The sequence below is a fragment of the Pangasianodon hypophthalmus genome, chromosome 18, assembly GCF_027358585.1.
Source record: "Pangasianodon hypophthalmus isolate fPanHyp1 chromosome 18, fPanHyp1.pri, whole genome shotgun sequence".
NCBI classification, from domain to species: domain Eukaryota; kingdom Metazoa; phylum Chordata; class Actinopteri; order Siluriformes; family Pangasiidae; genus Pangasianodon; species Pangasianodon hypophthalmus.
In genome coordinates, this window is record NC_069727.1 from 8,639,370 (window position 1) to 8,883,162 (window position 243,793).

General features: G+C 37.8%; 6 protein-coding genes across 17 annotated transcripts in view; 4 read left to right on the top strand and 2 right to left on the bottom strand.

Moving 5' to 3' along the window:
• Positions 1-14,766, top strand: part of rab3ip (RAB3A interacting protein (rabin3)) — a 28,143-nt gene extending 13,377 nt beyond the window's left edge. Inside the window, exons 5-13 of one of the 4 annotated variants that reach the window (XM_026923637.3) lie at positions 4,210-4,305; positions 4,998-5,075; positions 5,607-5,810; positions 7,081-7,209; positions 8,319-8,431; positions 10,004-10,027; positions 10,300-10,399; positions 13,673-13,742; positions 14,134-14,766. In XM_026923637.3, the coding sequence (XP_026779438.1) occupies positions 4,210-4,305; positions 4,998-5,075; positions 5,607-5,810; positions 7,081-7,209; positions 8,319-8,431; positions 10,004-10,027; positions 10,300-10,399; positions 13,673-13,742; positions 14,134-14,216 (897 nt within the window). In that variant the 3' untranslated portion in view covers positions 14,217-14,766. The remainder of the gene's footprint in view (positions 1-4,209; positions 4,306-4,997; positions 5,076-5,606; positions 5,811-7,080; positions 7,210-8,318; positions 8,432-10,003; positions 10,028-10,299; positions 10,400-13,672; positions 13,743-14,133) is intronic. The other 3 variants (XM_026923639.3, XM_026923638.3, XM_034313361.2) reach the window with 3 other exon arrangements.
• Positions 14,767-18,457: 3,691 nt separating this feature from the next.
• Positions 18,458-46,671, top strand: LOC113532031 (myelin regulatory factor-like protein). Its single transcript, XM_026923083.3, has 26 exons — positions 18,458-18,716; positions 22,860-22,949; positions 24,440-24,527; positions 24,969-25,030; positions 25,257-25,632; positions 28,451-28,554; positions 28,675-28,819; positions 29,754-29,949; positions 30,069-30,145; positions 30,250-30,360; positions 30,595-30,685; positions 31,820-32,020; positions 32,163-32,271; positions 33,425-33,534; positions 34,291-34,451; positions 34,702-34,774; positions 34,888-34,976; positions 35,416-35,478; positions 35,664-35,713; positions 38,340-38,522; positions 38,608-38,646; positions 38,742-38,826; positions 38,906-38,980; positions 40,086-40,194; positions 41,908-41,982; positions 42,073-46,671. Exons 2-26 carry the CDS (start codon positions 22,904-22,906, stop codon positions 42,157-42,159), a joined length of 2,805 nt encoding a protein of 934 aa, XP_026778884.3. The 5' UTR covers positions 18,458-18,716; positions 22,860-22,903; the 3' UTR covers positions 42,160-46,671.
• Positions 46,672-60,441: 13,770 nt separating this feature from the next.
• LOC113532064 (CCR4-NOT transcription complex subunit 2) lies at positions 60,442-81,426 on the top strand. 5 transcript variants are annotated; one of them, XM_034313255.2, is made up of 15 exons: positions 60,442-60,569; positions 67,705-67,827; positions 69,374-69,446; positions 70,045-70,192; positions 70,442-70,624; positions 72,122-72,201; positions 72,299-72,424; positions 72,540-72,664; positions 74,865-74,985; positions 75,122-75,278; positions 76,298-76,359; positions 76,714-76,763; positions 77,197-77,297; positions 80,068-80,212; positions 80,404-81,426. In XM_034313255.2, the coding sequence occupies exons 2-15, from the start codon at positions 67,717-67,719 to the stop codon at positions 80,488-80,490; spliced, it is 1,569 nt and encodes a 522-aa protein (XP_034169146.1). In that variant the 5' UTR covers positions 60,442-60,569; positions 67,705-67,716; the 3' UTR covers positions 80,491-81,426. The 5 variants fall into 5 exon arrangements, 4 of the variants coding, with proteins under 4 accessions (XP_034169146.1, XP_026778978.1, XP_026778979.1 ...); XM_026923177.3 differs by lacking the exon at positions 60,442-60,569 and adding an exon at positions 60,580-60,689; XM_026923178.3 differs by lacking the exon at positions 60,442-60,569 and adding an exon at positions 63,475-63,599.
• Positions 81,427-88,348: 6,922 nt separating this feature from the next.
• LOC113531812 (calcium-activated potassium channel subunit beta-4) lies at positions 88,349-133,595 on the top strand. Its single transcript, XM_026922727.3, has 3 exons — positions 88,349-89,089; positions 116,693-116,820; positions 126,479-133,595. Exons 1-3 carry the CDS (start codon positions 88,754-88,756, stop codon positions 126,645-126,647), a joined length of 633 nt encoding a protein of 210 aa, XP_026778528.1. The 5' UTR covers positions 88,349-88,753; the 3' UTR covers positions 126,648-133,595.
• Positions 133,596-136,390: 2,795 nt separating this feature from the next.
• Positions 136,391-181,556, bottom strand: ptprb (protein tyrosine phosphatase receptor type b). 2 transcript variants are annotated; one of them, XM_026922785.3, is made up of 31 exons: positions 181,038-181,556; positions 180,451-180,733; positions 175,955-176,218; positions 174,025-174,288; positions 172,652-172,921; positions 171,607-171,879; positions 170,778-171,044; positions 169,034-169,291; positions 168,093-168,356; positions 166,807-167,070; positions 165,638-165,901; positions 164,316-164,585; positions 163,870-164,133; positions 162,100-162,357; positions 159,934-160,209; positions 156,894-157,172; positions 151,982-152,131; positions 150,448-150,709; positions 149,614-149,720; positions 149,424-149,529; positions 148,490-148,570; positions 147,120-147,137; positions 146,930-147,011; positions 146,717-146,807; positions 146,554-146,630; positions 145,479-145,613; positions 145,106-145,228; positions 143,934-144,097; positions 140,876-141,011; positions 140,632-140,752; positions 136,391-139,455 (listed from the first exon to the last, which is right to left on the bottom strand). In XM_026922785.3, exons 1-31 carry the CDS (start codon positions 181,089-181,091, stop codon positions 139,433-139,435), a joined length of 5,748 nt encoding a protein of 1,915 aa, XP_026778586.3. In that variant the 5' UTR covers positions 181,092-181,556; the 3' UTR covers positions 136,391-139,432. The 2 variants fall into 2 exon arrangements, 1 of the variants encoding a protein (XP_026778586.3); XR_008304697.1 differs by lacking the exons at positions 136,391-139,455; positions 140,632-140,752 and adding an exon at positions 142,945-143,121.
• Positions 181,557-184,049: 2,493 nt separating this feature from the next.
• Positions 184,050-239,435, bottom strand: ptprr (protein tyrosine phosphatase receptor type R). Of its 4 annotated transcripts, none has more exons than XM_026923231.3 (14): positions 239,175-239,435; positions 235,162-235,451; positions 212,354-212,467; positions 210,713-210,862; positions 207,499-207,606; positions 203,333-203,703; positions 198,715-198,904; positions 198,404-198,488; positions 195,490-195,569; positions 193,496-193,633; positions 193,298-193,408; positions 192,161-192,318; positions 189,127-189,240; positions 184,050-186,863 (listed from the first exon to the last, which is right to left on the bottom strand). In XM_026923231.3, the coding sequence occupies exons 1-14, from the start codon at positions 239,233-239,235 to the stop codon at positions 186,770-186,772; spliced, it is 2,064 nt and encodes a 687-aa protein (XP_026779032.3). In that variant the 5' UTR covers positions 239,236-239,435; the 3' UTR covers positions 184,050-186,769. The 4 variants fall into 4 exon arrangements, with proteins under 4 accessions (XP_026779032.3, XP_026779031.3, XP_026779034.3 ...); XM_026923230.3 differs by having other exon boundaries at positions 207,499-207,609; positions 239,175-239,434; XM_026923233.3 differs by lacking the exons at positions 210,713-210,862; positions 212,354-212,467; positions 235,162-235,451; positions 239,175-239,435 and adding an exon at positions 207,747-207,918.
• Between the last annotated feature and the right edge of the window lie 4,358 nt (positions 239,436-243,793).

Here is a 243,793-nt window from a genome sequence, read left to right on the forward strand (position 1 = left end):
GCATCTGTACAAACATCCGTATGCAAATGTAAAAATCTTGAGACCACACAGATGTTTAGGAAGAAGGCACAAATTAACTGCCAAGGATGAATGAACTTTGGTCCGAAAGGTTCAACTGAACCCCAAGACAACAGTAAAGGAACTGGTGAAGGAGTTGAAGGCATCAGGTACCAAAGTATGTACATCCACCATTAAGAGAATCCTACATCACCATTGCCTGAAAGCACAAAATAAAGCACAGGACTTGCTCTGTAACAATGTGAAGCTTATCGTTCTACGGTTCTGCCAACACCTGACAGACCGGATTATAGCCTAGTTCTGCTAACACAATATACCAATCTGATTTTGTTCACTGGAAACGTGTGATTATGAAGACAGTGAGGAGTGTCACAGGAAGCGACTAAGACTTTTAGTGATGCTCTGGATGAGGCATATGCATGTGCTTGGGAAGAAATGAAAGGAGAGAAAGATTTGTATTGAAGAATGGTGGTATAATAAAAGATAAACAGTTTCAAGAATGTGGTTGAGGGGGTAACTGAGGAGGACTTGGAAATGACCACTGAGCTAAATCCGACTGTTTCCTGTCCCTCAACTGGTAAATACATAATATCTCTCTTAGCCACTCACTACACAACACTACAGTGTTTGTTCTATCTCTTTGTACAGTTGTCATCAGAATTACTGGTTCTTATATTTATCTTCACAAGCACTAGCAATTACAGACTGCTATGAATAGCAACATTATTACATAGAGAGCTGAAGGTGTGCATCAGACTGGGACCCATGGGACATAACTAAAAAGTCTCAGCCGGTTTTCGCTCTCATGTGGGTGGGAGCGGGCAGGATTGCTCAAAACTCCTTCAAGAGCGAGTGATAGTGAAATTAAATAAACAGTCTCACAGGACTGGACAGCATCAGTGACGTGCTACATTGTCTGTTTAGTCTCACCTCAGATGCTCCGCTAACAGGCAGTGGAGTGTCTAATGTACACTATATGACCAAAAGTATGTGGACACCCCTCCTAGTTATTGAGTTTGGTGTTTCAGCCACACCCATTTGTTAACAGGTGCATAAAATCAAGCACATAGCCATGCAAGTTCCATAGACGAACAACGGCACTAGAATGGGCCGTAATGAAGAGCTCAGTGACTTTAAACGTGGCACTGTCATAAGATGCCACCTTTGCCACAAGTCAGTTCATGAATTTTGTGCCCTGCCAGATCTGCCCCAGTAAAATGCAAGTGCTATTATTGTGAAATGGAAGCATCTAGGAGCAACAACAGCTAAACCATGAAGCAGCAGCCCATGCAAGCTCACAGATTGGGGTCGCTGAGTGTGTAGCGTGTAAAATTCGCCTATCGTCTGTTGCTATGTAGAGTTCCAAACTGCCTCTGGAACTCCATATTAATGCCCATGGTTTTGGATTGGGATATCCAAGCAGCTCCTATAGGTGTGATGTTCAGGTGTCCACATATGTTTGGCCATATAGGGTATCTTGTACACTCTTCTGGCCACAACCTTCAGAATCATGAAGGCTGCAATCAGATTGGCTCTCTGTACTTCCGTGCACCAGTTTTCAGAAGGAAAATGAGCATCACGAAACAATGAGCTTTTTTGGAGCAAGATATAGTAATTTGATTGGAGAAAGTCCCATCTTTAAAAGCTTTAACATGTTTGCCAACAGGCTATGGGAGAATCTACCATAGATGGATGGATGTGAAGATGGTGAAGTAAAAAGACTGGTGTCCAAACTGACGACCGTCATGGTATATTGGTCAGTTTGAGACGTTGATTCTGTAGTAAGATGATCCAACTACGGTGTAGCAGGAGTGCTTTAGGAAGTAATTTCTGCTCACTGCTATCAGATGTGTGTAACTTGTATCTGATTGGTCTACAAAGGTTTTACTCCTGTTTAGCACTTTATTCCTATTTGATATATAACTGCTATGCATTTGTATTGCTTTTCTTTCATGTATTCTTTTTGCTTTGTGTGGCTGGTGTAACAAAGCTGTCTGTCTGATGCTGATGCAGTGTTTTAGACGGCTGATTAAAAGCCCACATCACTTGCACACTAAAAGTGCTTACGTGTGTGTATTTAAGTTTTTGCCATCTCTGAACACAGGAAGAGGGGGCTCATGGTCATCTCCAAAATTAGTGGTAAATATGAGTTTAAAATAAGGTTATGAAAAAATGTCTTTGTGGTTAATTAACTTAATCTCACACAAATATCAGTTATTGGCACCACGGCATTTAATACTATGTTCAACCTCCCTTCTTCTATAGGTCTTCTGTAATGCTTGATGTGATTGAAGAATATAGAGCAAGGAATATGAGACTGACTACTCAATACACACACTCCAGATCCTCCAGGGTCCTAGGTCCTCTTTTGCAGACTCCCCTCTACTGCTCACTACACATGTTTTCAATGGGGTTTAGATCAGGGGATTGGGATGTCCATGCCAAAAACTTTCTGTTGTCACTGAAACATTTTTGTGTGGATTTGGATCATCATCCTGTTGGAAGCGTCAACCACACCCCGTTGTATCTTCTTGGCTAGATTTTCATTTTAAATAGTACTAAAGTAGTACTTCATGGACTCCATTATGCCATGTATCCTGACAAGGTTCCCAGGGCCTTTGGATGAAAAACCAGCTCCCAACTGCCAGTATTTTTATTTCTATTTTTGTCACATCTGACCATAGAACCCAGTTCCAGTCAAAGTTCCAGTAGTGTCTAATAAACTCTAGACACTTACCTTTATGGTTGGAGAAAGAAAAGTCTTTCTTCTGATACAGCTTCCAAATAATTTATTGAAACAGAACTGGTGTCTAACTGTAGGTTTGGAGACCCCAAATATGTAGCACCTTCTACAAATTTCTACCTGCAATCCTTATAATTTTTAATTTATAAAATGCATTGGCCTCTTTTTGTTGTCTCATTTTAATTACTTTCTAGGCTTTTGTGTCACCTCATATTGATGCCCCAGTGAAACAGTCATGGAAGGCTGTGAAAGCAAACACACTAAGGTGAACTTAAAGTAAAACATAAATTGCAACATGCTTGGGTTACATTTTGTTCATCAGAGTTTTTTTTTATGACAATATTTTCAGTGTGAGATTAAACTATTTAACCACAAAAACATTTTTCAGTACTTTTTTATGCCTCTGCCACTGAGTGGGGGAGGCATCAGGTTTTCAAGTTTGTCCATCCGAGGTCCTCATTAGTGCGATATCTCAGGAACGAGTGGCTGAACATTTGTAGAATTTACATGGAATTATCATTGTAACTAGCAGATGAAATGATTAGATTAGAGACAAGTCACAGTAAGGTCAAATATCTGAAATAGTTGTGCTTCAATAGCCTTTTTCATGTTTGTCATACAGAGATGTTACTTACACATTAATGTTCAGGAACTCAAGGCCCATTTTTGGCTAGCTACGATTTTTGTCGTTGGCCCACCAGTGCATCTGTCCGTGTGTCAGTCCATCCATGTGTCTCACTCTCAGATTCTATTTTGCGCGATATCTCAAGAGCGAGTTGTTAGATTCTGAGATTGGGTCAAGGTAACAGCAAGGGCAAATATCTGAAATAGTTTTTCTTCAATAGCTTCCTTCCTGTCTGAAGGATATTTTAAGGGTAGCTCTGGCTTACAAATGAGTAACAAAAAGGACTAGACTTGTTGTTAGCGGAGGCGTCCCAATCGACTCCATTGGCACTGAATTTGGCTTGTTTTAACCCATCGTTACCAAGGGAGCCAATAATTCTGGAGCTGACTGCCTGTGTGAATGTTGTCTGGCTGTATGAGTGGTCGCTGTATGTTGTGGGTAAGCACTGAACTGGTGTCACTGGAGTGTCTGTATTACTAAAATGAACTCACAGCACTATATCAGTAACATTCTCATCTCATTAATGAACCTGATCTTACTTCATTTCATGTATTTTGTATACATTCATTTGCTCTACATTGAGAAAGTGAAACTGGAGAAAGTGAAGTTGTTTATCAAGTGGACAGTGTTACTGAGAAACTAAATACACTTTGCTCTATGAGTGTGTTCAGATGACACTCATTTGTGATACAGCCATGACTTTTTTTTTCCTGGCCACTGAAAAGAAAAGTAAAATCCACATTTCCCTACCCGCTTTTTGTTCATTCATTTATTATTTTTCCCATTTTCTTTTTGTCTTCATTTCATTGTTTGTTGCCTTAAGGAGCTTAAGTTAAAAGACGAGGAGTGTGAGAGACTTTCTAAAGTCAGGGACCAGCTGGGGCAGGAGCTGGAGGAACTCACTGCTAGCCTGTTTGAGGTTTGTTGTCATTTGTTTGGTTTCTTCTCCTTCCTGGTCAAATAAAAAAAAAAAAAAAAGACCACAGGGGTGTGTTTTTACTTTGTTAGTGGGTATTTTTGCCAAGATACAGAGCTTCTCAGCAGCTGCATAGCACATCTACAGCTTATTACAGGCTTTGTAGGGATGGATGACTTTGTATAATTCATGTCCAGCATGCAAGAAAATAAATGAACAAAACAAAAAGAAGTTACACTGCAATATCTATGTAATTATAGCTGTGTTGGACATTATAATGAAGAAACAGCTACCAGATATGGCGAAAGAAATTATAGTTGAATGAAATATCTTGATAAAAATAGTTTTGACTGAAAAAAAGATTCACTTGAGAATCATGATGTGCTGATGAGCTGCTTGAGTAGCTGTTTGTCTTTCTATATTCATGTTTTCCTTTGTCATTGTTTTTGGCTTCATGTACCCTCCTACTACACCTCTATTTCTGTTTCACATCACTTGCTTCCTACCTCTCCTGTGTCTCCACTGTCTTTCGTAGAGACGTTGGCTAACTCGCTTCTCTTTTGAGTGTGCGTATGTGTGTGAGGCAAGCTTGACTGGCTTGGGTTGGCTCTCGGTATGGGGAATCATGGAAAATGATGGCAATGTGGGACACTTGGGAAGCTGATCCAACTCTGACGTGAATGCTGTCTCAACAGGAAGCTCATAAGATGGTGCGAGAAGCGAACGTGAAGCAGGCCACAGCAGAGAAGCAGTTGAAGGAAGCCCTCGGGAAGGTGAGAAACAGCGGTTACGCTGGGGGTGGTGTTTGGTCTGTGGGTTGGAGTTTTGGAAGAAAATGTTAGCTTGAGCGCATAGAAACTTTTTTCATGGCGTCAGAGAAGTTGTTGTGTCAAATACTTCAGGGTTATGAGAGTTGCTTCTGTGAATAGATTGCTCAGTGCAAGCCTTCTTTTCACAAAACTGCATCTGGAAAAATAAACTGTCTAATGAACAGATTTAATTAAGATTTAATTAATTAAATAAGATTTGCAGCTAATACAATTTAATACTCCTTAAATATTGTAGGCTATTATAGACTAGTTTAAATCTAGTTGACCTTTGTGATGCTCATGTTATTAAAAACATGATTAAACGTGATAAACCATTGGATTCATGACAAAATATACTACTAAACTACTACTACTAAATTTCTACTAAACTAATTGAACATCAGTACAGATGATAATAATAAGATAAATTATGAACAAGTGCCATCTTTTATCCCTCCTCCCTCCTTTCCTCTGCTTTTCTCCACCTCTTTACAGATTGATGTTCTCCAGGCCGAGGTGGCTGCACTGAAAACTCTTGTTCTGTCCACGTCTCCTACGTCACCATGTAAGGAGCTGCCATCGGGCTCCAAGGTGCCATTTAAGAAAGGCCACGTGCGCAACAAGAGCACCAGTAGCGCTATGCTGGGCAGCCAGCAGGAGCTCAGCGTTCCCCAGCCCATCATACGTGACTGCAAGGAGGCAAGAAACCTGTTCAATTTTTTATACTCTCTGCACACTCATCATACATTATATGGCCAGAAGTTTGTGGACACCTGCCCATCGCAGCGATATGTGCTTGTTGAACATCATGTTCCAGATTTAATCCCCCTTTGCTGTTATAATATCCTCCACTCTTCTGGGAAGGCGTTTCACTAGATTTTGGAGCGTGGCTGTGGGGATTTGTGATCATTCAGCTACAAGAGCATTAGTGAGGTCAGGCACTGATGTCCGTTGAGGAGGTCTGGGGTGCAGTCAGTGTTCCAGTTCATCTCAAAGGTGTTCAGTGGGATTGAGGTCAGGACTCTGTGCAGGACACTCGAGTTCTTCCACTCCAAACTTGGCAAACCATGTCTTCATGGAGCTCGCTTTGTGCACAGGCGCATTGTCATGCTGGAACACGTTTGGGCCTCTTAGTTCCAGTGAAGGGAAATTGTAATGCTACAGTATACAAAGACATTCTGTACAATTGTGTGCTTCTAACTTTGTGGACAGTTTGAGGAGGAACCACATACGGGTGTGATGGTCAGGTGACCACAAACCTTTGGTCGTATAGTGTATATTTCTCATATCAAATGACACAAGAGTCATTTGGCCAAAATGTTCAGAGGCGCAGAGACAAATCACTAGCTCACGAGCTCTGGAAATGCAGATATTTGGAGTTACCCAGCAGACAGATTCAGGTTCAGGAGACTGCTGAGGCATTAGTCACCAGCGAATTTTCTTCTCTCATCCAGCAAATACCGAAAGAAAAAAAAAATCCCGACATAATCAGGCTGCACACACTGACATGCCTATTTTCTCAAATAATAACCATTATATCTATGGATTTGCTCTTTGGCTTATTTCATCACAAGACTTTTCTGATGTTTCTCCCGCAATGCTTTTTCAATTAACTAAAGCTACAAGCTGGTGAGCGCAGATTAGAGTATGCATGTTAAGTTGAAGTTAGACCTCAGTGAATTTGTTTAGGTTTTTTTTTTTTTTTTTAAGTCTCAATAAAGTGAAGAGTATATTTGAGGAGAAAAAATATGTTTTGTATTTTCTTTGTTATAGGCCTTGTGTGCTGCCTTGTGTTTCAGTCATTAATTGTTAACTGTTTGTTAATGTTATCAATAATAGATTAAAAAATTGCCTTAAACCCTAAACTGTATACCACACTACTTGTAATTTTGCACAGTACACATCTGGTTGATGGTAGAGCGATTTTTTTTTTAGTTATTTTTTAAACTGTTACTGCTTGCTCGTGTAGGTGGATTCCATTCTGTTCAGTGAGTTTAAGGCATGGAAGGAGGAACCCACTTTGGAAAGGAGTTGCTCTTTCTTGGACCGAATCTACAGAGAGGACATTTACCCGTGTCTCACGTTCTGCAAGAGTGAGGTGTGTGCACCCACCTTAAATAATAAAGCTCCTTTGTCATCCTGTTGGTCTTAGAGACATGATTTTCATTCTTATGGACTGTGTCGCTAATGTGTTAAGGCCAAATACAGAATATTAGATTAATTACTAATAAATTACTGCTTTTCTGTTTTACCATCGTTTCGTGTATACAGAGCAGCTCTTAATACGAACGCTAATTGTAGTGTTCTCATGGTATGTTAATATGTACCGTGATAAATGTAAAGGAAATATTTGGGCCTGCTACAGTGTAAATTGCACACCTTGGGCACATTTAGGAAAACATTAACTAGACACCTGAACTTCCGTGAGTAAATGTGACATGATGTTTTGTTGGAACCTGGTGGGTGTAGTATGATTGCCTGTGCCATCAGATTTGCATGAGTTATACCCTAGGCTGGAAGGGAGAATTCGTTTTACATATGAGCTTATTTCTTCCTGACAACTTAACAATAAGTGTGTATAACTACATATATATATATATATATATATATATATATATATATATATATATATATATATATATATATATATATGAGGAGCTTCATTTAATGTTGATATCAAACATCAGAATTGAGGAAAAAATGTGATTTGGCTGATTTGAATATTTCACAAACTGCTGATCTCCTGGGATATTCAAACACATCATTGTCTAATCTCTAGAGTGTACAAACCTTGTGAGTGAGAGAGGTTCAGGCTGGCAGGAAGGCCATAGTAACTCAATTAAACACTCTTTACAAGCATGGGAACAGAAAAGTATCTCAGAACACTTCAAACATTGAGGTGGGTGGGTTACAAGAGGAGAAGACCACATCAGGTTCCACTAGTGTCAGCCAAGTACAGTAATCTGAGGCTACAGTGGGCACAGACTCAACTGGGTAGTTGAATCTGGAAAAATATGGCCTGGTCTTTTTCCAGTCTGGTCAGTTTCAGTGAGCCTGTGCCCACTGCAGCCTCAGATTTCTATAATTTTGTATAGGAAGATAAAAATGAAGATGGCATATAGAAAAGCAATTTATATAAAATGATATGCACCAAGAAACTGACATATGAGAATAATGAAATTTATTGAAACATTTTTGTTTTTATAGCTGGGCTCAGCGATCCTGGAGGCTGTGGAGAGAAACACACTGAGTGTGGAGCCAGTGGGATTCCAGCCGCTGCCAGTAGTCAAAGCCTCAGCCGTGGAGTGTGGAGGGCCCAAGTGAGTAATGCCAATCACATGCTTCCTACCCAACAACAGCAGGCATGCTGTGAAGAGGACTGATGATTGGCCTTTTTAATAAACAAATAAATGACTAAATAAATGAATGAATAAATACATATGTTAATTAACTAATTAAAAGTAAGTAAAATAAGTAAATTAAGTACCTAAAGTATATAAGAAAAGAAAGTAAGCAAAGTAAGTAGGTAAGTTAGAAAGTTGAGTAAGTGAAGTAAAGAAGTTAAGGTAGTAAGAAAGTTAAGGAGGAAAGTTAAATAAGCACAGCAGGTAGGTAAAGTACAGTACTGTGCAAAAGTCATAGGCACATGCAAAGAAATGCTGTAGAGCAAAGATACCTTCAAAAATAATGAAACTAAATGTTTCTACATTTAAAAAATACTATAAAGAGCAGTAAACAGTAATAAATGAAACAAAGTCAATATTTGGTGTGACGATCCTTCCCTTTTAAAAAAAAAAAATAGTAGTCTCAGGTACAGTGTGTGCAGTTTTATAAGGAAATTAGCTGTAAGTGTTACTGAGCATCTTGCAGAAGCAGCCACAGTTCCTCTGGGGAGTTTTTTGACTGTCACATTAGCTTGTTATTTCTGCAGCGAAACCCAGCAGCCTTCATTATGTTTTTTTGTCTGAAAAGTGTCTCTTATGGAATCTGCTGCTTTCTTTACTGACATACAAACATTTTTCTGTAACATTTAATTTTGTGCTGGAAAACTAATGTTTGGAAATCTAAAATATTTTTGTACTGAATCAATAATGTAGTATATAAAAGTCATCAAATAAAAATCTATAACAAAGTTTGTACTAAAAAAAAAATAGGGTGCCCAAGACTTTTGCACAGTACTGTATGTAAAGTAAGTTAGAAAGTTAAGTGAATAAATAAAGTATGTAAAGTAAGTGAAGTAAGGAAGGAAATTAGAAAATGTAAAGTATGTAATTTAGAGAGGTCAGTAAGTAAATTAAGTAAGTTAAGTAAGTAAATAAAGTAAACAAAGAAAGTTAAGTAAGAAAGAAGTTATATATATATATATATATATATATATATATATATATATATAAAAGAGAGCTGACATTATTCTTGGTATATTGTATTTACAGTGCTTGGTATGTACCTGTGGTTTTATAAAAGAAAGAAATGTGTTAGTATTGAGAATCTCAGCTTTTCTGACCCACTCGGGAAAAGGAATCATTTGTGTGTAGTCAAGACAGAGGGCTTTAATTAACACACCCACATACTCGGATAAATTAGAGTCATGAAATAAAATGCTCTCACATAGAACAACAATTCTTTTTTTTTCCTTTTTTCTATCTTTTCTTTTTTTTTTTTTTTTAACTAAGTTTATATTTAGAACACATCCACAATGATTGATGATTCTACAAAGAAGCACAAGGACAGTGTGATTTATAAAAGATGGATAAAGATTCACTCCACCACATTTGTCCCACCTTCCCCATAAGTTTCTGTTTGATCAAATGTCAGCTTTGCTGCTTCTGTTTGTCAGTTTTCCATCTCTTCTGTTTCTTTATTCCTTTCTTTCTTTTTTTGCCGCCCCCTAGTGGCAGGAAGTCTGAAATAGTCACGTAAGTGTACATTCTCTCTCTCTATCTCTCTCTCGCTCTCGCCCTCACGCTCGCTCTCTCACTTCATTCTCCATGCAGCCTCTCTTGCTTGTTAGCTTAGTAACCCACATTCCTTTTCTCTTTATAAGAGGCAGGTCTGTTTAGCTGGTGTTACTAGTGTAGGCCAATGCATAAACAGTATACACTAATTTGCTTAATTATTTATATATTGTCTGTCAACGGTTAGCAGATTCTTGGATGTTTATTTGAAGAAAATGTTTTCCAATCTGCAGAAAGTGTGCCCTCAGTGGCCAGACTAAAACCTGCAAGCACAGAATCAAATTCGGGGACTCCAGCAACTACTATTACGTGTCTCCATTCTGTCGGTATCGGGTGAGTGTTTACCTGCTGCTTTTCATAACAGGCAGCTCTCAGTGCTCTGAGTGCAGTTAGCTAATGCTGAGTAGTAACAATATCTGCCTTACCCATCACCTGAAATGGAAAGTTAAACTTCTTTTAATTTTTGATTTGGATATGACTGAAAGATGAATATGTCCATATGGTGGATATAAACGTCTACACACCCCTGTTAAAATGGCAGGTTTCTGTGATGTAAAAAAAAAAAGAAACCAAGATGAGTCATGTCAGAATCTTTTCTGCCTATATTGTGAAATTGCAACCTATAAATTACAGTGAAAAAGAATAAAAATCATTTTAGGGAAAAAAAAAGTGTTGCATAAGTGTGCACACCCCTAAATTAATAGTTAGTTGAAGCACCTTTTGGTCGCTGGGTCATTGTCATGCTGAAAGGTGAAATCTTAAGAGTTTTAGCAGAAGGATTAAAGCTTTGTGCCAAAATTGACTAGTATTTGGAGCTATTCATTATTCCAATGATGGACCAATGATCTGCTGTGGCGACCCCTAACGGGAGCAGCTGAAAGAACTACAACAACATTATTCCATCCTGATTAAAACTCCAGTTCCAGCTGAACAAAAGCAGCACCAAAGCATGATGGTGTCGCCTTCATGCTTCACTATGGGGATGGTATTCTTTTGGTGATGTGCTGTCTTTTTTTTTTTTTTTGGTGCCAAAATATCTTTTGGTATTTATGGCAAAAAAGTTCAACTTTGGTCTCATCAAAGTATAACACATTATTCCACATGGTTTTGGGAGATTGTATGATTTATTTATTTATTTCAAACTTTAGCCAGCTTTGGATGTTTTTTTTTTCTTTCTGGCTTCTGTCATGCCACCCTACCCCATAGCCCAGACTTATCTTATGAAGAATTCGGGAGATTACTGTCACATGTTGGGAGCAACCAGTACTTGTGAGAAATTGCTGCAATTCTATTAATATTGCTGTAGGACTCTTAGCAGACTCCCTGACCCAATTCCTCCTGGTCTTCTCATCAATTTTGGAGGGACGTCCTGTTCTTAGTATTATTGTCATTCCGTGGTCCAGCCAATGCCTTGGAAATTTTTTGTGACCCTCTCCTGATTGATATTTTTCAGCAATGAGGTCCTATACCTGCTTTGTAAGCTCTTTGCAGCCCATGGCTTTTCCAGTTGGGTGTTACCAAGAAGATGTCAGGAAAATCCTATAGGAACAGCTGTACTTTATTTGGGGTTAATCAGTCACTTTAATGGCAATGATAATTGCGCTTTAATGTATGATAATTAGTATTTAACATGAGATTGAATGTGATTGGTTGAGCACATGAACATGAACCAAATTCCCGATTATAAAAGGGCGTGCACATTTAAGCAAGCTGGGTACTTTGGGTTTTTTTTTTCCCCTAAAATATTTCTGGTTGTTTGTCACTATACTCTTGACAATATCTGTGGCCTCACGAGAATAGAATTACAATTGCAAATCAGCTTTACACTTTAGCAGTAAAAATTGGATTGTAAACCAGCTATTTTTTATTTATTTGCTGCTTGACTTTTAAGACCCCCAGCTTTCAGTAGAAACTTTGGTTAGACTGTCCCTATACCAATTATAAGTCTGGTCTGTCATCAAAAGGTCTTTGTGTGTCATCGATCTGTGTGTGCTGAAAAGAAAACTGATAGAAAACACCATGTCTGTTTGAAATAAGGGTATTTTTATGGACTGTTACAAAGACAAAAATATGCAAAGAAGATAATTTGTGTTCTAAATCTTCCTCACATGTTATTGGTACCTTTGTCCATGTATTCTGGCAGTGTCCCTCAGTCAATCATCTCTGGAAAATTGCTGCAAACCTGTTGTCCTCTCTTTCAGAAAGAGATGTTCTTAATTCCCCATTGTTCTTGCTTGAAGATTAGAAATGGTTAAAAAGACTGTTCAGATTTCGTATTGAGCCTATCCCTTCTCTGAAGTCTGAGTTTCTTTGTAGACATTCTTTTGCAGGAAAGAGGCACTGCTAGGCTACATCATGCAAGAGCTACCACTGTAGAATTTTTGTCTAAGGTTATTGATTATTTGTGTGTGTCTCAGAGTTTTTGTTTGGTTGTTTTTGTTTGTAAAATATGCATAGACCTCTGAAGGTTAACCTTTAAGTTAGTGGAGGCTGCAGCTAAAGATGCAACAGGTGACGCTAATGTTAAAAAATTCTTTGAGCGCTTGCTATCTGGACAAGCTGGTTAAAGCAATCTGATATGTGCCCCTGTAGAGGATTTTGACACAATAGCTACTCTGGAACCCAGTTACACAATATCAAGCCAGCAGCATTTTAGTGAAACGCGCATCCATGTATCGACTGTATGAAGCAAATTACATTTGTGGAGAAAATGAATACGGAACAGAGAATTAATGTAGTAAAGAAAATGTATGTAGTGTTAATTCTCAGACAAAATGAAGACAGTGAAGAAATGTTTGAAATTGTTGTTCCTTACAGATTGAAAACTAGAATAACACCAGTACATGTTAAATTTAACTAAACTCTGTGTTATAGGATTGTACCTGAAGCTAATCAGATCAGTAGTGAATTGAAGTGTATTGAATGGTTACTTGTTTAACTTTTTTGCCTTTTGTATCATATCATACACGTCTATCATATTCACACCCTTAATTAATAAGTAAAAAGTAGAACATGGCTATGGCTACAACCTTGAATATAGAGGAAGCTTTAAAGAAGAATCAGGCTGGTTTTTCACCATTTGTATTTGATTTATTGAGAAGTAAACAAATATATTCAGGTTGCTTGATGTTTAAAATCTATCCCTGTCAAGAAACTTACCACGTTATGATGGGTACTGGCATACTAAAACCTCCTAAACAATACATCATGAACAATGCCGGATGAAGACTATTTCATGATAATTTTGCAAGAAGTATTTTTTTTTTTTTTTGTGTGTGTGTGTGTGTGTGTGTGTGTGTGTGTGTGTGTGTGTGTGTGTGTGTGTGTGTGAACTAATGTCTTCAGGTTAATTTCATGTCATGTGTTTTGCACTATTGTGAACAGTAGTCTGTTTACTACAGCTTATCTCACTTAACCTTTGCACATAAGCGAAATCATTTATGTCCAGAATGTCCCCAAGGCATGTCAATTGCACACATAAAGAATTGCAGCAGACTGATGAAGAGGGTGAAACTGTTGGAAATGAAAGTACACAAAATGGTGTACTGTTATGTTCATGTAGGCTTTAGTTGTTGCAATCAAGTTACCTCTCCTTTCTTATCCTAGATCACCTCTGTCTGTAACTTCTTTACCTACATTCGCTACATCCACCAAGGATTGGTCAAGCAGCAGGATGGTGAGCTAAACTGACAACACACCCACGCACACACACACTTCTGCAGTGTAAGCTATGGAGCAGCACTTGGTCTTATGTGGTTTTGTGGTTTTTGAGAGAGAGAGAGAGGGCAAGAAAGAAAATGAAAGGCTGATATGCCATATGGGATACTAAATACAGTATATGAAACAAATAAGGTACATACAGCACATTCAGAACAGTTATAGCTCCTACATCAACAATCAACAAATTGATTGCTTCAGTGATTGTTTATTTTCAAATATCGAGTATATGCAGAGTAAAGTTTTGTATTCATTTTTGAGTAGTAATGTAAAATGGACTATATTGTAGTGTTCCACACAAATCAATAAACATTTGATCAATGTCTGTGGCATGTTTTTCTTTTATTCAGCTGAACAAATGTTCTGGGAGGTCATGCAGCTACGGAAGGAGATGTCATATGCCAAGCTGGGCTACTACAGAGACGAACTGTGACCGGTCAGCATTGGGAGAGGAACCCTAGTCTCAAAGAAACATACGCAGTGCAGGCGAGGGGGGTTCTGCAGTTAACAAAGAGGCGTCACAGGGACCAGTTCTTTCCTCACACCTGAACACTCCAGCACTGTGTGTGCGCGTGTGTGTGTGTGTATGTGTGTGATTAGCCGTCTATGTTTTCAGGTCCTTTCCTATTTAAAGTACAACATATGCTGCTGAAGTTATGATTACCTGATTTCAGTTTGTGTATTGATTGCTACGTTAGGAGAATAAAAGAAATCTATGCTGGGTTTGGATTTCCATTCTGTATGTTCTAGAAAAGAAAGCCTTTTACCCCAACCAATCAACTCCTCTCGAGCTTTCAGTTCATTCAAAATTTAGCTAGCGGCGTGTTGCTGTGCTGTTATGTGTGTGGAATGTGCTGTACATCTGTTTTTCTTGGAACTGTCTTATCAGTTGTTTGTGTCTTTTCTTCCAAATCTCATCACTCTTTCCCCATTTTGATTTTTAGTGCCTTTCTGGAACACTGAATAAAATTGTATACCTCCAACAGTTGTTTATCTCTTTGTCTATGAAAAGCCAAATATATTTCACCTTTCTGTTCAGGCCAAAATAACCATTTACCACAGATTGGATTGGATGATGCTTTTATCCAAAGTGACTTACAGCTGAGACCAAAGGGCCTTGCTCAAGGACCCAACAGAGGCAGCTTGGTGATGTTTGGTGGGATTTGAACTCACGGTCTTAAGATCTGACCCAATGCCTTACCCAATAACCACGTCTTAAAATGGAAAAATACCAACAAAAAACAGTGACTAAGTTGAGGGCCGTTTCCTACAGAACTAGGGGAGCATTCTCATGTGCTTCATTCCTTGCTGTGACTGTGACCCCATTTGTAGTCTATTTGTAGTGGCTACACGTGGTGACCCAGGTGACCTGGCACTCTAGCACTTATTCACGGAACCATGGTTACACACGTAACGATCTGCTTTACTTCCCTTTGTCCCAGACCAGCCGGACGGGATCTTTCAGAACTAGTGGTGACTGCGTGGTATATCTAAGTAACCATGAAGGTTTGTAACATGTCCTGATAGTACACACCTCCAGAAAGTAACAGACTTCATTCATAAATGCTACAGTACTACAGTGGATCATTGGACCACATATTTGATTTGGCACAGTTTTTACGTCCGATGCCCTTCCTGATGCAGCCCTCCTCAATTTTATCCAGGCTTGGGACTGGCACTGGGAGTGCACTGTCGTGTGCAACCCCACTGGCTAGGGTTGGTTTCCTGGCCGGGAATCAAATCTGGGCTGTGGCGGTGGCTCTCAAGGCCAGGCTCCTCCAGGGACCCAGTGATATTGTTTTCCAGTGAGGATAAGAATTGCTCAAGGTGTTGAAATTGTTCAATGTTGATGATAAGAATCCCTCCGGTTGCTTATACTTTTCTATCTTCAGAATGCCGAGGTTAAGAATCACCCAAACCTACCACTGAGCACATGGGATGCAATGAAGCAACATTTAGACTGTAAAATCTGGCAAAGGTGAATGGTGCAGCACCATGTCGCTGCTTCACAACTGTCCAACAGTGATGCTCCTTGCAAGGCCTCTTAACAAGTATGCCTGTGTCATCACTTTATTTACCCAGTGGACTATTCTGCCTTTATTGTGCTCTGCAAAGCACACACTGGGCCTCATTTATCAATATTTTAGTAAAGCTGTGTGTAAATGTTTGCATAACCAAACCGAACTAAATATGTCCGCCTGATTTACAAAGTTTCAGAAACCCTGATTTTCTTCGTACGTGCGTATGTTGATGAATGCCAATCACCCATAAATTACCAAGTGCGTGCAAGGCATAGCTGATTTGCATTTAGTGATGCCCACAAATCTCCATAAAAGTTAAAGTGCACAGGCAGATGTGAGCATAAAAAAACGATTGATCAGGGAAAAGCCTGAAAAACATTACAGTTTTTTGACTCAAACCATCAGGGTAAAGCCTGAAAAACAGCAGTGTAAATTATTTTGATACTACTATGCCAATAAAAATATTTAATAAAACAATATTTAATAATATGTATAATATTAATAATAATATGTGAGCACTAAATCTGGCCCATTATTTGCATAGACTAGTCAATTACTGAATTCACTAGTCGCCACTGTTGTCTAGTTGGAGAGATACTGCTATCCCATTTATGTCCATTCTAGAAAGAATTCTGACCAATGCCACCCGCAATATTTCCTAATGAGCTTAGTATTTCCAAACATATAAACAAATAAGTAATTTACACCACAGATCTCAGTCCTGATGCACACCTGCTTAACTGTTCCATGTTTAAATGTCTAATGGCTTTAAAATAGTGGAAGGTGTGCGTAATAGTATGTCACTGGTTTATTCATTTTTGTCGTTAATAGTGTAGCCTAAAGAAGCATTGAAGCTGGAGGTATAATTTGTAGCCTGAATTGAAATGGAGTTCTTTGCTGTTGCTTATCAGCATTTAATTGCACTAACAAAATCGCCTAAAAATAGAGATGTCCTAATCGGTTCTTGCTTTTAACTATGGAAAAGACACATACTCAACAACCTTTTCAATTACTTGTCAGCTAGTGGAAATTTGTAGTCATTCGTTGTTTTAGTAGGTATGACATTTCGGCGTATCCTATTGCCATGGGTCTCTCATATTTGTCCTGTGTTTGGTGGGAGCAACAATTAATCGGTAAGCAACCACATATTTTCAGATATGCCTCTGCACTTTCAGTGAATCATGACCTAGAATCATGGTCACGCCTTGACTAATCTTTATAGTTTTCTGTTTCATTCCAGTGGGCTAAGCAGCCAAGCATTCTGCCGAGTTCTGTTCCTGCTGCAACAACACAGCAAAGGAGTTAACCTTTTCTTCCTGGAGGGCTTTGCAGCTGTTTTCTTTTTTTAATTCAATCCCTGATGTGACCATGCAGTGTCATGGGAAAAATAATGAATAGTCAGCAGTATTTCCATAGCCTGCAAGCTTCACACATCACTATTCAAATTATGCTGCAGTTAGGGCAAGGCTTTATGAGTGCTTGTTGAAGATAGTCACAGACAATTTGGATTTTGATCATTGTCCAACTCCATGAAGGCCAACAATTCACAGCAAGTTATGAAATTATGAATTCATAAAATGATTAAATTAGTTACTCTGCCCATGCTGCTACATGCTGACACAAACAATAGGCTATGTGACTGTTCTAACGACATGGTGAGATAGCAATGTCAAATACTAGAATTATGGTCACTCAAAATATACTTCACTATTACTGCCAGCTGAGCAGAACTGTGGGAGCTATGGACAAACACTCCTGTGATTTGGAGTTGAGTATTTGAGCACTATATTTAGCAGCTTGAACCTACTTCTCGAACTCCTCGGCAACACAAGAATGGGAAAGAAAACAAGTGTGATGTAGTGGGGACCTTTTAAAGGCTATTGGTCACAAGGTGATGACTTTGCTAATGGTACTCAGCAAGGAAATGGGAATACTCCCCTAGGTTTCCAAAGGAAACTAGCCTGGTGGACCAAAACATAAGGAAGTAGAACTGAATTTTCCAACATGTAAATTGATGTGATTCTTATTTCTGTATTTAACTTTACAAATATGATTTTAAAGCCTGGAGATTTTGATCTGATGTTAACCATTGGAAACAAAAGTGTTCAGTGGCTGGTCTTTGTAAATGTGAAACAAAAACTTGGCCTTTTGCTTTCAACACACGAATGTGTACACATTCATATGTACACCTTCTATCAGGGGGATAGAATGTGAAAGAATTCTGTTTGAATATAATATTTAATATATAGAATAGATAATTTAACATATATATTTTTACAAATATATTGATATCTAAAGAGATGGTGTGGGTCAGTGAGAGCTATTGCTGAGAAAGTAAATAGAACATGACTTTAATTTATCCAGAAAACTCATAAAATCTTGGTGTTTGGTTGAATAGATGGTCATTTCTACCACCATAACGGTTGTCTACAGGAGCCGTGCTGCTTCATTAGACAGATCAGAGACAGACTGTATCTCTGAGATGTCATGGCTCTGTTTGCTTTATGAGACCCGTCTTAGATAAGCAACTCTTACCACCAGGTTTTCTACAGCATAGCTCTTTCCCATCTAATCCAAGCCATAAAAGCTCCACATTTATTACCCTGAGCAAGGACACTGACCCCTCCTACACATACACACAGGTGTACGCCTGCGCAGGACAGGCGGATGGAGTTTGCCTCAGAGATCACTGAACAAAGTACATGTTAGATTCAACAACAGCCGCCATTTCCATTGAACTATGTAAATTCACAATAGAAAATATTTAGCAATTGAACATTACATGGAACACTGTCTGCCTGTGGTGTAAGTGGAGTATGTACCGGTGTCTGCAATGATGTTGGATTACACTTGAATGAGAAGCTGACTGGTAAAACTTCAACAGAATCTGGAAACTTTCTTGTGAAGAAACGGTGAGATCTGTCTTTAACACAATCAAATCTACAAATCTACGGCCAGATGTTTTGGTCCTTTCGATTAATCAAATTTTTACACAGTGGTTTTTTGTTGTATTTTTTGGTGTTGATTTATTTTTCATATTACACAGACTATCAGATTAGTATCAGTGTAGCCATACGTTTAGTGCTTTCCTTTACTTGGTTTTCTTAGCTTTACATAAATAAGTGTGGGGTATACCTCTAAGAACTAGCAAATTGTTGCTGATTAGCACTAAAGTGATTTGCTTTTAAAGGGGGGGTGACGTCATCTTGTGACTTTTATGTTTCCTGGAAACAGCTTGTAAATTATTATTAAATTATTGACTCCTAGTCTACTACTAAACAAATGGATCAATAAATTGCCATGCATGCTGGTTTGAAGATAATTATTATAATACTAATGAATTATCAAGGAAGTACAGACTAGTGAGTGTGGGACAGATCATCGCCAAGCTTCCTTCCAATCTAGAAAGAACTAGGGATTAAATGTAAAAAAAATAGAAATATAACAGTCCATGAAAGGTTATTATACGTGAAATCAAGCTTCCCACTTGAAAACTTTCGGAGACATATGGGAAAGACAGGAAATGCCACAATGATGAATCAAAATGTGAATCATTAATGAGAGTTAAAAATGAAAGGTCTTAGTGAATGCGAGAACCACAGTGGAATAACACTGGAAATGGGCTGAACAGGAAGCGTCTTTAAACAGCTGGCTTCAGAAGGTACTGGCTATATGGCAACCAAACAGCTACATCAGAAATGTGATTTAACAGTATAGAATAGATCCCTTAGCTTTACACTCCTGGGCAAAAAAGGGCCAAGCCCAAAATGGCAAAATATTAAGCTTTTAATGGTTCTAACAACAAATCATTGAAATAAAAATGAGCAAGAATGAAACAAAAGCACTCTTGAGACCTCCTGTGCCACCGTTTTTTTCATTTACGTTTGCTGCAGTGAACCGTTTGGGGAAAAGCTGGAAACAGGGAAATAAATAACATAAAAAATAAAAAGCTGTCTGCAAGTTTGCCCACAAAGCTTAAACATTTAAAGAAATTACAGGGAAAAGCTATCCCATAGTAAGTTACTTTATCTATTTGTTGACTTCTTGCTAATTTCTTGACCAATGATTTGTTGTTAAATCCATTAAAAATATAATATTTTGCCATTTTGGGCTTGGCCCATTTTTTTGCCCAGGAGTGTAGATGTTGAAAAGGCTTTTAACATAAAGAATTCATATCCAAGTGTGCAGAGCAGGGTTATTCTTGCAAAGCTTTTCAGTGATGTTCACTGCTGTTCTTTCTCTATACCTCACTATTACTACCAGCTGAGCAGAATTGTGGGAGCTATGGACAAAATTACTAACGCATAAAGAAAACAGGAAGTAGTGCTCTCCTTGCAAGATTATCCTTCAGAGACGGATTAAAGAAGGTTCAATGTTCTGTATAACTGATGAGCATTATCAACATCAGTGAAGAGAAATTTAACATGTTTATAAAGTCTGTAAATATAATATAACCATAATTAAATTGAGAATATGGGTGGAACCATGGTGCAGTGGCTAGGGTTGCCACCTCACAGCTCCAGAGTCCCAGGTTTAAGCTCAGGTTACTGTTTGTGTGGTGTTTTTGTTCTCCTGATGTCTGTGTGGGTTTCCTTCCACCTCCCAAAAACATGCCAGTTGTTGGATTGGTGAAGATGTGCGAGTTTGTGTGCATGGTGTCCCATCAAGGGTGTATCCCCACCTCACCCCCAGTGTTCCCGGGATAGGCTCCAGATCCACCATAACCGCGACCAGGATAAAACAGTTACTGAAAGTGAGTGAGAGAGTGAATAAATAAAGAATAATCAAGAGAAAAATCACATTAGTCCTGCTCTATGATTTCAAGCTCTATGGAGAACACAGAAACAGTAAAGCTACAATGCTGACTGTCTCACTAACATCAGGAATAAAGATCTATGGAGAACTGCTAACCAAGACTCCGCAGATATTTTTTTTAAAAAGAAATGAGAAAAAAACTGGTCACATACTGAGCAAACAAATATCACAACTGGAATCCACATGAGAAATGGAAAAGACTTGAAATACACTGTAGACCAGGGAAGCTTAATTCAATCTACAAAAGACTGGTTTGTAGCTACATTCCAACCCAGCAGAAGCACATGTTATACAAGAGACAATTAATTAAATAGGTACAATCAAATTCATTAATTCCTACTATATTGGAATAAAACATGCAGCTGTTCTGATCCTGTGTGGAGAAGAAACACGATGTAGACAGTAACCCAACAATGAAGGCACATGAGAGGTCCTTAACAGTTTATACTCCAGAGGGGATCCAAACAATGTAACATTAAATAATATTGCTATGTATGATGAGGAAATAACAAAACAACTAGTCACACTTGGATCAGAAAGGAAATATTAATTAAAATATCAACCAAATAAAGCAAATACTAGGGTAAAAAAGATAACTGCATTAACTGCAAGAATCCAAACAACAGTCTTAGGGACCGTTTAGCTATAAAGATAGAAAGCATAGAAAATATTTTAGATAAAGAATGAAGATTTGTGAAGAACTAACCAAAATATCCAATCAATTTTATCAAGCTTCAAATTTGTTTAATTGGTCATGACTTTCTATACAGATCATCTTCAGTAACTGCTTTATGCTGGTCAGGGTCGCGGTGGATCCAGAGCCTACCCCGGTAAGATTGGGAGCAAGTTGCAAGGACACAAGTCCATCGCAGGGCACAATGCACACACATTCACACACTCATCCACACCTATGGGTATTCTAGTGTAGTGTAAATTAAGGTCAAGGTTCTTTATTTGTCGCATACATATTACATACATGTAATGGGGTAAAATGTTTTTTTTAAAGAAATAAGACCAGTCGTCAAATTAAGACAAACTACATTGGCCCAGCTGGTGTGTAAGTCAGTTCTGTTTGCCACAGCATGTTCTTTTAATGTTATGCAACACATAAGAGCCAGGACTAAGTGACTGATAAGTGACCGATCTGGTATGTCTCAAGCTGCAATGTGCCGTACAATCCCTAATGTTCAGCGTGCCAATCTTCGCTTCTTCCTGGATACATCAGGTTTCCTCATGACACATGTCTTCCTGTTTTTCCAACTTGGTAATGGGGAAGGAGCACTGATGTCCATGAAAGAGTTCTGTCCAACAGAATAGACACATTAAACAATTAAACATAGCAGTTTGCATGTCCTTGGTGTCCATGATCCCCTAGGAAGATATCTTTTTCCCCCCATTTTCATGTGAAACCATTTTCTTTTCACCTCACTTAATTGAAACCTAGAATTCACCTTTTCTGTAAATTGTCTCCACATTATAGTCTTTTCAGGTGCTGATTTGCTGCTAAGTAATATATTTTTTACTGGCATAGACATAAGTTAAAATAATTTCTCCCTCTACCTCTTTCTTTTGTTTAGTTTTGTCCTCGTTTTGTGCTTTCAGCTCTCTGTAAGATTTACCTTTTATGGAGTTTTGCGGTTGTCACTAAATGCAAATCAGCTGTCATGCACATGCTCTGTACTTTACGTGTGATTGGCATTTATCAGCATACTCCTGTGAGAATAAAGACAATTTGTGTTACTGTAACTTTTGCAAATCTGGTTGAAAAAAAAGTACACAACTTTACTAAAAAACTGATACATTCTTAAACAATATGAAGAAGAGAAAGAAATGAGGATGGATTGGCCACACATCAATATTAAATGTTGTTACTGTTCAGTGATTTACTCCATTCAGATTTACTGATTTACTGTTTAGTGTTTAGATATTTTGCTTCTGTATTCTTCTATTATTGCTGCTTACGCAGACTGATCATATACATTCAGGTTGTTTATATATACAAAGATACATTTAGGTTGTTTATTTATATATATATATGTATATATATAAATAAACAACCTAAATGTATGTGATCAGTCTGCATATTTATATATATATATATATATATATATATATATATATATATATATATATATATATATATATATATATATATATGCAGACTGATATATATATAATATATAATATTGATTATATATATATTTATATATATATTATATAATATTGTCTGTTCTAAACAGTGGGAGTAAAGCAGACGGAGCACAGCAGGTCTGGGAACGGTCCGATGGATGTACTCGGTGAAAATGAGGCCCTGCAGCAGTTTTTTGATGGTGAGACCTACATAATGTCACGGCAATCATTTTCTGTTAAACATTACAACTAACATGTCTCGGTACAAGAAACTGAGTGAAGTTTTTGAGTTAATTACAACAATTATATCTTTCTTTCTATATCTTTATGAATGCTGCTAAAATATGTGCAGAAATGTGTGCATTATTTTTCTTGTCTAATGCTCAACAGTTCCTGGTTTTGCTTTGCCAGCTGTTTATTCAATCTGTTATATGTTGTAAGAATTCAACTGAGCGAATTCGATTTTAGGATTGCATATGAATCAAGTTATAAATGGTGCAATGACCTCATCCCTAACCCTAACCTCGAACTTTATAGTTAAAGTTTGATGTCAATACATTAGTCATCTTGAGTCACTAACATTTTTAATGAACACCCTCACAAAAGACACAATCTTAGTTAATATTTTCTTTTTGTCATATCCTTTTTATCTTAAGATAAATGGTGCACTTTTTAACTTTTGTCCTGCTCCAAAGCTGAAGCAGGTTTGATTAAAAAAAAAAAAAAAAAACAACTCCCACACAAGCTGTTATATGGCACAGATTTTATAGGAGCAGCTGATCAAGGTACATCTAGTCAAAGAATGTAGATCAGATCCTGGGAGTGACTTTGCTTCCTATATTTTATTCCTGTTCTGTTCTGTTAATTGTAGATGTACTCAGGCATTGCTATAATTAATAGACCTCATTTTGGTGAGAAAGCAGTGTACAGACTTCCAGACTTTGTTCCCGGACCCATGCATGCATGTAGACCTCAGTGATTGGTGACTGACTGAGGTGTGAATGAGTGTGTGTGTGTATGGTACCCACTGATATACTGGCATCACATCCAGGATGTATTCCCACTTTTGTGCTCAGTGTTCTCAGGGTCGGCTCTAGCTCCACTGTCACCCTGACCAGGATAAAGCAGCTACTAAAGATATAGGAATGATTGAATGAATGATGTCTTGTGGAGGAACATACTGTAGCATCCGATGCTGTTTTCTTGGTGTAATTGCAACATACGGTCACATGTTCAAGGCCACGTATCCATCAGTCACAGAGCTATTAAGTCAAGGCCATAGGATTGCAGCAATAATATACAGTACCTGTGGGAAAGCTGTGGGAGTCAAAAGAGTGTTGAGGGTTTTCCTTGTGTTTTTTGGTGGGTGCTGTCTATAACTTTTTTTTTTTTTTTTTTTTGGAAAGAGATTTGGAAATTGTGTAAGCTTCCTTGGTTTTGGATTTTATCTTACTGTAATATATGTTTTTTTATATGCTATATATATATATATATTTATATATATGTACACACACACAGGCATGATGTTAAACAGAACCTGAACAAAAGTATTTTTCGCAAGGCTATATACTGTCTAAGTGTTTCATGGGAGCCTCTGTACATTGTATGAGGTTCTTCCTGAAGGATGAGCAGGAAGATGAGAGTTATGTTGAATGTGAAGGTCTGTACACATGTGTTTTCTGATTTGCAGGGCAGGATGTCAGTGGCGTATTGGACAGTGCAGCAGTTGACACCAGCATTCTAGAGCAATATCTGAGCAATGATATTGACCCCACTTTGTGAGTACTAAGTATCTTTTCTTTTTTTATGTACACTGTTTCCTTATACAAAATGACTGAAATTTAATAAAAGTCATAGTACTTCATTAATACTACTTAAACAACAGGAAAGCACTATAAATAAATTTGTCAACACACTCAGATTATGTTAATGATTGGTTGAATATTCAGTATTAAGACTATGGCTTTTCTGCTCACTGAGTATGTTTAATGTCAAGGTCATGTTCCTGTTATGTAACTCAGATTATGGATGCAACCAGCCTGGTCTTTGTGGATAAGATTGAATTTTCCTGTTTTTTAAGTGATAGGATAATATGGAGTTGGAGTCAATACAAGGAACAAAACAAGAAACACCACCCAGTCTTTAGATAAGTGGCTTGATGTAGTGTATAAGTATTGTTGATATTTTCGTTTGTATCTTTTAAACATTTATTTTTACAGTATGTTACCTGAATCACCTCCAGATTCAGGTTCAGAACCTTGTTCTCCTCCACAAATTCCAGGTAACAACCAGAAGCAATATTATACATACATACATACATGATTGGTCAAAAACCTTTGGTCTTTGCACTTTGCATGAAACTGCAATATCATAGAAATTGGTGCACATTCATTAAAAAAAACATGCTAATATATTTCTAAGGAAAATCTAGGATTCCTTTGGACTTCATTTTCTTGCACAACACTGAGACGTGCTTTGTCATGCTGCAACTCCCTTTTTTCCTCCAGATGTCCACTTTGGTTCTGACTTATCCACTGAGCAGCTGGGTCCTGGCCTGCATGCCCCAGCAGGACAGACTCCTGCTCCTTTCTGTCATCTTAAAGCTCCTCCATCGTCTCAGTATGATTTGGGAAACTCCATGACACATATAAAGACCAAATCACCTGCTACAGCTCAGACTGTGTGTGATTCATCCTTACACTATCAATACAGCAGCCCAGCTGAGAGCTGCATTCAGACCACCGTGCCACCAGTACAGCATGCTCCTATAGATACAATCAGAGGCTACACAGAAGCGGCCACTTCCAGCACATCTCCATGCCTCTTACCTCACGGCGTATGTGTGGACCCTTACATGGGATCCAAACAAGGCCTGAACACAGGGTGAGGAATGTTTCCATGTAGCTTGTGTTTCTTTAACACAATATTTAGAATGTTTGTGAATTTCTCAAAAGTGGAATTGTTATCTGATTCTAACAACTGCTAGTATGAAAATACCCAAGCAGTGTGCAAAAAAAATCACTCCCTATGTCAAAAGAACTATAGTTTCTGAAAATAGAAAATATTTCAATTTTGATTTTTTTGAATTATGTTTCTGGCCAGGTTTTCTCATGCAGAAGTTTAAAGTTCGTACCAATTTACTTAAAACAGATGGTGGCTCATCCATAGGGGCAGGTGGGGCAGAGCCAAATGTTAATCTTCATAAAGTCATCATTCACAACTCCATACCTTACCATACATTACCTCTTTTGAGTGACCAACGATTTAAAACAATGTTTGCAATTTGACAGATACAGTATAAGTAGATAGTCCATTGATTTTCTCTCCTTTCTAGATGTTGCACAATCATGTTGTGTATGTATGTATGTGACCTTTAATTAACCAAGATGCAAAACTCATTGAGATAAAATCTCTTTTACAAGAGTGACCTGACTTGACCTGGCAGCAAAAAACACAACAAGAATTAAAGACACAACAACAGCTAACACATTAAGAACACCCCACTCCTCCACCCAGAATTAGTGAAAATAAATAAATACTGTAAATCAAACAGAAGTAGAAATTTACATAATAATAAACAATCAAATATCGCAAAAACAACTTCCAATATGGCTATACTCAAAGTTATTTACAAGTGCCATAAATTCAACCAGTGAAGGAAGTACAGTAAGTTGTTCCACCTCAATTCCCAGGTACATATAGTTTGTAACAAGTTCAGTTTTAGTGCCTTGAAAGGCCACAATATCAGTAAGATTTGATGACCGAACTTTTGTATTTGTAAAAAGCATTACTTTGGTTTTATCTGGATTTAAACCCAAGTTAAGTTTATGTAAACGTAACTGGACTAGATCAAAAGCAGACTTTAAATTTTGTAATGCCTTTGAGGCAGGAGATGCAGAACGGTAAATATTTGTATCATCAGCATAAAGATCATACTGAACATTAGGTATGTTATCATAAATATCATTATATAGAGAGAATAAAATTGGACCTAAAACTGATCCTTGAGGAACTCCCTTGACAACTGGTAACACAGAAGAATTTAAGCCCTCTATCTGTACACACTGGGTGCTGTTGAAAAGATAATTAGCAAACCAACCAACAGCTTGATTGGATAACCAAATAATATGAAGCCTTTTTAAAAAAATGCAATGGTCAACTATATCAAAAGCCTTAGAAAGATCAAGGAAAAATGCTGAACAAGCTTTTTTACTGTCTATGGGTTCTATAATATCACTGGTCGCTTTAATTGCAGAAGTGATAGTACTATATTGTTTTCTAAAACCAGACTGAAAATTAGACAAGGTACAATTTCTTTCCAAAACTTGCTTCAATTGTCCATTTATAAGTTTTTCTAAAGGCTCAGATACATCCCATAGTTTTGAAATAGGCCTATAGTTATTCATAATTGAAGAATTCCCACCTTTAAAGAGAGGGAGAACATAGGCAGATTTCTAGACTTTGGGAATAGCATTTTTAGTAAAAGTAAGGTTAAAAATAAAGCCAAAGGTTCAGCAATAAATTCAGCAGCAAGTTTTAGATAGTAAGGCTGAAGGTTATTCAGGCCTGCAGACTTTTTATGGTCAAGTTGACTCAAGGCTGTTTTGACTTCAGACACAGTAAATGGGACAAACTCAAATGAAGGAGTAATAAAATCAGATACCACGTCTTCAGGTTTTTCAACAAACAGAGGACTGGGAGTCAAAGAGAGTACTTGCAGAAATAAAACGCTCATTTAAACTATCTAAAATAACAGACTTCTCAGTCAAGATATGATTTTCTTTAGTAATAAATTTCGGAATTTCTGTTCCATTTTCAACAGAGGACAATGACGTAAGGACTTACCAAAACTTAGCTGGATTATTTAAGTTTCTCAATATTTCAGAAAGAAAAAAAATCTTATTTAGCTTTTTAAATTTCAGACGTGCAACGGTTTCACAGCTTCCTAAATAAAATGTTCACTGCCCCATTTAGCTCCAAAGAGTTATTACTGCACCAAAAATGGCACTAACAGACACCCATTGGGGCAGGAATTGTGCTGCCCCTTGCTTGAGTAGGAGCATCATACAGGATGGTTAATGACAGGGGTGCAAAGATTGTGCCAAATTGGCCGTTAAAAATACTTCACAGCAACCAAGATCTTGTTTTATAGGAAATAATTGGAATTTAATCTAATAAATTTCTGCAAACATAGGCAAAGTGTTAGTGCAAACAGTGCGTCTGTGAGTATAGAACCATTTCTACTGTAAAACATGTTACAAAGATTGAGAGAGGGAAAGAGGGATTATGGTGTGGACAATGTCTGTAAATCAGAAACATCATGGTGTGTGCATCATGGTGACCTTGTTTCCCGGGCAAAGGCTGAGAAAAAGAAGAAAAATGTGTCTTCCTTTTCCAATAAAATTTTTTAAATCTTTTGTGTGGTTTTTGAGATGTAGTTGGGATGAAAATTTGCTAAAACCTGGTAACATCTGGCAAGAGCTTATGATGTATGCTCTTCTGTGTGCACCTCAACAGGAAACACACCTGCTGTATCATACACAGTTGAACAATGAGCTGGTAAACTGTATGCCGTGTTATTAATGTCGTCCTGCCCCACCAAAATCTATGGTCAGGATCTGCTGCTGATTGAAACTGCACATATGAATTTTATAAAGGATCACTTACTTGACATCTTCATTATCTCCATTTCTTTTGACAGGCAAATGTTACCCGAAAAGAATAAGAGAAAGCGCTCAAACTCTTTCGATGTAAACACAGATGCCAGCCAGTGGAGAGACCCAGTTTGGACCAAGCCTTCATTTTGTGGGTGTTAAATGTATTAAATTAAACACCATCATCACTATCAGCTGATTCGTAATAAGAACAAAGGTTGAAGCTCAAGTTGAAGTCTAAATATTTCTCTGTGTCATGTTCTGTTCATAGGTCCGGAGAGGGCCACGTGTGAAATGCCAGGCTATGACGGTGACGTCCATGCAGCAAGTCCAGCAGTGACATACCAGCTACTGAAATGGGACCACTATCAGCCAAACCAGTGGAGCAGCCTCTACAACAGCAGCTACCAAACTCTGTAAGCCTTTTCAGGCACCTTCACAACATCTCGTACAAAGTTCATAATAATTTCATTCTGTTAAAAAAAAAGTAAAACAAAAAACACAGGATCAATGGTAGTGTTGAGAGAAAATGTATGTTTTTAATCCAAATGGATGGTGTTTCTTAATCCCTGGGCTCTGGAACACAAAAGTATTCCAGATAGTTTTAATGCCAGTAAAAAAAAGCACATAAAGTTGAGGTCAAAGGTTTACAAACACCTACGCTAAAGACATTCAAGGTCAATTTTTCACAACTCTGCACAGTTCACGCTACCATACACTTCCTGTGTTAAGGGCAAAAATTCCTCATTTTTTTTCTGTCATTCCTCCTGACAGAACTGGTGTAACTCGGTCAGGTTTGTGGGCCTCCTTACTCAGACATGTTTTTTCAGTTCAGTCCACAAATTTTCTATGGGATTCAGGTCAGGGCTTTGTGATGGCCACTCCAACTTTCACTTTGTTGTCTTTAAGCCATTTTGTTACAGCTATGTTTAGGATCATTGTCCTGCTGGATGACCCAGGTGTGACCAAGTTTTAACTTTCTAGCTGATGTCTTGAAGTGTTGCTTCAGTATTTCCAGATAATCACCCCCCCATAAAACGATGCTGCCACCCCCATGCTTCACAGTCAGGATGGTGTTCTTTAACTTAAAACCCTCACACCTTTTCTTCCATACATAGCGCTGATCATTATGGATAAAGAGTTACATTTTTGTTTCATCTGACCAGAGGACATTTTTCCAAAAGGCTGGTGATCACCTGCAAACATCAGTCTGGCCTTTTTATGCTGGTTTTAGAGTAGGGACTTCTTTCTTGCTTGACAGAATTTTAGGCCATGGTGATGTAGGACTCTCTTAATGGTGCTTAATTGCCTGAATATGACGTTTTTTTGTATTGGTCATTCACTTCACAGCCCGCCACCTGGTTATCATGTGGACACAGATAAAGGTTTCAGCTACTCGACAGCTGATGAAGCTTTTGTGTGCCAGAAGAAAAACCACTTCCAAGTTACAGTACACGTTGGGATGGCTGGAGACCCCAAATATGTGAAGACACCAGCAGGTCCTATGCCTGTAGATGGCTTCCAAGTGAAAGTCTTTGGAATCAAGGTTAATGTCTAATATTCGTTTCTCTGTGAAAATAAATTTCTGGGGTTACTCCAAAGAAAGTAAACATTTTGAAAAACATGCCAGTTTAATATGGTTCATTAAATTCACTTTCTCTTCAGCTCGAGGCTCAGAACCACCACATCACCATCGAGCAGTCACAGTCAGACCGCAGCAAAAAGCCTTTCCTGCCAGTCCAGTAAATGTTCATTTTAGATTTCTCTATTGACATGATTTAAGACATCCAAGTATCACAGGCTCATGTTTTTATATGGCCATTTTATGAGTTTATACCTTTTTCAGAGTAAACTTGCCTGGAAATAAAATCACCAAGATTACACTTGGAAGATTACACTTTGGTGAGACCACTGCTAATAACATGAGGAAGAAGGGCAAACCTAATCCTGACCAGAGGTGACACACACACACACACACTTTACGTCAACATTGAAAGCAAATGTTCTGTTAACTTTTAGTACACTTTTTGGTCTGACACTTGAATCTCCACTGATCTTGTTATAAACCAGTGAATGGTCTATATGAAATTTACAAGGAATTTAGCTCTAGGAAATGAACTGAGTCTAGACTGGAATTTGTGTTTGAGAGTTTCTGTCATCTGTGGTGATTGTGATATTTTTAATTGATCAGGTACTTCCTAATGGTTGTGGGACTTTATGCTACAGTCAAAGAGAAGAGTTACCTGCTGGTTGCAAATGTATCTGAGAGAATCATTGTCAGGGTAAGTTTTGCGTAAGTGCACAAATGAACTGTTAGGGCAAAGCCACACTTGGACCTAAAACTGTAAACACATCTAAAACAGAAGGTAATATAATTTTATTGGTTATTATGCAATGCTGTATTACTTCCTGTATTAAATGACACAAGATTCTGCAGGGAAGGTGCAAGTATTTGATTATTCATTTTGGGAGGCTGAAGCATATTGTTTTTTCATGGTTTTCATCCATTTTCCTTCCCAGTTAGATCACCTGCCAATTCCTAGTTCTCCCCATCATACAACTGCTATCAGTCATGGAGAGTGAAGGCTAACATGTGCTTCCTCTGAGACATGTGAACCTAGCCAACAGCCAAACTGCTGCTCATGCTGTGTCACACTTGTAAAACACTCGTAGGAAAGTGCTATCCACCCTCTTCTGCATACAAGTTTGGCTAGTGTTGCTGTGATTGACAGGGGAGAGAGTTTAACATCCCTCCCTCCCAGACAGCATGGCCAAATTTGCTCAGACGGCTCCTGGGCCATGGATGACCGTGGCATTGTTGGATTGTTGAACTTCAGATGATAGGGTCATATGGGTTTTTGCAGATATAAATGTTGCAGTTTTCACCCAATACATTGGGATTTTGGTTCAATTTAACATTTTATTTAAAATTTGTAATAAGTTTTAGCTTATTTCAGCTATTTAAAAGTATAATCAATATTCATTGAAATTGACACAAAATAGCAGAATGTGTTGATAATAGAAGGAAGTCATAGGACAGACCATGAAATCGTTCTTCTTATACTTAAGATCAGTGAAATTTTTTAAACACATGTATTTTTCCTTGTTAATCTCAGGTCAAAATAATTTGAATGAGAGTCACTGTAATATAAATATGATTTTATAATTGCAATTGTATTTAAGACTTTTTAAAAATATACAAACTTTAGACCATGCAGACTCATTCATATACCAAATATACTGTGCATATTTCGTTGTTGTTTTTTTTTTGGACTAGTTAGAGCCAGATGGCAAAGTAGTAAAACTAACATCATGCTTCAATATTATCCCACAATAACAGTATTATCAGGCTGTAAATGCATAAATGTTGGGATTAATGTTCATGTCTCACTGACCAACTCATTTATTTTGATAAGGCCTCGAACCCAGGGCAGTTTGAGAACGACAGCGAGGTGCTTTGGCAAAAAGGACAGACTCCAGACTCAGTGGTATGCCAGGGACTTGTGGGGATCAACACAGATGCCCCAGATGAGGCCCTGGTGGTTTGTGGAAATGCCAAGATAATGGGCACAGTCATGCACCCCTCTGACAGCAGAGCGAAGGAGAATGTCAAAGAGGTTAATATTCTGTTCCTTGATACACTCAGTGCTCCTTAAGTGGACCAGTCATTTACCTGGCAGTCTTTTACAAACATAAACACAGTTGGAGGTGGGACCGTCTCCAACATTGATCTTGTGGATGATTGTGATGCTTTCCCAGGTGGATTCCACAGAACAGCTGAGAAGAATAGCCCAGATGAGGATTGTGGAATATGACTACAAACCTGAGTTTGCATCAAAGATGGGCATCGATCACGTGCATGAAACAGGTGTGTTTAGCCTTAAACATTATAGCATACAGGCCACTGGGCATAGTAGGATGTTTACAGGCATGTTATTTGATTACATGAAATTACATTTGATTGTGACCAGGTTGTATCATGCACCTTCTGATGTAAACAGACATCACTATTCAAATAAAGTGTGTTCATTTCTCAAAACCAAGAGATACCAAACCACTGATATTTGAATGTAAATTTTCATGAATATGCATAAAAGCTAATACATTATTATTATTATTATTATTATTATTATTATTATTATTATTATTATACATTTGAAGCCTCAGTTCAGGTGGTTTGAATTACTTTTGTGCTTTTATAAGCAGGGAATAAACATGATCTAACTTTCGAGATGAAGTATGTTATGTAAAATACTAGTACTCAAAGCAATCCAGGCACAAAACATAATCCAATCGTCGAGGTCAAAACGCCAGAACATGATGATGTCATGCATGATAATGGCAATAGCAGGGTTCACAGCTCAGAACTTACACAAGACGCGGTATTGGCAAGGCTTCGCGTTGAATGAATGTCCATGGACAGTTTATATAGCGGAGAACCAGGAAGTGAACTGGGTGAGAGTGGCAGAGGTTGCACTAGAACTCCAGAGAGTGCAAGCTCTTTTGAGGAGGAGGTGAACTGACCCTACACACCGAGTACTTCTTACACACAAACATTTAGTTAAATGATTTCCTTAGTGATGCTTAGTGATTCAGTTACATTTCACTACTTGTTTTAATTATTAATAACAAGACATAGCCACCAATAGGGTACAGCATTGACACGATATTATAATTTAACAGATTACATATTAATGCCTTAGCATGACTTTCTGAATTATTTTGACTATGTAAATAGAAAACATATTAGGACTTTCATTTATTCATAATTTATTAACTGATATGAAGTGTATTAATGATATATTAATTGTATGCTTATGTTTAAGTTGGCTGTTAGTTCAAAGGGTAGATAAAAACAACTCAGAATAAATCATACATACATTTTGAAGGGAGTTGAAGAGAATTAATCTGATTTCTTCCCAAAGGGTTAATGTGTTGGCTTTGTGAACATAATAATCTGGAACAATGGATCATTAAATGTTGATTGTAAAGCATGAGCTTTTTTTTTTTGTCTTTGTCAGGCATTATAGCACAGGAGGTGAGGGAGCTGCTTCCCACAGCGGTGAGAGAAGTAGGAGATGTCACATGCTCAGATGGACAGAAAATCCACAACTTCCTCATGGTGGACAAAGTAAGTAAACGTGCCCCATAATTTTACAGAGCTGCCAACAGGCAAAGAGAAAAAACTGAATCTATGTAGAGAAACCTGAGCATATGAAGATGTGCATCAAACAAAGAGTAAGCAAAAGTATTTCCTCTATTTTCTTTTACTGACCAAGGAGATAGCCACTTGGTATTTACTGGTGCACAAAGACAGAGGCTCATGAATTCTCATGTCAAAGTTCACAAAGTTTGTCAAAGTCGGCTCCAAGTGAACCACCTCTCAGAGTGAATATGCCTCTTTCACGTCCCATGTCCTTTCCCCTTCAGTGAATTGCCTTTTTATGTGGGGCTAATATTATTTGTGTATCTGCTGCTTTATGTAAAAAAAGCAACAAAGCATAATCTCCCATATCATTGTAGCAAGGGGTCAAAAAAATTATATGACTTAAACCATAGATGTTGATGTGGTATTCACTTAATCCAACACAAAATAATTTTTACTTGCCTGAGGATCATGATAGCAGGAGTGTGTTGATTTTCAAAAAAGGAGTGACGTGTGATGCAATGAAATCTTTAAAAAAAAAAAAAAAAACAGGTCAAAATGACATGCATAGAATCTCATAACTAAATATTTTTAACAATTATTGTGAGGCTTTAAAAATAATTTTAAATACATTATTAGAGAAATTGAGGCAAGCAATTAGTATTTTTAGTATAAGTTAGCTAAACTTAAAGACAGCCATTCTGACACAAGCCAATGAACTTCTGTGTGGATTCCTAACAGGAACAGATCTTTATGGAGAACGTGGGGGCTGTCAAAGAGCTCTGCAAGCTTACTGATAACCTGGAGACACGCATTGAGGAGCTCGAGGTGTGGAACGCTCGCCTGGCCAAGCTGAAGAACCTGGGGAGCGTGCGCTCCAAAAGCACACCTGCAAATAAACGGTAAATGTAAATAAAATGGTAAATAAAAGGTAAAAGCACATAAACACATCTAATGCCATTTTTTTAAATCATACTTGATGATCACTTTCTGTTCTCACATGCCTGATCGTTGTGTTTGCATTCTCATATAACATAATCCATAAGCCTTTGGATTAATTGCCAGTTAATTTCATTTGATTTGTCTGTTTTTGTCTGTTGTCTGTTTTGCTTGCATACATATAGTTATTCCCTGTTTACATTTCTCTTACAGAGGAGTCACTAAAAGCAACAAAAGCCAAACATCAGTTCCCCCTGAAAAGCCCTCGCCACTAAAAACTAGCACAGTAAGTTCAAACAAAAACAAACAAACAAACAAACAAAAACCTACTACTCTTGCTCTACCTGATAACTTATGTTCGGTTTTACCAACTCTAAAAATATGATGCTTCTGTGTCAGGAGTATGTACGTGAGAAATACCGGAACTGCCTCCAGCACAGAATATTCCAAGTGATTATCATTCTGCTTGTGTTAATTATGGCTTTTTGGTGAGTCCTTTTTCTTTGGTACATATTTATCACTACTGAAAGAACCCATAAAAATATTAAGCATATAATAGTATATAATAAATCGTAGTATTAGTAGTATATAACATAGTAGTAGTATTACCTAGTATTATATACACACTACAGTGTAGAAGTTTTGAGGTGTAGAAAAGTTTAAACATAAAAAAAACTGCTAAACTATATACAAGCAATATTCAAAGAAAAGTAAAATGTCATCTAAATTCTCATGTAGAAGATAGTATTAATAAGTAAATATAGACAGATTTATATAAACTTAAATACAAACCAACTTCAATTAAGCGTACTCAAACTTTACTAGTAGTCAGTATTAATTTGAGTTTGCCAGATAGGGATTTTAGTTGTGCATTGACATTGACATTTGTGCTGTACTTATTATTTTTTCTCATCCACATGGTTCCAGTGCCATCTGTATCACCACACTCTACATGCTCACATTAAAAGAAGACATTGATTTTGGTTACAGGTAGAGTGCAGTCATCATAAAAACCCTCCTCCTCTTCATTCATAACTGTACATTAGCCATTAGGCAATTTTTGTACAGCCTTTAACAATTTTGTATGTTTGTATGTATAGCATACAAATGGTACATACTACAGTGCAAACATGAATGTTCATCTGCTTGACCTTTCTGTTTCTGAAACCTTGTAGTAACACCAGTGTGGATCCAGTCTATACTACCACAGAAACAGTGACTACAGGTAAGAAAAAGTTATGTCTTGTCATCTTGATTACAGTTCTGCAGTTAGATATTGAACCAATTGAACCAATCACAGATTTGGGGATGGAGTGGGTGTCTATGTTCCACCCAAGTTCCACCCCTAATGTAGCACTACACAATGCTATATTTACAATAGAGTAGCTGCTGACATATAGACTTAATAAACTGATTTGTAATTCAAATCAACATTCACTGTACAGATAGAACACACAAAACAGCATATAAAGTGTATCAAAGTAACAGTCAAATTGCGTCATTACCTCTAAACCTTGCATTCTTCAAAAGAAGAATACAACTGAGGCCAAAAGTTTACATATACCTAGGCTAAATATCTTCAATCAGTTTTTCACAACTCCACATATTTCAGCACTATGCGTGTAGAAGAGTGAGGCTTTTAATGTGAAGAACACCATTCCAACTGTGAAGCATGGGGCTGGCAGCATTACACTGTGGGGGTATTCTGCTGGAAAAGGGACTGGCGCACTTCAGAAAGTAGATGGCATCATAAGGAAGGAGTATTATCTAGAAATACTGAAGCGGCACCTCAAGACATCAGCCAGAAAGTTAAATCTAGCTAGAAAATGATCCTAAGCATGTGGAGTAGCCTAGGTGTATGTAAACTATTCCTCTCAACTGTATTTGTCTTAATGGTTTCAAACACACGTCTTTCAATAATAAGTTTTCCATGCTTCCAATGACATTTTAATACAATATTTCAATATTTCATTATATTTCATAAATATATTTCATTATAGTTTTGACATTTCCCTGTAGAAAAGAACTGAAAACATGTTTACTCAAAATGTCATTTATAATGAAAGCCAAAGCAGCAATAAAAGTCTTAGGATGAGGCATACATGAGGAAAAATGTCTTATTAAAACTGCTGAGATTGACAGTAAAAAAAAACTATTCAGTTACATCCAAGCTATCTAGCAAATTTTACAGACGCAAGACTTGCACTTACATTTGCTATAGGGATGTAACTGAATGCAAATACATTGCTCGGATTGAGTAGATAAGTAAGGAATAACACAGGACAGACCCTGCGGTTATACAAAAATAATGCACAGTGAGGGGGGATGTAACATTATCCTCCCCTCGCCCAATTATTGCAGTGTTTAATTTATTAATTAAACAACATGTCACACATTATAAGGGTTAATAGTTAGATTTAATGTTGTGGAACATCTGAGAAACAAGTTAGTTTATGTTCTCACCTATGTTATAGCTATAGATAAACAGACATTCTTTCTCTTATGATGAGACTCAGAACTGCAAAGACAATCTTCCAACTCCACACATTTCATTACCAAACATTTCTTCAGCATTCTGGCTTTTTGTCTGGCTTCATGCACCACCCCAACTACTTCTCAAAAACCACACAAAAGACCTGAACTAGCCTAAAAAGTTTGGACTTTGTGTTTAACATTCATTGCATGTTTTTTGTTATTATTAACTGAACATCCGCCATTGTTCATTTAAGAACAAAGAAAAGTACCCCATTCAGACTAGCAGCAACTCTGTGTCACAGTTTTGTAATAGATTCTGATAGATTTTCTGAGATTTCTTGAGTGTAACCAACACAAAAACTGCAGTTGTTTTGAGAAAATATTATTATGATTGGTCATACTCATTTCACCACTCGACTGATCTCTATTCTCGCTAACATCAGTGGGGAAATAATGGTTGCTTCATTCAGTCAATGTTGTTATTAATGTCTTATTATTGGTTCATTTAAACATTTTAAAACTGTTTGCTATCGTCTGTACAGAGTGTGTTTCATGTGACGGAGTCAGAAACAGATGTAAATGCAGTTTAGAGTTTTATTTAAAAGACTGGCAAACAGATCCAAAACATGAGGCAAATGACGTAAACAGAAACAGGCAAGAAGTCAAGTGATCAGCAAACAGTATTTGGGCAAATCCAAAAATCCAGAAACCAGAGAGCAAGGCACGGTCAAAAACACAAGAATATCAAAACATAGAGTACAAGGCTTGGTAAGTTCAGGTAGTGGCACACTGAGCGTTACTCCGCTCAACAAAGGGTCTTTGTTGGAGGTTCATATTTATAGGGTGTGTGTGTGTGTGTGTGTGTGTTTAAGATCAGGTGTGCATGATTAAAACTCAGGTTACTGTGAATGTGATTGTGGAGTGTTGTGATGGGGATTGTAGTCCAAGGCAGCCATGTTTGTAGTCAGAGCGATCAAGGGGTGGAGAATATGCAGGCAGTGATCCACGCAATGGGATGACCATAGAGAGATTTCCTTTTTTGGAACCAGGAGATTTGTGGATCGTGGAGGTGCATTGAGTCCTAGAATGATGGGATGCTTGAAATGAGATGTATTCCTGGTGGAAGGCTCTCACTTTGAGAAGGAGGGGTTTGTTGTAAAGAGTTACGGTTCTGTTTCCTATGGGTCCACCATCAATAGTGTGAATTTTCAGGAGATGTTGAAGTGGTTGCATGGGGATGTTCGGTTTTTCTACAGTGGCTTGGTTCATTACATTTCCAGCAAACACAGTTCTGACTGGAAAACTAGAGAGATTTGCTCTTATGATTCGAGCTAAGTTTTTACTATTTTATATATTTATGTTTATTCCATTCACAGTCTCACCTACTTCTTCCCCCGGCCCTTGGCCGCCAGATGTTGATTTCTCTAGTGTGTTTTACTCTGATGAAGTTTATTGCTGTCTACATTCTACATCCAAGGACCACATTTCTGCCACAACGAGCTCAACTGTTGAACCAGGTTTTCATAAAACACCTTCTTATCCCGAACAGAGTCCGACAGGTGAGACATACTACAAAGGCTGTAACACTGAAACACACCAATGTTCTTTTTTTGAAGTGCAATATTGATTTTTTTGTCTTTTCAGCTAATATACTATGGGAATGGTTACGACACTACAGTGACTGTAAGCAAAGTCAAAATTCTGACTACAATATAATTTTAACTGTATCACAATTTCATTTTTATTTTGCATTACTTTTTTAAAAATTTACTTTACAGGGAAAAACACAACCATTAGTTCGATCCTTATCACTCAAAACCAGCAGGTTATAGACCACAATTACATAGACCAGGAGATATCTCGGTGGGTGTTGTTGATTTATTGTCATTTTAAGAGTCATTTTCGCTCATATGGTGAATCATAACCTGTCTGTGTTCTACAGGATAGGGAACTACACCTATCGGATACCCGTTAGTAAACACATTCCAATCAACATGCCAGTCACCCTGCAGATGAAGTGCGTAACCTTCTCATTCCAAGCATTTACTATACTGTACAGTTTAATTACAGATTTTATATCTCTATAGCAACAGTAACATCATCCATTTCTACACAGCTTTATATCAGTTGGTGATTTGCCTGAAGATGTTTTGTTGTCTTTGGAAAAAAAAAATGCATACACAGAAACTCATAGACAGAAGTGAAAGTGGCAGCTGTAGTTTTTCTAAATATTCTCATCGGAAACGTCATTGTAAACATGCCACTCTCAAAAGAACATTTTTGAACATTTCCTGTTGTGAAAGACAAAAAAAGTAGACAATTTTGAACATGAACAATTTTCATGTGAAGTAATCTGGACATTTAGAATTTATGCATTAAATGACAAACTCATTAGCATGCCAGTAAAGCTGTTTAAATCTAGTTTGGCATTCATTTTTTTTCCAAACCGCATTTGTAGATTATTTTAAATGTAATGTCCCATTGCATATATTTGGGAATGACAGTAGAGGATGTTTTGAAGTTACTGGATAAGAGTGATTCCTGTAATGTGAGGACCTGGTAATGAAATTGAGAGGGATTTCAGTGATTCTGAGGGCAGGCCAGGAGAACAGGAAGTAAATTAAAATATTTTGTTTAGGAGATGGCTAAATGTCATGTCAAAAGGTTTTTCACAATTTAATACTACATAATTATTATTGGAATTCATTATTATAAAATGAAAGACAATTTAATGATACATAGTAGTAAAAGACCCGGTCATAGTGAATATTTTGTTGCATTAGGATCGTGTAAGGAGTGAGGCTATGGCTCAGTGCACATTAGTACTAAGGTGCTATAACACTATATAATTTTCTGTGTGTGTGTGAATATTAAACACTTAGCAGAAGGAGTTACTAAAAGTTGGTGCTATATTTGGTGTTTTAAATCACTAGAGACACACTAGAGCACAACTATTTATTTATGTGGCTGTTTAAAATCATAATTAATTAATTATTAATTAGAATAATATCAACATGCAGTGTGATGAGGTTTTGAGATTCAGCACTTTGTGCTGAGTGTGTGGTTCACAAATGTGCATTTACTTCCACTGACTGTGTGTGTGTATGTGTGTGTTTGAACAGCACTACTGAGCTGTTAGTGGCTCACCTGTGTGCATTCGATCTGAGGGAGGAGTGCGCTGCTGTAATAGACTATAATGAATCTGAATTACACAGAGTCCCCAACACACAGGTAGTGTTTACTCAACATCCACCAAGGTCACATCTACTTGCATTACATTCCTCACAATTTGTGTGTGTGCATGTCTGTGCGTGTGTGTGAGGGTGTGTGTGTGTGTGTGTGTGTGAATTAAAAAAAAATCACCTTTTTTCAAAGTACTTACAGTATGGTAATAAAATTATAAAAATTTATAATTTATAAATTAATAAAAAAATTAACATTTATGCAATAAAAACTAATTGCAAGTTTCTCAAATTAGATACCATTTCTAAACAACAAAAACAGTGTTTTTATGTCCTTAAAGGAGTGATGATGAGAATGAATAATAAAAGATAATTAATAATTTAGAGATTGGGTTATCAGCTGTTAGTTGTTACAAAATTATCAGAAAATTAAATAAATAAATAAATAAATAATGCAGCGTGTGAGGAGAATGTATAAGTTACCATTTATTTATATATGAATGTGAATGGATATGGTGTTGCAATGGTTTTTACATGATGAAAATTGTGTGTAAAAAGGACTTACTATATGTCAGTCATAGCTGTAACCTAGTCTGGTGACATCCAGACTTCTGTAATCTCAGAATGATTTGTTTTTATTCAATCTAGCCTCTCACATCAGCCTATTATATGAAAAAACTTCCAATACTATCCAATCAGCAGTGATTGTTGGTTCTTAAATGACCTCAGAGCAATTAATGAGGACATTTTAGGTTTGCCCATAAAATGCCTCTAATATTTAGTTCTCACAAGATGTTATGTGTCAGATATTGGTAGAGACGGATGAAAGTGCAGACTTTTTTTTTTAATTACATAAATTACAAAAAACTAACCATGTCAAAAAAGAGTCATAAAACAAGCAAAACAAGAACTGGGAAAACATGACATGAAGCACAAAACAGACAACAGAAGCTTAGCAAAGAAACAAAGAAGTCTCAGAACATAAATAGAGACACTAAAACAGGTGAGCATGACCAAGGGTCATGTGACCTGTAGTAGTCTGTGAGGGCTAAAGGGAAATTAAGTCCAATGCAGCTAAAACCGGCGCTGACGTGACATTGCATCACACTAACATTTGCATCTCACATAGCTATGATATAAATATTTGAGTTTATGCAAGAATATATGGCAGTTTGTAAAAATGCAAACTAGTCATACCATTGCTACTCATACATAATTAGCTTGCTAGTTGCAAGAACATGATATACCATATGTTAGCTGTGGGTTTTTTAATGTACACTTTTTCAGTAAGTAGTGAGCAGAAGCAAGAGGGAAATGGAGGACGAGTGCATGCACAGAGAAAGAGATAACTGTAAACCAAAATATTTAGCTAGATAAAATAAAACAGTCGAACTTGAGTCAGAGCAGTTTAGAAAAGAGCGATTGATGTGGTACACATTTGGCATTGAGGTAAACGTGTTGACACATTTCTGCAGTGTGGGTCTTGCTAAAAAATGTCAGTTTAAATTCAGGAATTCTTAAACAGCTAAAAACATGGATGGTCATACTTTTTCAGTTTCTCAGACAGCTCCTAATTTCTCTCTGAGCTCCCGACATACCTGAACCAGATGTTCAGTGTTTGGTGTTAAGAGCACAAATATGTGGACTGACTGTGGGGGCCAATGGCCTGTTTAGGAAAAACACTCCATTAAGTGAACTGGTAAAAGAAAGTCAACTGTGTACTTCTGAGTGACATTAATGCACAGTTTGGTGTGTCTTACAGGGGTATGTACATGAGTGGCCCCTGTTAGTCGCTCGACATTTCCGATCATCTTACCACTTCCGTTTCTCAGTAGCGGTAAGTGTAGAAACACTTCTTACAAATGAGGTTTGTGAATATACAGTGTCAGTAAACTGTTATAAATTTCCCAATCTGATTTCTCCTCAGGGTCAGGCTCACTGTTCGACAGACCCCAACTATGTAGGAATTCTGTTTACTGACTACCACTTCCATTTCTACCGCCGCTGTCAGTGAGGCTGGATTAACACTATTCACACCCTTAATAAACGCTAATCACAGATCCTCCTGATTCCAAAGCAGGAAGAAATGATCCTGACTACGAAGGCAAAAAAGAGCTTCTCACTCCATACAGTACATGAGTGTGTGTGTGTGTGTGTGTGTGTGTGTGTATGTTGAAAGACAGATGTGTGTTGATTCTTTGTAACATATATATATAATCTGACAATAGATAGTAGAAATAAGAGTTTACATTACAATAAGGGCTAATACGCTATCAAATAAATGGGCGGAGAAAAGAAATGCAACACTTGTGATCTGGCTGAAATTCAAACCTTGATTATGAAAGGAAAAAGAATGAAAAAAAAAACACAGTACAATAACAAGAAAACAATAACAGATGTGAATATGAACAATAGTTCTGTAGTCCTTCAGTAGCTTGTAGATTACCTATAGTATGAAGATTTAATATGTGTCTGAACATGCATGTGTGGGAAGTTCTTTCGTTTCTGTAGAAGGGCTTGATGACGTTTCTAGGCAGACAGAGGGTCAAAGGTCATGATGACAAATTCATTTGTCCTAGCAGTCTGCAAATCCTTATTGCTGAGAGCCTGGCAATGTTGGCACATGACATACCTGTCTGCTAAATGCCACTGGTCCTTTCCTTTGTCTCTCATGCCATTCAATCAATAATGGACAGCACAGGAAACTGTGGACTTTAGCCCAGATGTTCTGGGATATGAATTACCCCATATGCTCTGTAAATTCCTTAAAAGTTTAAGTTCCATGTCCAGGTCATATCTTCTAATTTTATGTTAACATTTGTATTTGTAAAAAAAGTGGTTGCCCTATCATCAGGAGATCGTGAGTTTGAATCCTGATGATGCCACAGCCATCCATTAATGAGGGCCAAGAAAGCAAAATTGGCTGTGCTCTGTCTATCACCAGCGACATTGGCCAGTCTCAGGTATCATTTATGTGGAAGAGGGCGGATAGTGCTTTATTCTGAGTGTGTCACGCTATACTGTCACGCAGCATGAGCAGCAGTTTTGGTTTGTGGCTTTACACATTACCGTAGAGGTTGTATGATAATGGTGAGCTGGCTGGTGGGTGGGAAGTGACCAAATTGGGGAGAAAATTGGGGAAAAATCCTAAATAAAACAAAACAAAACAAAAACCAAAAAATATCTTACACTGATGGAAAAAGATGCACAAAACCCTAACATGTACACCAGAAACCTTTTAATATTTTGTGTGTGTGTGTGTGTCTGTGTGTTTATTAATATGATAAATGATGTTTGTGTTAATTAATAAAAAAAAAAAATAGGGACTTCTGGGTTAAACATGGCAGGAATAGCTGTAAGCGGGTGTGACTCCCGACTTCTTTTAATTATTTGATCGTTCATTATTGATGTACGCTCACTTCAATTGATTATCTGGCATCCTGTATATCGTGGAAACATAGTTAAACAGCATAATGGCGACTAGAAACCAACTTTTCTCTGGAGATGGCGAGGCCTCCGGTAAGACAGATGATATGGCGCTTCTCCTTGAGGTTTCACCCACTTTACCTGAAGACCTCGAAAGGCTCTGATCAGTGTTTCTCTCCGACATGATAAAAGTAGTTCATTCTCTTTTTAAAACAGAACTAGTAGGCCTTAATCACGCCTTATCACACGTGAATGTGACATTGGAACAGCATAAATCATATTATGAAGCTCATGACGGACGCCTTCACGAGGTTGAAGACGGCCTAAACAACCAGTGACAGGCTGGTGAGTGTTGAGGATTCCATGGCCATGCTACAGAAAGAAAACATGTCTCTGAGGGAGAAGCTGGACAATCTCCAGAACCGCTCATGGAGGTCTAATATGAGAGTGGTGGGCACACCTGAAAAGCTGGAGGGATCAGACCCAGTTAAATTTATGACTGACTTGTGTGAGGAAGTATTGGCGAAGGACTTCTTCACAAGACCCCTTGTTCTTTCACATGCCCAGTGAGTTGGACTTAAACCAACTAACAACGCAAAGGCCAAACAGACCAGACCAAGAGTATTTTTGGTTCCAAGATAAGCATCACAGTTTGAGAGTTGTGCTTCCACGAACACAGGGTGTTTTTTTCATGAGGATTTCAGTGTGGAGCTGGGCAAAAGGCGAGCGGCCTTCAAAGACATGAAATCTCTGCTCTGCGGGAAGGGCGTTAGATTCGCACTCTTCTACCCAGCAAGACTTCGTATTACTCATGAAGGGAAAATGCACTGCTTCTATACACCACCAGAAGCCAATGATTTTTACCTCTCTCATTGGGGTGAAGATTAAGGTGCAATAATGTTCTCTTTTACCTTCTTGGGTAAGATATAAATTTGTCAGTTATTTAATTCATATGTACAAAATTCAAGGCTGAGTTTGACCTATTTTGTGTATATTCTCACTCTTTGTTCTGTGTTTATCATCAGCCAGATAATGTACTCAAATGGTGATCCAGTTTGTTTTCAAACCTCTTATAGAAGGGAGCTACACCTAGACTGTTTGACTTTAGTTATATGTATACTTTGGAAGTTTTTTGTTATGCGATACAAATCTTTTTTCTGTTCAATCAATCAGCGTGTATCCTCTTTATTTGGGAAAATAAGATTCAGAGGGTTAATAAACATATTCTTTAGAGGAGCTGTGAAGTAGGTGGGTTAGGCCTTCCGAGCTTTATTCACTGTTACTGGGCATTCAACATTTGAAAGATACTGTTTTGGCTTCACTGCCCAGAAACAAATTAGTGATCAAATTGAATCACAAGCATGTTACTCTTCATCTCTCCCTGCTCTAGTATACTCTTCCTTACCCTTGAAAACCTCCTGATTTACATCCAATCCTGTAGTGCTTTCTACTCTTAGGATTTTCAATCAGTTTTATTTTCACTATAAGTTTACAGCAGCATCAATCCTGGGCCCTATTTACAAAAATCATTTATTCCCCGTCTACATTGGATGCAACATTTAGACAGTAGGTAGAAAGCAGTCTGATGATTTATATACTGACATTTTATTTAATAGCTTTGAGAATCTTTGCAGAATGTATAACCTCCCATAAAACCACTTCTTTATGCATCTTCAGATTCGTCACTTTGTCAAGGACAATTTTCTCTTTTTTTTCCTGACCTTCTACCTACCTCAGTTTTGGACAACGTTGCTCTTAATTTTAGTAATAAAGGACTGATCTCTGTATTGCATTCTCGGCTCATGTCTTTTAAAGATCATAACCTGGATAAAAATTAAATCCAGACTGGAAGAGGAACTGGGTATAAAGTTATCTGAGGTCTATTGGAAGGAGGCGCTTAAAAGGGTCCATTCATCATCGTCCTCTGCTAGACTAGTGCTTATACGATTTAAAGTTCTGCACAGGATTCATCTAAGTAAGGCTAGAATCGCCAGAAATATACCCTGGGTTAGACACTGCTTGTGACAGATGCTCTTTTTCTCCAGCCAGTCTGGCATGTCTATGTTTTGGTCCTGCTCTGGTCTAGATAATTACTGGGCACTGATTTTTTAAAACCATCAGTGAGGCTTTTGGGGTAACATTGAGGCCTTGCCCTTTAATAGCTATGTTCGGAACTTCGGACAATACAATAAATTTAACTTTAACTACAAATCAGTGACATTATTGCTTTCTTTTGTTGTTCTGAGCAAGTGTGATGACATGGCTGTGTTAATGTACTTTTGTAACAGGGCAATGTTATGTTGTATTTGTGTACATGCCTAGGGAGGGGGATGTTTGGGGATATGGGTTAGGGTTAGGGTTGGGGGGGTTTGTTCCATTGTTCCATCAAAATCAAAAAGGAAGGAAATTGTAATGCACCATGCTTTACAATGTTTTGCTTCATTCCTTCAGTAAAAAATTAGAAACTAGACCCAGCCTATAAATCTTCAAATTGTGATAATTTATAAAATGCCAAACAAGTATCTCTGACCTGAACAGAACATTAGGGTTAAAATTTGATCTGATAAATCTTTGTTTACTAGTGATCATGTGTGTGTGTGTGTGTGTGTGTGTGTGTGTGTGTGTGTGTGCGTGTGCGTGCGTGTGATCAGCAAGTTACACCAGCTCACGGCACAAGCTTTATTGCTAAAATTTCACTAACACAAATTAGTGTGTTAGTGAAATACATAGGCTTCAATATTTTATTGTTGCATTTCTTTTTTTTATTATCCATATTTGATATGGTGACTCCTGTTTGCACTGCCTGATGTATTCATAGATTTTTGTATCAACCAAACTAAGACTAGAGATCAGAGATTAGAGAAGAAGAAAATCAGCAATGATATATTTGCCACAGAATTTTGTATTTAAACAAACCATTGTCAAGACAAGAAAAAATAATTTGAATCAGATCTTTTGTGATATTGTACTATATTAAATTATTCAGTTCATTTCAGTAATCATTTCATATTCCTAACACTGTCCTGGTTCTTCTACAAGCAGACGTATTATTTAAGTTGTTTCTGATCCATTAAGCAATAAAACAGAACAATGCAAAATATCCAGCAGAAGCAAATATCTTTATTATTTTCTGACACTTATCAGCATAGGCTGGATAAATCTCACTGCAGACTGTAAAACACACAAACTTTCAGTTTCATACACAGTGACTGAGGATTCATCACTATAAATGCTATAAACACATCCATGCACACACAAGGATATAAAAGTCTACATACTTGGTTATGATACCGAGATAAATCATGTCAGATTTTCCCACCTTTAATGTGATATAGCAAACAACAATATTTAAGTGAAAAACAACTAAAAATGTTTTAGGGGAAAAAAAAAAACCCAAAACTTGAATTTGTGCGTTGGGTCGTTATTGTTATGGAAGGTGACATTTCTTTTCATTTTCATCTTCAGTTCTATAACAGAGGCCTGCAGGGTTTGTGCCAAAATACAGGCACAAAATCAGCAGGGGAAATCAACACTTTTTAGCAAAATGCCTTCCAAAATTTTTCATACTTCATTTATATATTTTTTTTCAGATAGCCTTTAAGAATGCCTTTGACAAAAGAACATATTGAAATCATTCTCATGGCTGGCTTGGGGAGCTGATGCAAGGTTGTGATGGACATGTAATTACACGCATAACACTAGATGTGTTAACATGAGTTCATCAGGCGTGGGAGAGAAAAATGTCAATCATGTGGAGGATGTTTTGTAAATAAAGTTACATTTTGCTAAAAAGTGTTAATTTCCCCTATGCATGGAGAACTTTGGGACACCCTATAGATTGGTAATTGGAGTGATCCATGATTCCTTCTATCTTTCCCAGAACCCTGGTCCCAGCTGAAAAGAAGCAGCCCCATAGCATGATGCTGCCACCACCATGTTTCACCGTGGGTATGGTATTTTCTGGGTGATAAGCTGACTTGTTTTTGCACCAAACATATGTTTTAGAATTATGCCCAAAAAGTTCTGCCTTGGTCTCGTCAGACCATAACACATTTTCCACATGGTTTAGGGTGATATAAGCTGGCTTGGATGTTTTTTTGTGAAAAGGGCTTCCGTGTAGCCACCCTACCCCATAGCCCAGACATATGAAGATTGGTGTCACATGCAGGGAGTGAGCAGTACTTGTCCTGCAGATCCTTTAATATTGCTGTAGGTCTCTTGGCAGCCTCCTTGATAAGTTTTCTTCTTGTCCTTTCATCAATTTTGGAGGCATGTCCTGTTCTTGGTAAGGTCACTGTGGTGCCCCATTTTCTCCACTTGTTGATGATGGCCTTCATGGTGTTCCATGGTACATCTAATGTTTGGAAATTCTCTTGTACCCCTCTCCTGATCGATACCTTTCAGCAATGAAATCCTGTACATGGTTTCTAAGGTCTTTTTGTGGACCATTGCATCAGCAGTCAGATGAAACCGAGAAGATGTCATGAAAATCTTAGAGAAACAGCTGATCTTTATTTGGGGTTAATCAGAATCACTTCATTGATGACAGGCGTATGATCATTACTTTTGAACTTGAGTTTGAATGTGATTGTTTCTGAATTCTGAACACAGTCACGTGCCCCATTATAAAAGCATTTACACACTTATGCAACCAATATATTTGAAGTTTTTCATTTTTCTTTTTTTTTTCCTTCAAATAATTCTATTTGTTTTTCACTTGAATCTTGTTGGTTGCTATATCACATTGAAGGTGGAAAAAGATATGACATGATTTATCTTGGTTTCATTTTTTTTTTTTTACATCACAAAAACCTTCAATTTTAACAGGTTATGTATGTTTATATCCACTGTACATCTGTTAACTATGGCTATAGAAGCTACCTGGTAGGCTAGTTAGCTACAAGTTAGCCACTGTCAGCTAGCTAGCAGCTGTGCTAGCACCACAATCCTTGAGAGTGTGAAATGTCTGCATTTGCACACAGGTTAGTTCATTTGTGGCTAAAGTTCTGTAGCTCACTTATTGTAAATAAACACACAACAACACTATTTTAGGACTCTGAATTCACAATTTATTTGCAATTGCAAATTGCTAGGAATTCCCCAAAAGCCAGTTCACATAAAAAGTTAGGAGTGCGCTGCAAAAAATGACATCTTAGCAAGTGGAAATATCCTGAATATACAGGGTTTCCCAAAAGTCTCCATACATATAGGACTATGTACACCAGCACCACGTTGGTTGTGTCTTCGTCAGTGGATGTTCATGGACGTCCACTTCTCGCTTGGTCTGCAACACTTCCAGTCTTTTTGAAGTTTGGCAACAGTGTCGTGTGTGATGTGCTTGCCATGTTTCCTGTTAGAGTCCATCACAACCTTTCCAGTCCAGCCATGAGAATGATTTCAATACATTATTCTTTTGTCAAAGGCATTCTTAAAGGCTATTTGAAAAAAAAAAAAGTATGAAAAATTTTGGAAGACATTTTGCTAAAAAATGGTTAATTTCCTCTCTGTATGGGGACTTTTGGGACACCCTGTAGTTAAATGTATCTCGTTTCCTATTATAAGATTACCGCAAACCAAATATAAATATATATATATATTTTTGTCCAGACTTCTTATATTTGGTTTGGTTTAATGGTATAATTGGAAATACTAAATAGATCTAACTATATTCAAGATAATTCCACTTGTTAAGATGCCATTTTTCGAAGTGTGATAGCTGGTGAAAATCTTCTCAGCAAGTAATATTGAAATACATTGTATATAAATACAATAAGTACAAATTGTAAATTTAAAAAGCAACATTTCAAGATATTTCCAGGTAGAGCTTCTTAATTAAGAGGTATGTGTATCTCCTATCTCCTATTTTTGTATTCTCAACGGTCAGAGGAGGTACAGTCTTTCATTAACTAAATCTAATGGGAATGGATGGGTAATAAAATGGGCTAAAGTTCTACAGAACCTCTACAGAACCTGCATGGTGTTGAAGTGGCATTCTGTATCTAAGTCGCAGGAGAGATCAAACAGGAAGAACAGTTAGCTGTCTGATGGCTTCTGAAAAGCACCGCTTGCAGGAACGTGAGCCGCTAATCAGCAAGCTCTTATGACTTATTCACGCTCAAAGACTGGAGAACTCACGGATGCTAATTAGATGTAAGGAGTGACGGGAGGAATGCATGGTCACACAGCAGGAAACTTGAAGTCACGGAAGGAGAAACCATAGAAGTGCTGCATTATTGAAGAATGACGCCAAAACAGGATGACTGAAAAGAGCGATTGCTCCCCAGAGAGGAGGAAAACTCCTCCAATAACCTGGATGAAGAGTCTCTCTACATACAACACTCACACCTGAAGGGTCAGGGTCAATGGACACAGATGATAACGTAAGTGCATTTTAATTATCAAGAATTTTAATAGTGAAGAGAAGATTTGTGAGACTGATAACCATTCTGTATATAAAACATCATCTTAGCAAGTGAAAATATCTTGAGATTTCAATAAACCAATAATTATTAAACCTATGTCTAGACAATTTTACTAGACAAGGTTTAAATGTTCTTATTCTATTCATTCTAGAATAAAGGCTTAAAATTATCTGCTAATAGAACCAATTGATTATTTCAAGCTTGAAATTAGCAAAAAAATGTCTAGAAACAGGTTTAATAATCTTATATTTGGTTTATTGTATCTTATAATAGGAAATATTAAATCAATTTGACTAAATTCAAGGTATTAGTGTGTTGTAGAAGTGCAGTTATAAATGACCTAATGAGGGTCAACCTATTTTAACTAGTACCACAGTTTACAGATGAAAAAGTTTCTGTTCAATCTTTCAGTTCTCTCATTTAGGAATAAATACAAAAAAAGAAAAGTGGCAAAAATGATTAGAGCAAGAAAAAAAAGACAATATGACAAAAACTTTATTAGCTACACTAATTGTTCAATTTATCAGGTAGAATTACCATATGGCTTGTAGGTGTAGAAGTACTGACTGTTGGAATGCACAGTGTGCAAGCACCCCTCTCCTCTGTCTATTAGTGGAAAGGGACCACCACAGGACCACCGCTGATTAGATGTTTTATCCAAATCCAAACTATCCGGCCATCTAGCAGTCAAAGTGCATCTATCCCATATAGATGCACTTTGACTGCTGGATGGCCAGATAGTTTGGATTTGGATAAAAGTTGTTGCTAATAAAATGGCCAGTGGGTGTACAGGTTAGGTAAGGGATCCTTCTCTGATAAAGTGTGTTTAGCTATACAGTATACAGTACATGTATATTTCTGTATTTGTATACATATACAGATTTACATAAACATATATTACATAGATTTCTGTATATGTATACTGTATATGTATACAGTATATGTATATGTCATTTTATTATTTATATTAATCCTTTTAACATTTGGAAATCAGAATAATTACATTTTTGATAATACAGTAATCCATTAAATAATTCAGTAGCGTACCTTCTAAATCAATTGTGTGTGTGTGTGTGTGTGTGTGTGTGAGAGAGAGAGAGAGAGAGAGAGTTAAGTAAGTTGCAGTCAGCTGCACTCGAGTACCTATCTCATTTCCTCATGGCAACACTCAGTATTTAGACAGCCGGCTTGATTACAGCTTATAATGCTGACAGGAAAAAAGGCACACACACACACACACACACACACATGCAGGAGCTGAATTCTGGGCATCAAACAATGGACCCCATATATGTAACCCATGGAACTGACCCTGTAAACAAATAATATTGGGGTTAAAATGATTTGACCAAACACCCTTGTTCATTTTGTTCGTGCACTGCAGCAACGTTTGAAGCGCTACCTGGAGACAAGTCACTGTCAAATAGTCCAGCAGATGGAGGATACAGGACAGCCGGATGTGAGGTAAGATCCTCCATGCTTCTATTTGTCATTGATTTACTTTTTCCAGTCATGTAATGTGCAGTGATTATATGCTTTACTGTGCCATTCATCTCTTTTGCAAAACCTTCCTGCTTTAACCTCTAACTGATATTTAGCTTAAGTAAAAACACCAGAAGAAGAGAAATGTGATTATTATTCTCCACATGTAGATCTGTTAACAACAATCCATGAAATTGTATAAATATTTGACTAAAAGAAATGCCTTTTTTGTCCTTTTTTGGTCCACGGCAATATAACTGCATGTGCAGATCTTCAGTCATTAATCTAACTAAGAGCACTAACTCAAGATTTCTGTATTTACAGTATGGAAAGGAAGAGCAGCTCAGGAAGATACACAGTAATTGCAATACTTAGATGTGGATGTTCTTTATTTTCACACAGCCCATGTTTATTCCCACTGACTGCCTCTGCTGCTGCTCAGAAGGCGGTCACAGAAGATGCCTTCCTGGATGCACTACAAAAGCAGCAGATGAAACTAGAGGACAGCAATTGTTTACTGGCAGAGGTAACGCAAAATAGCTCTCAGTTCAGTTAGCCAACTTGTACATTAGAGTGTTACTCTATCCCCTGTGGTTGACAAAGCTCCTACATCACATGCCTGTATTGTGTTATTTATTTGTTTGTGTAGACCAACAGTACAGAGCTAACATGACCTAATATCTCTATACCTGTCCCATTAGACCAGGAACTACAGCACCCCCTAAAATAAATAGCAAAAAATATAAACACATATAAGAAAATCTCTATTTTGGCATACTCAGAAAGTTATTTTTGACTTCTATGTGTGTGCTGTGTTTGTGAGCAGCTGGCTCGTATTGAGCAGGACCTGAGGGAAAGGCTGCATATACAGGAGGAGAGACGGCGGGAACTGGAGCGTGTAAGGCAGGAAGAAAACCGCCTACGCTGGAGAAATCTGTGCTTCCTCATCCTCAACCAGCGCACTACAAAGTAGAACCGCTATCATATTATCTATCTTATATAAACAGGGAATCCCTGATCGCACCTTTATAGCAACTTTCACACACGTGCAAATTCTGCACCAGTAGTACAGCAATAGCAAAATCAGCTGTCACAGAACCTGGATAAAACACCATAGTGTTGGAGAGCAGCTGTAATGTCATTACCCTTCTCCTGAACAATGTTCTATGTGCCCTTGAACAACACTAAATCGCTTTAGGTGTGTCTGCAAAATGTGCCTACAAGTCTTCTTCAGCCATTTGTGCTTACAAACACAAACTGCTCAGAGCTGCAAATCTGAAGTGGGAAGTTGGAACTCAGAATTATGTCATTTTCAAACGCCTAAAAAGTGGGGAACAGACCACGGACACCTCCTTGTTTGTGTTTTGTTAGCAACAAGCTAGCCAGCTAACTGTGATAAGTGATGTATATTTTCCTCCTCAAAACATTTCCAAAAATAACAAAAGAGTTATACCGTATATACAATACCTGTATATACAGTATAACTCATTTACAGGTAAGAAGTGCTACTGCGTTTACTGTTCATGCTGTGAGCAGCCATGTTGATTTGACGTCACTTGCTGAACTTGGGGTTGAGGAGACTGTCATGAGGTTTTAATAGGAATTCTGAGTTGAGGGGGAATTTTCTTTGTTTTTTTCCTGGTCGGAGGCTAGAAATCACAAGTTACAACCTTTAGTCGAATATACGTTTGTGATTTCTGATATCACATTAATTTAACTAGATTTTTTTGGGCACTCTATTCAGATTATTCCGATTAAAAAAAAAATTTTTGTGGACTTGTAATTAATAAATAGTGTCATATTTATGCATTTTTATGTATATATTGTATATAGTTTTGAGTGTATTTACAGCCCCAAAATAAATTTCAGTGTGACATATTGTGGTTACGTGAAACTATTAGAAAGTGGTGCTGGACTTAATACTGCTACTCACTTGAGTTGATATTGTGCAAGAAAAAGGATTCAACTCTGAGGTCATAATCACATGTAACCTAGACACGCCACTGTTTTAGCAAAAAAAAAAAAAAAAGTATTGTCTGAAAAGTCCGTACTTACATCTGAGCTCTGAATGCATATGTGCACAATGTCAGTGCATGCATATAACTCAACTCTGAATGTCGCCTAAGTGCTTAATGATTAGTTGTCGCAGTTGTGTAGGTAGTAGGGAAAAATTCTTCAGGGCAGTGAGTTATCACGTGAATTTAAGAAGCAATGACTCAGATGATTACACATGTAAAAGTATTTCTTTTGATTGTTATTTTTTATATATTGCATGTTAACAGTTGATTCAGGTGCAATAACATTGGCTTGTGAATGTATTTCATACATTTGATTATTAAAATTAATTTAAAAATTTTAAACATCTATGTCAATTTAAAAAAAAAGACATTAATGTTTGCCTCTGTGTATTTTTTTGTAGGCCGTGGGTGACAAGCTACTATAAGAACATACCTATGCACATCTACTGCTTGCCTATAGAAACAGTAAACCAACAGCTAAGAAAGAAGAAAAAGAAGAAAGAATGCAATTAGGTTGCTGGGAATTTGCACCTGTGACAGTTCTTCTCGATGAATGCCATGCACCTTAAAACAACCTAATAAACATTGTATAGCCTATACTGTATACACAGATGGGTGACAATATAAAGATAAAAACAAGAACAGCTTCAGTGCACCTTGGCATCGATCCTACAAGTCTCTGGAACTGTACTGGAGATGCGAACACCATTCTTCCAAAAGATGATGATGATGATGGTAGACAATGCTGTCCAACACATCACTTCAGTATCTCTCATTGTTGTTGACTTGGGTTGAGATTTAGCATCACCATCAAAAGGACACAAGAGAACAAAAGAAACTCCATACAAACAATAACTCAAGCTCTGGATTGATCTGGTGATGGTCCTGCCGCACAACCATGCCACTCTAACAGGACTTCATTGGAAATGTGGTTCCTTACTTCACAAACGACCCGTTATATGCGTTAAAACTTGTACATGTAACAACAATTTTGGTGCTGTGTTTAATAAAAGAACCTGTTTCTTCTAATAATTGCCCAAACCTTTAATAAGGTCACTAAACAAAAAATTTAGCAACATGTGTAATTTCATTTCAGATACTTGGTTTTGCCTCTGCTCACCTTAATATCTTAACGGATATGAATTCTACCAGTGTCTTGAGTCCACTGAGTGTGTGTGCAATTCAGCTGGAGTTCATGGTGGTTCACTTGATTGTGGAGATAATCCCACAGGTTTGTCCTATTGTTTATAGAACGCTGGAACTGTCTGTTTTGAAAAACCTGACAACCAGCTGATAATCTAGTTTTAAGCTTCTTCCAGATGTGCAACCTATTGACCCTGTATAGTACAAGAAAGCACTGCTATTGATGGGGTGCAATTAATTTTCTTGTCTGGAGAGCTTATTGTTTAAATGACTATTCCTTCTTAGACTATTTTTTCTTTCTTTCATATCATTGCTGATTCAACAACATGATCATAAAACTGTATGATTTGTATTGAACCAGTCAAGTGCCACACTAACATTGTGTTTCATTATAGATCACAGTAACACAGATGGTTCAAAACATGAAGTTTCCAATTTCTCAACTTGTCTCTCACAATCAATTCACATCCACACATTGCACAAATCTTTAAACTGTTCCTGCAACTGGAAAATAACTTCTTCTATGGGCTGTATTCTTCCAATCAGTGAGTCCGTTTGTGATTCTCAGCACCAGTGTGACTGCCACAATGGACAAATTCACCATGCGAAAGAAATGCTACACGATGTAAACATAAATCCTGTTTGGACTCACTAGGGTCTGATTTCCCTGATTAGAGATGCATGATTAACTGTCTTACTAATTAATTATCAGGATTAGAAGATGTATTATTGCACCAAAATCACCAACCTGTGCTGATCTCTGGCTCTTCAGGGATGATGAGTCCTGCTTTAAAGTAGGTATGTAAATCATATGCTTATGTGTATTCCCAGTATTGTATTGCATACATGTGTGTAATGAAATTGCTTGTATTCACTAATTTCCTAAATCAGTTCCTGAACTCAAATCAAATTCAATTCAAATGTGACCAGTGACCAATATACTCAGACTTGAACATATGAACATTAGATGGAAGAATCACTTATGTTATGGACTAAGACTGTATGATGAATAGCAGTAATTCCCCTTTTTATAACTATTAAAGGGAGCTCATGTTTTGGGGCAAATTACTTAAAGTAAGAAAAATTAGTATTGGGTCTTGTATTGCTTACGTTACATAACAAACATTTCATGGATATCCCCATTTCTCGAAATTCTTAAATGTAAGTATTTTCCTAAACATTTTTTGCTGCCATTTTCAGTTCAGGTTTGTGGTGTTGAGTTTCTGAATTCAAGTCCTACTACACTTTTCCCTCTAATAAGCTCAGTGAGCCTGGAGCATTTTAGTGGACATGCAGAAAAACAGCCATTGTACTGCAGCCATCTCACATGACCCATAACATTCAAGCCTTAACAGTGATAGTGCTGTATGTTTGTAGTGAGGTAGTATTCCCTGAATTGCCAGTGTCCTTTCTTCATACTTTAAGTTTCAAATACTTTTGTCATTACATTTTGTAACTGCACATCACTGCACCCTATTTATTGTTTACTTCAATGACATTTGGTTTATGGGCTTATTTCACAGTTCTTGTAAGTATTCAACACTCAGCAGCAGATAGTTCCTCTAACTGACCAAAGTGATGCTGATTATATTACACCAGTCTCACTAGAGTACTTTCTGTGTTTTGCTATGCCTAAATATATGGTTCTTTTCTTACATTATTTAAATTGTTTACTTTATAATTCCTGTCTATTTATATGCACATTAATTCAAGCATATACACACTCACTGGCCACTTTCATGCACATTCATGAAATTATCAAAGAGCTTCCATTAATTTTCATACCAAACACCAGAATGGAAAAAAAGAAACTGATCTTGGTTATTTTAACTGGGTATTGTTGCTGGTGCCAGACAGGCTGGTCTGAGTATTTCAGAAACTGCTGATCTCCTTAAATTTTCACGCACAACAGTTTCAAGAGTCTATACAGAATGGTGAAAACAAAAAACATCCAGTGAGCGCTGGTTCTGTGCGTGGAAGCACCTTGCTGATGAGAGAGGTCAGAGGAACATGGCCAGACTGGTTCAAGCTAACAGGAAGGACACAGTAATTCATATAATCACTCTTTACAACCATGGTGAGCAGAAAAGCATCTCAGAACACGCAACATTGAGACAGATGAGCTACAACAGCCGAAAACCACATCAGGGTCCACTCCTGTCAGCCAAGAACAGGAATCTGAGGCTACAGTGGGCACAGACTCACCAAAACCGCACAGGTGAAGATTAAAAAAATGTCACCTAGTCTTTATTGTTTGGCTGATTGGATAATTGCATTCATTAGCAGATATTCCTAATAAAATGGCCAGTGAATGTATATACAGTATCCTTTGCAGAATCTGGGGGAACAGAGCATGGGTGCTATTATACCAAAAATGATAATGACCATAAATAAAATATAATATAATTATTCTTTAATGAAATTGTAAAACAAATAAGACATAATTGTCCAAATATTGTACTTACAGAATGGTACTCTTCAGCATCCTGTGGATGAAAATGAAATGTACAGTTAGGAATATGAACAACATGAGCAGCTTTTAATGTTTTCCCCCACAGGGGCAACTGAAGAACACTTAAAGTTAAACTCCACTATTAATAACTCTGCTCAAACAGATCAGCTTCCAAAGATTCAACATTCAAGCTGATATTGGTGTCAGTCTCATAGATTGCTACCTAGCAAAGTTGAGTGCTATACAGTCACTTCTGTAACAACAGCATTGTATAGCTGTATCGCATTCTGGAACTTGGAGTCCAATGTTTGCTGTCTCCACTACGGCTACATTGGATTCTTCAGCTCATCATAGGGGCAAGTGGAACACAACCCGAACATACAGTATATATCAGCCATTCAATAAATGTTAATCTTCATAAAATCTTCATTCATAACTCCATACATTTTAAATTCAATTTAAATACTAATTACCTCTTTTTGAGTGACTAATGATTTAAAAACATTTTGCTGTTTGACAGATATACAGTAAGTCAATGTTTCATTGATCTGCTCACTTCCCCATTTAGCATCATAGAGTTATTACACCTAGTGGTCAAAATAGGAACTGCAACAAGCACTGATAGAGGCCCATTGGGACAGGACTCATACTGTCTCATGCTCACTCTATTAACCTTTTCAGTGCAGCAGACAGGACAGTTAATGACAGGGTTTCTGTATCACCATTATTATGCCAAATTGGGCTAGTTTAAAAAAAATACCAAGATCTTGTTTTATAGTAAACAATTGGCTATAAATCTAATAGGGGTACGTTCAGACAGTGTGTCTATGCTGTACAGGACCATGTAAGATATGCTGCAAAAGACTGAGAGAGGAAAGAAATGAGGGATTAAGGAGTGGATAATGTCTGTATATCAAAAATGGGTGACCTTGTTTCCTATGCAAAGGTTGAGGGAAAAAACGTGTCTTGGATTTCCAATGCCTGATTTCTGGGCTAGTTTCAGGTCTTTTGGGAGGTTTTTGAGATGTAGATGGGCTGGAAATTTTGCTGAACCCTGGCAACCATAGCTAATGATATAAGATCTTTAGAAAACACACATGTTGAAAAAAGGTTCGTAAATTGCCCAGAATGAGCTGCTAGTCTGTTTACCAGATGACTGTATGTTGTCAAATCTCAACTGCCTATTTCAGGGTTACTCACTAGATAGCAACCTAACAACCATCATACCGGTGCCTAAGCATTCTGCTGCAGCTTGCTCAAAGTACTTCCGCCCTGTTGCACTCACCTCCACTGTAATGAAATGCTTTGAGAAACTGGTTTTGAGTCAGTTCATAGTGGGCCTACCACCTACACTGGACTCCCACCAATTTGCATACTGCCTGAACATTTCAACAGAAGATCCCATTTTCACTGCTCTTCATTCAGTCCTCACCCATCTGGACAACAACGACATGTAAAAGGATGCTGTTCATTAACTTTAGCTCTGCATTTAAGGCTGTCTCCCCCACTAAACTGATCACCAAGCTCAAGGACCTGGGCATCAGCACCTCCAAATGCAGTTGGATTCTGGACTTCCTAAACAAAAGACCTCAGTCTGTTAGGTTGGGCAATCATATGTCCTCTACCCTCACCCTGAACACTGGCATCCCACAGCATTGTGTACTGAGTTTGCTGCTCTACTCCCTGTTTACCCATGACTGTGTGCCTCTGCATAACTCCAACATCATCATTAAGTATGCAGATGATATGACGGTAGTAGGTCACATCAGCAACAATGATGAGTCGGCCTACAGGGAGGAGATCCAAAGCCTAGCAGCATGGTGTTCCACCAACAACCTCACCCTCAAAATTGAGAAGACGACAGAGCTGATTGTGGACTTCCAGAAATCTAAAAGTAGCAGACACTCTCCCATCTACATCAATGGGACTGAAGTAGAGTGTATCTCCAGCTTCATGTTCCTGGGTTCCTATGGTGTCAGGACAGATCTCTGAGGATCTGTCCTGACACCATAATACCTCATTTCTGTTTAGGAAGGCACAAGAGCGCCTTTACTTTCTGAGGAGAGTGAAGAAAGGTCTTATGTCTTCCCAGATCTTAACAAGTTTCTATTGCTACACCACTGAGGGCATCCTGACCAACTCTGTCACAGTGTGGTATGGCAGCTCCATGGTGTCTAAAAGAAAAGCCCTGCAAAGGGTGGTGAAAACCGCCCAACACATCATTGGTGCCGAACTACCAGCGATTGAACATCTTCACCACAGTATGTGACATCATCACGGACTCCTCCCATTCACAAACTGTTCAACCTCCTTCCTTCCAGGAGGATATACAGGAACATCTGCACCAGAACCAGCAGGCTCAGGGCCAGCTCTTCCCCATAATCTTTACCCTGCTGAACTCTACACTACACCGTTAGGCCACTAATGTTTTACTGTAATCTGTAATCATCCTGCAGTTCTATTCTATACTGTGTATTCAGTATTATCTCTATAATTGTACTAATCTAATTGTACAGGGTGTCCCAAAAGTCTCCATACATAGGAGAAATTAACACTTTTTTAGCAAAATGTCTTCCAAAATTTTTCATACAGTTTATATTTAATATTCTTTTCAGATAGCCTTTAAGAATGCCGTTTACCAAAGAAGAATGTATTGAAATCATTCTCATGGCTGGACTGTGATGGACTCTAACAGGAAACATGGCAAGCACACCACACACGACACTGTTGCCAAACTTATTAACAAATTCAAAAAGACTGGAAGTGTTGTGGACCAACCAAGAAGTGGATGTCCATGAACATCCATTGACGAAGGCACAACTGAAGTGGTGCTGGCATACATTGAGACCCTTGAGCAAAACCCCCACCGAACCCCCACCTGCTCCCCGGGCGCCGCAGCAAAAAAGGCTGCCCACTGCTCCAGGTGTGTGTTCACTGTGTGTGTGTGTGTGTGTGTGTTCACTACTGTGTGTATGCACTTGGATGGGTTAAATGCAGAGCACAAATTCCGAGTACGGGACACCATACCACAAGTCACTTCACTTCACTTCACTTCATATTCAACCTGTTGTTAATTTGCACAATGCTACTATTTGTACTTTTTGCATTTCTTTGCTGAGTACCCGTACTGTGCAATGACAATAAATTGGTATCTATCTATTTATAGCATAAATCAAGCGTGATAGCCTCTAGAGTTCATTTTATTTGAGGTTTATGTTGTTATTATGTTTCACTACCCCAACTATACATATATGCTAGTGCACCCTTGGCCAACTTTACAGGACCCCAGTGCACCACCACCATCATCATCATCATAGAGCATTTATAACATATTTTAGAAGACCTCAGTGTGTGTCAGTCAGTGTGAACCTTATTTGAAAATGCAACCTTTTTCCTTAGATCCTAACAACACGAAAAAAATCTCCATGTTTTGATTTATTACTGCTATTCAAGCAACCAGAGTTGCTTTGAAGGGTCGGAGGTAAGGCCACTCACACAGCAATGCACACACTGCAATGCATATACACAACCACACACACACTCAGCCACACACACACACACAGCCATCTTGGATTTAAGTGTGGAAAGAGAAATTAATGCGGTGAGTGTATATTTGCACCAGTAACAGTGTGCATGGAGCTGCAGTGTTGTTTCGGTGCTGTTTATGTGCATTTTTGTTGATGTTAGCACTTAAAGGCGCTCGGAGGTTTAATGGATTTAAACTCGCTTTGGTTCTGTGTGCGCGTGCATACTGTATGTGTGTGTATGTGTGTGTGTGTGTGCCTGTATGTATATATGTGTGTATGTATGTGTGTGTGCGGGGAGGCAGTGTGGAAAATGAGATGGAATTAGAAGCTGGGAGATACAGAGAGAGAGATAGAGAGATAGATAGATAGGTGACCATCTTGCTTTCCCAATATTTTCCAAACTGGTGCAGTTGCTTTTGGCAGAACAGCAGACCGCCCCAGTGTCCATGTCCCGCCCGGGCTGTGAGCACAGCTGAGGCCGGAGTGGAGCGCAGTGCAGCCGGACTCCTCACTGCACTGCTCCTGCCTAGCTTCCATGCTAGCTATTCTCGGAGCTCCTCACTTGCCACGTCTAATCATGTTTTTTATGAGCATTTGTCCATTTTAACCACCAAACTATCACTCATAACACTGCTTAATTTTGGTTCTCTGGGATTATAATAATTATAGCGTTCGCACTGGTAGCTAGCTAGTTTAGTGGCTAACCTGGCTAGTTTGGTATGCTAGTTTGTTTACACTCGCTGGAAACTTGCAGGGACATGTACTCTAACACTTAGTTAAATTACCGAATAATAAATATGAAATAAAATATAATATAAAGTTGTATGTAAGCTATATAAAACACAATAAAAAGTTATAACTTAATTCTTCAGCTGAACATAACTGCCGTATATGAAATGCTACTTAGCTAGTTTTAGTTTTAATTTGACAGCTTGTGTGAAGCTGTGAGGATATTTCTGTATATGAGTTGATAATGTTACTGCTGTGGAGAGCAAAAGGGGAAAACTCGGTTACTGAAATCCTCAAAGGAATTAATGTCTTCTAAAAACTTCCACTGAAAGTTTTACGATGTGAAAACAGACCCTTAAACACACAAGGGTTAATCTTCTCTCCTGTGAGCACTAATATCTCACAGTTTTTGCAGACAGGGACCCTTTCAGCTTTAAACAAATTCCACAAACCCCCTTATTACAGGTTTATTTTTTTATGAACTGTTCAAATGCTTGTTATTCAAATGTGTACAGTTTTATTCTGGCAATTTATTGGAGCCGAATAGCATTTTATTCCTGGGTTTTACAGCAAAATAACAAATCCAAGTTGATATTATATGCAGGAAGATTTGTTTTTAAGTTTTTGAGGTTTGGATTAAATCCATTCGGTTCAGGTGACCAGTCAAACAGGATAACTATAAGAACTCAATAATAAATATAACTTTGGGACCCTACTGATGTAGAATGTCACAAGTTTGCTTAATGTTGAGTCAACTCTGACTGAAACCTGTACTTGTTTATGTTCTTGTGATTTACCAAGAAGTAGGGCTGCACGATATATCGAATTTATTGAAATATTGCAAATATAAATATTGTGATATGCCTATCGCAAGGTTTTGTGATAACTGAATGCTTTTAATACTTCAAAAAGTTACGAAAAGTCAAAGATTTACGGCAATGCAGATAGCAGAGAATGCTTTCTTTTCCTCAAAAGAACATGAAATGTATGTTGGTTATGTCAGTATCAGTTTTTTAATTTAAATTGATTTTACAGACTTACAGCATTATTTTACTGCATATTGCATTATTTAACAAGCTGTCGCATTTTTCTTCAATATCATACACCCCTTCCAAGAACAAGTGAAAGACAAGATACACTGGGTATTTTTATTTACTTTACAAATAGTGCATCAGTTTAAGGTAAAAGAATTAAAAACAATGGGCCTCATTTATAAAGCTGGATATAAATGGATTTATTCATAAATTACACGCATTTACACAAGAAATCTCATAGTCACGAAAATCCCGAAAAATTCAGAAAAACACGTTCGTATCCTACTCGTGCTCTTGACTATGTGTAAATTTATACTTTATTAAGAAGATTAACTAAGGTAAACCTCGACTTGATGGACTTCAAATCATATAATCTGCATGTATGCCTGCACCTTTATATATGAAATATACTGTCGAGTTTAAATTGTTAATATTTATTATGTTTACTGCATTTAGCAGATGCCTTTATCCAGAGAGACTTACAGAATCCTTACTTACTCATGCTAGTTCACTAGGTCAGGGACTAAGAATACCATCGAGAAAATTTATTGAAAACCAGTAATTTTATATTATTGGCATTAAATAAAGAATATAAAATAAGGAAAGCGAGCCAACACAAGCCCATAAGACAAAAGAAACTTAGTGGTGAGCACGTTTGCCTAGCACCTCTGGGGTTGGGGGTTCAAATCCCGCCACTGCCCTGAGTTTGCATGTTCTCCCTGTGCTTCGGGGATTTTCCTCTGGGTATTCCGGTTTCCTCCCCCAGTCCAAATATGTGTTGTAGGCTGATTGGAATCTCTAGAGTGTCCATAGGGTATGAATGTGTGTGTATACTTTTAATGGTTTGTGTTATTTGGTAATAAACTGAGCTATAGATCCTGATTAAATTCATGAAAATAGTCCCCTCACAGTTACCACACAAGCACAATTCCATGTGAATAATTACGTGTTGCTATAAAGCAGGGGTGTCTGATCTTATTCACAAAGGGCCAGTGTGGTTTTCATTCCAATCAAGCAGGAGCCACACCCGATTCCACTTGTTTAATCAGTTGATCTTGGCTTTCAGTAGACTCAGGTGTGGCTTCTACTTGGTTGGAATGAAAACCTGCACCCACACCAGCCCTCTCCGGATAAGACTGGACATCCCTGCTGTAGAGTCATGATTGTGCTTCAGGCTATGAGCGTGGTGTACAACAGGTGCATTGGCTTTTACAGGACACTGTGAGTAATGGGTGTGTTTTTGTTTTCTTTGTTTTTTTTTTTTGTTTTTTTTTGGCTCATGTGACAGTAACTGCCTTGTGGTTGTTTTGGTTCAAAGGGCCATTGTATGATCTTGTATAATTGTATGCATGAGTTTATAGATCTTGCAATCTATGCATGTACACAGATTCTATCTTATCAAAACTTTACATCCCAGATTATCCTTAACCAAAGATTCTAAACATTAACTAAAGGTACTTTAAAGCTACTAGACAGCCTTTATGGCTATTTCAGCACTGAGTTATAACATGAGCAGCCATGTTCCAACAGTTCGTCCTGCACAGCTCGTTAACCCACTTCATGTTGCTGATGCGCTGGTGTTGAATGTTATTCGGAAATTTTTTAATAATATTAAAAATATTGTTAGCTAAATTATATGACCATACTCCCTTCCTAGTTTGAATAAAACAGGGACTTAAATTCGCTGATCTGAAAAACATGTCTGAGACACTAACTTTTGTTATTATTTGTTTTTAAGACTGGAACCCTTATCTGGTAAACAGAAATTTTGAGATTACCTTTGTTGAGAAGGATGCTGTGAATAATGCTTCAAATTTAGGATATTATCTGCTCATTTGTGAAATTGCTAATTAGTATAGTTTGGATGGCAGGTCCGTCTTAGAGGCAGAGCCAAATTAATAACAACCTGTGGAAGTCATTTTTCAAAAATTGACTCAGAGGCAGCATAGCATTTCTCTATCTAAAGAGGAGCTACAGAAAATTTCACAGAAAAAAAAAAACATATCAGACTGTATTACAGCTCAGTATGATAATTTCGTATCTTAATGTTCTGTTCTGTGCTGGCCATAGACATGAGTCGAGGACCATGGCATCAAATCTCTGCTTTTCCAGGGAATGAGGCCTCACAGAGCAAATGGAATGGAGTGGTTCAGGTTTAGTTTGTCTGGATGGCAGAAGAACATGAGAATCTTGACAAAAAAGAAAAGGAAATTCTGTACTCTCTTTGCTGATGCTTTCAGGGCTGATGCATGGACAAAAAATGATGTTGCATTAGTACTATTAATGATCCAAAAAATAATTAGATATGGGTTACAGTGAAAGTGACAACAGCAAAAGGTGAATAATGTTGGCGTGTGAACAGAGGACTAGAAAGCATATAAATAGAGATGCCGATACCAGCAACTGAATTTCGGATCCCGTAACAAAGGGCAAAGATAGGAACTGGATTAGGAAAAGAAATATAGGCTTACTTTTAAAAAACGGAAATATTTACATATAAAGAGACTGCTTTTTCTTTTGTTAAGATTGATTTTTATTATACTTGTACTTTATTATATTTACAGTATAAGTGATTTAACTGTAAAGTGTTTCAGTTAAAAAAAAATGACAGCTTAGTAGTTTTTAAAGAAAACAGTATCAGATGTATATTGGTATCAGCTGATACTCAAGGGTTTTGGTATCAGTATCAGAAAAGAAAAAGTGGTATTCTGCCTCTCCAGCTCTACACATAAATAATAATATTTGAGAAATAACTCTCCAGATGTGTCCCAATATATGAAAATAACATGCGGCGGAAGTAAACATTGTTCGCACTGTGGTGCTCTTTCTCTTGGTCTTGTCTCTATTTTCTTGTATTGGGACACTGTATTATCTGGTTGTATTAATAATTGTTTATTGTTGTTATCAGTTAACAGGCCCTGTTGCTGTTTCAGTAAAGACATCTCTCAAATTCCTATGATATTTGATCCACATTTGAGCATATTTGAACATTTCTTTGATAAAGAATGTTAAAAAGGCAATAAAATAAGTTATCAGTTTAGATAACTGACAAGAGTAAATTAGGAATACACAAAAAGGGATTCACCTGATTATTAAATACAACTGAATCTGAAGGGTAAGCTTTATACCTTCCAGACAGTGAACACTGTGCCTCAGCTTCAGCACAGATCCTATATGACTGAGCCAGAATAAAGTAAACTAGGTCACTGTGCCACAAACAAACGTAGACGGAAAACTGCCACAGATTTTTGACCAGCCAACATATCTAGTTAACAAGCTAGAATTTTGCTCCTTAGAAAGTTCCTCCTTTTGTGTAATAATGAATGAATCTGTTGCATCATACGCTTGAGCTGCAAAACATCCATTGGTCAAAAATAGCTTTCCACAGAGAGATCTTTGTAGCCATTGTGCTAATATTGCAACACAGAGTGTAAAACAGTGTGTAAGAAGTGGTGCAGCTTCAGCTTCTCGGCTTCATGTGTTCTTCAGGTCATCCAGTGCAGCTCGAAGCTACACGAGAGTTTTCATTGAAACGAGTTGGCTTGCATGAGCTTGCTTTGAATGGTCCACGATTGAAACTCTATTCTTGGCCTCAATTATTCATGTCTCATTTGATAAATCAGCAAGTGCTTCATTTACAGAGGTGACAGACATCCTTCCTATTCTGAAGACTCACCAAGACCAATCACAGCAATGTATTCATTTCATAAATCCACATGCAATAGATTAATAGAAATAATGAAGAACATTTATGCAGATTAGGCTTGGCGATATTGATTTTTTTCCCTGATTGTGATTTTCCATTATAAGATATCGCAGTAAGCGATTTAATCATCCAGAACTGTTAGCCTAAAAAAGACAGGAAAACAAACATTTCCACCATTTCATGTTTATGGAGACTAGGGAAGGAATAACAATATAATCAACTGTGCAGCTGGGAACTGTGGCAATCGTGAAAACGCAGCTGGTTGGTGAATTTTTAAATGATTAATATACACTAAACAGATAACAAAGGTAATATTAAGAGGTAATAATAAAAAGGTACTATCATATTTCGACGTTTAGAAATCAGTTGTTTAATGTCCACATGGCTGACATCTTTGATGCTGGTCACAATGTTGAGCAGGAGATCGCAAAAACAAAAACTGTGTATTTAATTGCTTTTTACTTTTCATCACCCTTAACATCATTTGTACAGTGTTAGATCTGACACTTTGTTCTAGGTCTGTTTAATCTTTTTGTTTCAAAAACTGTCCTTTTTCCCTGTTTTAGCCAAAAACCGAAAGAGCAGTTTGGACTATTTTTGGCCAAAATGTTTCGGGGACATCCCTAATAAATATAGTCAACAAATCTCATGTGAGCTACAGTAACTTGAACATACAATGATAGATTGTATTTCACATTAATGAACTCAAAACATTGATTACAGAAAGCGAGAGAATATGAGATTGGTAGGGTGGGGGCGGGGCTTCCAGGAAATACCTGTTAATATCGCAATGTTCAAAACACCTGCTCAGATTGTAACAGATTAAAATGTGGATTAGGTCATCTCTTGTTTTATTGGAGAGAAAAAGACAGCTTTTTGAGACTTTTTGAGTGATAACTCATACTAGCGTACTCTGATTGTTTGCAGCGGTCCTGCACAAAACGTGTTAACACTTAGCAGGTCTGGTAATATTATATAATTTGTGATAAGCGTCACTGGATAGCCTGGCAATCCATGTAGGGATGATGATATTGTTATATTGCACAAATCTAATGCAGGTAATATTTTACACTCAATACATTATATGTGTGTTCATAGATATAATTAAAAAGGTTTAGCAGTTTTGAAATCATTATGTTCTCTCCAAAGCACTTCATTATTAGGAAAAAGGGTATAATCAGGGTATAATCTTTTCCAAATAATAAATCAACTAATACTCTTGCAGTGGTTTTAAGCACTGTTTGGAAAGCACAAAACTGCAATAAACGACCAGGCAGTATTTTAAATAAGAGTTAAATATTCTGTATATTAATTCAGTCCACATTGTCCCCTACAGTATAGTGATGTTTAATGTGTGTAATTGTATTTTTATCAAGAAGCTTGACATTCCAGTGAGTTAACAAGAGCAAAGTGTACGGTTTGATATTAAGATCCTAAAGTGGGCCTCTCAGACTGCAGTATGTTATTTTGAGATAAAGTTCCTTTGTAAGGTTGGGCACTTTTACCCGTCTTCATGTCGGATTAGTCATAGAGTACGGTTTCTCTTAGTAGCTTATTAAAAGTGAATGATTTGTTGGTATTAGATGGACTAAAATAATTTCCTTTCTCTCCTCTTTGCAGGTGACAAAGAGCATGTTTAGTGCCTCAAGAAAGAAATTTATGGAGGGGCTTGATAATGACTATCCAGATGACAGCATGTACTACAGCCAACCATCGATTTTCACACATCGATCTGAGAAAGACGTAAGACGTAAAAAAACTAACACCAAAAATGGCTAACACCAATAATGTTTCAAATAACATTTATCTGAGGGGATTTAAGATTGTTAAAGTGCAAAATTAGCTGGAGATTTACAAAAATGTTCATGTTCATGCTCATTTCTCTCGATTCGACTTACCTTGGAAGTGGGAATTCAGAACAAGGAATTACGTAATTTTTGACCTCCGTGCACTCGAGCTACAAAGTTCATGTTCCATGTTCATCTTTTGTGAGCAACAAGCTAGCCAGCTAACTGTAATGAGTGATGTATATCTTCCTCGTCAGAACAGTGAGCTGTATAGTCAGTGTTATAGATTTAACAAGTGAATATGTCTGTATGTTGATTGATCTAAAGCGAATACTTGTATATACAGTATAAGTCATTTACAGGTAAGAAGTGCTGCTGTGTTTACTGTTCATGCTGTGAGCAGCCATGTTGATGTGACGTCACTTGCTGAACTCGGGGTTGAGTAGACCTTCCTGAGTTCCCGAGTAGGAATTATGAGTCTGTCATCATGGCAAATTTGGTCTTGAATTACACTTGTAGTGACATTAATAAAGTCTTCAATTAAATGTAGTGATACCTGCATATACTCTGTTGTTGGTGCTTTTGTGGCATTTATGGCATTTACGCTGTTACAGAACTAAATTTAGTAAAAGCAAGAAAAACTGGGACTGTATAACGTTATTAACTTTGCGTGTACCAAAATACAAATTAATCACAGGAGGCTACAGTTTACTTGCCATTTTGGTTTATGTAGCCGGGACAAGTGACATTAGCCTTGTGACTACCCAAACTCAGGACTATCCACTTTACACTGGAAGAGAAGAAATTAAATAAATGTAAACATTGGAATTATATAAAAAAATATTTATATCTTATGGATGTATACTGTGTGCAGAAGACATGCATTAACCAAATTAGAAAGCAGTCATGGATTTCGGTTCCCTGGGGCTTGAACCTTTCCTCAACTTTAAACCACAGGTTCTACACCACAGGTTGAGGTTTTATTAAAATTGCATCGAAAGTCAAAGTCACTATCTCACATTGATTTGTACATTCTCGTTAAAGATGCTTCTGGTGAAATTTTCATCTTCATCTGATGAGCTTTGAGATTTTACGCCAAAAGTTATATTCATGAAAAATGTATCATTTGCCTGTGAAACACAGTGAAACGTCCCGGTGCAGTTATAAGAAATATAGACACTCTTGGAACGCTGCTCAATCAAATTAGTGAACCGGAACTAACTGCCATATAATAACTAAATAACAACTCTAATGACTTTGATAATGGTTAATAAAGCTACCTAAACTATAACTCATGGACCTCCTATCTAAATGTTTTTGTTTTTTTTAAAAAAAAAAAAGGCATTTTATCTGTTCCTCGTAACAAAGCTGTTCCCATGATCATGAAAGACTATGAATGAACGGCAGTTCCACAATTATTAGAGTTAGATGTTTTTGAGAATTCCCATGCGGCTCATGGAAAAATAAAAAAAATGTAACACATATCCCCTCTTCTTTTTCAGATGCTGGCATCTTCATCTCCTTCATCATCGGGTCAGCTGTCACAGCTGGGTGCAAGTTTATATGGCTCGCAAAGTACGACCTTATACACCGAGTTGTACCAGATTCAACTCCTTACTAATCTATACTAGAAAAAAGGGAACTTGTGAAGAATTCATTTTATGTCTTGCATTCAGTGGTTTAAAATACCAATTGTATTATATTTACATTTTATTATTAGAACGTTTTCTTTTATTTACCTTGTGGCATGACCTTACTCATTGTGCCTGATAATTTTGTGCTGATCCTTATGTTAGATGAGATGTAGAAAAGCTCTTTGTTTTTAAGTTAGAATGCATTCAGTTGGTTTTATTAGTGCATGAAATAATTTTTTGGCTTTGTTAAACATTTTTTGTTTTTCAAATTTAATAAAAAAAAACATCATAAATTGAAGGAAACGTGTTGGAGCTTCACATTTAAAATCAAGACCAACAAAGTTACATGATGCCAGCACTTGTGCTTTTATTTATTTTGACCCACATTTATTGCGCCAGAATGTTTGTGCTGTTAGTCGAATAGTCACACCTGCAGGTCGCTGTAGATAGCATTCCTTTTGATGTAGACTTTAGAGGTTTTGTTCTTCGTCTCTTTGGATGTGTGTGACTCATAACCCGCACTCTTTGATGCTCTGCAGATGCGCTAGGCTTCCCGATGAGGGGGATGAACAACAACAACCCGCAACTCAATCGCAACTTAGCACAAAGCACGCAGTTAAATAGTCATGGCACACCCACCAGTGGTGTCCCGTCAATGTCCCTCCATACTACAACCTCACCGAGTAGGTGAGACAGTGATGGGTGTACAGCTATGGTTAGAGTTGGTACATTCAATGCATCACACACATACACACACATGCACACATACACACATTCATCCCAACAAAACAAACTCTTAAAAATGAAATCGCATAAATTCTTTCTAAACCGCCTGTTACCACGCAAGCTTTTAAAGACAGTCAGTTTTCACGTAACAGGAAAACACCAGCTACATGTGTAGTTATGTCATTTTAAACAGTTTCTGCTCCTTCACAGGGGGATTTTGCCAATGAACACGAGGAACATGATGAATCATTCGCAGGTGGGGCAAAGCATATCGATGAGTGGACGGAGTAACAGCATGAGCAGCTCTGGCCTGGGAAGCCCAAACCGCATCTCACCCAGCATCATCTGCATGCCCAAACAGCAGCAGGCCAGGCAGCCGCTCACCATCAGCAGGTGCGCCATCACACACACCTGATAGCTACCTGGGTATAATGCTCTTGTACAACATCTTACACCAGTGTTGTACAAGCTAGCTTGTTAGATGTGTACATACAGTTGAGGCCAAAAGCTTACATACACCAATATTAAAGACATTAAAGGCGCATAAATAAATTAGGGCATCTACTTTATTTACATAAGAGCTCATTTCACAATAAAAGCTAAGAGACAGATTTGTTCCACCTTTTATTTATTTATTTTCTATATCAGATTTTTAGTGGGTCAAAAGTTTACATACACCTTGTTAGTATTTGGTGTTCTTGCCTTTTAATTGCTTGAACTTGAATCAAACTCTTGTTGTAGCCTTCCACAAGCTTCTGACAATACTTTGCTCAGAAATTTTGTTCGTTCCTCCTGACAGAACTGGTGTAAGTCGGTCAGGTTTGTGGGCCTCCTTGCTCAGACACACTTTTTCAGTTCAGTCCACAAATTTTATATGGGATTCAGGTCAGGGCTTTGTGCTGGCCACTCCAGTACTTTCACTTTGTTGTCTTTAAGCCATTTTGTTACAACTTTGGAGGTATGCTTAGGATCAGGCTTGCTGGAAGACCCAGTTATGACCAAGTTTTATTTCCTTGTTTGTATCTTGAGGTGTTGCTTCAGTATTACTAGATCATCCTACTTTCTCATGATGCCATCTACTTTCTGAAGTGCACCATTCCCATTAGATTAAAAGCCTCACCTCACTCATTATTCACTCAGACCATTTTGGATTTAGTCTACAACCATATCCAAGTGCAGAGTCAAAGTGAACAATAACAATAAATTTTTTTATTTATTTATTTTTTGTTGAGGTTTTGTGGTGCTCGGTTTTTCTTGATTTGGTGACTTAGTAATCCCAAGAATTGGAGGCAAAACTATGTGTTCTTTTAAATACATATTCTGTTGTGAATCATTGTGTTTAATATCAGATAGGCACATGTGAACATTTATATGAAAAGTACAGAAAAGATCCACACCAGAAACAGAGGAGGACCGAAAAAATTATATTACGAGATAGTATAACGATACTTTCAGTTTACTATTTGGTAACAACTATTAATCATGTTTTTAGACAATATGCTAATGTTAATAAATGTAATAAGCATAAAGTGTTGCTCTAGACTTGTTGCAGTCTCCCCATGACATTGACACTTTTCCTAGTGTACCTAATAACCAAGGAGGCAAGTTTTCGCAAAAAAAAAAAATATTTCAGATAGGTCCTTCTGCAGGGATTTGTGAACAGGTATTTCAGCTTGTCCTTTATAGAAGAAAGTTACTAGTTTGGGTGACACTCATTGATGATGGTGACATGCATATGGCCTCTTCTTTCTTAAAGGAGAGTTCCACTGACTTTTCAGAATTTCTGCGTAATTGGCTTATTAAGAAGCCAAAAATGATCAGTTGTAGAGAAATGTTCCCATAAATTCCAGGTGTATGCCTTGATATAACATTATTTTTCTCTCTGTGCAGTATGTCAGGGTTTGGAATGGGACGGAATCCTGCGTTTGGTTTAAGCAATTCGTTCTCAAGTAGCATCTTTAATGGAATGGGTAAAGAACCATTACATTACACCAAACACACACAAAAAAGTTTGATTGTTTCTCGGTGCATGCTGTTTTGGAAGCTAATGGAAAGATCCATTTGTAGACGGGAGTGAAAACGTGACTGGGCTGGACCTGTCCGATTTTCCTGCCTTAGCCGATAGGAGTCGAAGAGAAGGAAGTGGCAATCCGACCCCACTGCTCAACCCACTGGCTGGGAGGGCTCCATATGGTAAGGGAGAGAAAGAGAAAGGCTCCAATTATGGAATCTTCAGAATACCCTCAGTGAAGGTTCCTCTTATAGCCCTCATCAGCCTTTGATTTTACTAACCATGACTTCTTTCTAGTTGGAATGGTCACAAAGCCGACACACGAGCCTTCCCAAGACTTCTCCATCCACAATGAGGACTTTCCTGCACTTCCTGGACCCAACTATAAGGATCCCACATGTAGTATCGAGGATAGCAAATCGGTATGCAATAGTAACTGCTGGATTATCACACACAAACCACACACATGCTCAGGGATCTGCTCTTGCCATTCCTCCTCTGTTGAGTTTTAATAGCTGGAATAGCTAAATAGGAACTCTAGATAATCAAATTAGCAAGTTGATACGACAGAGTTGCGACTGCTATGGACTATGTCAAAGGACATAGACTGTACAGATGGCCAGGGAGTTTGCTGTAGTAACATTGGTCTTTCCTGCAAAGGGTGAGTTTCAAATTAATTTCAAATCTACTCCTTACTACAATTTCCTTCCCTTGTGCTGCAAGTGGCCACTAGGCGAAGTCAGTAAGGGCGTGTTTAAAAACAGCGTAGAAACACAGAGGAGGATTTCTGTTTGCTGTCTGACTGTCCTTTATGTATTTCATCTAAACCATAGCTGTTCAATCTTGGGGTCTAGTGAGTTGCAGATTTGGTCAAATGAGATTTTTTTTAACAACCATTATTTTTTTTATGTAGTTCTGCACATAAAAACCTGATATATGGAATATTTAATAATAATTAAAACTATCAGGTTATTATTATTAACATTTCATTAAGCTTCATTCAGTTTCGAGCTCCTCTTAAGTATTTAACATGCTGTCATGTTAATCCAGTTGGCTTTTCATCAGGCAGTGGGAGTGTATGGAGCAGTTATTTGAAATAGAAATAAATGCATTTTGCACAGTACAGTCAGTTTCTGGTTAGAAACACTACAACATTCATGTGATATTTTGCATTTCAGTCAGTAGCCTTCTGCAGCAGCACACTCTCTGGAGTTACTTAGTAAATGTTTTAACTGTCACACTACATAGAAGTAAAATATCTTATTGGATTAACAGACTCTATGTGATCATGTATAGTGGTGACATGTTTATATTTACAGATATTTGAAAGTTATATTTACTAAACTAGCACAAGAAAGCACCGAAGCGAATGCTCCATGCTACAGCATGCGTAGGCCGAGTTGCTTTTTGTGTAAATTTGGCTTTGCGCTCAAGAAAATATTTTTGCGAGAATTACAATACATAAACCCAACCATTTGTTAGCAGTTATTTCTAGGTTGCAGGATTCAGTGCATTTTGCGTGCACCAAATTAAAGTACTAATTAATCTAGTTTGGATGTAACAGCCGTGATGAGACGATCACTTTTGACTCATTAGTCGTGTCAGTGCTCTCATTAATGAGTGTCTGCAGTTTTGCTCCTTTACACACAGTGATTCATAAAAGGATCATTAAATATGTAAATATTAAGAAGCCATGTGCTATCTTTACCCCGTTGATGCATAACAGCTAAATGCGATATGCGAGTAGCAGCGCTATAATTTAAATTAGTTCCCACTATGAATTATTGGTGGTTGAGGTTTCAAGAGACTTTTGAGCCCGTAAAAAGGGGTCCCTGACCACCACATGGGCTAGTCTCTTTATAACAGAATGCATAAGATTTATGACGTACAGATGAGTGACAGATTAATGGAAAACTGGTGGCTCTGTTTTGCTCCATGAGGCATTCTGCTGGCATGTTCAGGCTCCACTTGTCCCCTTAGAGAGAATCATGACTGCAAATCAATACAAAGTTATTCTGACTGATCACCTTTAGTCTATGATGAAATATTTCTATCCTGATGGGAACGGTCTCTTCTAGGATGACAGTGTCATGAGGGCTCACTGAATAGTTTAAATATGAATATGGCCTTCAAAGTCACCAGATTTCAGCCCAATTAAACACCTATGGGAGATTTTGGATTGAAATGTTAGATAGCGCTCTCCACCACCACTACCACCATCATCATCAAAACATCAGTTGAGAGAATATCTTTGGAAGAGTGGTGTTCATCCCTCCAGTACAGTTCCAGAGACACTTACAATCTGTCTCAAGGCGCATTGAAGCTCAACACCTTACTAAGACGGTTTATGTTAATTTTTCCTTTGATTTGTCACCTAACTGTATTATCAAATCATTCAGTTTACTGAACCTCATCATTTTAATTGGGCTTGCTGCATCTCTGAACATCAGATTTAAACTTTAATACTTTTTTTCTGGAGTACAGCTCATCACGAACAGTGTCCTTTCCACTCAGTGTGTTAGAGACTGGAGTGTTTTGGAATCAAACCTGATGGCTTCAGTTTGCTTTTGTGAGGTTTGCTGTTCTGTGGTCATTAGCTTAGCTTCCTTCTCTCCATCACAGAACTTAAACTCGTCTGGTAAAAACGTGTCTAACACAGATGGTCCCAAGTTCCCTGGAGACAAGAGCTTGACGACACAGAACAACAATCATCAGAAGAAAGGAATTCAGGTGCTACCTGATGGTGAGAGTCTCACTTATCTAAATGAATACAACAAATTGTGTAAACAGCTGTGTGTTTATTTTGGGACGTCTTTTATTTTGGGGTGTCTCTCCCCTCCTCTACCTACCCCCCGCCCCACCCCCGTTTTTTTCTCCAGGCCGAGTGACGAACATTCCATCTGGGATGGTGACAGATCAGTTTGGGATGATTGGCTTGTTAACGTTTATTCGGGCAGCGGAGACAGACCCGGGCATGGTGCACTTAGCGCTGGGCAGTGACCTGACGACGCTTGGGCTCAACCTAAACTCACCAGAGTAAGTTCTAATTATAAGTTCTAACTATCATTATGCTAGTCTTCACCAATCGAATCACGACCAGTGGGTGCCAGTTGCCCAAATCAATACTTTATAGTCTCAGAGACAAAATATAGTAAGGATGCTGCTGTAGAGCCAGAACTGACCAGCTCTTTGGAATGATAATGATGGAGAAGAGGTGATGACATCGTCTCCCATCACTGTTCAGTTGAGTTGAGATCTGGTGACTTTGAAGGTCATAGCATATGATTTACATCATTTTCATCCTCATCAAACCATTGAGTGTGTCCTGTGGATGGTAACTTGTCATCCTAGAAGAGACCACTCATATCAGGCTAGAAATGTTTTACCACAGGATAAAAAAAAAAAAATCGAATTATTCCATATTATTAGTAAAATAACATAAAACAACATGAAAATAACACAGTGCATTTTTGATATACTGATTTTCTGACCGTTTTAGGAGAGCAAATCAAACAGAGTTTGACTGCTCTTTTGACATATTTTTGCTTTCTATTGTTGTGAAACAGTCATTGAAAGATTTTTTTTGGTATTTCCTATCTCACCCGTGCACCAGAGTTTGATCCAAGTGGACCCAAACCATCCCATAGAGCCACCAGATTTTTAATTTTTAACTTTTAATTTGTCATCCATCCATAATAATGAAGGTAGAATACTGTATATATCGATATGACTTGGAGCCACTGGTTATTTGTGAGTTGTGTTGATTTTTTAATATATCTTGCCCAAAACTGTGACTCTGCAGGATTTTTATTTTGTTTTTCATTTACGTTTCATTGACTGTTTAGGTAGTAAAGGTCTTGTATTTGCAGCAGTCTTTCTAACTGTGGTTTGTTTTTCTCCAGTTGATCTTGCACATGAAAGTACAGTTCATAGTAAAAAAAAGATTAGCAATAAATTCATTATTTAATACAGAGCTGAAGCTTTTTGGCTCTGGATTATCTTATATGCTGCTCTTGACAGAAACATTATTTATAGGATATGTTGTGATTTTGCAGAAACCTTTACCCCAAGTTTGCCTCTCCTTGGGCCTCCACACCTTGTCGGCCTCAAGATATCGGTGAGTGTCAGACCTTATGCACTGAAATGAAATTCTTGGATAAAATTTGAGACACTCCGGATTTTTTTATTATTAATAATTAGCTTTTTGTACATTTGCATAAATTGTTTTAATTTATTTGCTTTTTGTGATTTTTACAAATTGAAAACAATTAATGAAAACCCAAACATATAGATGAAAAGTTCTCTGTAGAAAACTAAAAAAAAATATTTTTTTAGTGCATCCCTAATATTGCCTGTACTGTACGGCCACGTTCTGTTTTTTAATTCACATTATTAAAATTGACCTCAAGGCAGAGACACAGAGAATGTCTGTGTAGCTCAATAACACAGTCAATTCCTCCCTCTCTTTCAGACTTTCACGTTCCATCAGAATATTTAACCAACATTCACATCAGAGATAAGGTAGGTTGGGCACACTTTTTCACATTAATGGTTCAGCGCCCCATTTTTTTTTTTTTCCTAATTATTGATCTGATGCCCGAGCAAACGTGTACCACATAATAGTTTCTCCATTGGAACTGAGCTTGTATTTTTATGAGGTAAACTGTATGAATTGATCTGCTAACTAGCTAATGCTGTTGTTTTTATCCCTCCCCCCCACCATGTACCCTGTTTGTGTGCACTAGCAACACCAAACAAGCATTATTCAAACCGGGCGATAGCTGTAGAGCCATTACTGGGCCCCATAGACGGAAGTTGAGTTCTGCCTTTCTATTAGCGTGATTGTGTTGGGGAACAGGCTTGTTGTGGATGTGTGTGACTGAAGCAGAGGCAATTTTGTGGTGTTTTGGAAAAAGTGAAGGTAATAGAATTTTTACCCTCTCCCCCTCCACAGCTTGCTGCAATAAAACTCTCACGATACGGAGAGGACCTGCTCTTCTACCTTTACTACATGAACGGTGGAGACCTTCTGCAGCTCTTAGCAGCAGTAGAACTGTATGTATGCTAAATCCTTCTTTTTTTAATGAGTATGTATCTGCAAGAAGTGGTACATTTTCAGGTCCAATGTTATATAAAATTTAATAAATTGTGAAGCAATGTAATTTTACTACCTTATGTTCTGGTCCACAAGGGCGGTTTCCTTCAGAACTAGTGGAGTATTCCCATATGCTTGCTTCCATGTCGATTACCTATAGCAAAGTTATCACTATCCAAACCCACGCTAGCCCTCTTTCCCCATTCTCATTTTGTTGAGGAGTTGAAGAAGTGTATGGATCTGAGCAACTTTGACAAGGGCCAAATTGTGATTCGAGCATCTCCAAAATGGCAGGTCTTGTGAGGTGTTCCCGGTATGCAGTGGTTAGTACCTACCAAAAGTGGAACAAGGAAAGACAACCGGTGAACTGGACCATGGATACCCAAGGCTCAGTGATGCACATAGGGACCAAAGGTTAACCCTTTGGTCTGATCCCACAGAAGAGCTACTGTAGCACAAATTGCTGAAAAAGTTAACGGTCAGCGTGCCTGTTTGTCGATTGGTACCGAAGAGATGGCACCAGGATGCACTATGGGAAGAAGGCAAGCCGGCGGAGGCAGTGTGATGCTCTGGGCAATGTTCTGCTGGGAAATCTTGGGTCCTGGCATTCATGTGGATGTTACTTTGACACGTACCACCTACCTAAACATTGTTGCAGACCAAGTACACCCCTTCATGGCAGCAGTGTTCGGTAATGGATATGCACCCTGCCACATAATAATGCGCCCTGCCACACTGCAAAAATTGTTCAGGAATGGTTTAGGAACATGACAAAGAGTTCAAGCTGTTGGCTTGGCCTCCAAATTCCCCAGATCTCAGTGTGATCGAGTATCTGTGGGACGTGCTGGACAAACAAGTCCGTTCTGTGGAGGCCCCACCTCGCAATGCTCAGGACATTCATAGAACCATGGTTACAACCATGTACATTCTGTGGCAAAAAATGGGCCAAGTGTTAAACTGAATGGAACAACAATGGCATGACCATGTGTTAAAGGCTATCTGCAAGTTTCCCATAAACAAATCTAAAGGAAAGCTCTTCTGTATTAATTAATGTTGTATGCTGATTCCAGGTTTACTTGTTTGTTAGCTATTTTTCCATGCATTTTTTTTTTGCTTTGTCCATTTGTTTGCCCCAAAGTGGATCAAGGAAAAAAGTGCATGACATATAATATTTTTGATTTTGCAATCAATAAAAAGTTAACAAACAAGTCAAGACTGAAGCAACAGTGATCTACTAGGCTGGCCATCACTTTACTATTAATCTTAGAAACAACTTTCAATCCTAAGCTTTTAGATCTAAATATTTTTAGATTATAAACATTATATAGTCTTCGGAATTAGTGGCACCTTTAAAAAAATAGGCGATACTTTACCTCTGACAAAAAAACAAATCATTCTCATGAGGACCTCTTTTTCATAATCATATTTTCTTCAAAGAACATTTGACAAAATTGATAACTTCAAAGAATATTTAAGTAAATGCAAAAAAATGTATTAAAGCATCTGTATTAAAGCACCAGATAATTTTAAAGTGTGTAGTGTATTCTCATAATGCAGTCTATGTTAAAACAGAAATGTACCAGATGTAGTCGGTCACAGCAGCTTGTCAATGAACACCAAGTTCTTTATCAGCATGTTCAGTGATATATAATTGTTCTGCCATCGCATATTAACTGTGATTTCTGCTCAAGAGCTTTTATAGTAATGTTAGTTTTAGTTAATACATGGGATTAGGTTGTAATTGTGCTTTGAGACAACTTAATAATTAGTAGAGTTTGTGCTATAACTTAACATAAAAAACATAAAATTAAAAATGAAAAACTAAAATCTCAAATTAGAAAAATGCAAAAATGGGATTAATGTAGGCTTGGAAGGCGTAGAGCTATCACTGTGTTTAGTCAAGAAGAAATTTTTTTTCACTTTACTTTAAATCAAATTAGCAAGAAAGATTTGAGTTAGCATTTCCAGCATGTCTGATTAACTGGAGCTCACTCATTTGAGTCAGCTACAGAAATGAGGACTGGCTGAAGTAAGCAGGCCATCTCATTTTGCAGAGGAGAGGCTTTAAGTGTGCACATAAGTGTGCTAGAGCTCAGTTCAGCCTTTTGTGATGACCATATCATTTACCGCTGGCCCAGGTATGTAAAGTGAAACCTGAAAGGCTCCTTTTGATCTGCAAGCTGCTTCATTGTGTTAGGTGAATGCAGGAGGGGCTTTGAAGGGAGCGAAGCTAAGACTGTTAAGACTAGAGACTGAATGGAAGGAGAATGGGGTCAGTGTGAATCAGTATTCTACATGTATACTTGAATTCATGGCAGGCCTGTACTGTCTAGTAGTCATATGTCAAATTAACTGAACTTGTGGTATAATCTTTAATGGAACCAATCGAGTGGTAAGCTTCTGCACTGCCATCATCATACAGATATCATTCATTGTCAGGTTGGCAGGGTTAGTTTGGTTTTCTGTATCTTAACTGCTGAGGCAAAATTCCTCGCTGTATAGAGGCCTGCTAGCTTCCAATATATTATGTGTTCAATGCAGAAAAATGAGTCAGTAGTTACCTGCACTAAGTATACTGTTAGAACTATAGGAAAAAGCCTGTTGCTTTATTCCACACCTTGCAGGTGGGGGCATTTTGTGTCTCATTTCACACATTTATTTGAGAACTGAAATGTGAAGCACATTCCACATTTTAAGATTTTTTAAAATCTGAATTCAACATGTCCACAGTTTCAATCGGGACTGGAGGTACCATAAAGAGGAAAGGGTGTGGATCACGCGAGCACCAGGAATGGAACCTGCGATGAAGACCAACACTTATGAAAGGGGGACGTACTACTTCTTCGACTGTCTTAACTGGAGAAAAGTAGCCAAGGTAATAATGCAGATTTATTTATGTATTTGTTTGATTGTTTGTTTATTTATTTATTTTCACATGCTCCAATATGCATCACTTTTGCATCTGCATATACCAGACATTTCCTTATGCAATAAATATGCAATGAAAATTTTTATTTTTTTTAAAACTAATTTGATTTAAAACCATAAATTTTTTTAAAACCATAGGAATTTCACCTAGAGTATGACAAACTTGAAGAGCGGCCGCATGTACCGTCCACGTTCAACTACAACCCGGCCCAGCAGGCCTTCTGAGAGACTTTCAGCTCATGGAGGGGGGTGTGGCTTGACTTGGCACAACACTCACTGAAAATACAGGTGCTAGCTGTGGCTCTGGCATCCTTTTTTTATTTAAAATTTTATTCTACTGCAATCTGGAAAAACAGACTCAGGAGCTCTGCTGTTCAGAGTTGGGTTCCTACCTCCACAATAGCGTGCTGCACAAAATATTTTTCTTTGGCCCTTTTGTTGTTTTTAATTCCTGTCCTTCAAGTGCACACTGAAAAAGAATGACAGATAGACCTGCAAAAAAACAATCAAACAGAACTAAAAACATTATGGTATAAAGCCTAGAAGAGATTGCAATGTTTATGGTAGCTCTATTTGGTTAAAAAAAAGGGTCAGCTTATGTGCATATTTTATTATTAAGACCGTTTCAGAGGCTACTGTCTTAAAAGAATTTTAATTTCTATTGTTTGTATTCAGCAATTCGATATAACTACTGCCTTTCACTTCCCTGCCCCATTATTAGTTTCTGATTGCTCAAGAATAGCCTTTACTGAACGAATGAACAATGAAAACACTGTCTGGTCTTTGTTACAATTTTGTAATAAGAGTGTATTTTTTTCTTTTTGGAAATCATGTGAAGAAGCATATGTATGTGCATATCAGAAGTAAAAAAAAAAAAAAAATCGCTGCCCTGTTGTACCTCATTTTTAAGAGGTCAGCATGGATGCAATATGTGGGGGGAAAAAACTGGACTTTGCTGGAGCTGCTAGTCTAGTGGACCATACGCTGGCATCCTGTACACCACTAATAATGAGACTAAACTAAAGGGCCAGATTTTGAGTGAACCAAGGACATCCACAGCCTTATGACTGAGGGGAGGAGAAATAGTTACAGGAAGACTGTGGCACTTCACCAGCTGTTTTCAACAAAAGAAACCCAATAAAAAAAATAATTATGGTTACAGGCATGGCTCATGTGTGATTCTTGATTCTACAGGGTTGCTGGTAATATTTTAGCTGTGGTATGAAAGTCATATTGTATTTTATTTCAATTATCATTCATTTAATAAATTTTAGTCATTAATCCTTAACTATTCATTGATTAATTTTTAGTCTTTTAGTCTTGTTGTGGTGGATTTCAGAGGCCAGGAGCACTGGGTGCTCGAAGGAAATACACCCCAAATGAGATGCCAGTCCATCGCAGGGAACCATGCACATCGCACAGCCAATCCACTTTTCAGCAGGTTTTTAGGAGGTAGGAGGAAACCCATGCAGGAAACTCCATGCAGACAGTAACCCAAGCTCAAGATTGATTCAGTTTCAGATTGATTGTTTCAGTTGCTTTTTGCACTTTTGTTAAAAGTTTTAAGGACTTGTTATGTGCTCCTGTAATTTCAAGTTGTACTCAACATCTGCCATCTGTCTGCTCTCAATGAATCACTTGAGTCTGTGGTCTCAGGTGTTCTGTGATGTGTATGATATTCTGCAGTATGTCCTTGTGTGTGATTGCTTTTGTGAAATGCATAATTTAGTCTAGCCCAGCAATGGACTGACTTTCCATCCAGGCTGAATTCCTGCCTCGTGCCCAGAGTTCCTGGAATTAGCTCTGAATCCACCGCCATCCTTAGCATGGTAAAGCAGTTACTGAAGATGAACTAATGAATGAATGATGAATGGATTAATTCATTAATTAATCATTTAATAAATACATGCAATTTCATAGCAAGTCAAACTGTGTGATGCATTGTCTTATCTTTGTCCACTAGATGGAGTCTTAACACTAGGAAATATAATACAACGAGCTTTTTGATGACTTCAGGTACTATAGACTTGAAGACATTTTCATTCACGAATTACAACTCCTGAATGCGCACAGATATATTTTTTGATAGAGACCACAAAATACATCTGTAAGTCGCTCTGGATAAGGGTGCCTGCTAAATGCCATAAATGTGAATGTAAAATGTACATTACTTTGGGCAGAAACCCAAGGTTCAACCACAAGGTCAATGTAGGGTTATCTGGCCACCAACACACCAAGACATGTAGTTCTTCCACACTTGTGAAGTGATCATTAGCAGTCTTTGGAGAGACCCATTTCAGTTCAGCAACCTGCAAGGGCTCATAAGGGGGTTTAAGGGACTATACTACAAGCATGAGATCCCATGCTGGGCTCTTGGAGGAGCATAGTGGATGAACTGGTAAGAAGAATTTGAAGGCTAGATAGGACTCGTGCCCCTCTCGGTGAAACAACATGTCTCTGGTATTTGGGGCTTAGTAGCAGGCTGAAGAGCTGAAATGGTTGGGGGTCGATAGCCGAACTGAAGTCTGAACCCTTGCCACTGCAACTGGTCTGATGTACTTGCAGCCCAATGAGAGATGTTTTGAACTGTAAAGCATCCCATCAGCAGCCCCCATGGCACCTAGGGTAGGGTTGGGTAGGAATCCCTGGAACATAGGGTAGGTTTTGAAGTCTGGGCTGTACCAATTACACTTGAGTACAGTCTTTACACAAAGACTGTGTCTTGGCCTAGGTGTTCCACTGCCAGGAGTGATGATCAGCTCTTTGACAGAAGGATTGATAGCTGCAGATCATTTCAATGTACGCAGCAAAATGGACCTTGCAGCAAGTCTTTGCCAGAACGTCAGTGCATCTGCATTCGGTGCTTGGGCAGTGTCCAGTGACACACACTTTACCTGCTTGCCAATCCAGCTAATTACAAGTATGAGCCATATATATGCAAATGTGATTTTTTTTCAAATGATTTTTATGTACAGTATATTGTAGAAACTGGGTCAAGCACACAGACTCTAAAAAATGATTTTGTATAAAATATAAATGTGGTCTACAAACTGCAGTAGAAAAAAACCACCACCTTGAGCATCAAGTAGTGATTTACAGATGATTGCTTTCATAGAAGGCCAAGGCAAACCATAAAAAGATAATATGGTCATAAAGTAAGTCTAGAAGCAATCCTGATAGACTAAACCTCCTGCTCAGGAGCTGTTATCAGAAGAGTAATCTGTCCTATGTGACTGGTTTTAAGGCATAATTCATAGCAGTCTGATCTTTGTTTAACTGCAGATCAGTAACATGATGAGAGATTGAGGCTTTTATGTTAATGTGAATATCACAGGTACCAAAGCTTGTGCTTTTCCTATTTTCTTGATTTTTCATTTTGAACATTGTTGCTTCAAAAGATTAAGCTGGGTTGAAGTAGTGGTGCTGTGGTGAGTTTTATTCACATAATAAAACTGATTGGATGTTTCTTTAATTCAAAAGAATATTTTTGTCACCAGAATTTTAATATAGTGTCAAATGGGCTTGATTTCCACTAGGTTTTTTTCATTATAAGTAATCTATTCAGCAATAGTTGGGTCAGGAATATCCATTTACATTTAATCTTTTTTTTTTTTTTTTGCAAATGTGCTTATAAAAAATGGCACAAGGTACTCAGTCATAAAACTGACTACTTCAGGCTTAAGGCCTTGCTCTATTGCCCACATTTAACTGTCCTGGGATTCGAACTCACAACCATCAACCTACTTGCACATTAAATCACTGTCAGTCCTTTTCTGTGGCATGTTGTGAAAGGAGTCCCAAAGAATGCTTGGACTTCCTGAGGCCTGTGATGAAAGTCCCAAAATCAACTAGATAGCAATTTCAGCTTGCCGGACGCTTAGCACTGTCCATGCCTGAAGATAAACACTGTCCATGCCTGAAGATAAACACTGTCCATGACTGAAGATAAACACTGTCCACGACTGGAGATAAACACTGTCCACGCCTGAAGATAAACACTGTCCACGCCTGAAGATAAACACTGTCCACGACTGAGGTTAAACACTGTCCACGACTGAGGTTAAACACTGTCCACGACTGAGGTTAAACACTGTCCACGACTGAAGTTAAACACTGTCCACGCCTGAAGATAAACACTGTCCACGACTGAAGTTAAACACTGTCCACGCCTGAAGTTAAACACTGTCCACGCCTGAAGATAAACACTGTCCACGCCTGAAGTTAAACACTGTCCACGACTGAGGTTAAACACTGTCCACGACTGAAGTTAAACACTGTCCACGCCTGAAGTTAAACACTGTCCACGCCTGAAGATAAACACTGTCCACGACTGAAGTTAAACACTGTCCACGACTGAAGTTAAACACTGTCCACGCCTGAAGATAAACACTGTCCACGCCTGAAGATAAACACTGTCCATGCCTGAAGTTAAACACTGTCCACGCCTGAAGTTAAACACTGTCCACGCCTGAAGATAAACACTGTCCACGACTGAGGTTAAACACTGTCCACGACTGAAGATAAACACTGTCCATGACTGAAGATAAACACTGTCCATGACTGAAGATAAACACTGTCCATGACTGAGGTTAAACATTGTCCATGCCTGAAGATAAACACTGTCCATGCCTGAAGTTAAACACTGTCCACGCCTGAAGATAAACACTGTCCACGACTGAGGTTAAACACTGTCCACGACTGAAGATAAACACTGTCCACGACTGAAGATAAACATTGTCCATGCCTGAAGATAAACACTGTCCATGACTGAAGTTAAACACTGTCCATGCCTGAAGTTAAACACTGTCCACGCCTGAAGATAAACACTGTCCACGACTGAGGTTAAACACTGTCCACGACTGAGGTTAAACACTGTCCATGACTGAAGATAAACACTGTCCATGCCTGAAGATAAACATTGTCCATGCCTGAAGATAAACACTGTCCATGACTGAAGATAAACACTGTCCATGACTGAGGTTAAACACTGTCCATGACTGAAGATAAACACTGTCCATGACTGAAGATAAACACTGTCCATGACTGAAGATAAACACTGTCCATGACTGAAGTTAAGTTGCTTCCAGGTTGTTGGCATGACGCGAAGCATAAGAAAGGAAATCGTAATAGTAATTAATCAGTCTACTGAACAAACTCAATGCAGGCTTTCATGTTCTCGTTATTTGTTTTAAGGCCTCATTAATAAGAAATCAAACAATGACTTGTTGTCATAATGACCATAACATGCCTGAATAATTAATATTATAGTAAATTTGCAGTTTCTGATTACCCAATCTTAAGAAGCAATGCTTCATTACTTGCCACATGGCTTTAAAGGCAAATGGAAATTAAAATCTCTTGGGGGAAAAAAACAGAGTAAAGCATAATTAATCATTTAGATGAGTTAGCTGAATTCTGCACAGCTAATCTGATATCATTCTGTGAAGTGCTGTCCATTTAGAGGCACAGTTTGATGAGTAGGGGAAAAAAGACCTCGTAAAGACAAAAGGAGAATAAGAAGAAGAATAAGCATTAACTACTAACATCAATCTAAAATTACTGATTAAGTAAAAATGTGTTAACATAAAGTTGTAATTCTCAGCCTTAAATAATTGCTCCCTGGTGACAAGTCTGGTGATTTAATGCAGGACACAGGATGATTTTTAACAGTAAAACTTCTTGCACTGAATCCAAGCCATCAATAAAATTAAAGTTTCCTTAGGTTGCTTTAGCCAACCAAATCCATTTGTTTAATGTACTGAGTTGATGAATGTGATTTTTATATGCACTGTCATGGTATTGCACTGTGTGTGCTGTCACAAACACATCTAACCCTATCGTTCCAATTTGGATGACATTAACAAACAAGTGTAGCTGATTCAGCAACCAATGCTCTTAAAGTGAAAAAAAAAAATTCTGATTTACTCCTCTCTCTCAACATGGCCCTTCAATCATGCCGTGTTTCTTTCTTTCTTTTTACTTTTCAAGGTTATTCTCATTTTAACAAAAGGGCTAGAGCTTTCTAGTGGGATGCCAAGCTACCAGCTTCCATGATGATGAGAGGTTGTTCAGAATCATTACCTCAAGCCTCCCTATGCGATCTGGAGTTCTGGTATAAGAGAGGAAGATGTCTTAATCAGCAGAAATGACGTTTTCAGATTTGGATGGATAAGTAGCCATTTTATTAGGGATAAGTTGGAAAGGAAGGCAATTAAATGTTGTGTGTTGCTGGACAAGATGTGAAATCACAGACAAATCCATGAACATGCAGGTTTTTTTTTATAGAAGAAGCTCAGATGAGTTGTAGGAAGGGAGACTTACGTCTTATGAGGAGCAGCAACAAGGGTAAATCAACATCAGAAGATATTCCCTAAAGATGACCACCTTGACCACTTACGGATCACCTTATATCTTGTTTAACTTAAAGGCTTTTTATCAGTCTCAGTCTTGTGATGTTCTACACATTTTTGCATTTCCCCTGCTTCTCTTTAACTCGCAGCCAAACTAAAAACAAAAGGCGTAATAATTACCTAGAAGTGGATTGAATGTGCATGTATGAAACATATTAAACGGTTCTGAGCATAGATGTCCTCATAACAAACACATGATTTCTTTTAAACAATTCTGTACACTTAAAGCCCTATTGTGGTTTGTGACAGAACACAGAGCATTAGATTTACAGAGTTATGATTTATTGTAGGCTGCAGGTTTCATATGGAGGCGTGAAGGTAATGGCTTATTTATCTATTTATAAATTTATAAATTATAGGTAATAAATTTTCTTGCAGTGGGTAGCATTGCCACCTCACAGCTCCAGGGTCCTAGGTTCGATCTTGAGCCCAAGTTCTATGATTTCCTCCCACCTTCCCTAATCAGCCAGTAGGTGGATTGGCTATGATAAATTGCTCCAACTGTGAATGAGTGTGGATGCATGTGTGTGTGTGTGTGTGTGTGTGTGTGTGTGTGTGTGTGTGTGTGTGTGGGATGCCCTGCGATTGACTGGTGTCCCATCCAGAGTATATCATGATCATGATCAGAATTCCTGCCTCACACCCAGTTCCCAGAATAGGCTTTGGATCCACCACAACCCTGACCAGGATAAAGCTGTAACTGAAAGTGAGTGAGGTTTCTCACTGTTAGCTTAAAGTTAGTAATAGCAACACATCATAAAAGCTGGACTACATGAGCACTTCAAGTGTTTCTCTGATGCACTGATGTTACAGCTCTCCAGCATTTTCTCTGAGGAGATAGGGGTCTATGAGCCAGAGTGCTACAAGTGATCCTCTGAGGTGAAAGAGCGCTACAGGTACTTCTTTGAGGAGATGGAGCTCTATGGGGCTTCCCTAAGGAGACAGTGCTCTACAGGTACTTCTCTGAGGTGACAGAGCTTTATGCACAATTCTCTAAGGAAATGGAGCTCTACAGGTGCTTCACTAAGGAGATAGAGCTCCATGAGTGCTCTAGAGGTACTTAGCTGATGATCTGGAGCTCTACAAGTGTTTCTCTGAGGAGATGGAGCTGTAAAGGTTCTTCACTGAGGAGATGGATGCCTATAGATGTTTCCCCGATGACTCTGAGCTCTGTGAAGACTCTCTTGGAGCTCTACAGGAACTTCTCTATGGAGACACAGCTCTACAGGAGCTTCTTTATGGAGACAGAGCTCAACAGGAGCTTCTTTATGGAGACAGAGCTCAACAGGAGCTTCTCTATGGAAACAGAGCTCTACAGGAGCTTCTCTATGGAGACAGAGCTCTACAGGAGCTTCTCTATGGAGACACAGCTCTACAGGAGCTTCTCTATGGAGACACAGCTCTACAGGAGCTTCTCTATGGAAAGAGAACTCTACAGGAACTTCTCTATGGAGACAGAGCTCTACAAGAACTTCTCTATGGAGACAGAGCTCTACAGGAACTTCTTTCAAGGATGCAGAGCTCTACAGGAGCTTCTTTGCAGAGATGAGGTTCTACATGTTCTTCTCTGAAGAGTCAGAGCTCTACAGGTGCTTCTCTAAGCAGACATCATGGCTCTATACGTGCTTCTTTCAAGGATGTGGCGCTCCTTAGATATTCAGACATATGTCAAAGCCAGAGCATTCTGAGGCAAACTGTCACCATTTTTTTTCCAGAGGCGAACATCTCTATCTAAAGAGACGACTCCATGAGCCACAGGAGAGGGTAAAATGAAGCATGAAACATTTTGAACAAATCCCAGATCCATCACCCAAATCTGCCAGAATCCAAATCCGGATGTCATGAATTGAGAATTGCACGCGTAAAAGGGAGGAGCAAACGGTCGACTTTATACCAAGTTCCACGCGCACACACACACACACACACAGAGCGAGAGAGAGACGCAGCAGGATGTGTGGTGGAAGCGATCGCTCAGTTCAGAGTTAGAGGCAGCGCAGAGGGAAGTTGCTGAAGCACGGTGCAGCCTTGTGCCGTACGGCACCGCTGTTTATGGACCTTTTCACCATCCGAGCCGAGCGATGGCTAAGATCCGGGTCTCGTATGAGTACTCGGAGGCGGAGGACCGCAGCATTCGGCTCGGCCTCTTCCTGATCGCGTGCGGCGTGCTGTCGCTCTTCATCCTGTGCTTGTGCTGGCTGAGTCCGGCGCTGCAGAGTCTGCGCAGCCGCCCGGCCAACTGCACGGTGCTGAGCGTGCGCCGCCTGGACGAGCGCTTCGAGTGCGTGTTCACGTGCGGCGCGGACTGTCGCGGCACGTCGCTCTACCCCTGCCTGCAGATCTTCGTCAACAACTCGGCATCCGGCGCCACCGCGCTGCTCCACTACGACGAACAGCAGCTGCTGCTCAACCCCAAGGTAATGCTGAGATATCTAAAAGTTCGGAGCTTGTTGTCAGTCTGAAGGTTCAGCTGGGAAATTGTGATGATCCCAGCATGGGTTTAATTCAACCATCCACCTGAGCCACAGGTTCCCAAGCCCCTGTCCTGTCCTGTCCTGCCCTGTCCTGCACATTGTAATGTTCTCCCTGCTCCCAACACACCTGAGTCAAATAACCAGTTCACTTAACATCCCTTCCTGAGTAGTGAAGTGGTGTGTTAGAGCAGAGAAAACACTAAACTGTGCAGAAAATGGGGTGTTTCAGGACCAGGGTTGGGAACCTGTGCTCCGATCTGCCTGAAACCATTAAAAACATTACACAACACTATACAGATTTCCAAACCTGGTCCTATGCATTTTGGTGTTTTTTCTGCTCCAAACACACCTGATTCAACTCACTAATCAGCTAACTAACATCCCTTCCTGAGTCAAAGTGGGTGTGTTAGAGCAGAGAAAACACCAAAATGTGCAGAACATGGGGTTCTCCACAACCAGGGTTGGGAAGCTGATCTATGTGAAACCATGGATCTAGAAAGCATTTCACAGTAGTCTACAGATTTCCAGCCCTGCACATTTGAGTGTTTTCCCTTCTACTAATCTAACTAACCAAACTAACTAATCAGCTAACTAACATCTGTTTCTGAGTAGAATTGGGGAAAGCACTAAAACTAGGTTGGGGATCTGTGCTCTAGTACAGGGTGTCCGAAAACTACATATAATATTGTATTAATTATTTACAACATATGCTCACTCTTTCATGTTCACTCTTTCACTCTGTGCATTTCCTCAGCCACTATATCATGTTTTTGCAGATTTTGCTCAATATATTCCCATTGGTTCCTTAGCTGACTTTTCAGACACCTAAATTCATTCAGTCATCTTCATTAACCACTTTATCCTGGTCAGAGGTGTGGTGGATCTTATTGGCTCCAGTCCATCACAGGACACACACACACACACACACATGCACACACTCATTCACACCCAAGAGCAACTTTAAACATAGCAAAATCTACCTACCAGCATGTATGTGGGATTTAGGAAGCACCTAAGTGAAAACCACAAGAACAGGAGAACATGTGAAACTCCACGCATGAGCTCAAGAACGAACTGGGGACCTCTGAGACAGCAACATTACTCACTGCACCAACAATACCTTAAATGGAAGCTTTAAATAAGCACTGATTCCAGATTCCAAATTCCAGATTTACTCCCCCTTTGCTGTTATAATAAGCTTCACTCTTCTGGGAAGGCTTTCCACTAGAATTTGGAGTGTGGTTGTGGGGATTTGTCATCATTCAGCCACAAGAGTGTTAGTGAGGTCAGGCACTGATGTTGGGTGCGGAGGTCTGGGGTGCAGTCGGCATTACTGGAACAGATTTGGGCCTCTTAGTTCCAGTGAAGGGAAATTGTAATGCTACAGCATACAAAGACCTATACAATTGTGTGATTTAATCTTTGTGGCAACAGTTTGGGGAAGAACCACATACGGGTTTGAAGGTCAGGTGTCCACATACTTTTGGCCTTACAGTGTAATTCAGCGTGACTTATTTCCATACTTAGAATTTTAACTGTCTTGTGCCATAGCATGATGTACTTTTCATCAGTGTAAAACTGGCTTATAACTTAATCTAATCATGAACAGTTACAGTGCAGTTTATTACATTATCCATAAGTAATACAGTGATGTGACAATGTGCCTTATGTAACTGCGGCCTGTCCTCTAAGCGTGATAGCATTAACTCGAAAGCAAGTTAGAATGGAAATCACATAGTCCTGTTAGAGTTCTGGCTGTGTCCTTGGGACACTTAAGTGAATGCAGACTATTATGTCATCACGTTTCACAATTTTTTACTATTAAAACAATTTATATAAAATCTAAAGCATGGAGCCAGCATTTATATCCAGCCGAAGACATTAATCACATTATTGATTAAATTTGGAGCCAAGTGGAATTTTTGGCTAGTAATTGAACACTGTTAATTCAGTACTTGTCTTGATCACATTTAATTGGTGTTCTAGGGTATCACATCAGGCTGTAATGTCATGAGGAAACACTGAATAATAAGTAAACTTTGTGAAGTTAAAAATTCAAAATGTAATGGTTTTTAGTATTTAGGCAAAAACCCTAAAGTGCAGCTTATTTAATTATACACAAGTAGTACAAGTGCACTAGATAATGCAAATTATGTAACTAAGTTTATTAAAACAAGTGTGTGTGCACCGATTAGCCATAACATTAAAACCACCTACCTAATATTGTGTTGGTCCCCCTTGTGCTGCCAAAACAGCTCTGAGCTGTCGAGGCATGGACTCCACAAGACCTCTGAAGATGTACTGTGGTATCTGGCACCAATACTTTAGCAGCAGGTCCTTTAAGTTCTGTAAGCTGCGAGGTGGGGTCTCCATGGATTGGACTTGTTTGTGCAGCACATCCCAAAGATGCTCGATCGGATTGAGATCTGGAGAATTTGGAGGCCAAGTCAACACCTTGAACTCTTTATCATGTTCCTCAAACCATTTCTGAACAGTTTTTGCAGTGTAGCAGGGCGTATTATCCTGCTGAAAGAGACCACTGCCATTAGGGAGTACCGTTGCCATGAAGGGGTGTACTTGGTCTTCAACAATGTTTAGGTAGGTGGTAGGTGTCAAAGTAACATCCAAGATTTCCCAGAGCATCACACTGCCTCTGCTGGCTTGCCTTCTTCCCATAGTGCATTCTGGTGCCATCTCTTCCCCAGGTAAGTGACGCGCACATACCCGGCCATCCACATGATGTAAAAGAAAACGTGATTCATCAGACCAGGTCACCTTCTTCCATTGCTCCATGGTCCAGTTCTGATGCTCACTTGCCCACTCTTGGCGCTTTCGGCGGTGGACAGGGGTCAGTATGGGCACTCTGACCGGTCTGCAGCTACGCAGCCCCATACGCAGCAAGCTGTGATGCACTGTGTGTTCTGACACCTTTCTATCATAGCCAGCATTAACTTTTTCAGCAATTTGTGCTACAGTAGCTCTTCTGTGGGATCGGACCAGACAGGCTAGCCTTTGCTGCCCACGTGCATCAGTGAGACTTGGGCGCCCATGACCCTGTCACCGGTTCACCAGTTCTCCTTCCTTGGACCACTTTTGGTAGGTACTAACCACTGTATATTGGGAACACCCCACAAGACCTGCAGTTTTGGAGATGCTCTGTGCCAGTTGTCTAGCCATCACAATTTGGCCCTTGTCAAAGTCGCTCATATCCTTACCCTTGCCTATTTTTCCTGCTTCACACACATCAACTATGAGAACTGACTGTTCACTTGCTGATTAATATATCCTAGCCCTTGACAGATGCCATTGTAATGAAATAATCAGCGTTATTCGTGTCACCTGTCAGTGGTTTTATATTATGGCTGATTGGTGTATATCACCTATAGAAACTGTTATTACTTTACTTGGAATGATCGCAATTATTATCCTTAATCATTAAAGCTTATTAGCATTGAGTACTCAAGCATCAGATGAATCATATTTCATTCACAGAAATCTGTTTCATCTCAGAAGGTTAAATCAGAGTCAAAGTTTGATTCACATTTTAAAAATTCATTTAGGTCACTGTCTTTGAGCATGGATTAAAGGATCAGATGGGATTTTTAAAGCCAGTCCTCACATGTATGAGTGGATAATCCTGGGAATACATGCTGATGAGCTGAAGTTAATATATCTTAGTGAATCTCATCTCACTAACTGGCTCTAGTGAAAGGGAGATTTTATCAAATAAAAGTGAACTTCATGTGAGAATGTGATGCAAGTTCAGGTTTTGCTGAAGTGAGATTAGTTTTTTTAGTAAAGTGAAACTTTTTTTTTTTTTTTAAGTGTGTTACAGGATCATGTTAAGGAAATATACTATGTGCACAATTTTATTCCTACTGGAACTTTCACACTGCCTCTCCTCTCTCCTCTAGTCATGCCACATGTACATATTAGTGCCATGGTAACGCTGTAACACTTTTGCTTCAGCTTCACTAAGCCTCACCTGGTTCCCATGGCAACATTGCAGGGAACTCCTTAGTATTTGTAAGGATGCTGCACTAGAGAGTGTCAAAACATGTTTTTTAAAATTATTATTTTGTTATGTTATATGATGTTAGTATGCTTTGGTAGTATGGTGGTGTACAGTTTTTCAGTAAATTGCTATATTAATGCAAGACTTTCTCATGTAAGCTAGGTTAAACTTAACCCTTTTCTCATAATGATCTCACTATCACAATAAGCTTAAATCTTCTAAACTATCTAAAGCTTTATTTCTAAATTGTGTATAGTTTATTCACTTCTGAATAATGAATGTTTGTCATACTTTCTCTCTTAGTTCTCTTTCACTTCTTTCTATATCAAATTTGACCAATAGCTGGACTTCCATCTGGTTCCATTGGATTAATGCCACATTCACGTTTATCTGTTTATCAAAGAATTATAAGTTTACAATAGAAAATGTGTAGTTAATTAATGATGTGTAATTATCATCATCATCATCCACATCAGTCCGAGTTTCATTAGCTGAGGTAAAAGTCACTTGTGTCGTTTAAACATGAGCCCCATCATCGTCTCTTCATTCGACTGATCACGTTCCTCTTTTACACTGGTGTTGAAGTAATCATGATTAATTCAGTCAGTTATATTCTGATGGCTAAATTTCCTGTATTTTTATTAGGCCTTGACTGTCATCTGTGCAGAGTATGTGATTTTCTCTGATTTGATGACAATGTGACAGAGCATGTTAATCACGGCTTTCAAAATGTTCTGTATCTGATTACAAAGTGGATTGATCAGGCTTATGTCCATTTCGCTATGATGTGTAACTATCCAACACTTTCATCAAAGCGTGACATTCACTGAGTGAGGAAAGCACGAGGGTTTAGACATCTTTAGACAGACTGACTGTGTTTGCTCAAGTGCCTCCTTATCTAATGTGATCTGCTTAGACAGCCTTGGCAAGATTATAAACTAAATAAAATTTCCCAAGTAATTTTTGTTAAATATATTGAAGGTTGTGTTATAGGGAGAAAACCAAATATTTATCATTATTTTTGGCTGTTTTCCAGAATTCAGCTGTAAGACACTCGGCAAGTTTTCGGAAAACCGCACATATTAAAGTAGGATTAAGTCAGTCTATTTTACTCGATACAGCCTATAATATTCATTTCAAGGAAGACCTTTTGGTTTACATTAATCGTAAATTTTTCAGACCCACTTTTCCGAAGTCACCACACCATAATCTTAGGCATGTAAAAAGGTCTGCATCTTTAACTGTTTGGGTGGCATTCTGAGACCGGTTACAATTACGGTGCATAGGTCCTTATAGCACTTTGTGTCTCAGGATATTATTTCTGCATGAGCAGGTTTTTCTCTCCTCTGATCCCTCATCTCTCTGCACTTATAGCCTCCCTGACCCCCAGCGTCACAGTGCGGCTTGTAACCACATTAATTTCCAAATCCCTGAAAATTACTTATGCTGTAAAGAAACATCACCTGCCAACTTTGTACTTGATGTGGCCACCAAATGAACTTGCAATGTGTCTGACATTAGTGTTCGATTTAGGCTAAAAGCTTCAGCTCATCACGCGCAGTGTGCCTGGGACCAAATATTAAATGCTGTCTGTGTGAGGCAAGGCACAAAAAGGTTTAAAAGCTGCTGTGAATTGATGGAAATGGTCAACCACAGAGAGTTTTCTAAAGAGGAAATGCAACTTCAGAAATGAAAAGACAAAGATGTTAGTAAATGAAGTTCTTATTAAATAAAGCCTCTCTTACACTTATCAAGTAAATGGTGTGGAGCGCATTAATATGGCCATTAGAGTCCCAGTTGATTTTACGCCGATGAAAACACGGAATTAGCTACTTCATAATAAGTGAGGACAGCACAGTGGCACAGCGGGTAGTGTCGCTGCCTCACAGTTCACGGCTCCGTCCTGAGCTCGGGTTACTGTCTGTGCTTGTTCTCCTCTGACTGTGTGTTTCCCAAAAGCACTCCGGTGACAGTTAAATTGCGTGAAAGATTGTGTGAAAGTGTGTGTATTGTGCCCTGCGATGGACAATGGACTGGCATCCCAACCAGGGTGTATTCCCTTCTCACTCCCAGTATTCCCAGGATAGGCTCTGGATCCACTGCGATTCTCATCAGGATCAGAAGATGAATGAAGATGATGAAATAATAAGTGTGTAGTTAAACAGTAGGGCTACATATGTGTTTACGAAGGATCATTATTGTAAGGCCTTTTGCATACATGAGCTCACAGACGCCCACGATTGCTTAGAGTAACACCATTCCTCCCACCCAATCATGTTTTTGTGGACTCCCAGGCATGGAGGGCACAAAAAAGCACTTTTCTGTTGTGGGAACCATTTTTGGTTAATATAAACACATTTTGGACAAAGTGAATTAGAATGATTATTCATAAGCCATAATAGGATTTTTACAATAGTTTACATCTTTGCCCTTGAGATGAGTGGGCGGGTAATTCATGATCTCAATCATCATTATCTACTTCACCTCCCAGTAGTGCTGGTGCATCTGATCCACTTGTAGTTAGAGTTAATCCTCTTCCTGCTTAGAAGCATATAAGGCATCCACAAGAAACCTCCATTTGCCCTCGGTCTGTAGCTTTCCTGGTCAGGGTTCCCCAGGTCTCTCATCTTCACGTTTCTCTCAGGAGGCCATGCTGTCTCTTGCCGTCTGGAGTCAGATGGCAGCCTGCTTACATGTCCCAGCCATCTCCACCTTCTCTTCTTAATGATCTGTGTCAAAGATGTTGTCCTACTCTTCTTGTGCTTATCTTGTTTGGCTAAAATATCTCCAAGATTCTTCTGAGACGCTTGTTTTGCAGTGTCTCCAACTTTGCTGCTGTCTCCTTCCAAAATTCAGTGGCATAAAGGCAAGAAACTCAAAATGTTACTCTTGAAGATGCAGACTTTAAAGTTGGAGGCTGATGTTCTTGACAAATGGTTTAAAACATACCAAAGGCTTGGCTGATGTTAATGATGATCCAGGTCTGTAAGTTCTTCTACATCTTCAGTGTCCTTACCATCGATGGTGATTGACCTGTCTACTTTGCCATTCGTCCTCATTGTCTTGCTTTTAATGTCAAGTTCAATCTTCTGGGATGTGACTGCAAGTTTTTGTGATTTACTCTGCATGTCCTGATGTCTGCTAGCGAGTAGTGCCAGGTCGTCGGCATACTCCAGAGATTCTAAGATCGATGTAAAAAGTCCATCTAATCCCCCTTTTCTGCCCACTAACACACTAACTTGCCACAACCATTTAAATGTCACTGCTGTGCTGATGATCCACCACCCAAATAATATCTGCTCAGCGGTGGTTGCTTTCCACTGATACATGAATTCGAGGGGAGCTAACAGAGTGTGTATAGCAACAGATGAGCTACAGGGAGTAATTACAGACTTACACAGTACGTGTATACCATTCTCACACTGCAGGTCAAACTATTGTGTATCACAGTGTATACAGTTTTGTGGTACATGCATGTGGTAAGATGCATGTTTCACATTATACTGGGTTTATATTGTACTGTTAATTTATTCTCACTGAGTGAAAGTTGGATTGCATGCAAACTGTAGCTTTATATTGTCTGTTCCTCTGGTTCAGGATTCGCTTTTGTAGTGTTTTGTGTCTAGTGGAGTGATTAAAAAAACAAGAACACACAAAACAGCTTCTAATTTTAAAGAAAGGGCTATTTCTGCAAGGAACACAGCTTTTGCTTTTTATATACTCCTGTCATGAGTCAGGGAGGGAAAAAAATAACTGAACTCAAGGACTCAAGACATTTCTTCCGTCTGAGGTTGTTATGTGAAGTATTGGTTGCTGCAGGTGATTTGTGGCACACGTAAGGAGAGTGAGGATGATGATAGTGATGGTGGTGATGATCGTGGTGAGAGACAGTGTCAGAGCGGTGTGTGAATATTATCAGCCCTTTTTCTTTGGTGAAAGATTGATTATGAGGTTGATAGAAATATACGTTCGTCTTCTCCGCATGTGCGTGCGAGTCTGTGTATGAACCCATCACAGGAGCATTGACCTTTCGGAATGTGAGGTAATGAGTGCTCAGGTCTCTGTAAGCAGCAGTGGCTAATGACTTGATTAAACCACCTGTGGGATGTGACTGACATGACATTATCACGGTGCAGTGCAGTAATGATGGCCCAGCTCTATTAATATGTGGGCAGGTAGATCAGTGCTTACAGTTCTGTGCTTGTGACTGGAAGGCTCTGATTTCAAAAACTGCCCGGTCCTTTAAAAAGATCCTAACCCTTATCTCACTTTAAGTGTTATTTGTTATATCCCATGTCTCAGTGTTGTTATATGGTAACTATTGTCTTGCCTACATGGCCAGGGAAATTTCTTGAAAAAGAAATTTCATCTCACTGTGACTACACTGGTTAAATAACAGTTAAATTAAATAAATACATTTGCTCAGTTGTAGGTCGCGTCATATGAAAGTGTCTGCCAAATAAATACATGTAGATTAGGTTTGTGCGATATAACAATATTATTGTCGCTACATGATATTGCACTGCCACGATATCCAGTGACATGTACTCCCATTATATTAGATTATATTAGATTACCAGACCTGCTAATTCTTATGCATTTTGTGTAGGAGCCTGGTGAAAAAACCAGCTTGTATGAGTTATGACTCAAAAATACTCCAAAAGAGCCGTATTTTTTTCCGGCAAATAAAACAGGAGATGAGCCAATCGACATATTAATCTGGAATTATCCGATAATGATGAACTCTCCGATATTAACTGACACTTCCTGGACACTTCCTTCCCTTCTCTTCCTTCATCTCACATGCTCTCGTCTTGCATGGGCTCCCTCACTTTCTGTCACAGTAAATGGAGAATATTTTGAGCTCATTAATGTGAAATAAAATCTATCATTGTTTATTTGAGTTAGCTAACATTGGACAAGTATATATTTAACAACAGTTTACTCTACAGTTTATTAGCAATGTCACTGAAGTATTTTGCCCGAAAATGATGAAAAATGGCTCTTTTGGTTGTTTGGCCCAAAAGAGAAAGAAGAAAAGAGGAAGATTTTGGCCATAAAAGATTAAATGGGACAACAACAACAACAAAGCGTCAGATCCAACACTTTACATATAATGTTAATGCTGGTGATAATTTGAAGGTGATTAAATACACTGGTTTTTTTTTTTCAACATTGTGAGCAGCATTAACAGTGAAAATGTCAGCAATGTGGACATTAAACAACTGATTTCTAAAAGGATTACATCGAAATGTGATATGTTTTTTAACTGTTTAATACACATTCCTGCAAAATGACTTAAAAAAAACCACCAGAGCTTCCAGAGTTTTCACGATTGCCACAGTTTCCAACTGCACATCTAATGATCTAATGGGAGATTACATCTCCCCTACTTTCAGTGAACCTGAAATGGTGAAAATACTCATTTTCCTGTCTTGTTTAGGCAGTCTTGAATAATTAAATCATTTATTATGATATTTTAAAATGGAAAATCACGATAAGTGAAACCTCAATATCGCACAAGCTTAATGCAGCTCTAACATTCCAGTCTGTATAGGATTCTCAGTGTCTATAACAGAGACTCAAATATTTATTCTCTGATCATTACTTTATGAACTGGTGAGCAGTATTCTTTATCTTTGTGCAAGGCTTTTGTGCAGTTTTACTTTTTGTCTCTTTGGTTTTGGGGTAGTGAAATGTCTATATGACTAGTGACCTGAGCTATATATTGACAGATGATCTTTTCGGCTTCTGTCACACCTTTCTGAATGTCTCCATTTTTACGGTTGCACCATCTTCATTCACAAGGCATCACACCCACCCCAGCACACACACACAACACACACACACACACACCTCTCTGTGTGTGCTTTTTTGTGGCACTCCTCTTGTCTCTATGGTTACGAGGTCACGCAGAACTGGCATGCTTTAATTGAGTGTTGAAGTAGCATGCTGCTCAGGCCAGTCATGTTCTATTTTTACATAGGATGAGTCGTGCTTTGGGAGGATCCCTCACTAACCCTGCCAGCAAACACAACCACACAATGCACACACTCCTTAGAAAGGCTAAGCTAGCTCAGTGGGAGAGGGGCTTCTCCGTTTCTAGGCTTTTAATGTTACACAAGCTATACAGCTCTCTGTGTTTCTCCGAGTATAATCAGGTCCTGGGTCAGGTACAGTAGAGGTCCAATACAGTTTATCCACAATGCTTGTGAGATTATGTGCAATATGCAATTGTCCTATTGTGCCCCCTAACTATCGCAGATTTTTGATGGTATCGCCTCTGGATTTGTAGGGGGGGCCATGGCCAGACATATGTAACATTACGTCATTACAGCAAACAAAATACCAGAAGCTGGTTACAAGTCGGCTGTAACTGCTAGTCACTAGCAATAGCATTTATTCAGGAATGCTTGCAAAACTGCAAATAATCCTCACAAGTTATTAGCTGTGACTAAACTATTATACAACTGAAATAATTATATAAACTAAGCATGCATGCGCTTTTTGTTGAATTCTTGTTTAGTGAATTCATCCTGATAAACAACACTTTGTTTCATTTTTGTAATTTAAACTCCCAGTCATGTTTTGCGAGTAAAGACATTCACGGCTTTACCTTAGCAGTACGGTCAGGTGTAGCTAAGATGAAAGCAGAGGCAGATATTTTGTTGCTCTGCTCCGAAGCATATAAAACAGACTAAAATAAAGAAATTTTTTGAGATACAAGTCAATTTATTTTTGTCGGTCTTAAAGCTGCAGACACCTCGTTTTCCGACAGACATTTAAATCATCTAAATATTTTTCAATAGTTGGAATCTATCACTGTTTCCTGGTATTATCATCAATCAAGCCTAGTATCCACTACAAGTAACTGAACTAATTTAATAACTTATTTTTAAAGAAGTTTATTCACATTTATACTACTATGCAGAAGTCTTAGGCACATGCAAAGAAATGCTCTAGAGCAAAGATGCCTTCTGAAGAACATGCGCAGAAACACACAGAGAGTAACCTAGCTCAGGATGGAACCTATGCTGTTCCGATGTATATTAGTAACATAAATCAAACAAATAAATAAATAATATACTGTTATTTGATAAACATATCATGACAAAATGTGATTAGTTTTTCATAACTGATGGAATAAAAGTGGTTGATGGTGGAGCCAGTAGCCTGGCCTTGCGCAGTGCACAGGAGTTTCTGACTGGGATCAAGTACCAACATGAATGGGGTAATCACTGAGCTATCATTTGGAATGAAAATCAAAAAAAATGAAACTGTACTGAGCATAAAAGTGTGTGTGTGCGTGCACACAACCAGCATAAAAAAGCCAGACTGACGTATGCAGGTGATCAGCAGCCTGGACTGTTCTCTGGTCAGATGAAACAAAATGTAATTTTTTGGCCGTAATGATCAGTGCTGTGTATGGAAGAAAAAGTGTGAGGCTGATAAGCCAAAGAAATCCCCTCCCAGCTGTGAAGCATGGAGGGGTAGCATCGTGTTGTGGGGGTGTTTTGCAGGAAAAGGGACTGGTGCACCTCAGATAATAGATCATGCATCATGAGGAAGGAGGATTATCTAGAAATACTGAAGCAACACCTCAAGACGTCAGCCAGAAAGTTAAAACTGGGTCTTCCAGCACGGCATTGATCCTAAGCATACCTCCAAAGCTGTAAGAAAATGGCTTAAAGACAACAAAGTAGAATGTTCTGGAGCAGACATCACAAAGCCCTGACCTGAATCCCATAGAAAATTTGTGGACTGAACTGAAGAAGGCCCACAAACCTGACTGAGTTACACCAGTTCTGTCAGGAGGAACGAGCAAAAATTCCAGCAAAGTATTGTGAGAAGCTTTTGCAATTAAAATGGAATGGCACTAAATACAAAGTGTATGTGAACTTCTGACCCACAGAAAATCTGAATTTTTGGCCTCAACTGTATAATCTGGGCTGGAGTTTATATCGCAAGTTTGCCTGCCAGAAATCCATGACAACTGTACATCACAAACATGTGACATGATCAGGTATTTGTGATGTGCAGTTGTCATGGATTTCCAGAATGTAAATAAACTACTGTTTTTTTTATTATGTATATAATACTACATAGTAAGGTATTTACTCTAAAACAGCTTACGTTGTAGGTGATTTCCCTTGAAACCCTTCACTTTTCTCTTGATGGATGTCAAGTGTAATTGTATTCTCTATATCCATAATCACTAGCAGAGCTGAAAAATGCAGAAATGTATGTGTTGTTGGATCTGTCACCAGTTTGATTTTAAAGACAGCAGAACTTTCACCTGCAGCCCTGCACTGATGCATAGTTTTTTTTATTGTTTTTATTAATTTTACAATTTTTTTTATCACCAACAGACAAAGATGAGACATGACAAAAACACATTATACACAATACCCAAAGGGAACAAGCAAATTAAAAATAAATTACCCGCATACACACAACCACAAAAGAAAAAAAGGGGGGACAATGACTGTACAGCTCAGTATGCATCGTCAGGCTGTGAACAATTAAATACAAAAACTGGTTCCGTCTTTAAGATTGTCCAGATAGGCAAGAAATGGACCCCAAGTATGTATGAATTTTCCCAGGGATTTGGATCTTGTGAACCTTAATTTTTCCATCTGAAATAATAATAGACACCATTTCTGACAGCCACCTTTGAAAAGATGGAGGAGAGTGAGATTTCCAATCTGTTGAAATAAGCCTTTTGGCTGTGCTCATACCAAGCATCAAAAAGTTTTGTAAGGCTTTAGGTAGACGTAGTGTGGATCCTGAACAGGCAAAAATTGCTAATTCAGAATGTGGACTAATGTCTTTGCCATATGCCTTGGGCAGAGTTTTTATTGGCATAGGTCTTGCATTCTTTTTAATAGATAATAAGTAATACAGGACTCGTGACATATTCATTAATAAATGATCAGCAACATCACAAATCTGTATATGACTTGCTTGTAATGTATAAGGAAATCATCCAGGTATTATGCAGTACAGGTTTGTATAAACGTGTATAAGTTTAATCAGAGCGTAGATGAAATGGTAAAGTATCATTAATCAACATCAGCTCATTAATGTAACTATAATTAATATACACATCAATAATAAAAAGATGTTTTTCTAACCAGAATGATGAATGCTCAGGATTGTTTGTGCCTTTCATTAAATGTAAACCTATTAAGTATAGATAGCTGTTTCATTTATTAAAAGATGTTCATCATCTCTTAATAAATACGCATTTATGGTTTATGAGTCACAGCAATCTCGACTTGGAATTTCACATTTGATATACTTTATAATTTATTGGATTATGTTTTTAATATGTTGTTAGTGATGGTTTTTAGCTGTATGGGTGGAGATAGAATTCATTACGTTTTCCCGTGGCATTCGCGATCAGATGAGCGATGCACTGGCAGTCTGCCACAGGATCAGGTAGATTAGTCGGCTAACACTAGCTAAAAATCATGTTTTTCCAGATGATATTAATCGTAAGCATGTCACAGTGGTGCATTGGGTAACTTTTCTGCCTTACAGTCTGTGTGGAGTTTCTGTGCACGCTCTCCCTATGGGTTTTCTCTTTTCTCCACTTTCCTCCCACCTCCCACCTCCCAAAAACACGCAGGAAGGAACAGTGGCTATAATTAATTGGTCCTAAGTGGGAACAAGTGCATGTATGTGTGTACTATGAATATGCACTGCAATGGACCAGCGTGTTTCTATGATATACTTCGGATCAACAGCTAAGTGGTTATACATTCTATTAAAGTAAGTTCTTGGGTATAGTCAAGTCAAATAGATCTTTATTGCCTTACACAATGTGCAGTACACAATGAGATGAAATCACGTTTCTCCTGGACCCAGGGTGCAAAGATAGACATATGACATGCACACAGCTGACAGGACATTTATTAAGTGCAGTAGGAATAAGAAGCATGCAGGAACGGGGTAATGGGAAACAGTGGGGTGAGTACACAGGGAGCAGTAGAGCATAAATACTCCAATCACAAAAACATTTAACAAGGTCCATAGCTACAACTTCAAAATGAATTGAGGTATAAAGTGGCAGTGCAGTAATGGTTGTAAACCTGATAATAGATGGGACTTCATAATAGCATGACAGTCTATGATACTCACAGCCATAAAAATGATCATTGATAAATAATAATTATGATTTTTAACAATTATTTTCAGTATATGCTGATTGTCACTAAAAACAAGCACTTGTTGACATTTTGGTATATGGTATTTGGTACTATCATGAATTCTTCCTCTCAGTGTGCTACTGTGTTTTGTTTTGTTTTGATCAGCGTCCATGAGCTTTTTTGTTTTGATTCATGTCTTGTCTCCACTCCAGTCTTGTCATTGGTTTCCTCCTATCTCCCTAATGTGTCATGATCATTCTCACCTTTTTTCAGTTCCTCCCTCGATTACTTGATTAGGACAGTAATTGTGATACAGATTTGTTATCGGGTTTTACTTGTCTTGCACCAGCATGGGACCACACACACACACACTGAGGTGACTCTGAGTGACAATACGAAGAGAGGAAAGCACCTAAACTGACTTTCGATCAGAGCCATGGGGAGTACGTTGTTTCTCCTTCCTGTTTTACCTTTCTTCTCTTTGCTGGCTTTGCTGGCAATGTCTCTGTCTCACTGTCTCTTTGTAGTCTCACTGCTTTTTATTGAGTGGTACACAGAGAGCATAGCATCTCTCTACACATTATCTTCTGGCCTCCTCCATAAAAAGATTGGGAGGGAAACAGAGAGAACGAGAGCATGGAGTCTCCTAGTAGTAACTTTTATTTTTTCTGAAATGCGAAATATTTGGCGAGTCATATTCCACCTACAGTAATTGCTTGATGATGAAACTAATCATATTGAGACTTGAGCATTTTGAAATAAATGACCTGTTCAAAAGACTCTCTTTAGATGTCATTAAATAAATAAATACATACATACATACATACATACATACCAATATCTGTACCAGGGCTGTAAAAATTGCATTTATATTTAAATATTTTAATGTATGTAAATATTGTTGAGACTATATATTGCCTTGGGCAGGGAGAGTAAGGCATTCATACAACATAAGCCATGGAAACAAATACAATCATTTTATGATGCTTTAACGTTTCAGATTCATTCATTCATTCATTCGTGCATCTTCAGTAAGCACATTGTTGTCAGGGTTGCGATGAATCCGGAGCCTATTCTGGGACACTGGACACAAGGTGGGAACACACCCTGGATAGATCACCAGTTCATCACACACACACACACACACACACACATTCACACATTTCTTCACACCTAGCGTCAATTTGTTGTAGCCAGCCCACATACCAGCACGTTTCTAGGAGATGGAGGGAAACTTGTGAATCTGAGGAAATCCACCTAAAGAACATGACAGAGTTCCACACAAACAATAACATGAGTTTATAATCAAAATTGGGGCTCTGGAGCTGTGACATGGCAATGTGAGCTGTTTCAGATTTACTTTAACACACAGTGATGTTTTTCTGTCACTGATATTTAGCTAGATTTTACATTTCTTATGCTACCTACTTATCTTGCAGGATTTTAAAAAATTATTAATGAACTGACAGACTGCCACAGGATCAGGCAGATTAGCCTGCTAACACTAGCTAAAAAAATATTACATAATTAAGAAAGTTTTATTTATAACAAAAGTAATAACAAAACTTATTTAACACAAATGCTGTTCATAGTTAAAATATGGTTAAACATAAAACATAGGTATGAAAATACAAGAAAGACAATAAACTTATAAAAGGAGCATTAAAAAGAGAAATCTATATGACACAAGGAACATGGATTAAAATGCTAATTTGGGAAATGTTTATTTTTGTCTTGATTTAAAAACCATCTTCAGCTGAGATTGTGGAACAGCCAATAGTCACTGGGCTGAAGACCTCAGAGACCTGGAAGCAGGTAGTAATGACACAGTAGATCAGAGATGTAGGTGGGAGCTAAAACATTAAGAGCTTTAAAAACAAACAGTAAAACTTTAAACTGGATCCTGTAATGGACAGGATGCCAGAGCAGGAGTGATGTGGTCTCTTTTCCTGGTTGTGAGTAATCTCGCAGCTGCATTTTGGCACTGATCAACAGAAGCCTTGCTAATGCCAAAAGACGATTTACAATAATCTAAATGAAATGTAAGCATGTATAACTTTTTCCAAATTTTGCAAAGAGAGGAATGACATGATTTTAGAAATTGTTTTAAGTGAAAAAAAAACAACCTTTTTTTAACCACAGAGGTGATTTGCTGATCAAGTCTGAGGTCACAATTGAATAAAACATGGTCATGGTCTTACATATTGTGCCAGTGTTCAATTATTTGACACAAGACTTGTAGATTTTGGATGGGCCAAAGAGAATGAGTTCTGATTTGTTCTCATTTAGCTGAGGCAAATTGTTGGCAATCCAGATCTTAATAACTTGAATGCATGTGTTGAGATGTTGCAGTGAGCCGAGAGCATTGGGTTTTAAAGGGAGATAGAGTAGCAGTGTGTCATTGGCATAACAATGAAAAGAGATTTCTGAATAATGCTTCCCCAATGGGAGCATGTAAAAATGAAAAAAGACAGACCTCATTATAGATCCTTGTGGGACAGTGCAGTCAGTGGCGATCAATGAGGATATCTTAATGTACCGTGTAAATGCAATGCTAAAGTCTAACAAAAGTAGGAAAGCACAGTTACCAGAATTGATAGCAAGTAGTAAGTCAAGACTCTGTGCTATGGAAGGCTTTAAACCAGACCAGAAAGTTTCATAAATATCATAAGGCAAATGATTTGGGTTTTTTCCAGGTATGCCGCTTTTCTCCCACCTCCCAAACACATGCTGTTAGGTGGATTGGCTATGCTGATGAGTGTGAACATTTAGAGCTCCATACTCTAAGCGAGTCCTTTAAGATTTAGACTGGGAATCTCTGACTCATACCTCTCTATGAGAAACCTCCAGTGAATCAGAGCACAGAGAAATGTGCCGACTTGATGAACAGTTCAGGTGCTGTGCAGAGACGTGCTGAACACCGGGTAATTTTAGAAAGCCAAAAGAGGTTTTCTTGATATTTTTTCTTTTTTTGGAAGGTTGAGAGAAACCTCTGGCAGGAAATATTTCAGCATGGAAGTGTGTGGACATAAGAGTGTTATTAAGGCAAAAAAAAGTGTTGAGATGAAAATTATATTAAAAAAATTAATCCTAGAAAAGCAAAAGCAAAAAAATTATTGCAATACATGTACCATAAAGGCACTAGGCCCACTTGTTAAAGTGTGTGTTTGGCCAATGAGAATCATTCAGTAGGATTTCCAGTAGTTACAGGAAAGGAACTAAAATTAGCCATGGTGGAGCTGAATACATGGCCATGGTTCACATATTTCTTTATGTCTGCCCCCAGTTTGTCTGCCTTATTGAAGTGATTGATAGCCACATTTACCATTTACCAGATGGGATGCTTCACAGCTCCTTATCTGAGACAAATCACACCAACTGGTTAATCGCCTCATTTCACACATTGCCATAATGCACCAATTACAACTATATAAAGATTCATGCCAGATCATAGTCAAGAAAAGGACAACACATCACTGTGAGCCTGATATGTTGCTTGATGTGATATGATTACATTTGGTCATTTGACAGATGAGCGTACCCAGAGCAACTTGTGCAAACAGTTGAAGGCACAGCAATACAAAGCACATACAGAATCTGCAAGTATGCATAACCTGAAAGATCAGTGACTAATGCTGGTTTGTACAAGTGATAGAGTGGTGTAGATCGTAACAAGTTATAAACTATAATACAAATGAGGCCAGTAAACCTAGACATAATACAAAAAAATTATAATTTTAAGCAAAGTGCACAAACAATAATTCAAAATACACTATATGGCCAAAGGTTTGTACACACCTGACCATCACTCCCCAGTCTGACCTTGAACATCCCATTCCAAAACCACGGGCATTAATATAGAGTTGGTCCTCCCTCTGGGCCACTCGTGTTCTTGCACACCGCCCCTGCAAACCATGTCTTTATGGAGCTTGCTTTGTCACGGGATATTGTCATGCTGGAACAAGAGTGGAGGCTGTTATAGCAGCAAAGTGGGTACCAGCTTTTTGAATGGATGTTCAACAAGCACATATGGGTGTAATGGTCAGGTGTCCACATACTTTTGGCCAAATAGTGTATGTGTATAGAATAGAGTATAGAATGGAAGTGTCCAGAAAGGCAGTACTGTATCTTCTGAGAGATGTTGGGGTTGGATGGACAAAGCAGCAACAAACTTGTGTATCATTAGCATACATTATGTGGCCAAATGTGTGTGGAGAGATAGTGCAGTGGTGAGATAGGAAAAACCATGAGATCTGAACAAACAAAAGTGGACCAAGAACTGAGTCTGGGTTAAACTCCAGTATTAAGGCTGTCAGGTGATGGAACAGGACATTTCCACAGTACAAGGAAGCCAGGTCAGGGCTGCCAAAGTCTGCAAAAGAAGAGAATCTGGTGATTCATTATATTAAAAGCTGCTGACAAGTTGAGAAGGATGAATGCAGAGGGCATGGAGTTTTCTCTGCTGTTCTGCACAGCTTCACTAACTGCAAGGAGGGCAGTTTCACCTGAATGCATGGCCTTGTATTAATGCTGGTTGGCAGTCATAAGGTCATTTAGTTTGAGATCTGAAGAAAACTGTGAGAACAGCAAATTTTTTAGACAGGAATGGAAGGAAAGAAACAGGTCTGTAGTTGGTGATTTACATATGGAGCAAGGATGTTCCTGGCAGATCCTCTCAAGTTCAGTTGTATTGGATGGGGAAGGTATGTGAATAGCCATCTTCATGTCTCTCCACAGATGCTTTAAGGAGTTAAAGGTCAGGTTTTGGTTGGGCCACTCAAGGACATTGAGAGACTTATCCTGAATCTGCTCCAGTGTTGATTTTGCTGTATGTGTTGTGTCGTTGTCGTGGTGAAAGGTGAACATTGAGACCTTTAAACACCTCATTGTCACTGCTGGGTTAACAAATAGTCCACTAACTCTAAAAGCCCAGCAGTCCATCAGAAAATTACCATGATGAACAGTGATAGACAATATTCACACACTGTCCAAGGAAAAAGATCAACTAACTGCGGACATCCAATGTACACTATGTACACATGGAAGCGTTTGTACAGAGCCAATGACGTATCCCATATATGTTTATATGAAGGAACCAGCTCTGGAAGAGACTCATCGAACTGCTGGCCTCTGACATGACGGTTGATGGAGAGAAACTAGCCTCTGTTTTTAGTTGACTATAGCCGCTCTTGCTGCAGTGCTTAGAATGCAGCTTGCACTTGCATTGTGTTATAAATTTGGACACATTTCTGAATGTGAAATCTACATTACTTTGTGTAGCTCAAAGCATTCTGCCTTGTATTGTGTTTTGGCTTTTTTTTGAATAGCTGAAGAGCCACAGAAACTGATTTTTAAAGTCTGTTCATATGGTGATGCTTTCTATGAGGAGACATTTGTTTAGAAGGTGTCTCAGTGTACATTGTAAAATTCAGAGGGAAGGCTGTACCTTTATGTTTTCAGACAAAGTAAAGTCTTCAGGACAGAGGGCTTTGCAGTTTCTCATTTCTTGTCTTGTTATCTATTTTGTTAAAAGTGAAGTGGGTACTTCAGCACCGTATTATTTTGTATGCATCATACTTTAGTGAAAGCTTTTCCACATCTTATATTGTTACAACCTGGAACTGAAATAGACTTCTTGTTCCTCTTTCGGCTGCTCCTGTTAGGGGTCGTCACCGTGGATCATTGGTCCGCATATTTGATTTGGCACAGTTCTTTTTACGCCGGATGCCCTTCCTGACGCACCCTCCCCAGTTTTATCCGGGCTTGGGACTGGCACTGAGAGCGCACTGTTGCACGCAACCGCAGAGGCTGGGGTCTGTACCCTGGCCGGGAACCCGGGCCGCAGCGGTGAGAGCTTTACGGCCTAACCACTAGTCCTCCAGGGACCCTGGACCTGAAATGGACTTAATAGCACAAAATAGCCTACAGTGTAATATTGAAATGGGGGGATCAATATAGATAGCAAAATTATTTACAAATAAAAAAATTGCAAAAGTTGTGATTGTATAAGTATTCACGCCATTGCTGTGAAATCCCTAAATTAGTTCTGGTGTAACCATCAGAGTTTAGTTATATCTAAAAAAAATCCCAAACTTTGAACATCCCAAAGAGCGCAATTAAATCCATTATTTAAAAATGGAATGAATTTGGCACAACGATGACTATGTTTATAGGAGGCCTTTCACCAAAAGTCAGTGACTGAGTGAAGAAGCAACCAAGAGGCTAACTCTCCCCTGACATTCTACAAAGCCGGGCTTTATGGAAAAGTGGCGAGGCCATATGAGTTTGCCAAAATGTGTTGGAATCTCAGTGAACATGTGGGTTTTCTGGTCTAATGAGACCAAAATTTAACTTTTTTGTCTTAGCACAAAGTGATATGTTAGTTCCAGTGAAGGGAAATTGTAAAGCTGCAGCATACAAAGACAATGTATACAATTGTGTGCTTCCAACATTTGTGGCAACAGTTTGGGGAAGAACCATATATGGGTATGATGGTCAGGCGTCCACAAACTTTTGGCCATGTAATGTACTTTTAATACCATTTAGAGTAAACAACTCAGCAGAATGGAAAAAAATAACTAAGCATTGTGTAAAAATAATCCCACTGATGAGTTGCTGTAATAACCCAGCAAATTTCATTAGGTTAAAATAACCTATTATGTGTTCTGTCCAATTTTTACCTAGCACTAGTTTGTGGAACAGCCTGAGTTGGATTGTTTTTCTATGTTTTTCCAATCATGAATATTTTTGTGTTCACTGCACTGAAACTAACTGTAAAAAAGCTTATAAAATTATTATTTATCTTGGGAGAGTTCTCAGTAAGATGCATGTTTTGCATATTTCTTGCCAATTGTAGAATTTGATCCATTTCATATGCAATCTCTGTTGATAGAATATTAACTGATACATAGTAAATGCTAAAAATATGAAACAGCAAAACAGCAAATGACAGTGCAGAAGATACAAAGATGTGTCTTGTGCCTCTTTGTTCTCAAATGGACACTGTGTGATTTATATGAATACTGGCGAGACAGAAAGACTTATGCAAATTAAAGGCTGTATAACTGAAGCCACTTTTTATTGCAAGCTTGTACATTATAAATGAATGAATCAGGTTACGGTTTTGTGCAGCTACACCATTGATGATGGAATTTTCTTCTTCTTCTGATTGAGCTTGCAGGGGCAAGTCTGTTTATTAAACTCTCTCTCTCTCTATCTCTCTCTCTCTGTCTGTCTGTCTTTAAAAGTAAAAGATGGTGCCTCAGTGATGACTACATCAGCAGACATAATTTTCTTTGGGCTTGCTTTGGGCTTTAATTTTAGCACTCCCATTCTTGAGGCTTAAAATGATTTGAAGCTGCCTTCATTTGCAAGCCAATGCCAATATTTCCCATTTTTCCCCCCCTTAGAAGTTATCACAATGGATCCTCAGTCACATTAGCAGTTGGAATCTTTAAGATGGTGAATTGTGGCTTATCTGAACAACATTTCCAGCTAGTGCTTTTGTACTGTTTCTATTCGTTGACCGTAATACACCAATCAGCCATAATATTAAAACCACTCACAGGTGAAGTGAATAACATTGATTATCTCATTACAATGGCACCTGTCAAGGGGTGGGGTATAATAGGCAGCAAGTGAACAGTCAGTTCTCGAAGTTGATGTGTTGGAAGCAGGTAAAATGGGTAAGCATAAGGATCTGAGCGACTTTGACAAGGGCCGAATTGTGAGGGCTAGACAACTGGGTCAGAACATCTCCAGAACAGCAGGTCTTGTGGGGTGTTCCCGGTATACAGTGGTCAGTACCTACCAAAAGTGGTCCAAGGAAGGATAACCGGTGAACTGGCGACAGGGTCATGGATACCCAGTGCTCATTGATGCACGTGGGGAGTGAAGGCTAGCCTATCTGGTCTGATGCCACAGAAGAGCTACTGTAGCACAAATTGCTGAAAAAGCTAATGCTGGCTATGATAGAAAGGTGTTAGAACACACAGTGCATCACAGCTTGCTGCGTTTGGGGCCGCATAGCTGCAGACCAGAGTGCCCATGCTGACCCCTGTCCACTGCCGAAAGCGCCTGGGCACGTGAGCATCAGAACTGGACAATGGAGCAATGCAAGAAGGTGACCTGGCCTGATGAATCACATTTTCTTATACACATTACATGTGTATGCGTCGCTTACCTGAAGAGATGGCACCAGGATGCACTATGGGAAGAAGGCAAGCTGGTGGAGGCAGTGTGATGCTCTGGGCAATGTTCTGCTGGGAAATCTTGGGTCCTGGCATTCATGTGATGTTATTTTGACACTTACCACCTACCTAAACATTGCTGGCGGCCAAGTACACCCCTTCATGGCAGCAGTATTCCCTAATGGCTGTTGCTTCTTTAGCCAGGATAATACGCCCTGCCACACTGCAAAAATTGTTCAGACATGGTTTGAGGAACATGACAAAGAGTTCTAGGTGTTGACTTGGCCTCCAAATACCCCAGTTCTCAATGCGATCGAGCATCTTTGGGATGTGCTGCACAAACAAGTCCAATCCATGGAGGCCCCACCTCGCAACTTAGAGAACTTAAAGGACCTGCTGCTAAAGTCTTGGTGCCAGATACCACAGTACATATTCAGAGGTCTTGTGGAGTCCATGCCTCGACGGGTCAGAGCTGTTTTGGTGACACGAGGGGGGACCAACAATATTAGGCAGGTGGTTTTAATGTTAAGGCTGATTGGTGTATTTTGCCATGGAGTCCCATCTGATCATTATCATATCCATGACAAATTTATTTTGCATGTTGAATACATTAATATTAGTTACTCTTTTGGTTTCTGTTTCAATTAGAGATTTTTTTGCCATGTTCTGTCTTCAGGGCGCGCCCTCCTGAAGCCTTTTTGATTGTGAAAATAATAAAACATGCTTCCATTTAGTTGTGATCTTTGAAACACACAAACAATAAAGGGGCAATTTTTTATTCTCAGCTGATATAAGCACTGGAGCAGTGCAGAAAGAAATTGTGTGGAACAAGGACATTCATATTTTACATGCAATTTAGTGCCATCACTGAAACATGAAAGCTAGTGTGCATGGAATGAAACAAATAAGTCTCTGCTCAGTTTCCATAGAAGCCAAGCTTTTGTATTAGCAGGGTTGGTAATAAACAATGCTAAAACAGCCATGGTAAGAGAGAGCATTTTAGAAATGCTTCTCCCAGAGACTTAACCATTTATGATCTGAAAAAACAAAATACAAATGTTTTGCTATATGTTTCATTGTTCTTTAAAGGACATACTTTAATTAAAGGAAGCAAAAAAAAAAAACATGTAAGAGCAGTCCCAATACTTTTACTATCATTCATCTTCAGTGCTTTATTCCTTTATTCCACTTAAATTCTTTAAATACATTTTAATAATCACTGAAAAAGTAACTAATACCTTGGCTCATTGTCAATGCTTAGTGTGTATTTTATTAAAATCTTAGTGTGTGTGTGTGTGAGTGTGTGTGTGTGTATATATATATATATATATATGTGTATATATATATATATATATATATATATATATATATATATATATATATATATATATATATATATATATATATATATATGTATGTGTGTATGTGTGTGTGTGTGTGTGTGTGTGTGTTTGTAATGGGGTATGTGTAATTCTGAGGCCATTTTGGCCAGGATTCTCTCGCAAAAAAAATGCTAATAATGCTAATCTGAAGAGACTTCCTGGTTAAATAAAGGTTAAATAAAATTTTTAAAAAATGTATTCTTGATGTGAGCCAGGAATTCACCCTGATAATACACCGTACACACAAATTCACACATTTAGCATAGCTAATCTGCTTACCTGCTTACCTGCTTACCTACATCTCCTCACAGACAGTAACCCTAGCCCTGGAGAGAACCAGGGAGCCTACCTCCGCTACCTGCTGCACCTTCATTGTCGTTGTACAGTCACATACATTTATATAGTTTTAAGTAATAGAAGTAAAATTCTACATATTTTTACTCATTTTAATTGGCAGATAATTTTGCTAATTTTAAGCATTATTGTCTAGAATGAAGCAAACTTACCTGCCAGCAGAATAAGAAGATTTAAAGCTTGAAAGTTCTTTTTCAAGTTAACATAAAAATTTTCATTACATATGATATTATCAGCAACAACCTGAGTGAAAAGTAGAATCTTTGCAATATTTACATGAATTTATGCGGTACGTCCCCTTTTTGCTTTAATGACTCCACAAGTTTGTGCGAAAACTTGTGATCCTTTTCAGATCAAATCCACCGGATTGTCGTCTGAACCCATGCTTCAATAGAAGAGATAAGGCATGAGGAATATCTGACCTTTTGTACAAAGCAGTTAACATGGTCAATATCACACATTTGCTTATATTTAAATAGGGACCTAGAAATAGTGCAGATTCTTGAAGAGACAAAGCAAATAAATATTTCAGTATTCTGATTGATCACTTTTATCCTATGATGATGGGAGTGGTTTCATGCCCCCATACTCAGTGCACGAGGCTCTGTGAATGGTTCGATCTGCATTAAAATGATGTAAAATGATTGGTTAGGGGTGGTGTCCTTGTGCTGAAAATTTTCAATGTGGTGACAGATTTGGCTTGACTGCTTCCATGACAAATGTATATCACGCTGTTGTGCCAGAAGCAGTTGTAGCAGGTGTAGGTTGAGCCAAGAGAAATGATGGTGCTAAATGCTAGAACAAATATCCATGTATCTGTTATTTTGTAGTCACACAATTAATGTTTTTTTTTGTAATAGCAAACACTAAAGACCTACATACACTTTCCTCAATGGTAAACTATACCCTATGTAGGAAAATATATGGCGAAAATAGATGATAGCAAAATATAAGATACAAACAAGAGGTGTGGATGTTGTTTCTATGTGTACCCAGTAACAGTATTTTTTCATGAATTTTGCCTGCCCTAAATATAAACAAATATCGATTTACCTGTCTTTGTTACTGTAGTATATCGACCAGTGCTGATAGCTTTTTGCACATCTGCTGGATTCATCCTGACGTTTTACTAACATCATAAAATAACACCATTATGTTGGGCTTTTTTAAACTGCCTACCAAACGATACACCAATTATCAGATACCAGTCCTCTAACACAAAGGTAACACAAATTATGGATGCAGAGTAAAGTCCTGTTTGAGTGATATGAGGCTTATGCTGCACACACTCATGTGTACATATTGTTTTCTACTGGTTTCACTCAAAAGGACCTTTAGCCTCATGGTACACTGCCATCTATATTCATCTTGATGTGTATTGCTTTAGTGGCCTCTCACGACAGCTCCCAGATGGTGATCCATTTTGAGTGATGTAGCTCATCTTCACAATTTAAAAAGAAATAGCCATCATCAGAGTGTCAACAGTGCAGCGTTATTGATGGCTACTGCTAATCTACTGAAAAGCCTACGGGGAAGAAGAGAGACGCAAGTGACTAAATAAAATCTAGTCTTTTACAACAAAACAGCAAACTACAAACCTGCAACTAGAGTGTTTTTCTAGCCTTGGGAATTTCCTGTTGTATCTTATCTTTAACTACACTCACCAGTTACTTTATTAGGAACACCTGCACATTTATGCATCTATCTAATCAGCCAATGATGTGGCAGCAGCCCAATGCATAAATCATGCAGATACATCAAACATCAGAATGGGGAAAAGGTGTGACCTCTGTGACTTTAACCATGGCAAGGTTGAGGGTGCCAGATGGGTTTGATTATTTCAGAAACTGCTGATCTCCTGGGATTTTCACATCCAACAGTCTCTAGAGTTTACATAGAACGGTGTGAAAAACAAAAAAACACTGAGTGAGCGACAGTTCTGTGGGTGAAAACGCCTTGTCGATAAGAGAGGTCAGAGGAAAATGACCAGGTTGCCAGACTATCTGTTCCTATACTTTTGCTCACCAAAAAATTGGGTGGTCTGCCACCAAAGGTAAATAAATAAAATCTATTGTTTGTACAGAACTATGGTAGAAATGTATGTATTTATTTATTTATTTATTTTGGAGCTCAGTAAGGCAGGGATTGTGTCAGGCTACTGGAGCAAACCAGTGATGGAAAAATTGAGTGCATCTCTGATTCGTCATGAACTACATCTTTATTCCACGAGCAGTGTTGCCAGGTTCCACGTGTAATGTCCGCCTGTTGCAGATATATACTGCAAATCAGAAATGTGCATCACTGTTTACTTGTTTCTGCCAAGAGATTGAGGAAAGGAAGTCTGCCTTTCTATATCCGAACATTATAGCACTTATTTTTTCATGCTGGTGTATAAGTGCAAACTCTCTGTATATAGATAAAGGTGTTGAGAGTTTAAAAATCTGTGCTGCTGTGAAGCGTAGATGGTTTGGATAAAGCCAGGTGGCCGATCGATTGAAAAATGTGAGCACATACTCACATTATACACAATGAGGAGATGTGTGAACACTGTTCTATCCACTATCCTGGATAGACAGTGGATATAGTACAATTATATTATGGCAATATTATGGGAACATGTACGAAATAATTGAATAGATAATTAATAAAAACAGTCTAGTCTTACAGTCTTGTTTTGCATGCTTGGATGTCTGTTATGACGTTTTGAGAGCTAAGCAGGTCTTGGTGAACCCAGTCCACACCCTGCACCAGTTACGTTAGGCATTCACTCACACACTGCCCCTATCCTCACATTTCCATGGTAACCTGGTTGCCCTGGTGAAGCACATTCAATCAGATATCTGTATTTTTTTCAGCCCAAGGGCCCTGATCTTTAAAAAACAGAGCGGTATCATAGACCAATATTCCAATATGGTAACTGTACTTCTTTTTTCATTATTTTCAAACAGATTTATCTTGGCCTAAGTATACTAAGGGAAGAAATGATTGAAATAATGATATGAATGCATATGCATCTTTTTAAATAGGCCTAGCATACACTCTACAAACCACAGAATATGACAAATTAGGGTTCTGACATATAGACAAGTATACTCTTGACTTAAATTGCTTAAATCAATTGAATCCTTTTATTTATTTATTTTTATCAACCTGGAGTAATGCCTTTAGTGAATCTTTGGCCTCATTGCAAGAAGTATATGGGCCTGTGGTTTTGAGAGCAAGGCTTTTCATTTCTTCACTGCGAGTTAAAAAAAAATCTTTATTCATCATTAGTCTGTGGATAGTGAGTGCTTGGCATTGTTTTCCTCTCACAAGAAAAACTGTAATATGTCTGTGCATCCATCTACCTTTTCCTCACTAAACAGGCCAACATGTATTTTTAAAACCTTTTTAAAAAGTGTTTTTAAAGGATGATAAAGTTGCATTCTCTATCATCTTGGTTTCTCTCTCTCTAGTGTTCTTATGTTCCCAAATGCGAGCGAGATAACCAGAAGATGCGAGAAGACATCCTAAGGTTACAACACTACTGGAGTGAAGAGGGTAGTAACCAGTCCTTCACCTGCTTCTTCAATCCTCAGAGGAGGTAACACATTCTCTTCACACACTTCTCATTCACTGACTCTACAGAAAGTGCAAAGTTATACCAAGACAGCACTGTATAATAAATTGTATTTAAAAAAAAAGTAGGTAACTATTCTCATGCTTGCTGAGTCTAAGAACTAAACTCTAGAGCTCAGATTAGCTCTGATGGAAATTTAGTTAATGACTAAAACTCAAAGGATTTACTGTATATCAGCTGTCTTACATTACGTTTGAACCACCACTATCAGTAATATTGCAAATATCTGCAATATGAAATAACTGGTCTTAACAATTAGAGTTGTTGTATTCATCAAGGTCTCAATTTTGTGAACAAAATGTGAGTGCGTGGCTTTCATCTTTTTTCTATTTAATGCAGCATTAAATAAATCTCACCCACTTCTAACTTTTGATCAGGTTATACAGCATTGGCTCTTGAACACTTGTTTCTTATCTTGATCATTCATTACTGCCATAAAATGAATATTCATTATGTCATACACCGATCAGCCCTAACATTAAAACCAGCGACAGCTGAAGTGAATAACATTAATTTTCTCATTGCAGCATATATTAGAACAGTCAGTTCTCGAAGTTGATGTGTTGGAAGCAGGAAATATGGGCAAGCGTAGGGATCTGAGTGACTTTGACAAGGGCCAAACTGTGATGGCTAGACGACTGGGTCAGAGCATCTCCAGAACGGCAGGTCTTGTGGGGTGTTCCCAGGATGCAATGGTTAGTACCTACCAAAAGAGGTCCAGGGAAGGACAACCAGTGAACCGGCAACAGGGTCATGGGCACCCAAGGCTCACTGATGCACGTGGGTGGCAAAGGCTAGCCCGTCTGGTCTGATCCCACAGAAGAGCTACTGTAGCACAAATTGCTGAAAAAATTAATACTGGCTACGATAGAAAGGTGTTAGAACACACAGTGCATCACAGCTTGCTGCGTATGGGGCTGGAACACAGACCGGTCAGAGTGCCCATGCTGACCCCTGTCCACTGCCAAAAGTGCCTACAGTGGGTATGTGAGCATCAGAACTGGACCATGGAGCAATGGAAGAAGGTGGCCTGGTCTGCGAAATCACGTTTTCTTTTGCATCATGTGGACGTCCGGGTGCGTGTGCGTCGCTTACCAGGGGAAGAGATGGCATGAGGATGCACTATGGTAAGAAGGCTAGTTGGTGGAGGCAGTGTGATGCCCTGGGCAATGTTCTGCTGGGAACCCTTGGGTCCTGGCATTCATGGGGATTTTACTTTGTCATGTACCACCTGTTTAAACATTGTTGCAGACCAAGTACACCCCTTCATGGTAATGGTATTCCCTAACTTCAATGGTCTCTTTCAGCAGGATAATGTGCCCTGCCACACTGCAAAAATTGTTCAGGAACAGTCTGAAGAACATGAAAAGGAGTTGACGTGGCCTCCAAGTTCCCCACATCTCAATCCAATCGAGCATCTTAAAGGATCTGCTGCTAACGTCTTGGTGCCAGATACCTTGGTACCAGATACATTCAGAGGTCTTGTGGAGTCCATGTGCTGTGTGCCATGTGTTTTGGCAGCATAAGGCGGACTTACACAATATTAGGCTGGTGTTTTAAATGTTATGGCTGATCGGTGTATATAGACACTGCATGTCTATGGTAAAATCTGCATTTAGATCTGTAGGAAAGATATCAGTAAACGGGGTTGGAAATTGTGATTGAAAAACAGAAGAGTAATTGTTCTTCAGGTGACTGAGAATCTCTATGCGGAATGCCATCAGACAGTGCCGATACAAGTGTAAATTGCTTGTTAATGTTGTTGTGTTGCTTTTATGGTTGGGTACAAGTCTTTTTTTTTTTTTCTTTTGTTTGTTTTTTTAAGGGTCAAAAATTTGGTATTTTCTTCCAAAAATGCATGTGCATTACCACCAACAGACATGTTATGTGCAGTGTTATGACACCTGTACCATTGCTTACAACCCACTTTTGTGGATATTCAGTATTTACAGTGTGTAACTCCACTTCAGCTAAATACATAATTATTTTATCTGTAACAAATAAGAACGAAATTCATTTGTGGCTACTAAAGGCCAATTCACACTGAAAGCTTTTATGAAGCATCTTTTAGTTGCACATTAGCTTGTGTTTAAACTAGTGTTTAATTCCACACCAGCTGTGAGACACACCTTAAAACCTACACCAATCCAAGTGAAGTTTAAACTTCATCCAAATATAATTATAAAATCCAAGTCCAAAATAGTATTAATTAAAATAATGTGGCACTTTGGCTGGTATGAAAAGGGGAGATGTGTCAGGTATTGAGAGGTCTTTTCCTTCATTTTCATTCACTTAAATGAAAGGCTTAACAGCTTCGTTTCATTCATCTCATTAAAAAAAAAAAAGATATTTTTCTCTTGTTCATTTCAGCTTTATGGGACCTCTCCCTCTCTCTCTGGTCATGGGCAGCCTATTGCGAAAAGACATGGAAAATACTGCAAATAGGCTGCCATTAAGAGTGCAGTGGTGTGAACAATCCCTTGTTACCTGCTTGTCCTCTCAAACTCCTCCCAGCCTCCACTGCCGACACTTGACCACGACCACGCTGGCACCTTTGTGCCACAAATAACAAATTTCTTTACGTAATAGTCAAAAATATCAGTGTTGTTAGAATGCCAATAGCTTTCTCAGTCAAATTTGATTTTTGTCACACTTTTATGTTCTCTCAAGCATGGCATTTTTTGATTCCTATTTGAAAATCACTGAAAAATCCAACAATTTGACTTACTCCTACATGTATGAAAGAAATGTCTCACTATGCTGTTTAGAGCAAACCAGGGGTAAAAGCACATTTTATTTGGGCTCCTGCTCTTGGCATGGTAATTAGAACACTCACCACAGAGAACAAAGCTCCCAAAATCCCCAGTCTGTAACCATGCCATACCCCTGCTCTCCTCCAGCTATAATTCGGTTGCTCCCTACAACAGAGCAATCATTATAGCTCAAAAGGTGATTATTCCCTCGCGCTTTTCAGATGATGCTATGTCTATAGCCACCTCTGGGAGATTCTCCCATGCTGACAGTTACCCCTGAACTGTAATTCATTCAGAACCATATCTGGATTGGCCTTCAGCTTGCATCTGGTGGTGCCTCGAATGGACTGGATGCTAACATGCAAGCCATAGAAGTGATTACACTCTTTTGCATGGCATATGCACAAAGTACTTAACATGAGGCTGCTCTCTGCCAATCTGGTTTCTGCATGCAAGTATGGTTGGCATAGTCTGCATTGCTGGACACATTTAAATCAACCCTGCAAAATCTGCAAAATGTGCTGGGGTTGCTCTTTGGGGTTGAAACTAGAAACCAGCGTGGTCAAATGGAAAGTGCATTCTGCACCAAAACAGCGAGAATCATTGTCTTAGGCCCCTAGCAGGCACTTGAGCACCCCCTAAATGGTACCCCACACAGTTGAAGGGTCCTGAGGGATGGGAGCTACAAACAGGATGCTTCAAAGCCAAAAACATTGCTCATTGGGCAATGACATGGGACCAGTGAATCTTGATGAAGGTGTCTCGGGATAAAAGCTTAATTTCCGCTGTCAGTTCCCCAAACTGGGGTTCAGGGCCTCATCAATATTAGGCCCCATCAAGTTTGCCACTCTGACCCAAGCTTCCTCTTAGACATAGGTGTAATAAAACAAAGGGTTCTAATCAACATGCTACCTCTTTTAGAAGGATGGTGGTTTTTGTCAGATTATAGACTTGAGAGGGCCGAACTGATTCATAAAATCTCTCCCTTTTTGCATTTTAAGGCTACATATATTTTAAGGTTTTCTTTCCAAGGACAGGCATTCCAATTCAAGTCTACCTCTTTCATGGTTATGCAAGGAACTTGCATTACATGGTTTTAACCCTTTTTCCTGGACTTTGCCTATATTACAATATTTGTGCTGTTTTCTTCAGGCTATTTTTTACCTATAAACTTATGTGATTATTATCATTATTATTTTTTTTTTTTTTTTACCTGCAATTGTCTCTGCTAGTCTTGCTTAAACTTGACATAAGACCACCACATGGCAGTTCCAAATTACTCACTGAGGTAGGGCTAGTAGGGCTCAAAAGGCAACTTCCTGACACAGGATGATGTGCACATAGCTGCCAAATACACACTAGAATTCCATACTCTTACTGTTAGCAGGGGTTGGACTGAGGCAACAGTTTAAGTTGCATTTAGAAAGGGACTTCTGTCAGGCATAATCAGTCTATCAATTTTAACGTCCTCATAGGGCTGGCCATTTGTCTGGACAACCTGATTCTGGAACATCATCATACAGTAAAACCTTACTAAATCATCCAGGGAGTCACCCACCCTCACCTACTGCTGATTCAGAAAAAAGCAAGTGAAAGGTGTACACCTCTCCCAGAAAGAGAAACAGCAGAGATACAGGCATGGTTTTTGCCTATACTGTGAAAACCCTGCCTACAGCCTCTCAGACTGCCTGCTCCAGAACTCCTAAAGCATGTAGCACTGGAAAATGTTTTTGGTACTCTGGACCCACTGACAATTTCCTCAACTTATGCTTTTTTGAAGAACCAACCATTCCTACTACTCCAAAATCCCCAACTCTATTAAATCAAATCCTCAGTGAAAGACTAGTGAGATCACGCACACTACCCTGTTACTTTAATAAGAACACAAAGGACGATGTCATTTTTCACCCATACAATACAGAGAGTATGGTGGACTTCTCACAACCAGAATCCACCATGCCCTTAACCTGCTTCACCAGTGATATCCACTGGAAGATTGATGAGCTGTGTCAAGCCTCTCAAAACTGCCCTGACAATAAGACCTATGTACCACCACTCATTACTACATCAGACTCATGCATCAGGTCACAATGGACAAACCAAGAACTACCAACTTGTGGAACACCTTACCTACTGATGTCCACCATTTTGTTTCTGTTGAACAAGCTAAAACACTTAAGAGAATCTTTGCAGGAAAGCTCCACCATCTGCCTGTGCCCAAGCCTCCATGGTCCTATATTGCAATTTAGGATTTTGAAAAAGGATTTGTAACTGATTTACCACTGTCCTATGGAAAAAGTAGTTTTGACGTTGATAGACAGCTTTTCCAGTGCAGTCAGAGTCATCCCTCTACCCTCCTGCTAAGCACCTGATCTAATTTTTTCCATGTTTTGGCAACCCAGAGGACATTTTTTCTGACATGGGTCCACAATTAATCCTCCAAGTTTGAGAGACCTTGATGGAGAAGTTAAGAGTCAATGTCAGCCTCACCTTTGGTTACCATTCAAAGTCAAATGGGCAGTGTGGAAAAAGTAAATCAAGAACTAGAAAAATTCTTAAGGATTGACTGCCGTGACCAACAGCTACCTTCCCAGGGATCATTCACTCTTCCACCCCATTCATTAACTCATCAGCATCCAGTTATGCCCTGGACCAATCAATATTCCTGCTGTAGACAATTAGATGGTAAGGAATGAGCAAGTTTGCAAACACCCTGATCTCCACAATTTCCAAAATCTCATTCCATTACACTCACATGCCGACTACAGCCGCTGAAGCTTACTGGCATTCCAATTATTCACACCAGTGCTAGTGGCAGAATATCATACAACTGTAGATTTGCCAACCTAGTCTGAAGCGTTTTCTCAGCCCTGACCATATCTGTCTGGGTGTTTGACAGTGAATTGTCTGTCTATTCACAAACAGATCAACTTCCACTTCTACACACATGACCTCACAGATGCCCATGATTGGCTGGTATCAACTTCCACTCTTCTGTAGGTGTTCCACATTAGAATTTAAAATTTGCTAATCTCTGGGTGCAGGACTACTGTGAGACATCCACTGCATCAGTCCAGGAGGTAGGCAGCTCTTAAGACTGAAGGTATGTATCTGTAGTTGTTTCCAGAAGGTGCCTGCCCTACCTCAACAACAATCTAACCGCAAAGCTTTCATTTCGAGGATGTAAACATTCTGATGTTGAATCTCATGCCTTTGAACAGTCTACGAAGGATTCCAGTGACTCTCTTCATGATTTAATTTAGTGTTGACTTTAGCATTGTGGTTGCTCTAATCTCACACTAGTTCACTCAAAATGAAGAAATCCCCCGTATTCCACAGCAACTGAAATATGCAAAAGCATTTGTCAGGTGTCTACAAGATTGTTACAAATCTTTCTCATTCACTGCTGGCATTACATCTGTTATGCATAGAGGAAGGAATGGCAGTTGAATTAAGGAGACATTTAGGCTTCGTAAATCCAGAATGGAATAGATCTGACATCCTTTTTTGGATCAGGTGGTCTGGCCCATTTACCCTTTATCTCCTAGTTGTGTAGTAGGGAGTGCACTTCAGTCAGTGTAGCCAGTTAGCATGGGTATCATGCCTTCATGGGGGTGGACCCCTGTGTTTGGTGGTGGTCTTACCTTTTAGAGGCTATCCACATGGGGTCACAGTCATGAGGTGATCAGTTTGCTTTTGCTGCTTGGCAAGGAAATGAGTAAACAGGAATACTCCCTCTCTCTCTCCCTCCCCTGCGGGTCTGGAAACAAAAGTTGAACTACTGTATATATTTAATCCCTTGCATGATTATGGATTTTGGACTGTTGGTATTCAAAATAAAAATGTGCACACTATCTAAATCTCTGTGTTTATTACGCTACCAATAAAATATCGACATAAAATCTAGTGACAGAGACAGAAAATATATTGGCTGTAGGTTCTGTCAGTCAGATGATTGTCTACCACTAATAATCAATATAAAATGTAAGTTAAATGTAATCATTTGTCATTATTAAAATGTCACTGTGCTGCATTGTGCATACTCGGTTCTTAAAGGGAAGAAGAGGAGATGATTGGATTGGATCACAGCAACTTACATCTTGATGTATTCATTCAAATCAAACCACTTTTTTACATTTGCACCACTCTGCACCTGTGGTCACAAAATGGTTATTCATTTAACTGGTTGCCTATCTCTTGTCTAATAGTTCCCCATATTTTAAAGAATTGAACTATAAAAAAATCAGTGTATTTTAGTAGAAGGACAGATACAGATTTGTTCTCTATTGAGGCATCAGGTGTGTTTTATTACTGTGTCTGGCACCTTTATGGCTTCTCTCTACCCACTGGGCTTCCCTGTGCAGAATGGGCTGCACACCAGCATCATAAATGCTACTTATCAACACCACAGACCTCCTGGGCAAAGCAGCATGTGGAACCAGGGATTGCAGTTTGTTGAGAACAAATGATCATGTTCCATATTCCCTGGTGGACAAACCAATCTCTCAGTTGCTTGAGCAATATCTTAAGACTTTTGCTGAAATAGCTTTTGCTTTTTGCAGTCACGCCTCTCATATTATCTGGTCATTCTGGTTGTAATTTGACTCTTTGACCTGTGGGAATAGTTTCTCACTACTTTATATTGTTGGCAGTATCCTCAGGGGAAAAGATTAATCTACCGTAATGACTAATAATAAAACATCTCAAAGTGGTTGAGCTTTTCATTTGTTTTATTTCATCAGTGTTTGTGTGATAGGAAGCCAAGAAAAAAAAAACTGTGCTAACTTTATTTCCACACTGGATAGCCAGTGTATTCAAGGGATGTCCTAGATAAATGAATCTTCTCTCATTTTTCAGTGCTGCTACAAAACTTTCTTCAGCATAGTAGCTGTGTCCTACTTTCTTTTTAATATTCTTTGGCATGTCTGCCTGCATTTAATAGAAGTACAGTTATAGCCTCATAACAAATAGAAAAAGAAAGAAATCTCAGTATTCAGATTTGACTTTCAGATATAACTTTAATATTTCAGTGGCTGCATGCATTATTCAGTCACATCTCATTTCCTACCAATAGCCAGCTCTGTGCATTTTCATGCTCATGTGCAAAATTGTGAAGGGCAGCTTTTTAATTTAATTTAATTTAATTATTTTATTTTATTTTATTTTTGCTTATTAAAAAGTACTGTTAATTTTGATGCATTGTAAAAATCATAGTTTTGTATTAATATGGTATTAGCAAACATTTTGGTTATTATCTGTTCTTGATGTTAAATTAGAAAACTGCTCAGAAAGCTGCATAAGCTTCAGATTCACAAACTCTTTTAACTTGTTAACTAGCTAGTGCTAGCTAGAATTTTTTTTTTTGATAACTAGCATGTTTGTTCGTTTTTAGCAGTGATACTAAACTAAAAAAACAGAAAATATTTGAAAGATTCCTAAACTCTATAAGATACATAAATAAAATCTTTTAATTGCTAGTTAGCTTGTTAGCTAGATAGGTAGTTACCTGGACAGTTACTGTTAGCTAACAATTTTCAGCCATCTAGCTTTGTAGTTTACATATTTTTTGTTGGACGAATGCAAAGGTTTATGTATGTCAGCTAGTAAATACCGCTGAACTTCATTCTGCCTCTGAGACAGAGCTGCGTTCCTGTTGTTTGGCAATTTATTTATATTTTTGTCTTGTTTCTGCTTTATTAATAACCTTTCTGTGGTTTTTATTTGAAAGTGGTCACAATGGATCACAACCACATGACATTCATGCGTTCATGCTTTTGGTGGTGCTATGCAACATTATGATACTTGCTCTCCTCTCGACTATACTATAATCATACAAGTGTCATTTTAGGTTATGTAATATTAACTCATTTCACTGTCCTTAATTTTTAATCTCTTTCTGCATTATGGCTTTCAGTGACTGATGACAGCAGAAGCACAGCAACCACAGAGGACACACGTATACAAAGCTTAAATGAATAACTTAATAACTTTCTTTACACACTCTTTAATTGATGCAAAATGATGCAGACATGTAACATTCACCGTATCCATGTTGATGCAAGTAACTTTTTTATTTCTTATTCCCCATCTTGCTTTGCAATCAGATCTTTCACTTTGTCAGTGGTGATTTTTTTCAGTCTGATGTCAATCACACAGACAAGAATCCTTCTTACGTTTCTGACTGGCTTCAGCAATTAAGAAAGTAAATATGCCTAAAACGCTCCATGGCACTGTTATGGTGTATACGCATAAAACACCTTTTTTCAAACGGGGCTGTTACGTTTGAAACCACAACCTACGTGTTGCGGCTGAATGAGCCTTCATCAGATTGTATTGTTTACACTCAAGCAGCGAACTCTTTCTTTTATGTGTAGTATATAGATTTATTCCTGCTCTGTACCAGAGTAATCAGCCCTATTCAAAGAGGCAGATCAGAACAGATTAGCATCTTTGAAAGCTAGTGAGATACTGAAATTTGCCGTAAATGTTCTTGTAGCTGCTTCCTGTTATCTTTTATGTACAGTGCTGTGAAATCTCAGGCACCCCTATTTTTTTTTTTTTAAGAAAAGCACACATTTTTGGTTTTGAATATTAAGAGAAGATTGTATGTTGTTAAAGAAAGTAAAATATTAAGAAATAGGCCACTTTACATGGAAAAAACATCATCAAAGCTGTCTGAGAGTAACTGCAGAGGAAAAACCTACCACTGAACCTAGGAGTAAGAGTGTTTTACTAGAAAAGACTGGTTAATTCAAATATTGATTAGATTTAGTATACACCCTTTCCTAAAATTTTGTGATTTTTTCCATTATTTTTAAAAGCATTTGGCCCATTAACTAAGGAGCTGCCCTCTCTGTCTTCCCCTGCAGGCCAGATGATGTGCTTTGGCAACGTTCCCATGATGCCAGTGTGCTTTTGCACTGCGTGCTGTGGCCGATGCTGAGTCTGCTGGTTGGGACGCTCATTGTACTCCTTACAGTTTGTGCTCGCAGCTTGGCCGTGCGAGCCGAGGCCATTCAAAAGCGGAAGTTCTCCTAAGAACCACTGTGGACTAACACATATTCATTTGGTTTCTGAGGTGCGTCTGCACACGGCAACCGCTTGCAAAGCTGTGGAGCATCTATAGCTGAAACCGATATGTTCTATGTGGGGCTAAAAGCCTGGGAAGTGTGGGCCGTTCTGGTGTCACTGCTCTGGTAAGTCCAGATTACTTAGGCCTAGCTGAGGACAATCTATCATTTTCATAGGAGTAGAAGTACCCATGCAATGCTTGTTGGTTTTTGTTTGTCATAGGTGTGTGGGGCTGATCCAACAAAATAAAACTGCTGTTCTTAAGTGGTATTTGTGTTATGTCTATTAAAGCCATATAGACAAATAGTAGGCTACACAAAGCAACTTTGCTGTTTTTCCTCAGTTGCTCTGGTGTAACGATAATCTGTTTTCATTCCACGTCAGTGCTTGTCTCTTCGTACCATTTCCATCTGTGTGATCTGTTCCTATTTTAGTTCCTACAGGACAGGCTAAGCTATCAGTAGCATGATCTGATGTTTTAAGTAGCATTTGCTAATGTAGCAAGAAATAAAACATTGTCTATTGAGTAGCTATGTATTTGGGCACCTTTTTCTACCTCTTCCATGTCTCATGCATTGGCAAATATGCCATTAACATTCCTTTATTTAAACTTTTCCATGTCTCATTGCTTATTGTTAATAACTCACGCAAGTAAAATGCACACTGCTTTACCTTATGACACACTTAGCATGTGATGCTATATTGTTGATTGTTTATTGAATTCTGCCTTGTGCCCACTAAATGTGAGGTATTGTAACTCAAAGTTCATATTAATGTCACTCAAACATCAGTGTCTTGAACATCACTGATTGATTTCTATCAGTATCTGTTATACACTTCAGTCGTTTTAGGGCCGTACACAGTCTGTGACTTGCACCGTTAACTTTACTCCAAATACGCTAATATTCACGCAGGGAAAGTTCTTCATATGCAGATTTGATCCAGTTTGATCATGGTAATGTACAGCAGGTAATAAAAAATAATGGTGAAGCAGACAAACTAAGAAACACTTGATTTTTCACCTTTTCACCATATACATACATTTTGTAGCATTGTCCAAATTCTCTGTAGACAAATAGCATTCCCTGGCTAGTTTACAAGATTATTATCCATAGTGCATTGTAAAATCCAGTGTCCAACCAATATACACTACCTCAACACTAAATACCACAGATATAATGAATTTCCTTCAGCTTAAAATGCTTATTTAATAAAAATAAAATTAATATGTGGCCATGGCTTATTAAGGGAACAGGAGCCTAATGCATGGCCACAAATGAGATCAAAATAATTATGTCGTGGGAACAAGATAATTATGTCATGGAACAAGATAATTATGTCATAGGAACAAGATAATTACGTTGTGGGGACAAGTTAATTACGTATTGGGAACAAGATATTTACATAGTGAGAACAAGATAATTACATCATGGGAACAAGATAATTGCATTGTTGGAACAAGATAATTAAGTTTTGGGAACAAGATGATTAATTCATTGGAACAAGATATTTACATAGTGGGAACAAGATAATTGTGTAGTGGGGAAAAAGATAATTAATTCATGGGAACAAGTAATTATGTATTGGGAATGAGAAAAATAATGGTTTGGGAACAAGATAATTAAGTTTAAGGTCACATTTTTATAAGGCTATATGATTGTGACCTCAAAACTGGTGTGTGCAGATTTTACAGTAGCCACCTGTGGGAAAACATTGCCACTTGTCTGTTTTATTGAAGACGCAGACACTAGAAAAATTTACATGCACACTTTAAACTATATTATTAATATACTCGACGTAACTTTTTTCCATACACTATATAATTAATTTGTTCATGTTGCATTAATTTATTCAACGAAAACAGTCTATTTTTATGTAAATAGTGTATAATATACAATAATAATGAACGGCTCTATGATTTACAATATCTAAATGATGGTACAGATGATGGATTGATGGTTCTTTAATATGAAATCAGTTTAATGTGATCTGGTGGTTACCATAAAACCCTGTATATATGCGCATTCCACTTTTGAGGCACAACACAATGGTCATGTATTATTAAGATGTAGAAAAACACATTTGTTTACCAAAAATATAAAAATATTGTGGCTTCTACCAAAGTTAGTAGTGTATTTAATACAGAAAATCACTTTCTGTAACATTTTTGCATTAGCAGGTCACTACGATGCTTTTCAGTAGTGTTTTCTAAATTCAGTGTCTCCCTTAATCCTGCTAGATATAGTGCTCCATAAAACAGTGTATGTACTGAATAGTGAGTGAGTGGCTGAGGAAGTGATTTCAGACCACTGAGATCTGCAGTATTTGCACGTTCACAGATCTAGTACCACCGTCCAGAAAGCAGTAAGCTTTGGGGTGGTAAAAAAAACCAAACTCTGTAGCAGCATCTTATCAAGTGAAAATATTTTGAAAACTATATAAATATATCTAGGATTTCATATTATAAAGATTACAATAAATCTTTAAATATAAGATTATAAACCTATTACTAGATTTTTTTTTACTAATTTAAAGTTTTAAATGATATTATTCTATTAGTAGATAATTTTGCTTTGTTCTAGAAATAAATGCTTAAAAAATCTCAAAAAAAAAAAAAAAACAACTCAAGACTATTTTAAGCTTGAAATTAGTCCAAATGTCTAGAAATACATTTAATAATCTTATTTTTGGTTTACTGTAATCTTATAATAGGAAATACTAAATAAATTTGACTATATTTCAGATATTTTCACTCCATTTTCTGCAGTGTGGATGATTCATATGAATAGTTATATTGTGAATTGTGAATATATTCGCAATTTCATTTTTATGTATTTAATATTGCCCTCAAATACCGTTCCATAGTCTTTGTGTGTATTTACATTGCCCAGGGTGAAATATATTATGCTTACAACAAATAGTCAGACAGCAGTGTGAGATATTTATGCAGTGGATAGTCAAAAGAAATTTTGACTTAAGTGCAAGGTCAAAATTGTGCATAATGAAGACGCCCCAGTTCTGAGATCTGAATACTGACACAATTTCAGTACCAAATTCTCACTCACTATCTTTAATCAGTGGTTAAAAAGATTTATTAAAACTATCATGTGGTATGTCCATAGACCATACAACCAGGATGCACCAGCATATGCAGGTAAATTACAAATAACTGTCCTAGCTAGAAGAATTATATATTTAGCAAATATTGTTATTCGTGTTGCTTGTTGGCTGGATTGGTGTTTGAGTGATATTAATATAAAATTGAACAATATTGAGTAACTTAAAATTACCTCAATTTTTAGCCAGAGTCTTCTGAAAAGTAAAAGAAAAAAAACCTTGATATGTATGAGCAATATTTTATTTTATTAAAGCCCCTCAAGGTGTCCATATTTTTTTTTATAAAGTTTTTTTTTATACAATAGTTTGAACACAAAAATGGATCTTACCAAACTTTGAACAGTTTAGACTCTTTATTTATACAGTAACACAGCTCTGTTGAATTCTTAATTCTGATTGGTAGGAAGGCATTGATTAATTTGCTAGAACAGCAGCTTTGACAGTAGTGCCAGCTGTATGGCAAATCACAGCTTTATATTAATGCACTTGTTCGAAAAATTTCTATAGTGACAATGTACTATACCTCTAAGAAGACATAGACACTCACATACTTTAGGTCTAACCATTTCTTTTGTTATTTATCAAAGAAATGTATAATCTTTGCTATGGTGAAGTTTTCTGTAAGGAGATGTTTATTTACTGTTTGTAGAAGGAGTCTCCAGTGTCAGTGCTTTGAGCTTAAAGCTATTCCTTTACATTGTCTGCTGTGGGAGAGTCTTTGAGTGTTGTGGTTTGTCAGTAACATGACAAGCTGCATTTTTGTCTTAGTAACTTCAAGCGTGGCTGATGATGGACAAAACAGTTTATAGCTGCTATAACTTAAGTAACAGGAACCAATTTGTTTTGCGGGCAAATTTGTTCCACAACTTTAACTATACTGTAACTATAAATGGATAAGAGATAGTGTGTGTCATTCTACCATCGCTGTGGTATAAGAAGAATAAAGCACTTCAGGATGTGCTGTTCATGGGAAATTCTTGGTACCGTATCATTGATTATTTTCTTTTAACAGCATACTCTTATGTTTTTATTTCCTTGCTTAATACTTAGCCAGGAAGAGATTTAGAATACAGTAGCCTGAAAACTATGACGATTATGATAAATCTGTAATATGGATTTGTTCATACTTGAGTAAATAAAATCCAATTTATACTCAGTAATTAAAATTAGTATTTTTATTTATAACTCAGTGTAGACTTATCAGCCTCAGGTTACTGCTGCTGTAACCCACACATGCCATTAGCTGTCTAACAGTTATTGTACATATGCCTTTACTTGTGTCAACCATTGTACTGTACAATACCTTGCATAAGTATTCACCCCCCTTTTTAACATTTTGTAATGTTATAACCTGGAACTGTAATGGACTTAATTGGGCTTATGTCATGACTCTACTCAAAATAACCACTAATATTAAAGAATTTTTAAAAAAATGTAATTAATAGTTAGCAAAATGATCTACAAATAGAAACGATAAAAATTATGAGTGCATAAGTATTCACTCCCATTGCTGTGACCTGAAGTCACATAATTAGTGAAATGGTATTGACCTGTGTGCAATTAAAGTGTGACATGGTCTCAATAATAAATAGAGAACATACCTAAACAAACAGCATAATTTTTTATAACAGCAGTTATGACAGTATGCAGATGTCAGATACAAGGCAAATCACAGGTTTCTATTAATGCTGTAGTTGTAATCTGTTATCATTTCTATAGTGCAGACAAATGTGTAATTTAAGTCTAAGAATAAACAGATTTTTTAAAAGTGTTGTTATTTAACAAAGAAAAATATCAATTCTTTGCCATGGAGAACTTCTCTGTAAGATGTTTATTTAATATTTATGGAAGCAGTCTCCATTGTTAGCACTTTGAGGTAAAGCTGGAGAGAGCCACAGCTCAGACAGGAGAGGACAACAATGCCTTAGACACTTCACAATTCTGGACTTTATGGAAGAGTGCTGAGGAAAAAAAGCTAATATTGAAAAAAAAAGCCATATGAAATGTGCTTTCTGGTCTGATGAAAACAAAATTGAACTTGTCAGCCTTGGTACGAAGCACTACATTTGGAAAACCAAGACTGCTCGTCACTCTGAGAACACCATCCCTATATTTGAAGCATGGTGGTGGTAGCATCATGTTGTGTGGATGCTTTTCATCAGCAGAGACTAGGAAACTGGTCAAGGTTGAGGGCAAGGTGGATAGAAACAATTACAGGGTAATCCTAGAAGAAAACCTGTTCTACTTTGCAAGAGACCTGAGACAATACCCCTAAGCATACTGACAAAGCTACACTGGAGTGGCTCAAAACCGAGACCCAGACCTCAATCTGATTAACAATCTATGGCAAGACTTATGGTGAAAATTGCTTTTCATCAATGGTCTCCATCCAATCTGTCAGAGCCTGAGCAATTTTTTCGAGAAGAATGAGCAAAAATATCAGGATCCAGATGTCCAAAGCAGATAGAGACATATCCCAGAAGACCCGCAGCTGTAATTGCAGGAGGAATACTTATGCAACCAACATATCTGCATTTTTATTTAATTAATATTTTATTTGAGTCACAATTAAAAAAATGCACCTTCAAATGTTTGATATATTGTGTAAATTAAACGTTAGAAATTCCAGTGAAGTCCATTACTATTCCAGGTTGCAACACTAAAAAAGTGATAAAGTTTGCAAGGCACTGTATATAATATCATTTCAGTGAATCTGTACTTTCTCTTTCCTGTTAAGTTCTGATTCCTGAGAAAAAGGTGGTAATACAATTATGAAATTGTATTACAAATGGTATATTTAAGACACTGCAAAACCATTTTGACCTTTATCTTGCCACGCGCCAGCAATTTGTGAATATTTAGTATGAAGAAGCAGTCAGTATTTTTAACTACTGCTTATAGTTTTACTGCGGATTGCAAATGAATTAAATTAATCAAAATGGATCCAACGCCAGCTTTTGAATTGAAATTGGAAACATGTTTAGAAAAAATGGAACAGATCAGTGTTAATTGGGCATAGTACATCGAAGGGTGTGGCAAACGATAGCAAACGTTTAAAAGAATAAATGATTTTTGATCAGAATTCCTAAAATTTGTGGTTTTGGGCCACGAAAAATGATCCACCATTTTCCCGACCACATTGCAGCGTTTTAGTCAAGCTTATTTCAGATTGTTTCATGTTTGTGCAAAGTCTGATGATGTGTTTTTTTTCTTGTTGAGTTTTCTACAACTGTGTAATTGTTATAATACCCAAGTTGAATGTTTGTCTATTGCTACCTTCAGGATTTGTACCTGTTTAAATACATTTACCTAGTAGGTAACTGGTCAACTGCTAAAATGCAGCACCTTAACAAAAAGCACTGATGAATGTACGTTTTCAAATACTTTCGGATACATACAATTCAGTGCCATGATTTTAGAGGCAAGGATGACTTGCATATCACCAGGTCAGTTTCTAAATTTTACAAAATGGAAAAGTCGGATATGCTCTGTCCCTCTTGCTCCCCAAATACTGTAACTTTCATATCTGTTGTTCATATCATGGCTTAAACCAATGAATGTACTCATATTGTTTAGATATGGAAAGTTCCTAAGAGTGCACTAATCACAGTAATGATTACTGATATTAATGATATTGGTATTGATATTATTGACATGTCAGACCAATAGGCCATATTGAGAATAAACATATCAAAGAGTACGGTTTAGAGAGAATCCACACGATGGATATTATATCTCAGTGAGTAGTGCCTGATTTAGATATTTTACCATCACTGAAAAATAAAATCTGGAATTATATTGTTTGCAGTTGTGTCATTTCTGTCAAAAAGATTTGAGTGAATCTTAATATGTGTGTGAATGTGTGTACGGGCCTGTCAACACTTCTAATCCCAGCTCTTATTCATTTATCAGTGCAGATGATGCTAATTACACATGTTTTGGATGGGGGTTTCCATGGTAGCCATGTTTATGAGAGAGTGAGAGGCTTAAATATTCTTAGAATTCTTTTCTCACATTGGGCATGAAGTATTTAAGAGAGCCGGTGCAGAGCTGCTCTAAAAGCCATGTGTAAATAACTTACATTACTCTAAAAGTATTCCAAGCAGCTCAATCTGTAAGTGGATTTTTAATGGGAAGAATGTGGTAGGCTTTGATTTTGGTTGAGTATAAAGCTGAAATTTAGAGAAAGATCAGGAAATGAAATTCCCTTGGCGATGAAGTGGGAAGTCGGAATTACGTTGTTTTCAACTTCCATGCATTCGAGCTGCAGAGTGGAAAAAAAAACATTGATTCCTCCGTGTGTGTCGTTTGTTAGCAACAAGCTGGCCAGTGAACTGTGATGAGTGATGTATATTCAGTGAACCATGCTGAGTAATCTGTATGATCAGTGTTACAGCTCTAACAAGCGAATGTGTCTGTATGGTGATTGATCCAAAGCACATACTTATATATGCAGTATATAATAACTCAGTTAAAGCTAAGAGGTGGTATTTTGTTTATTGTTGACAGTGTGAGCAGCCATTTTAAATTGACTTGAGTCACTTTCTGAACTCAGGGTTGAAGAGACCATCCCGAGTTCACGTGTAGGAGTTGAGGGGGCTTTTTTTCCTAGTCTGAGGACGGAATTTATGATTTACAACCTATGTCAAATGGAGCATAAGTTGTATTCATTAATTTTTCATTTCAAATTGAAAATGGGAAAATAAGGCACTTCTTGGCACACACTGAAATAGGAAATGATCCCCCCCCCAAAAAAAAAAAAAAAAATGTAACATGCTTATTTGATTCTACTTTTTCACCTTACTAGAAATTCTAGAAATCAAATATTAATCAAGCGTAGTACAGTTTAACAGAGTCGACTTGGAAGTAGGCTAGTGTACAGGCTATTCTATGGTTAAGATGTGTATACTCTGGAATGCTGTTCTTTTTTCATTCAAAAGATATAAAATTTAATCAACATATGCAGAAATAAAATTTGGGTGATTAAAATATTCTTAAATTGCAGATTTTTTCAGCTCCTTTACAGTCACTTTCTTGCTGTTTTTTAAAAGCATGTATTGCTCTGTATTAGCACTACATAAAGCACTAATGACAAACTTAAGTCTACCCTTCATCTTGCGTCTAACTTTGCAGTAATTGTTGATGCACATCCAGGTCACTCAAGATGATTCATTAATTTAGCACCAAAAAGAATACAAAATGATGGAAAACAGGAAAAAGCTGCAAAGCTTTTTTGTAATGTTTTGTTTTAAATTTGTTGGTCAGTAGCCTAATCCATTTTAGTTTTACACAAGTAGTATAGCTTGTTATTTTATTATTGTAATCATTAAATATTGTAAATGAATTGTAGGCATAATATTATGTTTGATCATTTTGTTTGATTTTTTGTATGTTTATTTATAGGTCTAGATATCTAGCTGTCACTACCTTCTTCAGTGAAATTGAGCTAGCTATTTAGTAGCTCTGCTATCAAACCCTACTACTTTTGTTGACCTGATTTTGAAAAGGTTTTGATGCTCTTACTTATAAGGAGAAATTGAGAATTAAACAGGAGAATAACAGATGGAACAGAAATAATAGCCCCTATTTTAAAAAACACCAGCCACCACTGATCTCCACAGTGAAAGATGGTGGTGGTAGCATCAGCGTTTGACTGAGAATCTGGTCAGGGTTGAGGGCGAAGTGAATGGAAGCAAATAACTGTATAGAAATATCTTTCACAATCATTTTGAAACTGTATAAATGAGACCATTTATATGAACGTGAGCGTGAACCCTAAGTGGAGCCTTAATTGATGTGTTCATGAAAATAAAATTTGCAAAAATGCTTTATTTGCAAATGGTTTAGCCAGTTGATTTATTCGTCAAGATGCTTTACATTGTTTCTTTAGGATGCATTCAGAATGAAAAAAAGCAACTTTTCTGGGCAAGTTTTACATTTTCTAAAAGCCATCCAGAGTTTTGGTCAAATGAAACCTGTAATGTAAGAAATTAATTTGTATTGTCAGCACATCAGATTCAAAAACACAATTTAGCTTAGAGATTAAACAGCAACGTGTATTGTGTATCTCCCTTAATTATATCAAAAGATGAGATGTGAAAAAAAATGCTCATGAAATTATTTAGTAAACCAGATGATAAATACTTTGTTGTGACCAATGGGGATTAAACAAAACCAAATCAGGCTGAGCGCCGAGGGATTTGTGAGGTTCAAACAGAGTCACGGTAGATACTTTAAATAAAGACTTAAAAATAACACTGAAGAGCGTTTCATTAAAATGTGCCTTTGAAATGGATGACTTCCATGAGGAAGCGCAAGAAAGCAGTGATTACAAGAAGATTCCTAACACCAGTGACAGGTGGCCTGCAAATGTACTGGAAATGAGGTCAGACTGAAAATGCATGTTTATTTCTGTATTTCTTTTCTCCTTGTTCTCATCTGATGAAAGTTTACAAGTGAAATACAACCCGTGATCTTATACTCGGCCTAACACCCAAAAATGAAGTTCTTCTTCTAATGATATAAAGGAGCTCACATCTTCAGGTTTCAGAATGAAAGAACGTGCATGAAAGAAATGAAAGAAAATGCACAGCTAAGGGTTAGTTTTTTATTATTATTAAAAGTGTGTACTAGAGATTGTACATTCATACTCTCTTACACACAGAGGCATCTGGTTTATTCATTATAAAAGCCACATTAAAAAACAGGGCACAATAAATATTCATATCGTCTGTGCAGTGTTTATAAGCAACTCCAATTTCTAGGCCAAATAAAATCTCCAATATTTTTTTTTCCCGATATTTTTCTCTTTCATTGCATACAAAGCTACTGTATGTAGCCATTTCTTTTTCACATATATGAAAGTTACAGTCATGTTATACAGACCTAAGTGTGTGATTTGGAAAAAAGGGGAAGTATAAAAGATATATACACAAAATCTGTTTTTAAATAGCAATTTCTAGGTTTAAAACAATGTAAGTTATAGAAATACTGGATGTACTGACATCACACTACATTAAAAAAAAAAAACCTCTGGAAAACGTCTATATTGTGTCTACAGTACATAGAAAGAGTATCACAATCTGAATAATAAAAATAATATATCCTCAGTATTATTGCTTACAGCAGAGAACATAGTTCAGCATACACAGCTTATAAATGGTTTGTGAAAGAGGCTACATTAAAAGGATTTCTGAAAACAACAATACGTTTCCACCTCCATGACAGAAACTGATCATAGACTGACCACATTTCCAAACGCAGCAGGATTTACACTGCGTGCATCTTCAACACTCTTCAACACCTTTAGCTTTATCCCTGTAACTACGGGAACAAGAAAAACACTTTCACATTATAATCCATTCTGAATTACAAAGAACCTGTTTCGTAGATGGTCCACAACATTAAAGGTATCTAAAAATGGATATAAAGTATGTGGTTTTTTTTATGAATAAAAATTTTTAATGGTTGTTAGCAAATTGCAGTAAAGAAATAAAACACTTTGGGGGGTGTGCTGTTATTGAAGAAAAAAAAAAACAACAACTTGGAGGTGTAATGCATGTTTTTTTTTTTTTTTTTTTTTTTTTTTAAAATACCACTCACATGACAGGCTTGCTTTAAATTTGACAAAATACGTCTCCGCTCTGTAAGGTAGTGGCAACCCAACAGAATTTAAAATGGAGGTTATGTTAATAGTACAGTAATGTAGCCAGTGAACAGTAAATACACTGCAGAAATGTCTTGAATATCTTGAATATACTGTAGTATTTACTATTATAACATTAAAATAAACCAAGTATAAGATTATTAAACCCATTTCTAGCCATTGTTACTCATTTCGAGCTTGAAATAGTCTTGTCCTAGTAGCAGATAACTGCTAATTTTGAGCTTGAAATCAATAACAAATATGTTTAATAATTTTATATTTGGTTTGTTCAAGTCTTATAATAGGAAAAACTAGATAACTTTGACTATATTCAAGATTTTTGTACTTGCTAAGTCATCTTTTTTTTTTTTTTTTTTGCAGTGCATTGATTTTTAGCACATTATTTCATGTCACAGTTTTGAGGTCCATAGGAATAAAAAGTGCTTATTTATTTAGACTTATTCAGATCTAATCAATCACTTAATCTAAGTGCTTTCATCTTGAGATCAGACTTTACATACAGATCTGAATCAAGGTCAGAAATCCTGGTTAGATTAGGCTGACGTTGTCAGATGTGTTTGATGTAGATTGGGGCAGAAACTGTTGTCTGTTTGGACTCATTGCGTTTTTCCCGTGTTGGTGCCTTTGATGAGTCAGAAAGATAAAAGCTCCCAAAGCAACATAAACTAAAGCCAGCTCTGGTACAGGTCACGAGCGAGCACGATTTCCTTACTGAACGTAACGAAATACTGTTTATACTAAAATATAATGAATATGCATGAAACTGCTCAGAGTGTGTTCTTATACGTGCTTTGTCTGATAAAAGGGATGCAAATGATGGTAGAAGTTTAACCTTCGGTAAACGTGCCATGACAAATGCAAAGTTGGCACGAGAAATGGAAAGAAACAAATGAAAGAAGTCATTTTATAGCTTTTATAGCATTCTTTCTAGCTATAATTTCAGTGATTGCAAGAATATATAGGAAGATGCACAGAGAATGCTGACAGACAAGCTGGATGGAGGTATGTGGTCTGAAACACCCATGACTTCGGGGTTGTTCCCTGTAAATCCACAGCAGATTTGATGGCTTTCTGGATTCAGCTGTCATAATCTCGCTCGCATTTACCTTTAACCTTTTCTAAGGCAGTGTGACAGAAAGCAGTGCTTTTCTCAACAGTGCTGGTCATATGCGGTTGTTTAGGGACAGGGCTAAGGCTATATATGTGTAGCCTTATTTACAAAGATTACTATTGCTTTCTAAGCAATTCCTATTCAAATAAAATCATATTAGGGATGCAAAAACAATTCAATTTTCACCCTGCTTTCTCTCAATCTGGTAATTTACCAATTCCCAATCACCAATCAGATAAACGGTAAAGGTCAGTTCAGTCTGCTTCACATTAAAGCATGAAGGTAAATTCAGTTTCCAATAAACAATTAACTGAAGGAGATAATAACATGAGAAAGAATTATAGGAAGACTAGGTGCCTATATTGACTAAAGTATAAAATTGATAAAAGACATAAATATCCATAAACAAATGTTAACACTTTAAATACGGCTTGAGGAGGTTGTATAAAAAATAAATGCTATATCCCTGTGCACTGCAAAAAAATGACATTTTAGCAAGTGAAAATGTCTTTAATATACTCAAATGTATCTAGAATTTCTTATTATAAGACTACGGTAAACCAAATTTAAGATAATTAAACCTATTTCTAGATGTATTTTACCAATTTCAAGCTTCAGGCTATTTGCAGATCATTTTTATCTAAAATTTAAGCATTTATTTCTAGAAAGAAGCAAATAGAATAAGAAAAGTCAACGCTTAAAATGAGAGAAAGCATCTAAAAGCATGCACCCATATTAAAGATATTTGCACTTGCTGAGATATTATTTTTTTGCAGTGAAGTGCACTAGTTATTAAAGTTAGATTTAATGTCCAGAGGCAATTCCTTCTCCTGTGATTTGTCAAGTGGTCTGCAGTCCTCACTTTCCAGTGTACACAAAATCTGAGGATATGAATGTAAAGGATTGATAAGATATACATGGATACTCTGAGATACAACAGATTAATCAATAAATGCAAAAAGAGATAAAAGTGCAGGACAGACATTTTTGAAATAAATCACTACATCACATCATTCATTTCTGATACTTATTTTGATTATGTAATGACAACACTAACCAAAGATGAAAGATAGTAGAGCAAAATAATTTAGTAAAAAGTGAAATTTCTATTCACGCACTTCCCTTAATCAGGTTTCTTTAAGTGCTGAAGTTCTCTGTGCAAAAATATTCAAATAAATAGCTGGAAAACCTACATTGAGTATTCATTTCAATGTAGACCCTATTATTCTGTCACAAAATTGCACCTCTGATTTCTATTCAAATAATGATGACCAGAGTTAATTGGCTCCAATACTTGAAGTGTAATTAATAATAATAATAATAATAATAATATACAAGCAGCGATTGGCAGGCCCAAGCACCAAGGGTGCAGCAATGCCAGTTTTATGAGCAAGTGCATGTAGATGTTTTTATATCATGTCACTGAAAATGCATGTCACGTTTGAGCCACATCACATGGCATACAATGAAATTGCACGACGCTTCTAGAAGGTGTAAGAATCTGTTGGACATTACACCAACAGTTTGCTTGATGAAAACATTATGCTACACTTCCTGTTTGAGCAGCATCACGAAGGAAATTATTGCCTTGTCATCGCAACATCATTTAAGATATCAAATGTTCCTTCCCAATTTTGCATCATGGATATTTTGAAATCATGCTGACTAAATTTGGTATGAATCAGATCAACCCAATATGTTAATCAATTGCCTCGTCATGGCAACACCATGTAAGATCTCAGAAATTCCTTTGCAGTATCATCCAGGACATTTTGACATCATGCTGACCAAATTTGGTTTGAATCTAATGAATCCTGTAGCAGGAGTATTCAAAAATGCACAAAATCCAAAATGGCCAACTTCCTTTTGGGTGGAGTTAATGGATGTGATCACGAAATTTGTCTGAAGTAAATTGTTTAATAAATTTAAACTGAAAGTTTGATCAATTTTTTTTTTTCCATTTCCATTCTGCTGCCATGGTCTACCTGTTCAAACCACACTGGGTTTAGCCAAATTTGAGATCTGAAAGACACAAAAATCAGCACAAAGGAACTCACCTCTGTAGTAGTCAGGGTTAAAGTTCTCATATATGGGGTAAAGTGGGTTCTCCTGCTCACAGCGAAGCTTCCTGGCTCTCAGAACGTCACGCACACACTGATGGAGGTACACATACTGGCTCTGCAGAGACAGGACATTGTTATGAGCACTGATTTTACATTGCAATGCTGCCGTGCTGAATTGGGAGGCTTGTGCTGCCAGGTCAATGGTTTAACAGATGGCTAAAACTCTCAGCAGACCCACCTCGGTTTGCACCATGTGTGAGCGGTGCAGCCGCAGGTCGAACACACAGCCGTAAATATCGACGGTGCCACGGCTATCCAGCTGCTGTAAAGAACGATCGAGCACGATGAAAGTGCCTGTACGGCCCACACCAGCACTGAGGAGGAACAGGAACAGTGAGTTTTCATTGTCTATAAGCACAAAGCATATTATTCAGTAAATTCATTCAAACTAACAGGAACTGTATAGTCAGTGTTATAGATTTAACAAATGTCTGTATGTCGATTGATCTAAAGTGAATACTTGTATATACAGTAAAACTCATTTAAAGGGAAGAAGTGCTACTTTGTTTACTGTTCATGCTATGAGCAGCCATGTTGATTTGATGGAGGGTGATGGTTCTTCTGAGACACATGAAGACAAACATATCCTTTCAAACTGCTGATCATGCTGCATCACAGAGCGGCATAACACACTCGGAGAAAGGGCTATCCGCCCTCTTCCACATACATGAGCTTACAGATGCCCAAAAGTGTCATTATATTTAAATAATAATGACATGGAAATGTTTTTACTCATGTTGCTCTATTTTACCCTGAGGTCTGCCTGCAAAGATCATGTGCGGTAAAGAGCCACAGACTCAGCAGTAGTGGGGGGGGGGGGGCGAACAGACTGTCTGCCTAAAACCTTTTAGCTAAGTGTCAAGTCTTTGTATAGCTATTGTATGTGTCATGGTAAAATGGACATAAATCTAATCAGTTCACTACCGCACCGAGACATCATCAAAACAGTGACACACACCCTGTAACGACAGTGAACAAAGTTTTAAAGCTCACAGATGGCCACGATTGGCTAGTGACACCATGACTGACAGGGGAGAGACAGAGTACTCCATCCCTCCCACCCAGCCATGGATGTTTGTGGCATCGTCAGGATTTGTACTCACGATTTCCTAACCATGGAGCGAGTACTTAACCCATTTTTATTCCACACTCTAGTTCATAGACTTCATTCCTAATCCTGATCCTTATTTCACTCCCATTTTAATCAAATTCTAATACTGCTCAATGGCTTAGAAGCTGATTCGTATACTGATCCGTCAGAATCCTGCTGCCATCAATGATCCATCATCTTCTGCAGAGACGGCGCCAGGCCTTGTGTAACGGAGAGAACTAATGCAATTACAGCAGAAGGCTTCAGTGTGATTGAAGAGCTTGCCGTAACCCCTGACGGTCAACGTGCAAAAATTTGATAGCTTATCTTTTCCCATTTCTGACAGTTTAATGTTGGGAATAAGCGTAAGCTACAATATGCATATTACTACAGTAGCTCTCTCACAGAATCTGTATTCATGTCTATGTGCAGTAATTTAGACCAGCGTCTGTCTTTCTTTCACTTTCCAGATACTGAACATAATTTGCGGTCATCTGGCACTTGGTGACTGATGGCTTATCAACATATACACCAATAATACCAATGGTTCTAAAATGCAAAAGTGATGTGTTTCATAGTGGGTTAATCTGTCATTCATGGCTGTGTGTCAATTTTCATTAACATGGCACAGAAGGAGGAGCTGCATGCAATGTGGGCAGAGAGGAAAACTAATAAAAGGGGAAGAATGTAATGAAGTAAATCACAGCAAGATCAAAAACCAATAACATTAGCTACCACCGCAGAGGAAGACAGAGAAGCACACTCCCTGCTGTATCATGACCTCTGGATATGAAAGTGTGGATGTGTTTCCATATGAATTACACTCTCTCACTCTTTCTGCTACTCACATTCTTCTGCCTCTCACACATATGTACACACATAGCGCATACACTACTTGCACTACTTAAGTTTCTTAATATAACAGCTAATTAGACATTCATATAATTATTATAGTTTACCCTTTTTGGAAGTGCACTTGTATGTTCATTGACTGTAATTCTGAGCGACTATTCTGCACTAACGAGCAAAATCATGGGGAGTTTTCCTGCCGTTAAAATGCACTAAAATCTCTACTTTAATAAAACATGAAGAAAAAAGTGTCATATTTAAATAAAAACGACACAAACATTTTTATTCGTGTTACTTTACTTTCTAACCTTGCCTTGGCATCTGCCTGCAAAGGTCATGTGGGGTCAGGATCAAGAGCCACAAAGTCATCAGGAAACACAGTCTGAAACCTTCTAGCCAAGTGTGATTTCCTCACACACACTTTGATCAAGTTTTTGTATAGCTACTGTCGCATCGTCATCATCATTACAACCATGATACACACTCTGTAATGACAATGGAGAAATATTTAAAATGTTTAAACAACCGATAAAAAAGGACATTAATAAGAAGAAATTCAATAAGAAGAGTGGACAGAGATCTGTAAGATGAAGAGACGATGATGAGGCTCATGCTTAAATGTGAGAGACTGATGAGGATGATGCTGATAATTAAAGTGAGAACTCATTTCTCATCGTAAATGTCTTTAAAATTGAGCACTAATGTTGTTTTTCCATAATTAGATTAGCTTTGCAGCAGTCTCAGTGCTTTGCAAAGTCTTCAGGACAGAGGAGTTTATGCTTTCCGGTTTCTCTGTAAAAATGATAATCTGTGGTTTTTTAAGGGGGGGAGAGACTGTTTATCACAGCTATAAAGAACTAACTTGCCTCTCGGACGTTCTACAACATTAAATCTTAACTGCAACCATTAAAATGTGTGATGCATCATTCATTAATAAATTAAGCAATGTAACTATTGGCAAATTGCTGTGGTGTAATAATAATAATAATAATAATAATACACTCCAGACCATGTGTTTATACATGATCCACGCCAGGGTGGTGTGATGCGGCACAACCCAAAGTGGATTATTTTTCATATAAAAGTATGTGTGTGTGTTATTCCTTACATTACTTGTGACTGAGACATGCATAGAAAAGAAAAATATTTCAGTTCAGGAAAACATGTAGCTTTTAGAAATATATATAGTAGAAAATATTTAAAAAATTGACCATATGAAGGGTTTTCCCAGTCCGTCACACAGAGATTTAGTAGTAATAAGGTGTGTATGAAATGAATTAGTGTGGTTTATCCGTACCTGCAGTGGACCACTGTAGGGCCAGAGCCTGACACCCTGTCGATGTAATCTCTCACAGTTCTCACGAACTGAACGAGCGATTGGGTCGTCTCAGGCACGCCATGATCCGGCCACACCGTGTAATGGAAGTGACGCACAATCCTCGAGTAACTCAGCTGGCCTTCCTAAAAATAACACAAAGAAACATGCACTGATGCGGACAGGCCAGAACTTCTTTATCAAATGACAAATTAAGGTCATCTCTACACATACACTTAGTAGGATTAATGAATACCTCAAAAAAAAAAAAGGATCTAATCTAATTTCTTAGCAGTGCTAGAGAAATAACTGGTGACCTGTCCAGCTAATGTTATTAGAACATTCAGTAATGCATTCTACAGATTGTACAAAGGTTATAAAGACAATCTTCCTATATGTAATGTAATCATGACTTACTTGTTCTTAGAGTATTGCTTACACAAAATCTAACATTGTGCAAACGTTTATGTTAAGGCTTCTAAAACGTTGCAGCAACGTTGTCGGGAAATGTTTTTAGAACACACAGATAATCTGACAGATTGAACATACTAGGTACCATGATAATAGTTCCTAGAACCTTCAGAAAACCTCCCAGCTGACCTAAAGTTAATTAGAATGGGGAAAGTGTGATCTCAGTGACTTTGACTGTGGCATGATTGTTGGTGTCAGATGGGCTGGTTTGAGTATTTCAGAAACTGATTGTCTGTAGGGTGAGCAGAAGTTCTGTGGGTGGAAACATTTGGTTGATGAGAAAGGTCAGAGGAGAATGGCCAAACTGTTTTGAGCTGACAGGTAACTCAAATAACCACTCTTTACACCTGGGGTAAGCAGAAAAGCATCTCAGACTGCTTAGCCTTGCGCTGCTGCCACACGATTGGCTGACTGGATAATTGCAAGACTGAGCAGGTGAACTGGTGTTCCTTTTAATGTGGCCAAGGGTTAGTGTCATAACTGCGCATTTTGAATTATAAATATTGTCATGTAATTATTGTATTTACTGACTAATAGACTTTAAGATGGATAACTGAATATTCAAACATCAGTGGCTTATTTTGTTTTACATTTTGTGTCTAACTGTAAATCATAAATATTATGATGAAAATAAAATATGTGTAAAATGTATATACATAGAAAATCCAGTGTCTTGCACTCACACAGAATATCTTGAACTCGCGGATTGTCCACTCTGACAGGACGGACTCAGAGAGCATGTGGACCACGAGGTCACCATAGTACAGTGGCTCCCTGTCCACTGGCCAATACTGATCACACTTCACCTGCATGACACACACATACACAAACGTGCACACACACACAGTCACATGTCAAAAACATGCATCTCTCCTGTATTTGACTCCATAATCACCAGCTCTATTTTCCCTGACTGCTCATGCTAATGATCAGTCACTAATATCCCATGGCTGTCTCCCCCACTCTGCTTTCCTTGCGAGTTTTTTTTTTTTTTTTTTGGTGTGTGTGTTTTGATGTATTTCTATGGCACCAGTGATGCCTCTCTCTGCTACTCACCCTGCCCTTCTCAACGCACTGCGTCACCATGACAACGTTGTGCACATTTTGCTCCCACACCATGCGCCAGAAATCATCCTTGGTGCCTGGGAGTGGCCCCTGCGTGGCAATGTACTCCCGCCTGAAATTATTTCCCTGGTACACAAACCAAAAGATCAGTTTCATATTATTACTGATGTTCAAAAAAATAATAATAAAAACCTGTTATCTAAGAATAGAAGTGAAGGTCAAATTGGGTGATCGTGAATAGCACATTACTGCACATGAACTGCTCATTAAGTACAATGCTTGTTCTGCTGATCACATGTGGGTCAGATGTCTGTAATATGGACAGTTCAATACTAAATAGAATGTAATAATATATTTCCATAATGTGGGATATCCATGACAATCAGCCTACAGATTAAAACCTTAGTAATCTTGCTATGATGTTCTTCTAACTTCACACTCAGTACTGTTTGACTTTATAGGATACAGTTGTGGAAGAGTAATGGTTTACAATCGCACTATCCGAAGGGTTTCCTTTCAAATCTTGTTCCTCTCGAAGTTTCTTCCTCATATTGTCTCAGGAAGGTTTTTCTTGCCATCACCTCTGGCTTGCTCATTAGGGATCTAAATCTATATCCAGATTTCTGTAAAGCTGCTTTGTGACTGTCCAATGTCCACTGTTAAAAGTGCTATGTAAATCAAATTTAACTGAATTTAAGTTTTGTTTTGGTTACTGGTGCAAAGTATGCAAGGAATCATAAGCAATTCATGGCTCATTCATACCAACAATGTGCCCTGATATTACACATAATTACCACTTTAAGACATTAACACTTTCCAACATTCATTTATTGGAATCGCTCTTTTTTGTTGTAAACATTCCCTTGGGCATATAGTGCACTAGAACACCATTATGTTATACCCTATGTAGTGAGCACAAATAGTGAACAGAAAGCTTTGATGCATAAAAACAGTAAGTGATAATATTTTATCATACTTTATTTTTATCATTTATCAAATTTATCATACTACTTTAATCAAACCGATCAACAGCATGGTGGTGTTTTGTAAAGGTGTGCTGACTCACTGGCATGAAGCTGGCATTGATGTAGTCCGAGCATGGATCGTCCTCTAAGCATGAGAGCTTCACGCGGGTTGAGTCATCTACAAAGAAAAATGTGACTTGGTTCACACCCTAATTATGCTAAGACACTGTATGGTTCTGTTTCTGGTGTCTTAAGGTGACTTACATGGCAGTATATTGTTGTAACGATTCTTGCAGCGGTTCTCGGGTAAACGTGCAGCCTCCAGAGCTTGGTTCCGTCCCACATCCTTGAGATCCTGTTGGAAAGAAAAAGAGGCAATGTAGCATCTGTACAAAGCTATGAGTAGACCTTTTATAATAATATAAACAGACCATAAATCTTTAGTGCTAAAACCAATTCAAATGAAGTCTGTCTTACCTCGAACTCCTCTGAGAGGAGGTAATTGGAGTCGGCTTGAAGTTTACCTAGATGAGCTTCGAAGTGGGCTGCTTTGATGGGGCTAATAAAACACACAGGCACAGTCATCTATCCTTATCTTAGAAAAGAAAAAAAAATCATCTACATTTGCAGATGTTCTTTCATATTAACGAGGGAGCAAAATGCTTACCTGGATAAGCGGCGGTTGCTGCATTAAAAGAGGAGAAGAAAGCATTATTAAATTGTGTTTATGGCTGCTCTCTCATCCCAGCCTCTTTCACTCTGCCGCTTTACAGCCCAAATTAATCTCGCAAGCTGTCTGTGTTCATCAGACATCAACTCGAACCCCAGTGTAAGCACTTTCAATAATTTATTTATATCAGGCCCAGCAGTAAGAGCTCACACTCACAGGGATAACCTGTGTGTAAACATAGCCTGATTTTGACTTGGACAGCTGACACGTGTATATTTCTCTCTCTCTCTCTTTCAACATGTCTCAGTCTCTCTGTCTCTCACATGCACCATCTTCCCTGAGCCTAATGTGTACAAGGAATCAGATCAATCCACGGCTGTTCACAGTAATAACCTGAAGTGGCTGAACGTCATGCTTTTATCTATATAGCACTGATCCATCATGGCCTGTAGATGATTTCAGCCATTATTTTTTACTTAAATGTGTGCACAAACTTGTGTCAAACTTTTAAAATGTCAGAAAGCAGACACCTTACATGTCGATTGGTCAATTGAATGGAAAAGCATGGTGAAACAATCTGTAATATTCTGCTGCAAGTCGAGACCACTCTCTTCCTTTGCCATGCGATTTATTTTTGTGCATCTTTCACCTAACGCTAATGTTACCTACCTAAACATAAAATACATGAACACATTCACATTTACAGTGTTTTTTTTTCCCCAGAGTGACTTGACGGAAGTGTTTTGCTGTCTGAAACAAACAACATATCCTTGCGCTAATACAAATATGCTAACCATTGGGGCCTTGTATCTATTGATGCTTTCCAAACAATAAAGTGGGATGTGGAAATACAGCATTCAAGCGGGGTGACCTTCACTGTGAACACAGTCAGAAACCACAGTCTTTGCAGTAGTCACTAACTAATTAACTCCGAAGTCACAGCATTTTCTGCTCTTTTGCCCCTACTTTCATGCTGAGGGGAATTGTTTTCTTAAAGAACACAGCATATAGAATCCCAGCTCAGTTGTATACGCTGAATCATCCAATCCCTGATTAAAATAAATGCTGGCCATAAAGGTGAAGAGTTTTTTGGCTTGTCTCAGAGGACAATATTTCAGGACAGTTAACTTCAGAGGCTGCCAGTAATAAAGATGATAAATTTACTCCATAAGATTTCTGAATTACTGAGACATGACTCAGCACATATCCCCTTCATTTATAACAATTGCTGTATTTATGATAAGAAAATGAAATAATAATGACTGTGTAGAGCTATGTATTAACATTCTATAAGTCATTAGTTTCATAAAACTTAAAAAATAAATAAATAAAATAAAATTAAATAAAATTAAATTAAATTCTCATACCTTCTGACCCCCATGTACATCCCTGAGGTGGGCACCTCCTTCCACATACTCATCCTCACCAGAGGGCTTTCCTGCACCGCTCTACACACACACACACACACACACACAAATGAACAGTTTGTATCCTCTCACTGATGACATTTATTGCAAAAGTAACAAAAGGTTAAGATACTGTATCAATATCCAGTATATACACTGTACATATATGTATAAATTAGGGGTATAACTAAATACAAATACATTCAGATTGAGCAGATAATATTTTCTAAATGAATATAAATACAGAGACGAAAAACAGACAGTATTCGTTTTTGAATGCTTGCAGCTTGTCAGATGGATGAAACAAACAAAAAAAAATATAGGTTTTTACTTTAAGCCTTAAAGAACACCTTGTGGAAGTTTGTGGGGAGGGTTGCCAGGTTTCTGCAAAATTCCAAATTCAACTTTAAAAAGTAAACATGCTTTCAGTGAAGCATTAGACACATTAATGTTCCACACTCATAAATGAATAAACTAGAGCACACCAATGGGGAACTTTTGAGCTTGCTATTAAACATAACAGCTGCCTGAAATGCTGTAATGGAAAACACCACAGAGTTCTGTAGATAATCTGTAAAATTATGGTACATTATTTTTACTCAAATGAAGGGGATGCAAACTTTTGTACTCAACTGTATGTCAGCACAGCTGAAAACATGTTCATTGTGTACTTGGGGAATAATTATCATGTTAGAGCAACCTATTAGGCAGATTAAATTAGTGAGCAGGAGCTGGATCTCTCGTTCATTTAATTATCTGTGTGTTCCAGATGCCCAGCTTTCCTGTTCCCCTTTAACATTAGTCCCCTCATTAACCACTGCTAATAGCTTGCCTTTAAGCAGGAAATGGATGTGTGCGTGTGTGCGTGGACATGTGTTTGGGTGCACACACTCACACTTTGCGGACCCTCTGCCTGTAGATCAGTAAGGCGGTTACAGCGATCATCATCCCGATGAGAAACAAGCCGGCGCTGATGCCCTCGACGACGCCTCCCAGCGGCTCTGATGGGAAGAATGAGCACATTCATTTTAGTTCTGCAGCACTGACATGAGTACAGGAAGCAGTGAAGTGTATTTGTGTCTCACCTGCTTGTGTCCAAAGTGGGAGTGAGAGGTAGGTGTCGCTGAACAGAGGATGAGACATTTCCCTGTTCTCATCATCAAAGAGCTGGGTGAAGGCTCGGACACTCAGCCTGGAACAAACCATAAAGCTCTGCTTAATACTTTCAACCTTTTCCCATATGGCGTCCACGATCATATGCTATGGCTGTTTTGAGAAATATTTACCATTTTTATAACCTTAAAACCACTCAACGCCATTATCCTGATTTTTAGCATTCCATTACGTACTGCTCTTACGTGCTGTCTAAGTGGTGATGGTGACTGATGCAGCACATCTCAAGCATTTCTGACAAAACTTCCTAGAGCTAATCAAGTAACAGTCTGAATACTGCAGAATGGAACAGTTTCTAAATAACAGCATCTTTTCAGTTTTACAAAATAGGTTAAAAATGGTACTTTCAGTTATTCCGAGCATCAAGTTTTGACAGATGTCAAAACCTTCTCCTTGTTGTTCAGTATTTTGGACCTAAAATGGTGCAAGTATTTTTCAGCAGTAATGTTTTTTCTCATTTTTACTCCTTTGATTCCTGTGATTTTTAAGAAAATTAAAAATTAATTTGAATTTGCATGCAATTATTGAGTAATAAAACCATCTAAAGAATCTGGGTATGTTTTATAAAGTATGACTGAACGAGTTAATGAGACGTTATTTTAATCTATGGTCAATGCCTGCAGTATAATTACATTCTGTGTAATGCATTACTAACTTTCACTGTTACATAAGATGCAATAATGGTGCTGACGTTAAAGGCACTTACTCTGAATAATTCTTCATGCGTTATTTGAGATTTGCATTACCTATAGGCTGTTCTGGATTTTAAGGGTCCATCACAGAAATAGTTCCCCTGCTGTTTGTGCTCCATGTCTTGCTCACAAGCTCCTCCCAGACGGTCCATCCCGGCCCCGAGGTTGATCTCAAACACCCGGTTGGCCGAATCCATCTCATCTCCACACAGGCTCTGAAAGTAGCTGGTCTGGTAAGCCAATACTGAGCTGTTGCGCTTATAGTCCAGGTAAGAGGGCAGAGGATGCCTGTGTTCTGGCAACACGGGCTCCACACCTGTGAATTGCCATGTGCTTGAGTTTGGGTTGAGTTTATAGACAATATGAGGTTTGTACATTTTTATATCCTAAATTCTGTCTTCTACTGGTAGTAACATATGACAGTATATATGAGTGGACAGCATGGTGCCATTTACTCCAAATGTGCAGTCTTGAAGCCTTTTTTGGTTGAATTGGAAGTTGGCATCTTAACAGAGTCTGTGGAGTAGGTCAAAATTAAAGCCAGAGTCTGCACTGCAGATACAGCTGGTCAGACAGTGGATCCACTTCTCACCTGCCCATACTGGTCATGGACACACCCCTCATTCTGTCAGTGCAGTTTGTTTAAAAAGGAGAGACTGGCTAACCTTACCAGTCTATTCTGAGTGTTCACTAAGGTCTTATAGTCAGTTGTAAATTAAGAAATTGAGCTAGTGTTAGCTGCCTTGGTTTATGTCATCACTTCGTTCACTCATGTTGGTTTGATAGTTATAATATCAGTATAACGAGCTACAGTTTACATCAAAATGAACAGCATTCGAAAAACTCTAAGTACGTCCTTGCTGAGCGTCTGTTACAACAGTTTCCAGCAGAACAGGACATGGCTTTGTTACAGAACTGTAAAGAGCTTCAGGTGTGTGTTGGAGAGTACAAGTGCATTCATGAGACTTGACTGTCATGTCATCAACCACGCCCTTTTATTTATCACCAAATATCCCCGATAAAATGCATTTATCATAAGGAAGAATACGGGGGAGATATAAGGGTCTGCTGAACTTGTGAAAACGACAGAACACTTTTCCCGAAAATAATTTATGGAGATTTAACTTTAACTAAAAATCTGCCCCGGGTGCCGTTCAACATGGGAATGGTCAGGGTTAAAAACTGTACTGCAGCCAGCCACTAGAGGGCCTCGGAGACATTTTGGCTTCAATTTTAAACCCCTGTTACGGGATCCACTCATATATACAGTCACTGGTAGTAACCCACTGACCCATGACATGGTTTTTTTGTACTGTACCACAATTACTGTAAAATGTATGTTTAAAAAAAACACAAAAGCTCTCATCAGTAAGTTGATAATGGAAATACACACACACACACTACTGTATGATGGCTGGGGTGACAGCTACTACAATAACCTTGTTGCACAATTATGTAAACTAACACTTGTATTTCACTCAAACATCATTTCAGGAACATTAATGTGATTTAAAACAAAAATGATTGTTCATGTTCGTTAGAGTCACACAATAAGTACACTAAGTATTGGTTTTCGGAGTAGGCATACCATCAGCCTCGGCTACAATGACGGCAAAGTAGCGAATGGCCCCGTTGGTGTCGCTGAACCAGCTACAGTTGAACTTGAAGAAAATGGTGGACTGGGTGATGTGGGCTGCTCTCTCACTGATGCGTACTGTGGGGTGAGGCACCGGTGGCCCTGCAAACATACAAACCTTCATGGAGTGACCTGTGTCAGTAAGCAACCTTCATGTGACTTGTTGAAATGAGCAGGCTTAGATAGAGGACCGATCATAGGTCAGAATAAAACTCTATAAAGATTAGAAGACATCTGGGCCATTTCCAGTGTAATGCTGAAGAGCTTTCTCATTTAATGGCCCTCATCAATTCTCTCCTCGGCTTTAGGATTATACCTCAAGAACAGTAACTTACTACTACTACACAAAACTTTCAGCAAAATTGTCACTTAAGCTGTATGTGCACTGCAAAAAATGGTATCTTAGCAAGTGCAATATGTCTATTATAGTCAAATGTGGCTAGTATTTCCTATTATAAGATTGCAATAAACCAAATATAAGATTATTAATGTGTTTCTAGACTCGTTTAAAATTAATTTCAAGTTTGAAATAGTGTGAAGCCCCTGAAGGGACGTTCCGAAAAACAAACAAACAAAAAAAACCCATACAAAAAAAAAAAAAAGAAAAAAATTTCTGAATTTTTTCTCATCAATTACTGTTGTGTGCACACCACTTACTCTCTCATTTTCTAAAAAAAAGATCTTAAACAACTAATGCGCGTACGAAAGCGAAAATTAAAGCAAAACATTAAACTGTGTCATTTTATTTTGGAAAAAAATCATCTTGAAATATGATTATTTTTTCAGATATTTTTAGTATGTACATTTTATTTACTCAGACCCATTCAGAGTCTCTGTAAAATAGCCTTGTTCTATTGGCAGATGCATTTGTTTTGCATTCATAATGTTATTATTCAGATAGGTGATAGGCTGCCACCTCAGTAGAATGTCTTCACTTTAAACACTTGTACAGAAATGTTAAAATGTGGAGCTCAACATATATTCGCTATATAAGTAGTGCCTGACAAAATAGCTGTGCATAAGTAATGAACTTTCCACATTCTGTTATTTGTCGCACAATCTGTGTTGCATTCTTTATTCTTTATTTCATTTCCAATCCATCTAATTTTATGATTGCGTTACTGACAGTTAAATATTAAATGTATGCATCTGGTTACTAAAATCTTGTGTAAAGAGGACAGAAAACATTAAACATGACTCCACAGCCATAAATCTGCTCCACTTGTGCGGATCAGTCGCAGCCATCTGGAGGATTTGTGGTCTAATGCGGCTCTGTCTCAACTGGTCTAATTCTGTTAGCTCTGCCCTCACTCTTCTCCCCTGCCATTCCTCTCCAGGCAGATGAGCTTAAACACCCCGGCTCCCAGCAGTCATCTTCCCCTCTTTCTGTCATTCTCCTCTCCCTCACTTCTCGGCACTTCACTCGCTCGCTCCTTCTCCCAGGTGGCCTGAGCTATTTGAGTGAATCTTTATTCAAGTCTGCTTGTGGAGCTGCTCCCAGGAGAAGTCTGCTCCAGCGGCTCAGGTGAGCTGCCGTATACTGTCCTTCTGCACTGGTCCTTAACGTCAGCTTTAGCCCTTTCTTTACTCATTAAAGTATCATAAGTGGTCTGTTAATCCAGTTATGTAAACCAGATCGGAGTGTGTGTGTGTGTGTGTGTACTGTCCGCATGTCTACTGGACATTCACTGCAAAAAAGACATCTCAGCAAGTGAAACCATTGTTAAGATTGAGCTAGTATTTCCTATTATAAGATTAGAATAAACTTATTACAAGATTATTAAACCTATTTTTAGATATTTTTTTAATTCATTTCAAGCTGGAAAAAGTTAGAATAAGAATTCAGTAAAAATCAGTAAATCAGTAAAAAAGTCTAGAAATAGGTTTAAAAATATTTATTGTGTTACATTTGGTTTATTAAAATGTACAAACCTCATATTTGGTTTATTGTAATTGTAATTTTTTTCCTTTTTTTTTTTTCCACAGTGTTGAGTATGCACTTGCCTGTTGGATGAGAAGTGAAAAGTCTTTAGTACTACTAGATATTTCAAAATAGGACTAATATTTAAAAAATGGATAGAAAAAATAATCTAATAAAATTTTTTAATAATCTTATATTTGGTTTATTGTAATCCTAAATAAATCATTTATATACATTTGACTATATTCAACATATTTTCACTTGCTAAGATGTAATTTTTTTGAAGTGAGTGAACCCAAAGAAAGAAAGAAAGAAATGCAAGTTCATATTTTTTATTTTACTCTGGAGACTTCACGCTGGTTTCCCTTCTCTTCCTTCCTCTATTTTACTCCATTTTATTATTATATTTATTAACAGTACATGTAATCTGTGTAAGTACAGTATATACAGTAATTAGCTGTGATTATCTGTAAGTAATTCAGTGCTCAGTTGCACACAACAGCTTCCAGTTAGAAGACTCATTGTGTTGAAATGTTTAATAAAGAGAAATATTACCTAAAAAAAGCTCCTCTAAAGTGATAGCTGTTTACTCTTGACTGTGTGCCGCGATATTGTTGTGAAGTCAGGTGTGTTTGTGTCAAAGAACTCAGGCAAGGTGGATGTTCCGAGTTCCTGACTTGGAATTCCGAGTTGAATGCCTGCTCCATTGCAGTTTTCCATGTTGGAAGTTCCGAGTACAGTGGATTGCAGGGTTAGTATTATGAATTAAGAATGAGAATTTTTTTTTTTTAAATTAAAAAATATATATATTTTTATATATATATATATATATATATATATATATATATAAATATATATATATATATATATAAAATTTTCACAGCTCACTGGTGTATGGTAATGTCTCTCTACAGTCTTTACTTATGCAACCTTTTTAATTATTATTATTATTGTTATTATTATTCACTGTACAATACCAGTGCCATGTCCCACATGTGAGTGAGGAAACTGATGATTTTGGCTTTGATTACTTTTTAGCTATTTTAGGAAAAGAACAATAATATGTTTTTGGTTTTAATCAACCAAATTCGAAAGAAGTCCAGAATTTGTGTCAGTTACATTTTTCCCAATCTCTTCCTTTATTATGTGGCTTAAAAGCTGTAAACTGTTAACTCTATAAACACACAGTCCAGCATCTCCCAGCTTCTTACTTCATATCATCATATAAATCATGTTGACAGATTTAGAATGCTAAACTTCAGAGGAGCTTTTTTAGGTAACATTTCACTTTAACAAACATTTTTCAACACCATGAGTCTTCTAACTGGAAGCTGTTGTGGGCAACTGAACACTGAATTACTAGCAGATAATCACAGATAATTACATACTGTACTTACACAGATTACACGTACTGTTCATGGGCAGTGTAATGGGGAATAAAACAGAGAATGTAGACATGTACTCTTTTTTTAGTTAACTAAGCTGTTGTCCTATAGAGAGAGAGATCATGTCTTAATTGATGTTACAAAAATGTAATCAGAATCCTTTCCCTAAGCCTTCACAACTTTATGAATATCTTAGAAAAAACTATTAGGAAACTTTGGGTCATCTACATTTAAACCTTATAACAATTCCTTCATTCATATGAATCTAGTGTTTCCGATTACAAGATTACATTAAACCAAATTTAAAGTTATTAAATCTATTTCTAGACATTTTTCTAATTTCCAGACTTTACTTTTGGTAAATTTGCTCATTTTTAGTATTTACTATATTTCTAGAAAGAAGCAAAATTATTTGCCAACACATTAACAAAAAATCTTTGAAGTTAATAATATTAGTGATATTTTCATTTGCTAAGTGTTGCAGTGTAGAATAATTGATATGTGGTTGATATCAAATGCATACAGTGGGGTCCAAAAGTCTGCGAGCACTAGTGAAAATGCTTCTATTTTGCATTCGTTTCTAATTTAATACAATTTTCATTACAAATTTTATTACTGACAACAACCTGAGTGAAAAGTAGAATCTTTGAAATATTTACATGAATTTCAGAGTTTTAGTATTCGGTACGTCCCCGTTCTTGCTTTAATGACAGTGAGCACTCGAGCTGGCAAGGGCTCCACAAGGTTGTGCAAAAACTTATGATCCATTTTAGATCAAATCCATCAGAGTGTCGTCTGAACACATGCTTCAATAGAAGAGATTAAGCATGAGGAAAATCTCACCTTTTGTACAAAGCAGTTAACATGGTCAATATCGCACATTTGCTTACATTTAAATAAGACATAATTACATTTGAATAATCTAAATATTTCAAAATTCTAAAACCTTTCTGTTTATTTCCAATTTTAAATGGAGAAAAAAAAAAAAAAAAAACAGATTTTCAATACAGTCTCACACTTATGGCCCTCACTATATTTCTTATATTTTCAACCACTTAACTAAACGAAGCTGCCATTTAAAAAAAAAATTAATGCAATTATTTTTGGCATTTCAGTACTGGTAAATTGTTCAAGGCAAAAAAAAAAAAGGTTGAGGAATACTGGGGGCGCTTGGGGGCCAAACATGAACAAACGATGCTAGTAGGCTCAATGCATGAATTTAGTATTATTAATTAATATTGACAAAATGAAAATCTACATTTAATGCTCACAGGTAGGGGTTATTTTTTCATCTTTACATCACTACACCACACATGGTTGAGGAAACTGATTATTTTGGTTTGCACTGCGTGTTAGCTATAAAAAAAAAAAAAAGAAAAAAAGAATAATTCCATGTTCCAAAACATGTTTTTGGTTTAATCAAGCTAATATTAAGAAATCAGATGCTTTTTACCCAACCATCCTTGGAGTATTGTATCATCACAGGGGTAAGGCTTGATAAATCTGTCTTGTGTTTAGTGATTTCTGTGATCTTTAAACAATGAGAGAAGTAACTTACGGTCGATCATGGTGAAGGTGCTGTTCTGGACGGCTGCACCTTTCTTGTCTCCAGAGATCACTGTAACGGAGATTGTGTAGTTCCTGAAAGGCTCCAGCTTGTCAAAGTGCTGAAATTGGGTATTAGCACTCAGTGTGTAATTGTACACAGGCACTTTCGAGCCTTGCCTCCTGCATTCCATGAAGTAAGAGCTGTAATCAGATGCTGGAGGCTTCCAGGAGCATGAGAGAGACTTCGAGCTCAGGGGATGACAGTGGAAACTCTGGACTGGTCCTGGAGCTGAAGGGGGGAGGAAGATATGAGTTTTTCAACAGCTAATTTATTATTCAGTATAAAAATATTTAAGTGTGTGTTTAGCCAGACTCTTAATGATCTGTGCTTGTGACACTTTGCAGTAGTTTGAGGAAACAATTTAACCTTTTTACTTCACATCTCAAATGCATTCAATTAAAGGTGCAAGTCATGCAAGTCATTTTTTTTATTGCTTACATGTACAAATAACCTGGAAAATATGTTTATGTTTAAGTTGAGGCCTCAGCACAAGTGTATTAAGTAGCTGAGAAACCCCGTTTGGAAAACTAACAGACACTAGACTCTATGGGCCCCTGTAGATCCTGGGGGTGGAGCTTCATGAAGATGGGTGGGAATGGTAGGGTGGGCTCAATGGAAAAAAAAAATATCCTGTCCTTCTCTCAAACAGTGAAACACTGAAAAATCCAAATACAAAAATGATAAAGTGCTTAGGCAATTATTTTACTCTGTCAGTTTGTTCCAGCAAATTCAGGATTTTTTGTATTACACGTAGGCCACATAATATCCAATGGTGGTGCAGTGTGCAAGTGTTTAGCTTCACAAACGGACATGGACTCTCTCCATGCACTTGATTAATATGAGCTGCTCTTAATCTATCTTCAGCACCTTGCTGCAGTAAGGAGTGTAAGGAGGGGAATAATTAAGGAGTGGCAATTTGTTCTCACACAGAGTGAGCCATCGTTGTTCAATCATCTACTTAAAACACTTCATTAAACTCAAGAGTTCTTTGTGCTCCTTTCCAAGGAAGAGCATCACAGAAAAAAGAAAAGAAAAAAAAAAAACATTGGAAAGAGTGGGCACCAACCAAAACCAGGAAGGATAAAGAAGAAAAGACGAATGGCTTGAAACTGTCTAGTTGAGTCCATTTGCATCTCTGAAGCAAAATTACCCGAATGAGAATATTAATTCGGCGAGGGCTTCGGATCAATGGTCCGCTCCTTGGCCCAGGGGATGCAGACGATTGATAACGGCTCAGACTAGTGGAAGCACAGCGGTCTCTCATGAATACATGCTTCAGTCTCTCAAGAGTCTGAGGACTGGAGCCCCATAATGGCTGTCTGCTATCAACTCATCAGTCAAATCAGTTCAGTCAGTAGGAGCGATATGCTTTGAGTGCGGCACCAAACAATGAGAGCAGAACCAAAAAACTCTCCATGACTCTTCATCAGCAAATGACAGTAATCGTCTTTTTACAACGCTGTAATGAATAATTCAAAAATCATGCATCATTGTGAATAAAGAAGGAAGGAACTTGTTGAACAAATGGCTTTCATAATGGAGTCTAATGTCTATACATCACACATGTGCAATTTCAATATACAACAAGAGCAATGACAATCTGTGCCTCATCAAGCTAAATCATAGTTTTAATACTCTAATTCACTCTAAATCAATACGTTCAACAGGTAGTTTACCAGCAAAACATGTCACTAATGTTATGTTGCTAATTTAACCTATTAGACTACAATCTAAAAATGGACTCTGAGTGTGCTGTTTCCTCCACAGAGCTGAAGCATTGAGGATCTGCTGTACTGAATAAAACATGAACTATTCTGACAACAGTATGTTCCTTCATTTTGGGCCAACACACAAACGAGGTGCTATCCAGCACCAGCTGCCCACCACAGACGGCAGCCTGATTTCTGTTCCTTAAACAAAACTTCTCAGCAAGTAAGAAATGCATAACATCTTTCGGAAAACTAGGACAGGGCTGCTGGACCCTGATCACTAATTCTGTTTCTTGGGCTTGAACTTATCGTGTTCCAACTGCAATTCTCCAGAGCTGGACAGAATCTATTAAGAACATCACAAAACTCTCTCTCACACACACACACACACACACACACACACCACACACAGTTTAACTAGGACCTTCAACTGTTACTGTAGATAAAATAACCATAACCCAAAGAAACTATGTTTGTGTGTTCATTTATTTATTTATTTAAAGCTGTATTTTAGTTTAAATAATAATAATAAATAAATAAATAAATAATTTTTAAAAAAGTTTAATTTGTGAAGACATTTGACACTAACCTATCGTTATGATGATTTGTGTTTGGTCCTAACAAAGTAATAAATTCACATGAACACGAACACACACACACACACACACACGTTTGTCTTACTGTCTTTATGAGGACCTTCCATTGACATACTGCAGCTAATTAATGCCATAGTACAGCTAAATTTAATCCTTACCTTACTCTCAGTAACCAAAAGGCTATTTTATGGCTATTTTTGATTTTTTAAAAACTACCTCCAGTTTTTGTATTTAAAAAAAAAAAAAAAAAAAGATGTTTGTCTTGTGGGGACCAGCCAAATATCCCCACAAGTTCAGAACAGTCACTATGCTTATGGGGACATTCAGTCCCCACGAAGCTGTAAATGCTGATTTATAAATATAAAGTTCTACATTATTTGGGTCAGCTGTATTGGAAATTGTACACTGTAAAACCCAGGAACCCACTTTAGACTTTTTTCTGCTTTAGAATGAACCACAAACGAGATTCCTCAAAGCAGCTTTCCTTAAACTGACCTAAATTTTAATGGTCTTCACCTTTTGGCAATGACTGCCAACTTTACACTGACCCCATGTACGTTTTCCCAATTAAACTTGCCTTTTTGTGGCTGCACCTATGTGTAAGAAATCAGCCTCAGTAAAAATAAAGAAAAGCTGTATCATTATCTCCCAGCTCAGTGTGTATGTGGCTGAATGTGCACTCACCTGTGCGGATGGAGTGGTAAATAGCTGAGCTGTAGGCAACAGGCCCTGGTGTTCCCCCGCTCACAGTGGACAGGCTGATGTTATACAGCCGGCCAGGGTAAAGACCAGAAATGATGCGTCGCATTGGGTTTGGTTTGGACATGTACAGCACATCTCGTGGCAGCCATTTTACTTCAAAGTCATCATAGTTGCCCTTAGCAGGAGCATGCCAGATCACCTCCACCGTGCCAACAGGGCCAACATCTTTAATGGTCAGAGTCGTGGGTGGCTCAGGAACTGGAAAGAAATAAAGAGAATCTTTAAAAGTGAAATCACTAAACAAATACACACTTCTTTGACTTACATAATACAGTGTATACACTTTATGGCCAAAATTATGCCGGCACCCATATGTGGTTCTTCCTCAAACTGTTGCCACAAAATTGGAATTACAATTTCCCTTCGCTGGAACTAAGAGGCCCAAATCTGTTCCAGCATGACAATGCACCTGTGTACAAAGCGAGCTCCATGAAGACATGGTGTGTTAAGGTTGGAGTGGGAAGAACTCGAGTGTCCTGCACAGAGTCCTGACCTCAACCCCACTGAACACCTTTGGGATGGACTGGAACACCGACTGCACCCCAGACCTCCTCCTCAACATCAGTGCCTGATCTCACTAATGCTCTTATAGCTGAATGATCACAAATCCCCACAACCACACTCCAAAATCTAGTGGAAAGCCTTCCCAGAATAGTGGAGGTTATTATAACAGAAAAGAGGGGAATAAATCTGGAATGGGATGTTCAACACACACATATGAGCATGATGGTCTGCAAAAATTTACTCATGTAGTGTAAGTGCCCTGGGTGCAGATTCTAGAGTTTGCTTATTTTTAGTCTAGAAGCTGATTACTATGTTAAAAGACCTTCATGTTGAAATATTGCCTAAAAAATATTCTAAAAATATTTTAACTTAGCCAGGTAAACTTTATTCTTGCAGCTAATCAGAAGGATTTTATTAGAAGTTCGCCAGACTTACTTCTAGTTATACTCTTATGAGCTAACTCAAGGCCCAGTACACTGAGCTCATTTTGAAGCGTCTTTGTGAAATGAAAATTTGAAATGTTATTTCAATGTGTGTAATTTAGAAACAAAAACCTTCAGAGATGTGCAGTTTGTTGTTTATGTGAATAATTTAAATTATTTAAAATACTTATGCCCCAGAGTGCCTCATTTTTTTAAGTGATTTTTTTTTTTTTTTTTACTTGGTGAGTGCCATGCAGAATTGACACAAACTGAGTCAGAGCACAACAATTACAGTAAAACAGGTCAGGGCTACTGTGTATGTTTACCTTCTGATTTCTGTCCCTTTTTTTAATATTATCTGCATGTTGCATGAGACATCTGATATATTCTATCAAATAACTAAATTTAAAATAAATAAATTTAAAAAAATCACAAGTGTAGTTAGCAAACGTGTTTAAAGTATGTGAGGATTTTCAGTTTCATTTTAATGCTTTTACTGCTTAAAAATCAATTCCATTTTAGCTAAAATATGTATTCTTTATTTTTATGTATGTTCACATATCTTAATGATAAATAGTGTTTAATAAAGCTGTTTGTAGCTGATAATTTGCACCTCCTAACTGTACTCCGTCAATCCATCTATCTAGTGTAAGGGTGAACATGTATAGCATATGTTGTAAATAATAAATACAGAAATAAGTATATGTAGTTTTACATTCCTGACCATTCAGACTGTATACACATAATCTTCCACAAAATATGTCCAGCAAAACAAAACTAAACAAAAATCAAACTATACTCCTTCTAAGATGTCCACATTAATAGTGAAACATCAGACAAACACCTAAATATTCCATTATGAATTTCTCTTTCTTCTTTGCATAAAACATGCTCATGTGAATGGCAGCCATTTTGGATAAATGTAGCTAGAGCTCAGCTGGATTATTCCAGTTTGTCATTGTCAGGTATCTGTTTTATTTAGATAAATTTATGTTTTAATATTCTACAGTTTAATATGTTTGTGTGTTTTGTCGGTAACACTAGACTCATAACTTCCACACTTTCATTAGTAAACACAAACACATCCTGTTGTAGACTTTTGGATTTCAGGCCTATGGGTTTTCTAGGCAGCGTGTGTACTGCGGATGATGTTTATACAGACCTGTGCGCCCTACTACAGACACAGTGCTTGTAAGCTCTCCACTCCAGCTGCGCACCACAGCAGTGTATAAGCGACCAGGCAGAAGGTTTGTGAAGATTGTGTGAGTGTGTTCGGGTCCCAGTCTCTGTTCCGGCTGATCCGAGCCCTCCAGAGAAATGATGTATCCACTCAGACTCCCAGGAGCACGTCTCCAGCTCAGCAACAGACTGTCTGTGTGACCCTCATGATCAATCTGCAAGTCTCGAGCTGGGGCAGGGACTGAGAGAGAGAGAGAGAGTGAGTGTGAGAGTGTGAGAGAGAGTAACATTGCCAGCATTGAATGATGACTTCTGACTCTCTTAACCCTATTAATTCTTGAGGTCACACAAGGAGAATAGACTCAGATGCAAATGCAGTTCACAGCTTTAATGAAGCCAATTGCAGAGGTATCCAAAACAGCAGGCATGATCAAAATCAAAACACAGGCACAGTTCAGCCAATGAGCAAACGACATGGACCAGGCAAAACAAACTTGTGAAACCAAAAACAGGCAATAATCCCAAAACCAGAATAACAATAAGCACAAGCAAACAACTTGGTAACGTCAGCTGTGGAACAAACTGAGCAATATTTTTACAGAGATCTGATAAGTGAAAGCCTCTTGCATAGTGTGTGTATGTGATTAGAAACATGTGTGCATGATTAGAACTCAGGTGAGTGTGAACGTGCCGGTGGGGTGTGTTGCTGGGAATTGTAGTCCGTGGCGGCCATGTCTGTAGGCTGTGGTGTGTTCTGGGAAGTGGAGTTTGTGGTATACACGGACCTGACATTAATCTTGTGTCTAATTACTCTAAAGAATTAATAGTGATGACCACCTGTCGCTAACCTGCATGCTTTTTTCACTTGTTAAAGGAACGTGGGAAACTGCTCCTGTATGGCGATCATAAATCAAAATACATTTTCAAATAATTATCAAAGGCACTATATAACACAAAAGATAATGGCGAAAGAAAATACAGGAAAGTAAATAGTTTAGGGGTAATGACATGCTGTTAATTTGCATTTAGATAGTGTTTACTGAGCTATGAAATTAAAAACGTGTAATGTCTCGACTCTGGGAGTATAGCAGAGGAGAAGTGCAATTGTTTATGAGTGACAGACTAATCCATCACACAGACTCATCAAATTTATCTCACTTACACTCCAGTCCTTCCACTGGCTTTGAGTACATTTTAGAATTGATTTCAGTGTCAGCTCAGCAAGCAGAAACTTCTTCTTGATGAGAGAGGTCAGAGGAGAATGGCCAGACTGGTTCTGGACAGTTGAAAATTGGAAAAAGATCGCCTGGTCTTTTTAATAAAAATCAGTTTTGGGGCCTGCTGTAGCGTCAGATTCCTGTTCTTAGCTGTCTGGAGTAGAACCCGATGTGATCCTCTGCTGTTATAGCTCTTCCACCTCAAAGTTCAATATGCTGTGCCTTGTGAGATGCTTTTCCAATCACTACGATTGTAAAAAGTGGTTATTTGAGTTATCATAGCCTTCCTGTCAGCTTGAACCCGTCTAGCCATTTTCATATGACCTCTCTCATCAACAAGGCATTTCCTTCCATAGACCTGGATGTTTCTCACCATTCTGTGTAAACTCTGGAGACAATCGTGTATAAAAATCCCAGGAGAACATGAAACACTAACATTTTTTTTCCCATTCTGGTGTTTGAGATGAATATTAACTGAAGCTCTTGAACTGTGTCTGCATCTCTTTATGCACCTCAGTAGAGATAAAGCCTCTCACCTGTGCGCGCCCACAGAGAAGACTCGCTGCTCATTCCTCTGCTCCTGCTTATCACCACCAGCTTGTAAAGTGTCCCAGGAAGCAGGTGAGGGAAAATGCAGCTTCTCTCTTTTGCCCCCACTTTCTTGTGTTCTTGGAGAATATTGTCCGGGCTGTACAGGTGGAGGTCGTAGTGGTCCACCCAGCCTTCAGACACATTCCAGCCGAATGAGAGCTCAGCGGTGCTGTTTGAAAGCAGATGGAGACCTTTCACAGCTGCCGGGCCTGGTGGAAAAAAACCATAAGTATCTGTTTAGTCCAGTAACATGCTTATGTAGAAGCCTATTCTCTACTGTCATAAGGCAGAAGAAAAGCCCTGGGATATCTACTGCTAAGTGGCAAACGTAACCTGAAGGTTAAATATCTACCTTCAAGACAAGCAAACATGCATGTTATATGAATCTTACGTGTTTGCCCTTTTGCTGTGACGTCCTTGCTGTGAGAAGTGTTGCTGAAGGTCTTAAGATGCACAGTGTAGATTCGTCCTGGGACCAAACCCTCAAACAGGTAATGTGTGATGCCTGCAGGCACTGAAACATTGGCTACCGTGGCTTCATCCTCATCCAACAGCTGAACACTGTAACCATCGTACACACCCATTGGCGCATCCCAGCTAACAGCAAGGCTGTGTGTGGTGTGTTCACTGTCAGCCTGGAGGCCCTTCACTGGCGAAGGAACTGAAAAACCACAGACAAGTGCAAGAGATAAACACTTGGCTTGATAATTTTTGATATTTTCATAAGCTTTTACATTGTTTTACATTATTATTACAATGCTTTATTAAAAAAAGAGTTGAACCTGGTGTTTAGAGCTCCTTTTTTTTAGTACCATGTGATGTGATTTTAAATTTGAGGAACATGATACTAATGGTACTTGGGACAGGTCCACTATCAGAGACATGCCCACTGTGGAAAAATATATTGAGGTGATAACATGGCAGTCAGCCTTGCCAAATCTTCTGTGACCACATCCAACATGCACTTTTTTAAAAAAAAAAATGCTATAAAAGACATTGGAGAGACATAAAAATAGTTGTTTTGTGGCACTGCTGTAAAGAACCTCTTAATTTTAAAGGCCGTACCCAGTTTTAATGTTTAGATGCATCTACAGATTCACAGATTTGCTTCTACAGCTCTACAGATTCGCTTCTTTCAGGTCTTTTAGTTTATGTTTGGAATTTAAAACAGCCTTCAGAATATCTCCAAAACCAGTAGCTATGGTTCACAAAAGTTAAGCTGCTTTCCACAGGAAATCTGTTGTGTTTCCAGGATCTTGATCACTGTTCTGAACTGATCGATATACTGCTGAGGTAGCAACAAGAGAATATAATCAGAAAAGTGCCAGCCAAACATATAAAGTGATAAATGAGCTCAGGACCAGAGAGACTAACACATTAATTAAGATGTGTTTAATAAGTGAAATCACCAAACTGTAAAGAATTCTTGCCCTCCAGGACTGGAATTAATCCCCTGACCTAGAGAATGCAGCATTAAGATACAGAATTGGACTAAGAATCCACCTTTGAGGAAACATCTACATGTCTGTACCTTGAGGAACAGTCACAGAAACCAATTTTTCTTTTTCTTTTTAATAAATCTACTTTCACCAGGCTATGTTCTTTTATCCACCTCAGGCAAGCATTTTGATGTTTATTATCGTTCAGAGTTTTTTTTTAGAGACCCCATTCCTCACACTGTCCCTCACAGACACAGGATTTATTACATCTCACCTGTGCGTCCGCTGACGGTGCTGTCGTTAGTCAGTGCTCCACTCACTGTCTGTACTCTAACTGTGTACAGCTGCCCAGGTACGAGATCTTCAAAGTCTGTCCTGTTGTTCTGCTTAGGGACACGTCGGTTGATCTCGACCTGTGCGTTCTGGAGCAGGAAGACCGTGTAGAAGTCCACGTCTCCTGCGCCGGCACTCCAGGAAGCCCTGAGACTGCCACTGAGTGTCCCAGGGAGGAGCTGGAGGTTCTTAACCTGACTAGGTGCTGTAGAGGAGGATGGAAAAAATATACATAAAGTTTTGAATAAAGTGCAACCATGCTGTTCATGACAAAGTGAGCCAGATAATTTTGCTTCTTTCTAGAAATAAATGCATAAAATGAGCAAAATTAGCTACTTCAAGCCAGAAATTTGTAAAAAAAAAAAAAAAAATGTCTAGAAAAAGGTTTAATCATGGTATGATTTGTATAGTTATACAGTGGGGTCCAAAAGTCTGAAACCACATTGAAAATCTGGGATTAATTTTGTTTCCTTTTAAAATATGAATAACCAGAATGTTTTAGAATTTTGAAATATTTAAAACAAAGAAAGCAAATGTTCAATATTGAATATTTAATAGCACGTGTTCAGGCAACACTCTGATGGATTTGATCTAAAATGGATCATAAGGTTTTACACAAACTTGTGGAGTCCATGCCAGCTCGAGTGCACACTCATTAAAGCAAAAAGGGGACGTAGTAAATACTAAGAAACTCTGAAATTCATGTAAATATTCTAAGGATTCTACTTTTCACTCAAGTTGTTGTCAATAATACAATCTGTAATGAAAATTGTTGGATTAAATTAGAAAAGAATGCAAAATAGAAGCCCTATTTTTCACTAGTGCTCTCAGACTTTTGGACCCCACTGTATACTGTATATATACACATGTGATATGAAGTGTACATTTTTGTACATATTCTACATATTTTTACACTGATTTTGGTGAACGGAGAATTTCTGATACTGAAATCACTCACAAGTTGTTTTGATGCAGAAATAATGATAGCTGTCCACAAACAATGGTGCATTTGGGAAATAATAATATACAACTTCACCAGTAATTTTATATTAAATTAAGGTTTATAATTTAATTTACAATCTCTATATTGGATGTGGACATGTCTCTTACCGGTGCGGCCCTCTATGCGCTGGGCCTGTAGGTACAACCCGCTGATGGTGGAGACCACAATCTTGTAGAGAAAGCCTGGGGTGAGTGGAGAGAAGCAGTACTCTTGCGCTGTGTTGTTAAGACTCATGGCTGGGAAAACTTTTGTGTCGTTGTAGAGGATTTGGAGCTCGTAGTGATCCACGTCTCCTGGTGCAGAGTTCCAGCTCACACACAGATGAGTGGTTCCTTTCTGGGACAGGGCCAGCGAACGTACTGCAGCGGGAACTGCATAGCATACAGTGCTAATATTAGTTTTAGTCATGTTTTATTTACCTATATACAGTATATTTATACAGTGGGATGAAACAGCATACATCCATGTATGAAATATAATAAAATACCAATGGTAAGACAAGAGCAATGTTAAAAACTACATTTCCAGTGTAGAGCAGATGCACAGCCATGAGGACTACTAACCTTACTGCTAGCTTTTTTTTTTTTGCTCTGTGGATACATACAGTGATATTCAGACACTGAATCATCATTAATAATTATTAGATATGCTCAGGAATGAAATTGTAAATACAACTTGGAAACCCCGAGATCTTCCAGTGAATCATTTTGTACAGGTTGTGCAGTGTACATAAAGGAGCTAGTTTGTTCCTGGTTAAGAGATACAACAGCTCGACCTGGTTCTTTATAATGTGCCATAAATCTGAAAGAAATAATCTGCTTCTTATTTATAATTGATGCAGAGGCACATCAATACATGTCCTAGCAGAAACATTACATGCTGTACCACAAGAGGGCTCTGTTATGCAGTTTACATTAACAAGTGGTGGATAGACGGCAGAATGGAGGGATGGGTGGATCTATAGATGGATTGATGAATAGATGGACAGATGGACGGACAGCTCAATGGTTGGGTGGACGAATGGATGACTCAATGGATGGATGGACATATGGATGAATGGATAGAAGGAATGCTGGATAGATGGATTAATGAATGGAGAGATGAACAAATGGATGGATGGGTGGCTGCATGGATTGATAGATGGATGGCCAGAAGGATGGATCGATGGTCAGATGGATGGTTGAATGGCCAGATGGATGGATGAATTGATGGCTAAATGGATGGATAGATGGATAAATGGCCAGATGGGTGGATGAATGACCAGATGGCTGGATAGATGGATGGATGAATTGATAGCTAAATGGATGGATGGATGGATGGATGAATAGCCAGATGGATGGATGGATGAATTGATGGCTAAATGGATTGACGGATGGATGGATGTGTCACTTACATGTACGTCCTTCAGTGGAAATCCTGGACTCGTACTCTCCACTCCAGGTGCTGACAGTGAGCCTGTAGAGTCGACCAGGCACCAGATTACTAAACACACACTCGTTCCGGCTCCTCTCCACTGTCTGGTTCTGAAGGAGTGTGTTGTTGTGCAGGATTGCTACGTTGTAATAGTCATAATCTCCAGCTGCATGGTTCCAGTACACCTTCAGGACATTTTCTCGGGCTAAATGGATGGCATTGGGGTTCTGCACTGCAGACGGTTCTGGATGGGGGAGGAGATTGATTAAAATGGATGAAAATTTTAAAGGATATTGGTTATAATTATAAAGCACTAATAAATGACCTATTTTTTATTGCTTAATCAGTGGAACTTGATCAGTGAAAATATGTCTCAATTTTTATAATTTTATTTTGATAATTTGCTACCAGTTAGAGACAAAATGATGCCAGATATTTGGCTTAAAGTGTATACATCTTTATTTAAAACCTCTATTTAACTTGTCACAATTATGATACCACTGATTCATGCAAAAATGATATCTTAGCAAATACAAATATAAGATTATTAAGCAAATTTCTAGAAATGTTTACAGATTTTTAAGCATGATACTGCCTAGTTTGTTGACAGATAGTTTTGCTTATTTTAAATGTTTAATTCTATAAACGAGCAAAAATATCTGCCTGTAGAATAAGGCAATTTCAAGCTTAAAATGAGGAAAACTATGTAGAAATAGGCGTAATAATAATAATAATAATAATAATAATAATAATAATTTTGTTTTGTTGTTAATTTGTTTTATATTTGATATTTTTTCACTTGCTAAGTTTTTTTTTTTTTTTTGCATTGTGTCAGACCTGTTTATCTTCCCCTCTTTCCCTTTTTATTGTTGCTTGTTTTTTTATGAGTGCACGGCTGAAATTGTGTCCAAGTAAACTCACGTGTTCTTCCTTGGACGACAGTGGTGTTTTTGTAAAAGCCACTGCAGGCGCTAATGGAGATGGTATACAGTCGTCCCGGCACAAGGCTGCTGAATTCAGAGCTCAGTTTGGTCACAGTGAGCGTGTATACAATCCGCTCCCGGTCCTTCAGGTTGACCTCATAATTGTCCACATCTCCTGGCACAGCTTTCCATGAGACATTGAGGAAATCTGGACGTCCATCATTCGTGACCGTTACTTCAGCCACGGCTGCTGGCACTTAAAGACAAACAGGGGGATCTTTTGTACACTAATGTATCTTGATACAGTAAAAACAATTTAGCTTTTATGACCATTTACAGCATTTAATACATTTCACAGTTAGTTTGTTTCACCTGACTTTTAAGAGAATAATAATAGAATGTGAAGTTATATTGATAACATTGTTCTGTATACAATTATGTGACTTTCAGATTTGACAAAATTATTGAAATGTGTTGAAAACATGATAGCTTACTTTGTAGAGCTGAAAATGAGAGATTTTTTTTTTTTACCATTTTATCATATTTTGAAACTTTTCTAGCAGATTATTTGTGCACATTTATATCATTCCCTAAAACATCTAAATCATATCATTCCCTATATCACCCCTAAACTGAACTGCGCTTAATCTGCTGCATTCAGTGGAAAGTTGTCTGAAAGTTTCAGTTGTGTGCTCCATTGTTCAAGCCCTCGTTTTTGAGTTCATTAACTCTGGAAGTCCATAGCTGAAAATAGCCTCTCTGTTCCATGGGAAAACAGTTGGGTCCGGCCAGCAAGACTTTGATAACTCTTTGCCTTCTTCCTCTATGCAGAACTTCCTGAAATTCCTCAGATTCCCTTTGTATTGGAGCACTATTGTTTTACAGCGATGTTATCACATGATTAATTTCGTTCAGGCCAACCATTATTTTGTTTAAGTTCTTATAAGGGCAGACACGTAGCCTTACATAAAGAGTTTACACAGAGATAAAGTCTTCAATCTAAAGAGAAAAAAATCCCATCAGCTTTCCTTACATTCCCATAGTGAGACATTCAATCTACTGCTGTGATTTAGTCCATAGATTTTAAATGATGCCAGAAAATGCCTTTTTCAGGAGTTCGAATAGTGGAGCATCCAGATGTTTATTTTTGAACAATCTAGCTTAAAGATTAACCATATTCTTCACCTTTACTAGCTTTAAATATGCTAAACTGATAATAAATATTACTGTAGATGTTAGGAAGTGTTTATGCTGATCATGTTACAGATTACAGTGACTTTGGGAAATCTCTCTCTCTATCTACCAATTCTAAGGTACTTTTTATACAGAACCTTATTTGAGAACCTTTTTGGATGTTTTGGTAACACTTTACTACAAGGCCTACAAATAACACTAAACTAATGCTTACATGGTTAATGGTTAAAGTTGTTAATAATGTAAATAGTAATTATTAATACTGCAAATCATGGAATTAATTGAAAGAATTAACAAAGTTAACAAAATGTTAATACTTAGCGATTAGTATTATTAATGGTTATTCATATATAACTCATGGGCTGTTAATATATCCATTTCATTGTTTAGTATGATTGTGCATGTATTAATTCATTATTACAGAAGCATTCAGTGTTAAGTATTAATATATGCTTATTTGTGGACTTTATAGTAGTGTTATTGATGGTTCTTGTTCTTTATATACATAGATGCAAACAAAACACAGTGTTTTTATATTAACTTCGTACCTGTGTGGCAGTTGGCCTCAGCCTGTTTGGATCGTTGTTCACCACTGACTGTGCTAATCAGCAGTTTATAAAATGCTCCAGATTTGAGATGCGGGAGGTGGATAATGGTTGTGTTAGCTGGGATGGTGAGGTTATACACAGGCTCTTGGTTGTGTAGCAGCAGCACTTGATAGGAATCCAGATCTCCCTGAGGTCTGTCCCAGGTGGCACTGAGAGAGTCTGTGGTTCTCATATTGTTTAGCCTCAGGGAGGTCACTTCATGAGGCACTGGGGATAGAAAGATACAGACTTTTAACTCCTTTCAGTTACTGACTGTCTGAGATAGACAGATTTGCATCTCAAGACTCTCCCCCATCATACAGTTTCTACCTTCACTCCACTGGATCTGTGCATCAGGTTTAAAACACTGATGCTTGTCTACAAATCGTCCACCTAGCTGCAAATATTCATCATAACCTATTCTGTACAATATTCCCAGAGCCACAAGCATGGCTTGACTTGACCCAACTTCCCTCAAGACACAAAGAAGACATGTATCAAGGCTATTCTGTCCTGATGCCTAGGTGATGGAATAAACATCCTCTGGCTCTCTTCAGACGGCCTTCAGATGAAAACAGATGAAAACCAAGCACTAAATCTGTTTAACTTCTTCTTCTTATTATTATTATTATTAAATTCTGTACTCTCTACTTTGCTGTGCTAACTCTCACATGATGTCTCATGTAACAGGGTTTATCCTTATGCTATTCTTAGACCATCGTCTATTTGCATTAGTGTGAGGAGATGTTTTTCATGCAGTGTATAGTGTCTGTTAAATGCAAAGCCTTACATGTCCTTCCTGTCACTGCAGCAGAACTGCGGAGGTCTCCACTGGTGGTTATCACAACAATTTTATACAGACGGCCAGGCACGAGCACGTTAAATGTGCACTCTCTCATGTCCCGGGTTAGCCTTCGCGTCTGAATGGCAGTGGAACCAGTGGCATAGTAAAGTTCTACAGTGTAGCCGTCACGAGACCCTGAGCCAAAACTGTGGTTCCATAAAGCACTGAGGGACGTCTCATCTGCATGACGGATGTGTAGCTGTGACACAGGTGGTGGACCTGAGAGAGACAGAAGAAAAGCAGAAAATCTCTATAATTTCATGTTTATAAACTATTACAGGCTTGTACCTAGGTGACGCTTTGAAAAGACCGGAAAGTACAAAATACTTTTATTTTCATTCATTCCATTTTGTCTAGTGTCTATTTTTTCTTCACATTTACAATAGAGTCTGAATAAATTTCTAGCTGCTTGTGAGATCATTGCAAAAAATTATTTTAAATAATATTAAAATTATTTTACATATAAATAAAATGACAGTAAATGCCTGTCACATGCCAGTGCCTTCTGTATTGCTATAAAATCAATTCCAATCAAATGTGTACACTCCTAAATAGGGTTATTTTGTTATTTTCCAGTAATAACCAACACATTTTTTATATTGACTCAAATACTACTACTACTACTAATAATAATTGCAATGAAAGAGACAAGAATTATACATTCTATAACAACATTTAAACCGAGAAAGATTAAAATGGTAGCAAAAAAAAAACAATTAAAACAACTCATAAAATGAGAGAAAAAAGAATACAATTATAAGATAAAGTATTCCGATAAACTCAAAGGATAAAGATAATGAATAAAAATCAATCAGAAATAAATCAAAATTTGCAGTGGAATATAAAAAGTAGTAATCTAATCTTGTCTATTAATTATTTTATAAGTGATGGAATAAAAACAGTTCCTGGTCGTGCATCATGTTCATGGTGGTAGATTAGGTTGCATGGCTTTATTGTATATTTACACTAATAATAAAAGAATATTAAGTACCTATTTCTGCACGGCAGTAGACGGTGCTGCTCTGCCCTCTGCTCTCCACACTCACTGCTGCTTTATAAACTCTGCCAGGATGAAGATTTAACCCAGAAAATCTGAACTCTGTCGCAGCTTTATGTAGGGTTGTGTTAAGCAGCGCCTCGCTGCCATTAAAGAGCGTCACGCTGTAGCGTTCCCAGTGTCCTACAGGGGGCAGCCAGCTAATTTTCACGTCGCTGTACTTCGCAGGCTTCTCCATCTTCAGCTGAGAGACTTCGCCTGGAGCTGCAATTAACACGGAGAGAGACACAGTGAGATGTGCGACCAGTGCATCAGAATGAAACAGCACTCATTAAAGCTGATGACATGATGTGTACAGAGCACGCTTTTTTCCCCCTGGTAATGCGTCACTTCCCTTTCACACCCCTAAAAGGACAAATGCAGGGAGAAGTGACTGAATGTTGGGAAAACATGCATTTAAATCCTGAGAATAGCTCTATGGGTGGGAAACTACAGGCTTTCTCTCTCTCCCTGTCAATCAGAGGGACACTGGCCAATCACGGGTGTCTGTTATTTTATATATACAGCAGAGGACAGTTAGTGCTCTCCTCCAAACGTTTAGGAGCTCTATGACATTGAGTGAGTAGCAGTCAGCTACTGAAGCTGATGAAAGCATGTATTATGCATCGCTTTCCCAGTTGGTAGCTGTCATGTGATATGGTAGAGACGGCCAGTAGACATGAAATTTACGCTCAAAAGTAATTTGACTGAAAAGTAAATCAAAGGGTAAGGATAATACTTTATGGTAAATAATAACGAGATATACAAATATGTAAGAAACTGGGGAAAAAAGGGAGTATCCAAAACTCTAAAAAGAAAGTGTCACTAGTCCACAGTTATATCTGTGATACCTAAATATTTTTGTGTCTTTCTAAGGTCTTGTCTCTCATTTTTAAAATTTCTTTGTCACTGTTAAAGATCTCAGTTTGATACCAGTAAGCACCAATATTTTATCAACCTTATTTAAAATGATTAAAAAAAAACAGCTGGGGAAACCACTCTTGGAAATTGCTTGTAAAAAGGATAATTTCTCATGCTGTAGAACTAAAAAATGCATCGATATAACATTATAACATTTCTTGCAATATAACATTACTTGCAATGGCACTTCGGAGTTAACAGAATGGTTCTACATGGGTGTGTTTGAGCCCAAGACTGATTAAACCTAGTGAGGTAAAGTGTCATAGAAAACCAGTTACTCACTACAAACCGCTAGATGGTTTATCATTTTTTATTTTAGTGTCAAAATGCTAAAACATAAAGCCAGGAATTGTTTATTCACAGAAGAGCTGAACTTGGCTTGTCTTATCAGTTTCAGTCTTACATACCGGTTGTAGCAGTCACATTGACCTGGTTGCTGAGATCACCACTCCTGGTGTAGATCAAGGCCTGGTAGGTGCTGCCAGGTGTCAGACGGTCAAACTGAGCTTGGGTGGTGTTTGGGGACAGAATTTGCTCCTGCACAGCTGAATCAGAAGACAGTAGCTGGACCAGGTAACTGTCCACATCACCAGGCGCTTGATCCCAGGAGACCTGGAGGCTTGCCTGACTCCCATTGCTCTCCATATGTGCATTAAGGACCGTGCTTGGTACTGCAGGGTGAAGAACGCCAGATTGGATTTCATTTCAGAGGTTTGTCTTATAGTGAACTGGATTTGAATATATGAAACCTGCACTGAATCATCAGAAATGTGGGGAAAATACTTGAAGGCAAAAGTTTTCATTCTGAGTCTGAGACGGAAACAACTCCTTTCAATGCGTGATGTTTTGTTGCTACAATCAAAATGATTAAAGCTGTCGAGTCAAGTCCAATTCTGATTCCAAGTAATGGAAATCGATGGAGTCAAGAGTCGATTCTACACAACAAATTTCTCACTTCCAAAAACCAAAACTAGGGAACGACATTGAGCAAAATAAACAGTGCAATATTAAGTAAGAACATGGAATGGCTTGAACTGCTATCCATTTTAACACATACTGCTATTGTTACGCGTTTCACTGAGCCCAGGATCATTTATTTATTAACTGTATTTGATTTTTATTTTTTATTATTAGGATTTTTTTTACAGTACAGTACAGTATCACACTAGAGTTCTATACCCTTAGTACTCTGTCTCAACATTTGATTAACCCTTAACAAGCACATATGAATACATAAAAACTGTATGTACTGTATGTAGCTATGTAAACATACAAAACATATGCAGGTGTGCATGTGCATGCAGGTGCAGGCAAACTACAACATGTGGAATTCGAGTCCAAAGCTTTGGAGTCGACTCTCGATTCCCAAATGTTTAGAATTGAGGAACTGATTCTTTTTGGGATTGACTCCCAGCTCCCAGCGATTATGCATTGCTATAATATTATTATACCATATAATCAGTAATTCTGTTGCATCTCCATTTCAGAATATTTTTTCCTATAAGAGTAGTTGATAATATTTGAATGGGACCATACTGTACATATTGTCATTCTGCATATGCATTTCATTCCATTACTCGTTCTGTTGTGTGTTCTTTGGATAGTTAAGGATTCTTAGCTTCCTAAAGAGGTTCTACATGGACTAGACGAACCCTGTACTGTAAGGTTCTACATAAAACATTCAAGAGTTCCCCCAGAGAGACACACTAAAGAACTCTGTACGTTCCTTTAAGCTAGGCACACAACAACACAATTGGGTCACTTTTGCTTTTTGTACTAATAGCTCAATTTCCTTTCGTCTGTGCTTAAGTAGATCCGTGTCTGGGAAATAAAAAAGGCTGTTGACAGATGCCTTCAAGTGTACTTTCAGTGACACATGGTACCTACGGTACCGTTTGAATGTTTGGATTGTTTTAGTATGTTTACAGTCTGGTTTTGAATGTTCTGAAAGAGAGGAACTGGAGCTTGGGTTTGAGCACTGATTTTAATCTGGTGTGTGTGTGTGTGTGTGTTGGAGGTTTATACTGTGACGGTATGATTGACACAGTGCAGGGGGTGACATAACACATGAGGATGAAGGCCAAGCTTTCCCCTCACACAGCAGGAAAAAGAGACAGGGCGTTCACCCCACTGCCTGAAATATTGTGTAAAAGGTCACACACACTCACACACACACACACACACACACATATACACACAAGAATGAAGGAAGCAAAAACATCATCTCTCTTCACCCTGCAAGAGCCATGAGATGGACCTCATGTATTTGTAATGAATTCTAATGTTTGTAATTTGTAATGAATTTTAATGTTCACTTATGATAGAAGAGATCAGTACCTGTTTGTTCCTGCACCGACACGGCGTTTTGCATCCCTGCTGCCTCGGTGATGATGCTCATATTGTACACACGACCAGGAGTCAGGCCGTTCACCGTGTATGAAGTTGTAACGTTGTCCAACGTGGCGTTCCAGACAGAGCCCAGACCTGCGCTGTCTCGGAGAAGAATTCGAAATTGCTCTGTTCTCCCTGGGCCAGGCTTCCAGGACACACTCAGGCTATCCACATGTCTAAACATCTGAACACTTTGCACTGCTGAAGGTCCTGGACGACAAACACAGAATCAGAAGTGTCATAAACCACACTGTTTTCTGAGATTTATTTCCCAGCTTTTGTTGAACACAGGAGAGCATTCCTGAGTACTAGTGCTTGTTCCAACTCTAGTTTAGATGTGGCTCTCTCCATTATTTATACTCTCTCAGAAACATGGTACAAAAACCTCACCACTCCTTGTTGCTGGTGTGGTACCCTCACACCAGTACATCTTTTGTACCTCTTGTGTATTGTTTACCTAGAAATGTGCGTATAGTGCACCTTCACTCTATAAGAAAATTACGGTCCAATTATGCGCCTTAAATCTTTTTAAAGTTCCAATGTATACACATTTCCAAGTTAAAGATACACATTAAATGATAAACATGCACTTGTTTCTCTCCATTAACAACTTTGACTTTATTCAACATCATTTATTTAGATAAATCAATTAAAAAAAATTTAAACCTAATGAATATTCATAGTATGTAATGGCATTTTTCATTTTTTTATTACATTTCTTACTATGGTGGGAAAAAAATCACTTCAGCTCTATTACACAATGACTTCGAAGTGGCTCTCGACTGCACAGTTTTTGTGTAAGAGCATGCCAGGGCAGCCAGCGGGTGCGATGTGTGACCGAGATAAGATTGTTCTGGAGCATTTAAATAATGCCAACCCTGGCTGGATGCTGAGCCGCCCATGGAGAGCTCATTGTGGGAAAGTGAGTACCGGAAAGAGGACCTTTAGGGATGAAGGCCAAAGCTAGACAGCCGCTACCACCAAGCAGCTGCTTTTTCTGCAGCTCTTCCTCCCTGGTGGCTCATTGAAACTTAAATTGTATGAGTTTATTACAACAATGCTACTGTGTTATGACTTTTAAATAACTCTAGAGACTGCATGACATCTCTGTAGGCAGGAGGTTTAATCAAAACCAAGCAGCTAATGTAACGTAATATTGGATTTATACACCCTTAGAAAAAAATTTCTCAGTTCTCAATGAAGCCTTAAAGCTATAACCATAACCCTTGAGGAACCCTTTTTTCCTGAAAGGGTATGTACTAAGAATCATTTAGAATTTTATGAACATTACATTCATTTTCATGCTCAGTTATAACAATGTTAATAATTTTAGTAACCTTGGAGCAGTGCAATATACAGTATATGCAGCATGCTGTTACAGGAAATTAATCAGTGACAGGATGGTGGGATGCAGCTCGATGCTTTGATACCACAGCAAATTGTCGATGTTAACAATTTTTATTTATTAATGAAGGACACATTATATCTGTCTATAGTTACAGTACTGTGCAAAAGTCTTAGAGTCTTAGGCACATGCAAAGAAATGCTGTAAAGCAAAGATGCCTTCAAAAATAATGAAATTAAATGTTTCTACATTTAAAAAATACTATAAAGAGCAGTAAACAGTAATAAATGAAACAAATTCAATATTTGGTGTGACGAGCCTTCACTTTAAAAAAAAAAAAAATAGTAGTCTCAGGTACAATATGTGCAGTTTTATAAGGAAATGATCTGTAAGTGTTACTGAGCATCTTACAGAAGCAGCCACAGTTCTTCTTTGACTGTCACACTTGCTTCTTATTTCTGCAGCAAAACCCAGCAGCCTTCATTATGTTTTTTTGTCTGAAAAGTGTCTCTTATGTAATATGCTGCTTTCTTTACTGACATACAAACATTTTTCTGTAACATTTAATTTTGTGCTGGAAAACTAATGTTTGGAAATCTTTTTAAAAATAAAATGTTTTTATACTGAATCAATAATGTAGAAGTCATCAAATAAAAATCTATAACAAAATTTGTACTAAAAAAAAAATAGGGTGGCCAAGACTTTTGCACAGTACTGTATATTTGTGGAAGGTCCATGAGACAAGTTAGTTCTTTACATTATAGCAGCTATAAACAGTCATTCCCTCATCAGCCTCTCTTTTCTGACTGACCGTTACACCCGAGAGTCCTTCCACAAATGGTACATAAACATCACCATACCAACAATGAGACGTTTTTTTTTTTGTTGTTGTTGTTGTTAAACAACAGCATGTATTATCAGGCTTAGATTACATCGATCAGCCGCTATGTGAATGAGCTTTTACTACAGAAATGATAATGTATTAGCACGTTAATATAAACCTGTGATTTGCCTTACAGTTGGTACTTCAAGCAGAGCTGTTGTTCTAGAAACGTATTCGGAACTCACTGACCAATCGGATTCGAGTGCTGTGGTACAATTAAATACAACAACAACAGCAACAGCAACAACAATAACAATAACAACAGCAAAACCCTCATATAGAGTTTCACAAAGCTCGAATAAATTACTTTCATGAATTCCTCATCTACATTTTGTACTCCACACATTCGTACTAATTTGTTAACAATCTTTATGTGCTGAAAAACAAAAAATGATCATTAACCGATTGTTCACTCAAGCGAATGTTTCAGGTTTCTTGTTCTTGTACAAGAGCTTTTTCTGTCTCTTGTACATTCTTGGCTATAAAGCGCAGCAGTAAACTTGGTGTTATATTTTTAGCCTTTGGGAGTGCACCTTTAATGTACAAATATCACAGGGGTTTAGGTGATGGCATCACTGTGAGGGTCAAGAGCAGAGCTGCGCTGTTAACCCGATTAAACCTCCAACCAAAACAGAACGCAGCCCCCCTTCCCATTTCCTTTAGCACACAAGAACAATGGGGTGGGAAAGGGCAGGGGAGAGGAGAGGCCAGAACAGTCTGGAAATACTTCACGTTAGACTGCTGTTCTGGAGCCAAGCCAAACATCAGACACAATGTCACCTAAACACACACACACACACACACACGTCTTTATACCCGTCAATAAAACCAAGACTTTTGAAATATTCTTTACCAAATAAAAGCAATCCTAATGTCTGATCAAATGTAAATGCTATATCATTTATCATCCTCACTATAAAGGGATTGATAGGCACGACGTAGCCTGTTCTTGTAGGGAAAAAATACTGGTCTTTGTCCAAACGTAAATACTTTTGCCTATTTTAAGAATGTTATCAATGTCTTGACTTCAAATATCGCATATAGCATGTTTTACTGCTTAACACATAATTTAAAAAGATTACGCAGGACCACAATTTTTCAAAATGTACCACCGTCATTAATAATTGCTTGTGCTATGTTTAACAGCAATTATCCATGTCTTCTATGCCAGTGTGGAGAAATGTGGGTTCAGTTTATCATGCTAATGCTATGACAAATCTGAATTTTGGATAAAGTTCATTTCAGGTCCTGCCAAAACAGGTCTTGCTTAACATTGCTGGAGATTCACAAACAACCTCGATGCAAACATAATTGTGTGGGTTGAAATTACTGTATAGTTTCACCTCATCTTTTTTTTTTCATTTTTCAAACATTTCTCTTATGAACTTCTTACTGCTAATTTACTGATGTTAAGCTGAGCTAGCTTTCTTAGTTCCGCCTTCTATGATTTCATTAGTGCTTCAAAAATTCTTTGCCTAAACTTAACCATGACCCTAAATTTTACGCAATCAAATCTGTAGGAATATTTCAACGTGTTTGATGTCTCAGCACATAGATAATGGGTTATGAACTAATTCACCTCTAAATTACAGTAAACTCAGACTTTCTGTAAGTTTTTGTTTGTGTATCATTGGTTTTTTACTTGTCACAACACCAACATACCAAAACGTAGACAATCTAAAATATGAATTGAATAGCCTATTAGCTATACAAGGTCATCCACATCTATCCATAAGGCTTCAGAACCACTTTTCCATCTTATAATACAGCCTTGATTTAGTGCTTTAAATATGTCTCAGAGGACAATAAGTAAATTGTCTGACTCATAGAAATATTTCCACTCAGCATTCAAAACTTCAGCTTTCATTACATTCCTTACTGTGATCATAGAAACGTCATTTATTCAGTTACCAAACTGAAATAGTAGAAAATAGCTTTTACATGCATAAACCAGATAAACCAGAAACATGTTGCACTGAGAGTGGGAAATAATCTAGAGAGCAAAACAAATTACAAGCATAATATATAATGTTAAATTACAGTTATGGTCTCGAGTGATTTGGTCGTGATGTCATATTTCAACATCTTGAAGTGTGGACACAGTGCATGAAAGGGTTAACGTTAAACCAGCACAGGTGAAGAAAATGCCCATTATGCACCGGGGATGTAAATCTAAGAAGCACTCATGCAAGTCACAGAAAGTATGTCACTTACTTGTGGGAAGGGACACATTGTATTGATTACTATCTGTCTTCGATATTATAGTCAGGTGGTACCATGTTCCAGGGTCCAAATTCACAAGTTTACATTTAGTCATTTCCCAATTTTCTTGATCTTGATCACAGTCTGTTGAGTTCTCAGGCCTGTCCGCAATATTCACTCTGAATTGGCAATCCACATCTGAGTTGTTCAGTGTGAGCTGTATAGAATCGGTGCGGATTTGGAAGGTCTTGAGAACTTTAATGCTACATTGCTGAGTATCGGCCAGCAGCACACCCTGAAAAATAAATTAATTAATTAATTAATAAATGAATAAATAATCGTCATCATCATCGCTGTTGTCATCATCATCATCATCAACATCATTGTTTCAGTATGTAATTTTTATGACATCATTGTTTCAGTATGTAATTTTTATGGCTAATTCAGATAATTAGCCATAATGATCTGGAATTACACTTAATGTGCTGAACTTTTGTTTCAGACTAGATTTTGTGACCTTTTTTTTTAGCCCAGCCAATTATGAAATGCGTAAATATTTAAGGACAATCTTATCTGGAAATTAATTCAAAATTACTCACCATAACTCCACATGCTACCCAGATGGCTACAGAAACAGCTTCAGGTCTCAGCATTTTCGATTGTCAGGTTATTAGATGATTTTAGTTAATAAATAGAACTTCAATTTGAAGAGACACTTGAAAACATAATCCAAAGGATTTGGAAATGAGTGGAAATGTAATCTCCCCATGCGTTGGATATATTTGTTTAAAAGAGATTTTTCCAAAAGTTCATCAGATCCACTTGGGCCTCTGTCGGAGCCTCTCACACTCATCGGCTAATGGTAATCAAAAATGCGTGTGAGTAAACCATTCAGTCTCTAGCGGATTTCCTCAATCAGGATCGGTCTTAAGTTCAAATTCAGTGGCCAAGTAAAACAATGACAATAAGTGAGGCGTTGTCTCTCTGATACTTCAGGATACTTCTTTCCTAAAATCCAAAGCTTCTTTCAGGCTTGATTTAGCTCTTTTCTTTAACATAAATGCTGGACTAGGATTTTTCCCCCTTTTATTAGATGTCTGACAAATGTTAAGCCATGAGCTGCTTTTGTTGTTTGAAGCCTTTTAGGCAGCCCACCCCTTTTCCTTCCTGTATACCCCACAGAGCAGCCAGTCAGTTAAAGCCACACTAATTTTCACACCATATCCACTGTTTAAAGCAGGTTCATGGCTATTTCGCTTCACTTCCTTCTATTATACACCATAAAATACTTTGTTGACATAAGTTCTGTGTATCTTTAAGGACTCTCACTTTTTTACACACCTAAATAGATAAGTCCTGGTGATAAAACCAAATAACAAGAAAGATATCCCAGGTTTTAGTTATGAGGTGAAATGCGAGTTACCTTTTGTGATCTTTAGTGATATATTCATATATATATATATATATATAACACAGAGGAGGGAAATTGCACAGGTACAGCCAGGGAGTTCTCTAACAGAGAACAATATGTTGGGCGTGCAATATCTTAGTGTGGTATATCTAGGCAGTGACTGACTCCTAACAGTGGAAATGACTAAATCAAATGAGTAACCGCTACTCAAATGTGTTTGGCATATTTTTTATTTAACTAAATTATGTTATGAGAACTCAGTAACTGAACATTGTTTGGAAAACACGATCTGATTGAGTTACTTCATTTCATTTTAATATTCGTCATAGTTTGAACCATGACCGAACCTTCTTCTTTCAAACTTCTCAACACAAAAATCCTTTTTGGTGTTTTCTTTCACTTAACTTCTGTTCACTTTGTTAATAAATAGTGAAAATTATAGGCCAGAGGTATTCCGTTAAAAATTCCTTTCTTATAATCCGGATAGATGACTATCATGACTGAATCTCAACAGCAGTTATCTTTAATGCTTGAACATTAAAGATTACTTCTTGCCTTTTCATCAGATAAAATAAGAGACAGTGGGTAGCGTTGCTGCCTCGTTGCTCCAGGGTTCTGGGTTCAAGTCTGGTGTCAGGTGACCGTCTGTGTGGAGTTGCACATGTTCTCCGTATCTGCACCAGTGAGCTATTTTATTTTTAACATAGCTTTATAAGAAAGAGCATTTCATAATGGACTTAATTAGTTCTTTAAATTTACCTTTTTGGATTTAAAGAAAATGTAACAAGAGTAAGTCAAAAAACTAAAAGTGGATAGAGATAGTCTACACACCCATGTTAAAATTGTAGCTTTTTGTGATGTAAAAATGAGACCAAGATAAATCACACTGGATCTTTTTCCACCTTTAACGTGATATAGCAACCAACAAATAGAAATGTTTTGGGGGAAAGAAAAAGAAAACTTACAATAACCTGGTTGCATAAATGTTCACACCCTTATATAATGGGTCATGTGACTGTGCTCAGAATGAATAGATCACATTCAAATTCATTTTCAAAAGTAATCTAAAAGTAACACCTGTCATTAAGGAAGTGATTCTGATTAACCCCAAAAAAGATCAGTTGTTTCTGTAGAATTTTCATCATCTTAGTTTCATCCGACTGCTGAACCCATGGTTTGCAAAGAGCTTACAAAGCATGTACAGGCGTGTACATGTTGAATGGTATTGATCAGGAGAAGGGTACAAAAAAAATTCCAAAACATTAGAAGTACCATGGAACACTGTGAAGGCCAGTAGAGGAAACGGGGCACAACCGTGACATTACCATGAACAGGACGTCCCTCCAAAATTGACAAAAGGACAATAAGAAAACTTATCAGGGAGGCTGTTAAGATACCTACAGCAACGTTAAAGGAGCTGCAGGAATATCACCACACCCTTGGTGAAACATGGTGATGGCAGCATCATGCTATGGTGCTGTTTATCTTCAGCTTGGACTGGAGCTCTAGTCAAGGTAGAAGGAATCATGGATAACTCCAAATACCAATGTATTTTGGCGCAGAACCTGCAGGCGTCTGTTAGACAGCTGAAGGTGAAGATGAAGAAAAGTGTCACCATCCAGCACGATAACGACCCAAAGCACAAATCTAAGTTAACAGAGGAATGGCTTCATAAGAAGAGGATCAGCGTTTTGACTTGAAGAGGGCTGATCTCCTAGGATAGGATTTGCATTTGCAGTGGAATAACATTAACAAATTAAGATGTGCGAAGCTGGTAGACTCTTACCCAAAAACACTGAGTGCTGCATTACAAGCAAAAGGAGCTTTAACAAAGTATTAGTTAAGGGGTGTGCACAGTTTTTCTTTTTCTTTCCTAGAAAGCTTCTATTTGTTAAATTCTGTTGGTTGCTATATCACATTAAAGGTAGGAAAAGATCTGATATGATTTATACTGGTTTCTTTTTTTACATCACAAAAACCTGCAACTTTAACAGGGGTGTGTAGACTTTTTATATCCACTGTAAATGCTTTAAGGCAATCTGTTTACTTAATTGATTTGAGTAAACTTTACTTGGCAGGTTTCACAGTGGAAAATTCAAATGTGTTCTCACTGTTCACTTTGTGTATTACTGCACAAAACGTACAGCTTGCCTCGCTACACATGAGCATGGCAAACAAAAACAAAACAATGACAAAATCACTTGGTATGATCGGTTTATTGGCTGTAAAGACCACAGAGTCACAGAGTTAGGTATATTATTACCAGTTAGAGGACAGTCTGAGTTGGCAATAATTGCCAGTTCTATACACAAGAACACATTTCTAAACATTACAGGCTCTCTATAGAGATAAAAGAGGACTCATAGTGTGAACGTACAGTACGTAGTACCTCAACATTAGATATTATGGCTTGAAACACGACATAGTCTTGTGTTTTCATTAACAGTATGTTTTAGTTTAGAATAACGTCTTGTTTGTCTTCACAGGGTGAAACAAGTGGACAGTCATGGCAGCTGAACATGACGTGTCAAATCTGCAGCTCAGGCTTGTCTTATTATGTTTCTTACTGTAATAATAGAAGGATGATATGTACAGATTATACTAGCTAGAAATATCTACTGTAGCAGATCTGCTGGACAGTTATTTTTTTCCCACAACATTCATGTGGATTAGCAATAAAGAGGAAAAAATGTTATTGACAGGTTAATACGAAATAGTGGAAAATAGCTACAAACAGTAAGCCAATGTACACTGACAAAAAAACCTTTTTGACTGACTGGATTTTTCTATGCTACACACATCTAATAGAAATTCACAAATATATTTTTAAAACCTCTGTATCACAAATAATCAGAATTTTAAAAAATGGACAATACAAAAAACGTAAGAAATGTTCATAGTTATACAACAATCATCTTTCTGCCTCTCAAAACTGAACACTTTAGCAGCGTGAAGTCCTCGTGTAGGTCAGAGACATGCTGCTTTAACTTTAATAGCACTTCTATACATTTCGCCATGATATACCTGTTCCTCAGTGATCAATTCAGAGTAAACTCTTGGATAAAATGTGATTTATTCGAAATGTAAAGAAAGGAAACAGCTTAAAATGTATCATTTGAAGGAAAGATTTGGTTAGAGCAAAGGAACTCATTAAAGATGTAACTGAAAGCTATGGGACATTCTATATCAGATCACCTGATTTGTAATACTAAATGTTGCCTTCTTTCACTTACAGTGTAGAAGTAAAATATGTTATTCATGCAGGTAAAAATGTGAAAAGCTGCAAACTAGACAAGTGACTGAGTAAAAAGTGAAAAAAAAAACATTTTTTCAACACAAAAAATGTATTGTATATGATTGTATATGTGTAAGACAAAATGTATATAAAAATGTAGGGTGCCTAAGACTTTTGCACTGTACTGCATATCTTAGTCACAGGTTCACAGGTCAAGAAAACAATATAAGGTCTGACAGCATTCATGTAAAAGGGGTGTTCACCTTTTTTGAATTTTAAAAATACACCCAGGAAAAAAAAATGGCGCTGGATTCAGAGAGCAGCACACAACTTCCTGATTCAGCACAGGAAGTTTATGTAAGCGGGTGTTGGCATTTAGCTAAAAGGCATGGATAAAATGGGTTCAGAAAGAGCAAAGGGTGGAGTTGTCGAGATGGTTTACAGTCCATGGTTTAAAAAAAAAAATCAAACAACCAAAAAAAAAAAAAAAAAAAACAGGGGAGGGTTTCCTAAAATATTGATTCAACTGACAAGTGAATTCAAGCTCTAAAATGATGCAATTTCATCATTTTGAACCAAATGATTCCATAATCCATAAAAAAACAAAAACTAAATAAGTTTCTTCACGAATTCTTCATCTAAATGTTCACAAACATCATGTTGGAGCTCTGTATCTGCAACACACTAGGAGGAGATCTGACATTTTTTTGACATGGACATTTTTACTTCCTTTCTTCCTCAATTCCTTAATATAGATAAATGGATGGATGTTGCCTTATTAAATAGAAAAAAAGAACTTAAAAAAATAAAAATATTAAACCAATAGTTATTCAGGGAAGATTGTACAAAAATAACTATCATTATATTTTACATATATATTTCAAACTCTTAAATTTAAAGAACGATTATGTATACGCGTACTGCACCCCTGGCATTATTGAATTGTATTGTATTGTAATGTATAACATCCTCTTTTACAAATGGGTATGAAAATAACACAGAAGAAGTGAGCAGTTTTCAGGCAGATGGTCAAATATTAAATGTTGTGTCATCTTGTTGTTGACTTTTTGCATTTCTGGTTTGGACAAAAAAAAAAAAAAAATCTGCCATTTACATTCATGCTGAAATCTTGAGTAGATGTTTGTGTATATTTTTTTGTGTGTAGTTATTTTTGTAAATGATTATAGGAACTTATAAGACATATTCACACATGAGTCCAGCTGATGCATCTAACAGTCTTCAAATACCTTGTGCACAGTAACATAGTTATGTGTGAAGTCTTGAGAAAAGTGCTAATCATAACTATACACATTTTGAATTGAATATTAAGACCATCAGCCATGATGTGGATCAGTGTAAAGTCCAAAGCTGGAGGTCAGAGGGCAGGTATACTGGTAGAGTGGCTTCAATCGATGTGGCCAGAGTGAACACACTTCTTTAGAGGCAAAGGATTCACAGTCAAGAGTGCATCACATCTGCTGAGATCCCTTTTAGGAAGTATGATCACTACCACTGCTGTTTAAGAGCATAAGTGCAAGACATCTTCAAAACAATCCCTTATATTCTAGATTGTCTCCTGGTATGAGAAAGAAAAATTGACTCTTGGACCCTTGAGAGATTGTTCTTCCTGGTAAACGTGGAGTGAAAAAAACCTCGTACCATCTTCGTCTTGCCTTTGTTTGTGTTCACTGGCCAAGGTCTGCTGACAGGCGGCCTTCATAGAGACTCAGGGCGTGATGGACAAATTCATACTGTTCTCCGGTTTGGATCATTCCACCCCTAAGACACAATCAGGAGTTATTTGGTGTTGCTTGGCACTCAACTGCAAGTTAGCATTGTTGACTGAAGTTAGCATTCATGACTGACTGATTTGCAATTAGTGAGTACTCCGGAATAAGTATGGAATAAATGCATTTAAATGTAAACCTGAAACATTTGACTTGTTAATATGACACTCCCATGTACATGTAAATACTTAACTACTAGTTTAGAAGTGTTAATGAAAGGTAACCACAGCGTGGGTGAATTCTCAAATCTGATTGGTCAGAAAGTGTCCAATATTTTTGTATAACAGTAAGGCTTGGACAGTAGTTCCGACTGTAACATGAAAGATAGGTTAATATTAATGTGTTCATTCTAATACGCTAATGTTTCAGTAGTAACAGCTCATACATAAAGATTTATATGCCAGACGCTCCACATAATCTAATACTACTAATAAACTGCTTTAAAAAAACGTGTGGTTGTTTAACAAAGAAAAATGTGTAATTGTTGATCTGGTGATGTTTATGAATTGTAAAGACTCTTAGGTGTCAGCGCTTTGTAACAGTCACGGTGCTTTGTAAAGTTTCCCAGCATGGGAACATCTTCGACACAGAGGAGTTTACACTTTCCAGTTTCTCCGTAAAATGATAAGCAGCGTTTTTTAACAGAGAGACAGAGAAAGAAAAAGAGATGTAGGTGAAGGAATGACTGTTTATCGCAGCTATAACATAAGTGATAACAGGAAGAGAGTTAAGTTTAATCTTAAAATATAAACCATTAAAATGTGTGATGTCTTGTTTATTAATAAATGGAACATTATAATCATTGGCAAATCACTATGCTATAAGTGGAATAACACACTCCAAACCATGCAGCTATACAAAAATAATCCACTTCGGGGTGGTAACGGCACTCATCTTCACGTTGTGTCACATCACACCACCATTATTTTCATATATAATCCACGTTGTGAAATGCACTTTATGTAGGCTTGTGTATTGTTCTGTGTTGCACCATGGTCCTGGAGAAATGACATTTCGTTCTGATGTATACTAGCTATATAGAGGAATGACAATAAAAACCACTTGACTTGACTTGTTAACCGCATGGTCTGCCGTGTGTTATTCCTTACTTCGATTGTCCTGATTAAAACAGTAGCCTCTTCAAAATCCTGTCCTGATCCTCACTTTTTGTTTGTATTTAAATTAAAATGTTTAATTTGGTGGTGTCATGTAAAGTTTATTATTTCTGTAACAGTACATGATCACTTACAGCCATTATAAACAGTTGTTCTCTCATCAGCCTCTCTTTTTTTCTCTCTCTGGAAAAAAAAGGCAGCTTGGCAGAAAGCAGTAAACTCCCAATGCCGTGACAGAAAACTTCCTGACCATTACTAAGCTCTGACGCCCTGAGACTCCTTTCATAACAGCTATCTAAACATCTCCTTACAGAAAACCTTGTTATATTTGTTACATAACAGCATATTTAAAAATTATATATATGTTTATTATTTGAGTATGTGGAGCGTCCACCATACAAGTCCCTCAATGAGCTGCTACTATGGAAACCATACGTGTCTATGTTACAGATGAAACTACTGTCAGAGCTGCTGATATAGAAAATAAATCTACACCTTCTGTGGTTTAATAAATATTTTAACAGTTAAAATATTGAGACAATATCTGTATGTAATAGAAGATAATACTGAAACACTCATGCTCTCTCTTCACAGATGAATACCAGTAATGATAAGCAACAGTATTCTGAAAATGATACAGCATCAGAAGTCATTACTGTTTGCTGAGGGATTATACAGTATATTGCGTATATACACAAATGGGTGATAATTTAAAGGAAAAAACAACAAAGTCTCTTAGTAAAATGTTGGTCAAGAAATATGTAAGAATATTCTAAGCCTCACTCAAATTTGTTACATCTAGCTACATTACAACATTAAAATATTGACAGAGAAATATCTCCTATCTCCACATAGGAGTGAAATATCTCCACATACTGTATTCACACACTAACTGTCCTCCATTTTGGTTTTTCTCGCTTGCTTTCTGGAACTTTAGGAAGTGCTCTGCTGTGACAGAGCAGCGCTTATAAAAGCAGTCTTTTATAAGTCCCACAGAGATTGCAAACAGAATGTGTGTCAGTGGTTGAGGGGAAAACGCCTAATGTGAAAGCAGCACTACATTGCACATTTATTGATAAACTATTTCCAATGTGTTTGAGATGTAAGGGATGTAAAAAGCATGTTTAATGATGCCTGTACCTGTCTACTCTCAGCTGGCACACGATGCTCAGAACATCCACCACTCCTTCCAGACGCAGCTGATGACAGCCTATAGTTGTGGCTATGAAACAGCCTGTGCGACCAATTCCAGCACTGTAAATCATAAAGAACAGGGTTATTACAACATGCCAATAACTGATAATGCCAATAACTGATAATCGATATGGCCATCCACTCTGGCCATATCGATTATCTGTATTCTGTTCATTTTCATATACAAATGCAGACGCTTGTGTGGTTTTGGCTGTGTCTCTCATCCACTCTGGCCACAGCTCTTTCTGATGAGATTAAAAAGTAAAACTGCTGATGACACAAAGAAATCAGGCTTTGCTAAATGTCTAGTAAAACGAGATAAAACCACAGAAGTCACACTGAAGAGGAAGGACACCCTGTAGCCTTTTCATGCAGGCTTATTTAAATAGGCATTGGCCAGCTACAGTGGCATGACTGTTATCTATCTACTGCTGTGGCTAATCTTTCCCCCCAATTCTGCTTGGCGCTTTATCCAATTGTGACTCACTCATTGTTGTTAGATAGACTAAAAATGTGAACTTCCTTGTTCCCTTGCTTTAGTGGATAATCTCACTTGGATATTATAGATTTGTGCCTGATTTATGTTGCTGTTGTAATCATAAAGACCTGTCTTATGCTCATCCCAAAAGTGATGCCATCTCTTTTTAGAGGACAGTACATTCAAAAAGTCTCCCGAAGTCGCTAGATGATGTCATAGACTAATTTTCAAAATACAACGGGTACATGAAGAAGGAAGATTTTCTGAAGACACTTATTATACTAATATAGAAGTGAGTTTTTTACCAGAATAGAAAATAAAATATTATAATTGATTACTGATAGAAAGAAGTCATCTTTGGTCATGGCACCATAAACTAACCTTTTACGCATTAAAAAAATACTACACTTTCTATCAAGAACACAGACAAAAAGCAGCGATAGTGAGAAGTTGTGAAAGGTATAGTCATGACGGAAACAATTACAGATGCAATTCAATTTTTTTTACTGGCCATGAAGTTTAAAAATGTTTAAAATGAAGAACGAAGTGTGTGATCAGTGATTAGTCATTAGGAACAATGGTGATCAGTGATTGGTCATTAGGAATGATGGTGATCAGTGATTAGTCATTGGGAAAGATGGTGATCAGTGATTGGTCATTTGGAGCGATGCTGATCAGTGTTTAGTCACAAGTGCAACACATTCAGGCTTTACACACTGATGGTGAGTTCAGCAATCCTGCTGTCTCTCCTCGTATATCAGCAGCTGTGATGTGAGCTGGAGAACCGTACTGAGTACAGGACAGTCACTACAGTCTGCTCTAAAGGTCTCTAGATTTGTCGCTAGGCTCTTTATTTTAAATAAAATTGCTAAAGGGGTCTAAAAAGTCTCAAAATCTAGCGACGAAGTCTCTTAATTAGCAACACTGATACACAATCTGCTCAAACTGAACATCCTTTTAACATACTTGTGTTTACATGTCTACAACTATCCGGTGTCACCCAGATGAGGACGGGCTCCATTGTGAGTTTGGTTCCTCTCTGAGTTTCTTCCTCTTGTCGTCTCAGGGAGTTTTTCCTCACCCCGTCGCCTCTGGTTTACTCATTAGACATCTATACACATCTACATCCAGATTGCTGTCAAGCTGCTTTGTACGAATGATTGCTTGAATAAAGCTGAATATGACTTTGGACTTTGGACATGACTTGTGCAGCCCTAGCAATGTCGATGAGATATTAAAATACAAGAATTACTCAGTTTTACAATAATTCTGCAAATTCTATGACATCTCACCATTCTGAAGGTATCTTGTTATGTTGAAGTAAATAAAATGCTTAGTGAGTGACTTGTTTGGAGAAACTATGCACTGAGAGGTATTGATGGTACAGTACGTCTTGCATCTCGGTCTCAGTTGTCAGTAAAACTGGTGATATCTTCATTGCAAGGTCATGTCTATGTGTCTGTTTGTGTGTTTTCCAATTATGCATCTGTAATGCAGAGCAGAACGTTTCTGAGGTTCTTATCCACAGTGTCCATTAAGTCCATGTTCCTGTCCTAGTGAACCTCACGGTATTGTCTTCACAAGTCAGTAAACAGATAATGAAACCCAGTTCACTGACAGACTAATTTTCAGATGTGATATCTACTCCCCATCACCATTATGGAGGAAAGCTCATAAACTGCATTCTCGTGTGATCAGAATGGGTCAACAAAACATCCAACTGTGATCAGGAACTGAGAAAAGACAAATTTAGAATCAAGCCGCTTGTTGGAGAACAAGTTCGCTACTGGAGGAACTATTGGAGGAAAGGAGAAAGGACATTCACACCATTGCCTTTACACAAGGACATATTGGACACATCTCTAAGGAAGCACTTAAACACCTTAAAGGAAGACTCTATTGTGCAGGACAATGATGTGCCTGCACACATGAACACAGGATGTCAGCTAAAGAGAGTGTTTGGTTTTGATCCTTTTGCCTTGTGTTTTGATGTTAACTGTCTTTAAGGGAATGTGTCCTTGTTTTGAAGCCACAGATGGGAAATTTCATTGTTACACAGATCTATTTGGATGTCTCTCTCCCTAACCCAAAGTTTATCTGCTTTAGTTCCAAGTGTGTCGCGTGTACTTTACTACCAGTGTGTCACAAGGTGTCAATTTAAACAATGATAAGAATCACTAGGGTCAAAATGGGGGCAACGTAGGGCAGGACAGCACTGCCACTGGCCAAAAAGCATCAAAGGGGGATCTGTAAGGAATCAGGAATCCAAACACCTCAGGTTCCTCTCTTCCTTGCTGTTAGGCTGAAAAGCCATTACAGCAAATGTCATAATCATTATAGTCACAAAGAAGGCTGATAAGCCATTATAGCAAATGTCATAATCATTACAAAGAAAGGTCCGGCACCACCTACAGAGGTTGTAAGACATTGTATGGGAAGAGGCTTTTCACCAAGTTCCCTTTACACTATATCTGTTCTAGTAGACTGGTTAAGATCATGTACCTGCAGTGAACAATGACAGGACCGTGAAACTCGGAAGCCTCTCTGCTTTCCTCTACATCAGTCATGAGCTGCAGCAGAGGCCCTGTGCTGTCTGGGGTTTTATGATCCGGCCATGATGTGTACCAGTAATGCTGGACTTTACGACTTTGGCCACCTTGCTGGAATAATAAAAATGCACACATATACATACACACACATGAGACTTTCCCAAAGAATGTATCATTTCAGTAACACTTTATCTGAAGGGTACCTTCATAGTGACTTTATAACACATTCGTAAGAAGTGCATAAATGTTTTGTAAAGCAATGCTGGAGAATTTATGGAAGGCTTATGTTAAAATGTGGAAGATGATATTGGAGGTTTTATGTAACTGCATCTTCATGACACTTTGAGTAAGTTGTAGAAGGTACACATAGTGCTACATAAGAGTGTTATTAATGTAAATTTGATTAACATTTTAGTTTGATGGCTGGTATATGGGCTTCATAATCATGAATATGAATGTCATATAAGAAGTAGATACCATAATATAGTATCGGCCAAATGTTCACCTGCCATCTAAACATCTGCCATCTTGTGATGTGAACTTACAGTACCTACTTCTTACAGGAGCATGGAATTAAATGCTCAGTGCATTTGTTTTATAATGATTATAGAGCCCCATTCCAATACAATATAAGCCAGCCAAATAAATGATTTTAATGCCCTTTAACTAAGTGTTAATCAAATTACATTTATAAATTTACTCTTATGAAGCACTATGTGTACCTTCTACAACTCTCATAGTGTCATGAAATATCATCTTAGACTTTTTGAAATAAGCCTTTCATAAACTCTGATTTATAAAATATTTATGCAGTGCTTATGAATGTGTTATAAAGGCACTGTGTAAGTACCCTTCAAATAAAGTTTCACTATCATTTCTAACTAAAAGTAAAGCTCTAGCCCCTTACAGCATGAATGCATTTAATCCCACTATATCCTATGAGAATACAATCCAACACAGAATATGTGCTTTATTACTTATAACAAAGGACTGATGTTGCACACTGCCAAAAAATAAGTGTTGGGAATGTAAGAATGATGAACCACTCATTTCGACAATATCAAGCTTAATAAGAAACAGAGTTTCGTACTTTGAGTGTGAGCGTGCGGACAGTGTAATGCTCACATTCCCTGACACTGTTGATGAGGACCTCCACCTTGCCGTAAATCCCTCGTTTTTCAGGCCAGTACAAAACACATTTCTGTAGCAACAACAAAAGCATGTTATGCACAAACCTTTTTCATTATTCTGTACTAAATGAAAGAGGCTGAAACGTGTAGAGCATCACCTCGTTCTTCTCTTTCAGCTTGGTGATCATGACGATGACAGGCGAGTCCTCCTGCCAGGCCATCTGCCAGAAGTCATTGACTGTGTTGATCATAGGACCTTGTGTGGCAATGTAAGCTTTCTCATGTCTGCGGTAACCCTTAGATATGAGGAACAAGCAAACATTTCTAATTAGTATATTATAAGAAGGAAAGAGGATCTCGTATCTTGGTGGTATTGTCATGGCAAATACTTCTGCAAAATTAAAATATGACAATTAATTACAAAGACAAGGGGTTCCGGATGTCAAAAATCAATAGGCTTTATTGAATCAAACAACAAAGCCGAGATGGTCTGCAGAACATCCAAAGTACATAGTCGTGGCTCATGCTTTTATACAGTTCTAAAACAATGATCTCATTAGGTGGACTTTTCCCTTTTTTCTTTCACTCACACACCTGCCACTCGCTACAATTATGTCACTGTCTCTTTGTCTTCACCGTAACCGTGGCGAAGGTCAGTCAGAATATTTTTGAAAAAATATTAACATTACCTCATACCCTTAACAATACACCATAATAAATTACTATCGTCAGACTGGTCAGATAGATACAAACTTCAAGGACTCTGGTAGAGAAAACAAGCACCTTTTCATGAGAAGGGACAGAACAGACCTCAACTGAAAAGATACAATGTGTGAATGAGAGCTGTGTGCTACGTGATTTCCCACGAGTAGAGTCACATAGGTTTGTTCTAGTTTTCTTGGTTTACACACACACGACCATTCTATATAAAATTATTTTAAGTAATAATTTCTACTGAATTGATTAGTACTGTAGTTAAAACCTGATTAACGATAGAGCTAAATACTGATTTACCACGGAGTCACACCCTTCTCATGATTGAAATACACTTCAGGGTTAAGTGTTAGACTGAGGTGATTTGAGGTCATGATTCAACACAGTACAATGCTGCTGTATAAATGCTGATTGATATAATACTAAATACAAGTTAACTGATCAAAGGAAATACGTCCACAGCATTAGGCATGGCGATTTTCAAAATTGTACTTTTGCTACCTAATAAGTCAAACATTCTAAAACGTATTATACCACAGCTCTGTTAAATTTTCTGATTGGTCATAAGGTGTGAATTATTTTTGTATGGCTCAGACAGTAGCTCCAGCTGTAACATCAACGACATGTAACATTATTTTACTGTGCTTGTTCTAATACGTTACTGTTTCTATAGTAACACCTCATAAACAGAGACTTGTACAGCGGACGCTGCACATCATCTAATACTAATAATAAACAGATTTTAAAAACGGTGTTGTTTAACAAAAATAAACATATCATAACAGTTTTTTTTGTTAGGAGGCTTCTGTTTAACTTTAATAGAAGGAGTCTTGAGTGTCAGCACTTTGTAAAGTGTCGCAGCATGGGAAAGTTTACACTTTCTGGTTTCTTGGTATAATGACAAGCTACCACTACTCAGAGAGAGAGACTGAAAAACAGAAAGAGAGAGAGAGAGAGAGAAAGAGAGACAGAGGAGGAGAGGCAGGTGAGGGAATGACTGTTTATGACAGCTATAACATAAGTGAGAACAGGAACTAGCTTTTCTCTTGGACATTCCACAACCTTAAATCTTAAACAAATCGCTGTGGTATAAGCACAATAACACACTCCAGACCATGTGGTTATATGAAAATAATGCACTTTAAGGGTGGTAATGGCTTGCTCTTTTTAGTGTAAAGATAATTTCAGGAAAAACTGCAGCTGAAAGTAGACTTACTGCTGGTACACGTAGCTCTAGGTTCGTAAGTTCGTAAGTGCCTGTAGTTCTCTATTCTTTAAATTAATATCCACTACCGTTTGTAGTTGGTGATAAAAAGGAACTAAAGGTAATGAATCATTAACAGAAGAGGAGATTTCTAATCTGTGGGAGGGGAAAATGAGTAAAACTGAAATGCAACCAGCATTAATGTTAATGTCAATGTGAATGTTAATGGCTTACTCGTATGTAGTTGGCATTTATGTAACTGCTGAGAGGATCACAGCTATTCTTGTTTTTCAGGAGAACTCTGGAGTGTGGATCTGCAAACAGAGATATGGTTTAAACATTATAAATATTATAACTCTATAGAATTTTTTTGGAAAAAATAGCTCCAAAAAAATTGAGATAGAGTACAATGTACCGGGGACAACACAAAGTTCAAATGGAAAAAACATCAGACAACTCGTTTAATCATGAGTGCATTTATACTGTAGGTAGACAATATTATTGTATTGTAGGTAGACAATATTAATTTTTCTTTGCTGTCAACTGCAATATGATGTAACATTAAAGCTAGAAATAATAAACACAATTAAATAAATGAATAAATGAATAGATAAATAGATAAATAAAAAAAATTAAGATGGCAAACACTCAAATGAACTTCTGGGTCTAACAGAATACTCAGAGTTGTAATTTATTAACCTTTAACATGGCTTCCGTCCTCATTACATAGCAAAAACACGAACCTCTAAATGTAGGATGGATGCTATTTTAGCAGACTTTTAATTCTCGATTTTGAGTTGTCAAATTAGTAAAAAATAATGCCAGCTTTAGGTAAGTGCTGTTCATAACGTTATCCATTAAAAATTTGGTATTGAGCATAAACAATACCACAATCTCTCCTCTGATGTGTAAATAAAATACAATAAAAAAAACTTTTTGTGGACTGATACTATTAATTAATTGATAATGTCATATTTATGTATCCAAGTTCAAGGTCAGACTCATAACGCATAACTTATAACTTAGACATGCCTCTGTCTTCAGTAACACTGCGCTTACTGGGATCCAGGCCTTTTAACTGCTTTTTCAAGAGAACTACAATCAGAATGTTGTCTTCTCTCAAAATCAACACAGAAATGGCTGCAGGATAAAAAAATTTTATGCAACGACCAACTCCATGTGGATATGAACAGATATGAAGAGGGAAGTCCACATACAAAAAAGCCTACGAATATAAAGGAGCTTTAAAAGTTCTACATGGAAGAGTTTCTCCACAAGTGTTAGAAATGACAGGATATGACTCAGTGTTGTTATTCTCGCAAAGGTAGCGCTTCACCAATTCTAGATTTGCCAATAATTATTTGCCAATAAATAATTTTAAAACGAGCATTGTGCATTGTGCAGATTTTTTTTTATGTTTGAATAATTCACTGTTATAAAGCAGAGTATATCCACACACACCAAACACATGGATACACATGGATACACAGATACTGTTTAATATTTAAAACAGTTTTCACAGTTAGATTCCACAGCCTGCTCTACTCCTGACATTTCCTGAGTAGGGTGAGACTTCTTTTAAGCCTTTTAAGGCATTTCCTACTGTGAAAATAGTTTTTAGTTCACTCCAAAGCCACTTAATCAAGCATTCTGGAGGGCGGAAGGAATACTGCCTTGTAGATATTGATAAGAGAACTCCTCCCATGCTTGCTCAGTGAAGAATTTGTTCCCAAAACAGGAAGCTATTAGCAGCCAAGTGACCTGGCAGGTTACATAAGGCAACAAATATCATTTAATGCACGAGAGCCTCAGAGAACAAGCTGTTCCTTTGTCTAATTGCTTTGTTCAAGAGCGAGATGTGGAAGAGCCTTTAACCCCAAGACCTACACCTTCTCAGCCAACAGGGAGGAGCCAGGGCTTCCTCTATAAATTTGGCTATGAGATGGAAAGAGCATCAAGGGCAGTTTACTGTTCATCACAGTTGGAAAACCAACCTACACTTGTAAGATAATTTGTATCAATGACCTTCGCAAACTTTAACCTGGGAAGAGGAAAACCAGGATTTCACGTCAGGACAGGAACGAGGTGTAGTCTGTCCTGAGCACTTCCTTATAAAGGTATTAAAATCAAATTTAGCACAAACAACATCCCTCTGGTCTTAAAACCTACAATGAAAGCATGTAATAGCTCTGAGAAAATCTGAATTACTGAATATAGTTGATTAATCATTTTAAAAATTCTGTAATGCAAAGGCCACAGTAAGTTGGCTAAAGTGTGAATAAGGATATGCAACCCAATGACTGGTACACAAGGAGAGAAGGACTGTGACTTCCTTTCGTCAGAACGATTCAGTGCAATTTATAGCCTCTTTTCCAGAAAATTAAAGAGGCACATAGAGAGAAAGGAAAGGTCAAAGAAGAGCAGACGAGTCAAAGACGATGAAGAGACATAAAGGAAGAGATCACTTCACTTTGTGAAGTTTGGTGAAATATGCTCTCTCTCCTTCTGTGTGTGTGTGTGTGTGTGTGTGAGAATGAGGACTAACATTTGTTGAACTGCTGATATAAATGCCCCTGTGGATGAACCGCTACTGGCCATAAACACTGCTTGTTTTGGTGGAGGTGGATGTTCTATGAACACTTAACATTCATTGCCTTTATAGCTAGGACTTGGTTCTCTCTCTCTCTCTCTCTCTCTCTCTCTCTCTCCTATAAACACTTAACATTCATTGCCTTTAGGATAGCAAAGACTTGGTTCTCGCTCTCTCTCTCTCTCCCCCCCCCCCCCCCCCCCTCTCTCTCTTCTATGAACTCTTAACATTCATTGCCTTTAGGATAGCTGGGACTTGGTTTTCTCTCTCTCTCTCTCTCTCTTCTATGAACTCTTAACATTCATTGTCTTTAGGATAGCTGGGACTTGGTTTTCTCTCTCTCTCTCTCTCTCTCAATCAGTGTAGATGGACCTACTGACATTCTGTGGCTCTGAAGTAGTAATGAATATAGAAAAATCAGCTTAATCTGTTGTGATGTGCTATGCCATGCCAATGCAGCAGTACTTCTGGCCTAATGAGTAGATACCATGTAGATGATGATGATGATGATGATGTAAGATACTATGCAAGATTGGGATTTGGGTGCACAATACTAACTTGGCAAAATGGTCTTGTATCTGTTTTTGGTCCCGAGACCGGGAATATCCAGGTCCTTTGGATCAACGAAGTTCATTGGAATTTCCTGGTGAGGGAAAATATGCACAGATACATTTTCTTCATCACTGTCAAACATACAAGTATATCTGTGAAAAACGGTTTATTATGTGAAAAAAAAGATATGTTTAATGAAACTGTACCGACACATTAAAATCATCTCTATATCTCGGGGTGAGGAGTGCACATGCGTACATAAATGCATTGCTTGTCTGTACAGAGGCTTTGGATAATGTTGGAGGAGTGTGACTCACAGCAAACTCAGTGTGCAGGGCCTGTGTGTTGAGCGTGGCGTCTCTGAGCTGCTGGCGTGTGAGAACTCGACCGGCTGACTGCAGGTACTCCTGAGCCACCCGCTCACGAGGAGTGTTCACTCCACAATTCAGAGGCTCCACAGAGCCGAGTGCACTCATATCCAGCACCAGGGAAACGTTGGAGCCTCGCCTGTAGAGGAAGAAGAACCATCGGGTCAGAAGCAAACATCTGCACATTTGCTTTTATAGCATTGTAAACTTTCTTCTAAAATAAAATGAATAACGATATATATACACATATTCGTGATGTTAGAGAGACAAAACTATTCTTCTCTCTTGCCTTTTAAATACATACAAAGCGACACGCTTCAATTTTTAAATACACAATAAAACTTTTATGTCACCTCACAGGTTTTGCCATTAGCCTTACAAAAATGTATGCAATGCTTATGTGTTTATGTGACTGTAGGATATGTGCTCATAATTAGTGAGTAAGATATAAACAGAAATTTGGTATGCTAATGTAACAGCACTTAAAATTTCTTACTATGAATGAAATTTCATTGATATGCACGGTAGCCATTTTTTTAGTATTTATGTTCACTTTCGCAATTTAGCTAAATGACTAACAGCCACTATGAACACTAGTCATATAGTAACATTAACAGCCTTTATGACTGATTTCGCAAAGTCTAGAAGAAAAAAAAAAACAAGCTTTTTCCACAAGCTAGCTAGCAATTAGCACACAAATAGCCTGTGTTAAAAATAGCCAGTCTTTAACAGTGGCCATTTTGCTTTCTGGTTAGCAGCTGCACCATTTGGTCTACGCCAATCTTTGTAATATAGGAGACATCTCACAAGTTCTGTAACAAGACTTAAATAAATCCTGCAATATTGCTTTATGAAAGATCCATGCAGTGTTAATATGTTAAGTGTCTGGCGGCAGAGACGGATACAAATGCAGGTACACAAAAGCTTTATTTAGAAAGCTAGAAAACAAATCCAAATCGTCAGGCAAAGTCAAGGTCAAAACCTAGGCAATGGTCAGGCGATTGGCAAACAGCATAGACAATTAACCAGGTAACCAGAAACAGGATCGAAAACCAGAGATTCCAGGTGTGTATGATCAGTAGGATGGTGACTGTGAACATGACAGATGCTGTGTCCGAATATCCCTACTACCCTACTACCCTAGCAGGCGAAAAGCAGTACGCCAAAGGAGTATTTTGTCCGAATTCTCCGAGAAACACCCAGATGACCTACTGCTTCTGCCAAGATTCTGCAGTATGGAACTAATGGACACCGCGCTATCCCATAATGCAACGGTACTGGCGCGGAAGAGTTGTCAGAATCAAAAAAACTGCGCCGTCTCTTTGTAAGTGTAAGCGCTATAGGTATTAAACATCGTTCCTTGTGGTTAAGCCAAACTTAACAATGTTCAACAACAGCTGAGTCAATTATTAACTTGTTGAAGGTTTAAACATGAAAAAACAGTTGCCAGAGCATTTACATTTTTACGTTATTATGACGTTTTTACGTTATTATCGTAGGTCACATAACATTGCCAACATGGCGGATGTAGTATGTCCGGATTGTATTCATACTACACACATATACTGATCAGTATGTACTGTATCCACTGCCAAGCAGTAAGTACTGAATCGAATGCAGTAGGTACTGGCACAGTACGTGATTTCGGATGCACATAGAGTTTGTGCGTCTGCAGCGACCATGTTTGTAGGTCGCATTGTGTTCTGGGAGTTGTAGTGTGACACCGATTCTGGCATTGGCGTTACATTAAGCAGGCCCGGTGCAGGACCGTTCAAATAAAGTGTAGTGAGACGAGCTCACTGTTAGGATTCGTTCATAGTCGCTTAGGATAAAAAAATAGCCAAAATGTAATAAACGTAAAAGTAATCAGACGCCTGTTTGTACTTGGCTGTTGCCTACAGGACAAGGTCACATCTTCAGTTTACACAAAGCTGAAATATGTAGGACATGTTTGTTCAGGATCTCAGAGCAAGCTGTGACAAATATCCCGACACTGACCTCTCCATGCTGCACACTCTCTCCCTCTCTCTCTCTCTCTCTCTCGCTCTCTCTCTCTCTCCTGTGTCTGCTAAATAAATGAAACAGTCACCACCCTTCTAACTGTCTGCAGCATGTGAGATTACAAAACAAAGTGAGCCTGATTGACTCAGAAGCTGAAAGGAAGGAAGCCGTTCATCAAGGCAAAAAAAGAGGGATGTAAAACATTTTCTCTCGACTGCTTGCTGCCTGTTATCATCACCGAGTCAATGTATATTTCACTATCCCTTCACTATCACTATCCCTTTTCACTGAAAAATAAAATAAATAAAACATGTGTAGTGGACTGTGTGTGAATGTATAAAAGTAAACAGGACGTTTATGGAAGAAAGAAATGGCCACAGGAAGTTAGATGCTGCTGCTCTTCTTCTGGGTAGATAAATTAGACTGTAACTGCAAGATAGTGTTTGTGCAGGCGTGTGTGTGGGTGTGCATATAAGCAGAAGTGCAAAATACTCGAGCAATTGCTCCTCGTTACGATGCTTAAGTTGTTACTTGTTATTATTGAGCGTGAATACATGCACTCTTACTTAAGTACATTTTCAAGAAAAAAAACATACTTTTTACACCTTATATTTTTATTTAGACCTTCAAAGTACATGTGGCAAATCATCTAGCTCTCTTCTTCTGTCATGCAACCAATGAGTGTACACTATATATCGATCACATGAGCTCAGTTTAGCATCCAAGCATTTCAGTTTAGCATCTGATCATTTCAGTTTAGCACACAGTGAAGTTCAAGGATGTAGAGTTGTGCCAATTTGCCATGCTGAGAGCTTCTCATGCTACACAACGCAGTTAACTCTATAACTCTCAGTGTGTGCTTGAAGATGATAGTCCACCTAGACTATGATAGAACTTGAGGATGAGTGTCCCTGGCCCTACCTCAGTAAAAATGTTTCAGTATGCTGAAGTAAACAAAGATTCATAGAAAATGATGCATCACCTTTTCCTCCCTAGAAGGCATGAATTCCATCGAATTAAAAAAAGCATGTTGAGCATGCTAATGTTAACTGGCTATATTTAAGTAGGTTAGCCTGTTTTCTCTGCTAATGCCAGGTTAGACTAGTATTGATTCTACTAGCTAATGTAATTGTCTAGCAAGTCAAATTTAAGCTAACAGTAAATATTGCTATTCACGTGATATTTTATTTCTGATTAATTCATTAATAAATTACAGTCTGTAGCATTAGTTATGCATATGACCAGCAAACTTACAGAGATGTTTATTTACATAAATAACACATCACAACAAATATTTAAATGTTACTACTGTCACTGATATTTTAGCATGGCTGTTCTTCTTCTTCTTTTATTTTGGGTAAATTTACTTCTCAAATTTTCATTCATTTTCAATCATTTTGGTACTTTAAGCATTAAGGTGAATTTATAGTGGACTAAAGAAAGCAACTAAATTTCGCAATTGATTGTAATCTGCAGATATTGGCATAAGAAGAATTAACACACAAAGAACAAAGATCGTTTTTATGCTGCTCATGAAGCCCATGAAGTAGAGCATAATATGTGAAGACATATATTATGCTCTACTCTGCAGTCCACATGTACTCTCATGGTCACATCTGACCCCGTCATTATTTAAGACTATACAAGCCAAAGAGCTTCACTGGTGCTGCCCTGAAATAACAAACACTTATGTAAGATGGAGGATGGCAGTGTGGAAGCTGATACTGTTATATACTGTAACTCTGCTTCCATTTAGTCCATTTAAATCAGAGGGAAATGATGTGCTCTTAATTAATCATTAGGATAAAAACAGAAAGTGAGTGTGGCAATGTTACAGCAATTAAAATTGCTTACTATAAAATAGCTATCATCAGTCTTTTATATTTCTTCCAAAGATTTTCAGACATTGGTTTTTTTTTAGACATTTTGTTAGCTTTTGCTTGATAATTTGGAGAATGTGCAGCTAAGATGATTTTTTTTTGTCTTTTTTGCCTAAACAACATAAAACTATGTTTTTATTACAGACATATTATTAACATTAGTAAACATAGTTATTTATGTAGAACTTAATGATGCTGTTTTTAACACGAGCTATTCGTATGGTAATTTTGCTAGCTAGCTTGTTGAAAAAAATAATAAACAACTGTTTTGTTAGAGTTTTTTTTTTTATTATTTTGTTTTCTCCACTTTAAGAAATCAATCATAAAGATTGATGTAAACCTCACTCTATGACTGGCATTCTCAGTCTCAGAGTCATTTAGCCAAATTGCTAAAGTAAGTGTAAATACTTCAGTATTTAAAAAAAAAAAAAAAAAAAGCTTGACCACCTTACATATCCTGGTTATTTATACTGGTTTACAATCTTGTTTAATTTGTGCACACAGTGTGCCTTATTCTCATGTTTTTGAATAGTTCATGCATTCCGTGTATTCATGTATATTACATTGTACTGAACGTTTTTACTGACTGTAGTTTTTTTTCGTTCCTCATATCATACAGTATCAGGAAATAAGTGCTAACAGTCGTTTTTGTCTACATATCATTAAAAAGCAGACTGGCCCCTCACCTCTCTTGCAGACCCGCAGCAGGCTTCATCTTGAAGGGCGAAGGGCTGGAGGACAGACAGGGTTTGAACTCAGACACAGGGGGGCATGGAGGGCACGGGGGGCACTGAGACTCAGAGGTGGAGGCACTGGTGTGTGTGTGGGGTGTGCTGTAGTTGATCTGGGTGGTGGTGGTGGTGTTGGTGGTGTTGGTGGTGTTGGATGGTGTTGTGCTGGTGGCAGTGGTGCAGGCTGGTTTGGGGGCTGGGCTGGCCTGCACCATGCTGCTGGTGAGGGTCAGGGGCGGCTGGGTGGCATGCACAGACACGGGCGCACCCAGCCCCTTCAGCTGCCCGTCTGAGTACTCAACCTTCTCCTTCAGTCGGTAAAGCACCTGAGGAAAACAAAGACACACAACCAGAACTTAGAAAATTCATCAAGGCTGATGGAAGTGTGCAATATTTTTGTATAACCGCACAGCTCAGACAGTACGATAGGTTCGTATTAATGCGCTCGTTCTAATATGTTGCTGTTTCTATAGTAACAGCTCATACACAGGGACTCGTACTGTAGACGTTCCACATAATCTAAGACTATTAATAAATGGTTTTGAAAAAATGTGTTGATCTTTAACAAAGTAAAAAAATTTTTTTTAGGAGACATTTTTGTAACATCTATAGAAGGAGTCTCCAGTGTCAGCGCTTTGCAAAGTTTCCCAGCACGAGAACAGAGTTGACACTTTCTGGTTTCTTAGTAAAATGACAGGCTGCATTTTTTCAGAGAGAGAGAGAGAGAGAGAGAGAGAGAGAGAGAGAGAGAAGGAAAGAGCGAGGAAATGACAGATTATTGCAGATATAACATAAGTCAGAACAGGAACTAACTTGACTCTTGGATGTTCCGGAACAATAAATTTAACTATAAACCGTAAAATATGATGTGTCATTCATTAATAAATTAAACATTGTAATCGATGACAAATCGCTGTGGTATAAGTGGAATAAAAAACTCCAAAGAAAAAAAAGTTATATGCTTCACATCATAAAGATTTTTAATCTATCAATAGGTTACAATAAATAGTGTTAATGTAGTTAATAATTCCTAATAAATTAATATAATATACAGAATATTAAAATATTACACTGTTTTGTGATACATGTAAAAGAAGTGATCTGTATGTCCTTTGATTATTTGTAAAGAACCTAAAAGTTATTTTAATGAATTCTCGAACACTCAGTTCACCTAATCAGATTTATCATGAACGAAGGATATAGAAGTATGTTATAAAGCTGCATTTTGGTTTTACACTTTTACTTGCAAAAAGCTAAACCGAAAAACTCAGAACACACACACAAAGGTTTTCTTTCTTTCTTTCCATCTTTTTTTTTTTTTTTTTTTTTTTTTTGATGGATGGAAGTGTTGATCCATGAGACAGTTGGTCCAAAGTGGTATAACTGTTGCCATCTTGTGGTAATGAAAGATATACAGTATACAGACAATTACATTTTTTTTAAAGAAAAATCTTTCTCAACATCAAGTCTACTGCCTTGATGTTTCTTATATTCAATTTGTATATTTATTGTATTTCAAATAATAATTTTTTTCTCAATCTCAATTTTTATCAATCATTCTCAATCTTAAATCCAGGCTTAGTAAGTAAATTAATGTACTTTATTTGATTTGACTAATTTTACTTTAGAAAAATAGGAGTACCTTCTGTACATGGTCAAAAAATTCATTCAATTTTTATTTTATTATTTTATTTTATTTCATTTTATTTTTGGCTAACTAGCTTGGCACGGTGGATATTACAAAAGGACTTTGTATTTAATCATAAAATGCAGAATTAAAATGTAAAAAAAAAAAAAAATCAAATAAAAAAATAAAATGACTAAAAATTACTTTCAAATTTAAAATGAATCATAACCGCAGGGCGGAAATGCAGATACAACATGACAGTGACACAGATAAAGGTAGACTTCCTGAAGCATCATTACTGATTGGACCACTTGTGTAGACTTGTAATGATGATGATTTTCTTTATTAGGTTTAGTAATTGTTGTGTTGTTGTGTTATCAGTCAGCTTTCGATCTGGCTTTTTGCAGAAGGAAATAACAGGCAGCTCAGAGCAGGTTTTAGTGTTAATTTTGTTTATGTTTTGGGTTTTTTTTTTCAGTATATGATTAGGATATATTTAATACTGAGTTTCTGATACCATGAGCAGCAGTCTTGGTGTTGGATTGTGTTGTTGCTGTTGAATTGTGTCATGTATTTCTGTGTCTTATTAAACCTGTCATATGCATCCAGTGCCATATTCTAACTTTAATCTTATATTATTCTAAATATTCTGTCTGTCGAATATAAACTGTCATTTTGACTGTTTTCTTCTATCTGATAAGACTGAGATGAATTTGTGTAGCTCACCTGTGTGTAAAGTCATTTCAGCTATAAGTCACTAATCATAAACATTAATCACTAAATTACGGGCTGAACGACTGTATTTTTTTAACTCACTATCCCTTTTAAACACCAGTTGACAATTTTAAATCTGCTTTCAGTTGAGTACTTCCACATTAGCTCAAGTAGATACACTATAACGCTTCTAGCTTTCCATTGAGACACACCGATGAGGCAACACCTGTTGCAAGCATTTAAGAGAAAAGTGTGTTACAAAATGGCATCTTAGCCAGTGAAAAATGTTGAATGTATGCAGATTCAAGTAATATTTCATTTTATTAAATTGTTTTTAAACAGATATAAGCTTATTAAACCTGTTATTCATTTCAAGCCTGAAATTGCTTATTACAAGCAAAATGATCTGCCGATAGAAAAGAAAATCTAGTCTGACATTAATAAATATGTCTAGAGATAGGGTTAACAGTCTTATATTTGTTATATAATAATCTCATAATGAGAAATAATTCATAACTTTTCCTTAATTCGAGACACCTTTGCTTGCTAAGACATTTTTTGCAGTGTAAGTGTTTAATTATGATGACGGATAGCGATGGCTTATCACAGTCCCCTTCTTTATTGGCTAGAAAGGCTTCTCGCAGTAAGTGAGATGAAATCAGATGAATGTGTTAAAGAACATAACATTCCTAAACAATATTTATCAGAGATCTGAGACATGAAAATCTTCTGACAGTTACAGCTGGAATGTATTTCTGTCCAGACATCGATTTGCCTTCAAGTGAACAAGCTGTACAGTGTGTGTGTGTGTGTGTGTGTGTGTGTGTGTGTGTGTGTGTGTGTGGTGTCGTAATGTAGGAATAAAATTTCTTCTAGGAAATTCTACAAAAAAGGACACTCAGCCATTAAACAGTCCTTACCTCGGTGAACAGCACTGACCGGAAGTAATCTCTACTGTCAAAATGCAGAGGGGAAAAAAAACCCGTCCAGTGTTAAGCTTCCAGCTTACTTTTGATTGGCTTACAGATCTCAGCCAATCAGGTGAGCAGGTGAGCAGCTTGACCCTTATGTCATCCTAAAAGTTCATTAAGATGGACTGACAGAGCCGGCGAGAAGGAAAGTCGACTCGTCACAGCGTGAGAGCGGGATGTGTCATGATGATTGCGACTGAAGCCAAAAGCCAAGTTTTAGTCACATCACCACAGAGGCTGAAGGGACACGACCACTAACTTCCTCTCCTTCTCTCTTTCTCTCTCTCTCTCTCAAGTACAACCACACATTTCCTTTTTTCACTTTCTGTTATCTCTCACAGTCTTTCAGTCTCTCACTCTCTCTGTGCCTCCTTTCTCCTTTCGCTCTGCTCCTATCTGTAGCTTCTACTGTTTGCTCTCTCCTCCTTTTGTACTCAGGTGTACCTCTGATGTGTGCAATTTTAAAAAACATGTACGTGCAAATGTGCGTAAATATCAGCGCTTTCCCCCTGGGACATTAATCTGAGATGCGTTTTAGATTTGAGCTCAAACCCCTCCAAAACATCGAGCGTCTTCTGAGACAAGCATGTATTATTCATGTGAAGCAGGAAGTGGTAGAGGTGCAAAGCGTGGGTGGATATTCAGCGTCTTAGGCAATGTCTTACTTCAGGCCATGCCACACACACACACACAAGCTTCTAGAAAGTGGGCTAATTTTACACAACCTTCAATCCTCATTACGGTGAATCCGTAGTTAAGACTGTGAGACAGTGAGAACGTGTGTGTGAAAGAAAATGAGACAAACCTACCATTAAACAGGTGACAATGATGATGAAGATTGTGAGGAAGATGACCACCACATAGAAGCCTTCGTTGCTCCACACGTTGTCCCTCTCATGCTGGCCTTGCAGTACATTCTTCTAGAGAAGAGAGGAAAATATGAATGATAAACCCTTTAAAAAAAACCATGCTGGCTAAATAATAAATCCTTCAAGCAATCATCTTTGCCTAGCTCAATTCTAACAGCGAGCACGAGCAAGTCTGAAACTTCACCAACCAGTCCAGACACGGGTGGCTCGCCCGAGCCCGGACTCGCACTCACACACTCGCGCGCCACAAAAAGTGTGTTTTTGTTGTCTGCCTGTGCAGGTGATGCAAGGAGTAACATGTGCAGCACTCAAGAGACAAATTTCTTCTGACATATGGAGTGAGAGAGGAAGCTCACTCCACCCCTAGGCCTGCCCACACACCCACACAGACACGCGCACACAAACACACACACACACATATCTTAACCTGCCCCTAAAACAAACACATGCTAACCTGCAAACACACACACACACAGTTCTCTGAAGTTTTATCTGAACCCTGGAATAGAGCAGGAGAGGAGCATGCGCCCTGTCATGTTCTCACCCCCTCGTCAGCGACGCCGCCACTGCTGCGCAGCTAATAATCACAACAAATGATGGTTGTTGTCAGCCTACTCATAACACTATCCGCCAACTACAAAATGGAAACTTCTGATGATTCTGAAAGCATCACACTTGTTCGTGTATCTAGTATTTCCTGTTATAACATTAAAATAGATAATGTTGCTTCTTTCTAGATGCTTAAAATTAGTGCCAAAATCTGCCAATAGAACAAGATTATTTAAAACTTGAAATTAATTTGTAAAAAATGACTAGAAATAGGTTTGATAATCTTATAATACTTGATAAATCTGACTATATTCTACATATTTGAACGAGTTAAGATGCCATTTTTTGCAGTGTCTAACCATTTTATACTTTTTTTCTGGATGTTCTGATAAATGTTTTTACTTAACATTTTATTAACACTCTCACAACATTGCCAAAACATTGTAGTTGTAGGAATGTTCACGTTCAGAGAGAATGTTTCTCTCTAACTAGGAATGTCCTGTGAGCAATTCTCAAATGTCTCTTAAATTCTTAAATGTCTCTGGAATGATACAATCGAATCGTCTTAACACGTATCAGTCGTTTTTACGGTTGTTGTTTTTTTTTTTTTTCAGAATGAAGCTGTGCCAGTCATTAAATAACATGTGATACAATATGTGACAGGTAAAATAATATGTGACACAAAGCTAAATATGGTCACTATCTCACTCACTCACAACTGATAGTTGGAGAATTTTTAGCAAAAATATTTTTATTGTAAGAACAGTGCAGAAAGACTGAGCAGTGTCTTTTTTTAAGTCTTTCATATTTTTGGCTTTACATAAGTATTCATTGTATTCATCCTTGAACTTTTCCACATTTTGTAGTGCTACAACCTGGACTGAAATGTTAATTAGGATTATATGTCAAGAATCTGCGCAATATAGCCTGCAATATTGATGAGGAGGGGGAATCAATACAGCTTGCATTTGAAAATTATTTTCAAATAAAAAATGTAATAGTTGTAAATGCATAAGTATTCACATCCCATTGCTATAAAACCCCGAAGTCACTTCTAGTGAAGCCAGTTGCTATCAGAAGTGACATAATTAGTTAAGTGGAGTTAAACTGTGTGCAATTAAAGTGTCACACGACCTTAAAATAAATACACCTGTTCCCTGAACAACCCAGAGTTTGTTAGAGATCATACCGAAAACCACATAAAGTCAAAACCAGTCCTGGAAAGTTCTGGAAAATTCTAGAAAAGTATACTATAATTATCAGTTTGGTTATAAAAATTCTCCCATTAAATCATTAAATCTGATGTTTAAAAAAGCTTAGAATGTGGCACAACTGCAGCTCTGCCCAGAAAATCTCTTCCATCAAAAGTAAGTGTAGAGATGATTAGTCAGAGGAGCCAAATACAGGGCAGTCCTAGAAGAAAACCTGATTTAGCCTGCAAGAGACTTGAGACTGAGGTTGAGGTTCAGTAGCCGATATCTATGAATACTGACAAAGCTAGACCGAACTGGTTCAAAATGTAGAACCTGAATGAGTTATAATGAGAGAGTCAAAACCCAGACACTATACTGATCGAGAATCTGACGCAAGACTTGAAAATCACGGCCATGGGCGGAGCTAAGGGAAGCGTGAAGCACGGCCACCCCTCTGCCCACCCCAGTAAGACATTAGTAGTAGCAGTAGTAGTAGTAGTATTAACAGTAATAGTAGTAGCAGCAGTAATAGTAGTATTAATAGTAATAGTAGTAGCAGCAGTAATAGTATAAAAAGTATACTTTTTTGTTTAATTAACCTTGTTAACCTTTCACAATAAAACAGGTTGTAACACTACAAAATGTGGAAAGAAGCAAGGGGTGAATACTTATGCAAGGCACTGTAATTTGAAAAACAGTGATAACCAGTGTAATGTGTTTTATTCATTAATTTTTCGTTCACTAAAAATTTCCAGCATTTCACTTTGAGTTGGTTTATCTAACCTATGTTAATTTACACATTAGTATCTCTTATTATAAATTAAATAAAGTGATATTTGAGCATGTCTAAACTGAGTATGACACTCCTGTGGTAAAGCAAATGATTTTCTCTAGCAAAAAAAAAAAAAAGAAAAAGAAAATCTGTTTATCAGACTGAACGAGCATTCGCTTCTGGTTTTGTAATGTTAATCGCTAAATGATGCCATTAAAGCAACACGGCCTTTTCCAGAAGGGTGCTTGAACAGACTCTCCTTTTATCTGATGGGTTACTAATTGCTTCATTTAAATCATTTAAGTTCCCACTCTGGAAGACATTTTACACGTCAGCTCATGAGAAAGTACTTCACCGTGGCCCTTGCAGGCACATAAAAAATGCATTATTATTAATGTGAACCTTCAGATTAAGAGCAAAGAACGATTTGAGATGAGCTTGTTTTGATTAATGCCTCGATTGATATGATAGTGAGATCCCCCTCTTTATCTCAACACCTTTTTTAAGAATAACAAGCCTGCTAAGGCAAAACAGCACAGCCAAAAGCAACTTCCTTCAAGTTCTTTCATTTAAAATGAAACAGACAGTGAAATACAGTTGGATGCTGAGTGAAAATCATGACCCCCTCCAGCAGACAAACCTCAGCGGAGACCTCGGTGATGCCGAAAGGACCAAGGCTACTGTGCAGAGTGTTAATGTTGAGGGAGCGGATCACTTCCTCTGAGGACACCGGCTCCGACGCTCCCGTTCTGTCCGATGACACGTACAACTCAATGCCATTTTTCTGCTCCTGAGAAAACATGAGGAGCAAATCAAGGAACAGTACTTTAAATAAACATTAACACTAATCTAATATTAATATAATCTAAACTAAAAAAATATAGAGTATAGTTGAAATAAAAAAAGAAGTGTGTGTGTGTGTGTGTGTGTGAGCATTTATACAGTATTCTTGCGTTATTGCCTGCTGAGGTGATTATTGTGTACTAGTGTGTTACTATTGTATGTTATGCTTTTTAGACTTTTGCGACTGTATCATTTATAGTTTGACTAACAGCTTTGTGACTAATGTTTGTAGCAACCCGGAGAACTAGTATCATCACCTTCAGTCCTCTCTGTTCCTCCAGTAACAGTCTCACATTTGTTTTTGTTTTGTTTTTTGTCAATTCTTGTCTCTTGTATTAATGTCAGCACCTTTAGGAGCTAAATGTCATACTAAATGTCAGTTGTGTTGAAACTTGCTGCCAAATGAATAAATATACATGTAAGTATATACAATGTAAGCACAACCTGATGGGCAATAAAAGTACATTTATTTTGAAGTTTAAAATTAACTAGTAAAAGGATATATTGCACCCACATTCACATTACACCATGAAAAAAATACAGCACTGCTAAAACTAAAAGAAAAAAATGTGAGAAATTAGAACGTTATATTATTTTTTAAAAAATGCTACCACAGGAAGTGGTTGACATTTATAAACATATGGTTATTAAATGTCATCATATCATATCAATGATTTTGCAAGCAAAGCTAAAGTGATGAATGACTGATGCTGTTCATAACATAACAGTTACAGAAATGGAAGTAGCAGAAATGACTACAAAACAGCAGCATGTGTAGAAAAATATTTGAAAAAATACATATCTGAAAAAGAAGGTAAAAAGTTATAAAAAATAATGTGTAAAAAATAAGCAATATGTAAAACTACATATTTGATATGTCCATAATTCCTGGAGTATTCTTTTGTTTCCATTTGAACTTGAATATGTCATAGTTCCTAACACTGAAATATCAGTAACTTTTAACGTTAATATGAGTAAAATGAGCTAATTCATTTGGTTCATTAGGTTCATATTAAAAGTTAAATGTCAACTGGATTAGGAATTATAAAACACTTGAAAGAATGAGAAACTTTTTATATACAGTATTAAACTTATGATTATTCATACCGTCTTCCTCAGCAAGGCTGTGAGTTCAACGAGCCAAACAGAAGAGCAAGCACTCATTCATAAAACTGCTCAAGCATTCCTCAGGTCTGTGCTTTACACTTCTGTACTTTCAGACGTAAGCTTATGATAAGTTTCATTATACATATAGATGAGTACTGTATAACGGGAGCCTACAATCAACAGTGCAATAAGAAGTAAACAAACCACAACAAAGTGCAAGGATGTCAGCATGCAACAGGTAAACAGTAGCAAGAGACAGAGTGCGATCATTGAAAATCACAGATGAGAAAAAAAATTTCAAATATGGGGTAACTCAGCGCTGTGTTCTTACATTCAGACGGTTGATATGTACTTGTCGTGGTGAAATGTCCAGGGCAGCGGCCACGCCTTCACGGAACGTCCGCAGGAGGCTTACGTTCAACTGCCGAACATCCACCTGCAAAGCCTGAAAGAGAGAGAGAGAGGGAGAGAGAGAGAGAGAGACGGAGGGAGGGAGAGAGGGAGCAGAATGAGATGCATCACCATGGAAACCAGGCTTGCTCTCACCAAATGTCACAAACGGAGAGAGAGCTGTGTCAGTGTGTGAGGCCTGAAAAGCTGTTGAGAAAAAAAACACACCACCCACCAGCATTTTTACCAGTATATGTGTGTGTGTGTGTGTGTGTGTGTGTGTGTGTGTGTGTGTGTGTGGTGTGTCTTGAATTTAAACACATAGTTTTACTACTAATGTAGCCAGTTAGCATTATGGAAAAGAGATTTACAGGCCTTGCTGTACTACTGTGAACCTCAGACACATATATTGCTCATATAGAATATCGATTCTATACATACAACTCTAATAGGAACACTTGACGCTCATTCATGCAATTATTCATGTGAAAGCAGCACATTAGAAAGAAAAAAATGTGATCTCAGTGACTTTGTTGGTGCCAGATGGGCTGGTTTGAGTATTTCAGGAGTTGCTGATCTCCTGGGATTTCCACCCACAACAGTCCCTAGAGTTTCTTTTTCTTACTCTCTAAAGTAAGAAAAACAAAAATTATCAAGTTGTGGGTAAAAACGGCTTGTTGATGAGAGAGGTCAACGGAGAATGGCTAGACTTGTTCAGTCTGACAGGAAGACTACAGTAACTCAAATAAGCAAACTCTTTACAACCGCGGTGAGCAGAAAAGCATCTCGGAATGCACAACATACCAAACATTGAGGCGGATGGGCTACAACAGCAGAAGACCACTTTGGGTTTCAGTCCTGTCAGTCAAGAACTAGACAGCTGACAATTGGAAAAACATCACCTGGTCTTTTTCCCAAAGTTTTTTCCAAGTTTCGTGAGACAAAATATACACTGAATAAAGGGAATATGTAGTTGGTCAGATTTAAGATAAAATATTATGTATAGTATATTCTCATCAAAATGTTATTTCATTGCTTATACTAAATTTAAATTAAACATGTATCTAATCACTGTACATAATTTAAATGATGTACAGTGAGTGTGATTAATTCACGTATTATTAACGTGATCCAGTTTTATAATCCAGATTATAAAATCTCGCTGGATGTAGGTGCTGACAGGAACAAATACACTGTACAGAGTGTACAGTGAGTTTGATTTCAGTTTGATTTAAATGATTATACATAAGAAAAGTAGATTTCCATATTATTGTAGTGTTATTGCTATATTGTTATATTATTTTATTAGATTTAAAATAAGTCTAATATAAAATATGAGTAAAAAACTTTATATTTTAAATATTAAATATTTAAATATTGTTTAAATGTTGCATTATTTCTCTATAAATAAGAAAAAAGATGGACTGCTCTGAAATCAAAGTTCTGTAAGGAAAAGAGCAGCCTCAGGGGCTGGAAAGCAGAGGCCGGGGAGGTGAGCACACCAGAGGTCACACAACAGATCTTACCAGTGCACACAATCCACCCACACTACTGTAAGACCTACCACTTAACATCCCTCACCCCTCTAGGTACCTGTTTTAAAATTCATACCAATAACACACACACACACACACACACACAGCTCCCTGGTTTGATCCTAAGCCTGGGTTGAACAAGCCAGAATTTGTTTTCTAAAATGTGCTGTTGGGAGTCAGAATTGAAAAAGTGTTCATAAACACATTCATTTTTACCGCATACTATAGAATCAGTCATCTTTCTAAGCTAACATAAGATGGTTGCAGTTACAGGCAATTACGAGGGATAACTGGTCTGAGGAGCTCCGTCTTTGAAGCACCATTTCAGCTCCGCTAAGTAGCTAACTATCAAATCAGTGAAGTTAACTTGAGTACTAATAATTTTACAGTTTTACAGGTTGAAAGTTAGCTAACATGCCTTACTTATATTGCTTTAGCAAACCTACACAGCTTGCCTAAAATCTACATCAAGAAACTAGCTACTAACACTAGATAGCTAGGTCACTTTCTTACTGAGGAATAGACTTATTTAGCTAGCTAAAATTTTCTTCAGCTAACAGATGAGTTTATGGCATCTGGTTAGGCAGCACCTCAGCATACATTGCCACAACAATGTCATCGATGTTGTAATTTTAAAAACATTACATGTTGAACACCAAAGTTGTACCTTCAATTTCCATCTAGTAAAAACACTCTGGGTTTCTATGAGAGGTGTATACATATATGTCCGGTCATTGCAGTCTAGACAACCGCTTAGCATCATTTAGCCACTGACAGGACACCAAGCCATAAGAATCTTCTAGACTTAGACCATTTAAAAGTGTCACTTTAGCTGAATAACACTGTCTTTTAGTGCTAATCCACAATAATAAGTACATAATGTTTTAGCTAATATCAATCTGATAGCTAAATAAAATTCTGGATAGATTTTTTCTGTCAGATTATAACTACGTAGCGACAGGCTGCTAGGCTACTCGTGTCTTTTTGCTACCATAATGCTTTTTGTTTTGTTACAAACACAAAAGGGGTCTGTAGTTCAGGTATAGTTTAATTCAGTAAAATACAAATAGATATTAAGTTGTAAAAATGTGTGTTTTGTGCCACACAGTATAACAAAAGGACTTCACTATGGTTTGTTTTGCTACATGTTGATGGTCAGGCTCAAGTGCATCACTGACAGCATACAAAAAATTACTACTTACTGCCCACGTCCAAGGCTCTCTCTCTCTCTCTCTCTCTCTCTCTACATATATATATATATATATATATATATATATATATATATATATATATATATATGCATGCTTTAAATTATTTTTTTCCACATCAATCTACATGCCATACCCCATAATGACATAGTAAAAACCAGATTTGTGATAACTTTGCAAATTTATTAAAAAGAAAAAACTGCAATATCACATTGAATAAGTATTCAGACCCTTTGCTATGACAATTGAAATTTAGCTCAGGTGCATCAGGTGCATCGCATTTCTCCCTGTTTCTACACTTTGACTGGATTCCACCTGTGGCAAATTCAATTGATTGGACATGGTTTGGAAAGGCCGATAATACATTTCTTATACATGCATCTTCCTCTAATTAAAAAAATTAATAAATGATCCATAACATTTTAATTGCATTTCAATTAACTCATTTACTCAGAACACATATATAGTTGAAATAATAGCATTGAATTACAAAAAATAATTACGTATGAATTTAAAACCTTAAAAATAGGGCTACACAAGTCACAAGAACAAGTGACATAAGCCTACATACATTATTAAAGGCATATTCCAATAAGCATCACCTTTTTTGAAGTGCTCCTGGAAGACACACTGGACAAATTTTCCCAGCCATCTACCTAAATAGTAGTCTCTAAATAATAAATAATCTAAATAAATTAGAAATAAGTTAGAATTTTAAAAACTGCCTTCAAACCTACTGAAAGGTCTGCGTACCAGTCTTCCGAATTTTCTAGATTAGTAAATATTTTGGAGTGTAAGGTCAGAGTTTTCGAATTTGAGACGCAGATCATGACAACAATCACGATGACAGCGGAAAGTTTTAAGAGAAACAGCTAGCTTGTCAGTGTGTTTAAAATTGCTTGTTCATGAAATCGGTGAACATTTTACAGTCCAGCTTGGAAACCTGATGTTTTTGGGGGGATGTTTTTGATCCAACATGCCGTCTAGTGCATGTCACTGTTAATCCTTCAGCTGTACATAGATGAGTGCGTCAACAATGCCATATCATGTGGATTATTTTCCTGTACTTCTTATAATTCCTATGGATTATTTTCCTATATTTCCAACACTTTCCACTAGACTGGTAGGACAATGCAATTAATATTTCTTTGTTTTTTTCAGTCATGGCAGTTATGCATATGTATGCTACTGACATAAAATGTTCAAATATTACAATGGTCCTAAATTATAAATCTGGAATTTAAAAAAAAAAGGGTGGTTGAGGCTTGGGGTTGCAGAAAATTCATAATGTCCCAAAAATTTGCCCAAAAATTTTAGGAAGCCCTGGCAAAATTAATCTCCTCAAGTAATCCCGCATTATTCCAAAGTTGCGCTCCCTCCACTGGCCTCCTTTAGCAGCAGGTTAAAAACGCTGATAATTGCCTACAAAAAATTAAAAGCTGTACTATCCCATACTAACCCCTTCAAACCCACAAACTATTTGTACTACCATGAGCTTATGCTTTCCATAAAGACTACAAAGAATGCCAGACATCTGCTAAATGCTGTAAATGTAAAGCAAGGTCAACAGTATAACACTCACTAATTAAAGTGTGTTTAATTTGATTATTTATATGATTTTTTACGTCTGGCAAAGCCATAACACCATAAAGACAGTGTTATATCAATTTTCTCTGACTCTAAATTAGAATGAGTCTGGTATTAATGTTTATGACACTGACATAACAGAACAATGAGTGAACGCTTTCATGACACAATGTAACACAAAATCTATGAAGCTCAGGTTAACCTGATATCAGAATTGGTGAAAGCAGTCTGTCGCTCTACTGACATCTGTTAGAATAAGCATTTAAATGTTTATGCAGGTTAATATCAGTGTTATAAACACTACCTTAAGTAAACCCAGAATGATAAATCAATTAAAAAAAAAGTAGCAAAGTGTCCCCTAGAAATAGTGTGCTCCTACAGGACAGAAAAATCAAGCAGTAGCATATGGTATTCTGTGTGTGTGTGTGTGTGTGAAAGAGAGAGAGAGAGAGAGAGAGAGAGAGAGAGAGAGAGAGAGAGAGACCAGAGTGAAGAGAATAACAGGAAATTACATTTGGCTGACATTTGGATTATTCAATACATTTCTATAACAAAACAGACATATAAAACACACACACACACACACACACACACACACACACACGCTATCGTTGTGATTAATGCAGCTGATTAATGTTATACAGCTAAACCTAACCCGAACCTTAACCTCAGTAACCAAAATGAAATACTCTTGCTCTTTTAATTTGTTTATATAAAAGCTGCAGTTTTTGTAAAGAAGTCAAAACTGTCAAAACTCTCAAAACTCAGATAATCCTACCCCCCCCCAACACGCGCACACGCACACACACACACACACACACACATATATATATATACAAATGTTTCCACACTCACATAAAAAAATCAATCCTAATTTAGTATAAGTAATTCTTAAAATCATCTAAAACATAACATCCAGGTAACACAAGTTATGATTCTCTTAGCAAAAAATCAGAAACAAATAATTAAGCCAAGAAGATGATTTTTAAAGTCAAAAGCACTGAGATTACCTGGCACTGTTTATAATAACATCTGGAAACAGGAAGGGACCGAACCACCAAAACTGCACAGCACCAACTGCAAAACTCACAGCGCTTACCAAACGCTCACCTGAGAGATCTGCCAAGTGATGGAGAGACAAGTTGAACCTCCATCCTCTATCATTTTGGCACTCCAGCTAGAAACCAATTCAGGACCAACCGGCTACAACCCCAAAGCACATTTTTTGCAAATGTTTGCAGCTGTGCAAGCATTCTCTGGCACTCTCTCCTGCTGTGTGCAGGTCTGTGTACAACAGCAGCTGAAAATGTGGAGTAATTACGGTAATAGCATGGAGTGGAGGTAGAGGAGGAGGCGGGTGGGCTAACCGAGCTCTTCTGCCTGAACCTGAGTCCCTCTGAGACTGATTTAGCACAATGACTCACCTACACAAAGGGAGCATCAGGGAAACATTACTGAAATGAAAGTGGCACCGGTAATGACAACACGAATGCACGAACGTGCACGTACACACAGATGCACAAGGCAATAACACTTTACAAAACAACAAAATGCATTTTTAAATACTGATTACATCATTGAAATGCACACAAAACATGGACAAATTTCAAACACAAAGACGGTTGTACGTATGTTGTCTGGGCTGTTCTTGCAAATTTTGGCCCTCAAAACCATAATTCACCAAAACAGCTCAGCTTAAGACATCTCCTTCAATCTCTATCTGTTATTTTTATTCACTGACAGTCCAACATAGCCTGATCATTAACAAAGCAATATAAAATGGCACCAGAATGAGATACAGAATATAGAGACTGACACCAGAATGAGATACAGAATATAGAGAATGGCAACAGAATGAGATACAGAATATAGAGACTGACACCAGAATGAGATAGAGAATATAGAGAATGGCACCAGAATGAGATACAGAATACAGAGAATGGCAACAGAATGAGATAGAGAATATAGAGAATGGCACCAGAATGAGATACAGAATACAGAGAATGGCAACAGAATGAGATAGAGAATATAGAGAATGGCACCAGAATGAGATAGAGAATACAGAGACTGGCACCCGAATGAGATAGAGAATATAGAGACTGGCACCAGAATGAGATAGAGAATACAGAGACTGGCACCAGAATGAGATACAGAATACAGAGAATGGCAACAGAATGAGATAGAGAATATAGAGAATGGCACCAGAATGAGATAGAGAATACAGAGACTGGCACCCGAATGAGATAGAGAATATAGAGAATGGCATCAGAATGAGATAGAGAATACAGAGACTGGCACCAGAATGAGATAGAGAATATAGAGACTGGCACCAGAATGAGATAGAGAATATAGAGACTGGCACCAGAATGAGATAGAGAATGAGATAGAGAATACAGAGACTGGCACCAGAATGAGATAGAGACATTGTTCTAAGGTTTGCTCTGATCCATAAATGAAGATCACTGTGTTTATGGTCAATAATTCACCGGAGCTGCTGGATAATGCCAAGTATAAGAAACATGTAGAGCAGCAAATGGCTCTAAACTAGCATTTACAGGACACATAACTGAACGAACAGGTAATGCTGTTCGCCATAATGAATCACAATGCCAGTGATTCACGGCATCCCATGCATGACCCTTCTAAACCAATCACACTTATGTGTTTCAGTCATATGACCAAAGAGTTTCATATTTATACAGTTTCTTTCTGCAATGTAGTCACTGCCAGCAGGTCTACCAACCCAACAGTATGAAGAGTTGTAGGGGTTTGGTATGTTCATGGATGAAATTGAGGATAGATAGATAGATAGAGAGAGAGAGAGAGAGAGAGAGAGAGAGAGAAAGAGAGAGAGAGACTGGCAAAAGCACAGTCTGGATAACAAAACCCGTATCTAGGCAACTGCTACCTGCTACAAGTGAGAGGGTTCATACTAAGCACCAACGGTAAACTTCATTGTGAATGAAAGTGATTTTTTATGTGTTTGTTTGTCTAATGTGCGTCGGAGGACGCGATGACTCAGCCATTAATCGCTACCATGTTTTTGTTATGAAACCCAACTTACAGACTTTAAACACGGATCACGATCGACCGTGTCATCGTGCTCAGTGTCAATCACAGATCACATAACAAAACATCACTAAAAATAAATGCAGTATTTATTTAATCAGAAAAAGAAGTGCTTTTCAAAATCATACTCAGTGGCAACCGTGATACATCATGATTAATCCGCTCAACTCCTAATTAGTTTTTTGGCCTGAGGTAAAAAAAAAAAAAAAAAAAAATCCTCTCAAAAGTGGAAAACATGAAACATATTAAGAGCTGCAAAAGAGAGTGTTGCTTCCTTGCTGGCAGTTAAAGCCTGGAGATCAAATCAGTCCCAATGTTACCTCACATCTGTAGACCTAATTACATTAGGCTCTTCGGACAATTAATGTGCTTCACTCCTGTTGTTGTTTAGAGCTCTAAAGCTCTGGCTTCAGTGAAAATAAGTAAATACTATATATTATGTCAGAGCTTTTCTTCTGACAGGCCCTGTAAGCCTTGTCAAGAGATTAGACATAATCTTCATACTGAAAAAAAAGAGTGGACCCTCCAGTCTTACAAACAAACTGATTATACTACAAGAACAACACAGCAGCTTGGGTGGTGCTATCTAATTAGTAAGAATCTAAATAGTAAGATAGGAAATCTTAGCAATGCTTCACACAACACAGTTTTTATCTGACCTCCTTTAAAGCCACTAATTTATATTGATTTCATGCAATATAAATATTCCCTCACAAAATACCACCAATTACCCCAGCTGAGACATCTTCAACACAACCATTTAACAGCAAAAGTATAATAACGTTTATTGGGAATAAGGAAGCAGATCAGACACTGATGTTGGGTGAGGAGGTCTGGGGTTCAGTTGGTGTTCCAGTTCATCCCTGGGGTTGAGGTCAGGGCTCTGTGCAGGACACTCGAGTTCTTCCACTCCAACCTTAACACACCATGTCTTCATGGAGCTCGCTTTGTGCACAATTGTCATGCTGGAACAGGTTTGGGTCTCTTAGTTCCAGTGAAGGAAACTGTACTGTAATGTTACAACATATAAAGACATCCCAGACAATTGTGTGCTTCTGACTTTGATTCTACTGTGCTATAAAAAAATCCAATTTACAAGATTTAACTTTCCCAAGAAAGTCTCAGTAGTCCTATTTTCCCATCAGACAACATTCCAACTAAATTATTTTCCTGGAGACAAAACAGAAGAGATTATTGACCAATAAGTGGTGATACCACAGGTAAAGAAACATCCAAAAGGTACATCTTTTTTTTTTTTAGATTTTAAGAGTGTTAAATTTCAGTTTTGCAGGGTGTCATGTTTACATTCATCACTGTTCTGTTACAATTCCCAGTATATGATTCTCAGGGAATCTTCACCACAAACCAGCATTTATTAGTGGCATAAAGATTGTGAATCTATAACACAGTGTGAAAGTGTTTGCCTAATAACATGCCTGTGGATAGAATGCCTGTAGAGTGCACTGTACTTATGCTTTAAAGCTAATGGCGTCTTTTACTGTTTCCTAAGAATGTATAGCTATGTTACTTCATATTTCCTTCACACTTCTCTTGAAAAGGGAAGTCAGAAGTGAAATGAGGTACCTAGCAAAGTAGTCAGCTTCAGCTTTTGTGTTTTAATATCAGCACTTTTTAATGTATCCAGAGATACCTAACTGAGCCTTGCATTTTAGATATTCGGATCAATTTTTTTTGAAGACCTTGTTATTATCAGTGCTACAGCTCTTTTGCGTACCCTGGCTCAAACATGTTCAGCAAAATTTGTGAAACTGCAAATCAAAAAATCCCTCACTGGAATTATTTCTGTCATGATTTCCATAAATTACTGATCTCAAGAAAGTCTCAAGAGAGTTATAATCTATGGTAGAGATAAAATATTCAGGTTCTTCCAAGTGTTAGTTTTTGTAGTTAGAACAAAAAAAAAAAAAGGCATTCAAGGTGCTGAAATTTTAAACAGCATATATTTGATGTATACAGTGATGTCACACTTACTTCTATACTAGATGCTATAGTGTGGTTTGGTTGATTTTTATCAAATGGAATGTGTGTTGAGAAGATCTTGACTAGTGGTTTATAATGCACAGAAAGACAACAATACAACTCTACAGACTGTACAGCTACAGTATCACAGGTGGCATGTTTACACAAGCATGGATAAGTTGTACTTCAATCTTTTATTTTGGCTGAAGTGGTTTTTTTTTTTTTTTTTTTGGTTTTGCTTTCGATCTCACCAATTACAAGAAACTATATTTCCACTTACAAAATTATACACAAAAAATATATAGAAAAAAGTAGAAGATCCATGAATGCTGCTGTTTTTGTGCAACGCGGTTTAATGATTACATTTGCTTTTACTATGACAAAGAGTAGACTGTCCTTGTGAACAATTCATAGTTCAAATAGTCCTTCAAAGTATTAACTTTTTAGTAGCCATGGTACATTTTTAACAGATCTATTCATCCTACACAAATATATACAGTAAATATGAAAGGCATATATTGAAGCCCCATCAACTCATTTTCATAATTGACAGTTAGTTATAGCTTCTGTGGTGAATTTACCACTGACTGTAAAAGAAAGAAAGTAATCTCTGAACATAACATTAGGTCTATCTACAGACCAATTAAATTTAGCTATCTGCCAAATACCAGAAACTGATGTAACTTCATTCCTGCTTAGGCCTGCTCTTAATGCATGAGCTTGAGCAAAAGTATATCTAGTTAGAATTTTTTTTGATCATTTAACTGCACATTTGAGATCATAGTCATGATCTACATTGAGTATCATTTAATTCACACATTTATAATGCTCATTTCTTACATGAAGGCCAAGACTACAGTTTCTGACAATGTCCACATTAGTATAATAAAATTCACAACAAAAATACAGCAAAGTTCATCTGATCTTGCCAAGCTTCACTGGCAAAAACTCATGACACTAAATGGTTAATAAAATGACACCATATCATAGTAAGTTAAATGCCAGGATAGTAAATCTAATTTTTATCTGTTTTATTAAACCTGATGTGACCTGATTATTAGACCTGCTTCTGCATGTTGCAGTGCCATGCTCTTTTGATCAGTGCTGTGTTTCAGATTAGCTAGAAGGGGGAAGTAACAGTGGTGTGCACAGAAACCATAATCTTATCTGATTTTGCTGCTTTCCGCGAGCACCATGCTGCTAGAAATATGTACAAAATACACCATGCAATGTTCTTGACTTAAAATAAGCAATGTAAAAATAAGCACCACTCTGTCATTGTCACTGACTGGGCAGATGTGATCTCATAACTTGGTGCCAGATAGGCATTTCCAAGTAGTTCATAAACTGCTGATCTCCTGGGATTTTCATGAGTGTTTACAAAAATGGTGTGAAAAATGATAAACATCTAGTGAGCAGCAATTCTGTAAAGGAATAACTCCTTGTTGATGAGAGAGGACAGAGCAGACTGGCCAGTCTGGTTCAAATTGACAGGAAGGCTATGGTAACTCAAATAAGCACTCTTTACATCCGTGGTGAGCAGAAAAGCATCTCAGAAAGCACAACATGTCAACCCTTGAGGTGTCTGGGCTACAGCAGCAGAAGAACACATCGGATTCCACTCCTGTCAGCCAAGAACAGGAATCTGAGACTATCAGAGGCACAGACTCAGATTTCAGATTGTATTTTTTTTCCCTTTATTTTCTTTTTACAAATGCTAAAATTTTGGAGAGTTTGGAGATACAGTATGTCATCATTTATGACATTATAGAGAGATTAGACAGCACTGCATGCAACTGCCCATGGTCAACATGCCCATGAGTTATCTGATGGTAAACTGGAGATTTAAAACTGAGCAGTGGTCAGTATGGAAAACAGTAGTAGCTTCCTGATAAGGGCAGGTCAGTTTATCAGAACTTGACTCACTATTGTCCATTTGTGGGGCTGGGATTGATAAAAGGGGGCAACACTGTGGGGCTGTATGACTACCAGGCCATGACTGAAAGCAATGTTATGGACCAGGTTATACCGCAAAGACCTCAATTAGCTTTTAAGAGCATTTCAGGTTGGGGAAATCGAATCTAATTGGATGACAACAACAGGGTGGCCGGAGCACTGCTCTGAGCTCCAGTGACATTAGACATTAGAGAAAATCCAATTTAGTACAAACAGCCAGAGAGAGGGAGAGAGGGAGGGAGAGAGAGAGAGAGGGAGAGAGATTGCCCAGTCCTAGCTAGCCTAAGGACACTGAATGTTAAATGTTCATCCCCAGCCAACAAAACAAGCAGTCTTTATTGCAGTGTTGTTGATTGTGTTTAACTTCGTTGTAGAGATGGTGAGGCCACATACGTATGTAGATGTAAGAGCTCATAACCAGCAGGACAAAGCATGTCAATTTCACATCTACACATTGGAAGACAATGTAATATGTTCTTAGGTAATTAGAGTTCTTCGAGAGTTCTTCCAAGGTTTTTTTTTGGACTGTCAAATGTTGATAGCTTCCTATAGATATTTCTATAAGCGTCCTATAGGGGTTCATCACTTCCTACTTGTCACTCATTGTGATATGTTCTACATAGAATCTTTTAAGGTTCCCCCAGAGAGACAACCAAAGAGCACTGAAGGTCTGGAGATTTGATCTTTTCTCTAATTGAGCTATAAGTCTACTTTAAGCCACATAACATAATCATATTTGTGCCTTTCTGTTGATTCCTGCAGCTACTACTGCATTTTGAACAGGTTAGAACATTGAGCTCAGGTGAAAACCTACATTAGTCACGCAAATGAATAATGCCCTCTGGCAAACTGGTGCACATGAAGTTGGGCCAGCTGGAATTGGTCCATAGTTCACTTAAGAACATGACATGAGACAGTGGGACAGTAAAAATATTTGTGTTTATCATGGGTGCAAAGGGTTGATGCAATGAGGGTGTTTTTTTTTTGTTTTTTTTTTACCATAGGCACATGAGCAATGGAGCAATGGCGAACCTGCACCCCTACTTTTATCAGAGAGGGATCAAATGTAACAATTTTGCTCTCATGAAAAAACTGAACATGACTTTAACCAAACAATATGTGTCTTGAATGTTGACAGTGAAATCACATATCCTAGATCATACAATATGAAACCATTCAGTTTTTTTGTTCATTATGTTTGTTACTTTTTTATACATAGTATGCAGTGTAGTTCAACTTTATTTGAAGAATTACACACGTTTATTTAAAAAAATCCTAAAGTAAAATTTCTTTTCACTGAGTATTTTGATATTATGCTACACCGTGTCTCATAGGTGACTGTCAAATTTGTAAGATAACAGTAAAAGAGGTAAGATTTTTCCTTTTATTCAGAGCATCTACAGCTTTGTGTAAGTGATATTATCACTCTTCAAACCAACATCTACGTAATTACTGGACTTTTTAAGGTGGAACAGAAAATCCCAGTAAGAAATAAGACAATAACAAGCCAACTTCAGATGTAAGAGATAAGAGTTAAAACTGTTCCTCAAGGCAGCGTTTACTGTATGCCAATCATTAAATTTTCTGGCTTGAAAAGTTGTTTCTGTGGTTACTGCTACATGTGCATAGTTCTTCAAAATAAAGGTGAACTAGCATGGACAAAATTTTTAATCAATAAAAAAATAAAAGAAAATGGGTCACCACATTACCAAGATCAGAACGTCCCTCCAAAATTTACAAAAGAACAAGACAAAAACTTACCAGGGAGGCTGCCAAGAGACCAACGGCAACATTAAAGGAGTTGCAGGGATATCTGACAAGTACTTACTCTCTTAATTACTTAAATACTTAATTATTCTCTGCATGTGACAACAATCTCTCATGTTGTTCATATGTCTGGGCTGTGGGGTAGGGTGGCAAGACGGAAGCCCTTTCTCACAAAAAAAAAAAACATCCAAGCCCAACTAAATCACCCCAAACCATGTGGCAAAATGTGTTATGGTCTGATTAGAACAATTTCAAAAAGTATAATAATTCCACAGTTCCAAAAGGTATGTTTGGCACAAAAAAGCACATCGCCAAAAGAACACCATACCCACGGTGAAGCATGGTGGTGGCAGCATCACGATTTAGGGCTTTTTTCTTCATCTAGAACTGATGATGATCTTTTATCAAGGTGGAGGGAATCATGAATACCTACAAATACCAGTCACTTTTGGTGCAAAACATTCAGGTGTCTGCTAGTAAGCTGAAGACGAAAAGGAATTTCACATTTCAGCACGACAATGACCCAAAGCATACATCCAAATCAACAAAGGAATGGCTTAACCAAAAGGAGATCAATGTTTTTGAATGCACTAGCCAGAGCCCAGACCTGAATCCAACTAGAAATCTGTGGGGTGACCTGAAGTGGGCTGTGCACAGGAGATTCCCTTACAATTTGACGGGTCTGGAATATTTTTGCAAGAAAAAGTGGGAAAATATTGCCAAGTCAAGATGTGCCACGCTGGTAGACTCTTACCCAAAAAGACTGAGTGGTGTAATAAAATCGCACTACATCTACATCTGGAACGAGATGTTCAAAAAGCTGATTGGCTTTGAAGGGTCATGCGGTGAGATTTCTGGAGTTTTCTGGTGTGGTGCACAAATATGGCTAGTGCTGTGCCAATGACAAAAATGTGAGTGATTTCAGTGAACACAACATTTATGGTGCCATGACATCAAGATGTTGTTCAGCTTCATTCAAAAGATCACTGCATTAGAAGCTAAAAAACACCCACACAACGTACACAGACTGCATGAATATATGCAGTTTACCACTTACAGAAGGTTAGAGCATAAAGTCCAAAATTTTACAAACTGAAGTTATTAGTGAAGCAAAATGAAAGAATCACAGTATGAAAATGGCACATCCCAATATAGCCATTTTTATGGTACCTGCTTATTACTTAATCTTAGTTTAATGAGGATGACAACAGTTGCAGCTCATCCACAGGGGCAGCTGCAACGAGCGCTAATAGAGGCCCATTGGGGTACGACTCACGCTGCGCTATGCTTAATTGTTGAACAGCTTCAGTGGGGGACGAGCAGTGGACAGGACAGTTAATGACAGGGTTCCCAGGAATGCAGAACTTTTTTACGCCAAATTACTCCACACCTGCTGAGATCTTGTTTTATAGCAAATAATCTGAATTAAATCTAATACATTTCTGCAAACAAAGGCAAAGTGTAAGTACAAACAGTGTGTATATGATGTACAGAACTGTTGATATTGTAAGATATATTGCAGAGATTGGGAAAGGGAAAGAGAGAGTATGGCATGGACAATGTCCGTACATCGGAAATGCGTGCGCACCATGGTGAAAGAAAAAAAATGTGTCTCTCGTTTCCAGTGCTCAATTTCTTTTGGCCTAGTTTCAGGGTGTTTGTGTGTTTTTTAGAGATTTAGTCAGGCTGGAAATTTTGCAAACACAGTTTAATCACTTGAATTGAGCTGCTAGACTGAATGCTGGATTAATGCATGTTGTTGATTCTCAACTTCCAATTATGGGGTTAATCTAAAAAAAAATCATAGTAACCTATAGCACGTTAAGTGTGATATGCTCTTGACTTGAGGCTGTGTCGTTATTAATCTCATAATTCCCCACCAAAGTCACGAGCTGCTGCTGGATGACAATAAATGCCATGTAAGTCATTACTCTGTGTGAAAGGTCTTTGCATATTTAGCATATTGCATATACTTAGCATATAGCATATTTCAGCTGATTCACTGAGCCTAGACACAACAACTATTGTTATGTGATCAACTATAAAGCTATAACATAAGATTAATGGTATATCAACACATTACACATAATATAAGGTTCCCAATGATCTCCCCAATGATCCCAATGATTCAACATAGAAGCTTAAAAAGGCATGCATAACTTCTAGACACATACAGTGAAATTAATCATGTCAACACCAGAATCAGCATCTGACTCAATTTCCCAGAGACAACCACAACCTACAAACATGGGTGACATGGACTACAACTGAGTTCAATCACACACACACACACACTCACAGTATTTAAGCATTTTCACAGCACTCACTCACCGTCCTGTGTTTATTTGCCAGATGTACCAAGTCTTTGTTTTCCACGCATGCTTTTCTGGTTTTTGATCGTGTTCTCGTTCCTGGTGTTGTGATTCTGTTTTTTTTTTTTTTTTTTACCCTGTTTGATGATTGCCTGACTCTGTGCCTGTTTCTGACTACATTTTTGCTTCACATTTTGGATTTGTCTGCCTGCCTCTTAAATAAAGTGTTCACCTGCAACTGTGTCCGTCTCCGCCGTCTAAATTTCTTTTAGAAGAAGTATAGAAGTATAGAGGTAAAAATATCCTAAAGATCTGCACATTGACAACTGAAAGCAAAATCTACATGATGTTAACACAGAATCTGGAGAGAGAAGCAGGTACAGACCTGCACAGTTAAATGGAAAAGGTGTGCAACAAAAAAACCTACAGCGGCAACCCACGCCTGTAATTAGGCTGCTCTTTGGAGAGGTTTCATTAGGTCAAAAATCAATCCCAAAATAAATTAATCATTTTTCTGTTTTGAAGCATGCTGCAGCAAAATGCCTTGATCAAACTGTTCATGGAAAAGAAGCATTTTGTTATTACATAAATGTTAAGATTTCTACCTATAACATGACAACAGGACAACATGAGTTAAGACAAAAAAAGATGCTAATGCTACCACTATTTCTTTAAAAATATTTCTCCATAGTTTTACCACAGAGTATAGAAAGAATTATACATTTTCTTGCCACTACCCTGTAATATGCTAATTATATATTATAATCCTGGAGTGATACTTCCTTTAACCGTAGCTACATTTTTATTATAATCTGCCATAAACAAGAACAGGAAGTAAACTGAAATCTTATCAGAACCACTGGACATAAGCAAATCAGGTTTTTCAACTAACATTTTTTCCCTAAAATATTATAATATCGGAGTTTAGAGTTCATAATTCATCAAAAACATTCTCATAAACCATAATAAGCAGATTTTTGGATCTTTATAGAGTTATAACTTGACTTTCAAGCAGTTGAATGTCCAATTGCACTTGAAAGTGATGTCCTTGCTAATGCTACCTCCTAAAGTACTTAAATTTGCACTTTAAAAAAAATTGTATTGTCTGAGCACTTGTCTATTACCTCCCCAACAGAGTTTTTGGACTGATGGTATTCCTAGTTTGTGACCTAGTGAACCAGTATCAGAATGTAATTTTGAAGACTTCAAAGCACTTTTGTAAGTCACTCTGGATAAGGGTGTCTGCCAAATGCCATAAATGTAAATGTAACTATAGCTGAACCACCATAGGTTCTGGGTGCGGAGCTTTGTGTACATGGGCGGGGAAGGCGGTGGGCTCAAGGAGTAAAAAAAAAAATCACACAAATCTTATTCAACTCCACATATTTAACCATATGTGGAGTTGTACGTAACCATATTTAAAGACCTAATTTTTCACCAGTTTTGCCACATCTAACCAAATGCACCGTTAACCATTTTAAAATGTAGGTAATTTTACATCTGCTTGTTCATGTCTGAACCTTGAGAGAGACAAAAACACTCCTGGAGAGTATGTTTAACAGTCCGTCACTATCTTTACTGCTTTCTGCCTTCTTTGTCAGTGCAGGAGTTTTGATTTGTAGTGTGAGCTCCCTGTGTAGCTGAGCGCAACTTCAGCTGATCTGTGAGAAAGTCTTGGATTCAGTAGATACTACAGAGCTGTGTGATGTGTTGATGCGACTTAGCTGACCACCAAGGCCACATTTATCATATAATCTCAGTACTTCTAAGGTCTATTAGACTAGTTGGTTAACACTATCTCCCTAGGCTTGCTCATTACGAGGCTAATGCTTATGATATTAAATTCAAATGAACTCAATCTTGAAAACACAGATTACTGTTATTATTATAATATCTACTGACAATAGAGACAAAAAAACAGAGCCTGGGGCATTAGGAAAATCAGAATGTTTGGGAAATTTAGGTTCAGTCCATTGATTTTTGCTGATTCTGCTGTGGACGCATGTAGACTAGACAACGATGGAGAGAAATTACAAAAAAAAAAAAAGATGAGCTGTTTGCAAAACATGTTCACTATACAATTCACTATACAAGGATTCAATAAGTATCTCCACTGCTGTTCACCATAGAGCACATGCATGCATTTTAGAATGCATTTGAGTTTATAGAATTTTATTTCAATTTAAAAAAAAAGATTACGTTTTAATGCTAGTGACTTGCAGCTCCAGCTAACTTCTTACCATCCTTCTGCAGTAATGACGTCACTTGTACATGACACACATTACGTATGTCTAGCCACGCCCCCTCTGAAACCACAGGCGATAATATCGATAGTTAAGGGTCGTGATGGGACAATAGCATACCACACACGATCTCACAAACCTACCATCCCCCATACACAATCCCACACACACACACACACACACACACACACACACACACACACACACACACACATACACAAACGTGCCTGGAGGTGCTGAGGTCATACAATATCATGGACTCTGCTGACAGACGCCAGTTGCATTATAGGATCAGGTTTAACTCGGTGTGCAGTGGAAACAAACTTTAAGCTGTACTCCTTTCTGGAAGACGTCTACCCACTTATTGATCTTCAAGCATATTCAGTGAGGAGGATCATATTTATTTACAGCTGTATATTTACTGTATGTTCTCATAATCACTACTGCCCTGTGGCTATCTTTGTTCTTCTATCTAAATGCTCTGCACCTTAACACCTAAACATAAATTCCAACAATAAATTCCTTAAAAGTCTAATCACATGGTAATGCTGATTGTATATGTTGTGCCTCTTGCTGTGTATGTTTGTATGGCATGGACCAGGACTTGCTGCTTATGATGTCTGTTTTCCTAATACTACCAATCTTCATAAAGGAATCCAACACGTCAAGAAATTGTGCTGCGTCTCAATTCGCCTACTATCCGTCCTAAATAGTATCCAAGATTAGAATTAGTGTGTCCCAAATCGTAGTATATTGAAATGAGTATCCCAAAGGTACCCGGATGCTCTACTATTTCCGGTAGATTCCGGTAGAAAGTGTGGAATCACGGACACTTTTTCAGGTAATATAGCCCACAACTCCTTGCGCGAAGGAGGAGGGGTTTTGTGACGGTTTGCTTCACCAAATTCAAAGACGCACTTTAGAGAGTTGTAAATGAAATGTAGAAAAATTAATCAAGAGAATGGTAAATTAAATTATATAGTATAAATTATATAAGGAATAATGAATGAAGAAAAGCTGAAATGCACCGAGGAGTTTATGGTGAGGCAACAACGTGCTCTTCCGTTGCTTAACGTGTTAGTATGTCCCAGTACTTACATACTCTTTTGCTATACACTCAACAGTATGTATTTTTCTTCACAAAAAGAGTATATATTTTATTGCATAGTATAAGTAGGCGAATTGAGAAGCAGGGATGGCCAGTTAAAGGTTAGGATAACAGGAAGGAGTTAACTGTCGTAGCTTTTCTTATTACATACTATGTAAGAAATCGTATAAAACATATTTTGCAATGAAATCAGTAGAATTGTACAGTAGAAATACAACACTGATATCTGAGCTCTAAGTATAAGCCAATAACAGATACTGATCCTTTTTTTCTATTTACTTCACTTAAAAACAGATTAACTAATTAATCTGTTTTTAAAAGATTAAAAGAGTAACTATGCATAATTCCACTGTGATTACAAATACAGTTTGCTTCTTCGGATTAACTTTCAGATTAACGTAGCTAACAACTCTAAGTCTATTGTCACTATTCTATACATGTGTAACCCAGTCAGTAGGTTCCTAACAGACCTTGAACATTTCTTACTCTCTCATCTATCTTTAATTTTTTTCTAATGCGTGATCTGAATAATGTCTGTTTAATCCTAAGCATCATTTGATTCAGCATTACAACAATACTTGTACATGAAACTAGCTCAGAACAAATTCAGAAGGCAAAAAAAGGGTAATTTCCAGTTTAAGTCTTACTGTCCCAAAATGTAAGCACTGCACTCCAATGACTACTCACTTAAATGAAAGGACAGACATGTACCAAAATAGATTATGGTTTAAAAATCTTTAAAAATTGTTTCTACCAAATCAGCTGTTTTTTATTGTTGTCTTGTTGGAACATGATTTGTTGATGGTGAAAGTATTTTTGGTTGTGATTTCCCAAATACTTGGCCACGCTACATCTGGAGTTCCAGCAGGCTGTAAACAAGTCCCAAGGCGACACGACTGTTCAGTTTCAGACTGACAGAGAAAGCTCAAGTTTCATATTTGGATGGACAGCTTATTATTTTGAAAGATGACACTCAGCTTTTGTTGATATTATTGCTATTTTCTTTATACGAAAGCTTTTTTTTTGCGCAATAGTCATACTGGAGACCACTAGGGGCCTGAACAAACAGGCTACATGAATTATATATACAATCATACAAATTAATCTATGTTATCATCTAACTCATTTTGAGCCACACCTCCTATCTAGTCCGATGCTTTTGTCCAGAACTACTATACTGTGCCAAGGATGAAAGTGATTTCAGCTTCAAGATGTCCTTTTATCCGTTTTAATAGAAAACAATGTGGCATACAGTGTCAGAAACCTCTCAAGCAAGTCTGAGATTTTATTTATACTTAATGTGAACTATTTTGAGGTACGTGTGATGATTCAGGTATGCAGTCATCAGATTAGCATTTATCAAGCCGATTTTAGTAACCAAGCCTTTTGTTCATTTGTCACCTTCACTGCTTGCTCTACAGAGAATTTTTAACATATGATTATGAGTATCATTTTGTCATATTTTATGGTAAAATCTCTATTACACATTTTACACATTATGGTAAAACACAAATTGAATTCACATCATACTTTCTATTAAATAACAGTGGCCCAGACTAAAATCCTATTTACTATATCAAATTTGATTTAATACTGATCCAGCAGTTATCACACTCACTATTGGATCGATGCATCTTTAGAATATATACAGACTTGGCACGAGGGTGAGGGTCGATTAATTCAGATCACAGCCGTCCATTTTTCACATCTGTATTTCAACTTTTCTAAAATATGCTTTGTATGAAGTGATTGGAGATGGTGTTGGATGTGTTTAGATTTCAGATGATTAAAAAAGACATTAAGCACTTTTCAATTTTATGGGTACTAATTACTAACAGCACAGCAGTGTACTTCCCCCAGGCATGAACCAAATGACTGCCATATCAAACATTTACTGTTTAATATTGCATGCAGGCATTTAAAAAAAGGCATGCTGTGAGGGAATACTAGTATGACTTTATACTGTGATAGTGGTACAGTAAACATCATATTACATAAAGGTGCATGAGATTGTAAACACATACCAAGTTAAATGAGAGAAAATGTTATTTATTAGTTGAATAAGAGTATTTTAGCACTTAAAATAACCAAATAATTGAACACTTGCACTGCATTAAATCTGCCATTTAATGTGGGCTTCTTTGAAAATTCAGAGTAGAACTGGATATCATAATATGCCAAAAAAAAAAAAAAAAAAAAACAATATCAGTGAGTAGCGCTTTCATATCATGAATTTTTAATTAGATTCCACCCCGGTGCCTTTCATAGCAGGGATCATTTTGGTATGAATGATCATCCCGGCTTCCAAACAGTCCATTTCTACCTGTCTGTGAGCTGCCTTTTAGTCAATACAAATCGACCCAGAGCAGTAACCCATATTACAGCTTTGAATTATTCAATAGAAGGGTTAGTATGGGTAAGAACAGAGGTCAGGATGGGTCTTGGCATCTTCAGCCAGAAACACATATGCTTGCGTGCATGTGGCTTATAAAACAAACAACAAAAACCCAGAAATCATAAATCATATCCTTGATGATATACAATTGCTTGAAACCCAAAGGATATTGCAGGTGATGAAGACAGACAGCTCTTTCAAGACAGACAGCTCTTTCGTAAAAATCTCTACAATATCTCCCTCAATCTAATGGGTTCTTTTTCCTCTCTAATATCACCCTTCCTCTGTTGGCATCCTTGTTTATTTTGCCTTGGACATTTATTCACCCCTTTTGTTCTTCTATTACTTCACAAACCATTAAAGACCAGAACAAGGCATTGAACGACGCTCAGCACTTTGCTGCCCAGTGATGTGCAATAAGCCTCCCTTCATTTCCTGCTCTGATAAAGAGATTGTGAGATGGAAAGGTCCCATACCTAAACACACACACTCAAACATACATGCACAAACACAAACACACACACACACACACACATACACACACCCATACATCCGCCTACATGCCAAGCAGCATATGTGCTCAGAAACAAGCAGTGAGCACACACACACACACACACACACATAAAGCAAAAAAAAAAACACTCTCTTTAAATGGATGAATAATTAATTAAATTTCCATTAAATGATAGTAACCCGCTCTACAATTTAATGCATTGTGTTTGAAATGTAAATCTAAAAATATTAGCTATTAAAATACAGCTGTTTTTACAGTGTAATATTTGACAACCTCTCTAAAATATTGCTCATGTTCTATTTTTAACATATATCTACTACAGTGATGAAAAAGCTTTGCTCAACAAGACAGATACAGTGACAGTGACAGCGACAGCGATGGGCAAAAATGGCTTGCTTTAAACAGATGTCTGCAACTCTGGAAATATTTGCAAAAGAACTGAAATATTTATGAGATTATTTTTCTTAAGTGATGCTTGTAAATATATGATCCATTTGGGTCAGTCAACATCTTCCATTGCAGCTAGTTAGTATAACAAAATCTAGGTTTTTAATGTTTAATGAGACTTCTGGCAAAACACCATGAAACCATAAAACCCAAATCCACCCACGCAGTCTCTAAATACACTCCATGACTCAGATCTGACTCTGGTATCTTTCTCAGTGCTCAGTGCTCTAAGATACATGACCAGATACATGATGCAGTACCGGTATATTTGTCATAAATCCACTGCATTTTAACTCACACAATCAAACAGAGGAACTGGCTGCAGATCCTGATTTCAGGCAGCAAATATGACAACATATTTCTGTTTATATTTGCTTTGCCTTGCAATAATGAAAGGCTAAGCTTAAACATGCAGGACTGATAAGCAATAAACCGAAATGGAGAGAATACTATTACTAGAATGTTTTCTTTGTTTTTATTTAACACTTTAAATCAAATCAATACTCTCAAAATAGCCAAATTGTTCAAATTTGATCAACTCATAAGCCTTAGTTTCATTTCTGTTCCACATTCTGCCTCAATAAACTAAACTTCTGCTCCACCTACTGTGGCCCCAGAAGGCACTCACCATGGTGACAATATGACGGGCTGATATGGGTGTGTTTTCCATGTGCACCTCATCGTCCGTCTTGGCAAGGAGGCTAAGTTCCGAGTGATCCTGCGGCGCCTGCCGGAAACGTGACTTTAGTAACATGGAGGGCTTTCGCTTGGCTATGAGAGCCAGGGACCGTGCATGGCTGTTATATTTCAGTGGTTGCTCCCAATTCTGGGAGTCCACGTGTTGATACAGCGAAGTGGCTGGCGCCAAACGACCATACCGCTGCGACTGGTAGCTTTCATCATCCCCTGAGAAGCCTCCTGAAAAAAAATGTACAAAGCATTTTGTCAAGACTTAGAATATACTGTAGACTTGTTAAAGGGATATCATTTGTTTTGGGGACCACAAAGATGCATTGCTGCAGCTTAAAATATATCCCCTATTGGCTTAAACAAAACAACAACAAGGCTAAAATTACATGTTTAGGCAGACCATAAGCATGCACTAATCCCATTTCTTCTATTTTCAATACAATACCGATATCAAAGCTTTGAGATCATACCCAATACTGACATCCTCTTAGTCAGGGGTTCTTAAACACTTTGCAACCAGGGACCCCTTTAGCTGAAAAAATAAATCCACACAACCCTTCCACTCAGATTTATTTTATAAACTATTAGGCTCATTATTCAAATGTGTACAGTAATATTCTGGGTATCTCCTGGAACGTTTTATTCCTGAAGATCCAAGTTGACATTATTTATAGAGCTCTACTTGTTATTGAGCTCTGGATTAAACCCATTTAATTCAGTCAAACCAGTTAATACCTATAAGAACTCTATTATAAACACAACACTGATGATCTTGGGTTGTGATTTCTACTACTGTTACAAAATTAAAAAATCATGGGCCCCCTGGGAGTTCACAGAACCCATTCTGAGAGCCACTGCTCTTAATCATGAGCTTACTCTCTGCAAGCTTCTGTTATGCAATTTGAGCCTGGTGTTCATGTACAATATCTACACTATGTGGACAAAACTCAATATGCTTGTTGAACATCTCATTCCAGATTTATTCGACTTTTTGCTGTTATAATAACCTCCTCTCTTCTGGGAAGGCTTTCCACTAGATTTTGGAGTGTGGCTGTGGGGATTTGTGATCATTCAGCTACAAGAGCATTAGTGAGGTCAGGCATTGATGTTGGGTGAGGAGGTCTGGGGTGCAGTCAGTGTTCCAGTTCATCCCAAAGGTGTTCAGTGGGGTTGAGGTCAGGGCTCTGTGCAGGACACTCGAGTTCTTCCACTCCAACCTTAACACACCATGTCTTCATGGAGCTCGCTTTGTGCACAGGGGCATTGTCATGATGGAAAAGGTTTGGGCCTCTTACTTCCAGTGAAGGGAAATTGTAATGCTACAGTATACAAAGACATTCTATACAATTCTGTGTTGTTGCTTTGTGGCAACAGTTTGACAAAGAACCACATATAGGTTTGATGGTCAGGTGTCCACATACTTTTGGCCATGTAGTGTACATACATAGGAATGGAAAATGTGTCAAATCTGATGTGATATCAATCCAGCATTTGAATACAAGTATCAGTATCCGATCTGGACATACAGACCAAAGTGACACATTCAGCTTTATAATCCAGTTTTATATCTAGATGCAATATTCACCACTAAAGCATTTGAAAGAAAAAAGCTGTTACTACTAGAGCCCTATTACAGTATATTGATCCATAATACCATAAAAATTATAATGCTGTAAGGATAAACAAAACAGAATGCTACCATAATTACGTTTAGTGTGGCTTTCCATCAACCCAGAGGTGCAGGGTAAAACAACTTAACTGTAAAGGTGCATTAGGTAAGATTAGTCAAATATAAATATATATATATATATATAATTAAATGGATTATATACATATATACAGTACTGTGCAAAAGTCTTAGGCACATGCAAAGAAATGCTGTACAGCAAAGATGCCTTCAAAAATAATGAAATTAAATGCTTCTACATTAAAAAAATACTATTAAGAGCAGTAAACAGTAATAAATGAAACAAAGTCAATATTTGGAGTGATGACCCTTTGCTTTAAAAAACAATTAGTAGTCTCAGGTACAGAGTGTGCAGTTTTATAAGGAAATTAGCTGGTACTAATTGCACACTTGCTTCTTATTTCTGCAGCAAATCCCAGCAGCCTTCATTATGTTTTTTGTCTGAAAAGTGTCTCTTATGTAATATGCTGCTTTCTTTACTGACATACAAACATGTTTCTGTAACATTTAATTTTGTGCTGGAAAACTAATGTTTGGAAATCTAAAATGTTTTTATACTGACTTGATAATGTAGAAGCCATAAAATAAAAATCTATAACAGAGTTTGTACTGAAAAAAACAATAGGGTACCTAAGACTTTTGCACAGTACTGTATATTTTTTCTAATCAAGATTAGATCTGTATGGAAGCCCTAAAACAAAAAAAAACATTCAAACATCAAACCCACTTACAGAACTGTTAGAGACCTACGGAAGCCCTAAGAGGCCACGCATTATTATTTTTTTTCTTTCTTGTTTTCTTGTGATCACGACATAATTTTCTTGTGATCTCCACATAGCAAAGGTTGCTCTCTCATGATCTTGACATAACAAAATGCTGTTTTCTCGAGATGTAATTTTATCACCAGAAAACCTCACGCCTTGTGAATGGGACTAGTGTTGCATGCACACTGGTGTCTTCGCCATCGCCATCATAAATTTAATAATTGCCCACTGTAGGGGTGTGGACCTAACAGCCTAGTTCTGAAGAGTCAGACACTAACGTGGAAGTCGTCAATCACTGACAGACATAGAGCTATTTCAGCCTGAGTGAGTCCCTGGTCAAAGTAAAAAACAAATTTGTCCATCCATGATGCTGAGGGACTGCGCTAAGCTTTTGCTGCCTCCAGAACAATAAAAGCATGTTATGTCATGATCACGAGCAAACTTTTGTTATGCCGATATCATGAGAAATGTCGATATCACAAAAAAAAAAAAAAGATCATGAGAAAACAGAATTATGTCAAGATCACGAGAAAATTAAGTCGTGATCACAAGAAAACAAGAAAGAAAAAAAATAATAATGCGTGGCCTCTTAGGGCTTCTGTAGGTCTCTAACAGTTCTGTAAGTGGGTTTGATGTTTGAATGCTTTTTTTTTTTTTTCTCACCCATGTTCACAAATCTCAGGATCTACGGTGGCCCTTTGAGTGTCTATAAAATGACTGACAGGAGGCCCATCCAGACACAGACAAGCCTTCTGGACCGGAAGTCAGCTTTCCAAACTGGTTTTCTCAGCCACTTTGCACCTGTGCTGAGGTCATGGCTCCAACCACTGTGTGTGTGTGTGTGTGTGTGTGTGTGTGTGGGTGTATATATATACCTACATATATATATAACCTAGAAGATATTTAGACCTTGATAATATATATATATATTATCATGGTCTAAATATCTTCTAGGTTATTTGTACGAGTAAGAATTTTTTTTTTTTTTTTTTGCACCTTTAACTCCAGCCTTTTTAAAAATTGTATATTGTTCAACAGGTATTAAAAAAAAAAAAAAAACCTGAAATCTGACCAGCATGCTATGACAAGATGACAGATGACACGTTTTCTCCCCGGCGACGGAGAAAGCCCTGGAACAGCCAATCATGTGACTGGGGGCGGAGCCTGAGGACAACATGCATCCCGTCTCCCTCCCCAGACGATACACTATAGACACATCTCTTCATTTGTAACATGCAGAATACTCTCAATATACCCGTGCATCTGCGGAATTCTTTAAAGCAGACCTGCAGGTCGGCATGCAGGCATGCACAGACACAGCATAACATTACAGCTGATATCATATAATGATGATCAGGATGTTATGTTTAGGCTGTAGCTTTGCCCAAGTCAGCTACAACCTGGCAGAAAATCCTGTCCTCCCCAGTCAACCCAATCGAGTACTGACAAGACATGAAACATGGCTGAGAGAGGTAGTGTAGAAGACATGGAGCTCCTCACCTGCGATTTCTGCTGCAAGCAACAAAGCAGTGAGGAGAGCAATAGCGCTTCGTCCAGGCATGGCTCCGAGGAGTGCACTCCAATCTCTGCTAGCATCTGACAGTCTACAGTGTCAACAGACTGAGACACGCCTTTTTAATCTGCCGCTGGGGATGCAGGATGTATCAGTGCGTGCAATGTTTAATCATAATAACAATAACAATAATAAACCTATTTAAACTGCAGCAGTCGCCCATCCACTTCCACCCACCGTGTGAGGAGAGAGAGAGCTGGAAGGAGCGCAGGAAGAACGGATACAGGAAGAGAGAGAGAGAGAGAGAGAGAGAGAGAGAGGGGGGGGGGGGGGAGGGGGGGGGGCATGTCAGAATGAATGGACCTGCCTTAAAACAAATACATCACAGTTTCCCAAAAGAATCATAAAGTTAAGACTATTTTATCTGACAGAGTGTTCAGTGTGATGCGCGCGCTACTATTTAACGATGAAGAGAACATAGGTGGCATTTGTGTCCCCCTGATGTCCTGATGTTACATTTCCAAAGACATGGGAAAAGACATTTTCTACACAGGTATAGTGTCCTTCACAAAAACCTACTGTATGTGCATGGATGGTTTTGAGGTGGTTGTGGGAAGGAGGACACTAAACACACTATTATACATCCTGGATGATGTACCACACCCCCTCTACGACTCTACTGGTCGAACAGCATGAGCACCTTCAGTGTAAAGACTTATCCAGCTCCACTGTACGCTCCAAGGAACGATACAGAAGGTCTCTCTTATCAACAGCGTTCACTCTGTACAACAGTTCATCACTGTGCCGGGACATTATTGTGCATTAGAGCTTATTCCTAGAATAAGCTTATTAGATATATGTTAGATTTTTGCACTGGGTTGCATTCGGCTTACTGCACTGATGCTACTCATCATCATCATCATCATCATGTTATTATTATTATTATTATTATTATTATTATTATTATTATTATTATGGTTGCTCTGCTGATCACAGCTACTCTGCTGCACATCCATGGTTTCATATCTGCTGTTTTGTACCATATGCACCATACATTATACTAATCATTCAGATTCCCTGGGGTTAATACTCCAGTATTGCACTTTCACATTCACTCAGATTACCCATGTATATAAGGCTATACTCATTTTATATATTTTACTATATTTTATAATTTTCTACTGAATATGTTTATTTTTACTATTCTGAATACTCTTTATTTATTTATCTGATTCGGATAAAAAAAAAAACACATAGAGAACTTTTTTTTTTGCCTGTCTCAACCCAATATACCACACTAACTTCACTTTACCTTGAAATATTATCATTAAAATACTTTAATGGCAGCATGGTGGTACAGTACAGCACATGGTGTTGCTGCTTCACAGCTCCGTAGCTTGATCCTGAGCTCAGGTTACTGTCTGTGTGGGTTTTTCCTCTGGGTTCTCTGGTTTCCTTGTGGAAAAACACACAGGTAGACACTGCAGCTGGCTATACTGTGTGAATGGGGCCCTCCAATGGACTGGTGTCCTGTCCAGTGTGAATTCTCCCACCTCACACCTAGTGTTCCTGGGAGAGCTCTGTATCCACTGTGACACTGACTAGGATTAAGCAGTTACTTATTATTTTTACATTAAAGTGTGAATCTCATGCTTGAAACATCCTTGTCCACGAGTCGTCCGTTATAGGTTATAAAAATTTTTAGGTTATCAGTGTCCAAATGACATTCATTCAACTCTGCCACCCAAGCATAGTCATTCCTTCTAAATATATTTGGAATGTTTCACAAGTCACATGATCACCAGGAAGTTGCATCATCCGAATTTCCTGAAGATCATGGGAAGGAGAAAAGTACATTCTTATCTTTTTTCCTCTTTATTTTCAAAGATTGTTATAAGTCACTGATGAAGTCACTTGAAAAGTACAACCTAGTTAGCCAAATTATACATTAAAACTAAAATATTAAAAAAAAAAAAAAAAAATTCATCAGAATGTCCTTAATGTCCCCATGCCATTAGCTTGAATGCTAGTTATCCACATTTTATGTTTTTACTAATCTTATGAGAAAAAGATTATTTTCTGATTATTTTCAACCCTGTTACTCAATTAAGAGCAAAATGCAGCCACTAAAGAAACCTTCCGAAAGTTAAATGCATGTATGTTTTCTATGTTCAGTGTTACAGGTATTTTGTTCTCCAAAGAGAGATAACTTCCTTTCTTCTCCTCTACCTAGGTGAGTATAGTTTTTACACATTAAATGCACCTTATTTCATAGAATACTATGGAATTCTGGGGGATCCATTAGTTTTGAGTCAGCCTTTCCTCATTAGAATTGCTAGTGAGTTAGTTTATGTTTAGTTAATGTTGCTGTTTGCTATGTTATCTCTACAAACTTGCACTGTTGTTTCCTCTCTGCTCAGTGAGCAGCACGTACCTTGTTTTTCCGCTGGGTTGGCTTCTCTCTCAGAGTTGTTCGAGCCTGGTCATAGCACATGGTATTTGATTAACACTACACAATATGTCTAACATTTGAAAGTGCAAAATGTTTTTATTGTGATACAAAGTTTACTTAAATAAAAAAGCAGTCATCTGATGGTTGATTAAATATTCACCTCCTTGGGTCAATACGTGGTAGAACCACCTTTGGATACAATTACAGCTGCAAGTGTTCTGGGATATGTCTCTATCAGCTTTGCACTTCTGGAACCCAATACCTTTGCCTATTCTTCTTGGCACAATTGCTCAAGCTCTGTCAGAATGGATGATGTCTGCTGGTGAACAGCAAAAAGTTATGCCACAGATTCGGTCTGAGGATTCGGTCTTGGTTTTGAACCACTCCTGTGTAACTTTGCAGACTGGAAAGGGTTTTCTCAGGATCATACAGGATTTCCTTATATGTGGCTCTATCCATTTTGCCCTCAGCCCTGAACCATTTCCAAGTCCCTGCTGATGAAATGCATTCCCACAACATGATGTTTACACCACCATGATTCACTGTGGTGAGGGTGTTCACATGGTAATGAACCATAGAATTTTGTATCAGTGCCAGAAAGTTTTGGCCTCATCAGTCCAGATAACTTTTTTCCATGTGTGCTGAGTATCCAAATGGGTTTTTATATGGCTTTTTTCCACAATGGCGTTCTTCTCATGTTCAAATTTATTTATCATATGCTTTGAAAGACTACAGTGTTTAAAAACCAATGAAATTCTTCCGCAGAGCCCTCACATGCACATGTATTCAACAGTAAAAACATTCAAAACATAAAAGTGACAACAGAGTCAAAAGATGGCATAAAAACAATAAATTGTTCCTCTTTCAGCTGCTCCCGTTAGGGGTCGCCACAGCAGATCATTGGTCTGCAAATTTGATTTGGCACAGTTTTTACACCGGAAGCCCTTCCTGACTCAACCCTCCCCAATTTCATCTGGGCTTGGGACCAGCACTGAGAGCGCACTGTTGCACGCAGCCCCAGTGGCTGGGGTTGATTCTCTGGCCAGCAATCGAACCCGGGCCGCAGTGGTGAGCACGCTGAGGCCTAACCACTAGTCCTCCAGGGACCCAATGTAAAACAATAAATACAGACTTTAAAATAGTTAAAAGTGATGGAGAGATGCAGTTAAGATCATTCTTTTCTGATTTGTTAAGAATGCATATGGTGCATATGGTGAAAAAACCTGTTCTTAAATCTGGTAGATTTTGTCTGAATGCTGCAGTCCCATCAGCCTGATGGCAAGGATGTGAACAGTCTGCTGGCAGGGTGGAAGGAGTCCGTAATGATACTGTGGGCATTGCTGAGACTGAGTGTAAAGTACCACAGCCTCCATTGAAGGTAGGTATGAGTTAGTTATTTTCTGGGTAGCTTTTGTTTACGCTTTTATTTAAGCTTTTTCAGTCTTGTGCTCCCGATCACTCATCTGTAAAACTGAAAGGTAACGGTGCTTGGAACATTAACGTTCCTCAACTTCCTGCATAAGAAGAGGTGCAGTTGTGTGTTTGCGATGATGCAGTTGATGAAGAGAGACCATGAAATGTCGTTGTCCTCACCACTCGTCCAGTTTTGTGGAGTGTCCGGGCTATGGTTGTCTTGTAAACTGCTTCTCCCATCTTATCAGTGGATCTCTCCAGCTTCTTCAAAGTTACCCTTAGCCACTGGGTTGCTTCTCTGACTAATGCCTTCCTCACCCATACGCCATATTCTTTCCATTTTTTTTAAATAATGGATTTAATGATGCTCCGTGGGATGCTCAAACTATTCCAGAATTTCATCTCAGACTTTTTTTGATAGCTCCTGTGGTCTTCATGATGGTGTTTGTTTAGATAAGTGCTCTAACGGACTCTGCGGCCTTCCAGGAACTGGTGTATTTATGTTGAGATTAACATGACACACAGGCGGACTCCATTCAACTCCATTCAGTGTGACTTCTGATGGCAGTTGGTTGCACTGGAACTAATTTATTATTATTTATTATTATTTCAAAGTGGGAAGTACAACCGTGCACTAGGTACAAACAGCACAGTGTGTGTCTACACACAATAGTACACAAACAAACAATTAAGTAAATTATTTTTAACAGTTAATTAAAGCCTTGAATAACACCACTATTC

Coding starts and splice junctions, on each gene's coding strand:
- ptprr (XM_026923230.3), bottom strand. CDS start 239,235: ATGCCTGGACGAAGCGCTATTGCTCTCCTCACTGCTTTGTTGCTTGCA. Junction 235,452..239,174: donor GCTTGCAGCAGAAATCGCAG/GTGAGGAGCTCC, acceptor ATTTTTTTTCAG/GAGGCTTCTCAGGGGATGAT. Junction 193,634..195,489: donor TAAATGCCAACTACATACGA/GTAAGCCATTAA, acceptor CTCATATCTAAG/GGTTACCGCAGACATGAGAA.
- LOC113532031 (XM_026923083.3), top strand. CDS start 22,904: ATGGATGTACTCGGTGAAAATGAGGCCCTGCAGCAGTTTTTTGATG. Junction 25,633..28,450: donor AAACAAGGCCTGAACACAGG/GTGAGGAATGTT, acceptor TTCTTTTGACAG/GCAAATGTTACCCGAAAAGA. Junction 28,555..28,674: donor TTGGACCAAGCCTTCATTTT/GTGGGTGTTAAA, acceptor TTCTGTTCATAG/GTCCGGAGAGGGCCACGTGT.
- LOC113532064 (XM_034313255.2), top strand. CDS start 67,717: ATGTTTAGTGCCTCAAGAAAGAAATTTATGGAGGGGCTTGATAATGAC. Junction 69,447..70,044: donor AAGTTTATATGGCTCGCAAA/GTACGACCTTAT, acceptor GATGCTCTGCAG/ATGCGCTAGGCTTCCCGATG. Junction 72,665..74,864: donor GTATCGAGGATAGCAAATCG/GTATGCAATAGT, acceptor TCTCCATCACAG/AACTTAAACTCGTCTGGTAA.
- LOC113531812 (XM_026922727.3), top strand. CDS start 88,754: ATGGCTAAGATCCGGGTCTCGTATGAGTACTCGGAGGCGGAGGACCGC. Junction 89,090..116,692: donor AGCTGCTGCTCAACCCCAAG/GTAATGCTGAGA, acceptor CTCTCTCTCTAG/TGTTCTTATGTTCCCAAATG. Junction 116,821..126,478: donor TTCTTCAATCCTCAGAGGAG/GTAACACATTCT, acceptor CTTCCCCTGCAG/GCCAGATGATGTGCTTTGGC.
- ptprb (XM_026922785.3), bottom strand. CDS start 181,091: ATGCTGAGACCTGAAGCTGTTTCTGTAGCCATCTGGGTAGCATGTGGA. Junction 176,219..180,450: donor CAATGTGTCCCTTCCCACAA/GTAAGTGACATA, acceptor TTTGTCGTCCAG/GACCTTCAGCAGTGCAAAGT. Junction 152,132..156,893: donor CACCTTCACCATGATCGACC/GTAAGTTACTTC, acceptor GTATGTTTGCAG/GGCCACCGGTGCCTCACCCC.